This window comes from Crinia signifera, chromosome 11, assembly GCF_055691185.1.
Source record: "Crinia signifera chromosome 11, ASM5569118v1, whole genome shotgun sequence".
Classification (NCBI taxonomy): Eukaryota; Metazoa; Chordata; class Amphibia; order Anura; family Myobatrachidae; genus Crinia; species Crinia signifera.
In genome coordinates this window covers 69,051,064-69,339,421 of record NC_139227.1, presented here as the reverse complement: position 1 = coordinate 69,339,421, position 288,358 = coordinate 69,051,064, and the positions used below count along the sequence as shown (strand labels likewise).

At 45.8% G+C, this 288,358-nt stretch overlaps 2 protein-coding genes, 3 long non-coding RNA genes and 24 other non-coding genes across 33 annotated transcripts; 1 reads left to right on the top strand and 28 right to left on the bottom strand.

Annotated features, from left to right (window-relative positions):
• Positions 1-12,036: 12,036 nt before the first annotated feature.
• LOC146046519 (small nucleolar RNA SNORD31) lies at positions 12,037-12,105 on the bottom strand. Its single transcript, XR_014465917.1, has one exon. It is a non-coding gene; the product is annotated as a small nucleolar RNA SNORD31 (small nucleolar RNA).
• Positions 12,106-16,904: 4,799 nt separating this feature from the next.
• LOC146046512 (small nucleolar RNA SNORD30) lies at positions 16,905-16,976 on the bottom strand. The gene has a single exon (XR_014465912.1). It is a non-coding gene; the product is annotated as a small nucleolar RNA SNORD30 (small nucleolar RNA).
• Positions 16,977-17,853: 877 nt separating this feature from the next.
• LOC146046526 (small nucleolar RNA SNORD31) lies at positions 17,854-17,921 on the bottom strand. Its single transcript, XR_014465924.1, has one exon. It is a non-coding gene; the product is annotated as a small nucleolar RNA SNORD31 (small nucleolar RNA).
• Positions 17,922-18,068: 147 nt separating this feature from the next.
• Positions 18,069-18,130, bottom strand: LOC146046528 (small nucleolar RNA SNORD31). The gene has a single exon (XR_014465926.1). It is a non-coding gene; the product is annotated as a small nucleolar RNA SNORD31 (small nucleolar RNA).
• A 728-nt stretch (positions 18,131-18,858) lies between these two features.
• On the bottom strand, positions 18,859-18,927 carry LOC146046517 (small nucleolar RNA SNORD31). Its single transcript, XR_014465916.1, has one exon. It is a non-coding gene; the product is annotated as a small nucleolar RNA SNORD31 (small nucleolar RNA).
• A 5,797-nt stretch (positions 18,928-24,724) lies between these two features.
• LOC146046515 (small nucleolar RNA SNORD30) lies at positions 24,725-24,795 on the bottom strand. The gene has a single exon (XR_014465914.1). It is a non-coding gene; the product is annotated as a small nucleolar RNA SNORD30 (small nucleolar RNA).
• Positions 24,796-24,963: 168 nt separating this feature from the next.
• On the bottom strand, positions 24,964-25,030 carry LOC146046509 (small nucleolar RNA SNORD29). The gene has a single exon (XR_014465908.1). It is a non-coding gene; the product is annotated as a small nucleolar RNA SNORD29 (small nucleolar RNA).
• A 148-nt stretch (positions 25,031-25,178) lies between these two features.
• On the bottom strand, positions 25,179-25,249 carry LOC146046524 (small nucleolar RNA SNORD31). Its single transcript, XR_014465922.1, has one exon. It is a non-coding gene; the product is annotated as a small nucleolar RNA SNORD31 (small nucleolar RNA).
• A 41-nt stretch (positions 25,250-25,290) lies between these two features.
• LOC146046214 (uncharacterized) lies at positions 25,291-30,254 on the bottom strand. Its single transcript, XR_014465788.1, has 4 exons — positions 28,691-30,254; positions 26,538-26,574; positions 25,890-25,927; positions 25,291-25,466 (listed from the first exon to the last, which is right to left on the bottom strand). It is a non-coding gene; the product is annotated as an uncharacterized LOC146046214 (long non-coding RNA).
• LOC146046531 (small nucleolar RNA SNORD22) lies at positions 25,487-25,614 on the bottom strand. Its single transcript, XR_014465928.1, has one exon. It is a non-coding gene; the product is annotated as a small nucleolar RNA SNORD22 (small nucleolar RNA).
• A 14,384-nt stretch (positions 30,255-44,638) lies between the features above and the next one.
• On the bottom strand, positions 44,639-45,830 carry LOC146046213 (uncharacterized). Its single transcript, XR_014465787.1, has 3 exons — positions 45,625-45,830; positions 45,146-45,178; positions 44,639-44,860 (listed from the first exon to the last, which is right to left on the bottom strand). It is a non-coding gene; the product is annotated as an uncharacterized LOC146046213 (long non-coding RNA).
• Positions 44,994-45,062, bottom strand: LOC146046521 (small nucleolar RNA SNORD31). The gene has a single exon (XR_014465918.1). It is a non-coding gene; the product is annotated as a small nucleolar RNA SNORD31 (small nucleolar RNA).
• Positions 45,734-45,805, bottom strand: LOC146046516 (small nucleolar RNA SNORD30). The gene has a single exon (XR_014465915.1). It is a non-coding gene; the product is annotated as a small nucleolar RNA SNORD30 (small nucleolar RNA).
• Positions 45,831-45,980: 150 nt separating the features above from the next.
• On the bottom strand, positions 45,981-46,047 carry LOC146046505 (small nucleolar RNA SNORD29). The gene has a single exon (XR_014465906.1). It is a non-coding gene; the product is annotated as a small nucleolar RNA SNORD29 (small nucleolar RNA).
• A 148-nt stretch (positions 46,048-46,195) lies between these two features.
• LOC146046527 (small nucleolar RNA SNORD31) lies at positions 46,196-46,262 on the bottom strand. Its single transcript, XR_014465925.1, has one exon. It is a non-coding gene; the product is annotated as a small nucleolar RNA SNORD31 (small nucleolar RNA).
• A 247-nt stretch (positions 46,263-46,509) lies between these two features.
• Positions 46,510-46,637, bottom strand: LOC146046533 (small nucleolar RNA SNORD22). Its single transcript, XR_014465929.1, has one exon. It is a non-coding gene; the product is annotated as a small nucleolar RNA SNORD22 (small nucleolar RNA).
• Positions 46,638-72,931: 26,294 nt separating this feature from the next.
• On the bottom strand, positions 72,932-74,957 carry LOC146046212 (uncharacterized). Its single transcript, XR_014465786.1, has 6 exons — positions 74,359-74,957; positions 74,147-74,185; positions 73,903-73,971; positions 73,686-73,723; positions 73,421-73,453; positions 72,932-73,136 (listed from the first exon to the last, which is right to left on the bottom strand). It is a non-coding gene; the product is annotated as an uncharacterized LOC146046212 (long non-coding RNA).
• Positions 73,270-73,336, bottom strand: LOC146046522 (small nucleolar RNA SNORD31). The gene has a single exon (XR_014465919.1). It is a non-coding gene; the product is annotated as a small nucleolar RNA SNORD31 (small nucleolar RNA).
• Positions 73,793-73,863, bottom strand: LOC146046514 (small nucleolar RNA SNORD30). Its single transcript, XR_014465913.1, has one exon. It is a non-coding gene; the product is annotated as a small nucleolar RNA SNORD30 (small nucleolar RNA).
• Positions 74,039-74,105, bottom strand: LOC146046510 (small nucleolar RNA SNORD29). Its single transcript, XR_014465909.1, has one exon. It is a non-coding gene; the product is annotated as a small nucleolar RNA SNORD29 (small nucleolar RNA).
• Positions 74,254-74,324, bottom strand: LOC146046523 (small nucleolar RNA SNORD31). Its single transcript, XR_014465921.1, has one exon. It is a non-coding gene; the product is annotated as a small nucleolar RNA SNORD31 (small nucleolar RNA).
• Positions 74,574-74,701, bottom strand: LOC146046530 (small nucleolar RNA SNORD22). Its single transcript, XR_014465927.1, has one exon. It is a non-coding gene; the product is annotated as a small nucleolar RNA SNORD22 (small nucleolar RNA).
• A 660-nt stretch (positions 74,958-75,617) lies between the features above and the next one.
• On the bottom strand, positions 75,618-75,685 carry LOC146046552 (small nucleolar RNA U25). The gene has a single exon (XR_014465947.1). It is a non-coding gene; the product is annotated as a small nucleolar RNA U25 (small nucleolar RNA).
• A 1,093-nt stretch (positions 75,686-76,778) lies between these two features.
• Positions 76,779-76,850, bottom strand: LOC146046511 (small nucleolar RNA SNORD30). Its single transcript, XR_014465910.1, has one exon. It is a non-coding gene; the product is annotated as a small nucleolar RNA SNORD30 (small nucleolar RNA).
• Positions 76,851-77,019: 169 nt separating this feature from the next.
• LOC146046508 (small nucleolar RNA SNORD29) lies at positions 77,020-77,086 on the bottom strand. The gene has a single exon (XR_014465907.1). It is a non-coding gene; the product is annotated as a small nucleolar RNA SNORD29 (small nucleolar RNA).
• Positions 77,087-77,232: 146 nt separating this feature from the next.
• On the bottom strand, positions 77,233-77,303 carry LOC146046525 (small nucleolar RNA SNORD31). The gene has a single exon (XR_014465923.1). It is a non-coding gene; the product is annotated as a small nucleolar RNA SNORD31 (small nucleolar RNA).
• Positions 77,304-77,922: 619 nt separating this feature from the next.
• LOC146046534 (small nucleolar RNA SNORD22) lies at positions 77,923-78,049 on the bottom strand. Its single transcript, XR_014465931.1, has one exon. It is a non-coding gene; the product is annotated as a small nucleolar RNA SNORD22 (small nucleolar RNA).
• A 42,642-nt stretch (positions 78,050-120,691) lies between these two features.
• SLC3A2 (solute carrier family 3 member 2) lies at positions 120,692-136,618 on the top strand. Of its 5 annotated transcripts, none has more exons than XM_083165389.1 (10): positions 120,692-120,774; positions 127,709-128,140; positions 129,990-130,163; positions 130,414-130,517; positions 131,865-131,936; positions 132,028-132,092; positions 133,102-133,282; positions 134,148-134,288; positions 134,455-134,565; positions 135,833-136,618. In XM_083165389.1, exons 1-10 carry the CDS (start codon positions 120,717-120,719, stop codon positions 136,178-136,180), a joined length of 1,686 nt encoding a protein of 561 aa, XP_083021515.1. In that variant the 5' UTR covers positions 120,692-120,716; the 3' UTR covers positions 136,181-136,618. The 5 variants fall into 5 exon arrangements, with proteins under 5 accessions (XP_083021515.1, XP_083021519.1, XP_083021518.1 ...); XM_083165393.1 differs by lacking the exon at positions 120,692-120,774 and adding an exon at positions 121,181-121,205; XM_083165392.1 differs by lacking the exon at positions 120,692-120,774 and adding an exon at positions 121,271-121,294.
• An 18,655-nt stretch (positions 136,619-155,273) lies between these two features.
• Positions 155,274-238,271, bottom strand: LOC146046114 (ribosomal protein S6 kinase alpha-4-like). The gene is made up of 17 exons (XM_083165306.1): positions 237,812-238,271; positions 223,732-223,803; positions 222,231-222,449; positions 211,693-211,808; positions 211,475-211,582; positions 210,454-210,534; positions 210,250-210,353; positions 209,988-210,132; positions 209,696-209,857; positions 207,503-207,622; positions 207,098-207,231; positions 205,800-205,893; positions 187,868-188,038; positions 187,590-187,781; positions 177,367-177,526; positions 165,375-165,538; positions 155,274-162,045 (listed from the first exon to the last, which is right to left on the bottom strand). The coding sequence occupies exons 1-17, from the start codon at positions 237,858-237,860 to the stop codon at positions 161,830-161,832; spliced, it is 2,307 nt and encodes a 768-aa protein (XP_083021432.1). The 5' UTR covers positions 237,861-238,271; the 3' UTR covers positions 155,274-161,829.
• Between the last annotated feature and the right edge of the window lie 50,087 nt (positions 238,272-288,358).

Below are 288,358 nucleotides of genomic sequence, written 5' to 3'. Positions count from 1 at the left end.
TAACAGAAACTACAAAGCAGTAGCGCACGCAGGGGGGGTTTCTGAGTACCCAGAAACCCCCCAAGGAGTCTAATGACTCTAGCCTGAAAGCTGAGGGTCCCCTCTTTCCATGGGTACAAGAATTTTTAAATTCGGCCCTTGGGAACCGGAGATATCTGACTTCAAAGCAGTGGTCCCCATCCAAGCCTGTTAATTGCTATTCCCAGTCAGATATTTCAGGTTCTGTCTGACTTGGAGTTTTGCTGAGGGTATATTCCAAAAGCAGGGACTCTCCCCCTTTGAAGGACACTAGTAGCTTGTCTTTACTGTTCCCAGAACCAGAGATATCAGCCTTCAAGCAGCTGCTCCAGCTCCACACACCTGGTATGTAGTTTTATATACTCGTTGGCAGATTGCTCTGCCTCCTGAACTCTGATCCCCTAGTACCCAATACCATTTGGTAGGTGGGATTCTCTAGTTTTATTTCCATTAAAATCTAAGAAATCTATTTCTGGGAACTGGAGATATCTGCAGTCAAGCAAGCTGTCCTCCCACCAGAAAATTATGAATAATAAGCACACTCCACTTTACACTCCTCCTCTGCATATTAAACATCCTCTACCACCCTGTAAGTTATGTATCAGGGCCCCTTCATTCAGCCCAATGCCCCCTTCTCCCACCATCTGTGCAGTAAAGGGGTAATTAGTGGAAATTACTGATCCAGGCCCTACATGCTGAGCGGTTGATCTAATACCCCCTACCACCCGCAGGACATCAAAGATTCCCCCACCCCTACCACTGGAGGATCGGTAGGGGCCCCAATACATTGCTATGCCCAGGGGTCTACACTCCTGTTATATATATATATATGTATATATATATATATATATATGTGTATATAATTATTATTATTTTTATAAATTTGGTCTATCTATAATACTTTCACTGACCCGGCATATACTAGGTCACCTAAGTGTCCATCTCTATGCTTTGCGCCGACCCTCTGGAAACCCCCTTCTGAAAATCCTGCGTTTGCCCCTGCAAAGGGTTACTGAAAATGTACTAATCCTGGGCACAGAGACAGCTGTGAAACAATCTGAATACATTGTATACATTTAATAAATTGAAGCGCTTTTTTTCATACTGGGCTGACAGCCAAAACAATACGTGACACGATTCTCACTGCAGCCAACACAGAGCAGGAGACGTGTAGAAATGAATCTGTCATTTTGATTTAGGCTGCCAATAATGACACGAATCCTTGTGGACATACGGAGCAAGAGAATAATCTCCCTTGCCCAACGTACAATGATAAGAGGGATGTATGCTATTTATAATGTGCAGCCTTTACTTACGGGTATATAAAATACAATGATGGGATATTAATATCATATGTCATCAGGACACCGATGATCTACAGTAGCTGTACATGGGAGTAATAAAACTCTCAATAGAGCCGGTCATTTATTTACATTAAAATAAATGTAAAAAAAAAAAGTAGACAGAACCTGCCCGGCCACTTCTGTGACATCAGAAGTTGGCCAGAAGTTGGCAGGACTAAAAAAAAAAAAAAAGTTTTCTGGTTGGAAGAAAAGTTGGTTAGATGTTTGGAAACTGTTTTAGTTGGACAGGCAAGTTGGATGGTTGGAGGTTTGAAGGGTTTTAGAAAAGTTGGTCTGATGTGTGGCCAGCATAACTCTCTCTGCACAAGTTACATCTGCCCCCCTGCACATGGTTTTGTCCAGAAGGAATTTGCTAGAAGAAATGAATCAAAATACCCCCCCTAGTCAGGCTACTACACCAAGGTAGAGACTAGTTCCCATGCAGTATAGCTTACAGGAAGTGACGTTCAGTGAGGGCGGAAGTTGTTAGATGCCCTCACAACGTTTTTAAATTTATGTGTAATTCATGTAGGTGTCGTTTATTTTGTTTTATTTTTGCAGCATTGTACCCTCGCGGGCTCGCTACGCTCGCACGCTTCGGGCACGGTGGCTCGCTTCGCTCGCCACAGATTTATATTCCCCCTCCAGGTATACGTGGACCCAGGGCATGATGGGAAAATTACCTAAACTGCATGGGATCTAGACACTACCACTACACCAAACCTGATCTTAGCATTCCAGGCCTGAATGTGTTATTTCCTGTATTCCATGTGAGCAATATGGAAAATAGAACACATTAAAACGTAGATTGTCTGTAACCACTATATATAAAAGTAAGAATATTATGAACATATAAGTGTCAGTGGAAGTGAAGGTACCACTTACAACCCGTAATTACAATGGAGGTAGCTGGGATTACATACATTCCATAAGAAAATGGCTAAGTCATAAGAAATATAAAGTTCTTGGCATACATTGAATTAGGAAATCAGAACAAGTCTACTAAGCGTTGCTTCGCTAACTATGATCTTTTGTATGTTCAGAAGTATAAGTAACTGAATTAATACCAACAGTCATTCCGTGGCTGGTGTATGAACACACGGAGTGTGTCTAGGCTCTGGAATGTTCATGCCATAAGGTAACCAGAAAAGGGGGACAGCGTTTTGAAGTCTCTGGTTCAGAACTTTCTGTCTTTTTCTGAGGACAAACCGGTCGTACACAAAACTCGGCAGCATTCTGTGCTTTCTGGAAAGGTAATGTCACCTCGTATCTCAGGCCACAGAGGGGGCTCAGTAGTTCGTGAACATCCATGTCTGGACTCAACCATTGCTGCCCAGAGCCATGAGGGTCAATAATGAGCTGGCAGAATAAAAGACTTGTATCGACCATCACAAAGGCCATTTCAAGGGCTTCCTCATCCTGGCACTGCTGAGACAAGAACCAGCAATAGTGGTGCTCTGGACCTGCCACCAAAAAAGGAAAGTATATTATATTATATTATATCAAAAGGTTGTAGATTATAAAGTAACATATAATAACAAAGTACTTCATTCAGTAAACATCCATTGCAGATATCTTGGGTTATAAATGATAAGATATTAAATACTAGGTGATTGATTGCGCCCTACGGACGCTCTTCACACCGTCGTAAGGGGAAGTGCCCCCTTAATTTGTGAACGTTTGTATTGTGAGAAATATGGTTAGAATTGTATGAAAGATGGCCTGTATTGCAACTTGAGTTATAGGTGAAATGTGTTAAATAGAGAGCATATGATGTGGAAGGGGGTGTGTATTGTTTTGTTTAATTAAAAAGCGGTTACAGAGTAAGATGTACATTGATAGTGTGGATGGTACAGTGACATTTGTGGGTGTGGGAGGAGGACAGTATGCAGCTCCCGGCAGTGGGTGAGCATCTCCTCCCACTGGGAGGGAGTAAGAGGGTGTATGAGAGCAGGAGGCTGTATAATAGTGGTATGTGGGCAAGACATTGATAAAAGTTGTGGCGCGGTGCAGAGGACCGTGGGGACACTTCTGGCAGTGGGAGAACCTCCAGCGCGGCAGCCAGGGCCGGATTTCCCACGTAGGGGCGGCACCTGCTTGTGGCAGTAGAGGATCCCCCATTCTCAGGGGGGTATGTGAAATGCGGGAGCGGGATCGTGGGGGTCCGCTGGGGGGTGGAATTTCCGGAAGGGGGTCTGCAAATTGCGGGAGGGTGTGGCATGGGGGTCCGCGAATTGTGGGAGGGGGCAGGGGTCCGCAAATCACGGGAGGGGGGCGCGGAGGGGGTGGGGGGTGTGAATCGCGGGAAGGGGGTGTTCGCAAATTGCGGGAGGGTGGTTGTGGGGGTCAGTGAATTGCAGGAGAGGGAGGGGTGGGCAGACCTGCCGCTCACCTGGTGGCTGTGGAGTAATGGTGGATGGTGGACGTGTACTGTAGCCCTGGCTGGGCGGGGGGAGGTGATGTGAAGGGGGTGGTGGTGTGTAGCACACTGGTCTTTTCCCTAGGGGGGGTGGGTTTGTGTATCCCGCTGGGCGGGAACTTTATATACACAGGGGATGAGTGACAGATCTGGCTAAATATATAAGAGATAATGTACATACTTAATCCTGTTTTACAGTATAGCAAGCACTGCAGTGCAAATACAAAAAATATTAAGTCAAATCCAGTGAATGGTCACAAGTCAGCTAGCGTTACTGGCCACAGCAGCAAGTCATCCATGGCATAGTTAATTACTATCAATGGCGGGTTGCAGTATCACCATCAATGGCACCCATTGTTTTTAGGGCAAAAGGTTGCACCGAGGTAGCTGGCAAAAGGTTGCACCGAGGTAGCTGGATAACTATGCTAAGCCACACAAGTGTGCGGCGCAAACATGTGGCTCATCTATGAGTGGCACTGCAGCAGCAGTTTGAAAAACTAGGAACCAAAAAGCATCAGTTTAACACCCAATAAAATTGATTAGGATTTTTTAAATTTAATTTGTTTTTAATGCGCAGCTTGTACAACGCTGCTTGGAGGCCGAACAATCACACACCCACCTTCTGACAGTATATGCTATGGGTGCACTACAAAGAATGAATAATTAAAGAGGAGAAAAATTAATTAGGATTTTTACATTTGTTTTTAATGCGCAGCTTGTATAACACTGCGTGGATGCAGAACAATCACTCACAGAACTTGTGTATACTATACAGCAAAAAAATAAAGAACAGCAAAATTTATTTTTATACTGTATTTTTTTTTATGGACGGTCCTTGGATAACACTGCATGGACCGTGGAGGCAGAACTTGGATTGCACTGCCACACACCACAATGTGGTGACCACACACCACAATGACATTTTTTTTTACAATGAAAAGCTGACTGACAGCCTGCCTGTGTAAGTATATTATATATAACCCAGCACACAAACCCCTCTGCAGTCTGCACTGCACAAACCCCTCTGCTGAGTCTGCACTGCCACAAACCCCTCTGCACAGTACAAACCCCTCTGCAGTGCACTGCACAACACCCCTCTACACACTGCACAAACCCCTCTGCTGAGTCTGCACTGCCACAAACCCCTCTGGACAGCACAAACCCCTCTGCAGTGTACTGCACAACACCCCTCTACACACTGCACAACACCCCTCTGAGACTGCACAGCACAAACCCCTCTGCACTGCATAACACCACTCTGTCTGCACTGCACAGCACCCCTAATGATTGATGACAAGTTAGTGATTGATGACAAGTTCAAGACGTGCACACTGCCCAGACCCACCACGAGCAGAGCTGTGCACAGCTGAAAGCGTGACTGTGAAATGATGCCGAGCTTTTATAGACTCAGCTTCTCGCGAGAATCTGACACCAGATTCTTACGTTCGGCCGCGCTCGGGTTTCCAAACAAAGTCCACAGAATCTGAACCACTCATCTCTACTTATGACCCAAAGGGCATAAATGCGGGGTACAGGGCGTTTGCCAAAGCACACATTTTAGTGAGGGCAGCTATGGAACCAAGAGTATAAATACAAGCAGTGTGTTTGCATAGATGGCTACTAATCTACATATGAGCGAATAGCCACACTGTTCATGTTCAAATCTACGGCTGTGATGTCAATCGCAGTGCCCAATAATTGACATGCTGCTGGCATTTCCGGATGGTGACATGGCAGCGTGGTGGTTTCATTTTCTAAGTGTGCTGAGGCTAGCGGCTCAGTCCTCAGATGCAGCTTCACTGACCTCGCAGCATAATTTAATCAGACATCCTAAGTATTACTCAGATGTCCAATAGTCACACAGCGGATCACAGAAGCTGGCAGCGCAAGTCTTTTGACACGAGACACTGCCTACTGCTTTTGCATATTTTAGCAGAACTGCTGCATCCACATATGCAGCTGATTCTTACAATAACTAAGCTGCTGTACTATAGTATACATCTGTGAATCAGCCACTTTGTTCCGTGCAAGCAGAGTATATGTAATTATGGCTGACCCACTGTGACATGTCCTGGTTTATACTATGATTTTTTTTTAATGCTGTAAATGACCAAATGCAATTAAAATCACTTACAAAAGTATACAAAATAATAGCCAGTTACATTCATTATAACAGACATACACTGTGTGGATGAGCAATATCGATAAATGAGATACATATATATATAGGGACCAAAGAAAGTGATAAAAAAAATCTCACTCACATAACCTTTGAGCCCCGGACTGTCCCCTTAAAGTAGGGACAGTTGCTAATAATGAAAGCGTGGCATAGGATCATTTGCACCTTTTTTAATCAGCATGTGCCAAGTTGCTGCCTGAGCCAGGATAACACATAATCTATACATGAATATATGCATGCTAACCGTGCACATGCAGAGATCTGACTGTATGACAGCAGCAGGCTGTACGGGCACTCTGACAGACATGCAGCTGAGACAGCGAAAACACCTAACATAGCACATGTTATTCCCTACTTGTGGTGGCTTCTGTAAACAGCACACTGCCTCTCCGATCTCCGGCAAGGAGCCTGTAGTAAGTCAGGGTGGCACACCGCAGGGAACACTCACTCGGTCGTGGTGGCCTAAAGCCCCGGGGTCCCAAAAAGGGGTTCCCACACTTTTCACTCACTTGAACACCGCACACCATGGCCCAGAGTGCAGCGAGGGCCCCCCACAGCCAGCTTGCTGTCATCCTATAAAATACCCCCCCAGTGCGCCTTTCCTCTCAAACACCACATTAATAACTCTGGAACCGGTCCAACCAAGAGAAAGCTGGCAGGTGTTACACTGGCTGTGCCAGGTTGTATATTAACCCTTGCCCCTAGGTCTTATGCACAAACTCTAAAATGTCTTGTAAAGAACCATAAAGCCAAGTAAATTGAGAACTATTGGACATGGGTAAAAGCACACATACATATGTGGTGCCCCAGGACTTTCCTGCAGAGCAAGGTTTAACACCCGGGACGCTAGGGGTTAACGATATCCCCGGAGCTTCGCGCCCAAGGGGTGATTGGCGGGTGAGAGCAGGAGGCAATTGGCTGGAAAGTGGGGAGGAGAACCCAGAGAAGGAAGAGCAGGGGGCGCGAGCGGAAGAGCGAGGAGGAGGACTCACGTGTGCCGGGCAGCGCGACGAGGAGAAGTGTGTGAAGAGCGGGCGTTTGAAGGAGCAGCGGGCAGAGCGCCAGAAGAGACTCCCGAGCTCACCGCCCGTGTGTGACGTCAGGAGGGTGCGCGGCGGGACTGGAGTTGAGACGCGACCGTCGGCGCTGAAGAAGAGAGGCCCCGGTGTCCAAAGAAAGGAGAAGCCCCGGCGACGAAGGAGAGGAGAAGATCCGGCGCAGCCATCTGCTCCAGCGATACCAGCCAGGCGGACAGAGAGTCACTGAGTGGGGCAACGCTGCGGCTGTGGCGCCCCCACTAGTGAGCCCCGCTAAGGAGAAGATCCCCGTCGGGAGGCCTCAGGCGTGGCCGGAGCCGGAGCACGTGACGGGCTGGAGCCTGCAACTGTGTCCAGTCCCTCAGGTACAGTCTGCTCACCCAGCCCCACACACAGTTACCCCTGCCATCCTGCGGCCAGACCGTGCCCCCAAGTGCCCGCTACGCCTGCCCTGTCGGCCCCACTTATTCAGCCACTACCTACCCACCGGTAACCTGCTGTTGGCCCGCTTGGGGACGCCGGGCCAGACCTAGGCCCACTTAGTTGGAGGAGACTCCCAACTGGCCACCAGTCCTCCAAAGACCGGGAGCGCCCCAGGATAAATCCCCCGAGGTACCCTTGCAAGGGAGAAAACTTCAAAGAGCTTCCGCACATCCCATAGGGGCTTGCTGCCCAGGGGATAGTATACTCTACTCCCAGCACATGCCTTAACAGAACTCTGCATTTTGTTAGATGGACAACACCACCTTGTGGTTAAACCCGGAGTCTCATCTGTGATTAGCAAGGATAATCTCAGTAAGGGTTGTATGCAGCTGACTGTTGGGTAGTGTTCTCTTCTGCCTAAAGAATCTTACTCCTATTGCAGCTCTTGTGGACTTCACACTTTCTTAAACCCCTGTGCACAGGTAGATCGGGACTGGGCTACCCCAAGAGTGACGTCACCTCAATTATTTAATCACACTGGTGCACCGGTTAACCAGCTTAGTATTTCCAATTATTGTTGTCGTTGTGATCTGTTATGTACAATTTGATTTGGGTATATGCAAAAGGTAGCCTTCAGTGTCGACGGTTGATCCAGTAGTGACCTCAAAGCGGGGGTGTTTGACCCCGAATACTGTCACGGTACCTTGAACACGTGGAGTCTGTAGGCCCTAGTGGGCACATGCGTAGTGTGCTTAGGTTGTCACACCTTATTGTCCTATTCGGTAAATACTAATAGTGCCAGTTCATATTCATAACTATGGTTACTTGTTAATGTGCCTTAAGTCCCAAGTGCTGCTGTGCCGTGAGGGTCAGTGGGCACAAGTTGCCTTTATTTCCTAATAAATTTAAGTTGTACCGCAGAACGTTGTCCCCTTTCATTGAAGTGTTCCTCCCCCATCCACCGGAAGACAGAAGAACGGACGAACCTGAGTCGCCACTGAAGCAGTAAGGTAAGGGGAACCCGGTCCCTTCGTGCATCGGCCACCACACATACACATGCTCTGATTCATTAATTTGATGTTAATGTACAACTTCAATGCACATGCACAGAACTGCACTGCCATGTGCAGATCTGGGTCTGTAATGTCACTCAGTGCCCCCAAAAGCGGCAGCATGATTGGCATGCAGTTGGCATTTGGGGCAGCAACAGGCAGTGTTCCTAAAAAATGGGGGCGTGCCGAAGACAGTGGCAGCATCCTCACTGCCCCAGCAGCAGCATGGTTTACATGACTAGATCTCTTAGCAGAGAGTAGATTGCACCAAAGACCTGATCTGGGGCGGGGGGGGGGGGGGGGGGGGAGTAATATATATATATATATATATATATATATTATACACATACACACACACACAATGGGTGCACATGGGCCCCGAGGTCATCAAAATGTGATTCCAGAAGGAGTGCAGTTATAAGTTCAGTGGCTTCATTAGTATTTTAGTGGACATGCAAATCAAGGTTACATTTACCTGTCTGTATTTTAGGAGGAATGCAGCATTTACTAAAGGTTTTTTTTTTTTAACCTGGAATCTGCAAGGGAATACACCTCTGGATGATCTACACTGCTCATACCAGCTGCCTCCAAATACAGTAATGGTGGAATAACCATTCTGGCTCCAGCAGTGAAAGTAAAGCAGCCACACAGCAATTCTGCAGACAAGAAGGAACCTGTGTTGCACGGCAAGAATCTTTTCTAGAAGAAAAATGTTCCGTTGGGAGAAGCAGTGAAGGATTATTATGCTTAATATCAGCTGTTTGATTTCTACAATGACTGGTTCATGCTTTGTAAGATAAGTAAAGTACATTAAATATATTAGACATCAGAGGCCATTGAAGGAGACTCGTTTAGATCAAAAAGAGAAGGCTGAGATTGACATAGTATGTGTTGATGGAGCTCCCTTTCCCTCTGTGACATAGAAACCTATGGGGGATGCAGCCGGCGGCGCTGCAGGGATCGGAGATCCCTGCTGCGGTCCCCCTTTGATACATTTGGGGGATACTAAATGTTTGCGGTGAACCCCCGAAAACAGATGTTTTTGGGGATTTAACCGCAAATATTGCTTGATAAATGCGGCCCATAGACATGCCATGGGAGCCATTTCATAACGGGAGAAGAGAGCACTGTGGAGTAAGAGACACCTTTAGTCTCCATTTCAAAATTAAATGGAGTTAGAGACCACTTTGTCAAATAAGGGTATGGAAGGGGATTTCCAGTGTTGGGCAATAGTGGCTCTGGCGGATAGTAGAATATGGCCTAAAACATAACGGGCAGACTGGTACTGAGCTATGATACCAATGTAATAGAGCCACAGAGGGGTCCGGAGATGATGTGAGACCTAGGACTTCAGAGATAAGGGTAAACACTTTAAGCCAAAAAGGCTGTATAATAGGTCAATCAAAACATGAAAACTAGTATCTTCGTGGCTGCAGAGGCACCAGCAAAGTTTAGAGGTAGCAGGCCATATTATGTAATTTAGCTGGGGGTAAAGTACAATCTATGGAGTAATATAACATGCATTTCAGCATGATTGAAACATTTAATGTCTAAGTCTTTATTACTGGTACTAGAAACCAGTGGCGGCTCGTACCTTAATGGGTGGAGGGGGGGCTGCTTCTGACTGCAGTGGGGTACCGCGATTCAGGCACCTCCTCCCCTGGCGCTCTCCTCTCGGCCCCCATTCCCCAGCGCCTGTCCTATGATGACAGGCGCCGGGACTGGCGCATGCGCAGTACAAACATATGTACTACACATGCGGCCAGCTTCTATGGGCTGCTTGGGCAACAGCCCATAGAAGCATTCTTGGTCCCGGCGCCTGTAGAATACAAATTACAGGCACCGGGACCAGCGCATGCGCAGTACCGATATAGGTACTGCGCAATCACCATTTTTGCACGGCAGCCTGCACAAAAGCATCCTGGAGGGAGGGAACAGTGGGACTGCCTTTGTGATTGGCAGTGACTTACAATTAGAAGTCCGATCTGCCAGTCATAGTGAAGCCAGTGCAGTCTCACAGACTGCATCTGGCTTCACTACAGTGGCGGATTTTACCTGGGGGGCTGCAGCCCATAGGCAAAAACCGCCACTGCAAGTAACAGAATTTGATGGCACATAAGAAACATTCAGCCCATCCTGTCTGCCTTAAAGTTTAAAGAAGGGATGGGGAACCTTCAGCCCTCCAGCTGTTGAACTGCACATCCCAGTATGCCCTGCTACAGCTTTGCTATTTGGTGATACGAAAACTGTTGCAGGGTAGGGTATGCTGGGATGTATAGTTCAACAGCTGGAGGGCCGAAGGTGCCCCATCCCTGGTTTAAAGCCTGTAAAAATGACAGCTTCTGCAATGTACTCACTTTCAACTGTGATAGTTTTTAGCACACACACTCTCCATCCCAGTCCCTATCTGCTCCTACCTCCATTCTCTTTTCACAGCTCTTTCCATATCCAGCAAGTTTTAAACAGATCAGTATCCCTGCAAAAATTGCTTTCACATTCTGTTATGACATATTTTAGTACACAAAAGGTGTCATTTGGTCTGTGGAATAGCCTCTAGTGGTCAGTGGCGGTACTTCACCACATAGAGGTTATGAGTAATTAATCTTTTATATAGGTAGGATACACTGTCATATTGCCTAATTTCAGGCTCCCCCTGCCAGTGATATGGTATGTCCCATCAGCCGAAAACATTTACTGCAGAGGAATATATAAAGTTTTAAAAGTTACCATACATGGCAGGGACGTGCGGTGAGGTAAATGGCTCAAGAGTCCCTGGCAAGTACCAGAGCCAGATATGCACACTATATATGATCCATGGGGTACATGCCGGCATTATACACATGTGCAGCAGTATACACTGCTGGAGATTCACTGAGTTTTGATAAGAGATGTGTTGAAAAGATAGCCAGGTGAGGCACTGCCTCACCTGCCATAGATTTTTTACTCCAGACTTTTGACTATAAAAATGATTAGAATATTAAAAATAAGATTTTTTTAATAAAATGTTTGTATTTGAGATACTTTATCAATTCAAAATGCCGGCATTCACGCTAGTATGACAGGAAAGGCTGTGCCTCACCCCATTGATACATGGAGCCTACCACTCAACCCAACATAAAGGTGATATGCTATTTAGGGGTGTGTGGCCAACATCTTCACTCCCTGGGCCTGATTTAGAAAGGATTTTTAATCCACAATCTGTTCAATTATGGAATGGAAAAAATAAAAAAAAATGCAAGAATTCACAATAGTAATTTTATTGGGTTTCACAAGTCATATCCCTTACATTGCTAGGGTCACATTTAGAAGGAATTCGAGCCAAACTAAGTTTTTCTTCAAGACCATGTGAGTCATATGAACAGGTCTGAGAATCTTGGTCTGGTTCATATTTAGTATGAAGGTAGGTTGCATGGCAATGCATCTCCATGGAATCTAGAGGGAAACAAGAGTCACGTGAATAAGTAACCCATTTAAGCTCCAACATGTATTCAGGGATACTACATGGAGACATGTAGGAAGCTAAAGATCTACAGGGTTACAAGACAGAACTTTATTGAAAGCCTACACAAGCTCAGAAGATACCACTCAGTCACAGAAATCAGACTGGGGCGGTAGTAACCTCATCACAGCTCAGGATGCCATACCACCAACTATAGTACTTCAACATGAGCCAATACTACATTAGATGCATAAGTATTGGATGGTTGAATGTTCTATTTTAGACATTGGCCAAGCCTTACCTGTATGTCTTGCACCTTGACCCTTCATTTATGCTGGGGAGGGAAAGAAAAGTAATTTAGGTCATCCCAGATTAAGCAGGTTTATTATTGTGTCTAAAAGGGAATCTCTTCAGGATAGCGACGATCCTGGTCATAGCCAGCAAAAGCCAGCTCAGGGTATAGTGGATGATTCATCACTAGAGACCCCTTTAATCTTGATATCAAATTGGCAAAGAAACAGCTTTCTGTTACGATTAACTTAAATGATTTTCTAGATGGCAGAAATATCAGATTACCTGGTAATATGCTTTCCTCTACTCCACCATGGCAGCCATGACCTATGGGTTCCTCCCCTCTGGGTAGTGATTTGGAAAGCAAAAAAAATATAACACACCAGACCCTATAAGAAGGCACCTCCCTCCTCCTGTATCCAGTGTCTTTGCATTCTCCAGCTTTAAAACAAACATAGTTAATCCACATAACACATTCATTACAATCATAAAACAAGGGTAGGGAAAATACGCTGCCATGCTGGAGTAGAGGAAAGCGTATTAAGAGGTAATCTGATATTTCCTCTACCTCCCCTATGGCAGACATGACCTATGGGTCATACCCTAGCAGTTACAGGGGGGGGGGGGGGGGGGGGAAGGGGGCTATATACACCTCACAAACCAGAGTTGCGTTCACTCCTGGCTTCCAACTTAAGCAAATAGGATATATCCTCCTTTATTCTCTTTACTTTCTTCCACCGCACTAAGTACGATTCTCCCGAACTTAGCATCTGATGAAGACATATCAATTCGATAAGGTCTTGTAGATGTATTTATCAATGACCATCCTGCTGCCTTACATAATTCCAACACTGAAGTGGATTCCTTCTCCGCCCAAGAGGATGCCACCGCCCTTGTGGAATCAGTCCTATTGGTGGCTCCCTTTGCCTCAGCTGATATGCTTTACAAATGCAGGCCTTGATCCATTTTGCTAATGAAGCTTTTGAGGCCATCTGACCTTTATTTATGCCTTCTGTTAAACACAAAAAGATTCTTAGACTTCAAAATAAAATTTATGTGCAAAATACAAAACTTAAGAGCTCTTACTACATCCAACCTGTGTAAATCGCTCCTCCTCCGTATTTACAGGGTTGCACAAAAAGATGGTAGGACAATTTCTTGGTTCATGTGGAACTCTGACACAACTTTAGGTAAGAGTTCAGGGTTAGTACGCAGCACTACCCGATCTTAAAAAAAAAAAATTAAATAAAAGTTCCTCTGCCCATAGTGCCTGTAACTCAGACACCCTTCTTGCAGAGGTTATTGCCATAAAAAATAAATAAAAAAAACGTCCATGAGAGTAGCTTTCTGAAGGGGTTCAAAGGGTGCTTCCCTCAAGACTCCTAAGACTAAGTTCAGATCCCAAGGTGCTAGAGGTGATCGGAACTTGGGCCTTATCCTTTTTGCTGCTTGAATGAACCTACGTACATAATTGGTCTTCTGCTAGATCCCAATCTAGCATGGCCCCCAAGGCTGATACTTGAACCTTTAATGTGCTTAAAGATAAAGTTCATTTGTAATCCAGCTTGCAAAAAAAAACCAACACTGAAGACACCTCTCGTGGAATCTGCTGGCCTGTCTTGCACCAAGATATGTATCTTCTCCATACTCAATAAGCGTTAGAGGTTGAGGATTTCCTTGCTTTGAGAAGTGTGTCGATTACAACATCTTTAAACCCTTTGGCCTTCAGCGTATTGGTCTCAACAACCAAGCCGCCAGTTTCCATGTCGGCGGCTGCAGCTGACTTACTTGGCCTTTGACTACAAGTACAATTAACAATTAACACCTTTGAGAACGTTCTTGGTGAAGTAGCAAGGCCGAAGGGTAGTGACGTGAACTGGTTACTGACAACCTGTAGCCGAAACCTCAGAAATCTTTGATGCTTTACGTAAATAGGAATATGCAGGTACGCATTTTTTAAGTCTATAGATAGTCTCCTCGTCTTATATCTGAAATGATAGTTCTGACTGACTCCATCCTGAATGTTCAAACCTGCACAAACTTGTTCAGACGCCTGAGGTTTAGGATGGTACAAACCTCCCGACACCTTTACCACGAAAAAGCGAGAAAACCATCCTTGCGCCTTTGGCACTATCTTCACAACTTCCTGCTTCAACATCTCTTCTAGGTTTGAGAAAAGTGCTAGTCTTTTATCCCTGTCTTTGGGCACCGGAGGTTCTACCATAAGATTCCCTGGATTTTATGAATTCTATTTTGTATCCGGACTGTCTTATTTCTAGAACCCACCTGTCTGTGGTGGATTCCTGCCAGGCCTGGGAGAACTGAAGAAGCCTGGCATCATTGTTCTTTTCAGAAAGGAAACCTTCCTTCCTTACCCCTTTGGGTACGAAACTTCTCTAGACATACAGGTTCCCCACCTATACGCTCTTCCAGGTCTGTAAGCCCTTGATTCTCTGTACTCTTGGTGCCGATACCTATTAAATTTATTTGGCGGATTCTTTTTCCCAACCTTGTCCTGAGGTAACCACACGGATTTACCGCAAGATAATTTGGCAATTAACTCATCTGTTTTCCAAACAGGTAATCACCTTGGAACGGTAAGGACAGCAATTTATTTTTCGATTGTACATCCGCTGCCCACGGGGCCTGATGCACAGCTGCTGTTGTAGCCCGTCCTGGCGGCCAGGCGAATCGCATCCATAGATGCCTCACACATGAAGAATTCTACAGCCAATTGAATGTCTGACCTCTTGATCCCATCTAGGATGTCTGCTTCCAACTGTTGACACCATTCCGACATTACGCGAGAAGTGACTGCCATTGCTGCTGCCGGTTTGAGGGATGCCCCTGCGGTCACATGCTGTTTGAGGCCTAATTCAATCCTGCATTCCATAGGGTCTTTGAATATGTTAGCGTCTTCTAACGGTAACATAGTTTTCTTAGACAATCACGCTACGGCCGCATTTACTTTTGGTGCCTCCTCCCACGTCCGCACCTGATCTTTATCAAAAGGGGTACATTTTGCCCACTCTACAGGATACAGCTACCTTTTTATCCGGGTGCTTCCATTCATCAGCAATAACTCCTTTAAGGGTCTGAGATAAGGAAGTTTTACCTTTCCTTTAACCGGGCATTCCCAACCACGGTCCTCAAGGCACACCAACAGTGTAGGTTTTAGTTATATCCAGCCTTGAGCACAGGTGACTTAATTAGTACTTGAGTGATTCTGATTAAACCATCTGTGCTGAAGCCTGGATATCACTAAAACCTGCACTGTTGGTGTGCCTTGAGGACACTGGTTGGGAATGCCTGCCTAAAGGTGCCCCATACACGTACCAATTACCCGGTACTTTTTGTGCTTAAATAGCATCGTTGTGCATATGTTGTGCATGGGATGCGATGCTATTTTAGCACAAAAAGTACCGGGTAATTGGTACGTGTATGGGCACCTTTAAACAGTAGTTCCTGCAAATTAAGATCCTCTTGCGAGTCTTCAATATTGAGGGCTTTATGAAAAAAAAAGTCCCAATAGGTTATTTATCATATCTGGATTAAAGTCTTCAGACGATGAGGACATATCGCAGGATAAGTCCTGATCTATCATCGGAGCACTACTTAACTCCACTGAGTCATTAAAGTCTTCACTTAAGGCCACATGCTTCCTTTTTGTACTCATTTTGCCCAGGTCCTCCTTAATGACGAAAGTATCAGCTAATGCTGTCTTGAGCATATCCACCAGATTGGTCATTTGTGCCAATGGTATTTGCTGAGGGGTCTTACACGCATCACAGGTTGCCCACGTGTTTATCTGGCAGTACTTTATCGCATAGAGTACATTTTGACACGCGCTCTTTTGTGTTTGGCCTTGACATCCTTGTCCTTGCTGGTTTCTGACCTGTACAATGGCCCAAACACAGAGCTTTACTAAAATGTACACACCATCAGAGTGACAAACCATCACCTAAAAATACACGGCTTACCCTGACTTTCACTGCCTGCCGGTTTTCCTCCTCCATTTTAGCCAGTGGTGCGCACTGATGAAAATATGCATAATTCAGGCAAAAAAAGCTTACTAAATATTCCTAGAAAACACTTCTGGCCGCTTCCTTATTACCTGCCTAAGTGTCCTGCAGCTTGCCATCCAAAATCACTGCATATGAGGTAACTATCAGTAACACAAACTCTGTAGAAATAGAAAAAAAAAAACTTGCGGGATGTTGCTCACCGCTCCCACAGTCTTGTGTCCACGCTTCCCAGCTTGAGATGAGACTTCAGTCTCCAGCCGCCTTCACTAAGTATACAGATGCCACCGACACCCGCCTGCTTTCTCTTACAGATGAACGCTGGCCAGACGTGCTGTGGCGAACGCTATCCCACGCCACCTCCTGTATGCACGCCTGTAGATGCTGCCACTTGTCCGCATGCAGCAAGGAGATTTGCAACTCCAAGAAAAAAAAAAAAGACACTGGATACAGGAGGAGGTGCCTTCTTAGAAGGGCTGGTGTGGTTTTTTTTCCCTTTCCAAATCACTACCCAGAGGGGAGGAACCCATAGGTCATGGCTGCCATGGCGGAGGTAGCGGAAATCACTCACCATTATACAATATGCTTCATTAGCCAAGCGAGATGCTAGAAGACATGGAAAGCAATAAGTTAAAATCAATGAAGGGGAGGAGGAAAAACCCTTCTGCATACATGCACCCACTACATCAGTAATAAAGTCTCATCAGAACAATTCAGACGAACGAGATTCCATGAGATAAATTCATCATGTTAGTTGGGGCAAAGTGAGGAGGGCAAAGTGAGGAGGGAATTACATGGCAACCTACCTTTTACACTCAATGTAGTTCTGATCAAGCCGAGGGGTTATGGAAGGGTCACAACTCATCCACCAGTTTCTGCAAATAAATACAGATGTTAGAACTTTAAGAGAAAACAGAATCTGTAGCCCAGAGACCAGAAGCTGCTCAGTAGTTCAAAAGCTTTTCATTATTAGGTCATAGGGGCACATTTATCAATGATCGCATTTACAATGCGATCTGGGCGGAAGATTACTGCCCCGGATCGCATTGTAAAATGCGATCACATCACTGGGATGTATCATCCCTGGCACTGCAGGGACAGGGCTCCGATAGGAGCCCGTCCCTGCGAAGTGCTAAGCTGGGAGGTCAGCGCATGCGCGGTTATGCGCTGACCCCCGCCGACGCCTCTTACCGCACTGCCCTGCTCGGGCAGTGCGATGTGTATTCATAGGCTACAATGGGATAGCCCAGGGGTGCGATGCCGGGCTGCCCGATGTTGATACATAGGGCAGCTTCACATCCCCCATAGAAACCTATGGGGGATGCGGCCGGTGGCGCTGCAGGGAGGATCACAAGCGGTCCCCCTTTAATACATTTAGGTGAAACTTAATATTTGCGGTTAACCCCCGAAAACGGGTGTTTAGCTGCAAATATTAGTTGATAAATGGGCCCCATAGTGAGCTAGTTTGATTCATCATTGCAGCAGAAACCAGTATACAGAGCTCTGCACATTTGGGAACCTACCTAGATGTAGCAGTGCTGTTACACATCATTCTAGGTCACCTATAAGAGGAAGGAGAGATTTAGAATGATGCAGGACACTTCTAAGGCTACATCTACACAAAACTGGCAGAGCCTCAGAATATACCAGTCAGTCACCAAACAGACTGGGGCAGTAACAGAGATAATCACTGGCTCCACAGCAACAAATACTTTAATATAAAATGTACCTGGCATACTGTGCACACAGCCATTGTTCCTGTAAATAAGGGACAAGAATGAAGTCTACAATGCCAATTTTGCAGTGTGATCATTATGTTATGTTTCTGATATGTTCAGCACTGGCAGAACCTCAGAAGATACCAGTCAGTCACCAAACATCATACTGGGGCGGTAACAGATAATTATGGAAGGAGCCACCTCTTCCCGTACAGCGATGGGAAGGTCAGGCATCGCAAGCACCAACACCCTTGGACTCTCCTTGCGGGTTTAAAAAAAAAATAAAATCCAAAAATATACTGGTAGGCGAATTGGCTCCTAACAAAATTAACCCTAGAATGTCTGTGTGCGTGTACACGTGGTAGGGAATATAAATTGTAAGCTCCACTGGGGCAGGGACTGATGTTATCGGTAAAGCTCTATGGAATATGTGTGCGCTATATAAGAAACTTGTTACTAAATAAATAATCATTGGCTCCACAGAAACAAATACTTTCATATAAAACGTATACTGTCCACCAATCCATTGTACCTGTGAATAAGGGACAAGAATGAAGTCTACAATGCCAAGTATGCAGTATGATCATTATCTTCTGTTTCTCATATGTTCAGAGCCAGTTATGGCAGAGACAAGTGCATTCATTTCAGAATTACAAAATGACTATAATCATTCATTTATTGAATACCAACTAACCATGATCCCACCACGTAATTTTAAATGTTTTAATAAACATAATACATGATTTTTAGTGACACCTGTTGCATGTGCTCTTAGTCTCGGCGCAGTTATACACCTTTTTTCTTTTGGGTCTGACACCCCTATACACTTAACTGCCGCTTAGCAAACCCACCCACCCCTAGGCGCCCTCATAGGACACTGTGCCCTACCCTCTTGTAGAACTTTATTGAAAGCCTACACAAGCTCAGAAGATACCACTCAGTCACAGAAATCAGACTGGGGCGGTAGTAACCTCATCACAGCTCAGGATGACCTGGGGCGGTAGTAACCTCATCACAGCTCAGGATGACCGTACCACCAACTAGAGTACTTCAACATGAGCCAACACTGCATTAGATGGTTGAATTAGACATTGTCAAGCCTTACCTGTATGTCTTGCACTTTGACCCTTCATTTATGCTGGGGAGGAAAAAATACAATTTAGGTCATCCCAGATTAAGCAGGTTTTATAGTCTAAAAAGGGAATCTCTTCAGGATAGCGACGATCCTGGTCATAGCAAGCAAGCGCCAGCTCAGGGTATAGTGGATGATTCATTATTAGAGACCCCTTTAATCTTTAAATCAAATGGGCAAAAAAAAAAAAATGCGAATTATACTCACCGATAATTCCTTTTCTTCCTAGAGATCCCATGGCAGCCATGACAGTGGGATATTCCCCTCCTCCTACCAGATTAGACAGGACTTTTTTCAGGGACCGCCCACCCTGGGTATAACAGCTCACACCTCCCTTTCCTCTGTGTCTTTCGAGTGTCTCCGCACCAACGTCCCTGAAAAAAATTCTAACACAAAGGGTGGGAAATAAGTGGCTGCCATGGGATCTCTAGGAAGAAAAGGAATTATCGGTGAGTATAATTCGCATATTTCTTCTACGATCCCCATGGCAGCCATGACAGTGGGACATACCCAAGCTGTACAATAAACGGGAGGGAGCCAATATGAATGCAATAGTAATTTATTCAAGAGACTTATCTTATGGACAAGGCCTCTTCGATTACAAGATTCCCAAAGTGGGCTGTAGACACATTCAAGGCATAGTGGTTAGTAAAGGTATGAACGGATGACCATGTAGCGGCTTGACAGATCTCCGATACCGACGCCTTGGCCCTTCTAGCCCATGATGTGGCCACTGCCCTGGTTGAATGTGCCTTGATGATTGGAGGTGGTCTCTTATCTTCATTTTTGTAGGCGAATACGATAACTTCTCGTATCCATCTTGAAATGGTTTGTTTCGTGGCCCTAGAGCCCTTCTTCGGACCCTCAGGAATAATGAATAAGTGATCAGACTTTCTGATCTCCTTTGTACGGTCCAGATACACTGAAACTGCTCTCACCAGATCCAGCGTATGATAGGCCTTCTGTTCGTCATTAATCGGATCAGGGAAAAACCTAGGCAAGGATATTTCCTGATTTAAGTGGAACGCTGATATGACTTCGGCATGAAGTCTGGGTGAGTTCTCAGCACAACCCTGTCAGGGAAGATCACTAGGTACGGTTCCTTGATCCAGAGGGCCTGAATCTCGCTGACCCTCCTCGCCAATGTTATAGCTATCAGGAACAGTACTTTCCATGTTAGGTACTTTACCGAAGTGTCTTCCAAGGGTTCAAACGGCTGTAGCATTAGTGCCCTTAGCACCAAATTCAGATCCCAGGGGGCCACTAAAGATTTTCTTGGGGGCCGTATTCCCTTGATTGCTCTGCAGAACTTCTTTACTAGCTTCTCTTCAGCTAATCTTCTGTCCAACAGTACACTGAGAGCAGAAATTTGTGACTTAATGGTGGCTACCGCAAGCCCCAACTCGAACCCTTCATACAGGAATTGCAAGACTTTGGCCGTAGAGATATCGGCAAACTGCCCCTCAAACTTCCCCCATGAGATGAACCTCTTCCAGGTTTTGTAATATATGAGCGAGGAACCTTCTTTCCTTGCTTTCAACAACAATTCGGTCACTTGTTCAGACAAGTTATGACGCTTCAAAGTCGCCCGCTCAATCGCCATGCCCTCAGCGAGAAGCTCTCTGGCTCTGGATGACGTATTGGTCCCTGTTTTAACAGGTCTGGTATCACCGGCAACACCCAAGGTGGTTGCACCGCCATTCTTAACACTGAAGTAAACCAGGCTCTTCTCGGCCAAAATGGAAGCACTATCAGTACTTCCACTCGGTCCTCTCTGATTTTCTTGAGCACTCTGCTGATCATGGGAAATGGCGGGAAGACATATCCCAGAGTGAACTCCCATTTCACTGAAAACGTGTCCAGTGCCGTGGCTTGTGGGTGAAAGGATTTCGAGCAGAATCTGCTCACCTTCTTGTTGGAGAACGAAGCCATCAGGTCTATCTCGGGTTCGCCAAATCTGGCAACTATTTGACTGAAAATCTTCGAGTCCAACTCCCATTCTCCTGGCAGAAGCCTCTTGCGACAGAAAGTCTGCTACTGTATTCTCTGGACCCAGAATGTACACGGCCGAGATTGATTGCAGATTGTTCACTGCCCACGACATGATCTTCTCCAACACTCTCAGTACAGGTAAACTCCTTGTACCCCCTTGGTGGTTTATATGTGCCACTACTGTCATATTGTCTGACATGATAGGTTGGTATTCCGAACCTTGTCTTGTAGGCAACAGATTGCTTCACAAACGGCGAGCAATTCTCTGACATTCGATGACCTTGAACTCTCTTCTGTGGTCCAAGACCCTTGTACCGAGCTCTTCCCGAGGTGAGCGCCCCAACCTTGAAGACTCGCATCGGTCGTCATCACCACAAATTCTGGGCTTGAGAGACTGGAGCTTCTTTTCCTCAAGCCAGAGCTCCACCACCTTAACGAATTCTTCGTCTTGGCATTCAGGACTATCTGGAACCCCTCGTGGGTTTGATTCTTCATGAATGGGAGCAACTGCCACTGTAGCTTCCTCATGTACCACTGGGCCCATGGAATGATATGTATACACGATGTCATCATCCCTAGAAGCTGTAGCGCCATCTTCAGGGAGCATCTTCCTTCTGTCAATAACAGTTGCGTCAGATTTTGTATTTTCAGACAGCGGTCTACCGACAAGCTCACTGAAAATTTTACTGTGTCTATAAGAACACCCAGGAACTTGATTGTCTGGGTTGGCTGCAGCTGACTTTTCTTGGTTGATCACCCAACCATGCTCCTGCAGAAATTCTATTGTAGTTTTGACACTTATCTGGACCTCTTTCACTGATCTTCCTGCCAGCAATAGGTCGTCCAAGTACGGCCAGATTTGGATTCCCTGCTTCCTCAGCTCTGCCACAAGTGTCACCAAGACTTTTGTGAACACTCTCGGCGATGTCCTGAGCCCGAAGGGAAGGCAGGTGAATTGATAATGTTGGTCGAGAAGCGAGAACCTGAGAAACTTTCTGTCCTCTAGTGACACGGGGACGTGATAATAAGAGTCTTTTAGGTCTATGGACGCTAACCAATCTTCTTGCCTGAGACCCATAAGGATAGAACTTATAGTTTCCATCTTGAACTTAGTTTCTTGATAAAGAGATTCAATCCTCTCAGGTCCAAGATGGTCCTGAAACCACCTGTACTCTTCTCCACTAAAAAAAGATTCGAATAATACCCCAGACCTACTTGGTCTTTCGGGACATGTTCTATTGCTCCTATTTGTAGAAGCTGTAGAATCTTCAAGGTGAGAGTCTTTTTCCAGTTTCTTCACTGGAACTCTTGACTTGACAAATTTGTTCTTCCAAGGCCTCCTTAGAAATTCTATTTGGTAGCCCCTTTCCACAATGTTGCTGACCCATCTGTCTGATATCGATGTCTTCCAGACTTCCGAAAACTGAAACAACCGGGCTCCGACTCTCACCATTGAACCACCGTCATAACTTGGAACCTCTCCGATACGACTGGCGAGTCATATTTGGATTCCCCCTACGGGAGTACTGGCGACCGGGCCGATAACTTCTTGCCTCTCTATAATTCTGCCTGCTAGACGTAGGGATGGGAAACCTATTCCTCCTGTCTTGGGGTAGTCTCACGGATTTTCCCCCTGAAATTCTCTGGATCATCGAATCCAATTTTGAGCCGAACAAGAACCCGCCTTCAAAGGGTAGTGCCGTTAGACGATTTTTGGAGTTGGCATCCGCACTCCAGGGCTTGAGCCAGAGCGCCCTCCTGGCCGTCACCCCTTGTGCCATCGCCTTAGCCGAGAACAACACCGCGTCCAAAGAGGCCTCACACAGGTATTCGATAGACTTCTGTATGGTCTGTAAGCTTCTCAGCAGATATTGCTTGGAAATCTTCTCGGTTATGTCTGTATGGCGCTCCGACGACCATAGCCTCATTGCCCTTGCCACCGAAGCGATAGCCACGCTGGATTTAAGCGACAGCGCAGAGGTCTGGTGCAATTTCCTAAGCGAATTTTCTATCTTCCTTTCCATAGCGTCTTTAAACGCCGCCCCATCTTCCAGCGGTATGGTTGTTGTAGACGTCAGCTCTGCCACCGCTGCATCAACCTTGGGCACTAGACACCACTTCAGGAAATCCTTATCCTTGAACGGATACATCTTATCCACTCTCGCCCATCCAGCCATCCTTTTATCCGTGTTGACCCATTCCTTATTGATCATCTCACGGACTACTTTGTGAACCGGGAATGTTCTTCCTTTCTTCGATCTATCTTCGAAAAGTGGATCCGCTGTGGTGTCTGAAACTTCCGGGTAATTCATGGATTTGTAAATGCTTTTCAACACACTTTCCACCAATTCGAGGTTGAAAGATCTCACATCTTCCTCTATTTCACCTTCCTCAATGTCCTCTGCCTCCAATGGTTCTATCTCCTCCGAAGAACCACCCCCTTCTGTCAGCATTCCAGCCTGCTCCCGAGACCTCTTGGGTTTCTGAGACTGCAAGAACTCCTCTTTAGAGACGAATGACTTTTGCAGCCAATCCATTAGTTTAAGGACATCCGTTTGGTCCGACTTATCCACCTTAGGCTGTGGGATTTTGTCACACTCTTCACACAGAGTCCTCTTATCAGCACTAGCAAATGCCTTGTCACAACTCATGCAGGTGCAGGTAAGGAATTTCTTCTTAGCTGTCCTTTTTTTATGAACAGGTGATTTAGGCACACTCAAAGGGGCAATGTCAGGCTGCTGGGAAGAAGGTCCTTGCTGCTGCTGGCTTTCTTCCATGGTTCTGCTGCTTGTACAACACCATAGCAGCTGCACTGCATGTCCGTTTATATTAGGACAGCTTTAACCCTTCAATCGCCAGCAGCGCTTCCATCTGGCGATTCCAGCGCTGATTTCTGCAATGCGGAACCAAAAATCGGGTCCCTGTTTCCGGGGACAACATTCGGGCGCACACTTGGTGCACAACGTCGGCGGAAGTGACATCTTATGCGCACTTCCACCGCACGCGTCCCAGCACCCGGCGGCTCCCAGCCAGACGCTTACACGCGCTGACAGCCACGCGACAGTCCTCCCCAGCTCTGTCTCCCAGCGTGTTTCACCGCTCAGACGCCTAAAGGTACTGCCGCCATACACCCACACAGAAACGGGGGTTTTAGTATGATATGCTGCCAGGATTTTAGCAAGCAACTGGCGCTAAGCACAGTCCTTACCCTTAACAGCTGCTGGAGGCAGGTATCTCAAAGGCCCCACTCCTCCGCAACTCTCCTTCTTCCCGGGAAGCCATCCCATAAGTGTAAAGAGGTAGCCCTGTTTAAAAATAAAATAACGCCCTGCCTGTCCTATCTAGACGGAGACAGGAGAAAAAGACACAGAGGAAAGGGAGGTGTGAGCTGTTATACCCAGGGTGGGCGGTCCCTGAAAAAAGTCCTGTCTAATCTGGTAGGAGGAGGGGAATATCCCACTGTCATGGCTGCCATGGGGATCGTAGAAGAAAAAAAGGAGCTTGGTTGCGATTAACTTAAAGGATTTTCTAGATAGCAGAAATCACTCACCATTTTACAATCCATTTCATTAGCCAAGCGACTTGATGCTAGAAGACATGGAAAGCATAACTTAAAATCAATGAAGAGGAGGAAAACCCCTTCTGCATACATACACCCACTACATCAGTAATAAAGTCTCATCAGAAAATTCAGACGAACGAGATTCCATGAGATAAATTCATCATGTTAGTTGGGGCAAAGTGAGGAGGGAATTACATGGCAACCTACCTTTTACACTCAGTGTAGTTCTGATCAAGCCGAGGGGTTATGGAAGGGTCACAACTCATCCAACAGTTTCTGCAAATACAGATGTTAGAATTTAAAGAAAAAAACCAAGACGTAGCCCAGAGACCAGAAGCTGCTCAGTAGTTCAGAAGCTTTTCATTATTATGTCATAGTGAGCTAGTTTGATTCACCATTGCAGCAGAAACCAGTATAAAGAGCCCTGCACATTTGGGAACCTACCTAGATGTAGCGGTGCTGTTACACATCATTCTAGGTCGCCTATAAGAGGAAGGAGAGATTTAGAATGATGCAGGACACTTCTGAAGCTACATCTAGACAGCACTGGCAGAGCCTCAGAATATACCAGTCAGTCACCAAACATCAGACTGGGGCGGTAACAGAGATAATCATTGGCTCCACAGCAACAAATACTTTAATATAAAACATACCTGGCACACATACATTGTACCTGTGAATAAGGGACAAGAATGAAGTCTACAATGCCAAGTTTGCAGTGTGATCATTATCTTCTGTTTCTCATATGTTCAGAGCCAGTTATGGCAGAGACAAGTGCATTCATTTCAGAAGTACAAAGTGACTTTTCCACACTGTAGTGTGACTGACCAAGCAGCTTCCTAGAAGTACAGATAGAGATGCCCTGTCAGACCGTTCCTGCTGGAACATGCCGTCTCTCCTAGCCTACTGAAAGTACCAGTGGGTTCAACCTTTACAGGCTCTGGCACCATACAGTAGATAAGACATGTGGGGTAATCATCATAAGGGCAGGAGGCAACTAGGGTGTGGTATAGATACACAGTATTTAGGGTGAAACCGATGAATAGACATGTATCTTACAGGACCAAATTGTAGACTAGTTTGTTTTTTTGGACACATTTTGTAAGTTTGGAAATGTGACATTACACAGGTTACTACTGCCAATAATAGTCCACATTGATAGTAAATGAAGCAAATGGTGGCAGATACTTTAGTCAGGTCGACGTAGACACTACTCTAAACCAGATTAATAGCCATTATCAGGGTAAATAGTAAGTCTTTACCTGGAGAACAGTGGTCACTGCACATCTCACATCAGCATCTGTAGGAATAGGTGTGTGTATAGTATTAGGATGAGACTACCAAGAATGACACATGCCAGCTAAAGTACCACAACTGTCTATTACCATTAGCACTATAGATAACACTGGGGATAATCTGGTTGCCGCTACTGGACCAGTTCCTGATTAGAAAGTGCAGCTGCCACCTCAGACTATAGGAGACATCACTACACAGTCAGACATATGCTTGTCTATTAATCATCACAGATGGCTCACTGAGATTACCTGTACCTCTTTCACATTGCAAATGCTGGATCACCACTGGAATTTGGACCTGGTTCCATCCCGAGTGTGACCCAGCATTTGCGATAAATCATGCCCTGTCAGCACCCAGCACATTGCCCGGCACTGACATCATGTAGGGGGCGGGCCAGAGCAGCGATGTGTGGGCCAAGAGGAGGAGGCAGCACCGACTCCGCTGCCTCATCCATAGCAGTGAACGGGATCCGGGTCGGATTGCTGAAACAGGGTAATGAAAATGGCCCTTTCGTACCGCAAGCTCACCCAGGTGGGCTGTACTAAAACCCAGAGTCCATCCGGTATATTTGTGCGGTGTGAAAGGGGTATAGGTCTAGCCAGGTTATTACTCACCTGCAGCAGAAGATGCCAGAAGCAACATACTGTAACCCTAAGAGAACATTAAAAGTTAGTGTGGCATGTCAGGCAAGTTTACATTTCAGTAGCTTTAAACAAGCCATGTGTGACAGATTAAGCCATACAAGTCATTTTATAGCCAGACGATCATATGTTCAACTGAATCATTACAAAGTGTCTTTATATAGGATATTTGCACACTGAAATTTGTGCAAACCAATAGGGAGGTATCTAATTGGGAAAAGTCAGCCTCCCTTATGAAGCACATAGCTTAGCACTGGTATAAGTAGTGAGGACTGCCATTATAGGGATGTGTGATACTGTAGGTGGCTCAGAGACATCAGCTGTCTTCACAGGTCTCAGAACAGGTCTGTGATAAGTCTCATCATACACACCACAGCTGATCATTTGCCCCAGCAGTGTACATACATACACATATACATATACACACACACTAGGGTTACCACCTTTCACCTTTAATTCCGGACATATTAATTACACAGGTTCTGTGGCTGGCCGACTTCAAGACTCCATTTCACCTGGTTTTAAACTTCCACAGAACCTGTGTAATTAATATGTGTCCGGAATTAAAGGGGAAAGGTGGTAACCCTAACACACACACACACACACACACACACACACATACATATGTATGCAAGTACGCAGAGGCGTAACTAGATAATCGTGGGCCCCATAGCAAAAGTTTGTAAGGGCCCCCTATTTAGCAACTGATGGTGATAAATGTATGTAAAACATATACTTAGACAGCAAAGATGGGCCCCCTTCAGCTCTGGGCCCCATAGCAGCTGCACCCCTTGCACCTATGGTAGTTACGCCCTTGCAAGTACGTACCAGACATACTTGCCTACCTGACCCTCTCCATAAGGGAGAAAATGCTGTTCCTTGACTTCCCTGGTAATGTATGATTGCCATCACCTGTGGCGAAACACCTTTCTTATTAATTATCTAGGAACAGAGCATTTTCTCCCTCATGGAGGGGGTCAGGTAGGCAAGTATGTCCACTTCAAAAAGTGATAAAATGGAGAGTGATAAACAACCAGCTGCTACTTGTCATTTTTCAAACCCACTCTAACATGGCAGATATGAGTCTAACATGGTTGGGTGTTTATCACTCTCCATTTTATCACTTTTTGAAGCTTGATACATCTGGCCACAGAGAGGGTCGGGGAGGCAAGTATGGTACCAGACCATCAAGCAAGGAAGTTGACTGCTTAGGGATTGTGAGTAGCAGCTGTACCATCCCAGAACACTTAAGCAGTGTATATATAAAGATTTGTCCAATCTGTGTGGTGGGAACACAAATCTGGCACTGTATGGGAGAAAAATATAACACTGGAAAAAGACTGAAAAAAAATAATGTTCAGATAAAATGGCTGAAGTAAATTTGACTTAATAAAAATAAACTTAGTTTGTTTTCCAGCATTTGGAGCAGTGGTAGCCAACTACGGTCCTTGAGAGCTACCAACAGTTCACATTGTCCAGACAACCTAGCTGCTGCACAGGTGCACTCATTACTAGCTGAAACATTTTCAAAGATCAACAGGTGGAGCTAATTACTTCACTTGTGATTCTGTGAGATCTGGAAAACATGAACTGTTGGTAGCTCTCGAGGACTGGAGTTGGCTACCCCAGATTTGGAGTCTCATATGCTCCCATACATTGCCAGATTTTTGTTCCCACCAGATTGAACAGAAATCTGTAGATGAACCCAGCATTAGAGTCAGGTGACTCAAACTAAAGCATGGTTGCCTACCTGACCCTCTCCATGAGGGAGAAAATGCTGCTCCTGGACTTCCCTGGTAGTGTAGGATTGCCAGCACCTGTGGTGAAACACCTTTACCTAGCTCCCCACAGGTGTTTGCAATAATACATTACCAGGGAGGTCCAGGAACAGAGCATTTTCTGGAGAGGGTCAGGTAGGCAAGTATGAACTAAAGGAATGCCCTCATCTAGTCCAAGCTCTTGCCAGACATACTAAGGGCGAGATGTACTAAGCCTTAGAAAGTGATAAAATGGAGAGTGATAAACCATTAGCCAATCAGCTCCTACCTCTTTTCAGCTTGTCTGATCACTTAAAGATGAAGCAGTCAGCTGGTTTACAAGGAAAAAGCAAATAGTTTGTTACCCACCAGGATTGAGGCAGTGTTGTTGTGTTCAGACACCTGCAAGAAGAGACACGTTTAGTAATGCAGCACACCTGAAACCTCTTAGTAACTGCACTGGCAAGGGGCAGCTCTCAGTATAGCGACGATCCTGGTCATAGCCAACACGAGTGCCAGCTCAGGGTATAGTGGATGATTCATCATTGAGTAAATCCCCGTGAATTACTCCAATACATTGTACAGCATCAATATGGCATGATACATTAGAATTTTAATCTAGCAGAATTTACTTGATGACGAGCAGGAAGTTTAAATGGATCATACCCATCCTGGTACCGTTGTAGAGTCCACACTAAAAATGAAAATGACATCAGATTAGACATCCTGAGGACTACAATGATTGCAGACATTCTACATTAATTACTGACTGTTTAGAGGCTATAATTGTGCTAACGAGATTCCATGAGATAAATCAATCATGTTAGTTGGGGCAAAGTGGAGGGGAAAGTGTTCAGCAACCTACCTGTCACACTCCGTGTGGTTCTGATAAAGACACTTGCATTTAATGGTTTTTAGATTACCAATCCCATCCAACCAATTGCCTGCAAAAATACTGATGTTAGATCGTGAGAAAAGGGACTTCAAACACCAAATCTTCTCAGTAGTTCCAAAGCTTTTCATTATAAAGTCAGCTAGTTTCACTTCTTGCAGAATAAACCAGTGTACAGAGACCTGCACATTTGGGAACCTACCTGGGTGTAGTGATACGGTTACACACCATTCTAGGTCACCTATAAACAAGCAAGTTATACTCACCGATAATTCCATTTCTTCTTAGAGTTCCCATGGCAGCCGTAACACCGGGATACCCTCCCTCTCTCCTTTAGTTTAGACAGGATGTGTTTCTAGGGCTCGCTCACCTGGCGGTATATAACCTCATTCCTCCCCCTTGTCTTTTGAGCGTCTCCATATTTAGGTCCCTGGAAAAACAATACAAGGGGAGGGATTCTAATGGCTGCCATGGGATCTGCAAGAAGAAATTGAATTATTGGGGAATATAATTAACTGGTTTCTTCTAAGATCCCCATGGCAGCCATTGGGACATATCAAAGCAGAATAAAGGGTGGAAAACAATAAATACAATATGATTTAATTAGCAAGCGCACCTTGCAAGTGAGGGGGTGGTAGCAACATTTAAAGCATAATGCCCTTAGAAGGGATTTACCTCGTCTGGGCATTTTCAGGCTTGGTGGGGGGAGGTATTTCCATCTTTCCAGTGCTCCAGCACAAGTAGAGACTTGCTTCTAGCATTTTAATGCTGCATGAATAGGCAGCTCAGTGCCCTTTTTAAAACAGATACTCCTGCTGCGCAGGTATAGCCCCAGGCACAGCCTTCTGGACGTAGTGAGATGTCAGACAGTGAGAATGGTGCTGATCAGAAGTGTCAGGGACGCGACACAGCACCTGGCAGCTGCTGTACTGGGGTCATGCTGTACAGCAGGGCTCTCTGACCATCCAGTAGCAGACCTGCGGCTCTTAGCACCCGGTGAACTGCAGCTACATAATGGCCCTTGGCACTATTGTGGCTTGGTACTCTCAGCATCTACAAACCTCAATGCTGTCCAGTGCAATTTTTTTGGCAGCTACAGCTGAATAAGCAGGTGGACAGGACTCTGAAAAGACTCTGAAAAGAAACTCCCCAAGAGCACCAAGTCCTAGTATAGACGAGAAGGAGTCTAGACAGGCCATGCTCCCGGATTCTCTTCTTCTCCCCCGGAAGCCACCCCTTTCAGCTCCATGTTGAGATAGAGGTAAGCCCTAGCAGGAACGAACCCTAATACTGCCTACCTATCCAAACTAGTTAGGAGACAGGAGAAAAGACAAGGAGGAAAGGGGAGGAGTGAGGTTATATACCACCAGGTGGGCGGTCCCTAGAAACACATCCTGTCTAAACTAAAGGAAAGGGAGGCTATCCCAATGTTATGGCTGCCATGGGGATTGCTGTGCCTCTTCTCCCCCTTCTCTGCACAGTAGCCGCTTGGAAGTGCCAGGAGCCGTGCTAATGGAATGGGATCATCGGACAGACAAGCATTAGGTGGACACCACAAGGTTGACAAGACCGAAGATCGACATGGGGTTAGGTTAACAGGGTCATTAGGTCGACATGGGGTTTTTCACTTTTTTGTTGTTCTGAATTTCGACAGTCAACATAGACACTGAAACATAGAACCGCGTCCCCTCGCTGCGCTCGCCATGCTTCAGGCACACTATTTTATTCTCCCACCACGCCCTGGTGGATGGTAAGGCATGAAATACTGCCTGTCGGCACGTCGGCTCAAACAAAAAGTGAAAAACCCCATGTTGACCTAATCCCATGTTGACCTTCAGTCATGTCGACCTTATGCATGTCTGTCTAGTGACCATATCCTCTGCTAATGGCTGCGGAGCTCCATCTTAGCGGCACGCTGCTGGATGTGAGGATCCCAGGGATCGTGCTCCCTCAGCCTGGAAAGGGGGTGTCAAACCACTGCAGGGCGAGACCGAATTGCCCCAGCAGCTCCCTCGGTGCAGGCTGACAGTAGGCAAAACTCTCAGCCTGTTGTAGAAGTAAAGAAATTAAAATTAAAGAAATTAAAATCTCTCTGGAGCTCCAGAGGATGTGACCAGCTCTCTCGGCACATTTCTAAAAACTGGTCTGGGGGATGGCAGAGGGAGAGGAGCCAGTCACATACTGATAAATTGAATACCTCATTGTAAATATTCCCAGCTAGGGATGCCAATCCCAGAGCATTTTTTTTTCAATCCCTGGATTTGTGATCCCTAATTTAAAAAAATGGTACTTGTGTATTATCACGGCGAACATCGCATCGCAGACCATAAGGCATGTGATATTATGCGATGTTCCGCGATGTTCCACAATGTACCCCGATGTCATACAATTTTAAAATTGTATGGCCCCTAATGGGGGCTTTCAATGTTAAATGGACCCCCACGCCACCCTCACTATGAACGTGAACCCGAAGCGTGGTGAGCACAGCGGTACGTGTCCTCCGACCTTTTCATACCCCCACTATCCACGTCGGCGTGGAGTCGATTTTATATAGTGTGGCGAGCGCAGCGAGCCACCGAGCCTGAAGCGTGGCGAGCAGACGCGGATTACATGTAAAGTAATACGCGTACCCTTGCGGGGCTCGCTGCGCTCGCCACACTATATAAAATCAACTCCACGCCGACGTGGATAGTGGGGGTATGAAAAGGTTGGAGGACGCGTATCGCCGCCCCTCGCGGGCTAGCCATGCTTCGGGTTCACGTTCATACAGGGGGTGGCGTGGGGGTGCATTAAACATTGTAAGCACCCATTAGGGTGATTATACAATTTAAAATCATATAGGGTGGATGGCATGCGATGCGATGCAATGAAAAATCGTGTTCCGATATGCGATGGGCGCCGTGATAATACTCAAGTACCAAAAAAATAAAAAAACTCCCACGCCCCCAACTGAGTAGAGCGATCAGGTCTGATTAAGTCCCAGTGTCCAGAAGTAAAAGACAATACCCTCCTCTGATTAACAGGTCCACAAACACAGCCCTAGACCAGCACAACAATACGCATTGGGACATTATATTGCTCAGTGTCTCCTTTTCATCAGCGAACAGAGATGGTCGCTGATGAGAAGGAACCTCTGCCGGGGGAGCCACAGAGGTAATCAGCTGGTCGCCTGCGACCAGCGATTAGAATGGGGCTGAAAATGGGAGTGCGCACCCGGCGATTTATCGCCGGAGCACACTCCCATTACTCGCAATATGGTCGCCAGCACACTCCCATCGCGATATTCCCAGCGATTTCAGCCTCTATCGCCCCCGAGTGTACACAGTTTTAGGCTGTGTACACACGGGGGCGATTTTGTGTAATATCGCGGGCAATATGGTCGCTGAGTGACCATATTGCTTGCGATGGGAGTGTGCACCGGCGATATATCGCCGGGTGCGCGCTCCCGTTTTCTCCCTCGTAGTGATCACTGGTCGCAGGAACAATCCTCTGTTTCTGGACTTCCCCCATAATGTATGATTGCCATCACCTGTTTTAAACAGGATAATTGATAAGCACAGGTGATGGTAATCATAAATGAAGTCCAGAAACAGAGCATTGTGTCCCTCCTGGAGAGGGTCATGTTGGGAGGTATGGTAATGAATATATATATATATATATATATAGATACGATAGCCCGGCACTCCAAATAACTGTAGTAGCTGCGCCCGGTGCCCCTGTCGGAAAAGGGTGATGTATGGTGCGGAAGACGTGGCACTCGCGGCGGCTTGGCAAAAGAAGACTCAGGAGACGGTGTATATCACCAATCAACGTTTCATTCAGTAAAGAATTTCGTCAGGATTACATCAAACATTAAACATTATGCTTACCTTATATCCCCCATTCCACGCCGGACAGCCCCGTCACCTGACGCTGAACCAGGAAGTGGCGCTTCCAGATGACGTCATGACGTCTGCAGCCCGGCCCGCAGACGTTCTGACACTGTTCCACGTCCTGCTCCTGGGTCAGTTGTCATGGAAACAGCACGCTATCAACAAGACAGAATGTAAAAAGGTATAAGGCAGCTGTACAAAATACATATATCAAAACACGCTACTAACAAGCTATATTAGAAAGCAGGCTAATAATCAGAAAAAGGGAAACATATCTACCAGCAAAAGATATGTATATCACATTGAATGCACAATCATAATAAACAGGAAATGGGCATGGTATCGTTTAACCCTCTGTGCCATCTTCCCACTTCAATCCTTTGAACTGGCATGCTGAAAAGCATCAATTACAGCGGAAGATCAAACTAAAAGAATATTTCCATAAAAATCCATCTCCTCCAGTGGATAATGTGGAGCCTCTACCTAATAAATTAAAGCAATTTAAAATGAGGTCCTCGTTTGACCCTTTATCGAATAATCCTAGCATTAAGACATTTATGCGTATATTGGATTCTGAGGTGTCCACTGCTATTAATGAGTTTGTTCCTCCACACTGCAATCTCTCCCCCCTTGAACGTGAGGCATTACAGAATTTATCTAAAAATGACCGTATAGTCATTCGGCCCGCGGACAAGGGGGGCGGGATTGTAGTGCAGGATCGCGATGTATATTGTGATGAAATTTTTAGACAATTGTCTGATTCTGAAGTCTATTCCAAATTGGGATCGGATCCTACTATTATGTTTTCTGAACAGTTGAAATGCATTCTAGATAGAGCATGTATTAATTCATTAATCAATGAGGATTTGCGCCAGGTACTCATTCCTAAATTTCCCATCATGCCCATCCTATATACATTGCCAAAAATCCACAAGGGATTAGACCCCCCGCCGGGGCGTCCTATCATCTCGGCGAGGGGGTCCCTTTTCCAACCAGTGGCAATTTATTTAGATACTATACTGCAGCCCCTTATACAGGGACATGAGCATTTTTTACTAGATACCACCACACTGCTCAAAAAGTTGGAGGCTTTTGGTAACTTACCCAATGACTGTTGGCTAGTTACAGCTGATGTAACTAGCCTTTATACTGTAATACCCCATGCGGAAGGACTAGCGTCTGTCCGCAGGTTATTGATCTCGAATGGTACCTTTGACGCAGACCTCATTGATTTTTGGATTGAACTATTGGAGATGATTCTGACTAAAAATTTTTTCAGGTTCAATGGGCAGCACTACTTACAAATCAAAGGATGTGCTATGGGGTCCTCGGTGGCCCCTACATATGCCAACATCTATATGTTTGATGTGGAGCATAATTTTTTCTTCTACTGTGATGAGGTTGCCTCTCGTATCCCCTTCTTCACCCGCTACATAGACGACTTGTTGTTTGTGTGGCGGGGGGAGTTGGGTGATCTTACGGACATCTTCAATCACATCAATGGTACTGCCCACCCTGTTAAATTTACATATAGAACCAGCCAATGTGAAATTGAATTCCTTGATGTTCTCATCAGGGTTAACAACTCTGTCATCAACACCTCTGTTTTTATTAAGAAGACTGATCGAAATACCTTCCTACACTGGGATAGTTGTCATCCTCGCAGTCTTAAAGCGGGATTACCATACTCACAGATGTTGAGGATTTTTAGGATCAATAATGACTCAACCAGTGCCAGTCATCAAATAGATGAATTAATTGATAAATTTGTTATCAGAGGCTACCCTCGTGAGATCTTGGTTGAAACCAAGCTCAAGGTTTTGGGGTTAGATAGGAGACACCTTTTGGACAATAAGGTAGTTAGAACTAATGAAAATCGTTTACCCTGGGTGATCCAATACAATACTGCAGCACCTCAGATTAAGGTAATCTCTAATCGACTCTGGGGTATTGTAAAAACTGATAATGACCTTAATCTCAATAACACCACCCTGATGCCTTGTTATTCGAACCCCCGCAACATCCGTAGCTGGTTAGTAAAAACTGATATATTACAACCTGGTACACCTCCGGTTAGTCATTTTCTCTCCCACAAAAAACAAGGATGTTTTAAATGTCCGTGTACCACATGCAAATTCTTGGTACCGGGAGACGTGTTCTGTCACCCTCATTCTGGGGTCAAATTTCATATTCGCCATCACCTCACATGTGAGAGCTCATTTGTGGTATACCTCATAAGTTGCCCCTGTGGGCTCTCTTATGTGGGTAAGACCAGCCGTAAGTTCAAGGAAAGAATGACAGCACATAGATCGGCTATTAAAGCCGCCATTAATTCTGGCTCCAGTGAGCAACCAGTGGCTAGACACTTCCTTGAACTGCGGCATGGTCTTACATCTCTAAAATACCGTATGATTGATTTCATCCCCCCGCTATCACGCGGTGGTGATAGAAATCTGGTTCTCTTACGTAGAGAGGCATTTTGGATAAATAAGTTGGATACTATCCATCCCAGAGGGTTAAACGATACCATGCCCATTTCCTGTTTATTATGATTGTGCATTCAATGTGATATACATATCTTTTGCTGGTAGATATGTTTCCCTTTTTCTGATTATTAGCCTGCTTTCTAATATAGCTTGTTAGTAGCGTGTTTTGATATATGTATTTTGTACAGCTGCCTTATACCTTTTTACATTCTGTCTTGTTGATAGCGTGCTGTTTCCATGACAACTGACCCAGGAGCAGGACGTGGAACAGTGTCAGAACGTCTGCGGGCCGGGCTGCAGACGTCATGACGTCATCTGGAAGCGCCACTTCCTGGTTCAGCGTCAGGTGACGGGGCTGTCCGGCGTGGAATGGGGGATATAAGGTAAGCATAATGTTTAATGTTTGATGTAATCCTGACGAAATTCTTTACTGAATGAAACGTTGATTGGTGATATACACCGTCTCCTGAGTCTTCTTTTGCCAAGCCGCCGCGAGTGCCACGTCTTCCGCACCATACATCACCCTTTTCCGACAGGGGCACCGGGCGCAGCTACTACAGTTATTTGGAGTGCCGGGCTATCGTATCTATACATTGGAACACCCCTCTACCAAGGAGTGAACCGGGCCAAGGCAACCAGCAAGTATTAGTGGAATTATCTCCACATGACACTGTTGCGTACAGGACATCTAGTGGCCTTATAGGTCACTTTTTATACCGGGCGACTTGCTGTTTTTTCACTGTGGTGAATATTTGTTTTGAAGCACTGTGTTCATTGGTGTTTTCACTGCTGGACTGAACCGCCATCAACTGACGTTATAAGTGCAGTTGCAGTGATTGGACATCCATACACACTGTGCAATTTCCTGATCAAGCAACTTTTTCCCTATGGCTAATGGTGGTGAATCCAACGAGGCATTCAACCCTCGCATCATCCCACAATATGATCTATTCAGCTACTCGGAGTCAGATGCTGATAGCATTATCCACAAACAGCAATTGTTTGATGAATCGGAGGCCAAATCAGCCGATATTGCTTACAGGGATCTATTGAGACTCAGAAAGAAAGAAATAGATTACACTTATCACGCTATATCACTAAGCGACTATTTTCGCCAGAAAAAGATTCCACGGGGCTTCCGTGTTAAGAACTGCCCCACTATTGGACGGTATGATTCAGGTTTCTGTGCAAAGTGGATCGCCATTACTAATAAATGTGCGATGGATCTAATATTGCTCGTTATTGAGCATTCAAATAAGGAGATCACACAGTATCAAGAAAAGATCAAACAATTTGAAACCGTCCATATGCCTATTTTAACAGCTGATCCTGACACCGATTGGATGGCTAAACTGTCAACACAATTAGCGACCTACAAGAAAGATTTGATCGCTTTCAAAAAAGAAAAATTCACTAAAGTTGAACGGGACTATGAAACCCATCAGGTCTATAACTGGTTATCTGGGACTTCCAATCAAGGTCGCAGTGATTCCAGAAGAAAACCATTTTTCAGACGACATAAGTACCCTAAGACCAATGTCGACACTGACACCTCAGCTGAGGTCATGAGTTCAGCTAGTGATACTGAGACTACCCAAGTCAGAGGAAAGAAGTCGGTCCCTTTAGGGGTGAAGACACGTACCCAAGGCGGCCCACTCGTAGGGCCACTCGACGTGGGAGGCAGAACCAACGCCAAAGGTCGTGGAAACAAGCCACCCGTAGGCACAAAGAGGAAATAATTTTTAATTTATCTATACATAACCTAACTGAGGCTGAGAAATCAGTGCTCAGCAAGGGATTATCCTATGTGCCATCTTCCCACTTCAATCCTTTGAACTGGCATGCTGAAAAGCATCAATTACAGCGGAAGATCAAACTAAAAGAATATTTCCATAAAAATCCATCTCCTCCAGTGGATAATGTGGAGCCTCTACCTAATAAATTAAAGCAATTTAAAATGAGGTCCTCGTTTGACCCTTTATCGAATAATCCTAGCATTAAGACATTTATGCGTATATTGGATTCTGAGGTGTCCACTGCTATTAATGAGTTTGTTCCTCCACACTGCAATCTCTCCCCCCTTGAACGTGAGGCATTACAGAATTTATCTAAAAATGACCGTATAGTCATTCGGCCCGCGGACAAGGGGGGCGGGATTGTAGTGCAGGATCGCGATGTATATTGTGATGAAATTTTTAGACAATTGTCTGATTCTGAAGTCTATTCCAAATTGGGATCGGATCCTACTATTATGTTTTCTGAACAGTTGAAATGCATTCTAGATAGAGCATGTATTAATTCATTAATCAATGAGGATTTGCGCCAGGTACTCATTCCTAAATTTCCCATCATGCCCATCCTATATACATTGCCAAAAATCCACAAGGGATTAGACCCCCCGCCGGGGCGTCCTATCATCTCGGCGAGGGGGTCCCTTTTCCAACCAGTGGCAATTTATTTAGATACTATACTGCAGCCCCTTATACAGGGACATGAGCATTTTTTACTAGATACCACCACACTGCTCAAAAAGTTGGAGGCTTTTGGTAACTTACCCAATGACTGTTGGCTAGTTACAGCTGATGTAACTAGCCTTTATACTGTAATACCCCATGCGGAAGGACTAGCGTCTGTCCGCAGGTTATTGATCTCGAATGGTACCTTTGACGCAGACCTCATTGATTTTTGGATTGAACTATTGGAGATGATTCTGACTAAAAATTTTTTCAGGTTCAATGGGCAGCACTACTTACAAATCAAAGGATGTGCTATGGGGTCCTCGGTGGCCCCTACATATGCCAACATCTATATGTTTGATGTGGAGCATAATTTTTTCTTCTACTGTGATGAGGTTGCCTCTCGTATCCCCTTCTTCACCCGCTACATAGACGACTTGTTGTTTGTGTGGCGGGGGGAGTTGGGTGATCTTACGGACATCTTCAATCACATCAATGGTACTGCCCACCCTGTTAAATTTACATATAGAACCAGCCAATGTGAAATTGAATTCCTTGATGTTCTCATCAGGGTTAACAACTCTGTCATCAACACCTCTGTTTTTATTAAGAAGACTGATCGAAATACCTTCCTACACTGGGATAGTTGTCATCCTCGCAGTCTTAAAGCGGGATTACCATACTCACAGATGTTGAGGATTTTTAGGATCAATAATGACTCAACCAGTGCCAGTCATCAAATAGATGAATTAATTGATAAATTTGTTATCAGAGGCTACCCTCGTGAGATCTTGGTTGAAACCAAGCTCAAGGTTTTGGGGTTAGATAGGAGACACCTTTTGGACAATAAGGTAGTTAGAACTAATGAAAATCGTTTACCCTGGGTGATCCAATACAATACTGCAGCACCTCAGATTAAGGTAATCTCTAATCGACTCTGGGGTATTGTAAAAACTGATAATGACCTTAATCTCAATAACACCACCCTGATGCCTTGTTATTCGAACCCCCGCAACATCCGTAGCTGGTTAGTAAAAACTGATATATTACAACCTGGTACACCTCCGGTTAGTCATTTTCTCTCCCACAAAAAACAAGGATGTTTTAAATGTCCGTGTACCACATGCAAATTCTTGGTACCGGGAGACGTGTTCTGTCACCCTCATTCTGGGGTCAAATTTCATATTCGCCATCACCTCACATGTGAGAGCTCATTTGTGGTATACCTCATAAGTTGCCCCTGTGGGCTCTCTTATGTGGGTAAGACCAGCCGTAAGTTCAAGGAAAGAATGACAGCACATAGATCGGCTATTAAAGCCGCCATTAATTCTGGCTCCAGTGAGCAACCAGTGGCTAGACACTTCCTTGAACTGCGGCATGGTCTTACATCTCTAAAATACCGTATGATTGATTTCATCCCCCCGCTATCACGCGGTGGTGATAGAAATCTGGTTCTCTTACGTAGAGAGGCATTTTGGATAAATAAGTTGGATACTATCCATCCCAGAGGGTTAAACGATACCATGCCCATTTCCTGTTTATTATGATTGTGCATTCAATGTGATATACATATCTTTTGCTGGTAGATATGTTTCCCTTTTTCTGATTATTAGCCTGCTTTCTAATATAGCTTGTTAGTAGCGTGTTTTGATATATGTATTTTGTACAGCTGCCTTATACCTTTTTACATTCTGTCTTGTTGATAGCGTGCTGTTTCCATGACAACTGACCCAGGAGCAGGACGTGGAACAGTGTCAGAACGTCTGCGGGCCGGGCTGCAGACGTCATGACGTCATCTGGAAGCGCCACTTCCTGGTTCAGCGTCAGGTGACGGGGCTGTCCGGCGTGGAATGGGGGATATAAGGTAAGCATAATGTTTAATGTTTGATGTAATCCTGACGAAATTCTTTACTGAATGAAACGTTGATTGGTGATATACACCGTCTCCTGAGTCTTCTTTTGCCAAGCCGCCGCGAGTGCCACGTCTTCCGCACCATATATATATATATATATATATATATATACACTGCTCAAAAAAATAAAGGTAACACTAACATAACACATCCTAGATCTGAATGAATGAAATATTCTTATTAAATACTTTGTTCTTTACAAATATGCTGACAATAAAATCACACAAAAATTATCAATGGAAATCAAATTTATTAACCTATGGAGGTCTGGATTTGGAGTTAAGCCCCGTACACACGGGGGGATATATTGCTCAGTTTCTCCTTTTCATCAACTTCCAGAGATGGTTGCTGATGAAAGGGAACCTCTGCCAGTGGTGCCGCAGAGGTAATCAGCTGGTCGCAGGAGCAAGCTCCTGCGACCAGCGATTAGAATGGGGCTGAAAACGGGAGCGTGCACCCGGCGATTTATCGCCGGGGCACACTCCCATCACTGGCAATATGGACGCCTGCGACCATATTTCCAGAGATTTCAGCCCCTATCTCCCCCATGTGTACAAAGCTTTACACTCAAAATGAAAGGGGAAAAACATACTACAAGCTGATCCAACTTTGATGTAATGTCCTTAAAACAAGTCAAAATGAGACTCTGTAGTGTGTGGCCTCCATGTGCCTGTATGACCTCCCTACAATGCACCTGATGAGGTGGCGGATGTTCTCCTGAGGGATCTCCTCCCAGACCTGGACTATAGCATCCGCCAACTCCTAGACAGTCTGTGGTGCAACATGGCGTTGGTGGATGCAGCCAGACATGATGTCCCAGATGTGCTCAATTGGATTCAGGTCTGGGGAACGGGCGTGCCAGTCCATAGCATCAATTCCTTCGTCTTGCAGGAACTGCTGACACACTCCAGCCACATGAGTTCTAGCATTGTCTTGCATTAGGAACCCAGGGCCAACTGCACCAGCATGTGGTCTCACAAGCGGACTGAGGATCTCATCTCTGTTCCTAATGGCAGTCTGGCTACCTCATAAAGGGCTGTGCGGCACTCCAAAGAAATGCCACCCCACACCATTACTGACCCACTGCCAAACCGGTCATGCTGGAGGATGCTGCAGGAAACAGAACGTTCTCCTTGGCGTCTCCAGACTGTCACATGTGCTCAGTGTGAACCTGCTTTCCTCTGTGAAGAGCACAGGGTGCCAGTGGCGAATTTGCCAATATTGGTGTTCTCTTGCAAATGCCAAATGTCCTGCACGGTGTTGGGCTGTAAGCACAACCCCCACCTGTGGACATTGGGCCCTCATGGAGTCTGTTTCTGACCGTTTGAGTAGACACATGCACTGTTGTGGCCTGCAGGAGGTCATTTTGCAGGGCTCTGGCAGTGCTCCTCCTTGCACAAAGGTGGAGTTAGCGATCCTGCTGTTGGGCTGTTTATCTCCTGTTGTCTATTCCATTTGCACAACATGTGAAATTGATTGCCAGTGTTGCTTCCTAAGTGGACAGTTTGATTTCACAGAAATGCAATTGACTTGGGCGTTACATCGTGTTGTTTAAGTGTTCCCTTAATTTTTTTGAGCAATGTATAATAAATAAAGTTAGCCACCAGATCAACTCCCAGTTTGCCTTGCTGGACTCCCCTCTATACCTTGCATTTTGTACACTTGACTGAGCATTTGTAACGGCCCACGCAAGCCATATAGAAGTTATTTTTAATTTAAAAAGTTTGCTGCTAGTCTGTGTGCCTGACATGGCTACTGTTACTACACGTGTTCATCTTTACACATATGCCTTGGATCTATGTATGACATCTCCCACAGTGTAACCTTTGAAGTCTAACCGGTTGCGTCACCTGGCAGACTAGTGGATGGAGAGAAGAAAAACCCACACGATTATGTTGGGAACCTACTCAACTTGTGGCATTTGACCCAAACACCACTGCATTGTGCTTGTTCTCTTGAATACCACTTTTCCAGCAAAAGATCAGGATACACTTGGTTTTGAGATACTGGGGTAGATTTATTAAGCGTGCAGAAAAAAATTAAGTTGTAGGTGATAATGTGCCAATCAGCTCCTGCAACTGCCACATTACAGAATGGGTTGGAAAATATTAGGAGCTGATTGGTGCATCATTACCTTTAATTTTCTCTGCTTGCTTAGTACCATTGTTCCAACCCAGGTGGAGCTGACCCATAACTAACCTGAAGCCAGGTCTGGGTGCATAACACTCACTTGGAGGCAGACCACTCCATACATCAGTGGTTCCCAAACTGTGTGCCTAGGCTCCCTGGGGTGCCTCGGGACACTTGCAGGGGTGCCTTGGGTTGGTCGTCCAGGACCAATTCAAATTATTTATGATTAATTATTTCTGGACAAAACCAGTGCTGGTGGCTGTCAATAATAAGTGTACAATCAGAACCAAATCCTGCCCTTTACCACATTACTGAATTTAAGAAACACATATAAACACAATCTACTTAATTTGATATATATTTTTGGGACCTAGGGGTGCCGTGGAAATATTCTGATACTCTAGGGTGCCATGATTAGAAATAGATTGGGAACCCCTGCCATACATAGCCAATCAGCAGCTTTAAAGCACAACTAGGGTCAGAACCATTTCAAGCAGTTAACACTGCACAGTGCATGTGCTTATCTCTTATAAGACTGTACAAGAGACATCCCTGTCTCATTCTCTGGGCATAATGCCAAATTGGTACAAATAGACACAATAAATGTATTTAATGTCTATAAATTGAAGAAAATAGATACTGTATCCTCCCAAGCACTACTTATCCCAAGAAAAAGCCAGTTATGCCAATTGAGGCCAATATTTAAAGTGTATACTGGTGGGGATTAAGTGTGACACAAACATTTCTTCTGAAAACACCCTGGTGGGGAATATACCCCGGTATACACCTAAGCACCATCACCCACAGTCCTCTCTACCTACATTTTAAATCTTTAAAGCACAAACTTTTCTTCCTGTAACACTATCAATGTATGTGTCAATGTGAATTTTAACCCCTCATTTTCTCTACATGTGGCCACCTCCTTATCCATTCTATACTCAAAGATAAAAGGAGCTCCCACGTTTATAAGTAAAAAGGAATTTACCAAAAAGTTATTTGATTTTTCATAAGGAGTGCATCCGATACAAACTGTTATTTTTCAACACTGCACAGCTACCAGGGCCAGATTCACACCACACAAATAACCCAGGTTGTTACCATCTCGACCAGAGCAGTGTGAATGCACCTAAAGCATGGGTTCTCAAACTGCGGCCTTCCAGATGTTGTGAAACTACAAATCCCAGCATGCCTTGCCACAGTTTTGCTATAAGGGAGTGTTAAAACTGTGGCAAGGCATGCTGGGATTTGTAGTTTCACAACATCTGGAGGGCCACAGTTTGAGGACCCATGACCTAAAGGAACAACCCAGGTCCAGCAACCCAGGTCCAGCAACCTTGCAAGCAGTGCCCTCCTACCTACCCCAATCCCTGTCAGTTTGTTTCTACCCGGTGTGTTTAATCACGTTTCCAATTGTAAAGTGCAATTAAATATGCTGTGCTATATAAAACTGTAAATCAATTAATTCTACCACCTGGGTTGAGCAACTAGAGCCTGAGTTTACATTATAGGGAGGAGGCAGTGTCAGTTCCAGGCACTGCCCCCTGACACTACTACGCATGCCCCTTTGTGACCTCAGCAATCTGGTTTATTGCCGGGTTGCTGAGCTTCACCTCACAGATGTCAGGTTGCTCCTGGACAGACCTGTTTCCAAATGACCTGGGTCTTTCCCAGCAATTTTTTTCATACATTTCCCACCACAGCTTGTTCGACACTGCCCAAGGATAAGGTACGCAACCCAAACCTATATTTTCCCCCTCCCATCTTCAGCATTAAACAATCTATGGTATGAGAAATATCCCTTCTATGAACTCTTCTTAGCACAAGTCTCCAGAGAATCCACTAATCTGGTTGGGACAACAGCTGTCACTGGGTGTTCAAGTACATTCAATAGTCTCCTCTATTTATTTTTAGAAACCCACTTCATCCTGTGCTCTCACCCAATTGTTAAATGACAAAAGGGGGCCGGAGGAAACTATTTTATCTTGGCCACCATCTAGTGAATTTATACAATACCCACATTCCTAAGGAATCTGGCCATTCACATCAATCCCTATCCACCTGGATAATGGTATCACATCTAATACAGTGTGCATTGGATGTCACACATCGTTTGATAACTCCACCCAATATCTTGGCCTGATCTGTCAGAATTAGGCAACATTTGGTGAAATCTGATTCGTGGTTGGCCTTGTATATTCAATATTGTATAAGACTTGTATATTCAATCTGATGGTTACCAAAGGATAATCAGCCATTTGCTCCAAATTACTGGAAAAAGATATTTATACCAATATGTTAGGTATAGCAAGTGTATTTATCAAAAATTTGTCTGCATGTTTTAGCATTTGTGATGCACAACTTAGCAGTAGAAGTTCTGAAAACCAACAGCCCAGTTGGAGGAAATGTATTATTGTGCAATAAGATTGCATTGTTTTGAGCTACTTCACCTGTAGCGAATTGTGGATATTCCTAAAACAGTTGGTACACCGTGAGAACAAGCTTGTAAACCACCATATCAGTATACACAGGTAGTGGGTAGGTACACCAAAACCGCAAGAATGCGCCACAATAATAAATTTTATTGGGTTGAATAATTTCACAAGTCATATCCTTTACATTGCTAGGGTCACATTTAGAAGGAATTCGAGCCAAACTAATTTTTTGTTTCAAAATCCTGTGATGAGTCATATGAACATATGAATTTTGGTCTGGTTCTATGAACATATGAATTTTGGTCTGGTTCATATTCAGTATGAAGGTAGGTTGCATGCCAATGCATCTCCATGGAATCTAGAGGGAAACAAGAGTCACATGAATAAGTAACCCATTTAATCTCCAACATGTATTCAGGGATATTACATGGAGACATGTAGGAAGCTAAAGATCTACAGGGTTACAAGACAGAACTTTATTGAAAGCCTACACAAGCTCAGAAGATACCACTCAGTCACAGAAATCAGACTGGGGCGGTAGTCACCTCATCAAAGCTCAGGATGACCGTACCACCAACTAGAGTACTTCAACATGAGCCAACACTGCATTAGATGGTTGAATTTAGACATTGTCAAGCCTTACCTGTATGTCTTGCACTTTGACCCTTAATTTATGCTGGGGAGGGAAAGAAACAATTTAGGTCATCCCAGATTAAGCAGGTTTCTAAGTGTCTAAAAGGTACATGGGAACTTATGTATTATCTGGGGTCCCATGTTAAATGCACCCCATTTTTTCATACACCTACTATCCAACTACGCATGGAGTTGATTTTATGTAGTGTGGTGAGCGCAGCGAGCCACCATGCCCGAAGTGTGGCGAGCGAAGCGAGCCCCACGAGGGGACACGGCCTCATAAGAAAAACGGGAGCCCAGATATTACATAAGTACCGGGATCTCTTCAGGATAGCAACGATTCTGGTCATAGCAAGCAAGCGCCAGCTCAGGGTATAGTGGATGACTCATCACTAGAGACCCCTTTAATCTTTAAATCAAATGGGCAAAAAAAGAGCTCAGTTGCGATTAACTAAAAAGGATTTTCTAGATAGCAGAAATCATACTCACCATTTACAATCCATTTCATTAGCCAAGCGACTTGATGCTAGAAGACATGGAAAGTAATAAGTTAAAATCAATGAAGAGGAGGAAAAACCCTTCTGCATACATACACCCACTACATCAGTAATAAAGTCTCATCAGAACAATTCAGACGAACGAGATTCCATGAGATAAATTCATGATAGTTGGGGCAAAGTGAGGAGGGAATTACATGGCACCCTACCTTTTACACTCAGTGTAGTTCTGATCAAGCCGAGAGTTATGGAAGGGTCACAACTCATCCAACAGTTTCTGCAAATTAATACAGATGTTAGAATTTAAAGAAAAAAAAAAAAAACCAAGATGTAGCCCAGAGACCAGAAGCTGCTCAGTAGTTCAGAAGCTTTTCATTATTAGGTCATAGTGAGCTAGTTTGATTCATCATTGCAGCAGAAACCAGTATACAGAGCCCTGCACATTTGGGAACATACCTAGATGTAGCGGTGCCGTTACACATCATTCTAGGTCACCTATAAGAGGAAGGAGAGATTTAGAATGATGCAGGACACTTCTGAAGCTACATCTAGACAGCACTGGCAGAGCCTCAGAATATACCAGTCACCAAACATCAGACTGGGGCGGTAACAGAGATAATCATTGGCTCCACAGCAACAAATAATCTTAATATAAAACATACCTGGCATACTGTCCACACAGCCATTGTACCTGTGAATAAGGGACAAGAATGAAGTCTACAATGCCAAGTTTGCAGTGTGATCATTATCTTCTGTTTCTCATATGTTCAGAGCCAGTTATGGCAGAGACAAGTGCATTCATTTCAGAATTTTAAAGTGACTTTTCCACACTGTAGTGTAACTGACCAAGCAGCTTCCTAGAAGTACAGATAGAGATGCCCTGTCAGACCGTTCCTGCTGGAACATTCCGTCTCTCCTAGCCTACTGAAAGTACCAGTGGATTCAACCTTTACAGGCTCTGGCACCATACAGTAGATAAGACATGTGGGGTAATCATCATAAGGGCAGGAGGCAACTAGGGTGTGGTACAGAACTACAGTATTTCGGGTGAAACCAATGGATAGACATGCATCTTACAGGACCAAATTGTAGACTAGTTTGTTTTTTTGGACACATCTTGTAAGTTTGGAAATGTGACATTACACAGGTTACTACTGCCAATAATAGTCCACATTGATAGTAAATGAAGCAAATGGTGGAAGATACTTGAGTCAGGTCGGCGTAGACACTACTCTAAACCAGATTAATAGCCATTATCAGGGTAAAAGTAAGTCTTTACCTGGAGAACAGTGGTCACTGCACATCTCACATCAGCATCTGTAGAAATAGGTGTGTATAGTATTAAGATGAGACTACCAAGAATGACACATGCCAGCTAAAGTACCACCACAGTCTATTAGCACTATAGATAACACTGGCGATAAGCTGGTTGCCGCTACTGGACCAGTTCCTGATTAGAAAGTGCAGCTGCCACCTCAGACTATAGGAGACATCACTACACAGTCAGACATATGCTTGTCTATTAATCATGGCTCACTGAGATTTCCTGTCCCTCTTTCACATCGCAAATGCTGGTTCACCACTGGAATTTGGACCTGGTTCCATCCAGAGTGTGACCCAGCATTTGCGATAAATCATACCCTGTCAGCACCCAGCACATTGCCCGGCGCTGACATCATGTAGGGGGCGGGCCAGAGCAGCGTCGTGTGGGCCAAGAGAAGGAGGCAGCACCGACACCGCTGCCTTATCCATAGCAGTGAACGGGATCCGGGTCGGATTGCTGAACCAGGGTAATGAAAATGGCCCTTTCGTACCGCAAGCTCACCCAAGTGGGCTGGACTAAAACCCAGAGTCCATCCTGTATATTTGTGCGGTGTGAAAGGGGTATAGGTCTAGCCAGGTTATTACTTACCTGCAGCAGAAGATGCCAGAAGCAACATACTGTAACCCTAAGAGAACATTAAAAGTTAGTGTGGCATGTCAGGCAAGTTTACATTTCAGTAGCTTTAAACAAGCCATGTGTGACAAATTAGGCCATACAAGTCATTTTATAGCCAGATGATCATATGTTCAACTGAATCATTACAAAGTGTCTTTATATAGGATATTTGCACACTGAAATTTGTGCAAACCAATAGGGAGGTATCCAATTGGGAAAAGTCAGCCTCCCTTATGAAGCACATAACTCAGCACTGGTATAAGTAGTGAGGACTGCCATTATAGAGATGTGTGATACTGTAGGTGGCTCAGAGACATCAGCGGTCTTCACAGGTCTCAGAACAGGTCTGTGATAAGTCTCATCATACACACCACAGCTGATCATTTGCCCCAGCAGTGTACATATACACACACACACACACACGTATGCAAGTACGTACCCGACATACTTGCCTACCTGACCCTCTCCATGAGGGAGAAAATGCTGTTCCTGGACTTCCCTGGTAATACGATTGCCATCACCTGTGGCGAAACACCTTTCTTATCAATTATCTAGCTCACTGCAGGTGATGGCAATCATACATTACCAGGGAAGTCCAGGAACAGAGCATTTTCTCCCTCATGGAGGGGGTCAGGTAGGCAAGTAGGTCCACTTCAAAAAGTGATAAAAAGGAGAGTGATAAACAACCAGCCAATCAGCTGCTACTTGTCATTTTTCAAACCCACTCTGTAACATGGCAGATATGAGTCTAACATGGCTGGCTGTTTATCACTCTCCATTTTATCACTTTTTGAAGCTTGATACATCTGGCCCCAGAGAGGGTCAGGGAGGCAAGTATGTTACCAGACCATCAAGCAAGGAGGTTGACTGCTTAGGGATTGTGAGTAGCAGCTGTACCATCCCAGAACACTTAAGCAGTGTATATAAAGCTTTGTCTAATCTGTGTGGTGGGAACACAAATCTGGCACTGTATGGGAGAAAAATATAACACTGGAAAAAGACTGAAAAAAATAATGTTCAGATAAAATGGCTGAAGTAATTTGACTTCTAAAAATAAACTTAGTTTGTTTTCCAGCATTTGGAGCAGTGGTAGCCAACTACGGTCCTTGAGAGCTACCAACAGTTCACATCGTCCAGACAACCTAGCTGCTGCACAGGTGCACTCATTACTAGCTGAAACATTTTCAAAGATCAACCGGTGGAGCTAAATACTTCACTTGGGATTCTGTGAGATCTGGAAAACATGAACTGTTGGTAGCTCTCGAGGACTGGAGTTGGCTACCCCAGATTCGGAGTCTCATATGCTCCCATACATTGCCAGATTTTTGTTCCCACCAGATTGAACAGAAATCTGTAGGTGAACCCAGCATTAGAGTCAGGTGACTCAAACTAAAGCATGGTTGCCTACCTGACCCTCTCCATGAGGGAGAAAATGCTGTTCCTGGACTTCCCTGGTAGTGTAGGATTGCCAGCACCTGTGGTGAAACACCTTTACCTAGCTCCCCACAGGTGTTTGCAATAATACATTACCAGGGAGGTCCAGGAACAGAGCATTTTCTGGAGAGGGTCAGGTAGGCAAGTATGAACTAAAGGAATGCCCTCATCTAGTCCAAGCTCTTCCCAGACATACTAAGGGCGAGATGTACTAAGCCTTAGAAAGTGATAAAATGGAGAGTGATAAACCATTAGCCAATCAGCTCCTACCTCTTTTCAGCTTGTCTGATCACTTAAAGATGAAGCAGTCAGCTGGTTTACAAGAAGGAAAAAGCAAATATTATGCTAGCCACCAGGATTGAGGCATGTTACCCACCAGGATTGAGGCAGTGTTGTTGTGTTCAGACACCTGCAAGAAAAGACACGTTTAGTAATGCAGCACACCTGAAACCTCTTAGTAACTGCACTGGCAAGGGGCAGCTCTCAGTATAGCGACGATCCTGGTCATAGCCAACACGAGTGCCAGCTCAGGGTATAGTGGATGATTCATCATTGAGTAAATCCCTGTGAAGTACTCCAATACATTGTACAGCATCAATATGGCATGATACATTAGAATTTTAATCTAGCAGAATTTACTTGATGACGAGCAGGAAGTTTAAATGGATCATACCCATCCTGGTACAGTTGTAGAGTCCACACTAAAAATGAAAATTACATCAGATTAGACATCCTGAGGACTACAATGATTGCAGACATTCTACATTACTGACTGTTTAGAGGCTATAATTGTGCTAACGAGATTCCATGAGATAAATCAATCATGTTAGTTGGGGCAAAGTGGAGGGGAAAGTGTTCAGCAACCCACCTGTCACACTCTGTGTAGTTCTGATAAAGACACTTGCATTTAATGGTTTTTAGATTACCAATCCCATCTAACCAATTGCCTGCAAAAATACTGATGTTAGATCGTGAGAAAAGGCACGCCAAACACCAAATCTTCTCAGTAGTTCCAAAGCTTTTCATTATAAAAAAGTCAGCTAGTTTCACTTCTTGCAGAATAAACCAGTGTACAGAGACCTGCACATTTGGGAACCTACCTGGGTGTAGTGATACGGTTACACACCATTCTAGGTCACCTATAAACCAGCAAGTTATACTCACCGATAATTCCATTTCTTCTTAGAGTTCCCATGGAAGCCATAACACCGAGATACCCTCCCTCTCTTCTTTAGTTTAGACAGGATGTGTTTCTAGGGATCGCTCACCTGGCGGTATACAACCTCATTCCTCCCCCTTGTCTTGAGCGTCTCCATATTTAGGTCCCTGGAAAAACAATACAAGGGGAGGGATTCTAATGGCTGCCATGGGATCTGCAAGAAGAAATTGAATTATTGGGGAATATAATTAACTGGTTTCTTGTAAAATCCCCATGGCAGCCATTGGGACATATCAAAACAGAATAAAGGGTGGAAAACAATAAATACAATATGATTTAATTAGCAAGCGCACCTTGCAAGTGAGGGGGTGGTAGCAACATTTAAAGCATAATTCCCTTAAGCAGCCCATACACGCTGCTTTATGAGCGTGCGTTCCGTGCTGTACTAGCACGGATCAAATCGCATTGCATTGCATGTGCACACGTTGTGCATGCAATGCGATGCGATTTGATGAGAACTAGGTACAAAACGTATGTGCAAGCACATACTTTTTGTACTGTGCGATGAGGTGCGCGGGAGCGCGCACCTCAAAGCACACATCGGGTCAGCTCTCATAGCAGCGTGTATGGGCTGCTTAAGAAGGGATTTACCTCGTCTGGGCATTTTCAGGCTTGGTGGGGGGAGGTATTTCCATCTTTCCAGTGCTCCAGCACAAGTAGAGACTTGCTTCTAGCATTTTAATGCTGCATGAATAGGCAGCTCAGTGCCCTTTTTAAAACAGAAACTCCTGCTGCGCAGGTGTAGCCCCAGGCACAGCCTTCTGGACATTCTCATCAGACAGTGAGAATGGTGCTGATCAGAAGTATCAGGGACGCGACACAGCACCTGGCAGCTGCTGTACTGGGGTCATGCTGTACAGCAGGGCTCTCTGACCATCCAGTAGCAGACCTGTGTCCCTTAGCACCCGGTGAACTGCAGCTACATAATGGCCCTTGGCACCATTGTGGCTTGGTACTCTCAGCATCCACAAACCTCAATGCAGCCCAGTGCAGTTTTTTGGCAGCTTCAGCCGAATAAGCAGGTGGGCAGGACTCTGAAAAGGCCACACTCCCTAAGAGCACCAAGTCCTAGTATAGACGAGAAGGAGTCTAGACAGGCCATGCTCCCGGATTCTCTTCTCCCCCGGAAGCCACCCCTTTCAGCTCCATGTTGAGATAGAGGTAAGCCCTAGCAGGAACGAAACCTAATACTGCCTACCTATCCAAACTAGTTAGGAGACAGGAGGGAAGACAAGGAGGGAAGGGGAAAAGTGAGGTTATATACCACCAGGTGTGCGGTCCCTAGAAACACATCCTGTCTAAACTAAAGGAAAGGGAGGCTATCCCAATGTTATGGCTGCCATGGGGATTGCTGTGCCTCTTCTCCCCCTTCTCTGCACAGTAGCCGCTTGGAAGTGCCAGGAGCCATGCTAATGGAATGGGATCATCGGACAGACATGCATTAGGTGGACACCACAAGGTTGATAAGACCGAAGATCGACATGGGGTTAGCTCAACAGGGTCATTAGGTCGACAGTCAAAAGGTCGACATGGGGTTTTTCACTTTTTTGTTGTTCTGAATTTCGACAGTCAACACTGACACATAGAACCGCATCCCCTCGCTGCGCTCGCCATGCTTCAGGCACACTATTTTATTCTCCCACCACGCCCTAGTGGATGGTAAGGCATGAAATACTGTCGGCACGTCGGCTCAAACAAAAAGTGAAAAACCCCATGTTGGCCTAATTCCATGTTGACCTTCAGTCATGTTGACCTTATGCATGTCTGTCTAGTGACCATATCCTCTGCTAATGGCTGCGGAGCTCCATCTTAGCAGCACGCTGCTGGATGTGAGGATCCCAGGGATCGTTCTCCCTCAGCCTGGAAAGGGGGTGTCAAACCACTGCAGGGCGAGACCGAATTCCCCCAGCAGCTCCCTCGGTGCAGGCTGACAGTAGGCAAAACTCTCAGCCTGTTGTAGAAGTAAAGAAATAAAAATTAAAGAAATTAAAATCTCTCTGGACCGGCTCTCTCGGCACATTTCTAAAAACTGTTCTGGGGGATGGCAGAGGGAGAGGAGCCAGTCACATACTGATAAATTGAAAGTGCCTTTAAAGTATACCTCATTGTAAATATTCCCAGCTAGGGATGCCAATCCCAGGGCATTTTTTTTTTCAATCCCTGGATTTGTGATCCCTAATTAAAAAAAATGGTACTTGTGTATTATCACGGCGAACATCGCATCGCAGACCATAAGGCATGCGATATTATGCGATGTTCCGCGATGTTCCACAATGTACCCCGATGTCATACAATTTTAAAATTGTATGGCCCCTAATGGGGGCTTTCAATGTTAAATGGACCCCCACGCCACCCCCACTATGAACGTGAACCCGAAGCGTGGTGAGCACAGCGGTACGTGTCCTCCGACCTTTTCATACCCCCACTATCGATTTTATATAGTGTGGCGAGCCTGAAGCGTGGCGAGCAGACGCGGATTACATGTAAAGTAATACGCGTCCCCTTGCGGGGCGCGCTGCGCTGGACACGCTTCAGGCACACTATATAAAATCAACTCCACGCCGACGTGGATAGTGGGGGTATGAAAAGGTCGGAGGACGCGTACCGCCGCCCCTCGCGGGCTCGCCATGCTTCGGGTTCACGTTCATACTGGGGGTGGCGTGGGGGTGCATTAAACATTGTAAGCACCCATTAGGGTGCTTAAAAACACCCATTAGGGTGCTTATACAATTTAAAATCGTATAGGGTGGATGGCATGCGATGCAATGAAAAATCGTGTTCCGATATGTGATGGGCGCCGTGCTAATAGAATGGGATCATTGGACAGACAAGCATTAGGTCGACACCACAAGGTTGACATGACTGAAGATCAACATAGGGTAAGATGTTTTTTAGGTCGACATGGGGTTTTTCACTTTTTTGTTTTTCCAAATTTCGACAGTCAACATGGACACTGACACAGTCACAGGCACACTATTTTATTCTCCCACCACGCCCTAGTGGATGGTAAGGCATGAAATACTGCCTGTCGGCACAAACAAAAAAGTGAAAAACTCCATGTTGACCTAATCCCATGTTGACCTTCAGTCATGTGGACCTTGTGGTGTTGACCTAATGCTTGACTGTCTAGTGACCATATCCACTGTTTTCAGCCTGGCTGCTGGTGGCGGCATGGCTGCGGAGCTCCATCTTAGCAGCACGCAGTGGCGGATTCAGGGGGGGGGCACCCGGGCACGTGCCCCCCCTGTCATTTAGTCATTTAGTCATTGTAGCTGAAGACCAGGGCTTTCCAACGAGCCCAGCCCCGTGTCTCTAGCCCCCCGGGAACCGGAGATATCGCCTGGCAAACCTGTAACGTTTTTTCCCCATAGTATAATATGGGACCCGTCAATTCCGACCCCCACCCGGTTCCGACGGCTGCCAGTTCCCGCCCTGGCATCACAGAAGCTTGTGGTTGATTTCATTCAATTCCAAATCGCTGCCCCTTCAATATGATCCCAGGCTGGTCCAAATCGGCAAATCATTTCCAGAGATATTGCGTGTAAACCGATTTTTTTATTTTTGAAATGTAATTTCATGGCTGTTCATGTTATTTGAGGGCAGATTACTCTGGAACCAAACGTTCCAGTTTCACTGGACCAAAATCATTCAAAGCCCACTCAAAAGTTCTTCAATATAATACTTGTCTCATGTAAATGGGTCAGTTGGTTCCGAAGATATTGCCGGTTAAATGAGATAACTGGTTAAAGGGGGGAGGGGTGGTTTTCTCTACCCCTCACACCAGAAAATGCAGGGACTAGGCTGGTGTAAAAGGGGCCAACCTGGGAATGTATTTTCTGGTGTGAAAGGGGTATTATTTCAAATAGCCGGGACCTGCAGTGCTCTGAATACAGCCAGGCTCTGCCACTGTCAGTGGCTATCACTTCTGCCTGGCGGCGGCTGTCCCCCATTTACCACGAGCATGTATTCCCCCTTAGCAATGAGCATGTAATCCCACATGGCAACGAGCATAAAACCTCTGGCAATGAGCATAGAACCCTTGGCAATGAGCATGTAGAGAAGCAGCACTTATGTAGCATAATTTTTAATAGGCATTATGGTGTTTGGCATGGCGTGCAATGGCGTGTAACTTAACGTGTAATGGACATTATGGTGTAAATGTTTAATGCGAGCCTTTGGTGGACAATGTCCCTGTTTATGAAGTGTATTGTGAATTTTGGCTTAATCTGTGTGGCATTATGTGAATTCTGGCTCAATCCATGTGGCATTATGTGAATTTTGTCTCAATCCGTGTGGCATTATGTGAATTTTGGCTCAATCCATGTGGCATTATGGGAATTTTGGCTCAATCCGTGTGGCATTATGTGAATTTTTTCCCAATCCGTGTGGCATTATGTGAATTTTTGCTCCATCTGTGTGGCATTATGTGAATTTTGGCTCAATCCGTATGGCATTTTATGCATTTGGCTCAATCCGTGTGGCATTATGTGAATTTTGGCTCAATTCTGTGTGTGTTATTATGTAAATTTTGGCTCAATCCATGTGGCATTATGTGAATTTTGACACAATCCATTTCGCATTATGTGAATTTTGGCTCAATCCGTGTGTGTTTATATGTGAATTTTGGCTCAATCCGTGTGTGTTATTATGTAAATTTTGGCTCAATCCATGTGGCATTATGTGAATTTTGACACAATCCATGTGGCATTATGTGAATTTTGACACAATCCATGTGGCATTATTTGAATTTTGGCTCATTCCATTTGGCATCATGTGTAAGGGGCAAGTATAATGGGGTCTAGTATTTTGTTGCATAATGTGTAGAAGTTGTATATGGTGTTGACACGCCCCCTGTTGAGTGGCCACACACCCTTTTCCGGAGTGCGCCTTTGGCGCGCGCACAACTACATCCTTCACTTTTGTCGCCATGGTGGGCCTGCGTACTTTAAATGCCAGGGCCTATTTTTAATTCCATTCCCACCCTCTCCTGCCGCTCTCTTAGCATGTACACTGGCACCACTAACACCGCCCCTCCCCCACCCAAACCCTTTTTTATCATGGTGCCCCCCCTGTCATTTTATCCTGTATCCGCCCCTGGCAGCACGCTGCTGGATGTGAGAATCCAGGGATCGTGCTCCCTCAGCCTGGAAACGGGGCGCCAAACCCCTGCAGGGCGAGACCGAATTCCCCCAGCAGCTCCCTCGGTGCAGGCTGACAGTAGACAAAACTCTCAGCCTGTTGTAGAAGTGAAAAAAGTAAAATTAAAGAAATAAAAATCTCTCTGGAGCTCCAGAGGATGTGACCGGCTCTCTCGGCACATTTCTAAAAACTGGTCTAAGGGATGGCAGAGGGAGAGGAGCCAGTCACATACTGATAAATTTAAAGTGCCTTTAAAGTATACCTCATTGTAAATATTCCCAGCTAGGGATGCCAATCCCAGGGCATTTTTTTTTTTCAATCCCTGGATTTGGGATCCCTAATAAAAATAAAAAAAACTCCCACGCCGCCAACTGACCGCCGCACACATTTTGTTATCGTGTGGCGAGGGAGTTCCGCACCGAGCCGCCGCGGCAGCGGAGCAGGTGGTGAGGGAGTACGGCCCATGCAGCATGACCTTTAACATCATGTTACGCTGCGCAGAGTGGGATGTGAACAGCCACGTATTTGAGTGCTCAGGTGCTGCCCAGCGTTACACTGCGCATATGCAGTCTAATCCTGAAATCCCGGGATTGGAGACTCTAATCCCGGGATTGAAATCCTGGCTATTTTGGGGCCAAATCATTGGACTTTCAGGGAGGGTCTGTGACTTAATCACTGGCCTCAATCTGTCTGTATCCTTTAACTCACATACTAGGAAATTAATGTGATGGTGAGTGGATAGCAGATTGTGACATTTTCACAATTCACTTTCAGGACAGATTTTCAGTGTGTCTGGGGGTTAGCTAACCACTCGCAGAGCGATCAGGTCTGAATAAGTCCCAGTGTCCGGAAGTACAAGACAATACCCTCCTCTGATTAACAGGTCCACAAACACAGCCCTAGACCAGCACAACAATACGCATTGGGACAGCTTGTTGGGGAAAACTAAAAGATGGCTATACCAGGTTACCACTTTAGAGCAAACATCCTCTATTGTAGAAAAATCTCAGTTCATTGCTAGCTGCAGCCCCGGCAATAAGCATTTGCACAGCCATAAAAAGGGGATTTTGTACTTACTGTTAAATCCTTTTCTCAGACTCCACAGGTGACACTGGAGAGTTACAGTGGGGAATAGAAGGCGACCACAGGGAGCTTGGGCACTTTAGAATAAATTAACAGTGACTAACTCCTCCCCTTCTACTTCCTCTCCTAGGCAGTCTAGGTATGTGCCCGGAGGGAGCTGGAAGAAAGGAAAAACACACACTTCCGAGAGGAGGTCAAACATAACATAAGAAGTCAAACACACACTCACATAGAGTGAACATATAGTTTGAAGAATAGCATTCATAACAGAATGAACCCATCCATAAAAAACTTGGTAAAGAACTTAGAATTCAGACTAAGTATAACAGTCTCTTAACTTCAGGTAATTGAACCAACCTGAAACCAAACAGTAAAAAAGGAGAGACAGCGTCGGGTGGGCGTCCAGTGTCACCTATGGAGTCTGAGAAAAGGATTTAACAGTAAGTACAAAATCCCCTTTTCTCTTTCCTCCACTAGGTGACACTGGAGAGTTACAGTGGGGACGTCCCAGAGCTCCCAACACGGGTGGGATGACGCTGAGAGCCCCTTAACACAGAACGGCCAAACCGCGAAGCAGCTGCCGCAAAAGTGTCAAACTTGTAAAAGCGGACAAAGGTCTTCTGACCAGACCACGTGGCCGCTCTACATAGATCCTGTATAGAAACTCCACGGGCAGCCGCCCAGGAGGTACCCACCGACCTTGTAGAATGGGCGGAAATCGAAGAAGGTGCCACTCTAGAGGAAGCCACATAAGCTTGACGAATCGTCAACCTGATCCACCTGGCCAGGGCCTGCTTGGAAGCGGGCCAACCAGGACGCAGGGAGTCATAGAGGACAAACAAGGCATCCGACTTACGTACAGACTCCGTTCTGGCCACGAAAATGCGCAAGGCCCGGACCACGTCTAGCGCCCTAGACTCCCGTGAGTCCTCCCGAAAGGCCGGCACCACAATAGGTTGGTTAATGTGGAATGCCGAGACCACCTTTGGGAGAAAAACACTAGAGGTGCGCAGCTCCGCTCTATCCTTGTGGAAACGCAAGAAGGGTGCCTTACAAGAGAGAGCACTCAGCTCCGACACCCTTCTAGCCGAAGCCAAGGCCAACAGTAGGACAGTCTTCCAAGTGACATATTTTAGGTCCACCTCCTCCATGGGTTCAAATACAGAGGACTGGAGAAAGGCCAGTACCACATCCAGGTCCCATGGAGCAGTAGGAGGCCTGAAGGGAGGTTGCAGCCGCAAAACCCCCTGGAAGAAAGTCTATACCTGAGGGAGAAGAGCTAGCTTCCTCTGGAAAAAAATGGAGAGGGCGGATACTTGAACCTTCAAGGACCCCAGCCGGAGTCCTGAGGACAAGCCCTTCTGCAAGAACAGCAGCAATCTGGCCAACTTGAAGTTCACAGGGGAGACCCTCCTGGATTTGCACCAGGCCACATAGGCCCTCCAGATGCGATGGTAATGCACCGAGGTAACCTGCTTTCTAGCCCCTATCATGGTTGGTATCACCGCTTGCGGGATCCCTGCTTTCCTCAAGATGGACCTCTCAACAGCCATGCCGTCAAATGTAGATGTTGTAAGTTGGGACAGGTGAACAGACCTTGTGTTAGCAGGTCGTCGCAGAGAGGTAGAGGCCACGGTTCGTCTACTAACAGGCCTGTTAGAACCGTGTACCACGACCGGCGAGGCCCGTCGGATTCTCTGCAGAACCCGAGGGATAAGAGGCACTGGAGGGAAGATGTAGAGGAACTGATCCGTCCAGGGTGCCGTGAGAGCGTCCACTGCCACTGCCTGTGGATCTCTTGTCCGAGCGCAGTACCGGGGCAACTGGTGGTTGTGTCTGGAGGCCATCATGTCTATCTGCGGACAACCCCACCGACGAGTCAAGGTCTGGAAGACCTGAGGATTCAGACACCACTCTCCGTGATGGACGTCTCGGCGGCTGAGGTAGTCTGCCTCCCAGTTTTCCACGCCTGGTATGAACCTGTCCACTAGCGGAACAGACACAGATGAAAGGGGCGAGATCGAAACCGCCCATACTGCACCGCCTCGAACGTGGCCACCATCCTTCCCAGCAGCCTTGTGCAAAGGAGAACTGAGACCGTTCGATGCTGCAGCACCAGTCGAACCGCTTCCTGCAGGGACAAAATCTTGTCCATGGGAAGGAACACCCTTCTCTGAACCATGTCCAAAGTCATCCCTAGGAACAGGATCCTCTGCAATGGGGTCAGCTGTGACTTCTGGATGTTTAGCATCCAGCCATGGGACTCCAGAGTCTGACGTGTCAGGTGGATGTTGTGCAGAAGGACTTCCCTGGACGGAGCCTTCAACAGAAGGTCGTCCAAGTAAGGGACAATGGTAACTCCTTGAGCCCTGAGTATCTCCATCATGACAGCCATCACTTTGGTAAACACCCGGGGCGCAGAGGAGAGGCCGAATGGAAGGGCTCGGAACTGCAGGTGACAGTTCTGGACAGCAAAACGCAGGTATGCCTGGTGAGGGGGCTAGATGGGGATATGCAGGTATGCATCTTTTATATCGATGGATACGAGAAACTCCCCCGGTTCCAGGCCTGCAATGACTGACTGCAGTGACTCCATCTTGAAGCGAGTGAACCGCAGGAAGGGATTGAGCTGCTTTAGGTTCAAGATGGGCCTTACTGAGCCGTCCGGCTTGGGAACCAGAAAAAGGCTGGAATAGAATCCCCTTGCCTTTTCTGGTTCCGGGACCGGGATAACCACCCCCAGGTCCCTGAGCTTTTGAATGGCGGCCTGCAAGGCCCTGCCTTTCTCCTGCGAAGCTGGCAAACCTGTGGGAAAGAACCGTTGAGGAGGCAACAAGAAATCTATCTTGTAGCCTACTGCTACCAGGTCCCTTACCCATGCGTCCTGGCATGACTTGGCCCAAACCTGATGGTAAAACAGCAGCCGGCCCCCCACCCTGTGATCTGGACAGGAGCTGGGAGAGTCATGCCGAGGGCTTTGAGGTAACCTTTGCATCCAGGATTGGAGCGCTAGCTGAACCTCTGCCTCTTCCTCGGAAGCCTCTGGAACTGGTAGCCGTTCCCCTAGACCTACCCCTGAATCTGGGGGTGGGCCGAAATGACTGCCCTCCCGAAGTAGGAAATGACCTACGTGGGGGAGGGGCTGCTGTAGGCAGGAACTGAGACTTACCACCTGTAGCCTGTGAGATCATCTTATCCAGCTCTGGACCAAAGAGCGCCTCACCAGCAAAGGGTAATGCTTCCACCGCCTTCTTGGAGTCGGCGTCTGCATTCCACTGTCTCAACCAAAGAGTACGGCGAGCAGAAACTGAGAGGGCAGAGATACGAGCCGCAAGCATACAAACATCTGAAGAGGCTTCTACTAAATAACCTGCAGCCTCACGTATGTGTTCCACTAAGAGCAACATATCACTAGCCCCTGGGTCTAGAGAGGAGGCCACCTGAGATGCCCATACCTCCATGGCCCTATTGACCCAACAGCCCACCTGTGCTGGCCGTTGTAAAAGACCAGCGGCCGAATAAATATTCTTCAGGGCACTCTCTAACCGCCTATCAGACACATACTTAAGGGTAGAGGCTCCTGGAATAGGCAACACTGTCTTTTTGGACAAGCGTGATACCGAAGAATCAACAGCAGGTGGCGTTTCACATGACTTCCTAGCATCTTTAGGAAAGGGATAGGCAGTGAAAAATCTCTGAGACACCTGAAACTTTTTGTCCGGGTGTAACCAAGCTTTTTGCAAGTGTTCATCCAGCTCCTCTGAGGCTGGGAAATATGCAGACTGTCTCTGCTTTTTAGCAAACACTGAGGGACGCGCAGCAGATCTCTCCTCCGTGACATTGAGGGTTAACCGGACTGCTTGTATTAAGTCCTCTAACCCCTGAGAGGGGACATCAGTGTCCTGTATCAGCGGAGCTTCAGGCTCAGCATCAGGCTCATGAAATTCACCCTCCTCTAGAGCTGGCATGTCATCATCTGTATCATCTAACAGAGGGACCTGAGGAAAAATCCTATTAGCAGAAGCCAGTCTAGGGGGAGGGGGTGTAGAGGGGTCTGCATGTAATGCTCTAGACCTGGGGTAGCCAACCCTAGTCCTCGAGAGCTACCAACAGTGCATGTTTTGCAGGTCTCCTCACAGAATCACAAGTGAGCTAATTAGCTCCATCTGTGTATCTTTTAAAATGTGTCAGTGATTAATGAGTGCAGCTGTGCAGCAGCTAGGTTGTCTGGAAAATGTGCACTGTTGGTAGCTCTCGAGGGCTAGGGTTGGCTACCACTGCTCTAGACAGACCCTCCACAGCAGAGGTTAATTCTGCCTGCTGATCCCTGGCTGCATCCCTATCTTGTCTGGCCGAAGATAACTCAGATGCTAGCTGGGAAATCACTGTGGACAACTGGGAAGCCCATACAGGCATATCTTGCCCCGCCGTTGAAGGAGGGGGGGCTGGGGATGCAGCACATGAGGGACATAAAATGGCGCCCTCCGCGTGTGGGGTGAACTTATTGCTGCACTTCTTGCACGCAATCTTTTTAGTAGCCCCACCAGCCATCATACCTGTGGTCGCCTTCTATTCCCCACTGTAACTCTCCAGTGTCACCTAGTGGAGGAAAGAGAAACACTTGTTACACACTAGCTAGCAATATATTGCTCAGTGTCTCCTTTTCATCAGTGACCAGAGATGGTCGCTGATGAAAAGGAACCTCTGCTGGGGGAGCCACAGAGGTAATTAGCTGGTCGCAGGAGCAAGCTCCTGCGACCAGCGATTACAATGGGGCAGAAAACGGGAGCGCGCACCCGGCGATTTATCGCCGGGGCACACTTCCATCACTGGCAATATGGTCACCTGCGACCGTATTCCCAGCGATTATAGCCCCTATCGCCCCCGTGTGTACACAGCATTACTGGGAAACCACCCACAGACCACAAATGAGCTGAAGTTGAGTGATGACTTCTTTGCAGGTGGCCTGAAATTAAGAGGAGATGCATTTGCAGGTCCCTATGACAAAGGCTGGATACAAAGACCATGTGGGTTGCACCTTCACCCCCAACGGCCAGGAAGCCGTTAATAATGGACACAAATGTGTCCATTCACATGGGATGGCCACGGCCCGGCCGCCCGGTTGCAGCCATCCCCTCCATTGTATACTACTGTGCGCTGAACGGCTTCCTGGCCGTGCAGGATTTCGCCGCCCAGCAGGAGCCGGAGTGTGTGAAATAGCCCTTAGGTAAGATGGGAGCTGAGTGGGGAGAGTGCTGGGACAGTCACAGTTGCCATTTTTCCCACCCAGCCCATCTGTCCAGACATTAACAGGCCCTGTCTCAATCTGTAGCAATTGCTCTGCACCATGGGAACTAGAGCATTACATTGAATCAGCACACAGCAGGTGTAATGCATACCTCCCAACATGACTCAAAAAAATAAAGGGAACACTAACATAACACATCCTAGATCTGAATGAATGAAATATTTTTATTAAATACTTTGTTCTTTATATAGTTGAATGTGCTGACAATAAAATCACACAAAAATTATCAATGGAAATCAAATTTATTAACCCATGGAGGTCTGGATTTGGAGTTACACTCAAAATTAAAGTGGAAAAACATACTACAAGCTGATCCAACAGCAAGCCTTCTTGCCACAGCTCACATTTATGTGCCATCCTGGATGAGCTGCACTACCTGAACCACTTGTCTGGTTTGTAGACTGACTCATGCTACCACTAGAGCAGGCCTGGCCAACCTCCAGATGTTGTCAAATTACACATCCCATCATGCCTTGCCACAGTTTCTCTATAAGGGAGAGTTAAAACCTTGGCAAGGCATGCTGGGATTCTGGTGAACCAGTTTGGCCTGTCCTGCACTAGAGTGAAAGCACCGCCAGCTTTCAAAAGTGACCAAAACTTCAGCCAGAAAGCATAGGAGCTGAGAAGTGGGATGTCACCACCTACAACTCCTTTATAGGGGGTGTCTTGCTAATTGCCACCAGTTGTCTATTCTATTTGCACAACAGCATGTGAAATTGATTGGCAATCAGTGTTGCTTCCTAAGTGGACAGTTTGGTTTCACAGAAGTGCAATTGACTTGGGGAGTTACATTGTGTTTAAGTGTTCCATATATATATATATATATATATATATATATATATATATATATATATATGTGTATGTGTATATATATATATATATATATGTGTATGTATATATATATATATATATATACACTGGTCAAAAATATTTATATATGTTAACCAGATCAACTCAGTTTGCCTTGGACCTTTCATATTGCTGGACTGCCCTCTATACCTTGCATTTTGTACACTTGGCTGAGCATTTAACTTCATGCCATTTGTAACAGCCTACGCAAGCCATATAGAAGTTATTTTTAATTAAAAAAAAAAAAGTTTGCCGCTAGTCTGTGCCTGACATGGCTAATGTCACTACGTGTTCATCTTTACACATATGCCTTGAATCTATGTATGATACCTCCCACAGTAACATTTGAAGAGTCTAAAACTGTTGTGTCACTTGGCAGACTAGTGGATAGGATTAAATAAAACCCACAAGTTGGGAACCTACTCCGCTTGTAAAATTTGACCCAAACACCACTGCATTGGGCTTGTTCTCCTGAATACCACTTTTCCAGCAAAAGACCAGGATACACTTGGTTTTGAGATACTGGGGTAGATTTATTAAGCGTGCAGAAAAAATTAAGTTGTAGGTGATAATGTGCCAATCAGCTCCTAACTGCCACAGTACAGAATGGGTTGAAAAAAAAATAGGGGGGGGGGCGTGGCTTGGCTTACATGGGGAGAAGCCAAGTTTAAGCCCAGCTCCAGGCCTTCTCCTTTTACAAGCAAGCCCCAGAGCGCCCGGACAGCCCTGCAGCCTCCTACAAAGTGCCCCTGACCTTCTGCTCCCCTCCGGAGTGCCTGGTGGAGACCGCGGAGTCGGGGACCCTATTTTTGCGGCCTATCTCCTGCCTCCGAGCCGGGGACTGGAGTACATCCCGCGGCCGCCGCAGACTTCCAGGGGCACCCGAAATTGCGATCGGGTCCCGCCGGACACTGTGAGACCACCCAGCAGCTGCTGCTGGTCCCCCTGGGCCCCTCTAGCCCGGCGCAGACGGTGGGGAGCCCTCATCTGCTGCTGGGAAGCACACACAGCCCAGCAGCCTTTTTCAGCACCCGGCGGCCATCTTGGATTCTTCCTCCCTGCACGGAGGCTGCTGCTCCAGACACCCAGGACATTCCCCTCTCATCCTGCATACTCAAGATCTCTCCTGAGCCTCCATCTTACAGCCACCAGGTTCCCTGGGAGGGTCCCTGGTGCCCAGCAACAGGTACCTTATATAGCTGTGGTCTGGTCCGGTGGGCTGGCCCTACCTGATCTAGCCACTACTGTGATACCCTGCAGCTGCCCTCACCCCTCCTGCATCCCTTGCCTACAGGTAGAGGCCCACACACAGCTGCCCACCCGCACTGGAAGTGACTGGAGCATCCCCTAGAGGCCCACACCTCTCTTTGTGCCCCTGGTGCAGAGTACTGTGAGAGCCCAAACATACCAGTGAGGCTGCTGCTGCTGTCCACATCTGCCCCTGTGATATGGCACTGAAGTCCTACCAACCTATGGGGCCTGTGTCTCTTTGGTTAATAGAGATGTGATGCCCTCCCCATTACCACCCAGGGTCACTATGGCTACTATATAGCTGACTACGGTTCCGACACTACAGGATAGACCTACCATCTACTCACACAATTTTCATTACTTACTTGCCGGCAACTGCCCATACGCTAATATGCCTACTAAGAGGACCAAAGGCTCCCTGCCACCCCCGGTGTCCTTTCCGACTCAGAGAACGGGCCGTGCTTCACTGGCTGCGAAAGACGGACACCCCTCTGCTTCACCAACAGGGTCCGGACAGGGAAATATTACCCAACTACCATTATCGTTAACAGGTATAGATCCTAACTCCCCTGAGCCCCTTACAGTTAAAACCCTCTGCCAAGTATTAGCGGCCTTCAAGTCAGACCTATCTCAAGATCTCACAGCTTCTATACGAGAGGTCAAGGTCGAGCTTACAGCTATTGGTGACCGGACGGATCATCTAGAGCTGGGGTAGCCAACCCTAGTCCTCGAGAGCTACCAACAGTGCATGTTTTGCAGGTCTCCTCACAGAATCACAAGTGAGCTAATTAGCTCCATCTGTGGATCTTTTAAAATGTGTCAGTGATTAATGAGTGCAGCTGTGCAGCAGCTAGGTTGTCTGGAAAATGTGAACTGTTGGTAGCTCTCGAGGGCTAGGGTTGGCTACCACTGATCTAGAGCATAAAATACAAGAACTGTTGTCCTCACACAATGAACTAATTGTGGCTCATGAACACCAACAAGCCGAACTGGAATCCCTTAAAACTAAGATAGCAGATGTTGAGGACCGTTCCAGGAGGAATAATATCAAGATCAGGGGAATCCCAGATTCGGTCACCAACGCTGAACTACTGGGCTACGTGATGTCTATGTTTCGAAAGTAACTACCTTTAGCGACCGACAACGAGCTTCTTATTGACAGAGTCCACCGCCTCCCCAAGCCTAGGTCCCTCCCTGCCTCTCTTTCTAGTGACACCCTGCTGAGAGTTCACTTTTTCACCACGAAGGAGCGTATTCTTCAGGCAGCCCGTGAAGCAGAACTATCTGATGGTCTAGGAGGTATCCAGCTGTTTCCGGACTTCTCAGCATTTACAATCCAGAAACGCCGGGCGTTAGCCCCCATCACCTCTGCACTTCGGTCCCAGGAAATAAGATACAGATGGGGCTTCCCGGTTAAATTGATAATCACCTATGACAACTCCTCCTATGTTGTTTCTGATCTCGAAGCCGGGGCCAAATTGCTGGCCGACTGGGACATCTCAGTTAAAATCCCGGACGCAACTAGAAGACGACCTCCACCAAGCTCCGAATGGTCTACTACCTGAACTTCTCCGGCATGTGCTCTTATTTTTTACAGATTTTTTGGGAGGGTCTGGAACACTCTTCCCTAAGTTGGACTTATACTGCTCTCCGGTACGACTTCCTGTACAAGAAGCCGTGAGTTATATTGTCCGTTCCTAATGTTGCTCTTCTCTCCCTTTATGTCAGTTCAATACTATGTCCTGTTTGTTTATGTTATGATGACACTATATAGCCTTGTGTGATATTCTGTTATTTGTTAGATCGGCCCTGGGTGGGTAGCCGATGCCACTTTCCCCCATGTTTATCCTACTGCATTCTGTTATCCCTGCAGTAGTTACACAGGCCCGATATACTGTGCCATTTTGGTTTTTTCTCCCGCCCCTACCGGGGTTTTGTGTGTTTTTTCTGTGTTTTGTTTTCTCCTTTCTTTCTTTTGCTCCCTCCCCCCCCCCCTCTGGTATTGTCTCCCCCCTCCCCTGGGATGCCCTTAATCTATCGACCGTTATTTATGCCCCCATGGTCAAATTGATCTCCTTAAATGTCAAAGGCTTGAATTCTCCCAACAAACGTAAACTAGCCCTGTCTTTTTTTTACAAACATAAAGAAGACATAGTGGCCCTACAGGAGACCCATTTTTCATCTCTCCATCCGCCCACTATGAAAGACCCCCACTATCCCACAGGCTACTTTGCTAATGGCCCTTTCAAAAGGAATGGAGTAGCTATTCTCCTTAGAAATACGGTTCCCTTTGTTTTACACTCCCAAATTGCTGATAAATCGGGCCGATATCTAATCATCACAGGTCTACTGGAAGATAAACCCACTACTATTGTCTCCTTATATGCCCCTAATTCCAACTAAGTTCCATTCCTTAGGAAATTATGCTTACTCATTCAGAGGGTGAGAATAGGTTCATTAGTATTGTTGGGAGATTTTAATTTAGTTATTGATCCGAAGTTGGATAAATCGCCACTTAACCCTGGCACCAATAAACCCCGCACCGCACCCTCCTTAGCCTTACGTAACCTTTTAACGGAATTTGACCTCTATGATATATGGCGTATCCAAAACCCATCCGGAAGGGACTATGGGGCAGATGTATCAAGCTTCCCTTAACGTTAGTATTTTAACGTTTCCCACTTCTCCTGGCATAACGCTCAGGAGCAGGGACAGTTTTCACCCTAATGTATTATCTTTAAGTTAGTGAGTAACGCTAATCGTTAACTCACCTTTTTTTCTGTCTGGGTTTTTTTTCCCGTCTCCAAGATAACGCCTCTGGCCGCATCTCCCCCTCCTCCCTACAGCAGCTTCCCCTGTCCCCCTGATAGGCGGCATATAGGGGCAGGTATCTTTAATTAAAAATAAAAAAAAGTTAAAAATCACCCCACCAGCTATTGGAGCTGGCAGGGAATCCGTGCGGCAATGTGGAAGCCGCGATCAGAGAGGGGTCCCTGCGGTGATGTTGATTAACTCGGCGGGGTCCCTACACTGTATAGGAAATAACTAGTGCTGCTATCCCCCGGGCAGCGGCGCGGGAAGCGCAGCTGGGTTTGAAACCACTTGCTGCACGATGATTGGCTTGAGATTCAGCCAATCATCTTGCGGCAAGTGGTTTCAAAACCAGCTGCGCTTCCCGCGCCGCTGCCCGGGGGATAGTTATTTCCTATACAGTGTAGGGACCCCGCCGAGTTAATCCACATCACCGCAGGGACCCGGAGCTCTCCAGCCACTGCCGCATCTCCTCCCATGCCGCCAGCATGCCGACACCAGTCGACAGCCTGTTGCTGCTGCCGGCTTCCCTGCACCACTCCCCCCCCCCTTCCATTTGTTTAATTTTTCCGGGTTTCCCCCCCCTCCTTCGATCCGCCAGCATGCCGTCTCCTGTCAGCATGCTGGCACCGGCAGCTGTCCCGCTCCAGTCCCCCGCCCCCACAGCTCTCTGATCGCGCTGTACCCCGCTGTTTTAATATATGTGCCGCAGGGTGACCAGGGTCCCCAAGAGAGCGGGGACGCGGCGGGAGGGTTGGCACATGATTGGCATATGATTTCAAAGACCGGGCGGGCAGATGCGGTCTTGTTGCTTGCGGAGGAGACGCGGCGGGAGAGCTGTCAGATATCACATTCAAAAGACCGGGCGGGCGGCTGATGATTGGCTGAGAGCTGATCTCAGCTGATGATTGGCTCAGCTCTCAGCCAATCATCAGCCGCCCGCCCGGTCTTTTGAATGTGATATCTGACAGCTCTCCCGCCGCGTCTCCTCCGCAAGCAACAAGACCGCATCTGCCCGCCCGGTCTTTGAAATCATATGCCAATCATGTGCCAACCCTCCCGCCGCGTCCCCGCTCTCTTGGGGACCCTGGTCACCCTGCGGCACATATATTAAAACAGCGGGGTACAGCGCGATCAGAGAGCTGTGGGGGCGGGGGACTGGAGCGGGACAGCTGCCGGTGCCAGCATGCTGACAGGAGACGGCATGCTGGCGGATCGAAGGAGGGGGGGGAAACCCGGAAAAATTAAACAAATGGAAGGGGGGGGGGGAGTGGTGCAGGGAAGCCGGCAGCAGCAACATGCTGTCGACTGGTGTCGGCATGCTGGCGGCATGGGAGGAGATGCTGCGGTGGCCGGATATCTGCCAAAGCTATAGCAGTGAGGGGGAGGGGGTTTTAAAAAACCCCTAACGCCAGCCTGAGGCTGGCGAAGCGAAACAGCGGGCTTAACGTCGGGGAAGGCAATAATACATTGCCTGCGACGTTAAAGCTCCTAACTTTAAGCAGGAGGACAGCGCCTGAACGTTAAGTTAAGGGCTGCCTCAGGGGGACGTTAAAAGCCCCTTTGATACATTTCCCTAAAACGTTAAAAAGTACATTTACTGGCGTTAAGTGCTACTTAAGCACTTAACGCTGCTTTGTACATCTGCCCCTATACGTTTTTCTACCCAGTCCACAATTCATATTCCCGTATCGATCTTATTGTATGTGATAAATGGTCACTACAATCTGCCGGCGAGGTGGATATTATGCCCATCTCCTGGTCAGACCACGCTCCTGTAGTGTGGCACTGGGAGCTTTCTAAGCCTTTTCTACCCCCTAGACACTGGCGTTTCTCCCCACACTTGCTGTCAAATATTGCGGCAAAGAAAATTATTACTGATAGCATCTCCTCATTTATAGCTACAAACTCTCCCGCTGATACCTCCAGCCCAATTTACTGGTGTGCCTTTAAAGCTGTTATCCGAGGTTCCGCCATTCAAGCGGGAGCCATGCTTAAAAAACAAGCCGTACAGCTCCAAAATACATTAGAATCTAAACTCAAAGTGGCTGAGGATAAGAACAAACGGTTCCCTACTAGGGAACTCCGTAAAGAAGTGTCCAATCTCCGTAGCCAACTACAAAAACTTTTAGTTGCTAGAACCCAAACTGCCCTGAATAGACTTAGACAGAAATTCTACTTAGTAGGGAATAGACCGGGTAGGATGCTAGCTCGGAAACTTTGAGCCCAGCAAGCCCGCAACCGGATTAAGTGTATTGTTTCCCCATCGGGTTCTAAATTAGCAAACCCCTTGGCTATTGCCAATCAATTCGCTCAATATTACACCCAACTATACAATCTAAACACAGATGCGTCCACCCCCCCAGCCCACTCCCGCACTTATCCAAGAGTTCCTCTCATCTATAGACTTGCCCACCTTGCCACCGGATAAATTAGAGGAGTTGAATGCCCCCTGGTCCGCAGCCCAAATTGATATCGCCTTTAAATCTCTGCCGAATAATAAAGCCCCAGGACCAGACGGCTTTATTAACGAGTTCTACAGAGAGAACTCGATGCTATCTAGGCTTTTTAATGAAGTAGCCCAGGGGGGTAGCTTCCCTACAGAGATGCTGGAAGCCCGTGTAATCACGATTCCCAAACCAGGGAAAGACCCTTCTTCTTGTCAGAATTACCGCCCGATCGCCCTACTCAATGGAGACATTAAAATATACGCCAAATTAATTGCAACCCGAATTAATGCATATTTACCCTCCCTGATACATTCAGACCAGGTTGGGTTTGTGCCCGGCAGACAGGCCTCGGATAATACCCATAGGGTCTTTAACTTGATCGACTCACTTCAGGACACGGAGGGGTTCCTACTACTCTCCCTAGATGCCGAGAAAGCCTTTGATAGGTTGAATTGGATATATATGGAGGCTGTCCTGTCCAAATTCGGCTTTAGTGGATCTATACTGTCAGCCATCATGGCATTATATGGCTCCCCCACAGCTCGAGTATTTAGCAATGGCTTTCCGTCGGACACATTCCCTATATCCAATGGCACCCGCCAGGGTTGCCCCCTCTCACCCTTGATTTTTGTGCTGGTAATGGAACCCCTTGCGGCCAAGATTAGATCAGACAGCGAATTCCCAGGATTACTGTGTGGCCAGACCTCCCATAAACTGTGCCTTTTTGCGGACGATGTCCTTCTCTTTGTCACCAACCCCATCCTCTCTCTCCCACACCTACATGACCTTCTATCCATGTTTAGTGCGGTTTCCTATTATAGGTTAAACACAACTAAATCTGATGCCATGCCGGTTAATTTACCTGAGGTTGATGTGGCAACATTACGTTCCCTCTATCCCTATAACTGGAATACCAAATCTATTATATATCTAGGCGTCCACATCCCTCCATCCACTTTAGCAGTCTTCGATGTGAACTTGCCTCCCCCTCATTGCTACCCTTCAAACCTTGACCTCGTCATGGCTCTCCTATGAAATCTCGTGGTTGGGTCGTTTAGCTGCCTTTAAAATGTCATTACTGCCAAAGCTCATGTACTTATTCAGAACAATCCCCTTCAGTTTCCCCAAGAAATACTTGGACAAATGTAGAGTTATACTCACTAAATATTTGTGGAAATCCCACCCACCTAAGTTAGCTTACTCCCGTATGGTCTTACCTAGACACCGTGGAGGCCTGGCCCTTCCGGATCTGTCTGCATACCAGGATGCTTGCATCCTAGCTCAATTGAAATACTGGATAACTCCCCACTCCTCTCCCTGGGTCACAATTGAACAAACTACATGCTCTACATACCCCCTTGCAGATATCCTATGGACACTTATACATTTACGACCATTAAATTTACGTTTGCTCCCCTCTACCTCCTCTGCCATACGTACATGGGACAAGTTAGTCTCCAAATTGCCTAACTTTAGCCCCCCTATTGAGACAATGTCTTTGACAGCCATTGCCAAATTGGTTCCCAACTTGAACATATCTCCATGGATCCAACGTAACATACGTGTATTGGGTGACATCTTAGACAGTACTAACTTGCTCACTTTCCCGCAGCTTCAAGACCGTTTTGCCATCCCATCCGGTGAACGGTTTCATTATATCCAGATCCGACACTGGTTTCAGAGCCTTCCTCGCCCTGCTCACCCCCCCAGTGCTGTAGCTAGCTCTGTCCTATCTCGTTTGACATCTACTAGGGCGAGGGGGGGGAATATCTTTTTGGTATGAAGTAATTGTTAACTTACCCACATCTAAAAAATCTAACGCTCAGCTTCGCTGAGAGAAAGATCTTTACATCACCCTATCAGATGCCCAATGGGAACGTATATATAGTTCGTCCTTTCAGATGTCTAAATGCTTGAACCACTCGGAGATGCATGTCAAACTGCTTAACAGACTGTACCTCACGCCTGATAGGTTACATACCTTCTGGCAGTCCTGCTCCAAACAATGTTGGAGAGGCTGCGGTGAGGTGGGACACCTCTTTCATGTCTTTTGGGCCTGCCCCTTATTATGTAATTATTGGAATGTTTTTAAGCTGATCAATAAGGTCATGGGCCTCGCCCTCAACCCAGCTCCAACAATAGCATTATTCCACCTCTACCCCACGGAAGTCCCACCCCATTGCAGATATTTGCTAGGACAAATGTGTATCGCGGCAAGGGCTACATTAGCCCAAGCATGGAAAAAACCCTTACCTCCGCTGGTGATAAAAGTTTTTCATAAAATCCAATTCCACTTTACAATGGAAACCGAATTTATTCCATACTCCTCCACACCCTCTTCCCCAATTGTGAAATGGATGGCCTGGCATAACTATATTACAGACGGTGAAGGAGCGGCTCTGTTATCCCAACCCGCCGGAACATCTCCCTTGCAGTTTAGTTTGAACGAGGCACCTACTTCATGATACAGTCTGGGTTATACTCCCTTATTTCCTTATCTTCATATCTCCTATGTATTGTCTTATTTTTGTGTTGACCATTATGTTATGCGCGACTAGAGCCTGAGTTTACCTTATAGGGAGGAGGCAGTGTCAGTTCCAGGCACTGCCCCCTGACACTACTCTGCATGCTTGTTTGTGACATCAGCAACCTGGTTTATTGCCGGGTTGCTGAGCTTCCTCACAGAAGTCAGGTTGCTCCTGGACAGACCAGTTTCCAAATTCTGGGAATGACCTGGGTCTTTTCCAGCAATTATTTTTTCATACATTTCCCACCACAGCTTGTTAGACACTGCCCAAGGATAAAGTTATGCAACCCAAACCTACATTTTTCCCCTCCATTTTCAGCATTAAACTATTTTACGAGAAATATCCCTTCTATGAATTCTTAGCACAAGTCTCCAGAGAATCCACTAATCTGGTTGGGACAACAGCTGTCACTGGGTGTTCAAGAACATTCAATAGTCTCCATTTTAATTTTAGAAGCCCACTTCATCCTGTGCTCACCCAGTTATGACAAAAGGGGGCCGGAGGAAACTATTATCTTGGCCCCCATATCTAGGCTACTAGTGAATTTATACAATACCCACATTCCTAAGAAACCTGGCCATTCACATCAATTCCTATCCACCTGGATAATGGTATCACATCTAATCCAGTGTGCATTGGACGTCAAACATAGTTTGACAACTGCACCCAATATCTTGGCCTCATCTGTCAGAATTAGGCAACATTTGGTCAAATCTGATACGTCATTGGCCATTGTTAAGACTTGTATATTCAATCTAATGGTTAAAGGATAAGCCACTTGCTCCAAAATACTGGAAGACATTTGTTCCAATATGTAAAAAAAAAAAAAAAAAAAGTCTGAATAACCATTGTCTTTACTAGTGTGCAAGAGCAAATATCAATTCTCATACTTTGATTTAGGGTCCTAAATTTTTCCAATCTAGTAGGTGGACCCAGTTTTAGTAATGCGGCATACCACTGCAGTGTGAACTATACAATCCAACCATGAGCTTTGCATGGATCAATTGTCCATGCCATTTAAGTTATGCATACAAACGATTACAAGTTTATACAATGTTTGCATGTTTTAGCATTTGTGATGAACAACTTAGTGGTACTCCTTGAGGTTCAAGTTATGGAAACAAAAAGCCCAGTTGGAGGAAATTTATGATTGATTGCACAGGTTTGAGCTACGTCACCTGTAGCGAATTGTGGATATTCCTAACAGTTGGTACACCTTGAGGACAAGCTTGTAAACCACCATATCAGTATACACTGGTAGTGGATAGGTACACAAAAATGGCAAGAATGCAAAATAGTAAATTTTATTGGTTGAACGGTTTCACAAGTCATATCCCTTACATTGCTAGGGTCACATTTAGAAGGAATGCGAGCCAAACTAATTTTTTTCTTCAAGATCATGTGCAATGAGTTATATGAACAGGTCTGAGAATCTTGGTCTGGTTGATTTTCAGTATGAAGGTATGTTGCATGCCAAGGCATCTCCATGGAATCTAGAGGGAAACAAGAGTCACATGAATAAGTAACCCATTTAATCTCCAACATGTATTCAGAGATACTACATGGAGACATATAGGAAGCTAAAGATCTACAGGGTTACAAGACAGAACTTTATTGAAAGCCTACACAAGCTCAGAAGATACCACTCAGTCACAGAAATCAGACTGGGGCGGTAGTACTCATCACAGCTCAGGATGACCGTACCACCAACTAGAGTACTTAAACATGAGCCAACACTGCATTAGATGGTTGAATTTAGACATTGGTCAAGCCTTACCTGTATGTCTTGCACTTCGACCCTTCATTTATGCTGGGAAAGGAAAGAAAAATAATTTAGGTCATCTCAGATGAAGCAGGTTTCTTATTTTGTCTGAAAGGGAATCTCTTCAGGATAGCGACGATCCTGGTCATAGCCAGCAAAAGCCAGCTCAGGGTATAGTGGATGATTCATCACTAGAGACCCCTTTAATCTGGATATCAAATTGGCAAAACCAGCTTTATGATGAATTTAAAGGATTTTCTAGATAGCAGAAATCACTCACCATTTTACAATCCATTTCATTAGCCAAGCGACTTGATGCTAGAAGACATGGAAAGCAATAAGTTAAAATCAATGAAGAGGAAAAACCCTTCTGCATACATGCTACCACTACATCAGTAATAAAGTCTCATCAGAAAATTCAGACGAACGAGATTCCATGAGATAAATTCATCATGTTAGTTGGGGCAAAGTGAGGAGGGAATTGCATGGCAACCTACCTTTTACACTCAGTGTAGTTCTGATCAAGCCGAGGGGTTATGGAAGGATCACAACTCATCCACCAGTTTCTGCAAATAAATACAGATGTTAGAATTTAAAGAAAAAAAAACCCAAGATGTAGCCCAGAGACCAGAAGCGGCTCAGTAGTTCAGATGCTTTTCATTATTATGTCATAGTGAGCTAGTTTGATTCATCATTGCAGCAGAAACCAGTATACAGAGCCCTGCAAATTTGGGAACCTACCTAGATGTAGCGGTGCTGTTACAAGTCATTCTAGGTCACCTATAAGAGGAAGGAGAGATTTAGAATGATGCAGGACACTTCTGAAGCTACATTTAGACAGCACTGGCAGAGCCTCAGAATATACCAGTCAGTCACCAAACATCAGACTGGGGCGGTAACAAAGATAATCATTGGCTCCACAGCAACAAATTATCTTAATATAAAAAACATACCTGGCATAATGTCCACACAGCCATTGTACCTGTGAATAAGGGACAAGAATGAAGTTTACAATGCCAAGTTTGCAGTGTGATCATTATCTTATGTTTCTCATATGTTCAGAGCCAGTTATGGCAGAGACAAGTGCATTCATTTCAGAATTTTAAAGTGACTTTTCCACACTGTAGTGTAACTGACCAAGCAGCTTCCTAGAAGTACAGATAGAGATGCCCTGTCAGACCGTTCCTGCTGGAACATGCCGTCTCTCCTAGCCTACTGAAAGTACCAGTGGGTTCAACCTTTACAGGCTCTGGCACCATACAGTAGATAAGACATGTGGGGTAATCATCATAAGGGCAGGAGGCAACTAGGGTGTGGTATAGATCCACAGTATTTAGGGTGAAACCGATGAATAGACATGCATCTTACAGGACCAAATTGTAGACTAGTTTTAGACTTTTTGTAAGTTTGAAAATGTGACACTACACTTGCCACAGGATACTATTGCCAGTCGTAGTAGACATTAACAGTAAATGAAGCAAATGGTGGAAGATACAGGAGTCAGGTCGACCTAGAGACTACTCTAAACCATTATCAGTGTAAATGAGTAAGACTTTACCTGGAGAACAGTTGTTACGGCACATCTCACATCAGCATCTGTAGGAATAGGTAGTATTAAGATGAGACTACCAAGAATGAACAGCTTCGGTCATGTCAAGCTAGATGCCCACAACACCCATGGCACATGCCAGCTGAATATGCATAAAGAACCACCACAGTCTATTAGCACTATAGATAACACTGGCAATAAGCTGGTTGCTGCTACTGGACCAGTTCCTGATTAGAAAGTGCAGCTGCCACCTCAGACTATAAGAGACATCACTACACAGTCAGACATATGCTTGTCTATTAATCATCACAGATGGCTCACTGAGATTACATGGTATAGCCTGGTTATTACTCACCTGCATCAGAAGATAGCCAGACACTGAGCCTAGAAGAACATTTCAAATAGTTAATGTCAAGTCAAATATCTTTAGGTTTACATTTTCATTTAAGCCATGTGTGACAAAGCCATACAAGTCAGTTTATAGCCAGAGCAGATGTTTAAGTGAAACATTTAAAAAATAATTTATATAGGATATTTGTGTACAGTATCTGTTGAGTGCACACAGAACTTATAGTACACCAATAGGGAGGTATCTGGCTTTCCTGATCATAGTCCTCACTACTTGTACCAGTGCTGAGCTGCCATTATAGGGATGTGTGATAGGTGGCTCAGAGACATCAGCTGTCCTCACAGTTCTCAGAACAGGTCTGTGATAAGTCTCATCATAGACACAAGGAAAAAGATTAACAGATACCAAGCTGCATGGTAAACAGATTGTCACCATTGTGAAAGCACTAGACACATGGGTCACTGCACTACAGCTGAACATTTGCCCCAGCGGTATATATAGTGTACCAGACCATCAAGCAAAATGATGTTCAGATAAACCAAATAACTAACTAAATTACTAGTGTTCTCTTTCCAGCATTTGGATGCAAATGATTTATTCTCATATGATCCCATACATTGCCAGATTTTTGTCCCCAGATAGCTTGAATAGAAATCTGTAGGTGTGTACCCAGCATCAGGCGACTTAAGGAATGCCCTCATCTAGTTGAAGCACTGGTCAGAAATAAGACACAGCAAAAGAGTCTTTAGAAATGAAATGTGAAGAGTGGTGGTGGGGTGTACACAAAAGCTCAGTACTGGGCTAGTATTCTACAGCTAGTAGTTACTAATTAGACCCCAGTCATTTGTGCTGATCACAAAGTCAGTTAAACCTTTGAGAGTTCACTAAGGAACAGCAGCGCTGTTACATTGCTAGGAGGGGGGTCTCCACCAACTATAATATTTGCTTTCAGACAGAACCCATTTTAGCTTCCCTCTTTTCAGCTTTTATTTTGTAAGTGAAAAGCTCATTAGCTAGCTTACATGAATAAGGAAAAAGCAAATAAGTTTGTTACCCACCAGGATTGAGGCAGTGTTGTAGTGTTCAGACACCTGCAAGAAAAGACACGTTTAGTAATGCAGCACACCTGAAACCTCTTAGTAACTGCACTGGCAAGGGGCAGCTCTCAGTATAGCGACGATCCTTGTCATAGCCAACACAAGTGCCAGCTCAGGGTATAGTGGATGATTCATCATTGAGTAAATCCCCTTGAAGAACTCAAATACATTGTATAGCATTAATATGGCATGATACATTATGATTTTAATCTAGTAAAACTCATTTGATGAAGAGAAGGAAGTTTAAATGAATCATACCTATAGGATCACCATCCTGGTACTCTTGTAGAGACTGAGTCCACACTAAAAAATAACGTTACATCAAATTAGACATCCTCAAGGCTCCCATTTTTGCAGACAGTACAGTTATAGCCTCTAAACAGTCAGTAATAAATTCTCATCAGAAAAATTCAGACGAACGAGATTCCATGAGATAAATTCATCATGTTAGTTGGGGCAAACTGGAGGGGAAAATGTATAGCAACCTACCTTTTACACATAGTGTAGTCCAATAGCCACTTTCATGTTTCATGGGTTTAGACCACCACTCCAATTGGCCTGCAAAATTACTGATGTTAGAACTTTAAGAAAAAGCATTTAAAAAATATAATGCTAAATAAATGCTCAGTAGTTCAAAAGCTTTTCATTATTATGTCATAGTGAGCTAGTTTGATTCATCACTGCAGAAAAAGCCAGTGTATAGAGCCCTGCACATTTGGGAACCTACCTAGATGTAGCAGTGCTGTTGCACATCATTCTAGGTCACCTATAAGGAAGGAGAGATTTAGATGTAGCTTCAGAAGTGTCCTGCATCCTTCTAGACAGCACTAGCAGAACCTCAGAATATACCAGTCAGTCACCAAACATCAGACTGGGGCGGTAAATTAGATAATCATTGGCTCCACAGAAAGACACTTTTAAAATAAAAATGTACCTGGTACACTGTGCACAGCCATTGTTCCTGCAAATAAGGAACACAAGAATGAGACCATTAGTGATACATTAGTCCAGGTTTGCAGTGCAAGTCATTTATAACAGATATACATTTTTATTATAGTGACAGAGCAGCTTGTTCACTCAGGTGTATTCAATGCCACCGGCAAGGGGGTTTTTACAGCAAGAATGGTTACATTTTGGTGAGGATTGCCCAAAAACAAGCCATCCTTGCTGTCAAAAGGCTCACTGGCCAATTACGCATTAAGTGTCCTAGTAAAATTTCACTGACATCTACTGTTAAGTTTGTTTTGTATTTCGAGCTGTAAAGACAATGTGTGAAGCACTTTGAGTCCTATTGGGAGAAAAGTGCTATATAAATATCATTATTATTATTATTATAAAATCCTTGCTGTCAGATTCCTTTAAAGCCGCACTTAAAACCAGCGAGGTGGAAACTGCGAGTTAAGGGGACGGCGTTGAATACTCATCAGCGAGCTAAAAGCACGGCTGCACTGCCAGCATTGAATCTACCCCAGTGACATTCGGTAGTGGACCTAATACCCTGGAAGTACAGATAGAAGAAATGCCCTGTCAGACCGTTCCTGCAGGAACATTCTGTCTCTCCTAGCCTACTGAAAGTACCAGTGGGTTCAGCCTTTACAGGCTCTGGCACCATACAGTAGATAAGACATGTGGGGTAATCATCATAAAGGGCAATTAGGAGTTATATAGAAAAGTTTTTATTTGTAGAACACCAGTCACTAGATAACACATCAGCATGTTGAACAGTTGGTAAGTAGTGCATAAGAGTTATCTTGGCACTGAAAGTCAGAACAAGATTTATCATAATTTAGAAATATTCATCCAATAGGATTTCTTACCATGGTCTATTAGCTGACAGCTCCTCAGCCTTCACCATATTGCACCTGTAGGACAGACCTGGCTTCATTTAGGACAAACTTGGCACAGGATATAATCTAAATGGACAATGGTGAAGATGTTTAAAATATCTACATAGTGCACAGGCATTTTTAGCAAATATAAATTAAAAAAAGTTTACTACAGGAGGTAAACATTACAGGTCATTATGATAAAAGGTTCTTAGCAATATTCACACCCACACCTATTTTGATATTTACTTGGCACAGGGTTAAATTAATGTTTCCACTGAAGATGCACATGAAGCAATGCCTCAGGTTCTGACTGTCCCACAGGCCAGTCAGTGAAATAAGCTATGGCCATTCTTAAGAATATCATAGTGCAAGTGGATATTGATTGTTGCATACCATAACCATCTATGGCAACCATTGATTGCAATTGCTAGCCCTAGGCCACAAACAGCCCATCAAAATGTACCTGCTATGCTGAAGCAGATGTTCTTTCAACACTTTAATTGGCCTACTAGTACATTACTAATACAATAAGAGAAAGGTGTGGACCTTTTCAGGTTCAGTCATCTGAATCAGAGGCATCAGGTTGACCATATTCTTTTTAGAACATGGGGTGCTTAGAAAGTGCAGCATGCCAGGTTGACCATATTCTCTTTAGAACATGGGGTGCTTAGAAAGTGCAGCATGCCACCTCAGATCATAAAAGACATCACTACAAAGTCAGACATATGCTTGTCTGTTATTAATCATCACTGATGGCACAATATATAGAGAATACACATTTTATGCAGTTGCCTATAATCTTTGGTATACATTCTGAAAAAAAAAAAAAATATATATATATATATATATATATATATATATATATATATATATATATATATATATATATATATATATATATATATTAAATTTAACGATGGCCTGAAGAATGTTTAGTTTAACTCAATTAAACAGATGATATGTTGGGATTTAAGGGATGATATGTTGGGATTTATTGTGTAACGGCTGAAGAGCCACAGGTTGGTGATACTTGCACCATTTAACAGCCATCTATAGTGTAGCCCAGAACACCTGAAACTACCGTTTCAGGCTTCAGCCAACATGCACCACACCTATGACATGCGATTCAGCAGATTTGTCCTTCAGAAGAACCTGACTAGTATAAAGTAACAAAGGATGTTTATATCAGTTGCCTGAATTTTAGAGCTAGACCAGGTTTGACTGCTTAAATTAAAAACTAAACAATTGCTGCTCAGCCAGTGAGGTCTTCACTGTCAAGTCAGGAAGAGAGAGTTCTAAGTTAATCATCTTTGTAACACATTTATCTTAAAACCTCAATAAAGATTGGGACTTTTCACCAGTACACATGCTTTCCCTTGAACAGCAATTTAATACATTAATGGCATTGCATGAGGTAAAGTAATCTGTATAGAATATATAATATTCCATAAATGCAAACAGCTCCCATCACACTAATGTGAACATGCCCATTTACTCTTCAGTCCCGGCAATACTACACTACACAAAATTAGCACTGCCAAATTAGAAGCCGCATTCATGAAAACTTTATAACAAAGGTTACAGACCTCCCATTACCAGCCACCCAGATTAGGCCTGAAAGTTTAACTTTCCATTAGGCATTATGGGTCGTGCTGAGCTCTAGCATGTTAGAAGTGCTTAGAGGCCTGAAATGAGTTAAATATCATAAAAATACTCACCAGCATGGGCAGACGTGACGCACACCTACAGATAGAAATTACAATAGGTAAGTATAATAGAGATTTCATAGACACAATAAGCTCTGCAACAGTAGTCAAACACCCTGCAGTTATATGACCGGGGACAGAAAGTGCCATCCCACGTTAGTATAATGGAAGGGTTACATGGGGCACCGGCTCAGAGACATCAGTTGGCATCACGTTTCTCAGAACAGGTCTGTGATAAGTCTCATCATTGTCGGGTTCAAGCTAGGCAGACACAGGTGACAGGACGTGTCGCCATACACACGAGGCGGTTCCCGGGAGGGAGAGCATGTAAGACAAGCAGGACCGGGAACACCTTTGCAGAAGTAAGTGAGCTACACACAGCAAGATGCTTGGAGCACGGCGGCACACACCCGCGCCAGGATGGCAGCGGATTTACACTCACCTCCACAGAGAACCGGGAAACAGCACAAATGGCCGATTGTAAGTCAGCAGAAGCTTTTATAGCGCATGACATTGCAGTGCATGCTGGGAACAACACGCGCGTGCGCTCCCGAGTGCCCGCGCCGATACTTTACTTTTTACTTTTTTCAATAAGCTTTATTGTCACATAACATTCACCCAAAATGGTTCTATATGAACCTGTTATTATATATATATTCAACTCGACTAGAAGAGCTGGCAATAACTTTGTGTTACAGTCCATACTTGCCTACCTGACCCTCTCCTTCAGGGAGAAGATGCTCTGTTTCTGGACTTTCCTGGTAATGTATGATTGCCATCACCTGTGGTGAGCTAGGTAATTGACAAGAAAGGTGTTTTACCACAGGCGATGGCTATCCTACATTACCAGGGAAGTCCAGAAACAGAGCATTTTCTCCCCGAAGGAGAGGGTCAGGTAGGCAACCCTGTGTTACGCTAAAACTAGTTGTTGTCATTTCAAAGTACTACACCAGAGAGTCTTTTTAATGACAACTTGGAAACAGATGAAACAAGCTCTAACCCTCCCACATGCGTTATGCTGGGTACACACTTGAAGATTTTATCTGTGCAATCTGGTGCATACCCTCCAAAATAGGTACAATTTTGGAGAGGGGGCATGAATATGGGTAAAGGGGGTGTGTCCTATCTTTGCAATAAATCATGGGGTCCATTTATCGTTGGATCGCAATGCAATCTTGGTGGCATTTACTACTAGGGTTACCACCTAGTCCCTTTAATTCCGGACACATATTAATTACACAGGTTCTGTGGCTGGCTGACTTCAAGACTCCACTTCACCTGATTTTAAACTGCCACAGAACCTGTGTAATTAACATGTGTCCGGAATTAAAGGGACTAGGTGGTAACCCTATTTACTACACTATGTACCCCTATTCTCCGCACTACATCACTACACTATTTACACCTATACTCCGCACTACATCACTACACTATGTACCCCTATACTACACACTACATCACTACACTGTTTACACCTATACTCCGCACTACATCACTACACTATGTACCCCTATACTCCACACTACATCACTACACTTTGTACCCTTATTCTCCGCACTAAATCACTACACTATGTACCCCTATACTCCACACTACATCACTACACTATGTACCCTTATTCTCCGCACTAAATCACTACACTATATACCCCTATACTCCACACTACATCACTACACTTTGTACCCCTATTCTCCGCACTACATCACTACACTATGTACCCTTATTCTCCGCACTAAATCACTACACTATGTACCCTTATTCTCCGCACTAAATCACTACACTATATACCCCTATTCTCTGCACTACATCACTACACTATGTACCCCTATTATCCGCACTACATCACTACACTATTTACACCTATACTCTGCACTACATCACTACACTATGTACCCCTACTCTCCGCACTACATCACTACACTTTGTACCCCTATTCTCCGCACTATATCACTACACTATATACCCCTATTCTCTGCACTACATCACTACACTATGTACCCTTATTCTCCGCACTAAATCACTACACTATATACCCCTATACTCCACACTACATCACTACACTTTGTACCCCTATTCTCCGCACTACATCACTACACTATGTACCCTTATTCTCCGCACTAAATCACTACACTATGTACCCCTATACTCCACACTACATCACTACACTATGTACCCTTATTCTCCGCACTAAATCACTACACTATATACCCCTATTCTCTGCACTACATCACTACACTATGTACCCCTATTATCCGCACTACATCACTACACTATTTACACCTATACTCTGCACTACATCACTACACTATGTACCCCTACTCTCCGCACTACATCACTACACTTTGTACCCCTATTCTCCGCAATACATCACTACACTATATACCCCTATTCTCTGCACTACATCACTACACTATGTACCCTATACTCCGCACTACATCCCTATACTCTAAACCCCCTACAGTTTTCTCCAAATTGGGGGTGGGCACTGACCTCATGTGATATCATCCAGAACGCCTGCGTTCCTTGGGGCCTGCCCGGTGTTTCTATGGGTGCCCCCACGGTTTTTTTGTGGGCACGCCCATGGAACACCAGTTGTCCGCCCCAGAACACTCCTTGACAGCCAATCAAAGTGCTGACGCCATACAGATATGTAGCATTGTTTAGCTGAATCCACGGGCAAATGGACCAAGCTTATGAGGTTTAGTGACATCTTTAAATATATTATTGTGTTTAAATGTATTATTATTTTTATATTTATGAACAACAAAAATAGTAATACTGTCTGCAGGACCACCATGTAATACTATGAGCATTTTATAGATCACTATACAATATGTATAGGGTTAGGCTGCAAGGTGTATGTAAGGTTAGGGTAAGGCTTCGGGAGGGGTGTATGGATAAGGTTAGGCTTCTGGTGTATGTGTATATGGATAGGTGGATAGGGTAAGGCTGCCAGGTGGGGAGTGGGGTGTACTGAAAGGGCTATTTCACACGCTCCGGCTCCTGCCAGACGGCAAAATCCCGCATGGCCAGGAAGCCGTGCCGCACACTGTATTTTACAATGGAGGGGATGGCCACAGCCCGCAGCCGTCCCTTCCAGTGGTGGGATCTGGCTGCAACCGGGCGGCCGGGCCGTGTCTGTCCCATGTGAACGGACACAATTGTGTCCATTATTAACTAAAGTGTACGGCACAGCTTTTCGCCGTGCGGGATTTCGCCGTCCGGCAGGAGACGGAGCGTGTGAAATAGCCCTAAGGGTTAAGCTGTGGGGGGGATAGGGCTATTTCACACGCAAAATCCCGCACAACCAAAAGCCGGGCCATGCACAGTAGTTGTTAATGGACACTATTGTGTCCAGTCACACGGGACGGCCATCCCCTTTTCTAAACTGCTGTGTGCTGCACGGCTTCCTGGCCGTATGGGTTTTCGACGCCCGGCAGGCCTGCAGCCTATCCCTAACCAGGGTATGGTTAGGGATAGGCTGCAGGTTGGCTCACCAGGGTGTGGGACTCTGTAAAAGCATAGTTGCCTACCCACCTGCATTCTGCAGGAGACTCCCTGAAATAAGATCAATCTCCCTCTCTTCCTCATTAGTCCAGCAATCTCCCTCATTTCACATAACCCACATTACACTGTTACATTTTTTTTGGAAAAAGGAATGAGAGACAGATACATTTACATTGAATCATCTGCACCATTTCTCAGCACTTTCACAAGTATAGTAGCTCTTACTAACTGCTTTGGGGCTCATCTACATTTGTATATAAGTCATTTTAAAAGATTCCTCTCAGATGTAGCAGTACACACCCTAACTTCTAGGTGCCACATTGACAATCTGTTTTCACAATATCTCCATATATGGAACTAGTCACGCCCTTTGGTAGGAGCATGACACACACCCCCTCAATGGGGCGCTGTGCAAAATTCTATTACCAACTATAATCTCCCTGAAACTAGTTTTCAAATGTAGGCAAGTATGTGTAAAAGGGGGTGGTCCTGGGGTGTGGAGATGCCAATTGTGTTACCACAGCTCCGGCCCTGTAGTGCTCCGTAAAAGTTACCATATATACTCGTGTATAAGCCGAGTTTTTCAGTACAGGAGGAGGATGGAGCTGCCACTGCCGGAATGCAGGGACACAGTGCACCGGCAGTGCACCTCCTCCCTGCGCTGCTGCTGTCCTCCTCACTTCCGGTGCCCGGGGCTGCTCTGTCAAAGTGAGTGGACGCGGCGCTGGTGATCTCCCCGCAGTGATGGAGCCCAGGGACCTGTACCAGAGGGGCAAGAGGGGCAGTGCGGACACCTGGTCAGAGGTTATGCGTACGGTGGCCTGAGCGCTGCCACTGACAGGAGACCTTGGGTAGGGATGGCCATCATTGCCTTTGCCATCAATGTTTGTCAACTGGCCATCGATGGTGCATGACTATGCAATGGATGACCATCGATGTAAAAACCTTACTGTAATTTCCCAGTGTATGACAGTTTTCCCAAGTATGGGATTCAAATTTAGCATTTTGGTAAGATCTGTCCTGCTTGATTGACACTATTCCATTTGACTATAAACACAATATCACCCAGGTAGAATTGAGGAGTAAAGGCCCTCTGTAACTGCAGGAGCTTATTAATAATCGGGGATAGCCTAACGCCAATGAGATATTTTATAACCAGAGATATAAACTACTCAGTTAACTAGTTCCCTATATCGACATCGGACCGTGGCCTGGCCAATTGAACTCATAGAAATGTTAAGCACTAGCCCCTCTTATAATAAGTCCAATTTATTTTCCATATGATGTAGCGTTATACCAGTCAGTAGTGATTGACTTGACAATAGAAGCTCCCCTAATGGCTCTGACTATGCTGAACTAATGTTAGCACCTATGTGGCCAGTTGAATAGCCCAGCTTTTAAATATAAATTTTCTACCTTGTTCCTTCTTTTGTATATTCTGGGATAATTGTTATGTTATATGATGATCTGTACCAGTATATATTTGTATGTCTGTATGTTTATTTGATTGTATTTGTACGAAATATTGAAAAAAAGATTTGAAGATAAAAAAAATAAAAAAATAAAAGATCTGTCCTGCTTAATAGCATTGTACGTATGTGAATGGAAAATGTTTATGTTTATAGTAAGTAAGTAAGTTTTATTTATATAGTACACTTTCTCCAACAGGACTCAAGGCACATTACAGGCACTGGCTGAGCGGGCACGGCCATGACAGAAGTCACTGACTTGCTTGTACACAGAGCCGACCATTGGCTGCTGTGTACAGGATGGGCGGGAGACAAGAGGATGGGCGGGAGCCGGGAGGATGGGCGTGCAGACAGACTCAGGCTGGTGAATGGGCTGTCGGATGAGCAAGCATGGCTCCAGCATAACAGTGCGCAGGTGGGTAAGCAGTGCAGCACGTGTCTCCCGTCAGCAGCTCGATGATAAAGCAACTGAGTGATTCAGGCCAGCTCATTAGTCAGCAGGAAATTCCCAGGCTTGGTCCTGGTGTCAGTCTCCCTGTTTGTGGCAGAGACAATAACCGCCCTATATATAAGCAGCACATATAGCTCGGCTGGGGACAAGATTTGCCAGTTCCTGACTCTCCTCTTCTGCCTCCTACCCTGTGTGCTAGTGCAGATCAGCCTCATCTTCATCCACAGGGACCTGAGCAGGGACAGACCACTGCTGCTGCTGCACCTACTGCAGCTGGGACCCATAGTCAGGTAAGGATGTGGTAGATGGTTAATGTTCTTATAATCTTTCTATAAGGTTACTAAAGTATTTTACTACGTCTGTTGAAGTATATGCGCACTATTTCCTGATAAATTAGTCTGCTATAAAAGCGGTTAAAAACAAAAATCTGATTTCCGAACCGCAGGAAGACCACACCAGGACCTGATTCAGAGTTGGAGTGGGCATCACGGTGTGTGGCATAATGTCTAATGGGCATCATGGTGTGGGGCATAATGTGTAATGGGCATCACGGTGTGTTGTGTAATTATCATCACGGTGTGGAGCATAATGTGTAATGTGCATTATGGGGTGTGAGGTAACAGGAGGGAAGTGTAAGAGAATAATTCAGTGGGATAAAAGGCAGTATTAAGACACTGGTAAGTTCAATAAACTTCATAAAATGTATATAGTTCCTTGTTCCCACATAACACATGACTGGGCTTTGTAGGAAATGTTGGGCAAAGCATGTAGGCAGTACAACACTATCCATTGTTATGGTTACAGAAGCTGCAGTTTAACCTTCAGGTTTTCAATATTCCTAAAGGATTAAGCAACATTTTTGCACTTTATCTGAGATTGCTGATACAGGTTGAGTATCCCGTATCCGTGCATCCCTTATCAGAATTATTCCAAAAACCGTGGTTTTTGGAATCATTCGAATTTATTATTATTTTTTTTAACCCCCCTAACCCTCTTTTCATACTTACCAAGTCCCAGGGCATCCACAGCAGGCCTCCGGCATCTTCTCCAGGGTCACCAGCGGTCCCAGGAATGCATTGCGCGACTGTGTACGCGCCGGTGATGTCACCAGTGCATGCGCACACTTGCGCAATGCATTCCTGGGACCGCTGGAGACCCAGAGAAGATGCCAGAGGCCTGTTGTGGACGCCCGGGGACTGCGTGGATGCCGAGGGACCATCAGACACCATCAGGGGACAGGTAAGTATGCCTAAAAAAATTATTCCAAAAACTGGAAAATTCCCCTATCCGGAATGCTCGTGGTCCCGAGCATTTCGGATAGGGGATACTCAACCTGTACTACCGGAATTGCAAATCAGTGGTGATATACTGATTATGTGATCGGCGTCTACAAGCCCCTGGACTGCTTCCTTTTCTTCTCGAGCCCATTAATGGGGGTAATAGTGGGAGGTGGGAGGGCAGGGGGGGTTACATGGGCTTGCAAGCAAGTTTTTCAGGAACCTCTCCGCCATTCCAGGAGAGTAGGCAAGTATAGTTAGGTAAGATCTCTGAATTATCTACCACCATGTAGTGCTTAATCTTAAATTGCTCATACCCAGAGCCAGATTAAGGTCTAAATGGGCCTGAAGCTGAAAATTATCAATGGCCTATTATGCGCAATAATAGGGGTTGTGGCCAGCACCTAATAATGTGGGGGGCGTGACCAGTGTTCTGTTTGGGTGGTCTGCTCATGGGTGTGTCTGTATGTGTGTAAATACTTTCAACTAATTATATATGCCTGGAAAAGGCAGGGGGCTGGCATAAGAAAAATGCAGGGAGATATATTGGTGGGTGCCCTCCAAAGGTGCACATGCAGGATACCGATGTTCTAAATTACTTGCAGGGTGAGGCAGCATTCCAGTCATAAAAAAAATACTGAAAGCCGAAACTTTTATGTGGCTACCTAAATTTACCACACCATATACCCCTTATACAAATCATGCAGCACAATAGTAACCCCCTTATACTGTACTTGCCTCTTACACATTGTGCCACATGGAATGAGCCAAAATTCACACTGACTGAGCCAAAATTCACACTATGGCACACAGATTGAGTTAAAATTCACGTTATGCCACACAGATTAAGGCAAAATACACATTTTGCCACATGGATTGAGCCAAAATACACATTATTATACCAAACAGATTGAGCAATAATGCACAATATGCTTCATAAATAGTGGCATTGTGCGCTGAAGGCGCGCATTAAAAATTTACACCATAATGCCTATTACATGTTAAGCCAAACACCATATTCTCCATTACGTATTATGCCAAACACCATAATGCCTATGAAAAATGATGCTACTTAAGTGTTGCTTACCAACATGTTCATTGCCAGGGGTTCCATGCTTATTGCCAGGGGTTCCATGCTCATTGCCATGTGGTATTACATGCTCCTTGCCAAGGGGGAATACATGCTTGCGGTAACTGGGGGATAGCCGCCGCCGGGCAGAAATGACAGCCATTGACAGCTGGGCAGAGAGCAGGGGGCTGCCTGGCTGTATTCAGAGCACTGCATGTCCCGGCTATTTGAAATAATACCCCTTTCACACCAGAAAATGCAGGGATTTACCCGGGAATATGGCCCCAAGATTATGCAGGGACATTCCCAGACTGGACCGTTTTACACCAGCCTAGTCCCTGCATTTTTTTGTGTGAGTGGGAGAGAAAACAACCCCTGCCCCCCTTTAAACCAGCTACATCTTCGGAACCAACTGACCGATTTACATGTAGGCTTCAAATGATTTTGGTCCTGTGAAACTGGGCCATTTGGTTCCAGAGAAATCTGTCAAACAACATGAACAGCCATGAAATTACATTTCAGAAATGAAAAAAAATTGGTTTACCCGCAATATCTCTAGAACCAATGAACCCATATGGACCAGGTATCAGATTGAAGGCCCAGCGATTTGGGTTCGACTGAGATCAACCTCAAGCTTCTGTGATGCCGGAGGGGGAACTGGCAGCCGTTGGAACCGGGTGGAGGTCGGAATTAGCGCGTCCCATGTTATCCTATGGGGAAAACATTCCAGGTTTGCCTGTCGGTATCTCCGGTTCCCGGGGGGCTACCGGCACGGGGCTGGGCTTGTTGGAAAGCTCTGGCCCTCAGCTACAGAATGGGCTTATTTGGAGAATGGGCCTGGAGCTGTAGCTCCATCAGCCCCATTGTTAATCCGGCCCTGCTCATACCCCTTGGTGTGCTGGGAGAAACAGATTTTGTGTATTTTTCTTGCTTAGAATAATAACCCTCTCCAACACATGAGAGGTATTACGGATTTGATTAAGAATCTAGTATTTTATACTACATGTCAATTTAATCAGAATAATTATTGCCATGTATTCTTTATTTATTTTTTATAAATGTACTGGCTCCTCGAGGCTCCCTATATTAACTGGTATGTTCCTCCATCTTTTATTAATGGTTTATGCCAGTCATTGTTGGAGAATTTTATAGAAAAAAGGTTCCAGGTTCACAGATAGTGCGCTCCCAGGTGGGCAGCACATCTGTTGGTGAGATAAATGGAGGTAATTCCACACCCCTCCTGGATACACAGTAGAAAAAGATATTATCTCCCAACACTTTTGCGCCTCAACCCTTTCACATGTATATTTAAACAATAAGAATATACAATAAAATCTTATCTTTTCATCCAATTGATTGTGCACTGTTCTTTGTTCAGATATCTCCAATATATATAATGCGAAAAAGAGATATAAAAATGCCATCATAGCATAAACAGGTTTTATTACATACAGCACACAGTAACACAAGATAAAAAAATCCTTACAGAAGGAATAAATTCACAATTACCATAAAAAAATGGAGAACTTAAATTAAAAATTTCTCTAATGAGCATATATAAGAATAGAAAAAATGAACCAATCCAGATGTGTCATAAGCAGGAGAGAAGAAACGTCAGCAAATTACCGGATGTTATGGAGAACTAGTGGTCCACTAGATTCTCAAATGGGCAAAGTGTGCAACTCAGAGCTGGTTCTGGACTTCTGCAGCTAGTCCCCGGGCAACGTCACCTCCTCCTTATTTCTGCATCGTGGTGGGTCCTTTGTGGTCCTCTTAATAATAGGCGCAAAAGTGTTGGGAGATAATATCTTTTTCTATTGTTGGAGAATTGTCTTTTTTTTTTCATTGAGTACAAGCAGTTTTCTATAGTACAACTAGGGGGCACTCCACAGTTACATTAAACATAAATGAGATTTAGATGCACTCCAATAGACGCTATATTTATCTGGGCTGTATTAAGATTAGGCATAGCTGCCTACCCTCCTGAATTCTGCAGGAGACTCCCTGATATAACAGCAATCTCCCTCTCTCCCTCATTAGTCTAGCAATCTCCCTCATGTCACCTAGCACACATTACACTGTTACATTTTTGAGTAAAAAAGTAATGAGAGAGAGATACATTTACATTGAATCATAAGCACCATTTCCCAGCACTTAAACAAGTATAGTAGCTCTTACTAACTGCTTTGGGGGTCATCTACATTTGGATATAAGTCATTTTAAAAGATTCCTCTCAGATGTAGCAGTACACACCCAAGCTTCTAGGTGCCACGTTCACAATCTCTTTTCAAAATCTCTCCATATAAGGAACTAGATACACCCTTTGGGTGGAGCATGACACGCCCCCTCAATGGGGCGCTGAGCAAAATTCTACTACCAACTATAATCTCCCTGAAACTAGTTTTCAAAAGTAGGCAAGTATGGGATTAGGATAATAATGACCAGCACTTCTCTGAGAAATCTCATACTGGGTACTCTACAGTGTGCAACAGAAAAGGGAGAATCGGCGCTCAGAAGAAAAATGCTAATTCAAGTGCTTGCATCAATTCAGTATATATTTAATGAAAAATTTCATACACATACAAACATATTATATAAAAATAATAAAAATAACAAGAATAAAAACTATTCTGAACAAACTAATAACAATGGACCTGTTGGGAGAGATTGAGGATATGTATAGTCACCAATATTGTGTTGATAGGACCTGCAATGATCCAGGGGCTTGTGTCCATAAATTGTCCAAAGAGCGTCCGTGTGGACGTAGCCGTTTGATGGTATATCCTACTTGATGCCTTAAAGGTTGGCCCGTTGGCAAAAGAGATTTTGTTATAGCCAGCCCGGGGTGTCTTTTCAGTTGGAATGGCAATCAGGAATTGCAAGGCTTCTCAAGGTCTCAATGGATATTAGGACAGGATCGGAAGAAGATGGAGCAGGTGGTCAACATTTTCCTTTGTGGGACTTGATTTTTATCTCTCTCCAAGTGGGGTCCAGCAAACACCAACACGTTTCGCTGTGTTGGCTCACAGCTTTATTAAGGTGTGTTCTATCAAACAGGAACCTCACTTTTATACCCTACTTCCTGTGTAGGTAATTTGCATAAATTATTGATGCATGCACTTAATACACATTAAAAACATATTTATAGTGGCTCAGAGACTTTGTTTATTTATAATACTTGGATTCAATATCAACATATATAATAAAAAACCATAGAAAGATGAAAACATAATAGAAAAAATGCGGAGTGTGACCTCTTTCGGTCTTATTACTTCCGGGTTGACACTGTCACTTTTCTTATTATTATTTAGAAAATACTTGGTATACCATTGTGAGCAGGGTTATACTCTGCATAGATCAGGGGTATTCTAATCATGCAGTATTCTGAAAACCATTCAGTCGATCGCTTCTGATCATGTAAAACAGGCAAAAGATCTGTTTTTACAAGACCGGAAGTGACGCTACGACATTCTTTTACCCATCATCCTGGGTAGGTAACCATAGTAACGCGTCTTGTTCCGCGTATTAGTCTAAGAGAGATTCGTTTCTCACTCTCCAGGGGGGGATCTTATGATAGGCTGTTTGGTTAGGTCAAATATGACCTTTTTCCTCTATTTGTAACGTGTAGTGTGTCCCGAATAGCCGGAAGTGACGTATCGTCACGAATCTGGCGTTATTAGATGGAAAGTTGTACTGTTGTCGTGTCAATTCCGAGATCAGAGGATTCAGCTAGGTGGAACGCAGGATACTTATTTCCTGCTTCAATGGAACACAAATCCATAGGTGGACAATGAAGCTAATTCTTTTGACAAAAAGATCATCATAGAAATACATAAAAAAGCACAGAGAATAGAAAGAGAAGGGCTTAGAGCTCATTGTGATCCCAGAATTAGTCAGTTTTGTTCAAACCAAGTGAGCGGTCATTTCTTATTTCTTACATGAGAAAATACCGGACTATCATAACTTTGGCCCTTATTCTGATCGGTGCGGTAATATCCGCGTGCGTTCGTGCCGCCGATGTTTTGTGTCTGCGCATGTGCAGTGGCGTCTCTGCGCATGTGCGAGCGGGGCGTACGGCCAAATCCTGCATGAAATGTGAACACTCCGAACAGGGGGTGGAGAGGGGCGTGAAGGGCTATTTGGGCTCATTACCATATGCATACGCCCCGCGTTTCATGGGCGTTCCCATGCAAACGCTGGGCGTACATATGGTAATGCGGCCGTGACGCACGTGTAGGGGGCGGACATATGACATCGCCGGATGTCAGCTGCCCGCCCAGATCCCTGCTTTTGCACGGAAAAATGTCCGTGTGGTCTGAGGTTGCGGGAGCTGGTGGACCACTCGGTCCTGCATTCGATGGTCTGCGACCATCGAATGATGGGGGAGGTTCCCTGAGATGGAGGAGGCGTATTCCGTGAAAAATACACGTGTTTCGGCCAGCTTCTTACCGCATACGGACGGAGTTGGCGATCCGTATGGAAGGCGGGGTTTCGCACGCACGGTCCTGGCCGCATATTCGGATCCGGCCGCACCGATCAGAATAAGGGCCTTTATAACGTTATCACAAGGATGTATTGTAAGATGTTTATAGTATTTATATTAATAATAAGTATATTTTTACAAAAAAAGGCAAAGGCACATATTACCATAATATACAAATGGTTATCATCACCTAATGCTTATTTCAACATTTACAATAAAAAATTTTTTTAAAAAGGGAAATTAATACATATAGTTATTCTAATTATGACTAGACAAACGTAAAATAAATAAACAGTAACTATTGGATACCAATGGATCTTGAGACAGGCAGATACAATATTACAATGATAATTAGGGGTGGATGCCTCGTGATTACAGCTTTTTCAATTTTATTGAGTAATTCAAAGAACCACATTCAATTCCATTTGTTCGTTGAGGCCATTCGGATACAGTGAATTATGCTTAAATATCCAGAATATTTCTTGGCTGCAAAGGGTCTTGAACCTATTGCCTCCCCGTTTCATAATTTTAATATGTTCCAATCCTAAAAGTTTTAGATGATTTGGGTCACTTCCATGATGCTCAACAAACTGTCTGGAGACACTGTGGAGCAGATTTTTGTTCAAAATGTTCCTACGGTGCTCTAGGAACCTTACACGCAAATTACCTACACAGGAAGTAGGGTATAAAAGTGAGGTTCCTGTTTGATAGAACACACCTTGATAAAGCTGTGAGCCAACACAGCGAAACGTGTTGGTGTTTGCTGGACCCCACTTGGAGAGAGATAAAAATCAAGTCCCACCAAGGAAAATGTTGACCACCTGCTCCATCTTCTTCCGATCCTGTCCTAATACCTGCTCCATTGAGACCTTGAGAAGCCTTGCAATTCCTGATTGCCATTCCAACTGAAAGGACACCCCGGGCTGGCTATAACAACATCTCTTTTGCCAACGGGCCAACCTTTAAGGCATCAAGTAGGATTTTTGATTGAAAAGGCAAATCTTTATTGTACATAAAGAAAGCAAAAAACAGACGGTAACATTCAGACATATATACTGTGTCGCAGCACAGCCAAAACACAGCACACATGCAAAACTGTATAGTACATTTCATGAAATACAGTATAAGAAATCAAATACCATAAGACATGCTATGCACTATGCATTCTAACCTTAAACAATCATTGACTATGGATAAGACTATGGGTGGAGGGGAGGGGGGTGAGGGAGGGGGAGTCACGTTGCCCGAAGCTTTATTGACCAGACAGACACATATAAGGGGAGGGCAATAAATAGACAGGACATCAATAAAACAACAGACATCGTGAAATTGGGGAGTGGGGCCACGTCACAGTTCTTATCACTCAGTTCAATGGGGAAAGGGCCAGAAGAAGGGGGGGTTAATCCTCTTCTTCCTCAGGGCTATCCCGGATGGAGTAGTCTCTGAGCAGGCTGTGGATCAGCCTGCGGCAGTCCTGCACGGACATCCTCTCCCTCCTCAAAATGAGGCGATTCCTGGCAAACCACACAGCGTCCTTAAAACAGTTTATAAGGCGCCAGGCTTCCTGGGTCGCCCCAACAGTGTGTGTGCCGGGGAACAGTCCATAAAGCACCGAATGGTACGATAGGTGGCTCCTGGGCACACAGTCCTTAAACTCAGTCTCTAGGGCATCCAGCAGCAACTGTGCATAGGTGCAGTCCCAGAAGAGGTGCATAGATGTTTCCTCGCGAACGAGGCACCAGGGACAATGTCTGTACCTACACAAGTTTCGGGAGTGCATGAATGACCGGTGGGGCAAACCCCCCTGGATGGCCATCCATGACAAGTCTTTATGTCTATTACTCAGTCTCTTGGATGCCATGGCATCAAGTAGGATATACCATCAAACGGCTACGTCCACACGGACGCTCTTTGGACAATTTATGGACACAAGCCCCTGGATCAGTGCAGGTCCTATCAACACAATATTGGTGACTATACATATCCTCAATCTCTCCCAACAGGTCCATTGTTATTAGTTTGTTCAGAATAGTTTTTATTCTTGTTATTATTATTATTTTTATATAATATGTTTGTATGTGTATGAAATTTTTCATTAAATATATACTGAATTGATGCAAGCACTTGAATTAGCATTTTTCTTTTGAGCGCCGATTCTCCCTTTTCTGTTTCTTATTTTTTACTTGGGGAACTGACCATCCCCTGAATCGGCTGCTCTTTAAGGCATCATACTCATATAGAGGCGCTCTAACAGATTGACCCAGGTCAGTCTTTTCCAATACTCTACAGTGTGGTTGATGCACACACTGGGCAATAAAATGATTAATAGAGCTCATTTTAGACCTTGTGATAGTAATACACTGGCGTGCTAGGGGGCACGGTCACACACTGGTGCTCCGCCTCTCCCTTCTCCTTCTGCCCGTGTATGCAGCCTTCCTTCCCTCATCATAGCGGCCACCCTGTGGGCATCTACAATGTTTGGTGGACCCCATCTTCACAGCTCCAGTGCTGTATGCCCCGCTGTGGGACTGAGTGCCACTGCTGTGCCCCTGCTATGTGGCTGTGTGCCACTGCTTGGGGACTGTGTGCCCCTGCTATGTGGGTGCATGCCTGATGCTATAGGGCTGTGTGCCATTGCTGTGGGTAATGTGTGCCCCTACTGTGGGGGCTGGGAGCCACTGCTGTGGGGACTGTGTGCCCCTGCTATGTTTAAATAGAATACTAAATTAAGCATACATTGGGGGTTGCAGGGCACAAAGCTAACCTACATATATATAGTGGCAGATGCTCAATTAGTTTAGTAAACCACTCAGGTGCATAAAAAGGAGGTCGGTAATACTGGGTAAGTAAAAAATACACTGTTTTCCGCAGAGCTCAGCACAAGCCGCTCAGCCTCTGACCTCTTGTGCAAAATCTCATGGGACTTAAGGTGTGCACACACGTACAGATTTATCTGTCCAATCTACCTGGTGGGAACAAAAACCTGGAAATGTATGGGAGCATATGACAATCAAATATTTCCACTGAATACAGGAAAACAGAAAAAAACATATGCTTTGATACATTTGTTATATCAGAATGATTTAAACATTTTGTCTGACTGATCGATGTCAGTTTTAAAGCATTTGGGAACAATTTTTTGATTGTCATTTGCTCCCATATATTTCCAGGTTTTTGTTCCCACCAGATAGATCAGACAGATAAATCTGTACATTTGTACGCACCTTGTCAACTCCCAGTAATGCACTTGGCTCCCGATGCTCAGCACCATTAATCATTGTCACATTGGCAGATAGGTGAAGCTGCAGCACTACCCCACTCCCATGCACAAAAGCTTTAGCTAATAAAAATGCATGCCAACCACAGGGGCCCCCAGATAGAGGGGGCCCAGGGGTACTGACCCCCAGAGACCCCCCCCCCCCCCCCCCCCAATCTGGCCCTCGGCTGCATCTTACATACCTGCTCCCACATGGATAATAGTGGGGACTATGCTATCGGACCATCCCCATGGAGCTTCCTATCTTTCAAGCTATCAACCCAGCATCTTTAACCATACAATTTTGCCGGCTGCAAACATCTGGTGATTGTTTCAGCTGCCATTACCCATGCACCTTGCAGGATTTATTTAATAACAAAATATTAGTTGATTTTGGTTCATGTTGTCCCTTATATATGTATTGGTGCTACAGTGCTAAAACATCACATTTTTTTTTGTTTTTTTTTATTAATATTGGTTACATGTGATTAAGGGCCGCATTTATCATGCAGTATTTGTGGTTAAATCCCCGAAAACATCAGTTTTCGGGGGTTCACTGCAAATATTTCGTATCCCCCAAATGTATTAAAGGGGGACCACAGCAGGGATCTCCGATCCCTGCTGCGATCCTTCCTGCAGCGCCGCCGGCCGCATCCCCCATAGGTTTCTATGGGGGATGCGAAGCTGCCCGATGTATCAACATCGGGCAGCCCGGCATTGCACCCCTGGGCTATCGCCATTGTAATGTGGCGATAGCCCATTGTAGCATATGGTAAGAGGGGTCGGCGGGGGTCAGCGCATAACCGCGCATGCGCTGACCTCCCGGCTTCCAGGTTAGGGCTTCGCAGGGATGGGCTCCTATCGGAGCCCTGTCCCTGCGCCCTTAATATTGATACATTGCCCCGATATGATCGCATTTTACAATGCGATCCTGGGCGGTAATATTCCGCCCAGATCGCATTGTAAATGCGATCATGATAAATGGGCCCCTAAAACTAAAACTGTATGATGTTAAATCCGGTTTTCAAATTATACATTTGTCTATATTGCAGGTTTCTTTACCCTCCCGTGCTCACCATTTTTAACGGAACCTCCTCAAACCTCCCAGTTTCTGGGACTCCACATTAAAGTTCAGACTGCGCATGCGCACCTGGAACAGGAAGGGGGCGGGCTTTGCAGGGATGACATCACAGCTGGCCACCGCGGGGATGTGGGTAGCGGTGGCCGAGCTGTAGTACTCACTTATAGGAAGTCACATTAGGAGAAGCAGGAGAGCCAGCATCCAGGACTCTGCTTCACTGAGATGGTCCGCCGACCACAATGACAGTGGGCTGCGTGCATCAGGCCAGCCTGCTCCTACTGCTTGCGGTGAGCTGCCTCTTCTCTACCACACTGCTTGGTCCCTGAACCTCCAAGTGGGTGTTGTGTGTCCTGGGGCTATTGGCCGCCTAGCCACTCCTGATTCGCCGCTAGGCGGCCAATAGTGCTTTTGTGGGGGAGGAGCTGCAGGGTGTAAACCAAGATCCTCCAGCTTCTCCTCAGTCCGTGCTGGATCGGGTGCTTTTTTATTGTGCAAAGTCCCTGGGATGCCTACTTGGATTAAAGAGGATGTGATCTACGCTGGAGGACCCGCGTAAGTATGGTTTCCTTCTGCAGGTACCTGATATGGATTTCTTCTGGACCAATCCAAAGGAGGATACCTACCTACATGTCACGGTAGGTAAGTATCAGTATATATGGGATCTGGATGGAATAAAATTATACTTTAATGGTGTGTGTTTATTTCACTCTTTGTAATGGTGTGGAACTACAAGTTCCATGCGGAGCAGGCTTGCTGGGACTCATAGTTCCACAACAATACACAATAGTTTTTTCTATTTTTACACTGCCATCAGCCCGGTGCCCACCGCCCAGGTGCAGCTTCAGTCTGGGCTGGTAAATTCTGGAGGAGGGGACCCCATCATTGGGGGGTGGGGTGGGGGGGTCCCCACGATCCCTGCCCAGTCAGGGGTTAATGCTTTGGCCTGGGGGGACTTGTATAAAAAATCTCCCTCCGAATGTGGCATTACCCTGCTGGCTGGTTGGGCCTGGTGCTGGTTCACAAAATACAGGGGGACCCCTAGTAATTTTATCCCCGTATTTTTTGGAACAGGACACATTTTGTTCAGATTTTTCAAAACCAGGACCAGCATTCTGAACCTGGGGTTGGTTATGGCCATGGATGGGGGGGGGGGGGGTATATCAGTTGTCAATATCTTCAATAGCGCTGCAATAGAACCTTGTGTTCGACCGATTTTCCTTTTTGTCTTCCATCGGGTTTGTCTAGCCTGATAGTGAAGCTGATGTGATCAACCACACATATTGAGCGCACCCAGGTGAACACCCTATACGGTGTACACCTTTCTCAGAAGGACACCTATCAATGTTTCTTTTAGCTGATAGGCCCTAGGATAACTTACTTTTGGTGAATTTACTCATAGATGGGAGTGGAAAAATGAAGGAAATGGGAACCGTCTCAGTATCAAAGAAGTATTTTAATAAAAAACATTTAAGACAACAAATGAATAAAAACAAATACCTGAGGGGTGGCCCTAGGATGAATGGGCCAAATTCTCAGGAATAGAAGAACATCAGTCACTCTGCTTTCCAACGCGTTTCGACAGCTACTGCTGTCTTTTTCAAGGCTACAGAGTGACTGACACTTGCCATCCAGATATATATATATATATAATGTAGAAAAGGTAGATGAATCCGCGCTTGTTGAAAGTCACAAACCAGACACGATATTAGGGTGATAAAAACCCAAAACAAGGCACTAAGTCCGTGGAATAGGGACTGCAGCTATCTCCAAATACCCAGGACTCGTGGGTCAGCTCTACCTGTGCCCCGGCTACCCCATCGCGTCTGATCCTGTCTGGAGCATCGGCGTGCTGTTCATACACAGTGTGTGTCCAGCGTGTTTCCGTGACCCTGCTGAGACCGAGACGGAGGTTGGAGTTGTGCCAGTGGCTTATTCAAATAACTTGTGGTAACCAGCCCACAGCGGTTACCGATACGGTACGAGTCCAATCTGATTTTATGTACTGTGGCATTGTTTGTGCTGGAGGAATAAATACAGTTTTACACTATGGAGCGCTTCTCTATTCCTTCTTGAAACATATATATATATATATATATATATATATATATACACACACACACACACATATATATATACATACATATACATATATACATACATATACATGGGCTTGTTCAGCCTCTGTATTATGGCTAGAAATGTTTCTAAAACATCAATGATAAATGTAATATAAATAAAAGGTTACTCTAATGCGCCGGAAGTCTAATGTGTGCACCTTATCTGCCTCCGTCATAGCCGGAAGTTAAAAATAATAAAATGGGATTTGTCAGCGCAGGCGGTTTTTGTGTTCCCGGCTGTGACCGTGGTGGACCAGTGGAGGGCGCTGGGTAGCCAAATGCAGAAGGCTTAATATAGGACATACACAGGGAGATCAGGGCACAGCGAACCAGAGTGTTGGCGGAGACCAGGAACAGGGGCGCGGAGTCTAACCTGCCAGCGGTATTCACCAGGGAGCCCCGCAAGGAGCTTTGGACTTAGCTGCGTCTGACAGGCAGGTCGCGGCCCCCTGCCCTGGTCCTCTGGACGCAGGCTAGGGCGAGAATACTTGAGCTTGGAAAGGAGCTTTGAGAGCACAGCGAAGAAGGCACAATCTGGGGATTGCAGGGGACGTCGACCAATGGTGTCGACCGTGGTGCCGACAGCTGGTGAGAGGCTCAGGTAATATGCTGGAGCAACAGGACGTAGATGGTAAGTCACTATGATACACAGCAGAGGAGTGTCAACGCTGCAGTCGACGGAGCCTGTCGGTAGTTCAGGACAAGATGGTAAATGTCACTGATGGCTTGGAAGCCAATGATGATAATCAGCGGAGCACCGGTTATTAGACTGCAGAGGTGGAATGGCAGGAGTCTTCTGGAGATGGACAGAACCAGGTAAGTATCACAGGTGCAGGCGACGCTGGAGCGAGACACAGGGGAGCCTGGAGATCTCGGAGTCTTGGGAACTTCTCTGACACAGGAGAACACTGGGAGCAGATAAGCAATTGTTCAAGACAAGGAGGACTCTGGGAAACTGTCTTATATTCCTCCAGGTGATTGCTTGATTGTCTGCAGCTTGCAGCTTGCAGCAGCAGACAGAACCAGGAAGTGTGCCTTGAGTTACCTGGGATCATGTGACTGGTGCTGAACTCACTGGAGTTCTAATCACTGAAAATGCAGAGCAGCTGCAACAGCAGCAGCTAGGAAACAAACAGGCATAGAAACCTCAGGAAATAACTGTGAACCAAGTCAGGTTCATGACAAGATTTTTGTAAGAACTTACCGTTCGAACCCCTTTCTCTGAGTCCAGTCCGGTGACACAGCTCCACGATAGGATGTAGTAGGGTCAGCCAGGAGCCCGGCACCTATGCTTCAATTCTTTGGGAGCAGGCTCCTCCCTCTGCATCCCTTAATGCTTCAGTTCAACTTCAAGAGCACACTAGGATACTTAACTCAGAACAATGCCTGAACACTTTATATGCAACATAACAGAACCATAACATGACACACATGAACGGTACACTTAACTGAGCGTAAGGGAGGGATCGCTGTGTCAGAGAAAGGGGTTCGAACGGTAAGTTCTTACAAAAATCCCCTTTTCTCTTTCGTCCAGTCCAGTGACACAGCTCCACGATGGGACATTCACGAGCCGGTCCTTTGGGAGGGTACGCTCAGACCAACAGTTCTCATCACTGCCCGTCCGAATGAAGCGTCCTCCGACGCGAACTCATGACATCTGTAAAATTTGGTAAAGGTGTGAACAGAGCACCAGGTGGCAGCCCTACACAACTGTTCTGCCGTAGCCCCATGGCGCACCGCCCAAGAGGAAGCAACCGACCTGGTGGTATGTGCATTTATCCGTGACGAAACCGGTCTACCTGCTTTACAGTAGGCAAAGGCAATAGTAGACCTTAACCAACGAGCGATGGTCTGCTTGGAAGCAGGCCACCCAACCTTATGCACATCATATAGCACCAAGAGTAAATCTGATTTGCGAATATCCTTTAACCTCTCAATGTACATTCGCAAGTCACGAACTACATCCAATTTCTTTAGTTTGTCCCTTTTTTTTACTCCTTCAGGAGCACAAAACACTGGAAGTACAATGTCCTGGTTTAAATGAAAGGATGACACTACCTTAGGTAGGAATTTTGGCACTGTTCGAAGCACAGCCCTGTCATCATGAAATATCAAAAACGGTGACTTGCAAGACAAGGCACTCAACTCGGACACACGTCTGGCCGAGGCAATTGCCAACAAAAACGTGAGTTTCCATGACACATACTTTAGATCCTCAGATCTTAATGGCTCAAAAAGAGGATTCTGTAATGGACAGAACCAAAGACAAATCCCAAGGTGCCACCGGCTGCCTATAAGGAGGTTTAAGTCTAGTAACCCCCTGCAAAAAGGTCTGAACCTCAGGTAACAAGGCTACTCTCTTTTGAAAAAAATATTGATAAAGCGGATAGCTGCACTTTTAAAGACTGCAGACTAAGTCCCGTAGAAAAACCATCCTGCAGAAAATTCAAAAGCCTAGACAATTTGAATCTAGATGTGTGAAGCTTCTGTCTCTCACACCATCTAATATATATCTTCCAGACCCGATGGCAATTGGCCGCAGACACCGGCTTACGGGCCCTCAGCATGGTCTGGATAACCTCATCCGAAAAACCCTTTTTCTTCAATAAGGAGGTTTCATTAGCCACGCCGTCAAAATGAGACAACCTGGGTCCTTGTGAAGAAACGGTCTTTGACCTAACAAGTCCTGACGAGGAGGAAGCTTCCAGGAATCCGTCGACAACCTCAGTACATCGGAGTACCATGACCTCCTGGACCAATCCGGTGCAATTAGAATTGCCCGTACTCCCTGACTCTTTATTTTCTTCAATACTCTCGGCAACATGGGAAATGGAGGGAATATGTAGCCCATCTGGAAATTGCATGGGACTGTCATGGCATCTACTGCCCAAGCTGCAGGATCCCTCACCTGCGAGCAGAATCTCGGTACCTGACAGTTCTTTCTCATTGCCATGAGGTCTATGTCTGGTAGACCCCATCGATCCACAATCTCCTGAAACACTTCTTGGTGAAGGGTCCATTCCCCATACAGAAGCGACTCCCTGCTGAGGAAGTCTGCTTCCACATTCCTGACGCCTGGAATAAATATCGCCGACAAAGCTGGAACGTTGGTCTCTGCCCAACTGAAAATCTTGGAAACTTCCATCATTGCCATCCTGCTGCGTGACCCGCCTTGATGGTTCAGATAAGCCACTGTGGTGGCATTGTCCGACTGTATCCTCAGAGGAGATCTTTTTAGGAAATCCTCCGCCTGTAACAATGCGTTCAACACTGCCCGAAGTTCCAGAATGTTGATTGGCAGTTTGGATTCTTCCCTTGTCCAAAGGCCCTGAAGCCTTAGATGGAGAACTACCGCCCCCCAGCCCCTCAGACTGGTGTCGGTCGTGATGACCAGCCAATCCCAGGACCTGAGAGATCTCCCCAGCTGCAAATTCTCCACATCCGTCCACCAGAGCAGGGACTCTCTGGACTCCAGCGACAGGGTTAAAACTTCCTGTTTCATTGTTTGGAATTCCCTGACCAACAAGATAGTATGTTCCATTGGAAACTCCTCAAATGGAATCTGGCGACCTGGAGAGTTTCGAAAGTTGCCACCATCTTTCCCAGCAACCTCACTCCCTGCCACACCGATGAACCCGGTGCTTGTGGGATCTCTAACACCATCTGCCGAATCTCCACAGCCTTGGATTTCTTGGGAGAAAAACCCTGTGGAGGTGTGTGTCTATGATCACCCCCAGAAACTTCAAAGTCTGCGTTGGTGTCAAATGGGACTTGGGCAAATTCAATATCCAGCCTTGGCTTCTCAAAAACTGTGTTGCTAATTCCAGATGAACTTGCAGCTTCTCTGCCGAATACGCTTTGAAAAGCAGATCGTCCAGGTAAGGGATAATAATTATTCCTTGCCGTCTGAGAGCTGCAGCCATGGTGGACATCACTTTGGTGAACACTCTCGGGCCGTGGCAAGACCAAACGGGAGCGCTTGGAATTGCCAATGTTTTTCCCCGATTGCAAACCTTAGTAAGGACTGGAAGTCTTTGTGAATCGGAACATGGAGGTAAGCATCCTGAATGTCCACTGATGCCAAAAACTCCCCTGGCTCTATGCTCAACAGCACTGACCTCAGGGATTCCATGCGGAAGTGATCCACCCAAAGATGAACATTCAAGGATTTTAAATTTAGAATAGGCCTGAACGACCCGTCCGGTTTGGGAACTAAGAAAAGGATCGAATAGAATCCTTTCCTTCTCTCCTCCCGAGGGACCGGTATAACTTCCCCCTTTTTCTCGAGAGACAAGTGTCACTGGCGCAGCCTCCCGTCGCCCCCGCCAGCCACGCTTACCTTTCCGGAGCGCCCGGATGGCTGCGCTGCTGGTGGTCCCATCCTCTCTGCTTGGGCACCGCCGCCGGCTCGGGCTCCCGCTGCGGTGATCACCCCACTGCTCCCCGTTGGTGTCCCAGCCTTCCTGGCTGCTGGGACAAGGAATTCTGCCCACACATGCACCCTACTCGGGCGCCGCCATCTTGCCTCTGGTCAGCTGACCTAGCAGACCAATCAGGTGCCTCTCCAGTCTCCCAGCTGTGGCTAATTGCCTTAGGAGGCAAAAAGGGGTATAAAAGTGAGCCAGCAGCAGCATTCCAGTGCCTGAGCAACTTCCTGCTGCTGCGACTTCTAGCTTCCCTGCTAGCACTCCAGTGTGTGTGCTGTATTGTTCCAGGCTCCGCCGGCATGGTCCGGTATCTCTGCTACAGTCCGCCGGTGAAGTCCAACATCCCCCAGTCATTCGCCGGTGTAGTCCGGTTTCTCTACTGAAGTCCGTCGGTGAAGTCCGACACCCTCCAACCATCCGCCGGTGCAGTCCGGTATCTCCACTGAAGTCCATCGGTGAAGTCCGACATCCTCCAATCATCCGCTGGTGCAGTCCGGTAACTCCCTTGAAGTCCGTCGGTGAAAGCCCAACTATTCCCAGCGTCTGCCGGTGGCAACTCCAGCTCTGTTCTGACGTCCCTTCCAGATCTCCTGGTGCACACTGCAACTAACCTACTCACCAGTCCTGTTCCAGCCCTGGTCGTCATTACCACAACCCACGGTAGTTCTCACTGCCACTATCTATTTATGAAAAAGAGCTATATCCATCCTCCACGCTTTACCTTTAACAGTGAATCTTTCCAGCCGGTTCCTGCGTCCAGAACAGGTAAGCCTGAAGCACAAGTCGTGACAACAAGGCAGCTCCCAGAATAGAAGATCTGAGAGATGCGGTCCTTGGTAAAGGAGTGGGGAGAAATCTGCGAGGGGGGGGGGGGGGGTCCCTAAAATTTATCTGATATCCTTCTGAAACAATTGAAAATACCCAAGGATCTGCTGTGGATACCTTCCAACTGTCCCGAAATTGCAGGAGGCGACCCCCTACTCTGATCCCAGAACAGGGAGTCCCTGCCCCGTCATGCAGAGGGCTTGTCGTCCCCTTTAGCTGCATGCTTCTTTGTAAAGGCGCCAAACTTTGATTTGGTCGCTCTACCTCTGCCGGCCTGGAACCTTCCACGCCCTGACTGTCCTCTGTTAGCCGCTCCCCCTCGAAAGGAGGGGCGAAAGGACGGTTTAAAAACTCCAAATTTAGAACCAGAGGATTTTGAAGTGGTGGGAAGAAAAGTACTCTTACCCCCAGTAGCCTGCTTGATGATATCGTCCAACTCTGACCCAAACAATAGCTCACCTTTGAATGGGATAGTTTCCAGTGACTTTTTAGATTCACTATCCGCCTCCCAGGCCTTTAACCAGAGAGCCCTTCTGGCAGTGACAGAAGTGACGGATACCCTGGACGCCATTTTGGCGCCCTCCTCGCTAGCTTCACATATATATTCCGCAGCACATCTCAATTTTTCTGCCACAGAAAAAGCCTCCGCATCATGTTGGAGATGACTACTTAAACTCTCTGCCAACTTAATCATGGCTTTAGCCACCCAGGCCGAAGCAATAATGGGACGCATAGTGAAACCAACACCTTCAAAAATTGCCTTCAGGCAACCTTCAACCTTTTTATCTACCTGATCTTTAAAAGCCGCGCCACCTTGCACTGGCAGCGCTGTGGCCTTAGACAATCTGGCAACAGAAGAATCCACCAGAGGAACTCTCTCCCATACCTTAACATGATCCTCAGGCATGGGGTACATGTTTGCATATTTTCTAGACATTAACAGTCTTTTTTTCTGGGGACTTGCCAGCTTCCCCTAATAAAGCAACCATGCCTTTATCCGATGGGAAGGACACCGGATCCTTACGGCTCCTTTTAAACACACACTGCGCAGCAGCCTTTTCCTCAGCAGGAAAATCCAGAGCCTGCTTTACAGCCAAGATTATATCTTCAATGCCGGAGGCTGAAGAATCTGCTTCCTCACCCTGTGACCAACACAAATCTTCCTCATCCACCCCACCATCATCTGTGTCAGTAATCAATGGAGGGGCCATGGAAGACCCTTGCCTATAAGCCACCTCCTCTGAAACCTTTGTAAATTGTTCCAAGAGAGAAGACATCTTGTGCACACCCTGTGCAGTATCCTGCATAGCCTGCAGCAAGATAGGGTCTCCCTGTGCAGGAGTAAAGGCCCCCATACATTAGGCAGCGGTGGTGGGGGCGGCCAGCGGCGGTAGTGGGGGCGGGCAGCGGCGACGGGCGGCGTGCGCAGTGACAGTGTACTTACACATAGCAGCAGCGGCGGGGACGGGACGCGCAGTGGCGGCTATTATATTTTTAAAATACTTGTCAAATGACCGGCCGCTCTCTGATTGGCCGGAGAGCTCTCAGCCAATCAGAGAGCGGCCGGTCATTTGACAAGTATTTTAAAAATATAATAGCCGCCACTGCGCATCCCGTCCCCGCCGCTGCTGCTATGTGTAAGTACACTGCGCTCACCGCAAACGCCGCCCGTCCCCGCCGCCGCTGCGCGCCCCCACTACCGCCGCTGGCCGCCCCCACCACCGCTGCCGCTGGCCGCCCCCACTACTCCCCCGGTGTCTGTATGCATATGCCTGTCAGGTGGCAGGCATATGCATACAGGGAGGTCGGACGTGATCGTATGTACAGACCGTCCGACCTCCCTGATCCGGTCCGATGCGCACGGGACCGCGCATCGGATCGGATCAAATGTCACATACCTACGATTTTGGGCCGATTTCATCCGATTATCGGCACAAAGTGCCGAAATCGGATGAAATCGTCCCAAAATCGCATAGTGTATGGGGGCCTTTAGAGAACCTCCAGAAGCTTGAGATGAGGGGATAGGTCCAGGAGAGCCTACCAAAGAGCCCTTTTGCCTATTTAAAGCCTCTGTTAAAGCCTTAACAGACCATCCCAAAGCCACAGCCCATGCAGGCTCGGTCCCTTCAGGACTCTGGGTTCGTGACCCACAAGGCACAGCTTCACAGGAAGGGCACAATTCCCCCTGGTCCAACTGTTCACATGATAAATTTACATTACATATTTTGCAATGGTAAAACATCTCAATCACTCCCTCCCCAGCAACAGAACTGCACTTGTCAGCCATGTTAATATCAAGAGAAAAAAACACTGCAAAACGTTAACGCAAAGTCACAGAGTAATGCACCAGTGTACTTATCTGTATGTTCTGTTGCCAGCGATCAGCAGGGGAAGCGCTTATCAGGAGAGACTTCTGAGCAGGATCTCTGTCAAGCACAGAAATGGCGCCAGAGTGAAGTTTGGAAGAGACCAAGACTCCCTCCCAGTAGGGGTAGCTGGCGTCTTTTGGCACCAATTCTCCCTCTCAGGCGCTCCCAAATGTGTCTCTCCCCCTCCAGTAACTCCCCCTCCAGGGACCACTTGGAGGTGTCCAGAAACGCTGGACGTCCTGTAAGAAGCCTCAACTCCCCTAGTGGATTTCAGCTTCCAAGCTCTTAAAGATGGTGGCCGCCATCGCTGAGGGACCCGTCCCCAAGATCCCCTTCTAAGCAAGGAGCTGGATGGGGTCCCCAGGAGCCCAGGAGAAACCTCCGTTTAAGCGGAGGCAAGCGCTGTGCAGAGCGTGCATTCCTCTGCAGAATGCATCTCTCTGCACACAGAAAACCGTCAGGACGCGCTTCTGTCTGCTTTCTGTTGCGCTCTCAGCGTGTATTAACTTCAGCAAGAAGTTACACGCCGGGAAAAACTTGCTACTAAGTCTAATGTTATAAAATAATAAAAACCTAGTCTGACTAATAAAAATTCCAAAGAAAAAAGTGTGGCTGCAGCGCAGCCACTCAGCATTGCACCCACTCCTGTGGGCACCTAAAACTGAAGCATTAAGGGATGCAGAGGGAGGAGCCTGCTCCCAAAGAATTGAAGCATAGGTGCCTGGCTCCTGGCGGACCCTACTACATCCCATCGTGGAGCTGTGTCACCGGACTGGACGAAAGAGAAAAATAGGCCTGCGAGACAGCGAACCGAATCAGCGGTAGGCCTATTGTTTGAATTTTTTAAACATTCTGCCGCTGCTGTCCGCAGTGTTCGCTCATTGCTTCCTGGACACTGCGGACCCACAGCCCAGACCACGCCCCCTTCACATAGGTGTGACACCTCCGTATCGAACCCAATACATCGTGGGTGCTAAAAAGCATTCACGATGTGCCTCTGATGGGTCCGATCAAATAGACTAAACCTGCAGTGAAATTGTTTAAATCGGGTCTGGGACGGATATTAGACAGACCTTACATCGACAGCCATTACATCGACACCATTAGTTCGACAGCTCAATAGGTCAACATGGTTTTAGGTCGACATACCATTAGGTTGACATGTCATTAGGTCGACAGGTCGTTAGGTCGACAGCTCATTAGGTCGACATGTTTTTAGGTCGACACTGCCATTAGATCGACAGTGTCTATGTCGACAGTCAAAAGGTCGACATGGGTTTTTTCACTGTTTTTTGGCCGAAATGTCGACACAGTCGACATGGACACAGTTTGAAGTGTACCGCAGCCCCTCGCATCGCTCGCTTCGCTCGCAATGCTTCGGGCACGGTGCCTCGCTGCGCTCGGCACACTATTTTATTCTCCCACCACGCCCTAGTGGATAGTAGGGCATGAAATACCGCCTGTCGGCACATGTCGGCTCAAAAAACAGTGAAAAAACCCATGTCGACCATTTGACTGTCGACATAGACACTGTCGATCTAATGGCAGTGTCGACCTAAAAACATGTCGACCTAATGAGCTGTCGACATAATGAGCTGTCGACCTAACGACCTGTCGACCTAATGACATGTCGACCTAATGGTATGTCGACCTAAAACCATGTCGACCTATTGAGCTGTCGAACTAATGGTGTTGATGTAATGGCTGTCGATGTAAGGTCTGTCTAACAATAGTCCGGATACCGTTTAAATCAGATAGGTCCAACTTAATTACAATTACATTTGCTCCTACCCAGGACCAGGTTTTTAATCCATCCAACCAACTAGTTGGATGTTTGGAGGAAAGTTGGTCTGATGTATGGTCAGCATTAGACTGTATATATCACACCTTGTCCTATACACTATCTAATGTATACCATGTTCATTTCCATTACCAACTCTGCTCTCATTTACCTTGCCAGGCCTTACTGCTGCCTCTTCACCTTTGAGAGCATTGTATAATAAAAAACAAACAAATTCAAGCAATATATATAAAATAAATTAAAACTTTTATTGCTCAGAATTATAAAATAGGGGTTTCAGGAACATGATTGGTGCAGAATTCTTACAAACTTCTCTTATGGGAGGAACAAGGGCCCTTATTCTGGTTCACTCACAAAGGCAAATTCCTTCTCAAATGGACAAAACCATGTGCAATGTAACTTGTGCAGAGAGAATTTGGGTGAGTTATCTTGTTTCTGTGCAGGGTAAATACTGACTGCATTATTTTTACACTGCAATATAGATCTCACTTTGAAGTAAAACCCCACCCAAATCTAATTCTATCTGCACGTTACGTGTGCCCCATCTGCAGTGCACATGGTTTTGTCCATGCCTTTGGGAGTGAACCAGAATAAGGGCCAAGATGACAGAAGCCTTGTGATTCATGAAGAAATCACTGGGTATCAATTGTTGAAGAATTGCCCGTCCCTCTACTTTACGCACTAAGGGCCAAATTCTGGTTTGCTCAGTAAGCTGCAATGTTCACAGTAAGCTGCAATGAAAGCTGTGAACATTGCAGCTTACTGAACACCAGAGATGCTGCCTGGCAAATTACCCCCCACCCAGCCAGTTCCCCTCGGTACCATGTGACGGGATGTGTAACATAAACACATCCTCTCACATGCCTCTGCAGCAGGAGAAATCATTCCATGGTCAGCTGCCCGCCCCCGTACCCATGCCTACACCTAGCGTTTTCATGGGGACACCCATAAAACGCTGGATGTTCCCATGTCCGATCCCTGTCCCCGTCTGCCCACGCAGACCCCCAAACATTGGAACTGGGCCAAATAGACTTTGCAGAGTTTGCCCAAATCTCCTACCCTATAACCTTGCATAACGGAAACATCCCATCTGTTGCCCCAAATCTCTATTTTGACCTTTTTCCTGGACATAGAAAGAACACACCTGATGGCATCAGATGGCACAAGCATGTCCAAAGGAGATAGCTTTTCTGTTTGTCTCCGGTACTTCCCGGCTGTCGAGCACAAATGCAGCCTTATCTGGAATGTGTAGAAAGGGGAATGTCCATTTTACCTTATTTATTTACAGTTTCTTATATAGTGCAGCATATTCCGTTGCGCTTTACAATTGGAAACAACAGTGATTAAACAAACTGGGTAGATACAAACCGACATGGAGGTAGGAGGCAGTGGTGTAGCTAGGTGCCACGGCGCCTGGAGCAAGGGCATGTTTCGCACCCCCCCAATTTGTAGTAGGTGAGGCTCCTGCACAGTGAAAAGTAGGCACGGCCGAACATTATACCACACACCGTAATGCCCATTGCACATTTTAGCAAACTTTGTAATACCAATTACACATAAAGCCACATGCCATAATGCCAATTACACATAAGGCCACACATGCATTGCATACAATATAACACACCGCACTGCCCATCGCATACAATATAACACACCGCACTGCCCATCGCATACTATATAACACACCGTAATGCCAGTCGCATACTATATAACACACCGTAATGCCTGTCGCATACTATATAACACACCGTAATGCCCGTTGCATACTATATAAAACACCGCAATGCCCGTCGCATACTATATAACACATCGTAATGCCCGTTGCATACTATATAACACACCGTAATGGCCGTTGCATACTATATAACACACCGTAATGCCCATCACATACTATTTAACAAACCGTAATGCCCATTACACATTTAACACATAAGTGCCACTTACCTACATGCTCGATGCCAGGGGCTTCATGCTCGATGCCAAGGGGGACTGAATTTGCTTGTTGCCAAGGGGGACTGAAATTGCTTGCAGGGAGGGAAGGTGGGAGTAATAGTGCTGATCAGGGAGGGTGGGAGTGATAGTGCAGAGCAGGGAGGGAGGGTGGGATTAGTAGTTTGGAGCAGGGAGGGAGGGTGGGAGTAGTAGTGTGGAGTGAGGGTGGGAGTAGTAGTGTGGAGTGAGGGTGGGGGGTAAGGTGGGAGTAGTAGTGTGGAGTGAGGGTGGGGGGTAAGGTGGGAGAAGTAGTGTGGAGTGAGGGTGGGAGGAAGGGTGGGAGTAGTAGTGTGGAGCAGGGTGGGAGTAGTAGTGTGGAGTGAGGGTGGGAGGGAGTAGAGTGGAACAGGGAGGGAGTAGAGTGGAACAGGGAGGGAGGGAGTAGTGTGGAACAGGGAGGGAGGGAGGGTGGGAGTAGTAGTGTGGAGCCCCCCCAGCTGTCAGGGGAAGTGTGCGGTCGCCCCCCCCCCCCAGCCAGCAAACCAGTGGTGCAATCCACGCACCCCCCCTCCCCCTGTCCCCGGGCCTGCCCGCTCCCGGCTCCCCGCTGTGTCCGGGAGACATGCATGGTGCTGGCTGCTATTTAAAATTCACATCTCCCACTGTACCACACTAGCCAATAGGCGCTCGCGGTCCAGCAGCCACCAGTTGATTGGCTGCTGGACCGCAAGCGCCTATTGGCTATCGGTCCAGCGGGAGACGTGAATTTAAAATAATACCACGTCTCCCGGACACAGCGGGGAGCCGGGAGCTAGCGGGGGAGACAGGGGAGATGGAGTGGGCAGACGAGTGCAGGGGAGCGGGCCAGCTGGCGGTGCCGGCATGGCTCCAGCACCCTGATAACTTCTGGAGGCCAGAGCTTGTGCTCCACCGGCAACGCCCTCGCTATGCCTCTGGTAGGAGGGCCCTGCTCGCAAGCTTTCAATCACAAATGAGCAAGGAAGAAAGGGCAGATGGGGGCACAGTGGACAAGAGCTGTTTGACTCAGCAGCAGCTGCAAGAAATTTCAGGTGTAGTCAAACCTGAGAATATACAAATGGAGAAAAAAGAAAAATGCACTCCTTAAATAAAAACTGATAATAACACATTTAATATACCATTTTGGGTAAATGACAAACACAAATTTGAATAAAATTCAGTAAATTAGAGTAAAAATCAAGCAATTGCATTAAATATGCTATGATAATGGCTTTAACTCTGTCCTCTGGATATAATTACCATCCGCCTGTTGACTTTTGAAGGATCAGGGATCTTTGGCAAATGCTGAGAATTCCTTTTTGGTAATTGTAAGCAGGAAAGCAATGTCCCTTTGCAGATCTGGTAAATACTGTAGGCGTGGAAAGAACCACTACTTGTATGCTTTGGATAGAGATTTTTTCCCTTCGGTCCTTCCAGGCTGGTTCGGGCAGTGAGCAGGATGTCAGAGTGTTGCTGTGACTTGTAGTCCATCTGGTGCGTTTCGCTGTAAAGCTTTATCACCTTTGCTGAAGCTTTACAGTGAAACGTGTCAGTGGACTACAAGTCTGAGCAACACTCTGACATCAGAATTTGTAAAACTAGGACCCCGGGTCAAAGAGTCGGGGCTGGTTATAGTGTTTCTTCAAATTATTACTTTTTTTTCTTTTTTTCTTTTGCACAGGGCAGCATTGGACAGATCTGACTGATTCATGCAATGCTTCCACTTTGTACATATTTGGCGGCCGTAAATACACCTGCCAAATACAAATGGATAAGATCGACTATGCCATAAAAAAATATGAATCCGGAAAACACGGCAGTTAGTAAATTTGGTACTTGTGTAATATCACGGCGCCCGATTTAATCTAAATTGCATACGATATCGCATACGATTAGTGGCCGATTGTCAGGTTCTGGGTCTGCTGTGTTCCCGGCCCTGACCGTGGTGGACCAGTGGAGGGCGCTGTGTAGCGGAAGGCCGGAGGCCTGATGAATGACATGCACAGAGGCACTGCCTTGCGTACCAGAGTGTTGGCTGAAACCAGAAACAGAGGCGCGGAGTCTAACCTGCCAGCGGTATTCACCAGAGACCCCCGCAAGGGGATATGGACTTCGCTGCGTCTGACAGGCAGGTCGCGGCCCTCTGCCCTGGTCCTCTGGACGTAGGCGGAGAGTGGTAGTGATATTGGAGACACTGGGAATTGGAATAGTCTCTGGAGAGCACAGTGTGAAAGTGTCAACACTGATGTCGACAGCAGGGTCGATGAGATCACTCAACTGCACGATGGTTATTTTGCAGGAGGCTTCTGGAGATGGTATGCCAGGTAAAGATGGTAACAGGAGTAATACTCGACTGCAGAGTGGAATGGCAGGAGTCTTCTGGAGATGACAAACCAGGTAGTATGCAGGAAACTGCGAGAGGTACACGGGGAGACCGGATAACCAGGAGCCTTTGGAAACAGCTGAACACAGGAGGGACTGAGGTCAGATGAACACATATTCAAGGCGATGACTGTGAGTTAGAAGCCGGAATATATCCCCCTTGCTGCGCACTGATTGGTTAGCGTCAGCAGCACCAATCAGTCCAGGGAAAGAGTGAGTACACCTGAGAGGTGTGCAGGTGTGTGGGTCAGAGGTCACCCTGGCTGGACCGCGGGATTGGACCCTCTGGTCAGCTGAGCGCATGTGTCATGGCGGCGCCCATGACGCGCGGGCTCCAGCGTGCCGGCATGTCGATTGCACGGGTCAACACCAGCCAAACATGGGACATCTCGCCAGGCGCTGACAGCTACCAGAGGCCTTACTCTCACCGCTGACCACCGGGAAGGTAATGGACGTGGTCTCAGACGGGGCTGAGACCCACGGTTTGTGACAGTACCCCCCCCCTTTTAGGGTGGGCACCGAACACCCTTTAGGCTTGGACGGGTTCTCTTCGTGAAATACTTTGATTAGTCGGGGGGCATGTACATCTTCTGCATCTGCCCAACTCCTCTCCTCAGGACCATATCCTCTCCAATCAACGAGATATTGGAGATGCCCATACCTCCGACGAGAATCAACAATTTTATTAATCTCGAATTCTACTCCCCTGCTGGTTTGAACTTTGGGTAGTGAGGGTGAGGAAGTATGGAAGCGATTCAGGATGAGAGGACGTAACAAAGAGATGTGAAATGAGTTGGGGATGCGTAAAGATTTGGGCAACTTCAGTTTGTATGCGACAGGATTGATCCTTTGTAGAACCGTATAGGGACCAATGAATCTGGGAGCAAATTTCATAGAGGGAACTCTCAGTCTGAGATTCCGTGTGGAAAGCCACACTCTATCTCCTGGGTGCAACTCAGGAACAGCTCTTCTCTTGCGATCTGCAAAGAATTTATACCTTGTTGAGGCTTTCGTGATGTTGGAATGAACCTCTCGCCAGATTTGAGAGAAATGGTTAATGGCTGCTGCGGCTGCAGGTACCTCTATCGCTGGTAACATTTCAAAATTGGGGGCCCGGGGGTTTTGTCCATAGACTATAAAGAAAGGGGAATGACCAGTGGTTATGTGGTACCTGAAATTATGAGCAAATTCTGCCCATGGGAGGAGTCTCGACCAGTCATCTTGCGAGGATGATATATAAAGACGAAGGAAGGTCTCCAGATCTTGGTTCACCCTTTCTGTCTGACCGTTGGATTGGGGATGATAGCCTGAAGAAAACTTTAATTTGATTTGGAATGCATGAGACAGGGCTCTCCAGAACCGTGCCACAAATTGTACCCCCCGATCGGACACAATTTCGCTAGGCAAGCCATGACTTCTAAAGATATGCTGTACAAACAGCTGAGCCAGAGTGGGAGCGGACGGTAGGCCGGGTAATGGGATGAATCGGGCCATCTTGGAAAACCTGTCAACTATTACCCATATGGTGTTGTACTCTTGGGATTTGGGTAAGTCACAGATAAAGTCCATTGAGATGTGAGTCCAGGGCCGAGATGGAACGGACAGAGGATGGAGCTGGCCGGCTGGGGCTTGTCGGGATACTTTGTGCTGTGCACATTCTGGACATGATGCCACGAACTCTTTTACTTCTTTGCCAATCTGTGGCCACCAATAGGATCTCTGAAGAATTTTTAATGTCCCTTGAGCGCCAGGATGCCCAGAGAATAATGACTTGTGAGCCCAGGAAAGAAGCTTCGGACGTAATTCAGTGGGAACGAAGATTTTACCAGGAGGAGGCACAGGCGACACCTGAGTGGGAGCAAAGGCGATGGGGTCCAGAATGGGACGATTTTCCTGTAGGTCAGAATCTTCTTGCATGGAACGTGATAGGGCATCCGCTTTCACATTCTGAGTGCCAGGACGGTATAACAGCTTGAAAGAAAAACGAGAGAAAAACAAGGACCAACGAGCCTGTCGGGGGTTCATACACTGGGCAGACTGGAGGTACAGGAGGTTTTTATGATCTGTGAAGATCGTCACGGGAAACTTAGCACCTTCTAAAAGATATCTCCATTCTTCGAGAGCTAATTTGATGGCCAGTAATTCTTGGTCTCCAATGGAGTAATTTCTTTCTGCTGGAAGAAACTTGCGAGAGAAGAACCCACAGGGGTGGAGTTTTTCATCACTGTTCTTTTGAGATAGTACAGCACCGACTCCTATGTGAGAGGCATCTACCTCAAGAAAAAAGGGTTTGTCGACATCAGGCTGGGACAGGATAGGAGCAGTGACAAAAGCTTGTTTTAAAAACTGGAAGGCTGCGATGGCTTCTGAGGGCCAGTTGGCTGGATTAGCCCCTTTTTTTGTGAGTGCGGTGATGGGTGCAATCAGCGTGGAGAAGCCTCGAATGAATTTCCTGTAGTAGTTGGAAAACCCTATGAAGCGTTGGACTGCTTTGAGGGAAGTGGGTTGTGACCACCCATTAATAGCTTCTAACTTCTCTGGATCCATACGTAGGTCGAACCCAGAAATGATGTATCCGAGGAAGGGCACAGAAGGGACTTCGAAAGTACATTTGGAGATTTTGCCATACAGTTTGTTTCTGCGAAGACGAGACAATACTTCCTTGACCTGAGTTCGATGAGAGGATAAGTCTTTTGAAAAAATGAGGATGTCATCGAGGTATACCACAAGGCAAACGTAGAGCATGTCCCTAAAGACCTCGTTTACAAATTGCTGGAATACTGCTGGGGCATTACAAAGACCGAAAGGCATTACCAGGTACTCGTAATGACCATCCCGGGTGTTAAATGCGGTCTTCCACTCGTCACCTTCACGGATTCTTATTAAGTTGTATGCCCCACGGAGATCCAATTTGGTGAAGACTTGGGCACCTCGCACTCGGTCAAAAAGTTCTGTAATAAGAGGAAGGGGGTAACTGTTCTTGACTGTGATACTGTTTAAACCCCGGTAATCGATGCACGGACGGAGGCCTCCATCTTTTTTCTTTACAAAAAAGAAACCTGCGCCTGCTGGTGAACTAGAGCGCCGGATGAAGCCTTTCTGAAGATTCTCTTGTATGTATGCCGACATGGCTTGTGTCTCAGGAACGGACAATGGGTAAGTTCGACCTTTAGGGGGGAATTTCTCTGAGAGAAGGTCAATTTTACAGTCCCAATCACGATGAGGAGGAAGAGTATCAGCGGACTGCTCGCAGAACACATCAGCAAATTCACTATAGACTTCAGGGAGGCCAGGAAGAATTTTTACATTGGCTGAACGAGTGGGCACCACTGACTTGATACACTGCTGTTGGCAATGAGAACTCCATTGCTCGATCTGTAGCGTCTTCCAATTGATGTTTGGGTTATGAAGACGAAACCAGGGAAGACCAAGGACGATTTCATAAGAAGATTTGGGAATAACGAGAAATTTGATCTGTTCCTGGTGCAGCATGCCGACTCTGAGGGTGAGGAGACTGGTACAGAAGCGAACCTCACTGCCTGGGATTCTGCTGCCGTCAACTGCTGTCACAGCTAGGTGTGGAACTAATGGTTCCATTGGAATCTTCAGTTTAGTAACCAGGTCTTGAGAAATAAAGTTCCCGGCCGAGCCGGAGTCTGCCAGGGCGGTACTGGAATGGGTACCAGTAGGGGTATCCAAAGATACGGGTAAGACAAAGTCATATTCTGGAGGAGATTTTGCCACTTGACCCAACCTGACTCCTCCCTTGCAGGTTAGGCCCGGTCGTTTCCCGAACGCTCGGGACAATTGTTAATGAAATGGCTAGGAGCAGCACAATATATGCACAAGCGATTGCGCTGCCTACGGGTGCGTTCTTCGGGAGTCAGTCGTGATCTACCCACTTGCATTGGTTCTTCACGCGTAGGAGACTCAGAACGAATCTTGGGAGAAACTTTGGGAATTAACTTCTTGTGTTTTTCTAGTCCTCTCTCACGAAGACGTAGATCAATCTTGACACATAGAGATATGAGATCTTCCAAGGGGGTAGGAAGGTCGCGAGATGCCAGCTCATCTTTGATCCGGTCAGAAACTCCTAACCAGAAGGCAGCTGTCAGGGCTTCATTGTTCCACTGTAATTCAGACGCGAGAGTTTGAAAGTGGATTACATACTGCCCCATGGGGCGGGACCCTTGCTTAACCTGGAGGATGTCGGTAGCTGCTGACACGGGTCGACCTGGCAAGTCGAATATGCGGCGGAAGGTCAGGAGGAATTGGTCATAGTCTGTCAGCAGAGGATCTGCTTTTTCCCATAAGGGTGATACCCACTTCAGGGCCGAGCCAGTTAATAATGACACCATGTATGCGATTTTAATTCTGGCCGTAGGGAAGTTATGAGGAACCAATTCGAACTGAATTTGGCACTGGTTGATAAACCCTCTGCAGGTCTTGGGGTCACCATCGTATTTGGTGGGTGCTGGCAGGTGGAGACGGGATGATAAAGCTGGTGTTGTTGATCTTACGGTAGTGGTTGACACAGAAGTCGACAGGGACTGTTGCAGGGTGTCCAACCGACTGGATACATCTTGTAAGACTGTAATCACCTGCTGCTGAGTAGCTTCTTGGGTCTCCATTCTGGCAGCAACATTTTGAAGAACCGCTGGTCCCACACTTGGGTCTTGGGCCGAGTCCATCGGCCTTGAATATACTGTCAGGTTCTGGGTCTGCTGTGTTCCCGGCCCTGACCGTGGTGGACCAGTGGAGGGCGCTGTGTAGCGGAAGGCCGGAGGCCTGATGAATGACATGCACAGAGGCACTGCCTTGCGTACCAGAGTGTTGGCTGAAACCAGAAACAGAGGCGCGGAGTCTAACCTGCCAGCGGTATTCACCAGAGACCCCCGCAAGGGGATATGGACTTCGCTGCGTCTGACAGGCAGGTCGCGGCCCTCTGCCCTGGTCCTCTGGACGTAGGCGGAGAGTGGTAGTGATATTGGAGACACTGGGAATTGGAATAGTCTCTGCAGGGCACAGTGTGAAAGTGTCAACACTGATGTCGACAGCAGGGTCGATGAGATCACTCAACTGCACGATGGTTATTTTGCAGGAGGCTTCTGGAGATGGTATGCCAGGTAAAGATGGTAACAGGAGTAATACTCGACTGCAGAGTGGAATGGCAGGAGTCTTCTGGAGATGACAAACCAGGTAGTATGCAGGAAACTGCGAGAGGTACACGGGGAGACCGGATAACCAGGAGCCTTTGGAAACAGCTGAACACAGGAGGGACTGAGGTCAGATGAACACATATTCAAGGCGATGACTGTGAGTTAGAAGCCGGAATATATCCCCCTTGCTGCGCACTGATTGGTTAGCGTCAGCAGCACCAATCAGTCCAGGGAAAGAGTGAGTACACCTGAGAGGTGTGCAGGTGTGTGGGTCAGAGGTCACCCTGGCTGGACCGCGGGATTGGACCCTCTGGTCAGCTGAGCGCATGTGTCATGGCGGCGCCCATGACGCGCGGGCTCCAGCGTGCCGGCATGTCGATTGCACGGGTCAACACCAGCCAAACATGGGACATCTCGCCAGGCGCTGACAGCTACCAGAGGCCTTACTCTCACCGCTGACCACCGGGAAGGTAATGGACGTGGTCTCAGACGGGGCTGAGACCCACGGTTTGTGACACCGATTGACGTCCGATTTGATCTGCGATGCGATTTAGTGGCCGATTTTCCGCGATTTCCTGCCGATTTGCATGCTATTCCATCCTTGCACCCCCCACTATCCAAGTCAGCCCGAAGTGTGGCGAGAGTATGCGGTACGCGTCCTCCTGACATGTTCATACCCCCACTATCCACGTTGGCGTGGAGTTGATTTTATAAAGCGTGGCGAGCGCAGCAAGCCACCGAGCCCAAAGCATGGCGAGCGGACGCGGAAATCGATCCCGAAGCGTGGCGAGTGCAGCAAGCCCCGCGAGGGGACGCGGAATACACGTCAAGTAATCCGTGTCCCCTCACGGGGCTCGCTGCGCTCGGCGTGCTTCGGGATCGTTTCCACTTCCGCTCGCCATGCTTCGGGCTCGCCACGCTATATAACATCAACTCCATGCCAACGTGGTTAGTGGGGGTATATACAGGTCGGGACGATGTGTACCACATCCACTTGCCACGCTTTGGGCTAACTTGGATAGTGGGGGTGTACAAGGATGATGGAATAGCATGCAAATCGGCAGAAAATTGCGGAAAATCGGCAGAAAATCGGACGCTAAATAGCATCCAATTTTTGCATGCGATTTGCGGGCGCCGTGATAATACACAAGTACCATAAATTTGCCTATTCCCGTTTTTCCTGAAATACGGCCAATGCCAGTCATATCAATTCTTACCTGGGATCGGCCGTATCCCAGGACCTTAGTAAATTTCCCCCATTGCGTTTTAGCAGGATGCAGCAAGGTTGTGTATATATCCTCTTGAGAAAGCATCCTGCTAAAATGTAATGTGTAGATGTAGCCATAGATTTAAATGTGCATGCTCTTTCCTGCCAAACAGGTCCCTTAAAAGGTGCCCAAACACTTACCAGGTTTTTGCCCGATTCAGATGGATCGGGTTGAGAAATTGGGCCAAATTGGATGTGTTTCACACCTCATCCGACCCAATGCGTGGTCCCGTGCGTATTGGATCCTACAGATTGAACCTGCTGGGTTCAATCTGTCGGATCAAACCCATCAGTGACACATTGCGGGTGCTTTTTAGTACCCACGATGCATCGGTGTCCGATCAGTAGGTGTGTCCCACACACCTATGTGAAGGGCTGCCTCGCCGCTGATTAGCTGAGAGAGCACTCCTATCCAGCCTATCTTTTGATTTTTTTCCCCACTGCTCATGTTTTTTTAAATTGCATGCAAATTATCCCATGTAAAAAATAGTGTAATCAAGTGCCAAATCGTTAGTGAAGTCTTCTGGACAGCTGCCAAGGGAGCTCAGGGGAAATCAGGTCTGACTTAGGGACGGCCATCGACCATCGATGATTCGAAATCATCGATGGTTCATGGCCGATGTCGAATACTTTTGCCATCGATGGGGGAGAACCAGATGGTTTCCCTCCATCGATGGAACAGCAAAACAATGTTTTTTTTTTGTTTTTTTTAAGTGCCGGGACACTGAGCATAGCTCCGCCCCCGACACCTGCAAAGCCCCGCCCCCGTGTTTTGATTGTCTCACAGGCCAATCAATAAAACACAATGGCTGACCATCGATATGTAAAGATATCGATGGTCAGCCATTGCATAGTTTAGCACTATCGATGGCCATTTGCAGAATTGCCATAGATAGAAACCATCAATGACAATTGCAACGATGGCCATCCCTAGTCTGACTTGTCTTTCGGATAAGTCAAGCTAATGTATGGTTGCCTTAAAAGGGACCTATCAAAACACAATGGCCCTTATTCTGGGTCACTCGCAAAGGCAAATTCCTTCTCAAATAAAAAAATGCAGGTGGGGCAGATGTAACATGTGCAGAGAGAGTTACATTTGGGTGTTATTTTGTTTCTGTGCAGGGAAAATACTTACTGCTTTGTGTTTACACTGCAATAGAATAGATGTCACTCTCAATGCTCTCAAATCGCCCCCCCCCCCCCCCCCCCCACCGCAGTGCACATGGTTTTGTCCATTTGAGAAGGAATTTGTAGGGATGTCCATCGGCACATCCCCCATCGATGGTTTGTAGAGCAGGAAACATCGATGGCTATAAACCATTCTACCTCACACCATTGATGGTTCCTGCCATTGCTTAGCCGCGCATGTGCAGAGCAATGGGATGGGTCACTGCGGCCGGGATCTGCGCGGATGTGCAGAAGAAACTTTAGCCATCAATCCAATTAAAGTTTCTTTTGTGCATGCGCGCACCTCCTGGCGGGGCGGGCCGCCCGTAGCGACGCCGTTGGATGCAATGATGCTGCGCACGCAGTGCGTATGCGCCCCACAACTTTTACCATCGGAAGCCATCCATCGATGGCATAACACTATTCGACCATCCACTATCAATGCCCAAAACATCAAGCACTCGGTCCCAACCATCGATGTTTTGGGAACATCTATAGTCGATGGCCATCCCTAGGAATTTGCCTTTGCGAGTGAACCAGAATATGGGCCAATGTATAGATGCAGCCTATAACCATTCCCTATGGGAGAATTCCCTTTATTCCTTATATGAGCACGACTGTGCAGTGTGTGTGTCTATTTATCTATATAGACTTGATCGATAGCTGTCTGGAAAAACCCCTCCCCTTACTGATCCATCGTCTGCCCCCAGTTTAAATAGGTCACATGCGTATAGTGCAGTGCCCCAGGAGGAGAGGACACATGGGTTGGAGGGAGCACACAGGTATATCATAATATTTCTGTACAATGCGGTTTTGTATCCGGATTTGATTTTGAACAGCAATGTAACATCGGCAGAAGCTGGGGCTCACCGATCGATCAGGATAATGTTGCTGGATTACAGCACGCGCTATGCCGCCATTTCGTGCGGAAGCCGCGGCCATTTTGTGCACTGACTGTGTGCTAGTTGCAAGAGCTTTCCGTGAGAGAAACAGGGAGGGTGTAGGGTAGGCGTGGTGCTGTGCTGGGTGTAGCGGGGGTAATGGCGGTCGCACGCTGCTTTCCTGCAGTCACCGCCACATGTCGCATTCGGCCGTCGCGGTGCATGCTGGGCCCGCTGCGCTAGCTATTATTTGTGACTGCACCCGCACATTCCAGCCAGCTGCCAGCCTATTTATGAATCCCAGGAAGGCATCGCCGCCGCTGGGAAGCAGGGTGTGTTAATACATCTACTCTGCTATGAATTGCAGGATGTCCGTCCGGCGTAGGGCACAGCGGGAACAGCGCCGGTATTTCCAGCCTGTGTAAGGCATGATCCCTCTCCTCCCCCCACCATCTACTCATGCTGCTTGCTCACAATTCAGCCCTCTCTCTGCTCTTTAATGCGGAGTGATCGCAGCAAGCGGGAGTCAGGGACCAGTGTCCGTGACCTGCAGGCTATACATCGCTGCACCTTGCACACAGGACAGAGCATGAGGGGGACGCCCACGCTGGGCAGCAGCGTTATGAGCCCCTTCTGCAAGCAATGACTAAGCATAAGCTTTCCTCCTCCTGCTGGGGGCACATTATATCATCCTCTGTTACCCCATATTTCAGCTGGGCAGAATTCTACGTGTCTCCATATTAAATTAAGAATTCCCAACTTCATCGGTAAACAGCGACCTGTCCGTGACCTGTTCCTCTCCCGCCTTATTATAGACGGCCCAGGCCCAGCAATCCCAGGAACGTGTTTACAGTCTTCCTGGCAGGCTCGCTGCTGTAGTCACAGAGGAAACCTTGTTGATGTAAGGATCTGCTGAAATCACTGCTGCAGCACTGATTGCAACATATCCTGCTCAGCTATGTTCTCAGATACCCAGAACTACTCATGTGATACTGTATGTCCAGACTCCAGACCGCAGCATTGACTACATGGAAAATCTTAATGTTGCATAAACTGGATTGTGGGGCAGTCATTTATCCAGCCCCTTTTTAAGGTATTGGGTAAAACCCAGATCCTCTTCCTGCAGCAAACCTAACTACTATGGAGCTTGTAGTACACATCCATTTCCTAAGTGTGGTCTGTGACTGCTGTCACCGGGGATATAGGGAGTGGGACGCAGGGATTATAGCCTGCATCTTGTATGGCCTATTATGTTTTTTTACCCCATCCCTGGCCATATAGGGAGGTTATAAATGCTCCATTCCCCAGACAGGGATACTCACTACTACTACAAGCCTGACCCAATCTCGTTTTACCCAATCTTTTAATTAAGGTGTGTACACACTGGCTCATATATCGGCTGTTCGATTAAAGGAAGATATATAAATGCACCATCGGCCAGTGTGTACGAGCAATATATCTGAATGGTTTTCGGTACTCTTTACCTAGAAGGGCGCCAGCGATTGAAATCGCGGTCGTCGGGGGTAAAAATCGCGGTCATCGCAGGCATCGCGGGTAAATCGGGATGGCCGCGATGACCGCGATTTTCCCATAGGGAACAATGTTAAAAAGGCTGATTGACCGCGATTTGACTGTTAAATGCCTCAATGGACCCGATTTGGCCCTAGGAATCAATGTTAAATGGGCCACAGAGCCCAAATAAGCACAATTAACCCTTAAATGTCCCCCCCAATTTTTAACGCCACCCCACGATCCACGCAAACCCGAAGCGTGGCGAGCGCAGCGGTACGCGTCCTCCGACCTTTTCATGCCCTACTATCCACTAGGGCGTGGAGTGAGAATATAGTAGTGTGGCGAGCCACCGAGCCCGAAGCGTGGCGAGGGGACGCGGATACCTTCACAGTTATACGCGTCCCCTTGCGGGCTTCACAGGTGTCCGTGGCGACGCCGACACCTGTGAAGCCCGCGAGGGGACGCGTCTACCTGTGAAGGTATCCGCGTCCCCTCGCGGGGCTCGCTGCGCTCGCCACACTATTATATTCTCACTCCACGCCCTAGTGGATAGTAGGGCATGAAAAGGTCGGAGGACGCGTACCGCCGCCCCTCGCGGGCTTGCTGCGCTCGCCACGCTTCGGGTTCGCGTGGATCGTGGGGTGGCGTTAAAAATTGGGGGGGACATTTAAGGGTTAATGGGCTCTGTGGCCCATTTAACATTGATTTCTATGGCCAAATCGGGTCCATTGAGCCATTTAACAGTAAAATCGGGTCCATCGCGCCTTTTAACATTGATTCCTATGGGAAATCGGGAGCATCGCGTCGCGGGCATCGCGGGTACATTTATGGCCGGCCGCGACGCGACCGACACGATTTCCATGTTTAACATGGGTTTCAATGGGAAATCGCGGGCATCGCGTCGGTCGCGTCGCGGCCAGACATAAATGTACCCGCGATGCCCGCGACGGGCGCCCTTCTAGGTAAAGAGTACCTGGTTTTCTTTCACAGATATATTGCGTTCGCTCTGCTACAAAGCCGCTGTCTGAAATATTGAAATATCGATGCATCGTGCTGTGTGTACAGTCTATCATGGCTACAGCATGGCCTCCGCTCTCCCCGTCGCTCCCTCCGCGCTGGTATCAGGCAGAGTGTATTCACTTGCTGATGCCGGCATCCCGCTGCCCCAATATCAGCATCAGCGGTGGTTGTGTAATGTATATGGGGCTTAAGACTAACTCCGATGTACCAAAGGCCAAAAAGCATTGGAATTTGGACCCATTGGTTAACACCAACTACAGTATTTCACTTTGTTTATGGAGGTATTATTGGAAAAGAGGGCAATCTTACAAATCCTCTTCTGCAGTATCTCAGTGAGTGTATGTGCAGTATCAGAATCTTAAGGTGGCCATACATTAGAACGACCAGCTTACGATCCTGATTGTGTCATGATTTTCCTTGAACTCCCCAGAAGTCTTGGAATCCCAATTTGGTGCATTTGTGACACATGATATGCAAAACGATGCATCATACACTCCAGGTGCCACATTGATCGTCTCACGATTGATCGTATGCATCACAGTGTCCAGGAAAACACCCAGTCAAATTGCAGAGGTCGTACCATCCAACGAGCGACTGATCGGAGGTGCAAAAACCCAATTAGGATTTGCACTCAATCGTGACTGATCATATGTGCAGCACATATGATCTGAGGATCGACCTGCGGGACCATGCGTCGTTCCTAAAAACCTCATGATATGCACCAAAAAAACCACAATGCTTCCCACGACCTGTCAAAATTGTGCGTTCGGGCCTGAAATTATTCTGGTGTATGGCCAGCTTTCGAAGGACTCTCAAAGGTTACTTCTCTGATATTTCCTGGATGTTACTAATAGGTACTCTGATGGGCCAAGTGGTTCTGGTCTAATGTGAAATTCTATGTTTCTTATATCGGTAGGTATAAGAAACGTATGTCACGTTGCAGACTGAAAAATTGGTGGTTCTTAAGCTGGGTGATGTACACAATACACGTTATGTATCGTAGCTACATATTGAGTACATTATTTAAGTGGACATCAGAATTTGCGGGGCCCGGGACTGATAAAATAGTCAGGCCTCCCTCCTCTGAGTGCCGGGCACCTGGCGGCCAGGGAAATTAAGAAGGCTGGCGGTGGTGAACGGTGGGTTGCTGCAGTGGGCGACCCGCGGTCAGACGCTATTAAATGGTGATGGGCAGACAGTATGCGGGTGGCTGCAGCAGCAGGCGACCCACGGCCCGCCGCTGTTAAATGAAGGTGGCGGTTGACTATTGGCTGGGGGGTGGAATATGCAACGGAACTCCCGGGCCCTCCCTGTGGGTTGCTGGCAACATCCTCCATCAGCCCTGCAACCTGGGGAAAGTTGTAAGTGGTAACATGGTCCTGTTCACGGTAAACATGTCTTTCATGTCTACATTCCAAACAAAATGTTCAATAATCTTGGCAGCACTTAGCAAGCACAACTTTGTTCTACTGGTTAGCAGTTCTCAGCTCTAGTCCACACATTTCCCGATAGGTCATGTTTGTGTGTTTAATCATACACAGATGAGTTCATCTATTTTTGCTGAGCCAGTAATTCTCCCACCTGCTTCTGAACACAGAAATACTCAAAGCAGATTCTGTTGGGGGTGCTTAAAGGTTGGAGTTGAGAACCACTGCTCTAGGTGAGTAAGGTTTTGCTTCTGATGATTGTGTGGTCTGCATTGTCCCTGCTACATAATTACTGCTCAAAAATGGAGTAAATCTGAAACAAACAAGCGCAGATGTGTATCTTCCTTCAGGGTGTGAGCCTTGCTTTTCTTGTTAGTAGAGAATTCCTGGACTAATCCCTGAGGGCTTACTCACAGGGTAATGGAGAAAGGTACCTTGCAGCTTACTATGGGGCCTATTTAGGTAGAGGAATTAAAAATCAAATGCCTGCATTTTTGCTGAAGATTTGACTTTACTCAGTTTAACATTAGGTGAAAAGTGGATTAGTAACCTCAGCTGTATAGCACCGCTTACCACCAGTGTCAAAGCATAATCTAAGGGAGAATATAATAGTGGGCCAAGTGCAGCAAGGCACCGTGCCCAAAGCATGGAGACTGCAGCGGTACCCTTTGATGGTGTCCATGTCGACCTTTTGCTTGTTGACCTAATGCTTGTGTCTACACTGGCACGTTGCCGGTGAAAGTGAGAGCCTCCGACGTCATGAAGGCCTGAGGTGGGTGCTGTATATGGGGGCGTGGCCACTGCAAACTCCTCATCATGGTCACGCCCTGGCATTGCAATGCCGGTATTTCAGGCATTGCAGAGGGTGGGGTCACAATGACGCGTTTTGCGTCATCGGGTCCCCACGGACCCCCCCGCCGAGTGGGAATTGTGGGAGGCTAGGGGGATTCAGGGAGGCTTGCCCCGCTGAGAACATTGCTCACATGTAGTAACATGGCTGAGCCAATTCCATAAACGTGCCCATGAGACATGACCCAGAATTGCTTTGCCTTTCAAGTTTTGATATCAGCGAAAGGGGCAATTTTTTGTGCGCACACTCAGGGTAGGTAATGTATATGCTGTAGGGGTTTTTAAGTATATTTTGCTGCTGTACAGTACTGAATAAATAATCACTGAACTTTGGGAACATCTGCATTACCTGCGTCTCTGGGGTATATTCAGTGCCCGGGAGCGAGCTGTGACAGCGAGCTGACCCCGAGCTGATTTAACTGACACCCCCCCCCCCCTCTCGCTCTGGTTTTGGAGCAAGGGGATCGTGTATGCGGCCGCAGAAGCAGCAAGACTCGTGGCGAAATGAAGCGGGCTCCCTGTGGAGTCTGTATATTCTCCCTGTACTTGCGTGGGTTTCCTCCAGCCACTACGGTTTCCTCCCACAATCCGAAAATATACTGGTAGGCTAATTGTCTCCCAACAAAATTAACCCTAGAATGTCTGTGTGTGCGTGTACATGTGGTAGGGAATATAGATTGTAAGTTCCACTGGGGCAGGGACTGATGTGAATGTTCAAATATCCTCTGTAAATTGCTGCGGAATATGTATGCGCTAGATCAGTGTTTTTCAACCAGTGTGCCGTGGCACACTAGTGTGCCTTGAGCTGTTCTCAAGTGTGCCCCTAGATCTAGAGATGCCCAAACCCATTTACAGCCACCACCAGTTCAAATGTTATTTACTGGTCTCTTCTTTTCATGTAAAGGGCCAATGTATTTTATTTTTGTTACCTGTGGGGATCAGTGTGATTGTTTTTAATGTGGGGGCCAATGTGGGGGCCAATAGGTTTGTTTTTTTCCTGTGATGGCCAATGTGTTTTGCCCCGTGGGGATCTCATGGTGTGCCTTGGCAATTTTAAAGTCCTATTTAGTGTGCCGCAAGGTAAAAAGGTTGAAAATCACTGCGCTAGATTGTAGGCTTGCAGCAGGGCCCTCTAACCCCCAAGTCTGTTACCCAGTTTGTTTTATCACTGTTTACTACTGTAAAGCGCAACGGAATCTGCTGCTATATATAAGAAACTAAATAAATATATATATAAGAAACTGTTAATAAATGATAAATAAATAGAGCATTGATTTTCCAGCAGACAGAATTACTTGGTAACACAGGCACAAAGGCATTGCAAGCACTATACTGTACTTTTTTTTTTTTTTTTTCTTTAATCAATGAATAATGCTAGAACGCTTTTCCCAGAACCACAATCCATTCATTTAATTAACTGTATGGAAAACCACTGCCGTAATTTGCATTGTTTTGTAAAATGGTGAAAACAAAGTATACATCCTGTATGCTTTACATATCAGGGCAATTACCTTGTCCACATACAATTTGGTAAAACTAATCCTGAGTGATAAATAGAACAAAAAACAATAGTCAATTCTCTTAATAATCAGTAGTGTTGTGTATGCGGAACCTTTTCTCCTTTCCTTGCACTGCACAACAAGTGACCTTACAGGTTCCCCCTTAAGAGAATAAGGAGGCAGTCTCTGTGCTAAGGGGAGGGACACAGGATCTATTTAACAGTCCCTGGCATACAGACTGAGCTAGCAAACGCTGTGTGACTGCAGTTCCTCCTACACAAAGACTGGTGAGACGGCTGTAGCTGTGTTCTCTATAATCTTAGAACAGACAGAAATGCACATATAGGTTTACATGTTAGACTTTTTACAGTACTGACAGCTTCATTATTCAGATATAATTTATATATTGTTTATAAAAACCTAGATCATTCTTATTGTGGTGGCATTACTGTATTAGTTAAAAATAATGTATAATAGCACTTATTATTTTGTGTCCATTTTAACTATTTATTTGCTGTCTTCTTTTAGACATGACGCAAGATACAGCTCTAGATATGAAAGACGTTGAGTTGAATGAAATTGACCCAGAGAAGCAGCCTATGGCTGCTGGGGCAGAGGACCCTCCAGTTGTGGGTGAGAAGAATGGTGTTGTTAAAGTAAAGCTGGAGGATGAAGATGATGAAATTGGCTCCCGGCCTCAGAAATTCACCGGACTGTCCAAAGAAGAGCTGCTGAAGGTGGCAGGCACCCCAGGGTGGGTGAGAGTCCGCTGGGCCCTGCTTGTCCTCTTTTGGTTAGGCTGGGCAGGCATGCTTGCAGGAGCTGTGGTCATCATTGTCCAAGCCCCTCGCTGTCGTCCGTTGCCTCCAATGGAGTGGTGGAACAAGGGACCTCTTTATCAGCTTGGAGACCCTAAAAACTTCCAAGACTCTGACAACAACGGAATTGGTGACATTGCTGGTAAGTATCAGAAGGGGAGTTCTAATTCAATAGGAAATGTGGGCAAAGTGGTGTGTACTGTATGAGCTTTTAAGTAAATTATGCAGGCTTTTTTTTAAATATATATCAGCCAGTCCAATCTGGTGCAGATAAGCTCATCCACTTGTTTTCTAAAGTCTATATACAGTAGGCCAGCTTCATTTTATTACATTTACCCACTATTTCTTCTAGTAGTACATAAAACTGTTGTAGTGTAGAGCTGTGAGTGCTGATCTATGAATGACACAGCAGCATGACAGGATTGCATCAGAAGAGCCGGCATCACACAGGAAGCTGTTCTATACCAGTCTGAGCTGGTCTCCGCTTTGATTACATCAGCTCTTTTGTATATCTTGTTGTGTGAAAATCCCTTAAACCTCAGCCAAGAATCTATGTGGAGTTACATGCATAATATCTATAGAACATATATATTCTTGTATTTCGCTTTTAGATGCCAGGCAGGAAGTTATATATAGGCAGTTACAGTTGAGTGGATTTTTTTTATGCTGTGAATTGAGATGATGAAACACTCGCCCAATAATACATAAGTGGTAAAAATGCATGTTTAGAATAACGTAAAATAAAAAAGCCCAAGTTTTTTTTTTTTAGTTTTAATTAGATTTTCCACGCAGACTTGTTTTTGTCTATTATATAAGAGGTTGAAATCCAATGCGTGTTTTCATTATAGTTATAGGGGTAGATTTACGGTATTAGGGCCACATTTATCAAACAAAATTTGGGGGTAAATCCCCGAAAACAACCGTTTTCGGGGGTTAGCCGCAAATATAAACTATCCCCCGAATGTACCAAAGGGGTCCGCCGCAGGAATCTCCGATCCCTGCTTTGATCCCACCTGCTTTGCCGCCGGCCGCCTCCCCCTATAGGTTTCTATGGGGGATGCGAAGTTGCTCGATGTATCAACATCGGGCAGCCAGCTTCGCATCCCTGGGCTATTGCCATTCTGGGATGGCGATAGCCCATTGTAGCCTATGGGCTACCGGATCTCACTGCTGCCGGGGCAGTGGGGTCGGTGGGGGGTCAGCGCTAACCCCCCCCGACTTCCGGCTGAGTGCATCACAGGGACGGGCAAGCACTGTCCCTGCGCTTATGGGATGAACCATCCCAGTGCTAATATCGCATTTTACAATGCGATCATGGGCGGTGTGATATTCCTCCCAGAACGCATTGTAAATGCGATAATTGATAAATGGGCTCCTGCATACCTCCCAACTTCTGTGCTGATGAGCGCCTGGAAAGGGGGTGGGGCGTATGCAAATGAGGGTGAGGTTTATGCTAATTAGCCGCAACCTCATTTTCATACGAGAATAGACGCTATGCGCACAGCGTCTATTCTATTAGATTGGGGGGTCTCCCAACTGCCACCCCCCGCAGCGGGACAATGCCTGCCGCGGGTGGGACAGCGGGACAGGACCCGAAAATCGGGACTGTCCCGCTGTAATCGTGACAGTTGGGAGGTATGGCTCCTGACAGTTGACGGTGTTCCCCATAGCAACCAATCAGATTCTGACTGCAGTAAAGGAATAGGTAAATTCAGATTGGTTGCTATGGTCTGCACAGCTTTTTACTTAAATATAGCCTTTTCTTTTTAGGTCCTAAGAAAATACCTCAGTAAAAAAGTGGTCTTATAATGGCTGCACTTGAATATTTGTTTTTCATTGTGGTTTGTTAAATGTAAAATATTTCACAGCCATGCAAAATCCCTCAGCTAGAAATGTGTTTGACGGTTTGTGTGCATTTGGGGGTTGGGGAGCAGAACAGAAGTGTAACCATGTTGTGCTCATACTTGCATATTCTATCTTATTTTGTTTAGGAATAGAAAAAAGACTGGATTCCCTCAGCACCCTGAAAGTCAAGGGTCTGGTGATCGGACCCCTGCATGTCACTTCAGCAAACAACCTTTCAGAAACTAAGCTCAAGGAAATTGACCTAGAATACGGGACAATAGAGAATTTCAAGGCTCTTTTAGAAGCAGCTCGCAAGAAGAGTGAGTACCCTGATTATTCTTAGCACCATATTATTAAATGAACTGTTTACTTATTCTTTGGGATCTGAGCGATGTTCTTACCACTTGAAAGTAGTGATTACATTTTTTTTTTTTTTTTTGCCAGCTAGCCAATAAATTACTGACTGCTGTGTATGTATAGATGGATACACTTTAAATGACATTATGTACATTTATTTCAATGCTTCATTTCAGAATAAAACAAACACCCTGACTTGTGTTTCTTTTTCAGGCATTCAGATCATTTTAGATCTCACTCCAAACTACCGCGGAGAAGACGTCTGGTTTGGCAAGGACACGACTGCACCTGACAGTGAGCTGACAAGCCAAATAAAAGTGAGGATTATTATTTATCTGTACTTCTTGAAAAAAAAAAAAAGTTATTTTGCAATCAGGTTATTTTGCAATCAGTTCTCCTATAACAGGCATGTCCAAACTGTGACTCTCCAGCTGTTGTGAAACTACACATCCCAGCATGCCTTGCCAAAATTTTATCATTCCCTAATAGCAAAACTGTGGCAATGCATGATGGGACATGTAGTTTCACAACAGCTGGAGGGCCATAGTTTGGACATGCCTGTCCTATAACAATAGATATGAAGGGAGAATTAAATCCTCAGCCAGCAGATGGCGCAGAGTAGAGCTATTTAATTGTTTCTCTGTTTGGGAGCATTTCGGCTCGCACCCCTTGGTGGTAGCTAACTGAAAGGGTACTTATGTAGTATCTGGGCTGCCGATTTTGTGATTGTATGCCTTACCTCAAGGCATACAATCAGATGCGATGCGATGCGATTCGATGCGATTTTGCATAGGATTCAATGTTAAGAAGGTCCTGTTCATTTCCCCACTATCCAAGTGGGCATAGAGTTGATTTTATATAGCGTGGCGAGCGCAGCGAGCCACCGAGCCCGAAGCGTGGCGAGCGAACGCATATTTCTTAAAAAGTATTCTGTGTCCCCTCGCGGGGCTCGCTACGCTCGCCACGCTTCGGGCTCGGTGGCTCGCTACGCTCGCCACAGGTTTATATCCAACTCCATGCCCACTTGGATAGTGGGGAAAGGAAAAAGACCCCTTTTTCCCATTGAATTCTATGTTAAAATGGACTCAGACCATTTTAACATTGAATCCTATGGAAAAATCTTGACCATCGCATACGATTTGGTCGCATGCGATCCGATGCGATCCGATTTCTAAATCGGACGCCCAGATACTACATAAGTACCACTGAAAGTGTCAGTTACTTTAGTCGGGTTTAGCTGTTAACATGCTCACGGCAATAAAAACCTCAATTGAATATCACCCTGCAACCTTTCGTCACTTTAGATGTGAGATTGGTCATGATATAACAAGTGAAATCCCCCCCCCCCCCCCCGGTGATAGATTTGATAAAAAATATGCATTTGTGGGCAGCACGGACGGTGTAATGGTTAGCATTACTGCCTCACAGCGCTGAGGTCATGGGTTCTATTCCCACCATGGCCCTAACTGTGCGGAGTTTGTATATTCTCCCCATGCTTGCGTGGGTTTCCTCCGGGTGCTCCGATATGTACATGTGTTGGGGAATATAGATTGTAATCTATAAATAAACTGTTAGTAAATTAATAATTTGTAAAGCAAAGTAAATGGATTATATTTCCACACATGAGTTCATGACCTAACATTGTCTACTGTTCCTTTCTTTAGGATGCCATGAACTTTTGGTTGGAGTTAGGCGTTGGAGGAATTTATTTCAATGGTATTGAGGACCTGCTTGATGTAAGTAATATTTCAGCGCTTTACCTTTTTCATTTGTATATTGAGTTTATTTTAATTGTGAAAGCTCATCATTCCTTCTCTGACATTGCAGCCAGATGAACTCCTTGTGGAATTCAGGAACATTACTGCTAACCACAGCTCAGAAGGGAAAGCAAGGTGATTATTTAGCAGATCTCATACCGTCTCACGTACTATGCATCTAAAACTTGCACCGCAACCAAGTAAAAACGAAAAATCTGTAGTTTAACAAATCTGTTGAAATGGTGGGGGAGGAATCCTCCTGCCAGCTCTCCAGAGTTTTTGCTCTGGACAAAAATAATACATATACTTTCCTACACTTCCGGAATGGCCGGGAGGTTCCCTATAATAACAAGGCTCTCCCGGCCACCCACAAAGTTGGCAAGTCTCCTGATTAGCAGCCAAGCCACTGCACCCTCAATGAGTAGCACGTAAACCCCCATCCCCCCACTGCATGGGGTGCCAATGATGCAATTCACCCTTATCCCTGTCATGGATAACATGTAATGTAGCGGGGGGTGGGTCCACAATGACAGTTTCACTGTGTAGTGCTTTCTTACACTTTAACCGACACTAGGGTCTGATAAAGATGTACAGTAGTTGGCGGTGCTATTGCTACCACTTACATTGAAGCAGCAGTGATCGCACCAATATGGTAGTGCAGTAGGAGTTGTCACATCTTCAGCTTGCATTAGTGACTCGAGCTTCATTCTGGGACGCAACATTGAATCATCTGTGACACAACTGGCCAGCTGTGTGATCCGTGAGCCAACAGAGAGGCCATGAAATACTTGGCTCGTCACCAAAGTCATTCTGGGAAGTAGAGGCAGTTGCTGCATCCTCCCAGTCCCAAAACGACAGACCCATACTGTGCATGCGGCGTACAGTTCGGGCACATGTGCAAAGTACATCAGGCCAGAATCAGCCCCTTGTACAGAACATGGCAAAAAGAAACACATAAGAGAACAAAATATTTGACTATGTTCTGCCAAATGTCAGTTGTATGTGAGACACAGAACATCTAGTATACAGGACACATCCAAAGTACTGTATAATATATGTGCGGGTGTGTATAATAAAAGATAATGCACACACAATACTGAGGTCTGTGATCTGTGTAACCCTTATCAATCATTTCTTCCAATAGGGTGCTGCTTGCCTCAGCTGATGATCCTCATGGCGTCAATGTACTGACCATCCTCAACAACACCGACCCCGGCATGTTAACCACCCGCTATTTGCTAAGCAATGCAAATGATAAGTCTCTAGGAGAGCGCATCAAGCAGTACCAAGAGCCTGCTACTGAGCAGGACAGGATGCTCTGGGCGGTAAGTACAGGGCTGAAGTATGGCGCATTGTAGCCTATCATGTTCTTTGCTGGATTCTGCCTGGCCTAAACAATACACCTGTTCCCATTCATATTCTGTACTTTACCAAATCCTTTTCCAAGCCCCAACAACAACTTACTTTGTCATAACTATGGGGTCAATTCAGACACATTCATTAGGGTCTGAGTTTGGTCTTGTCCCCAATGTTCAGGGTTTCACACTTGCACGAGAAGGGGGCGGGCAGCAGGGCAACGCCCAGCGGTTTATGGGCGTCCCGATGCCTGCTCAGCACCTGACCCAAATTCATCGATCTGCTGGCATCAGAAAAGTCAGTTTAGACTGACATTTATTAGGGAACAGGTGAAAAATCATTAGGGAACAGGTGAAAAATCATTTGATTGGGGGGGTTCGGGCATGTCACATATATTCTTTGACACTGGGCCGCATCCTAGTCTGTTGTATTGTTAGAAGTTTCCAGATCCGTAATAAAACTTACATTACATTGGGTTTTTGGGAGATGAACAATATTTTGGGGGAGAACTGAGAATGTTGAGCACTACTTCGTTTCAATATTGGTATCACAAGAATATTTGATAAATTAATTCCTTAACATTTAGATGAGGCCTAATACAAAAGCAAAAATAAAACCTAGGCTTAGAAACTTTCTGATGGGGAAAAAAAAGTATGTATCATGTACAGTATTGTTATTTAGACTCCTATGTTTGTTGTGTTGGAGTATTTTGAAGACCTGTATTCGATCTAAGCATTTTGTAAGTTAATTGTCTTATATACATAGATTTATAGAGTGTGCAGCCAATAGTTTTACTGAATCTATGTGTGATACGCTTATATTTTTGTCCTTTAGGTCAGTCCACGTCTTGGTCACATGGCTTCTGTGGTGGATGAGATGTTGCTGCGAGTATATCAGCTTCTACTCTTCACAGTTAAGGGCATACCTTTAACTTTGTATGGAGATGAGATTGGTCTTAAAGACCTGCCTGGTAAGGTAAGTTATCTTCCTATAAATGCGTTTGACCTTAATGGCACCTGGAAAATGGCAACGCAGGCGAGAACTTGTTTGATTTGTGCTAAAGCAGGAATATAGCCAAAAACTGATCCTGTCACCATGGTCTAGTCCTCACACTGTCACTTACATCTTCTCTGCTCCCCAGCCTGCAACCTCCAGCGGCCCATACATGCAGTGGGATAGTTCCAAAAACCATGGATTCTCTGAAGGTGCAACAGATCTCGCATTCGATGTCAATGAGAACGTCACATTTAAGGTGAGCTTGTGTTTTAGTGTAGTGAAATATAACTGCTATTCAAAGGGACAAAGCAATAGAAATGTGAAAGCACTTGGTGTGGTTGGACGATGACCGCCTTTAACAATATATGAGGATATCCCTGGCTGTGCTAATGCAGCTTTGTTATGGTTCCCACACACTGTGCGATTTGATCTCTTTAGTATAAGGGTTTGACCAAGTCTGACAAGAAAGCCAGCTGGACCGGAACCTTTCCTCTTTAGTTTTGCTGTCATACTTGTGACTAGACCAGACAAATCAGCAGTGGTATCTCTAATCTCTGTTAGAAGCAAAATGTTCTTTAACATGGGTAAAATGCAGACCTATGTCTGTCTAGAATCTGTCCCAAGAATAGAATGACCTTTTATATACACTGCTGTGTATACAGCTGTATAGGTGCCCACACACTAGAAAGATCCTAAAATGTGCGCATAAATTAGCCTTGAAATCTTTTGTCCGTCCTGGACAAATGGATTTCAGGAAGCGCACATCTTTAGCTCCTAAGATATCTCCTAAGATCCCGTGTGCGTTCCTATGGATCTTTTGCTAAATCTTCTGATGTAGCATGTAAGATCAGAAGATTTAGCAAAAGATCTGCGGGAACATGCATCCAACCAATATCGGCCGATTATCGGTAAAAATCAGCCAATTTTTCAGCTGATCAGTCGGACATAAGCCAATTGGCAAAAAAATCGTTCTAGTATGTGGGCCCACCCTGATTATTAGAGTAAAGGCACATCAACAAGGTTTAGCTCCAGATTTCCACAAAAGACGATGCAGAATTAAAAGCGGAAGTCGCCAATACTTGTAACTGATTATTATTTTTAATATGAGACAGATTTAAACTAGTATATGATTAAAATTGTTGCATTTTTGCAACATGGACTTTCTGACTTTTTATTACCTACTATAATCTCTGTGCAATTAGTGCTCTTTGCCCATAACCCTGAAATCTGCTAACCAACCAGTTTTAGCATGCCTGTCTTTAGCATTCCACGCACTAAGGACTTTATCTCCGCCTGACTCAGCGGCCTTATTGTTCTCAGATAATCCAGTGTGGGCAAGTTCCTGAGAACGACCTCTGCTCTACTTAGCAACCAAGTTTCAGAAAGGAAAAAAAACAATCTTTTGTGCATAGCTAAAGCTGGCCTGCAAACCTGAATCTTTATAATGCCAGCTTTGTAGCATGATAAATGTGTTTTGTCTTTTTTTTATTGTTTAATTTAGATGCTTTATTTTTTTCCTATAGGCTCAGGAACTGGATAAGAATTCCATACTCAGTCTCTACAAACGTCTGAGTGAACTGCGAGGAAAAGAGCGGTCACTTCTACACGGCGACTTCAGATTGCTAGACCATACCAATACGTCGCTGGCGTTTGAGCGCAGCTGGGACCAGAACGAAAGATTTGTGTCCGTTATGAACTTTGACCCCAAAAAAGAGACAGAGGTGTCTTTAGACAAGAAGAAACTACCAGACCATTGCACTGTGGTTTTAAGTTCAAACCCAGAACGAAAGGAGGAGAGCAGTATTTCCATAAAGAGCATAAAGTTAGTGGCAGGAGAAGCTTTGCTGCTGAAGTATCCTTACAGCGCTTAGCCGGCCCACCATTAGAGATGAGGCACTTTTTACATTCCATATTCTGACCCTAGGTTTGCCATGCTTAGAGGCACGTTGTTGGCCCTCACCAAAACCTTTTCACTCCTCCCACCATAGCAGGGATATAGTTAATGTGCACTGATACAGCCATCATTAATGTCCAGACATTATGTAAGAGGTTCCTTAAACGCGTTAACAGCAATAAGTGAAGTGTGCTTTGGTTTCTGTTTATTTTGTTTTGTTTTATGAACAGTAAATGCTCCAAAATGTATGCACACCGTTGTGTATGTGTGATATCACACAAATAATATAGTATTTTACCGCTCAAGTGTTTAAAGAGTTTCTGCTATCTGGGTGTTTGGGGAGGGAATTGTCAAAGGGGAGAAAAACATTCTGGTCAGAAAAAAAATCCTTTTAATAAAATGAGTGTACATGTGACTTGTTTTGATGGGTGTTCTTGTTATGATTTTTTATTTATAATAGCGTAAATAGTTTGCGAAGACCATAAGGCAGATATGTTATATACACTCACACTACACAGAAATCACCTTGTTTGTCTTTTACTGTAACTTCCAACATCCTATCCCTTAGACCCCCATAGTGTCACATGTACCATCAAAGGTCTGAAATGAACAAGGACATTTTTCCCTGTGTGCAACACTTCTACCACCAATGCGGGAGTCCGGAGGGGTAAGTATTTAAGAAATGGGTGCAAGATGTGCAGTCGTTCACCCATTGCCCTACACACCCATTTAGCCACTGCCCACGACCACCACTCTGGTGAAACCTACCCTCGTTCTCAAGTGGACCTCCTAGTTCTGGCAACATCATTCCCAAAGTGGTGCTGCCAGAACAGAAGCATGAAGGACCGCCACAAGATCCCATGTGATTGAATACTGGCCAAACTATGTTACACACAAAAAGAAAGCCAATGATACACAACCGTAGCCCACCCGCTCCGCACAGCCATCTCCTCCTCACTGCTTCCTGGCTCACATCAGCCAAGCAGCAAAACCATACTTGCCTACCTGACCCCCTGCATGAGGGAGAATATACTCTGTTCCTGGACTTCCCTAGTAATGTAGGATTGCCATCACCTGTGGGGAGCTAGGTAAAGGTGTTTCACCACAGGTGATGGCAATCATACATTACCAGGGAAGTCCAGGAACAGAGCATTTTCTCCCTCATGGAGAGGGTCAGGTAGGCAAGTATGAGCAAAACATTGAAAAACAGCAGCTCGTTGAAAGTGGCGATACGCCCCTGGTGAGCCATAGTTGCGTTCATGCAACTCAAAAAGCAGCAAGGAGAAAGAAAAAAACTTACCAAAGTCTGAAAAACTAAATTCCACAGCAAATCATGGGAAGAGGAGAAATAAACAGACAGTGACATTCACAAACAGTAAAGTGGGGCAAAGGTACATACGGGCAAGGGCAGAGGTGCACCAGGATAGGGATAGAGGCATACAAGAAGTGGGGGGGGGATCATTTATGGGATCATGTGTGGCCAGGCTTGAAACAGATGCAGGCATGCAGCGATCTTTAGTCACCCAGCAGGGTTCCCAACCACTGGTCGGACCTGACTTCTACTCAAGGTATATATCATGCTGGCTAGTCAAATGCAGAGCAGAGGGGGAGATATATCCTCCAGGAAAAAGTGGAGGCTACGCCCCTGGTGAGCCACATCCATCACTAGTCGGCACTAGGCTAGCACTACAGCAATGTGCTCCCATGCAATGCAGTATAGCTGCATGCTGACCATCCATGGCAATAGGCAGCGTGCAACCAATGCTATAATTTATGCATTCCAGAGGTCGTGGCCGCTCCAAGGAGCTGTAAAAAAATTTGGCACCCTGCTTCCTGGCCCAAACCGCCACTGATAGGCATATAAGCCTGGAATTACCTCCCATTAGGTACTTATGAGTTATCCGGGCGCCCGATTTTTTGATTGTATGCCTTAAGTTAAGGCATACAATCAGATGCGATGCGATGCGATATCGCATCGCATGCGACCATCGGATGCGATGACCCGATTTTTCCATAGGACTCAATGTTAAAATGGACTGAGTCCATTTTAACATGGAATTCAATGGGAAAAAGGGGTCCTTTTCATACCCCTACTATCCAAGTGGGCATGGAGTTGGATATAAACCTGTGGCGAGCGTAGCGAGCCACCGAGCCCGAAGCGTGGCGAGCGAAGCGTGGCGAGCGGACGGTATTCTATGTCCCCTCGCGGGGCTCGCTACGCTCGCCACGCTTCGGGCTCGGTGGCTCGCTACGCTCGCCACAGGTTTATATCCAACTCCATGCCCACTTGGATAGTAGGGGTATGAAAAGGACCCCTTTTTCCCATTGAATTCCATGTTAAAATGGACTCAGTCCATTTTAACATTGATTCCTATGGAAAAATCGGGTCATCGCATCGCATCGCATGCGATGTGCCCGATCCGACCCGATTTAGAAATCGGGCGCCCGGATAACTCATAAGTACCCCCATTACCATGGGTAGCCAACTGGAGTCCTTGAGAGCTACCAACAGTTAATGTTTTTCCAGGTCTCCTCACAGAATCATAAGTGTAGTAATTAGCTCCACCTGTGGATCTTTTAAAATGTGTTAGTCAGTAATGAGTGCACCTGTGAGGTGAGCTGGAAACCGTGAACTGTTGGTAGCTCACGAGGACTGGAGTTGGCTACCTCTGGCCTCTACCATGGGTAGCCAACTGGAGTTCTCGAGAGCTACTAATAATGTCTCACAGAATTAGAAGTAGGGAAGCCAGTGCCGGTGACATTGTAAATCGATGTGGCCGTTCGTAGTCGGGGTTTGCACATTTGCATAAATCCGGACCATCGGGGCAGGCGCCGATTTCGGTTCATTGTGACCAGAATCGGCCGCTAAGTGTAAAGGGGCATACACACAGGGCAATTTTTACCCCATTTCTAAGCAACTAGAGACTACAAGTCCCAGGAAGCATTGCCACTGTTTTGCTAATAAGGAATGTTAAAACTGTGGCAGGGCATGCTGGGATGTGTAGTTTCACAACAACTGGAGAGCAGTGGGTCGGCTAGGCAGGGCCGTTTCTAGAGGCGGACAAGCCGTGCAGCAGCCCGGGGCGCCGCACGGCTTGTCCGCCTCTGTTAACAGCAAGGGCGCCCGGCAGCTCCCCCCAACGCTGCTGCCGCCGACGCCTCAATTCCTCCCCCTCTCCCCGGCCGCCTCGACATCAGGCGCTCACTCACTGACACTGAGTGATTTCCCAGGGGAGGGGAGGGGAGCGGAGCGCATCTTCCGTCTCTCCTTCCCCTCGCTCACTGGGGCCTGGCTGTCAGCCAATCAGAGAGCGCTCGCGGGCCGGCAGCCAATCAGGAGCCAGCCCGCGAGGCATGAATGGCTGGCGGCTCAGGGACAAGGGGAAGGAGAGACGCGCAATGCGCTCCCCTCCCATGGAAATGGAAAGAAGAAGAAGCAGCATCAGCAGCAGCACCTCAACCGACACCAACACCAGGCAGCAGCTGGGGACTGGAGGGGGAGACCCAGGGCCATAGTAAGTTGTATGGCACTGTAGGGGCATATCTGTGGCACTGTAGGGGCATATGTATGGCACTGTAGGGGCATATCTGTGGCACTGTAGGGGCATATGTATGGCACTGTAGGGGCATATCTGTGGCACTGTGGGGGCATATCTGGCACTGTGGGGGCATATGTGTGGCACTGTGGGGGCATATTTGGCATTGTGGGGGTATATCTGAAGCACTGTGGGGGCATATCTGTGGCACTATGGGGGCATATCTGGCACTGTAGGGGCATATGTGTGGCACTGTGAAGGCATATCTGTGGCACTGTGGGGGCGTATTTGGCATTGTGGGGGCATATATGTGTCACTGTGGGGGCACATATGTGTCACTGTGGGGGCATATATGTGGCACTGTATGGGGCATATGGCAGGGGACTGGAGGGGGAGACCCAGGGCCAGAGACAGTGAGTTGTGCTGTTTGTGGCACTGTGGGGGCATATGTGTGGCACTGTGGAGGCATATGTGTGGCACTGTGGGGGCATATATGTATGGCACTGTGGGGGCATATCTGGCACTGTGGGGGCATATTAGTAAATGGCATCAGTTGTACGGCAGCAGCCTCTGGGGCATAATGTGTAATAGGCATTACGGTGTGGGGAGTATTGTGTAATTGCCATCACAGTGTGGTGTGTAATGGGCATCACAGTGTGGGATCTAATGGGCATTATGGTGTGCGACATAATGTGTAATTGTCATCACGGTGTGCAACATAATGTGTAATTGTCATCACAGTGTGCGGCGTAATGTGTAATTGCCATCACAGTGTGCGGCGTAATGTGTAATTGGCATCACTGATAAATAGTGTATAATGATTTAAGTAGCCTGTCATTGTTTGGCCTTGATCTGTGAGGCATACTAGGTCACTGTGTGGGCCTTTATATTTTTATGTCACTGTGTGGCCTTCAGCCCGCCAACTTAAGTGCGGGAGGACAATGACAATTCCTGCGGTAACCAATGTTGGGACATGCAGGTTGCAAAAGTGAGATGTAAGGTAATTGTTTTCCTGCTAGACCACGCCCTTATATTAAGCCACACCCCTTTAAAAAACAAACCACTTCCCCTATTTCGACGCGCAATTTCTTCCGTATAGTTTTTTATTTGGGGGGGGGGGGCGCATTTTTATTTCTTTGCACTGGGAGCTAAATGGTCTAGAAACGGCCCTGCGGGTAGGCCTGCTCTTCAGTATATTATCCTTTTTCTCAAGGCCATTGGTGGATGCTGGCATAGTGGTATTCCGGGCTGGAGGTACGAGCACCAAGGAGATTAAATTTATTTGGGACAGTACAGCCTGTAGCTCCGGCCCCAATACCCCTTCTTGTCCTCAGAGACCAGTTTTTTCCTTGGTGCTCTGAGGAACAGGGCGTTTTTTCAAGGAGCAGGGCTATTCAGCCCTGGTTTTAATTTTACTATTTATTTTGTTTTCTTCTTTTTTTTTTTTTTTTTTATATTCGTTTTTATTAAAGTTTTATGAAAAACAATTGAACCAATTGACAAGATAAACACAATAGCAAGGCAATTGACGATCAGTATAATTACATAGTCATTGGTGAAACTAAAGAAGGGGAAGTCAAAGAGGGTGGGGTGAGGGGGAGGAGAGAAAAGAAAATGGGGGGGGGGGGCGGGGATAGGGGAACTACAAGACACAGTATACAATAACAGTTACAAACAATCGTATAAACACAGGTACAATCTGTCAAGAGAATATCTTTTGATACCTCAAACAATATTAACTATTTATTTTTTCTTTACAGCATATCAGCACAGTACACAGTGGTACTGCAGCTGATAGCTGTCATGTTCCCGGCAACTGGTGGACATACCTCATGGCCGCTCACACCTTACTGCACTTGGAGGGAGCCGCGGCTGAGGAACGGGTCAGGTAAGATGAGTCCCCACCTGTGTTTGCCACCGGAGGCCTGGCAGCGGTACTCAGCTCTGAAATTACCCCTGCCGTACACTGTTGTTTTAGTGACCAGCAGTGGTGGCTCGTACCTCCTTGGGGGAGGGGGGCTGCCTCTGGTCGCAGCCGCCACAAGGGTACAGCGATGCAGGCACCCCACGTGTGGCCACCACCGCCTATCCTCCCCGTCCCAAGCGCCTGTGCTATGATGACAGGCGCCGGGACTGTTGCATGCACTGTACAGACATCTGTACTGCGCATGTGGCCAGCTTCTATGGGCTGCTTCGGCAACAACCCATAGAAGGGAATCATAGTCCCTGCGCCTGTATAATACAAATGACAGGCACCGGGACAGTACGTGCGCAGTACCGATGTAGGTACTGTGCATGTGCAATCGGGGAATTTGCTCGGCAGCCCACAGAAAGGCATCCTGGAGGGAGGAACACCTCTCAATGGGACTGCCTTGGTGACTGGCAGGTTGGACTTCCAAAATGAAGTCACTGCCAGTGACAGCGAAGCCAGAGCAGTCTCATCAACTTCATCTGGCTTCACTACAGTGGCGGATTTTACCTGGGGGGGGGGGGAAGCTGCAGCCCATAGGTAAAAACCGCCACTGGTGACCAGGTTTCTTGTTTTACTCACAGCACTTGTTTGTGTTTGTGAAGGATATAAACGTGCACCTTTTTTCTGTCAGAGTGAATGTGCTGTATTATACTGAACTGTATTTTCTGTGTTTGTTATTTTCCATAGTTTATTGTTTTCATTGATGTGAGTATTCATATACCACATCCTCTGTTAGGCAGACAGGGTACTCAGTATATACATTTCACCAGTCTGTTTTCTGGTGATAATTGTACAGTACTTTACTTGTTGTCTCTCAGATGCTTATTAGTATTGAGAATTAAGGCAGACTTGTTTAGCCACATACATTACACCATGTCTGAGAAGGTTCAGGGAGAGGAGCGCGCGCACAGGCTTATGCTCCAGCACTGTATACTTAAACGTGCCCAAAATGCAATGAAATGTTTGCTAGTACCGAGCAGGACCATGCTGGCCTTTGTGAATGCTGCTCTGCGCTGGGCCCTAGCCCGCAGCCTGCTGTAGGTGTTCCCTGCAGACAAGACTGGGCTACTGCCTTGAATTCTGCATTTAGACATTTGGCCTCTCAGCTTGCAGCTTCACACACCCCTGTTGCGCGCGCCCCCCCCCCCCCCCCCTGAGCCCTAAGCACCACAACCTTCTTGGATACAGGACTTTTAACATTGTCTGTACAGGGTTTAATTCATACTTGCCTTCTTTTGGAAAAACTAGTTTCAGGGAGATTATAGTTGGTAGTAGAATTTTGCACAGTGCCCCATTGTAGGGCGTGTCTAGTTCCATATATGGAGAGATTGATAAAAGATATTGTGAACATGGCACCTAGAAGCAGAGCCGGCCCTAGCCTAAATGACGCCCTAGGCAAGATTTTGGCTGCTCCCCTTTCCCAGCACCATCAACCCTCATCATAGAAGTCAACATTTGGGTGCTCCTACCCGCAATATTTTAAATAGAAACAGTGCACACATTCGGTGCTCAGCCCAAACAGGGGTGTGTTCTTGCTGGGAAGAGGCATGGCCACACAATAGTACCCCCAATTCAAATTATGCCACACAGTAGTGCAACTTTATTCACATTATATCTTGCAATGGTGTCCCTCATTCACGTTACATCACACAGTAGTACCACTTTACCTTATGTACATTACTCCTCACATTATTCACATTATACCGTTAGAAAAAAATCCTGAGAAAATATTGTATTTTAAGCACCTCCATGGCCACACTGCAACCCAGCACAAAGCAGTGTGTGTTGGGCAGAGGAGAAGAGCTGCAGCTGCTGCTGTCACTTAAGGGGAGGGGGCCCAGTGCCCCCACTGGGCCCTTCCATCAGACTTTGGCCTGGGTAATTTGTACCCCCTACCCCTTTCTCTCTGTACCCCTGATAATACCACACAGTAATGCCTCGTACACATGACACACATTATTAATGTCCTTATAACCATAATGCCCCTTACACATTATGCCAACCTTTATTAATGCCCTTCATACACATAATGACACACATAATGCCCCTTACTCATATGTTGCACATTATTAATGCACTTATACACATGACACACATAATGCCTGTTACACATATGTCGCACATTATTAATGCATTTATACATGACACACATAATGCCCCTTACACATATGCTGAACACTATTGCACAAGCAACCCACCTGCAGACAGCACTCGCACAGCTGCTAACACTGTGACCTCTGCCTCTGCTTGTTTCCTCATACATCTTGACTCAATAAGCCATGCAGCTCCTGCCCAGTTCTGCTAACGTTGTGTGCCTTTTTTGCTGAAAATTCATCTTATTCATCTTAATTCATCTTCATCCAGCACACACAAGGATCTTCCAATGATTAAAATTATATGCGGCATGCCTATATTCTGTGTGCGACTGTGGCTGTACCTGCATGCTGAATGCTATGTTACAGTGATTTCCATGAATACACTTTTTTAATATGCAGATTCAGCCTCACTCACACACAGAATATAGGCATGCTGCATATCATTTTAATCAGCAGAAGCTGCTGATGCCCATAGGCATTCCAAATGCCCTAGGCAATTGCCTAGTTTGCCTATGCCTAAGGCCGGCACTGCCTAGAAGCGTGGGTGTGTACTGTTACATCTGAGCGGAATCTTGTAAAATGACTTATATACAAATGTAGATGAGCCCCAAAGCAGTTAATAAGAGCTACTATACTTGGTAAAGTGCTGAGAAATGGTGCTGAGGATTCAATGTAACTGTATCTCTCTCTCATTCCTTTTTCCCCAAAAAATGTAACAGTGTAACTTCGACTAGGTGACATGAGGGAGATTGCTAGACTAATGAGGGATTAGGCTGCGTTATCTGGTCCTCACTCTCCCAGACCAGTGTGGCGTGAGGTACTGCATCCTCTTCTGGGGGCCAATACCCCAGAGGATTTCTCAGATGAGGAGCCAGACACAGATGGCCCAGCTGAGGAGGAGTCCACAGCTAATGAGGAACACATGACTCAGGCCAGAGTGAATTCTTTAATTAAGACTATTAGACTCTCTTTAAACATAAACGAGCCAGACACTCTGCCTTCTGCGGAGGCCCAGTCTTTAAGCGTAAAAAGAAGGATCCAGCTGTTTTCCCTAAGTCTTCCCAGCTAAATGAGTTATTCCAGGAAGCATGGAAACACCCTAATAAGAGATTCTTACTTTTAAAACGCATTCCCAGTTTTTATCCTCTGGCTGAGGATCATAGAAAAATGGGAAGAATCTCCTCAGGTAGATGCCCACATGACTAGATTAGTCAAGGCTACGGCACTGCTTATACCGGATGTCACATCACTAAAAGACCTAGTGGATAAAAAATTAGACCAATTTTAAAATCCATTTTCACTAACGCAATGGACCACTATGTCTATTGGCCATTGGGCTGACGCATTATCAGAAGGTCTACAGTCTGGTATGCACAGAGGGGAATTATTGCCCTTAGTGGACAATATCACTTACCAAAGGAGTTCTAGATGCAGGTATCTTTACATCTAAGGTGTCAGCGGTATCAGTAACAGCAAGGTGAGCCCTGTGGTTGAGAACCTGGAAGGTTGGAGGCCCTGCCCTTTTCTGGATCCATCCTATTCAGTCCACAATTGGACAAAATCGTGGCTTCAATAGCTGCTTCAAAGTCAGCCTGTCTTCCTACGGGTGGGTCAAAGCCCAAACAACAGGCTTTTAGTTTTTTTTGTCCCTCAAACAAACCAAGAACTCCGGCTCCATCGCAAGCTCAGCATTCCTTTATAAAATCTCAAAATTACAAGCCCAGACAGAACTGGGTCGGGCGTCGCCAAGCTCCTAAGAAGGCAGATAAACCTGCAGCCTGATGCCAGGATGCATATTCCGGAAGTCTCATGGGTAGGAGGCCGACTTCTTCAGTTTTCAGAAGTTTGGCAAAACTCCACATCGGACCATTAGTTTGAAACCCACAACTACATAATTGTCACAACGGACACCAGTCTACACAACTGGGAGGCCGTAGTGGAAGACTCCTCCTTCCAAGTTCGGTGGTCACATCAGGAAGCTACTCTTCCAATACACATATTGGAACTGCGGGCCATTTATCAGACATTCTGTCATTCTGGGACACAGCTCCACGGCAAAGTTGTTCGAATTCAGTCCAACAACGTGACGGCAGTAGAGTATGTCAATCATCAAGGGGAAACTCGCAGCCGTGTGGCAATGTGAGAGGTAACCGCAATTCTAATATGGGCAGAAAAATACCTGCTAACACTGTCAGCGGTATATATTAACGGAGTGTTAAATTTGGAGGCGGACTTCCTAAGTCATGAAACAGTTGCCCGTAAGTGGCCCTAATGGCCTCCAGACACAACAAGAAGTTACCTCTGTACAGGTCCAGAATGATAGATCCTCAGGCCTGTTTAGTGGATGCTCTGTCGGCTCATTACCACTTCTGCATCTCCTCCAACGCCTGAAGCGGGAATGAGTGGTCATGGTTCTAGTTGCCCCCACCTGGCCACGAAGGTCCTTCTAGAGTTGTCTCGAGCTCCTCCATTTCCTCTGCCTTTGCGTCCGGACTTACTATCTCAGGGCGATTGCCGCCACCCAGACCTAAACAGGTTAGTTTTGATGGGATGGCTATTGAGCAGTCAGTCCTAAGAAAGAGAGGATTCTCACCATCGGTGATCTAGACCCTGCTGGCAGCCAGAAAACCAACCTCAGCAAGAGTGTATCATCATATTTGGAAAAAATACTCAATTTGCTGTGAGCCTAAAAGGTTTAGGCCCCCATCTATCATTGATCGCATTTACAATGCGATCTGTGCGGAATATTACCGCCCAGGATTGCATTGTAAAATGCGATCATTTCACCCAAATGTATCATCTGCAGGGCGCAGGGACAGGGCGTCCCTGCGAAGCCCTGACCCAGAAGCCGGGGGGGTCTGCGCATGCGCGGTTATGTGCTGACCCCTACCCCCCCCCGCGACCCCGCTGACCACACTGCCGCTCGGGCAGTGCAATATGTAGCCATAGGCAACAATGGGCTATTGCCATATCAGAATGGCGATAGCCCAGGGGTGCGATGCCGGGCTGCCCGATGTTGATACAGAAACCTATGGGGGATGCGGCCGGCGGCGCTGCAGGGGGGGATCGCAGCAGGGATCGGAGATTCCTGCTGCGGTCCCCTGTGATACATTTAGGTGATACTTAATATTTGCGGTTAACCCCCGAAAACGTGTGTTTTTGGGGATTTAGCCGCAAATATTGCTTGATAAATGGGCCCCTTAATCCTTTAATCCATAATCCTAGCCATTTTGCAATCCGGTTTAGACCTAGGTCTCAGCCATGCTTCCTCAAAGGTTCAGGTGTCAGCCCTTTCAGTTCTATTCCAGCGAAAGATTGCTAGTTCTTCTTCTATTCATACCTTTTTACAAGGTGTTCTACACCTGCAACCTCCAATCCGACAACCTGCAATTCCTTGGGACCTCTCCTTGGTGCTACACTGTCTAACCACATCTAAGTTTGAGCCTCTGGAGTCTGTTACACTTCCTTGGCTGAAATTAAAAATGATTTTTTGGTACTTGTGTAGTTTCACGGCACCCAATATATCGGATGCGATATCGGCTGATATATCGATGCGATCCAAAGCGATATTTTACCTGTTCATAACCCCGCTATCCACTATGAATAGAGTTGATTTTATATAGTGTGGCGAGCGCTACAATCCACGTCCCCTCGCGAGCTCGCTACGGTCGCCATGCTTCGGGCTTGGTGGCTCGCTACACTATATAAAATCAACTCCATGTGTAGTGGATAGTAAGGTTATGAACAGGTCAAAAATCGCATAGGATCGCATCGATAAATCTCGGCCGATATCGCACCCGATATGTCGGGCGCTGTGAAACGACACAAGTACCGATTTTTTTGCTAGCAATTTCTTTAGTGCACAGGGTCTCAGACCTTAGTGCTCTATCTTGTAAATCCCCCTTATTGACCTTTCATGAGGCTAGAGCGGTGCTATGCACCAGACTTGACTACCTACCCAAGGTGGTCTCCAGGTTCCACATTAACCAGGAGTTTGTGATTCCAGTTTATTATTTTTCAAACTCTTCTTCTGCAGAAGAAGATAAATTGTTAGATGTGGTTAGGGCATTACATATCTACATATGCAGAATGGAGACTATAAGGAAGTCTGGTTCCTTATTTGTCTTATTTGACATCAGAAAACTGGGTTGGCCAGCTTCTAAACGGACCCTAGCCCATTGGTTAAGATCCGTTATACGCCAGGCGTACCTGTTGGCAGGGAGGCCAGTCCCTCAGTCAGTGCGGGCACAATCAACAAGGTCTGTAGGGGCATCTTGGGCCATGCGGCGAGGTATCTAGGTGGAGAGCATTTACGTGGTCGTCTGCTCACACATTTATGAAATTCTACTGTTTTGACACTTTGAACTCAGCCGATGCGGCTTTTGGCAGAGGTGTCCTAGGTGCAGCTCAGGAGCATTCCCAACCATAAGAGACAGCTTTAGGAGGTCCCACCATCCCACCATCCACCAATGGCCGTGAGATAAAAATGGATGTTTGGTTCTTACCTGTAAAATACTTTTTTTACATGCCTCTCCACAGTTTTGTTATAAGGAAATGCATGATGGGAGTTGTAGTTTCACAACAGCTGGAGAGCTGGCAAGGCCTGTTCTAAGTAATCTAGACTGATATGCAGAGCCACAGGTTGGCCAGACCTGACTTAGAAATTAAACATAAATCGCTCCATGTGTACACCCCATAGCGATAGCAATGTGCATCCTCACCCATTGCTATCGCTGGCTTAGATCTAGTGTGCATGCAGTCAAAATTTAGTTAGATCATTTAACAAGTGAGTTCAAATCATTAAGTGTGCACAGAAACAGCGATAGCGATCTACTGTTGAAAATCTCAATGTCATACTTGCCTACTTTATGTGTCTCTTCTCCGGGGCTTGCCATCAGTAAGCCCCGCCCCCTCTCCAAAGAGAGCGAGGGTGCTGATGTAGTGGCCCTGCTAAATAAAAGAGGCTTGCCCACCCTTCTGGGGGGCCGGGAGGGGGGCACGATTTTCTGGACCATTCCGGTAGAGTAGGTAAGTATGCTCGCTACATGTGTATAGGGCAATCTAGACACCAGAAAGTTCAAGGGTAATTGCCTATCCTAAATCGCTTAGCAAAAAAGCAACTTGGACTGGTTTTCTGTGCACTGAACTTCTCATTAGCTGGTTACCCTTCATTAGGGATTCTGACCAGCTTCTGCTGGCTGGTTATACTTCCTTTTTAGTCCTCAGTGAAGGGAAGCATGTGCTTCTCACTGTGTGACTACTTTAGGTTCTGTCTTCAGCCTAAGTTCCTGGCCGTTGGTCTGCAGTTCAGATTCCTATCTCGTGCAGCCTGCCCAGCCTGTGCTCCTTATCCTCTGCTGTCCGCCGCTAGCCCTGACGCTGGGGTTCCCGTCCGAGTCCTCCTTCTTGGTCCCAACTCCTGGTTCCTCCTAGACCCTGTCTGAACAAGAGATAAGTGCTCTTTACCCTCTTTAGCATTTTCTGTTGTCTCTTATGCAGTGTATGTCTGTGTGGAGTTATATTGTTTCTCTTGTACTCCTTCAGGTTATATTTTGCACTGCATAAGTAGTTTTCTCTTACTATTAATATCTTCTTGCATTGTTGCATTTATGGGTCTAGATCTAAAAGTATTGTGTATATGTTTAACACCTTCATGCATTGTTGCATTTACAGTAGTTTGGTATCACTATTTCCTACTTCACCACCTTCCTGAATAGACCCGCTTAGGGGCCACCTGCTAGTATATGTGTACGTTGGTCTGCTGGAGGATTCCCTCCTGTGCCACATTTGGTTTTGTTTACCATTTTTATGGGTTAAAGTTAGTCTTCCTCTTGTCATCTCTGGAGGAGTTGGGCACCTTGTCTCCCTGCAAGGCCTGGTCGTACCGAAGTTGGGGCAGACCTAATTTGCCCCATTCAAACGTGACTATTATAGGTGAAGTCTTAGTTCTGCAGGTGCCTATAACCTCTAGAAGCATTAGTTTATCCTGATCATCCAGCAACTGCTCCAGGTACCTTATTAGCCAAAGTTCCCTGTTCTATAGGAATAGAACAGGGGTTAATCCTAACAGTATGCCTCTTTACTCCATGGATCTTTGCTTTTAATCAGATCATTGTCTATAGATTAATAAACAGTACTGTTAAAGTGCCAATGACTAAATGTCTTCTTTGTACATGATATTTTAAACCTAATCCCAATCTTCATAATGCACCTGTTAAATTGGGTTCATCTTCTACATGACCTTGGTGTTCAGCTGTTCACAAAACCCTTGTAGGCCTCATATGGTCATCACTATGGTTTAATAACTATTGCCATGGCTGTATATTTACTGCAACTTTTCCAGGATCTTTGGAGTCTTCCAGAAATTCTCTGTACTCTATGGAATACACAACAGAAGTGCAGAACATGTATGACAGTAGTCACCTTGCTAAAGTTATACAGTACATTGGGCAGTATTCAATGAGAATTTTCTTCTTGCATGGCGAGAGGTTTTTTTCTCTCGCCATGCACTCGCCATGTTTTTACGTAGATTCTCCATGTTTGGAGATTCTCCGTCACGGGTCTTTAGACACTATTCAATGTCGCAGGGGCTCGTTGCCCCTCGCGGCGAATCTTAACCCCTGCAGCAGACGAGCGTCCGCTGCAGGGAGCTGTGGGACGGTGGCAGGCAGGGAGATTGAAGTCTCCCTCCCTGCCCCAGAATGTATGTGGAAGGGAGGAGGGCTCCCCGGGACCCAGGCAGCACAAGCTTGCCCCCCCCCCCAGAGCCAGCAGGGGACCGGGTATATTCACTGCTCCCGATCATGCATATGTAATGATCGTGTGCAGTGAATATATGAATATCTAATGAGCGGCTCTCAGCTCCGGCCCTCTGCTGGCTGTAATGTGTAAAAAAAAAATCTATAATGACGCCGGAATATCTGAAGAAGCTTCACTCCTCCATCATCATTCAATGCTGCATATGATCGGAGTGGTGGACTATTTCCCTATATTTATATAAATCTTAATTACTTGGGTACTTATGTACTAGCTGGGTGCCCAATTTACATACGTACACTTGCAGAAGAAAATCGCATCGCATGTCCCGTTTTAGTGCCATGCGATGCGATTCCAGTACTTTATATGCATATAGTACTGATGTATGCATATAAAGAACTGTAGCTATGCTTTGTGAATAAGCTTAAGCTACATATATAGTGTAGTCAGTCAGAAGTTGTGTAAGTTCTCCCGGTCACTCACTCTGAGGTGATAAGGTGAGTGGATGCTACTCAGAGCTCTTCCACTGTTACAGTGAGTGGTGTTCACAGCGGTAACAGCGCAGGCATGGCAGGTGAGCAGCAGGGCCGGTGCAAGGCACTGGAGCGCCCCAGGCGAGTCGGGGTGGGGGTACCTGTTGCGCCGTCTGGGGAGCGGGCAGGGGGGTCCATGCTGGCGTCTGACAGGAGCCTGCAGTTGTGTCCTTGCCGCACGGGTACCTGTGGTGCTGTATATAAAGTTGGCGGCGGGTCCCTGAAGTGAATAAGAAATAACTAGCGCTATGCGGCGGCGCGGGAAGTGCTTCTGTTTTGAAAACACTGGCCGCACGCTGATTGGCTGAATCTCAGCCAATCAGCGTGCGGCCAGTGTTGTCAAACCCGGCAGCGCTTCCCGCGCTGCCGCATAGCCTGGCCAACATCAGAGGAGGAGGCATTGCTTTTTTTTAACAACAAATGCATCCGATGAGGCTCTCTGTGAAGGAAAGTACGTGGCGCTGCCACATCAAGTCCTGTCATAAAAAGGTCACTGTTCGAGCCGACCTTTGGTACCCTGGATGCCAGCTGCCGTTCCTGAACCTGGTCCGGTTTCTGTACTTCTGGGCACAGGAACTTACAAGTGTGGTGTACTGCCAGAGGGAGTTGAATATGTCAAGAGGACAGTGCAGTAAAACACCCTCATGGGGGAGGCCTGCACCGTGGATCTTCTCTCACAGCTGCAGACCCAAATTAGAGGCCCTGGATTGGTGGTGGAGGTTGATGAGACCCTGTTTTCAAAAAGGAAGTACAACTTCGGGAGGATGCTGCCCCAGCAATGGGTTTTTGGTGGCTATTGCAGGGAGACAGGGCCTGCTTCCTCACAGCTGTAGAAATGAGAGACGCCACGACCCTTATGGCTGCCATCACCGAGAATGTGACCCCCGGGTCCATTATATACACCAATTGCTGGAGGGAGTATAATGCGCAGGAACTACAGCAGGCCGGCTACGAACACTGCAAGGTCAATCACACATATCATTTTGTGGACCCTGAATCTGGGGTACACACCCAGAATATTGAGCGGATGTGGGGGGGCCCAAAATGGCGCAATAAGAGACATAGATGCACTACAAGACAGCACTTAAATTCCTATCTGCAGGAGTTTATGTGGAGGAAAAGTGTGGGAGCAGACAAGCCATTTCATAGGATTTTGCATGCACTAACCCTCCTGCCGAAGGGTACTGCAGTGCCCTGTCAGTAACTGAATTGTTTCCATTATTCTTCTTCTTCATAATATTGTATGTATTCTTCTTATCATTATTGTTCTTAATGTTTTCATGATTCTTCTTCTATTTAATGATTATATTTGTTATTGTTAATATGTAATGACTAGTAATTATCTTAATAATTATTTCCTAAATTTACAGTTTGACGTTAACATGTGTCCACATTACTGTCTCAGATGTGTTGTATGGCTGCTGTGAATGTGTCCCTAAAACCAACCCACTTTCCACACCACCCCGAAGCGTGGCGAGCGGAGCAGAACGCATCCTCCCGACCTTTGCATACCCCCACTATCCATGTCTGCATGGAGTTGATTTTATATAGTGTGGCGAGCATAGCGAGCCACCGAACCCGAAGCGTGGAGAGTGTAGCGAGCCCCGCGGATTACTTTACATGTTGCTCGCCACACTATATAAAATCAACTCCACGCCGACATGGATAGTGGGGGTATGAAAAGGTCGGGAGGACGCGCACCGCTGCGCTCGCAACGCTTCAGGGTGCCGTGGATAGTGGGGGAATGCTGCGCTGAAACAAAAAGGTTACAGGTGGCGTGGGTGAGTGTGTGTAGAAATTATAGTAAAGTTAATGGTGTGGATAGTGGGGGGGGGGTGTAGAAATTAGGCGACATGTGATGTGATGCGATAATTACACGGTAAAAGAGCAGTGAATAAATTATTTTGTAACAGCGCATCGCACGCAAATAATAAAAGGCGGGAAAAGAGCAATGAATAAATTACTTTGTAAGATTGCATCGCATGCCTCAGATAACAATAAATGGGTACTGCGATGCGATGATCTTATAGAGAATAGCCCACTAAGCAAAGTGCTTATTGGGCGCCCGGGTACTACATAAGTACCATTACTTGTGTGACTATATTAACTATTGTATTCTTGAAAATGTTCTCTTTCTGTAACAATAACCTTTGAAGTTTTGACTTGGATAAAAATATTAATCATAGTTTTCTGTGTTTTCAAACCCAAACGAGAAGCATGTGACAATTTTCTTTACGTATTAATAATTTTGTGTGTGGGTAATAGTCAAAGCTTGCTCTGAGCGTGTCTCTTAACTCGGTGCTTTGGCTGGTGGCAGTAACTGCGTTGTATTACCACACACACTGAGGTAAACCGAAAGGTGTCACAAGCATGTTTCTCAGATTGACATATCTGGGAAATCACCACGACTGGAATCGTGGCAAACTGGTGGCAGCAGTACATTCTCCCAAGTCTGTGCAGTAATTAACTTCCTCTGAAGTTCCGTGGCTAGTTTCCAGTATGTACGCTTAATATCATTAATAACCCTCTCTGTCCTCGGTACATGCAGCTTAATCTAGTCAACGACTGTATGTATGGAGTGGGGGGGGGGGGGGGGGGGGGCGGAAGGTGATGTCAGTGAGTCTCCAGTAATTATTACATACCCTTTAAATGCCACTATAGTGGTATTCTGAAATACGTTCATGTCCAATTTCTCCCTTTGATCTATAGATCAAAAGTTGTAGAGAAGGAAAGATGTATATAATATACACAATGTATATAAAGAGTGCCCAAAATAAAGTTATCTTTCCTCCTCTACAATGAATTTAGAAGCTGTAGAAAGTAAATGGCTTAAGTAAAAGTTGTTACATAATTGATATATTTTAGGAGTATTGTAAAGCAAGCAACTGGCATAGCCAGAGTTTGTATTACTCAATGACCACAAGGTGGCAGCAGATCCACATGGAGAAGTTTTGCAGTATTTGTTTATTTATTAACAGTTTCTGATATAGCACAACAAATTCCATTGTGCTTTATAATCTGAAATCACCAAATATACCAAAATTAATGTCTGTATTTAAAGAACCAGCAAATCAGGCTCTTGGACCGGTTCTGGTTTAAAAAATACAGGGGGGGGGGTTTGTGTAAAAGTAGGAAACAAAGATTCCAATACAGTACACTCACGCTGGTGGTATAGTTTTATAACACACTCTAATACTCCACTCTCATATTTACAATTAGAAATGGCTGCTTACATTACTGGTTAGCTGTTTCAATGTAGCGGCTGATTGGTGCATATTTCCATACCCTCAAGTCTATGGGGTCAATTTACTAAGATGGGAGTTCTATTGATGATGAGATGTTGCCCATAGCAACCAATCAGATTGTACTTATTTATTTAGCACCTTCTAGAAGATAATAGATAGAATCTGCTTGGTTGCCATGGGCATCATCTCATCATCAATAGAACTACAATTCCACTTTTAAACACACACACACACACACACACACGATGTGGTGTGTACAGTCATCAGCCAATCATATTCTTAACCTTTATTATTATTATTACTAAATACCGTTTAAGACCCTTTCCCACTACCAAATAAAGGCTTTTAAACGGGTAAAAACGTGCTTTTTACCCGTTTAACAAATACCGGTGTTTGTTAAACGGGTAAAGCACCCTGGAGCATTCCCACTGCAACTCTACCCGTTTAAAAAAAGGCAAAAAAAAAGTCAATTTACCGTTTAAGAGCTGCAGTGGGAAAGGGGTATTACACTTCCAAGGCAACTGAATCCCTTCAGGAGCTAGAGGTCTTTCCACAACTGCTTGATGAGTATTGTGGAACAGTTCTACAGCTAATGATGGATTGTCGGGCTAGGATATCTGAGCAGTGCAATATGTACAGCAATATGCTAAGGAAGATAAACACTAGGGGCCTAGAAACTACTAATACCCATTTCACACAGAAAAAAAAACCTTGTTAAACATTTCTACCCGGTAATTTGCTCTTCAACCAGGGTCCTTTTTCTGTGTGAAAGTGTGAACTCGGGTCATAAATCCTGGATTTTCGAGCCGGGTTAAAAGCAGGGTCGAAGACATGGGAAATACTATAGGACTGCTTCATGGGAAATCTGAGCTGGTACAATAATTATGTTACGCTGCTATAATTATGGCTTACAAAGATCAGATCACACACACTGATGAAAGAAAAGGTTTATTTCATAAAACAAAAGATGTCCGGATATCCAATCTCTTAAATAAAACATTCTGTTCCTAGCTTCCTACACAACCCAGCATGACATGTATTTGGTAAATGTCCTTGTGCAGTGACCATGATATGAATTACTTTCACCACTACAGCAGTATGTAAGATATCTAGCAATTGTCCATTATTACATGAAAGGGATGTCCACTTAAATCAATTATACCATTGGTTCTCAACCTCAGTCCTCAAGTACCCCCAACAGTTCACATTTTCTAGGTCACCCACCAGGTGCACAGCTGCACTCATTACTCACTGACACATTTTAAAAGTTCCACAGGTGGAGCTAATTATTTAACTTGTGATTCTGTGTGGAGACTTGGAAACCGGGCACTGTTGGGGGTACTTGAGGACCGAGGTTGAGAACCACTAAATTATACCAAAGATATTCTCTTACATCAGACATGGCCAAACTATGGCCCTCCAGCTGTTGTTAAAGTCCCATCATGCCTTGCCACAGTTTTGCTATTAGGGAAAGGTAAAACTATGGCAAGGCATGCTGGGAGGTGTAGTTTCAAAACAGCTGGAAGGCCATAGTTTGGCCATGCCTGTCTTAAGCTGGCCATACATCAGAAAGATCAATCTTAAGATCGATTGCGCTCATGATTGTGTACAATTTCCCTTGAAATCTCTGGCAGTCCTTGGTGGTTTTTGGACACACAATCTACTCACAATCCATCATACAATCCATCTGCTGCATGATTGTGTACACAAGATGTGCATACAATCCATCATACAATCAGTCATACAATCCATCTGCTGATTGATTGCATGATTGTGTACACAAGATGTGCACACAATCTGAATACAATCCATCTTACAATCAATTGAGATTGTATGATTGGGTACAATATCTTTCTGATGTATGACCTTTACATAGACAACAAATCAGGTGCTGAGGAGGACCGCAGGAGGGGCATTTTATGATTTTATTTTTAATTGGTTCCTGTGAATGGTTGTACAGAGCTTTTAAGATGGCTCTTTGTAGAATACTTAAAGTGTTTTAAATCAGGTACTATTGCGTTGAGTGAATATGCCCTTTAATGCTTACTGATCTAGTGCATATATGTATAGGCTGATCCAGAGTCAGGAGTCAATGTAAAAATAGGAGGAACTTGGAACAGGGTGCAAATGCATTTATTTATATTTTTCATGCAAAGTAGATACAGTCTATTTTTGCATGCATTTCTCACTTACTGGGCATATTTATTTTAAAGGGTCATTTAAAATTTCAGCTGGGACACACCCCTCCTAAATCTAGAAGGTAAATTTAGTAAAATGGGGGTTTTCACATCAACTGACTGTTGCCAAATTTAGCCCCAGGAGATAAATATCAATAATATTAAATACAAAACATCTGCTTTTGCACATCACTGTGTTTTAGATTCTGCAGTCAAAACCACCATTGGATTGAGAGTTGCATCTCTTTGCACATTTTAGACCAGTTCCACATGCAGAACACGAGGTACTCTGCCCTAACATACATAAGCTTGTAATACATTAATAAATCTATAGTAAAAGGTTAGTGTACCCCATGTTCTGAATTTTAGCTGCAAATGTACTCCTTTTTCCCCATTTGTCCACAATTCTGCATTAGCTCCTAAGAAAAAGACCCCATTCCCAGCTCTCCTGACCGATGCATCGGTCTTAAAAAGTGCAAATTAGTGGCAGACATTTCTTCTGCACAGTAAACGGAGTTAGTAAGCTCTGAGACGATTCTCAATAGTCAAAGTGACGTAGTGCAAGAAGATAAAGGAGATGTTATACAATAATTGTATATAGAGTATTAATTCATTAGATTTAAGTAACAATGTAATAAAAAGGAAACAAAGAATGACTTGGTTCTTATTCTGTACACCCATCCTCCTTATAACGCAAGCAAAAGGTTGAAATGCGTTTTTCCGGATTTTTTTCATACTTTACCATCTGTGTGGACAAACGGTTGAGTGTGCTGAGGGCAGCAGTAGTTGAGTTAATGCATCTGGCCCGACGCATGGCGACGATACCTTGGGGTGCCCAAATGGCTGCCAACGTGCTCAGGTATCAACACTAAAGCTGGCCATACACTTATACGTTTTGGCCCTTTCCACACGGTTCTGAGAAATCAGATAAAAAGTACCCAAATCATATGTGTCCAACCTCTGAATTTGATTGTATATGCGAGATTGCAAGTGCAGTACATAGGATTTCTCAGATCCGGCAGCACTTGCTGGGGTTGCATACAATATATTGTATGCGGTTCAGCCGCCAGGGAGCCCGGTGGCTCCCCAGTGGGCAGTTGGCGAGGTATCCCATCCAAAGCTGCATGTGATACCTCAGTTTAGTGTATGCGGTCTTTACACCAAAAAGGAAATGTGAAAAACTTCTGTCTATCTTTTCATGTGTGGTCCTGTTTCATGTTGACCTTTTGGTTGCGTTGCGTTGTCAATGTCAACCTACAGTTTCTGTACAGTTACAACTGCTGTCAGAGTCTATGAAAGGGCTCACCAACAGCAATACCTACAGACACCACACAACTTGATAAATTTGAGTCACTGCATATTCCTGATTTACCACATTAACAGATGAATGTAAAATGCCCCTGGCATATAGAATCTAGAGTTCCCTTTTTATTAATAAATAAAATGATAAAGAAATACAGGGATAAATCACAAGCTTTGCTGGGATGCAATTGCTGCTCCACAAGAATGCGTTTATTACTTATGGCTCTGCAGTAAGCTTTCAGGAAAAAGCTGTATGACCTGTTCTGCTGGGCAGTGACTGTAGAGAAGCCAGTAATGGTATGCACAATGGACAGGCCATATAAGGAGCACGGAGGCGTGGCTAAAAAGTAGCACTGCAGAGCTCAAACTACAGACTGAGGGGGGGGGGGACACACGACAGCAGAACTGACTCTCTGCATTTTGGGGAAACTGACAATGAAATCACGAATTAGCTTCCATTTCCGTGGAAAAATATGTGGATTCGCAAATCCACTTCTTTTCCGATTTTCCTATTGCTTTCGGCAAATTGGAAAAAATGAAAAACTTTGAATGGATGGAAAGTGAATTCCATCTATGCTCCATGAAAAAAAAAAAAAAAAAAATGGCGGCTATTTTGCCTATTTGCCGTGGATTGGATCATTGAATAACCTCGTAAATGATGTTCTACAGTTCTCAGGTGGAATACAGGTGAAATGATGCTCTGCAATTCTCCGGCTGAATACAGGTGAAATGATGCTCTGCATTTCTCAGGCTGAATAAATGTGAAATGATGCTCTGCATTTCTCAGACTGAATAAAGGTGAAATGATGCTCTGCATTTCTCAGGCTGAATACAGGTGAAATGATGCTCTGCATTTCTCATGCTGAATACAGGTGGAATTATGCTCTGCATTTCTCAGGCTGAATAAAAGGTGAAATGATGCTCTGCATTTCTCAGGCTGAATAAAGGTGAAATGATGCTCTGCATTTCTCAGGCTGAATAAAGGTGAAATGATGCTCTGCATTTCTCAGACTGAATAAAGGTGAAATGATGCTCTGCATTTCTCAGACTGAATAAAGGTGAAATGATGCTCTGCATTTCTCAGACTGAATAAAGGTGAAATGATGCTCTGCATTTCTCAGACTGAATAAAGGTGAAATGATGCTCTGCATTTCTCAGACTGAATACAGGTGGAATGTTGCTCAGCAGTTCTTCAGCTAAATACAGATAAGTGGTGTTCTGCAGAACTCTGATTGTAGGGTTGGAAAGTACTACACAGTACTCTCAATTCCCTACAAGTATAACAGTCACAGTGTCTACCAATGATAAATGCATCCCAATATTATCTCATTAGATCTCAAGCATATATGATTTGCAATGCTGAACTGCATAAACAACACATTGACATCTTGGTTAATATACACAAACACGTGTTCTGCCCATTATAAAAACACACAAAGTAACCCGCCCAGGTTGAAACACTTTCAACTGAATCAACACAGGGATCACGCAGCACAAATTACCACTGACAGACAGCACAACCATACACAATGCTCTGCATAACTATACGCTAATGTGACACAAAAGTATCAGGTGAACGCTGCTCTGCATAGATAGAATGACTTCTAACACTGCCTTCAGTAAGCATGTAATCTGCATAGCATGAGTACACACATGCTTACAGTAACACGTACACGTCTCACCAGCTCTAATGCTAATAAAAAGTTTACACAAATTTCAAACAAACCAGTTAAAAACGTCAGATTCCTGAAAAACAGAATATTTTATACAAATATTCTGCAATATGTACTAACAGCACGGAAATATACAGTGTGGGTGGTAGACATTAGGCAGAGGTTGCATCTCTTATAGATAAGCATAGTTACTGAACTGGTTACCTACACATCGCTGTTGGAATCAGGATTCCCAATAATCCTAGTAATAACACCACATTTGCTGTAATATTCTATAAAGCACCACAACGAGGTGTATTATACAGAGGTGTGATCTGTGTCACGTACAGCAGCCCTGTCCTAACCAACTGACATGGACAGGTCAATGCCTCCCACAAGATCAGCTCACTTGTCCCCTGCTGCTGTAGTAAAAATTCACATGATATTATTGGCTATGCTGTGAACAAGACCTGATTGGGGAACAGACAGTCACATGCAGCTTACAATGAGTTTTGTTAAATATTGGTTTCTTTTTTTTTTCTATACATTCCATGCATCAAGTTAAAGCTCCAAACACACTAGCTGAAATTGTTCCCAATATCGTCCAGGACAATATTGCCTAGTGTGTACACTTGTTTTTAACAATGTACACACCCACACATCATTAATGACCCCCTCCCTCGCCCAGCATGTCAGAACGAGGAAGGCACCCAGTTAACGATGGCCGTGCTGCCGTCACTTCCACTGCTGCCCCCTGCCATCGGGGGCACCGGCAAGTGTGTATGGGGCTTACAAATGGAGAAAACAGACACATTTCCTCTTTTTCCTCTATATTTTTCATCATACGCCAGTTTTGCAGGCTGGAGGTTATGATTACCATTCTTAATTTATACGGCACAAGGCAATAAAATTGAAAACAGGATACAGAAGTACAAACAGACAGACTATAAAATCATACAGATAAATAAATACAGTGAGCAGTAACATAAGAGGAAAGAGAACCATGCTCATAGCAGCTTACAATCTTTATGGGTGGACACAATAGGGATAAGCAGGGACTGCAAAGTTAGTTGGCAGGGTTTTTACCTAGAACTTAAAAAAAAAAAGGGGCTTGCTTGAAGGCTGTGAGACAGGATGGAAGGTTAATGGAGGTCATGATCTCTCCACCTAAATGTTACATACGGAGGCCTTCTGCTAAAAAACAGAACAATGAGGATCTATGTATGCCAGTAGCAAACACTACAATGATCTGGCTGATATACAGGGCACACGGTATACAGTTAGTACATAAAGCCATTAGGCAGAAACCTACCGCTATACAGTGTTTTTTCTCACAAAAATACACATTTTCAAATCACACAGTCTCGCTGCAGAATATTATTCCTTGGGGCCTGTAAAAGAAAAGGCCGTACAGTACATCCTCTACAGTCCTGTACCACCTGCACCGAGGCTGATATCGTGAGCGATATTGTGCATACACACTGAACGAAATCTTTGATGATATCGTTCAGTGACCTGCGGCTGCTGAACAAGCAGTTCCTTGGCTGCATTGCCAAAATTGACCTGCATGTTCCAACGCTCCCGAGCATCATTAACGGTACGGAGTGTATACATTTTACATTAAAAAAATATCACTCTGAAGGGCCCTTGTTTAGTGTGTGCGTACAGAAACTATGATTTTGTCCTAGCAATGTTAACAGTAATCCCATGTTAACATCTCTTAAGATTTGTGTCAATTGATGGACATTAGGTACAACACTCTAGTAACAGTTATAGCAGGTATATATACATATCTACACATACACATGTACATATTATGTTCCTAGTATCGAAGCATATAGAGCAGGGAGCCAGATAGCTCAGGAGTGGCCCTTACATTCAGCTTGAAGAAAATTTCAGGTATTTAAAAACAAAAATGTAAAAACAAAAAAAAATCCTATTTTTAATTAAAAAAAAGACACTTATTACACATATAAAATGATAAATCTGAACAGTAAATGCTGGTACAAGCGTCAGACAGCCCTATACAAGCTGGCGACTGAAGGAAAGTGCCCTCTTTGCCCTATCCCTAAACTGCCCCTGTCAGAGCACATTACATTATGAAGGGAAGGCTGGCAATCCCTAGTACTGTACTTGGTGGATGCACTGGACACTTCTAGTATTTGAAGCCATGACGGTGTGACCTATGTACGTTCTCTGTACTCACACATAAGTCATGTGCATATAGGTGCCCACACCTATCGCACATAAAATCTTGGGATAGCATTCAGGAGTGCGTCTTTTAGTAAAAGAAAAACAGGAGCTCCTCCATGTGCACAAAATGACAGGGAAGTAGTGTGCGTACGGAACACAATCAGTTAGGAATTTGCCAGTCTGTGGTTTTGTGGCGGAACCCTGGATTTGGGAGAGCGAGCTGTAGTTGCAGCAGTGGATGAAGAAGAGGATGAGGAAGATGATGATCCGCTGCGTGCATCCCCTCCAGTGCTGCACTGCTTTAGTTTGCGCCTTTTGGCCAGAGGGGCATTTTCCACACTCTTCAGAAAGACTCCCTCTCGCTTTCCACGGTTAAATGCCTGAAATAAACCAAGTCCAACAATGGGTAATATATTCAGTGTGTGTAACAAGAAATATTAATACCATCCCTCTGAAGAGATATTGGGGCTGATTAAGACCATGTTCACTAAGCTGCGTTCGATCACAGCCTAGCGAACAACTAAACACCGCCTGCCAGAACACCTGCCCCACCCCTGGTACCCGAATCCCCCTCCCCAGCTCGCCGGATGTGTATGCAGCCGTGAATAGGGCCCATTGACATTTCCACACCTATAAAAAATATTGGTTCTTGTGTATTATCACGGCGCCCGTCTGCGCAATGTAGTTGGCGTAGTTAGATTGCATCGCATGGTACTTGTGTAGTTTCACGGCCCGACTGCCTGCAGATCTCATCTCATCACACGCTAATCCCATGCGATGGCATGCGATTTGATTTAGCACAACCCCACTATTACTTAGCACACCCCCACTATCCACATCACCCTGAAGCGTGGCGAGCGCAGCAAGCCCCACGAGGGGATGCGGTACGCGTCCTCATGACCTGTTTATACCCCCACTCTCTACGTTGGCGTGGATTGTATAAAGTTGACTTTATAAAGCGTGGCGAGTGCAGTGAGCCACCGAGCTCGAAGCATGGCGAGCGCAGCGAGCCCCGCGAGGGGACGCGGAATACACGTCAAGTGATCTGCGTGTGCTCGCCATGCTTCGGGCTCAGTGGCTCGACACACTTTATGAAATCAACTCCACGCCAACGTGGATAGTGGGGGTATGAACAGGTCGGGAGGATGTGTACCGCATCCGCTCGCCACGCTTCGGGGTGACGTGGATAGTTTGGGTGTGCAATTTTCATGCGATGCGATGCGATCCGCAGGCAGGGGTGCCGTGAAACTGCACAAGTACCATCTCTTCGCATGCAAATCGCATGTGATGCGATGCGATCCTACTACACTGAAAATAACACAAGATCTATTGTGCATTGCTGTATCTGGCTTTTTGTTCAGGGCACAGTGAAATCTGAAGTCAATCAAGGTATTCTGGAACAAAACGTACTGGCCGGGATCAGAAAGCTCTGTCTAAATCTCAGATCACGGTCCAAGAATTGGTAGCAATAAAACATTAGACTATTCTCTATTCTTTAGTGGCCTGTATGGAATAAACAATGATGAATGCCAATTACTTTCGTCACTTTCAAGTTCAGAAAAAAAATTCTGCTCTTCTATTTTGTAGTAGGGTACCAACAAATGTGTCCATGTTTGTAGGTAAAACACTTTGGGGGAAATTTACTAAGATGGGAATAAGCCTTCACATGTGATGTTGCTATGGGCAACCAATCAGAATCTACTTCGGTACTTGTTTCCTAGCATGGCACCCATCGCATACCATACTTAGTGGTGTGTGATGCGATGAGATATTCATGTTAAACTAACAGGAGTGCTTGTACAATGAAATATCGCATAGCATTGCATGCCAGCATATGGCATGTGACGTGATTTTTAATTGTAGATAGTGTGGCGAGCGCAGCGAGCCTGAAGTGTGGCCAGCCCCGCAAAGGGACGCAGAATACGAGCCCGAAGTGTGGCCAGCCCCGCAAGGGGACGCAGAATACGAGCCCCGCAATGGGACGCGTAATACATGTAAAGTAATCCGTGTCCCCTCGCGGGGCTCACTGCGCTTGCCAAGCTTCGGGTTGGCTCTGAAAGTGGGGGTGGCGTTGCCAATGGGGGTGCATTTAACATTGAAAGCACCCATCAGGGTGCTTGTACAATTAAAAATCGAATCGCATCGCATGCCGCTATATTGCATGCAATGCGATGTGATTGTATAAGATGTACTACGATCAAAATATTGGGCGCCGTGCTAGGAAACAAGTACCTCTACTTCTTATTTATTTAGCACCCTCTACAAGATAGTAGACCGGATATGATTCACATGTGAAGTCTTATTCCTATTCAATATTATAGGCCAAATATAGCGGTGTGTGATTTTGTGGTCAAAAACTGCAAAAATCGCACCTTAACCAAAAATTGCACATGTAGCAGTGTGCAATTTGTGGTAAAAATACCACAAATTGCACACTACAGGTATACAGTAATATGACTGTATGTATGCACGTTTTACGGTGGACAAAAAAAAATTGCACTTCAAAAATTGCATCCAGTTGTTTTCTCATTGAACACATCAAAATTTCAAATGTCATAGGATGCATTTTTCAAACATTACCAAAAATCACACACACAAAAAAATAGACCTGCTTCTGCAAGGCGAGATTGACAGAACCATGCACAGATCAGTGACACCTGTGCACGGTTCTGTCCAAAGTGTCTAAAAGTAAAAATAGAAAAAAAGGCTTCAACCATCCAGGGCTGAAGCCCGGGGCTTTCCTCGGCACCCCTGCGCTGTGGGTGCTGGGCTGACCGCCAAGGGACTTCCCCACCTGATTGGATGTAGCAGTCTCCATGGACACGGCTACATCCAATCAGGGCTAGGTCCAGCCCTGCTTGGTTGAGGGGAGAGAGTTTTACCATTTTTTTTAAAGCAGAAATCATTTAGGGTGTGAGAATCAGAAAGAAGGAGATTTTGGGACAGTTTTCAGATATTTTAAAGCGGCAATCATTTACACTGAAAAAAACCCGGTTGATTTAGCCATGTAAATGATTGCCGCTTTAAAAAAAATATTGAAAAACTCTCCCAAAATCTCTCACTTTCTGATTCTCACACCCTATTATATTTGGCCCCAGGTGTGCCTTATCATTTATTACTTAACACTTATTGCTTAATATTATTTTGCCACAACACTAAAACACTGTCCCATCATGTATTCCTCAAATGAAAAAGCATCTGACTCCCCTAACACCCACAACATGCATCAGACAGCTAAACAGCTCCATTGTTGCTGAATATGCCCCCTGCCCTCCCACATGCTTCATAAAGCTCAGTTATTGCTTAGTATAGACCCCCTCACAACATGACCTGCGGCCCCTTATACAACATGTGCCACACACAAACCTTTATTGCATACGCCAGCATTTACCTACAGATGCCCACACCTGAGAAGTGCAGTGATGAGTCACTGAGCACTTAAAGGCCCATGGAATGCCTGAGTCCAACTGCCCTATACTCAAACATCCCAGAGGTTACAAGGATACAGCCAGGGAGGGTTTCTAGGTACTCAGTCAGATCCCACCCACACTGCACCACTGCAGGTTGGTTGTCATTTCTCTACACAGCCTGAGAATAGCAGGTGTCATATTATTTGTAACTAGTGTGCAATATGTACAAACACACATTCATACGCTTGCCACACACTTGGTAACATCTCTTATTATGAAGGCACATCTGCTGCACTTACCATGAAAGTGGCATGCACACAGGTCTTGGTGGCCATGCCACTGGATTCCAGCACATCAGGTGTCATAAGAGGAGTGGAGGAGAGGGGACGTCCTCCTCGCAGCCAGTCACTCTCCTTCAGTTCACCAAGACTCAGTCGACAAGAAGGATCTACAGTCAGCAGGCCTGGAAAAAAAGAACCAAGCCAGTTAGATGAGAGACTGCATCTTTCGGTGGGAAATAAAAAGGACAAAATTGCCCTTACTCATTCCACTAAAGGAAAAATATGCTGTTTTTCCATTGAAACCATTATCCTTCACTGCATTTTAAAATGGTATACTAAAAAATAGTTCATGTTCTCCTCATACAGTGATGCATTGAGGAAGTGAACAATGATACCCAGAGTGACCACTATTTCCATCCCGGTGAATATGAGAAGCATACCATACCACAAGTGTACAGGGCAGCACAAGAGGTATAGGCCTCTATTCTGATTGACCTGGTAAGCTGCAAAGCTCGCAGCTAACCGAGTCCCTGAAATGCTGCCCTGCCGAATGCATGCCCCTCCGCCGCTGCAAACATGCAAGACACAGCCTATCGCTTGTTCCCGCAGCCGGAAAATCACATGCAAATAAACCTGACCAAACTAATGGGAGGGATGCAAAAAGTCCCATTCGTGCGCTCAAACAGCAGACTTTTTGCGCATTTCCGCTCATCACCCCCGAAGGTAGCTAGCTGAAATAATGATAGCGTGCCTGCTGGCATTGAATATTGCCGGCTGGCGTGCATGGGAGTATGGACGGGTGGCAATAATTGAATACGGCCCACTATGTCAACTGCAGTGTGGTGCAAAAGTAAAGCAAAGTAAACCGTATACATATTGAAGCAAATGTTTGATGCCTGCTAGTGCTCTGCACTCAATCATGTACACTGTGGTCTCTAATCTCATCTGCCCATAAAACCTGAGCACTTTTGTGAATTTCCCATAGGGCACTTGGGAGCAGCACTTGTTGGGGGGGTGCTTGTTTTAGTCCTGTCATTCTAGATTTTAAGAGAAACTACAAAATATTTACACTGTATTGTACCATAAGCCATCTTGACTGGGGTACAAATGGGTTGGACTTGAACAGACTGCGTAGCCCCTGTTTGAGCACATATGAGTATAAAGCCGTCTGCGATATGTATGTAAGGCAGCGGCTGCGCAAGTTGGAACGCACTGTGCGCTCCATTGATACTGGTACTCAAGTAATTATAGAACGGAGGAGTGGAACGCATATGCGTTCCAGCGACTTAGATCTGTGGATTTATAATCCCCTTCGGTTTATTTAATACCAAGAATTAGTGCCTATATCAGCGCAAGGATTCTATTCATATACCTCTACTTCTTGTCCTGCTAAGTCCTTTTCAAATCACTCTAACACAAATAGAGTATTTGATACTAGTGATCATTATGTGACTGGAAGTAAAAGTAGTGTTCCCGCTAGGCTTATTTCACAGGGCGCTGTGCCCTGCCCCTTTAAAAGCCGCCGAATTCCGCCCTGCACAGTTAATAGCTGCCGCTGACATTACTGTCCCTCCCCGGCAGTTGCTGCGCTTCTAGTCTCCACCCGCTGCCAGTCACACTCTAAGCTGCTGAGCGCGGCAGCAAACCCCTCAGTCCTGCAGTCTCCACTTCGCTTCTATTCTCCGCCCCCTGCTGCACTCAGTGTATACTGTGTACGCTGCTGACTCGAGCGCGGCAGCCAGCAACCCCCTCAGCCCTACCACGCTGCTGACAGTCACCGCCTCAGCCCTGGCTAAGTGCACTAACTAATATAAACAGCGCTTTTTGAATTGCAGCATGCAATCCACCCCCCCCCCCCCTCCCAGGCAGCATCAGTGTGAGAAAGACAGAAGTCTCTCCCCCTCCCCCGTAACAGCAACCGTCATGAGCCGAACATCACTCCTTTGCTCCATCACCATCAATCATGTCAGGAGCCCTGCCGGGCACCCTCCCTCCCTCAGAGTCAAAGGTAGGATTTGGTCTGCTTGTCCCACGATTAGAAATAAGAGGAGATTCCTTGACTGGCTGAAGACACGAATATCCCCACCAAAATGGAGCTGCCCATATATTTATATGGACTACAGGAAAATGGCTTCCACTGCTTTCTTTTTTTTCATCTAAACTTAAATTTGGGGTGGGGGAAATAATTCAGACCCTTTATGTATATGCTCGCAATTCGCGGGAATATGCCGTGAGGGGGTGGAGCCTATTGTCGTGAGGGGCGGAGCTATGGTCAGTGTCATACTGATGGAGGAAAGCAGTACCAGAAAAAAATTGGGGTACTTGTGGACAATCACGGCTCCCACGATGTCCATCGCATATTAAAAAATCGCATCGCATGCGATTTTTAACAGAAATGCATCCAAATGCATTGAAATTAGTTTCAAACATGTTCAATGGCCCCCAAATGTCATTTTTCAGGCTGTACCACCCCCACTATCAATGCGAACCCGAAGCGTGGCGAGCGCAACGAGCCCGCGAGGGGCGGCGGTACGCGTCCTATGACCTTTTCATTCCCCCACTATCAGTGTCGGCGTGGAGTTGAGAATAGAAAGTGTGGCGAGCGCAGCGAGCAACCGAGCCCGAAGCGTGGCGAGCCCTGCGAGGGGACACGGATACTTTCACAGGTATCCGCGTCCCCTCGCGGGCTTCACAGGTGTCCGCGTCCGCTCGCTGCGCTCGCCACACTTTCTATTCTCAACTCCACGCCGACGTGGATAGTGGGGGTATGAAAAGGTCGTAGGACGCGTACCGCCGCGCTCGCCACGCTTCGGGTTCGCGTTGATAGTGGGGGTGGTACAGCCTGAAAAATGACATTTGGGGGCCATTGAACATGTTTGATACTAATTTCAATGCATTTGGATGCATTTCTGTTAAAAATCGCATGCGATGCGATCGCATGCGATTTAAAAAACAGGGATTTTGTACTTACCGTAAATCCTTTTCTCCGAGTCCACAGGTGTCACTGGAGTTACACTGGGGAATAGAAGGCGACCACAGGGAGCATGGGCACTTTAAAATAATTAATCAGTGTGACCAACTCCTCCCCTTCTACTTCCCCTCCCAGGCAGTCGTAAAGATCGTGCCCGAAAGGGAGCAGAAAGATATAACACACATCCGAGAGGAGGTTCATCACAACATAACATCATTCAATACTTATAGTAGAAAAAGAATATATATATATATATATATGAAAAAACAACCGCACACACAGAGTCAAACCAGACGAGACAGGTGTGTAATAACCATGTTTATATAACCCCGACAAGGGAAAACTCCCAATAGGAACCTAACACTGAACATAACAGGTGGAGAACAGCGCTGAGGCGGGCGTCCAGTGACACCTGTGGACTCGGAGAAAAGGATTTACGGTAAGTACAAAATCCCTGTTTCTCCTTCATCCACTAGGTGTCACTGGAGTTACACTGGGGATGTCCCAGAGCTTGCAACCCGGGTGGGTGAGCGCTGAGATCCCCTTAAAACAGAGCGGCCAAACTGAGAAGCTGGTGCCGCAAAGGTATCAAACCTATATTAAACCTATAAAATCGCACAAAGGTGTGCCGGCCTGACCATGTCGCAGCACGACAGAGCTGTTGCAGGGAGACCCCACGGGCAGCCGCCCATGAAGGACCCACCGATCTGGTGGAGTGCGCGCCTATGCTAGCAGGAGGCGTCTGAGCCTCAGCAAGGTATGCCTGACGAATTGTCAGACGGATCCATCTGGCCAGCGTTTGCTTCGAAGCTGGCCATCCACGACGCACTGGGTCGTAGGTAACAAACAAGACATCCGTCTTGCGAAAAGAAGCCGTGCGAGAGATATAGATACGCAGGGCCCTCACCACATCCAAAGACCTATCCTCTGGTGAAGCCTCTGTGAATGCTGGAACCACGATGGGTTGGTTCACGTGGAACGCTGAGACCACCTTCGGAAGGAAGGAAAGACTGGTACGGAGCTCCGCTCTGTCCGGATGAAACTGAAGGAACGGTGAGCGACAAGAAAGCGCACCCAATTCCGAAACACGTCTGGCCGAGGCCAGAGCCAAGAGAAGAACCACCTTCCAAGTGAGATATCGAAGATCCACCTCTTCCAACGGCTCAAATATCGATGATCTTAAATATCTGAGGACCAACTCTAGGTCCCAGGGAGCCGTAGGTGGACGAATAGGGGGCTGAAGCCTCAGCACCCCCTGGAAAAAAGTGTGGAATTCCGGAATGAGGGCTATACGTTTCTGGAAAAAAACTGAAAGGGCTGAAACCTGCACCTTCAGTGTATTCAGCCTAAGTCCAGCGTTCAAACCCTCCTGTAAAAACAGGAGAAGTCGAGCCTTCTTGAACAGAGTAGAGGACACTCTGCGTCTTTCGCACCACGCCACATAGGATCTCCAAATCCGATGATAGTGTCTGGAGGAGACTTCCTTCCTGGCCCTCATCATTGTAGGTATCACCGCCCTAGGGATACCTGCATGTCTCAAGATGGACCTCTCAGCAGCCACGCCGTCAAATGTAGACGTCCTAAATCTGGGTAGATGAAAGGACCCTGACTGAGGAGGTCCTCTTGATGAGGTAGCGGCCACGGCTCGTCGATTAGAAGATCCGTCAGGTTGGTGTACCACGAGCGCCGGGGCCAATCCGGCGCTATCAGAAGCGCTGTTACCCCCTCTCTGCGAATGCGCTGTAATACCCGAGGTATCAGCGGAAAGGGAGGGAAGAGGTAAACGAACTGAAACGGCCAAGGAGCGACCAGAGCGTCCACCCCTGCGGCCTGAGGATCTCGAGTCCGCGCAAAGTATATTGGGAGCTGGAAGTTGTGGCGGGACGCCATCAGATCCGCCTGAGGACACCCCCAACGATGTATTAGGGTCTGAAAAACCCGAGGGTTGAGGCACCACTCCCCCTGGTGGGCATGCTGCCGACTTAGAAAGTCGGCCTCCCAATTGTCTACTCCGGGGATGAACACTGCTGACAAGGCCTGAGCATGGTCCTGAGCCCAGAGGATGATCCTGCTTACTTCCTTCATCGCCGCCTTGCTCCGAGTGCCGCCTTGCTTGTTTATGTAGGCGACGGCTGTGGCGTTGTCGGACTGGACTCTGATTGCTCTGCCCCGCAGCAGGTGTCCCGTCTGCAGAAGAGCATAGTAGACTGCTCTGAGTTCCAGCACATTGATGGAGAGTAAGCTCTCCTGCCTCGTCCATAAACCCTGGAACTGGTGTACCAGCGTTACCGCTCCCCAGCCTCGAAGGCTGGCATCTGTGGTGAGGAGAGTCCACTCCCATATGCCGAACCTCCTGCCCCTTTGCAGGTTTTCGGAGTTGAGCCACCACAGCAGGGACAGACGGGCTCGAGGAGACAGGGTCACCCGCTGCTGAAGATGCAGGTGAGACACTGACCACTGGTGAAGGAGAGACAACTGGAATTGGCGCGAGTGGAAGCGGCCGTACTGTACCTCCTCGAAGGAGGACACCATCTTCCCCAAGAGTCTGGTGCAAAGGTGCACCGATACTTGTGGCCGTCGCAAGACCGACCTGACCAGGACCTGCAGGGACTGAATTTTGTTGGGAGGCAGAAAAACCTTCATCTGCTGGGTGTCCAGAATCATCCCCAAAAAGAGAAGACGTTGAGCCGGCTGTAGCTGAGACTTTGCAAAGTTCAGAATCCACCCATGACTGATGAGAGTCTCCTGGGTGAGCCGTATGTTGGACAACAGAGCCTCCCTCGAATGATTCTTCAGAAGAAGATCGTCCAAGTAGGGGATGATGGTAACCCCCTGAGCCCTGAGGACCTCCATCATCACCGCCATCACCTTGGTGAAGACCCTGGGGGCCGATGAGAGACCGAACGGCAGGGCCTGGAACTGCCAGTGTTGGTCCTGTATAGAGAACCGGAGGAAGGCCTGGTGAGGAGGCCAGATAGGGATGTGCAGGTAAGCGTCCCTGTTATCCAAAGATACCAGGAACTCTCCCTGTTCCAGTCCCTGTATCACAGACTGCAGGGACTCCATCTTGAATTTGACCGCTTGTAGAAACGGATTCAAATCCTTTAGATTTAGAATCGGCCTTACCGAGCCATCCGGCTTGGGTACAAGGAACAGACTGGAGTAGTATCCCTGAGTACGCTGATCCTCGGGAACTGGTATCACAACTCCCGTTGTCCGCAGCTTGTTGATTGCTGACAACAGAAGTTGCGCCTTGTCTCTTGAGACAGGGAGACCGGTCTTGAAAAACCTGTTTGGAGGGACCAACCGGAAATGGATCTTGTAACCGTGGGTTACCAGACCCCTTACCCATGAGTCCTGACAAGACTGCAGCCAGATGTGACAGAAGGACAGCAGTCGGGCCCCGACTCTGGGATCCCCCAGATGAGACCGTGGACAGTCATGCGGCTGGCTTGGAGGACTTGGGCTCCTGGACAGCTGCCGAGGCGCCCCTGCCCCGACCTCTGGAACCTCTAGATGGAGCTCCGCCTCTGGAACGACCTCTGAATCTGGCCGTAGGCCGTAAGGACCGAAAGGAGGGCCTTTGAGGGGTCCTGCGTGTAGTCGGAGGAGCCGCTGAGGGAAGAAAATGGGACTTACCTCCCGTTGCTTGGGAGATCCACTTGTCGAGCTCTGGCCCGAAAAGAACCTCCCCATTGAACACCAGGGCCTCCACCGCACGCTTGGACTCTGCGTCAGCCTGCCATTGGCGTAACCAGAGAGCTCTGCGAGCTGATATGGATAAGGCCGAAACCTTGGCTGCAACCATGCAGACGTCAGAAGAGGCTTCTATTAAATAATTGGATGCCTCTTGGATCTGTTCAGCAAGCTGAACAATGGAGGCAGGGTCAGAGCCCTCACGAACCTCTGTTAGGATCTGAGAGGCCCATACCCCCATGGCCTTATTTACCCAGCACCCGACCTGGGCCGGACGCTGAATAATCCCAGCTGCAGAAAAAATGTTCTTAAGGGTTACTTCCAACTTACGGTCAGAAGTATCCTTAAGAGTGGTTGCACCCGGCACCGGGAGAACCGTCTTTTTAGACAGTCGTGAGACTGAAGAGTCCACTACTGGTGGTATCTCAATCCTCCTTCTACCCTCTGGTGGAAGAGGATAAGCAGCCAGAAACCTCTGAGGCACCTGGAATTTTTTGTCAGGGTGATTCCAAGCCTGCAAAATATGTTCATCCAACTCCTCCGCTGGAGGGAAGGTGGGTGACTGCCTTTGTCTTTTCCCAAAGAAAGAAGGACGAGCAGGTATGTCTGTGTCATCTGACACCTTGCAGGCAATCTTCACCATATGTATAAGGTCCTCCAGGCCTTGAGAGGCTGGGGCCGGCTCTTGTGTAAACACCTGAGCCTCAGGTTCCACATCATCATCATCATCATAAGTATCTGGAAGGGCAAATTCGCCCTCCTCCATATCAGGCATATCCTCATACTCCCCAGAATCCCCAGAGGGCTGTAATACCCTTTTCCTGAGTAAGGGAGGGGGATTTTGCCTAGATGAGGCAATGGCGCCCTCTGCTGGGGTCAAGGCTTTAGTTAAACTCTGCACAGCAGAAGTCAAGGAAGCCTGTTGAGTTCTAGAAGTCTCTCTGTCTTTTTGAGCTGCAGAGAGCTCGCAAGCTAAATGAGACATTACATCAGCTAATTGTGATGCCCAAACAGGGGTATGCACGGGGGACTCTGGAGCTGGGGGTAAAGCAGTGCATTTATCACCTACAGAGTCTCCCTCCTTAGAAGGTGTAAACTTTACAGCACACTTCTTGCAAGTAACCCTCTTGCAGCTACCCCCTGCCATGGTTCAACAGAAACACCCAGCAATCAACACACACTACCACACTGATCACAGATAGTAGGTATAGGGTAGGCAGCAATATATACTGGAAGGGAGAGACCGTAAAAGTAAAAGAGCCGTCACAGAGCTTTGTACAGCGCTATGGCATATACCTAGGAGCGCTATAGCTCTTAATTGAGACACAGTTCAAACTGTCTCCACCTAGCTCTAATCCCCACTGTAACTCACAGACCGGGTAGAGCGTTCAGCAGGACGGTCACCAGGGGACACGAATCGCCCAACTGCAGTCAGGATAGATCTGCAGCGCAACAGTGGAGCCTCCAGCAGCGTGTTCAACGGCGCCAAATGTCCAAGATGGCCGCCGTGACTTTCAGGAACGCTGGGGTATGCCAGGGCCTGCTGGGAAGTACCGCGCGGTAACTCCGCCCCCCGCCCGGCAGCTCCGTCACCCATAATTGCGCCAGGTTTAAAAAACCCTCTGCTGCACCGCCGTTTGTGTCCCTGACCTTCCTCTAATAGGAAGGCAGGGTAATACTCACAGTGCTGCGGCCATGCCGTCGGCGGTGGGGCTGGGGGAGGATCGGGTGCACGCTGCGTGTGAGCGGCGCCCGTTACAGCTCCAGAGACGGTGGTCTCTGTCAGCCAGGGAGCCGGGCGCAAACCCTATAAGCAGCAGCCGGCTCCCTCCGGCAGGCTTTCACGTCGCAGGCAGATAGTAGCAGCAACTATCTGCCTGTCCTCAAAGGCAAAACTTGCTGCTTTATGCCCTAATTATCAAAAAGCCCAGGAGATGAGCCAAATGTGACCTGCTCCCTTTTGGGCACGATCTAAGACTGCCTGGGAGGGGATGTAGAAGGGGAGGAGTTGGTCACACTGATTAATTATTTTAAAGTGCCCATGCTCCCTGTGGTCGCCTTCTATTCCCCAGTGTAACTCCAGTGACACCTAGTGGATGAAGGAGAAAATGCATAAAACGGCAAAAATCGCATGCCATCGCATGCCACTACATATGGCATGCGATGGGAGCCGTGTAAGTCCACAAGTACCAAAATTGGTCCATCAGGCAGTTTCTGAATACTCAGAAACAACCCCTGAGTATGCTACTGTCCCCTGGAGATTACACTGCAAGCCAGTGCCGTCTTAATGAATGGGCTGGATGGGCAGTTGCCCAGGGACCCAATAATCATAGGGGCCCAACTAGTGGCGAGGGCAGGGTACCAGTACAATTTTAAAACTGTGGGGCCGCGATAGTAATTACAGACTCTGTACAGAATCAGGCCGAGTAGGAGCCCTCAGCCGGCGGCATCTAGTGAGTCATTCTGTCACAGTGACACTGTTATGCCGCCGAATGCGGGCTCCCATTCGGCATGATTCTGTACAGCCCTGATTCTGTACAGAGTCTGTAATTCCGATGGCGGCATAACATTGTTAGAAGGACTCGACCGCCGAACCTCCAGCTCCGCAGCCACCTGCAACTTCAGTGAGCAGCTGACAGCTGCTTTCAGTGCAGCTACTGGACTATCCCCTCTCCTCTCCTGATTGCTCTGGACAGGATCCAGGATCTCGTGGAGCCCCACGTCGCTCTGCAGACAGTACTGGGCCAAGGTAAGATAATTCAGTAGTACTTGTCTCCAACTGCCTGTCACTGCCCAACACCCTCACGCACTGCCCACCACCCTCACACTGCTGTTTCCCACTGCCTGTCACCCTTACGCTGCTGTATCCCACTGCCTGTCACCCTCACCCACCATTCTCACACTGCTGTACCCCACTCTCTCACCCTCACCCATCACCCTCACGCTGCTGTCACCCACTGCCTGTCACCCTCACCCACCACCCTCACGCTGCTGTACCCCACTGCCCATCACCCTCACGCTGCTGTCATTCACTGCCCATCACCATCACCCACCATCCTCATGCTGCTGCTGTACCCCACTGCCTGTCACCCTCACCCACCATCCTCACGCTGCTGTCACCCACAGCCTGTCACCCTCACCCACCACCCTCACGCTGCTTTCACCCACTGCCCATAACCCTCACCGACTGCCCATCACTCTCACACTGCCGTCACCCACTGCCGTCACCCTCACTCACTGCCGTCACCCACTGCCCATCACCCTCACACTGCTGTCACCCACTGCCCATGACCCTCACACACTGCCCATCACATTCACACTGCCATCACCCTCACACTGCCATCACCCACTGCATGCCACCCTCACTCACTGCCCATCACATTCAAACTGCCGTCACCCACCGCCCATCACAGTGCTATCACCCACATTGCTCATTCATCCTCACACTGCTGTCACCCACCTATAGATATATACTGTATATAGATGTATGTTTGTATATATCAGGTAGGGGCCCCACTGCACTGCTTTGCCCAGGGGCCCATACTTCTGTTAAGATGGCCCTGCTCCCAGCTCCTTGTAATGGCTAAATGTATGCTCTTGCTGCCAGGCTCCCCAAGGTTTCCCATCTGAAGATTACCACCGTGCGGCTGTTGCGTATATTTAAGCTTCGACCCAGGTGCGGACTATGTGGGTTGTATGGGAGGAAATGATGTGTGTGATGGGGGAATTCGTGTTCCCGCTAGGCTTCTTTCACAGGGCGCTGCGCCCTGCCCCTTTGAAAGCCGCCGAATTCCGCACTGCCCGGCTTTTGCTGCCCTGCGTCCTGCACAGTAATTATCTGCCGCTGATAAAATAAGGTCTGTGGGTCCCTGGGAGGCAGGTGGTATCTGGGCAGCAAGGTCCGGGCATGGGGGAGCCTGCGGCGTATAGACAATCTCGGCGGGGTCCCTGTGGCGTAATGACTGTAATTATATATATATATATATATATATATATATATATATATATACACACATACATACACACATACATACATACATACATACACACACACACACACACACACACACACACACACACACACACACACACACACGTCTGCCTCCATATATTGATTATTCTAAATGAAAATTTTTTTTTATGCAAGTGTTTCCTTTTACACACATTCTAATTGATTGCTGATTAGGAAGAGTATTTATACTCCAACCTGCACCCCTATCAGACACCTTTGATAAAGCTGCAGCTAGCAGTGAAACGCGTCAATTGTTCCTGCTTTACCCCAGGATTGGATGCTTACAAACTACCTTCACCCCTGTGGACTCTGTGGAAATAACCCAGCACTTTCCAGTCTCTTTCAAACTTATTGTGGAACCCGCAATCTGGACTCCTCCGGCGGCTTAATTCCATCGTGGCCCTCTGTGTGAGAGGATGTTTTGTTCCAGCCCTGCCAGTTTAATATCCACACTACTCCAGCGGCTGCTAGGAAGCCCCGTATCACTAGTGAGGATCTGCTTTAAACGAGACTGTAAATCCACTCGCCAAATGGTGATTCACTTCCACTGGTAAAGTTACTTACCCATGTGACTATTTCCACATGGTCCCCCACATGCTGCTCCATCCATAATCCTGGGATCGTGAACGTTTTAATTTGCCCCACCCCTTCCATATATTTTTTTATATTATATTGCTAAGCGTACAGTGCGTGTAATAGTGTTTTATTTTGTGTTTCAGTAAAATATTCTTGTTATCAGACACTTGAAAATCATTTTTTTATTATTAAGCGCTGCTATACATACTTTTTAGTGTGTTTTCTTGCTCTTGAGCAGATATGTGACTGGTGGCACCTCAGTAAATGTACTAAATGTACTAAATTACCTACTAAATGTAAATGGAGACACAGCACACAAGAATGACGCGTCCTGGCACTGGAAGGGATCACTCCCCCACTTTGTCAAATGAGAAGTTTTTACATCTCGGATCTACTTCTTTCTGACTCGTCTTGGTAAAGAGGTGAAGCAAGAAGCGATATACATGCCAGTATAATACATCCACTCTATTGTCTCATGCTCGACCCCCACTCACTGTAGGCCACAAATATACCGTGTACAGCGCTACGTAATATATTAATGGAACATAAACAAATAAATAGTAATAATAATACATTGTATAAGACTTCCATTAGCTGAGGTAACAAAGCACTGTTGCTTTGTCATATTTTCTGTTGGTCTGTTTGTGGGTATAACTCATTGTTAGTATTTAACAAAAAAGTTTAACTATGTAAATACAATGGGTGACACTTAAAAGAGCCTCATTCATATATTATAATATTATATAGTGGCTCACCTTTCACCAGATCCTTAGCTTCATCACTCACATGATCCCAGCTCTCTCCCTCCATAACAAAGTCTCCCTCTTTGATCTTGTGTATGATGTCAGCAGCTCGGCTCTGGGGAGACCCGCCCCGCTCACCTTGGAAGGGAACCTGGCCACACAGCATGGTGTACTGCCGGAAATACAGGGGGAAGAATGACATGTCAGAGGGCACTTTAGGGATATCACCAAGGGTGGTCAATGCGATTACCAATGCTTCTATAGCATGATGATGTTAGTAATACTATGTACAGTAACTGAGCTTTTTATTAGTCACTAGAAGTAAAATAACAATAACAATTTCAATCTGAAAAAAGCAACATGTAATATTAGCAAATGTTTCCATTCCTCTGTGATCTCAGTAAGGATTAGTGGGTCAGTGTGGCTTCCTGCTAATAGGCTTTCCGGCCAGGACTGGTGCGCTGCTAAGCAGGTACATAATTGTCAACTAATTCAGTCAGGGATAATCCTGAATAACAGTTCTAAACAATCTGGGTTTTTTTCTATGCAGATGGGAATAGAGTAAAAAAAAAATCCCCTTTTTAGCGTTTTTTTTTTTGTAGCCAATCAAAAGCATGAAGTGAGATTCACCACATCCCTTCCTTGTGATTGGTTGGAATGCTGAACAAATCAGAAACATGAGGAACAAAGGTTAAATAATATTTTGGCCAATAGTTGCTGGTGAATGAATAAGCGCCATCTATATACAGTATAAAAAAGGCTAACTACACCTCACCTCTATGAGGGGGCACTGCGAAAACAGAGATTGGAGGTAGGAGCAGATAGGGACTGGGGGTGGGGTGGAGAGTTTGTGTCCTAAAAACTGTCACAGCTTAAAATGAAAGTAAAGTAAAAACATTGCAGAAGCCATCGTTTTCACAGTCTTTTAACTAGTCTATATATAATAAATAATAATGTCATGTCATGAGCAGTGAACATCCCCTCTGCACCAATGGCTCCCACATGAGAGTAGCATTTGCAGGCTTAAGTACTACAGCAGAGCAGGGTTGCGATGATTCAGCCTACGCTGCCTTCATATTAATAGTGCACAAGAATACTGACTGGGCCCACTAAAGGCCCCCATACATTATGCGATTTGGGCCCGATTTCATCCGATTCGGATGAATCGGGCAGTGAAATTGTCCCAAATCGCATGTTTTGACACCCTGTCCGACCCGATTCCCAGTCCCGTGCGCATCGGATCGGAGTCGGGCAGTCGCACCGGCTGCACATAAGATTTCCTAAATCTTATGTGCAGTCCGGTCCGGGCAGGGTCAGTGGGTGGGGGACGCCGGGGAACTGCATGGTGAGCTGACAAATAGTCAGCAGGCGGGGGACGCCAGTAAACCGGGCATGGGGAGAGGCTGGGACTCGGAGTGGACACATAGTCAGCGGGCGGGGGGGGACGCCGGTGAACTGGCGAGGGGAAAAGCTCATGTGCTGGGCAGGAGGACGAGGCAGGCAGCCGCAGCTTCATGGAAGAAAACCCCCAGTCAAAACGAATGGGCAGCCAGTGATTGGCTGAGAGCTCTCTCAGCCAATCAGCAATTGGCTGAGAGAGCTCTCAGCCAATCACTGGCTGCCCATTCGTTTGTATTGGGGCTTTCTTCCATGAAGCTGCGGCTGCCTGCCTGGTCCTCCTGCCCAGCACGGACGTGACCTGTTCCCCTCGCTGGTTCACCAGCGTCCCCCCGCCCGCTGACTGTGTCCACTCCCAGTCTCTCCCCATGCCCGGCTCACTGGCGTCCCCCGCCTGCTGACTATTTGTCAGCTCACCCTGCCCGGCACTTCCCTGCAGCTCCCCAGCGTCCTCCACCCGGCTCTCCCCCTGCAGCTCCCCGGTAGTTGCATATGATAAATCGCATGCGATTTATCATATGCATAACTTGGCACATCAAGTGCCTAATCGTGTGTTCCCCTCCCGGGGAGCTGCCGGGGATATCAAGTCCGACTTGTCCCTAGGACAAGTCGGACTAATGTATGGGGGCCTTAAATGGTTACCTGCAATGTGTACAGAGGCAGATTATCAAATATTTATTGCAAAGTGATTCTAGGAAGAGTGGGGCAGATGTATTAAGCCTGGAGAAGAGACAAACTGGAGATAAGGTAAAAGGAGATAAAGCCAAAGAACTGTTTGAAAATGACAGTTGGGAGTTGATTGGCTGGTGCTTTATCTCCTTTTTCCTTATCTCCAGTTTATCTCTTCTCCAGGCTTAATACATCTGCCCCATTGTGTCTGATCACCCTGTTTCTCTGCATGGAGTTTGGCTGGCCAGTGATAAGCATACAGAGTAGAAAGCTCCAACGTTCTGGTCATATCACTCATCCACAAATAACCATCCATTGTGTGTATAACCAAGCAGACACCGGGCATCATATACCACACACCAAAGTGACACATAGAAGAACAGAGCCATTCTTTGCTTTTTGTAACACTAGGTCAGTGGTTCTCAACCTCAGTCCTCAAGTACCCCCAACAGTGCACATTTTCCAGGTCTCCACACGGTTATGGTAAGCATCATAGACAGTCATATGGTCAACCACTAATGGTAGACAGTCACAGGGTCAAAAGGTAGACATGTAAAAGGTCGCATGGAAAAAGGTCAACATGAGTTTTTAACGTTTTTAGGGTGTCTATGTTGACATAGGTCGACATGGACACTGTCTAAGTGTACCGCGTCCCTCGCTGCGCTCGTCATGCTTCGGGCATGGATCGTAGGGCATGAAATACCGCCTGTCGGCTGAAAATTTTGTAAAAAAATGCATGTCTACCTTTTTCATGTCGACCTATTGTGTGTCGACCTTTTGATTGTCGTCCATATGACTGTCTATCATGAGTCAGCCTATGATCAGTCCGGATACCCTCCACACAGAGGGCTTGATTCTGATTGACCCGCAAAGCTGAAAAATGAAAATGTGTCAGTGTATAATGAGTGCACCTGCCAGGTGACCCGGAAAACGTGCACTGTTCGGTGTACTTGAGGACCGAGGTTGAGAGCCACTGCATTAGACCAAGGATTCTCAAACTATTTGGGATACCGTCAGACAATAACAATAACGGACCCCAGCAAGAATGTCTGCCACATGTGTGTTTAGCGGTATGCGCTCCCTGGGTCGTCAATGTCTAGGTCAACGACTATCGGTCTACAGTGACTAGGTCAGCACCTAAGAATGGTCAACATACCCAAGGTCGACATTGACAGAAGCATAAGGTCGAGTTTTTTTAAAGGTGGTTTTTCATACTTTGCTATCCAAGTGGGCATAGGCCCTTATTCTGAGTGAGTGGGACGGCTCCGAGTGCGGATGGACGGCCGATGTTTGGTATTTGCGCATGTGCAGAGCGTATCTGTGCATGTGCGAATGCCTCACACGTACGAACACGGCGTGAGGCCCGTGCAGAAAACAATCATACGGAACCATCCGAGCAGGGGGTGGAGAGGGGCATGAAGGGCTGTTTGGGATCATTACAATATGCGTACGCCCCGCGTTTCATGGGCGTTCCCATGAAAACGCTGGGCGTATGTATGATAATGCGGCCATGACACTCGTGTTGGGGGCGGACATATGACATAGCCGGATGTCAGCTGCCCGCCCATATCCCTGCTTTCATACGAAAAAGTGTCCGAGTGGTCTGGAGCACTCGGTGCTGTCTAACTGCTCGGTCCTTCATTCGATGGTCGGCGACCATCGGAGGATGGGGGAGGTTCCCACAGATGGAGGAGGTATTCGCATGAAACATCCACTCGCAGTCCGTTCGGTCTGCGTTTTACCGCATTCGGACGGTGTGAGCGATCCGTACGATAGGCGGGGCTAAGAACACTCGGTTCCTGTCCGAAATACGCATCTGTCCGATTCAACTACAATAAGGGCCATAGAGTGAGAATATAATAGTGTGCCCAAAGCATGGGGAGTGCAGCAAGCCAATACGAGGGGACGTGGCACACTTATACCGTGTCCATGTCAACATAGACACCCAAAAAAGTGAAAACCTCATGTTGGCCTTAATTATGTCGACCATGTCCATCTTAAGCTTGTGTCGACCTCCTGTCAATGTCGACTAAGTCACCATTGTCTACCATCTATACCGTAACCACACATGCATAGTAGCATTGAAGAGACACAAAACAAGTGAAGTGACCGCTAATGTGGCAGGGAGGCAGTGGGTATTGGCGGATGGAAGAAGGAGACCGTGAGTATTTACATAAGGAGATTTCCACCATTCCCCTCCTCCACAGACTCCTCCTGGGTATGGATCATTAGATCTACAGCAGTTAGGTCGACACCATTAGGTCAACATGTCAACAGTCAAAAGGTGGACATGGGGTTTTTCACTGTTTTATTTACCCTACTGTCGACGCAGTCGACATGGACACTGAAACATAGCACCGCTTCCCCTCGCATGGCTCGCTATGCTCGGCACACTATTTTATTCACCCACCATGCCCTAGTGGATGGTAGGGCATGAAATACCACCTATCAGCAGATGTAGGCTCAAAAAACGTGCCCATGTCGACCTAATGTTTGTGTCGACCTAATAACATGTCAACCTACACCCATGTCAACTATTCTGCATGTCGACCTGATGCTTGTCAACCTAATGACCGCATCCCCTCCTCCTACCCCTCTCATGCTCACCTAGCAGCTGCTTTCTGGATCACTGACTGAAAGATCAGAGGAGTCATTGGGGCCAGATGCACTAAGCTTCAAAAGTGATAAAATGGAGAGTGATAAACAACCAGCCAATCAGCTCCTGTCTGACATTTTTCAAACACTGTCTGTGACATGGCAGGTAGGAGCTGATTGGTTGGTTGTTTATCACTTTCCAATTTATCACTTTTGAAGCTTAGTGCATCTGGCCCATTAGCTTGATGGTCAGCAACATGAAGTCGCGACCACATACAGAGATGCTCGGACCCTCTTTGGGGTCACAACCCGCAGTTTGAGAACCACATTAGAAAAGTAAACTTGTGGTTCCTACAGATGTGTCATATTGAATAGGTGTCATTCGTGTATATGTGCACGACAGCAATATTTTACACTAGAAAGATGTTGACGGTTTTTCAACGCTTTACAACCATCGGAGCTTACAATCTATATTCCCTACCACATATACACTCACTACCATTATATTTTTGGACAGTTGGAGGAAACCCACGCAAGCACAGGGAGTATATACAAACTCCACACAGTTAGGACCATGGTGGGAATTGAACCCATGACCTCAGTGCTGTGAGGCAGTAATGCTAACCATTACACTATTTGAGCTGGTATTTTCCTTTGGCCTAACCCCCTCACAATGCCTAACCCCAACTATCCCCCCACCAGGTAATTTTACCCCCTTAGTGCCTAACCCTAACCCCACCTTATTCCCCCCACCCACCTCCCCAGGTCTGATTATGTTCTGAGCCCAACAGCTTTCTCTTCATGCATGACACACCTATCCAGCAATATGGCACTAACATAGGGATTAGGTAACAACCAGATTTGTCCGGACCCCGCAATACCTGACCAGACTGGCTCCCTACCAGGAGTTTGTAATGCTCATCTCTTTTTTTCCCTGTGTCGGGGGTGTCTGTGACAGTTGTCACCAGTGAAGTGGGAAGGGAGAGATTACAGCCTCTCCATATGGTCTGGATAGTTCCAGTTATTACCCCATCCCTGGACCATACGGTAATCCCTCCCTTTCTGTGTCCCACTAATGTATTCCAAGGCGAGATCTGTGCACCTTGGCAAAGGATCTTTAGGCCCCCATACATTAGTCCGACTTGTCCTAGGGACAAGTCGGACTTGATTTACCCTGCAGCTCCCCGGGAGGGGGACACACGATTAGGCACTTGATGTGCCAAATTTAGCATATGATAAATCTCATGGATTTATCATATGCAGTCCCCGGGGAGCTGCAGAGGGAGAGCCGGGTGGGGGACGCTGGGGAGCAGCAGGGAACTGCTGGGCAGGGTGAGCTGACAAATAGTCAGCTGGCCGGGGACACTGTTGATCCGGGCATGGGGAGAGGCTAGCAGGGGCAGTGTACACATAGGCAGCGGGCGGGGGGACGCCGGTGAACAGGCGAGAGGAACAGCTCACGTGCTGGGCAGGACCAGGCAGACGCAGCTTCAAGGAAGAAAAAAAACAATACAAAGAATGGGGAGCCAGTGATTGACTGAAAGAGCTCTCTCAGCCAATCACTGCCTCCCTATTCGTTTTATTGAAGCTGCATCTGCCTGGTCCTCCTGCCCAGCAGTGAGCTGTTCCCCCCGCCCGCTGTCTATAGTGTCAGCTGCCCCTGCCAGCCTCTCCCCATGCCCGGCGTCCCCCGCCTGCTGACTATTTGTCAGCTCACCTTCCCCGGCGTCCCCCGCCCGCTGACCCTGCCCGGAGACTGCACATAAGATTTAGGAAATCTTATGTGCAGCCGGTGCGACTGCCCGACTCCGATCCGATGCGCATGGGACCGCGCGTCAAAACATGCGATTTGGGACGATTTCACAGCCCGATTCATCCGAATCGGGTGAAATCGGGCCCAAATCGCATAATGTATGGGGGCCTTTACACTGCACCCGAATAACATCTTTATGCCCACAATATTTGATGGTTTCAGGCTGTCAGATAAAATGTCTATTAATCTAGATAGGCAAAACAAACAAGCGCAGGTAAAAAAACTGGATCATATAGTTAAAAATATCTTTTAGCAACGTCACCGAGACGATATTGTCAGATTTGACTGCATGGTCAGACGATAGGAGTTATCATTAACATTCCGAGGGAGTGTGCATAGTTAGCAATATAGTGGGTATACACTGCATAATGACACCGTGCATATTGTTAACAAAAAATCGTATAGTGTGTATCCCCTTGACAACATTGTATATTGCCCATATACTGTAACCCCTAGAAATGTTCAGAGAAAATGGTTTTCCAACAAACAGACGTTTCCTCGTACATCGGCAATCACGACAAACAGCCCCTCATGGCATGCCCGGTCATGTGAGAATCTTATTATGTTTTTTTTTTTTTTTTACTAAAATGCAGCAGCTGCAGTTTTTTTCCCAATACAATTTCTGTTCTGCTCAGTATTCAAAGCCAGTTACACACAATATAAAAGTGTCGCATATCAAATCAGCACACTCTGCGTGTCACATTGGGCCTTATTCTAGTTCACTCTTAGAGGCAAATTCCTTCTTAGCTGGACAAAACCATGTGCACTGCAGGTGGGGCAGATGTAACATGTGAAGACAGAATTAGATTTGTTTTCAATCAATTACATTTTCAGCAAAAAAAAAAAAGACACCCGACATTAGGAGAGCTGCATGGTCCTGTCAGCTCACTCACGCTCAGCATCTAACATCTGTGTAGGCAAATAGGAAGTTCACATAGGAGAGTCATCAACAAATATTCAGCTTGGTCACACTAGCTGAGAATAATCTAGTACAGTACGGATCCACTGGAAGCCATCAGTAATTGTGGTGGTTACAGCAAACGCAGCACAGACAGCAAGTATGTTTTCAGTTACTATCACACACACACAAGAATATGGATGTCGCAGACATTCTATCACTGTCTGAGCAGCTTAATGAACACAAATGTTCCCAGTGACAGCTTGTGTACCCATCACTTTCTGCTATGGTCCTGGCAACAGTGGCAGATGGCAGTGGGTAGTAATCATATGACGACTCGTTGGGAAATTAGGTCATCACAGAACACCATGAATTTTTCATATTCGAACAACAACAAAAAGGTGAAATTGTCTGGCAACAGTCAGAAACATATTCTAAGGGCTATTTCACATGCTCCCGCTCCTGCCGGGCAGCGAAACCCTGCACGGGCACATAGCAGTTTAGAATGGTGAGGATGGCCACAGCCCGGCAGCCGTCCCTTCCAATGGTGGGATTCGGCTGCAACCGGGCGGCTGGGCCGTGGCGTCCCATGTGAATGGACACATTTGTGTCCATTATTAACTACGGTGTGCGGCACGGCTTCCTGGCCGTGCGGGGTTTCGCCGCCCGGCAGGAGCCGGAGCGTGTGAAATAGCCCTAAAGATGATAAGATTGAAAGAAAATATACACTTGGTCCGACTAGTCCTTAGGACAAGTCAGACCAGTATGCCCGGCATCTCCCCGGGAGGCTGCTTACGATTTGGCACTTGATGTGCCAAATTAAACATGCAATAAATCGCATGCGATTTATTGCATGTATATCCCTAGGGAAATGGTGGGGTCTGTGGGGCGGGAAACGGGGTCCCTGCGGCATGTGGCAGGCAGAGGGGTGCCTCTGCGGTGCTGGTCAGCGGGTCCGGTGGATGGGAACTGAGTGAGTAGCGCTATTTGCCCGGCGAATAGCGTGGGAAGCACTGCTGAATTTGAAAACACTGGCTGTACGCTGATTGGCATAGATTCAGCCAATCAGCATCCGGCCAATGTTTTCAAATTCAGCAACGCTTCCCACGCCGCCGCCGCCCAGTGAATAGCGCTATTCACTCAGCTCCCATCCGCCGGTCCCGCTGACCAGCGCCGCAGAGAGTCAGAACCCCCCTGCCTGCCCCATGCCGCTTTCCAGCTGCCGCTGCCTGCCCCCACCACCCAACCAGCTGGCCGGACTACGCAGCCCACTCCCTCACTGCATACATCGGAGGTCTCAGTATGGGTGGTTGGACAGCCAGCAGGTCCGACCACCTGCTCGGGTCCGATGCACACGGGACCGCGCATCGGACCTGAGGGGACATCAAATCAAGCCGATTTGGGCCGATTTCACAGCCCGATTGGTCGCAGTGGGACGAAATCAGCTTGGTGTATGGGCACCTTTAGATCCTGAGATTAGACATGGGCACAATATCATACATAAATATGTTTTTCCAAACCTCATGTGTGTAAATATTCGGCTATATTTAGTGTAACAAAGTAATAGCGAGCATATACAGCCGGAGAGGTGGATCCGACATTCAGGAGTGCAGACCAAGTCAACCATGCCTCAAGACATGTCCGATTTTGAATTTCTATTGGGGCAGAACGGACGGTGTAAACAGAACGGACCTCAGTCTTGGAGGCATTACTGCCCCCCAAGATTAAGGTCATGGGTTTGATTCCCACCATGGCCCTAACTGTGTGGCGTTTGAATATTCAGTACTTATGTATTAGCAGGGCGCCCATTACGTAGTTTGCGTAGTGGTGTATTGAAAATACCAATACAACACTATGCTGGCTACGTAATATACGTAACTTACGTAAACTATGTAAGTTACGTAACTTGCTCAGGAGCTGTGCTAATACACAATGGTTCATATCCCCACTATCCACATGATACCCCCAGTGTCCACGTGGGTGTGGAGTTAATTTTATAAAGTGTGGCAAGCGCAGCGAGCCACCGAGCCCGAAGCGTGGTAAGTGCAGCAAGCCCGCGAGGGGACGCGGATCCCCTCGCCACGCTTCGGGCTTGGTGGCTCGCTGCGCTCGCCACACTTTATAAAATTAACTCCACGCCCACGTGGACACTGGGGGTATCACGTGGATAGTGGGTATATGAGCAGTCGCGTCCTCCATGACACTCCAGCAATGTACGCAATTAGCGTATTGCCGATGGGGGAGCAGGGAAACCATGCAATGCTCCCCCAGCGGCAGTACGCTGAATTATGTGCGGCTGCCCTTCACCACCGGACTGATGTGCTGCCCGTCGACTTCTTCCTCTGGGTACTCCCGTTTCCTCCCACAATCCAAAAACATACTGGTAGGTTAATTGACAAAAATTAACTCTAGAATGAACATGTACATGTGGTAGGGAATATAGATTGTAAACTCAACTGGGACAGGGACAGATGCAAATGTTGAAATATTCTCTGTAAAGCAATGCGGAATATGTGCGCGCTATATAAATAACTGGTAATTAATAATAAATAAATATAAGGTGATGCTGCATTTTTTTTCTAGACAGATCTATACATTAGATTTTAAAGTGGATGTACCTTCAAAGTACACCTTTTTATGTTAATATACAGATGCATTTTTGAGTGTAATAGTTGCAAATCCAGATAGCCATGGGGATCATTCTGCAGCTATATACACGACATTTCATGCTGAATGGATGAGTTAGCATGCATTAACTGACTAGCTCCAGAAGCTATTTCCTGGGTGGCAAACAGAATGGCTGATTACATTGCTACCTCAACTAGGTCCTTAATGAGTCAACTTGGCAATAAGAAAACTTACCATGATTACCCCAAGGCTCCATAAATCACATGACTCATCATAACCCTGGTGAGAAAGCAGTTCTGGGGCAGCATAGTGCAGTGTAAAGCAAGGCGTATGAAGTGGGCGTGTCCCTGGTGGGCGGAACTTGGCAAATCCAAAGTCTATCACCTTGAGAACAGCATCCTCACAAGGAGATGAAAGGAGAACATTCTGCATGAAGAAGAGGCTATTGTGAATAAGTCATTTAGGACGTCTAAACTCTTAACATCTCTCCTTAGTTTTTAATTCCCCCTCACCTCGGGTTTAAGGTCTCTGTGCACTACTCCAGCTTCATGCATGTGACACACAGCGCCCACAAGACTGCGCATCAGGCTGCTTGCCTCTACCTCGCTAAACCGGGACTGTTTCTTTATGCGCTCCAGCAACTCCCCACCATCCAGGAGCTCCATCACAAGATATGAATGATACTGCCACACAGAAAGAAAAATACAATTTATACAACAAATAGAGAGGGACAGACTAAGCAATATATGTGATTGGAGCAAATAAAATCACACTTAAGGTTACGGTTACCTACAATAATGTGCTTTACTCTCCACAAATGAACAGCATCCTGATGTCATAAAGCAGCTGACCAGGGAAATACTGTAGTGCTTCTCATGATCAGGAAAACCACGGTCACTTCAGAGGCAGCACACTGTGTGGACAAGCCTGGCATTCTGATGTGCAGATGTGACAGCCTTACGAAGTTTTCCTACCCTATAAATGTGTGCGAAAGGGGCAATGTGCTACACAGGAACCAGCTAGCTAGTAAGCGCAGTGAAAGTCATGCATTTGGGGGATATAATGTGTGTGTACCTGCCGGTTGTTGTCACAGTGCTTCTCCCTGCAATGTGGAAGTGTATCTCACCAAAATCAGAACACCTGTCCTGTGAAGGTCTTTTTTTAAAAGTCAAGTAGGGCATTTAGTTGGCCCATCAATTTGGAAGGGAGAGGAGGATTCTGGATTATATAAGGCCACTGCAGGCCATCTGTTGGTATTGACTGATGCCAGATAGTGGCCAGTGACTAGAAAAGGTGATATTGACCATAGACACCTACCATATTCTGTCTCTCATTTATCTATTGCATCCTAGAAAATGAGTCAGAACCTGATTGGTTGCTATGGGCAACCTCATCTTTTTTCATTTTTAGAAGCTTTAGTAAATTTACCCCTAGGTCTCTGTTAATGAGTGACAGGGGTGTGAACATACTTCTCTGTGAAAATTACTGTCTGGCGATCATCCTGAAAACAATAAAACAGCCATGAGTCCAGAAACAGTGTGTTTTTATGTGTTTTAAAAGGGGTTCTGCAAATCTAGAAAGAAGGGTTAAGACCGTGTTTACATCATTAGAAAAGCATCTGGAGAAGGAAACATGACAGTCTCCAAACAAATGGAGTATGCAGCCAATAGAAAGTGTGAAAGGGTGTCCAAGTACACACAGAAAAACAGATTTTGGTAACAGTAAATTCATTTCAGAGGAGACTTCACAGACCTATAAATGGGTGATGAGTGGATCCGGGTACTCTCAGACTCCTAACAATTGAATGTGGATCCCCCCCCCCCCTTTATACCTTACCTAGCCTCAGTTAAGATTAATAAAGACCAATTGAAAATGAGGAAGAGGAATAAACAGGAGAGAGACAGAGGTAAGAAAGACACAAACAAGGTTTGAAGGACACCAAACAAAGGAACTACAGTACACAAACAACACCACCACACAAACAGCACATGCATCTATCTAGGGGCCATTGAAGACATAAGCCTATTGGTTCAACATACCAATCCACAGGTTAATAGTCTAGTTTAGATCTGGGCGAGCACTTCATATGCAGATCATAGATGACAAAGATATCATCAGTCTTCTGTAAAGCAGTAAAGGGCCCTACACACAGAGCGATATTCAGCCACTTTCTGAGCGATTTTACATAATTTTATAAAATCACTCAGAAAATGGTTAAACATCCCTGTGTGTGTAGCCCACACAGCGATGCAGTTGCGCGGTGTGTATAGCCCACACAGCGATGCAGTTGCGCGGCCCTGCAGGTACCCGATGCATAACAGCCCTGCTTGTTATTTCAGTAGTGGTCGCTCAGAAGGCCCTGCACATCTTTGAGTTTGTGGTCGCCTTCTGAGCGATCACCAAAACCTGCATTGATGCCGCCAGAGCCGCCTTGCCTCTCCAACCGCGGACCGGGACATGCACCTGTGCCGAGCCACCACACTCATCGACTACTGCGTGCTCCACAGGACCAGGAGATCCGGGCATCCTTCCTGCTGGGCGGCTCGGGAGTCTACGCAGTGGCCGCTCTGATTTTCACATCGCCGGGATGCTGGACCGCTTCAGGGAGCGGACTGACATTTGTGTTCCGGTGGGCTTGCAGGAGTTTGTCGGCAGGAGCGGCTTCCTGTGTGCTGCGCTGGTGCTGAAGCAGAGGCTAGGAAAGGACGTAAGAGCCGGGTGCTGAGCGCAGGGGGCATCACTGGCAGAATAAACTACTCCAGGTCATTACACCAATGCAGGGGGAAGCCCAAAACACCTGTCCCATGTCACTCCTTCCATGATGTTCTGTAACACCAAGTGCATTTTCCTTTCATCTGTAATGCTCATTATACATAACATAGTACATGTTAACCTGCTTTTTCTGTATCAAACTGTCATATTTCTGCATGAATCCCTCTTTAAGCTCTCTGTGGTGAATCATGATTAGACTTTCAGGGGGGGGGGGGGGGGGGGGGGGGTTGCTGCTTGTCCATGAGGGATTCAGTGTTATTGGTTAATACTGTATGTGTGGCTGCTCTGACGTAGAAATGTGGCTGATCATTTTAATGTGACACCACTTTGTTTGTGGTCACCCTTTTAACAATGATGACTGGTAATCCATTCTGACGTCACTTTCTGTGATCGATTTGAAATCTCCGATGCTGAATCTCCCATTATGAATCTCTGGCACAAATCTCTCTGTATGTGGCTCATTATTTGAGAGAGTGAAATCTCTCATGCTGAATCTCCCATTATGAATCTCTGGCACAAATCTCTGCGTATGTAGGGCCCTTAAGAGCAACGTACACAATCTATCCCCAATGCTGCTGCCCGTCTCATCTTCCTCTCCAAACGTACTATGTCCACCTCTCCTCTCTTACAAGCCCTGCACTGGCTCCTCTTTACCTTCAGAATACAATTCAAGCTCCTTACGCTCAGTTGCAAAGCCATCACCCATCCCTCCGACATATCTGAGCTTGTCTCTCTTTACACTCCCACCCGCACTCTCCGCTCCACAAATGCACGTTGCCTCTCCTGCAAACTGGTTACTTCCTCTCATTCCCGCCTCCAGGACTTTGGCGGTTGTGCACTGCATCTCTGTAATTCTCTACCCATCCCTATTAGACTTGCCACCTCCCTACAAAACTTTAAACGGGCACTCAAGACCCACTTCTTCATTAAATCCAACCATCTCTTAGCCTAACCCTATGATTATGTTTGCATCTATCCCAGCTGTGTCACCCAGTTTGTCTGCCCCGTACCTTTAGATTGTAGAACGCTGTTGCAACTGATTATTTACCATGTGCTTGTCCTCAGTACTGTAAATCACAATCTTTCTTGTATTGTTCTTTGCTCATCTATATATTGTCAGACGCTGCAGAACCCTTGTGGCGCCATATAAATAAACAATAATAATAATAATAAAAGAGCTCATACTGTACATCATCCAAAGAGGGAGGAAAAGGCACCATCAAAAGAGAAAACTGCAAACACAATAGGTTCATTGATGTGAAAACTCAAAAACAACATTAGGCTTGTACTAAGCTCAATTCGTTCACCACGGAAAACAAAATAAGGATAGTGGCACGATAAAGTGCCAAAGTCCATCATGCTCTGAGCTGATGCGCGAGCCAAAAGCAAGATCGTTTTCTATGACAAGATTTGAACTTTACCACCTCAAACAACAGAACAACAGGAACATATAAACAAGCCAGAAGTGCCACAGAATGGACAGTGCATCGGCTTCTGACGCTCCCAGATCACAAATCCTAGAAGATTACACTGGAAGTTGATCCAAATGATCCAATAGCATTTGGAAGAGCTCTGAATGAAGAGCCTCTTAACTGTGGTGTAGATCTTGGTAACCTAGATGGTCTGCTTTCCAATTTTCTACTCCAGGAATGTATGTACAAGGCTAATATGGCTGGGACATGCTTCTCTGCCTACTCCAGAATGCATATAGCCTCCTGCATTGCCAAAATTCCCCCATGGTTATTTATATATGCTACAGACGTGGCATTACTGGACGCACCCACCCCACGCAGAAAAGAACATAGCTGTCAATGCATTGAAGGTTACCCTGAGTTCTAGGACATTCATTGACAACACAGCATCATGGCAAGACTACTAACCCTGAAACGAAGATTGCCCTGTAAACTGGAATCCGCGGTCACTAAGCTCCAATCTCCTATCACAAATGAGCAATCAGTTCCCAAGTAGTCAGTATTCAATCACTACAGAAGGGAGTGATGAGTCTGTGGAGAGAGAAGAACAAGCTTGGCTCATTGAAGTGGAGAGCCTGGCCATTAGGGTAGCAGGTCTAGTTAAACTTCCGTGAGTTAACTTTTCAAACTTAATTGCTTCAAAAAAGGCCATCGAGCCCAAAAAACGGATGCATAGAGACAAAAACAGACTGCTTCTTCAGCACCAAATTTGACAAGGAATTGGATTGTGTGTATTTCTAATGAGGAAGAAAGACCTTCCTCAAGGATATGTTGCAGAGCATGCCCAGCAATAGGAGTCTTGAAGTTGCCAATTTAATCATCAGTGTCACATGTTCAAATGTGGCACCTGCCGACGAGGCTTTGATAAGAAGCAATAGCAGACAAGGGTCACACCCAGGGTTCAAAGGTAAGCTACCATCATGAACCCACAAAGCACCGAGAGGTCAAACAAAAGGGCTCAAAATTGTAAATGGGATACCTGTACGTATTACTAACCAAAGGAATTACTGATGAGGATCCCAAAACAGGATGTGCAAGTTTTTGTCCAAAGACTTCAGAAACTCTTCTAGCTCCATGCTCCATACTCTGAGGATCACAAAAGTTCCATTTTGAAACCGTGGTAGAGCAAATGTATGTTTAGTGCTCTGAGATTCAAAATAGACTGGACTGAAACCTTGAGTTTGCTTATGTACCAAAACTGGAATCACAAGGTCAGCCACAAGGAGTTTCTCCACCATCTCCTGTAGAGCCTTCAACTTTTGTAGAGAGGCTGAAAGACCAGTAGTAGAAAACCAAATGGGGAGAGGTCAGAAACTCTATCCTGTAAGTTACAGGCTGTAACAGGTGACAATTATATCACAGAAAACAGGAAGAGGAAAACCTATCAGTTATATGGTGCACCTCAAAAAGTATTAAAATGTAACTTTTATATACTCTATACTATCACAAGCAACAATGTTGCAAAATAATGTGTTAACACCTAAAAATATGAGTACCACGAGACGTAGTTTGACATTAATATTGTGTCTAGCAGCTCTCATTCAGCGGTGATATTGTTAAGGTGCCAACAGACGCATCAATTATCAAAAGCGTTTTGTACTTTTTAAGTACAAAACGCATGTAATGTACAATTATCGGGTGGTGTTTATGGGCTTGTGCGATGCGCGTTCTCGGGAGCCCGATATTGTATGTCTAAAAAAGTACGTGCTGCACGTACTTTTTAGACTACATCTGAAAATTAACATTACAAACATGGGTTCAATCACATCGCATCGCATGCATCCAAGTGCACATCGCATCGCAAGCTGGAAGAAAAATTGTATAGAACCATTGTACAGTCAAAAACGCATAGCACAGTAAAATTGATGCGTCTGTGGGCACCATTACAAACACAGAATAATACAGTACATGCAATGTTTGGATGTATGAGATAAAGTGATATTATATTGCAACATTGTTGCTTGTGAAATATATTGAATACACACAACAATCTCTCACCAGACTTCCAGTGCATTCACATGAAAAAGCACCTAGAGTGCTCTATACTATGAACAGCATTGAATGGGATGTAACAAAAAGATTCCAACATACGTAGTCACATAGCATAAGACGCGAGAGGGTTTTCAACCTTTAAGCATACATAGACACATTACGGTGCATTGCCTGCTTCACCAACTTATTTTAAAACATGCTGTTTTTTTCTATTTCTGTATCACTTTTTTCTTTTATACTTCGCAGTCTTGATAAAATACTAATAAAATGTATATTTTAATAATTTTTCGAGGAGCAACACACAAATGACAGCTGTTCCTCATCCTGTTTTCTGGATCCCCAGAAAAACCTCAATCCCCCAGTGGCTCAGCACTAGAACTAACCTATCTAGAGGCTGCCAGCTGTTGGGACAATTAATGACACAGCCCCCACAAGTGTGGACGCCAAGGCTGGAGTTTCCACCAGTGGAGGCAAAGTTATGCACCTTGGGAGACATAACCAGTGTCCAGGAACTGCAACATTGATAAGATTAACACGTTCCGCCAAACGCTCATCTTCCTTGATCCATGCACACAAATGGACAATTTGAGTGGCAAAATAATATAATTTAAAGTTGGGCATTGCAGTTCCCCCCCTGTCCCGTTCTCTAGTTAGAGTAGCCATTTAAATTCTAGGGGACTTATTTTTTACAAAAGAAGAAATTATACCATTAATCTTCCTAAATACCTCGTCCTTGATAAATATAGGTGATTGCTTAAATATATGTAGGAATTTAGGTAGAATTACCATTTTTACCAAGTTGACACGTCCCAACACTGTTAAGGGCAGCCTCAACCAACATTTACATTTGATCTTAAATTCATCGATTAGGGGATAAACATTGTCCATAACAAATTCCTTTGGGTCTTTAGATATTACCACCCCAAGTACTTAAATCTATCTACTCTGGGGAGGCAAGCAACACTTCTAGTTTCACAACTTCCATCTCCACTCGTTATCATAAGATGTGATTTATTACAGTTTATTGTTAGACCAGAATAGGACCCAATTTCCTGGAGAGTCTCCATCACAATTGGCAGCTCGTTGTCATAATCTGACATACCCACCAGTAAATCGTCTGCGTAAAGGGATATCAAGCTTCCCCTCTGACCCCCCATCGTGTAATATTGTTCTCAACTTACATGCAATTGGTTCTATTGTGACCGTAAACAGCATGGGTGAGAGGGGGCACCCTTGACGTTTACCCCTAAATAAAATGGTGGATAAACCCATATGGAGATAAACCCATTTTTAAGTTTTCTGGCACTCGGATGTTGATATAATAGAAAAACCCACTTTATGAAGCTTGGACCAAACCCAAAATCCCGCAATACGTGCCTCAGGTATAGCCATTCTACTGAGTCAAAAGCTTTATCTGCATCAAAAGATGCAATCACTGTTTTTCTACCAGAAATATTAGTTATCTAAAGATAGGTAAGTACTCTTCTCAGGTTTAAAGCAGTAGATTTTACACTCATAAACCCGATTTGAACCGGCTGCACTATTTCCCTGATCACCCCGTTAAGCCTGTTTGCCAGTATCTTAGCAAAAATCTTGGCATCAGACGAGATCAGGGAAATTGGCTGATATGAATCTACCAATGTAGGATCCGTGCCACTCTTGGGAATTACTGTAATAAATGCCTCTGTCATTGAGTTAGATAACTTCCCATATATTTACATTCTCTGAAAAATATGCAATAGCCTAGGGGCCAGAATTCCACCAAATTCTTTATAAATCTCCCTGGGCAAGCTATCCCAGGTGCCTTGCCCATTGATAGTGACCTAATTGCTAATTCTACTTCTGTCTAGTGTTTTTGTACCCTCAGAGGACAAGGTTGGTAAGTACATTCTGCCCAAATAATTTTCAATGTCCTCACTTCCTATAGCTAGTTTAGATTGATACACCTCACTGAAATTACTCACAAATTCTTTGGCGATATCTGAAGAGGTAGTCAGTAATTCCCCTGCTCCTGTGAAGATCTTAGTAACTACACTTAAGGGACTGTTGATCTTTGAAAAGTATGTCATGAATTTCCCCTCTCTATCAGTATTTAAATAGATTGTATGGGACTTCTTTAATAATCTATTACTTGCCATTACCTGTAGTTGTTCAACCCACACTTTTTGGGCCTCTAGCCATTCTAGCCTACTTGGCTGTTTTATTTTGTAGGTACTTCTGCTCCAGCTCTATCATTTTAGATTCTAACACCAAGGATGTTGCCCGGCATTCCCTTTTTACCCATGCTAATTTCTTCATTAAAATTCCTCTGAAGAAGGCCTTAAATGATTCCCATACATATATATAGAGCTGGCAGAGTCAATATTAAAGCCAAATAATCCATCTATCTGTGCACCTACTTACTTTAGATTTCCAATCTGGGCCAACCAAGAGGGGTGGAGCCGCCAGTAACGTAAACCCTCCCAGGACACTAGCTCGATTTGAGTTATTATTGGCGAGTGGTCTGAGATACCACGTGCTTTATACTCTATCCGTGTTATTTTATTTAGTACATTTGTGGAGGAAAGAACAGATTCCTACCTGTTAATATGCTTTCCTCTACTCCACCATGGCAGCCACCACTACTGGGTTAAGTCCGTCAGGGTAGTATCTGGAAAGGAAACATAAAACAAAACCGGACACTGGGTCCTATATAAGCCCCTCCCCCAGAATCCACAGTGTCTTTGTTATACAGCTTACACCATCATATTACTTTCATAGAGGTGGGAAAAATGCTGCCATGGTGGAGTAGAGGAAAGCATATTAACAGGTAGGAATCTGTTCTTTCCTCTACCTCCCCATGGCAGCCACTACTGGGTCATACCCAAGCAGTATTCTATGGGGTGGGAACATAAAGAATAGAAATAAGAAATAAGAAAGAGGTTAACTCACCTCCATAACAATTATATATATATATATATATATATATATATATATATATATATATATATTTTTTTTTTTTTTTTTTTTTAGATTACCGCACTCAGGACCTTCCTCCCGAATTTTGCGTCGGCTGATGCAGTAATATCCATTCTATAATGTTTTGTAAACGTGTGCAGAGACGACCAGCATGCCGCTTTGCACAGTTCCTCTACTGATGCCGTCTCCTTTTCTGCCCACGAGGTTGACATACCCCGCGTTGAATGTGCTTTCAGCCCCAACGGCGGTTGCCGATTTCTTATTTTATAAGCTTCTAAGATACACGATTTTATCCATCTTGAGATAGTTGTTTTACTAGCTCCCTGACCTTTATTTTTTCCCTCTGTTAAAATAAAGAGCCTCTCCGATTTTCTATAATCTTTTGTCCTATTCAGGTATATTCTTAGTGCCCTTACCACGTCTAGTTTATGCAGTCTTTCTTCTTTGTGATTAGCTGGGTTCGCACAGAAGGATGGGAGAACGATCTCTTGATTTATGTGGAAAGATGAGACGACTTTTGGTAAAAACTGTGGGTTGGTCCTTAGTACTACTTTTTCTTTGAAAAAGTTTAAGAATGGCTGCCGTGCCCACAGTGCTTGTATTTCAGATACTCTTCTGGCCGATGTTATTGCCACCAAGAACACTACTTTAATAGTTAGCCACTTCAGCGAAACTTCCTCCATTGGTTCAAATGGAGCTTCCACCATTGTATTGAGTACCAGATTAAGGTCCCACGGGGCTAATGGGCTGTGAAACGATGGTTTTATTCTTTTAGCCGCTTGTATGAATCTCTGTATGTATTTGTCTTCGGCTAGTTTTACGTCCAACATTGCCGATATGGCTGACACTTGTACTTTAATCGTACTAGTTGATAGCTTACGGTCTAACCCTGTTTGTAGGAATTCTAGCACCGTAGCTGTACTGTCCGGCCTTTTTCTGCCTGCTTTACAAAAATACACACATTTTTTCCAAATGTTGTGATATGTTTTCGATGTTGATCTCTTCCTGGCTTTTAATAAGGTATTTATCACTTTGTTTGAGAACCCTTTATCTTTCAATGTTCTCGTCTCAGTAGCCAGGCCGTCAGCTTCCAGTCGGACGGTTGCATCCGCCATAACTTGCCCTGTCCTATCAAGTTGTTGTTGTTGGGTAATCTCCATGGCTCTGCCACTGCCATTCTCCTCAGGTTGGCGAACCACGGCCTTCTTGGCCAGAACGGTATTATGGCTATCACTGTCGCCTCCTCCTGTTGTATCTTTCTCAATAACCGTGCTATTATGGGAAAAGGGGGAAATACGTACACCAGTTCCGCCGTCCATTCTGCTGTTAATGCGTCGGCTTGTTCTGAGCCTGGTTCCCAGTGTCTTGAGAAAAATCTTTCCACTTTCGCATTTTTTCTTGTGGCCATTAGATCTATTTGGGGCATCCCCCACCTTCGAGCTATTGTCAGGAACATTTCTGTCGACAGCTCCCACTCTCCTGGCAATACTTGATACCTGCTGAGGCTGTCTGCTTGTAGGTTGTTTTTTCCTGCCACGAACACTGCTGCTAGGCTGTTTATTTGGGTTTCTGCCCATAAGAATAATTTTCTTGCTTCCAACATCAGTGTTTGACTTTTTGTTCCTCCTTGTTTGTTTATGTATGATACGACAGTTTGATTGTCAGATCTTATCATTACATCTCTTCCTGTTAATTGATTTTGTAATTGTTTGCATGCCATGAACACGGCTCTTAGCTCCCGGATGTTGGAGTGACTTTTGCTTAAGGATTCTGTCCAGGTCCCTTGGGCTATCTTGTCTCCGCAAATTGCTCCCCAGCCTGTCTGACTGGCGTCCGTTGTTACAATCACCTGATTGGATGTCAGAAACTTTCTTCCATCTACCAGTCTCGCTTCCTGAGACCACCACTCCAGACTCTGCCAGGCTCCTTGTGACAGCTTAATTAACTGTTCCTTGTTTCGTCCATTGCCGTCCCATTGGGTAATGAAACACATTTGAAATGCTCTCATGTGAAATCTTCCCCATGGCACCGCATCTAGGGCTGCTGACATTAGCCCTAGTGTTGACATGCACGCTCCTGATGAAGTCGTTCTTTTTCCATATAGTCTGAGTACAGCTTTTCTTAATTTCTCCCTTCTTTCCGGGGTCAGTTTTATTGTCATAGACTGAGTGTTTATTTCTACGCCTAAATATCTCACTGATTGAGATGGCTCCAAATGGCTCTTTCCTACGTTCACTATCCATCCATGATCTTCCAGATAATGTTTGACTTTTACAGTGTGGCTTATAGCCTCCTTTTCCGATTTTGCCATGATCAAGATGTCGTCTAGGTATGGCCACAATGTGACTCCTTGTTTTCTTAGATTGGCGATTAATACGATTAACACTTTTGTAAATGTGCGGGGTGAAGTGGCCAACCCGAAGGGAAGGGCAACAAATTGGTAGGTTACTCCTGCTAGTCTGAACCTGAGAAATTTGTGATGTTTTTCGCATATGGGAATATGCAAGTAGGCGTCCTGTAGATCTATCGTTGAGAGATAGGTTCCTTTTTTTATATCTGGCAATATAGTCCTTAATGACTCCATCTTGAATTTTCTTATGGATACGTAAGCATTTAGTCTTCTCAAGTCCAGAATTGTCCTGAATCCTCCGGATATTTTCTGTACCACAAAGAACCTGGAATGCCAGCCTTGCATCTCCTGATTCCTTGGTACCACTGTGACCACTTTTTGGTTGATCATGTTCTGTAAGCTTGAGAAGAGTGCTTCTCTTTCTATTGGATTCCGTGGGACCGGGGACTCTGTTCTCCAATGTCCTGGATATGCTACAAATTCTATTTTGTATCCTGTCATAATAATTTCTAACACCCAATCGTCTTCTATCGATTGAGCCCATGTTTGTCCAAATTTTTTTAGTCTGCCCCCGACTGTCCGCCTGGCGTCATTGGTTTGACTGCCTGAAGGGATATCTTCCCCCTCTTTGGCCACGAAAAAAACTTCTATTAGTTGACCATGATCTTCTAAAATTTCTCCCTGGCCTATAGGTCCTGGCTTCTTTATATTCCGCTGGTTGATATCTATAATATCTTCCCGGTATACCTCTTTTTGGCTTATCTTGAGGCAGCCAGACGGACTTTCCCCCGGAGAGTTTTGTAATTATCTCGTCCAACTTGCTGCCAAATAAATATTGGCCTTGAAACGGTAATGATAATAATTTTTGTTTGGATTGTGTGTCAGCTGACCACGGCTTCAGCCATAAAGCTCGTCTGGCTACTGTATTAGTGGCACTGGTTCTTGCTGCCAACTTGACTACGTCTAGTGATGCCTCGCATAAGAATTCTACAGCCACTTGAATGTTCTGAATAATCTTTATCAATTCGGACCTTTTGATCCCGTCAAGTGTGTCTGACTCAAGGTCCTGGCACCATGATCTCAACACTCTAGCTGTTACAGCCATAGCTGAGGATGCTTTCATTGTTGCCCCTGATGTGGCATGTTGTTTTCTGAGACTGATCTCAATTTTCCGCTCCATTGATTCTTTGAAGATATTAGCGTCTTCTAGCGGTAACGTGGTTTTTCTGGAGATCCGAGCAATGGCCGCATCCACCTTCGGAGCCTCCTCCCAATTGCGTACTTCTTCTACCTCGAAGGGATACATCTTCGATATTTTTATCGGTACAGCCACTTTCTTGTCTGGGTGTTTCCATTCTTCCTCCACTAATTCCTTCAGTGTTTTTGATAAAGGAAACACTTTTGCTTTTTTCTTTTTATCACGAAAAAGCAAATCCTGGAGTCTTTACTCCTCTTGTGTCTCTTCACTATTTAGTGATTTATTTATCAGTATCAATAAATTCTCTAATAATACCGGGTTGAAGTCTGCCTCGGATTTATCCTGGCTCACTTCTCCCTCTTCCAATTCCGTTTCTCTCACACTTGGACCTTCCCCTGCCTCATCTGAATCATCAGACACCACAGCTCTGCTTCTCTTTGACGACATTTTTATCATGTCTTCCTTAGTTACGAATGTATCGGCCAATGCCGCTTTAATTCTAGCCACTAATTCTGTCATATGTGGCGACCCTGTTTGTTGAGTTTGTTTGCACTTCTCACAGGTGGATCCCATGCACTTTTCTGACAGTGGTTTGTCACACAAGGTACACTTTGACGCATGATGTTTCTTATGCTTAGCTTTCTCCAGCTTATCTTTACTTGTGTCAGATCTAGAATACATGGTACACCATAATCCAACTATATATATATTTTCCTCATACATATATTCCGCTTTTTTAGATCCCAGCTTACCCTGATTTTCTTAATTTTTTCTCTTCCTCCATTATGCTTTTTGCCAAGTAGCCTGTAGCTAACATATACATGTAATTAGTATATTGCATAATGAAAAATACTCCTACAGCAAGCTGATCTTAGGAGTCCTACCAGGTCTGTTGAGCGTTTCTGTATCCACAGAGTCCCAGCGTTGAATGCTGCAGGCACCCGCTGCTGCCACGCTTTTCTTATATTGATGCCTCAGCTGCGGCATCCCACACACATCAGCGCCGTCGCGCCTCCTCTGCCGCGTCATAGATTATGCGCCCATCCTGTCGCCGGGTGTGCACGTGGCCGGTGCGCGGCCGGCGCGCCTGTGCACGCGGCCGGCGCGCCTGTGCGCGCGGCCGGCGCGCCTGTGCACGTAGCCGGCGCAGCCTTGCACGCTGTCGTCACTCCTCTGTGCGCCTGTATCCTCACCTAGCCAGCCCGCTCCTGACGCGGCCGGCGTCCTGTCTCCCCGCGGCATACACCGCTGGTGTTCTCCACGCGATGTCCGGCTCCCGTTATTCGGAACCTGATTTCAACAGACCTGTAAGGTAACCCCTAACTGCGCTCGGCAGCGGAGACCTTTTCCTCTTCCTTATATAATCTCAAACCCCAACTGCTCTAGGCAGCGGAGAGAGTCTCTATCAGGGTAAGCTGCCTAACTACCCTGGAAAGGAAAAAAAAGACACTGTGGATTCTGGGGGAGGGGCTTATATAGGACCCAGTGTCCGGTTTTGTTTTATGTTTCCTTTCCAGATACTACCCTGACGGACTTAACCCAGTATTGGTGGCTGCCATGGGGAGGTAGAGGAAAAGGTTTTACATGAAGAATAATAGCATGAGTATTGTTGGATATTTGGATGTCTTTCCCTCCAAAACATCCCACCACCCTACTTCAGCCATAAATTCAGCTAGGCCAGTCCTAGGTCTGACAAGCCCACCTTTATTCTTCCACTTATCCATATGAGGGTTCATCACTGCACTGAAATCTCCAAGGCATAGGATAAAATTCTCAGGGCGAGAGATAACAAAATCTACAGCCTTCCTAAGCACCTCATATGTAAAGGGGGGTGGGATATACATTGATAATATACTAAACCTAATTGAGTTGATCTACCCACCCAGAAATACATACCTACCACCTGGGTCAATATATTCAACAGCAATGTTTTTCTTAATAATTATTGAGACTCCTCTGGAGGATGAGGTTAACGGTGTACGATAGGACCATCCAATCCAGGGTTGCCTCAATGCCAATAACTTATCCCCACATAGGTGAGTCTCCTGAAAACATATTATGTCTGCTTCCAGTATCTTACATTGCTTAAGTACTAGAGAGCTTTTGACTTTCTCATTTAAGCCACGCACATTCCATGTCAGGAATCTGACCATTTCCCATCATTTTCAATTTCTACCGGTGATTCAAGACAGTCAGATATCCCAAAAGTTTAGTCTAGAGGAGTATCTAAGATCTACTTGTTTTAGCCAATTAGATAGCAATTGCCATTTCCAAAAACAGTTGACTTCTCCTTGACCCAGATACCGGTCAAATTTTACACACAGTTGCCTATTACATAAATACCTAACACACAAACATACAATAGACAACATAAATCCACTCCCCTCCCCCCACCCTGTAAAACCTACCCCTCTAGGCATACCTATTCCCTTAACACCCCTCTTCCTTTAGTCCCCTACAGTCTTTTACTAGTTCGCCAAGGGGCAAATAACTATCGGCCACAAAGAAAATAAGCACGGCCGGCTCTCCAGCATCTTACCGGCAATACAGGATTTTTATATGCCAGCAGTACCCCTCCCTACCCACCCCTTATACACCCCATAACATAAAACCCATATGTCCTCCTAGTAAAGGTATTACTGTACACCTTATACCCACATCCATTATATTGCAGCTAGCTGCTGCCTGTCTTGATAGGTTTTGTCAAGCCAGACCGCTGCATCCCCTGGGGAGAAAAACAAAACAAAAAAACGTAGCCTCTCCATTTACCACAATTCTAAGTTTAGAAGGGTACAACATAGAATATTTGAGGTTCAGCTCTCTTAGCCTTGCTTTTATGTCTCTGAATTTGGCTCTTTCTTTCTGAACCTCAATAGGAAAGTCAGGGAAAACCGTGATTTTACTACCATTATGGCTAAAATCCATCTTATCCCGTGCCAACCTCAGAATATTGTCCCGATCTTTATAATGTAGGACTTTTGCAATTTGGGTCTTGTTGGAACACGATGCGCCCTCTCAACTGTAAAGAAAGGGGAGAAGGCTTCATTTCCAAAGCTTTAGCCATTCTTAGAGAAATTTCTCTGGGGAGCTCCTCTCCGTTCTGTGAACCCGATAAAGCGGATATTATTGCGACGCATCCTCCCTTCCATATCGGACGTTTTATGTTGCATATCTGAGATTTTTCCAGACATAGATTTAACTTGCAGCTGAAGTGGACCCACTGTGTCCTCAATCACCGAGACACGGTTTTCCACCTCTGACACTCGTACTCGCAATTTCTGAGTGTCATCCCTCAGCAACATTATGTCCGCTTGAACTTTGTTAATCTGATCAGACAAACGAGTCTCGCATGTTTTTACCACATCTAATTCTTGTTGTAGTGTGACCTCACTTTGCTGCATGCTAGCACTCCCCTTTGCAGGGGTCGTCTGGGGAGTATTAGTCTGTGACGCATTCCCCACATGTGACTGGGAACAAGCATAATTTTCCAGTTGCGCAGCTGCTGTATTTTGGCCCATTTTACCCAGAGCTGTACTTCATTGACTTCTACTACAATGGTAAATAATAGGAAGAAGGTATTATGCTCCTGCTCAATTTCACTTCAGTGCAGTGGACTATTCTGATAAGGTGCTACCTGAGGACTCATTAACCACAATGGTATTTTTAGCGCCGTTTAAGGTTAACTCTCCACACACCAGAATAACTCTTTTAGCAGGATTCCAGTTTCCCTGGATGAAATACTCCAGAGAGTAATTCAAGCTAGGAGTTAATTGTATCCACTCTGTCCCCAAGCAAAAAATCTGTACTGAACTGAACTGCTCTTCACCACACACACTTTAACTGTGCCTTATTCATGCAACTGCTCCTTTATAGGATTTAGACCAATTGATACTTGGAAAATCAATTCAGGCAAAGAGCCTTCCACAACAGAGATAGTCCAGAGGATATCACCCAGAGCAACAGATCACACTTGCCCATCACAGGGCTAGTAGTTCCTTAAACAGTAAAGCAGTGTGTGTGGGCTTACCTGCAGTTTTAGTTTGTGGAGATCCTGGATGATACAGCACTCAGTCCTTGCTGACCCTTATACAGGAGGCAGCTATAAATCACTGGCATTCGGCCAGGAAAAAGGATTGACCCCCACAGCCTTGTTGCTTCATTCACTGTCCTCCTTACTACTTTCCATGATTAACAGGTGAGCTGCCAGCTAATAGCAAAAGAGAGGGTTGGGGGGTGCGCCGGGGGGACGTTTGGGCACAAAGTATCCAGCCGAAGCACACTTGAAGGGGGATTCAGACAGCCCCTGCACGTAACACAGCTAGCGTGGCTGTTAATTTGCAATCACAATCCTCCCTGCTCCTCTCACTGCCTGTAGACAGACCATCAATCAGCAGTAAGGAAGGGGATAGAGGAGGGCAGGGGAACGTTCAGACCTGCTCCTCTCACTGCCTGTAGACAGACCATCAATCAGCAGTAAGGAAGGGGATAGAGGAGGGCAGGGGAACGTTCAGACCTGCTCCTCTCACTGCCTGTAGACAGACCATCAATCAGCAGTAAGGAAGGGGAACGTTCAGACAGCGATGGCCAGCAGCCGTGCAATAGACATGGGGATGAGAAGGCTGTTGCAGACACAGTTCCTCCGACACTGCACATTCAGTGGGGCTGCTTGGCAGGTGGCAAGGACATCTCCCGTCGTCTGATCAGCATGCAGCAGCCCGTCATTCTCAGGTGCACATGGGGAGCGGCGTGGGGAGGTTAGCGGTTTTTGCTGGAGATGCTGGAGAGACCGGACATCCTCCCTCACACTCACACCTGCGCTGCCGTGGCCACACCCCAGGATTATTTATTTTTTATTAAAGGTTTGCAAGTCAATACCTTTTGAAAAGCAGTTCAGCTGCAAAACCCTTCCCTGCCATGTTGTGAATAGGTAGGGGTCAGAGGACATACACAAGCAGGATCTCCAGCAATTATACAGAATTAACAGGAGACAGTTATAACAAGGGGGGAAAAAAGCAGTAAAAGTATATATTGACAAGAGGTGCCACTCCAGGAAACATAACAGGTAAAGGCTTCAGTCTCCCCAAACGCTCCCCAGTGCAAGTCACAGGCCCTGGACAAGAGATGAGGAGATGCGCTGCTAATGTGTATAGACCTCATAAACGAGGGGAGCTCTGGTGCTGCAAGAAGGCAGCCATGCAGACACATGCCTAGGTGGAAGAAAAAAAACTTTGCCTCCCCCTTCTCTGGCTGACAGGCAGGTTGGGAACCATGGGGGATCCACATGCAATAGGAATCCTCTAGAGCAGCCTCTGGAGCAATGGCTCCCAATCTTCTGGTGCCATGTGCCACCTCCCAGCATTTTTCCTTCTGTGACTCAGAAGTTTAAATTAATGGCACCAATATTTTAAAAGTAGAGCTCAACTGGCAATAAGAAGAAATTAGAAAAAAAAATTCTAGCCTTCACAACAGCCTAAAACATACACCCAGCACCATCAGTCAGGTAAGTTACAGAGGAGAAACCACATTAAATTCTTAGACGTACCAGGCTTCACTCATCAGCCATCTACATCCTGGTGTAATCTCCAGTGGATGAAGGAGACATGGTTGTTATAAGGAGCCCCCAAGATGTAAGAGAGTCTCCAATAGAGACCTAACATATGGGATCAATAATGTGGACAAGGAACATTTTAGAGAAGGCAGACCTGGTCATGTAGGACATCATGGAGAGTCACAATGTTGGGGTGTCCTTGACATAACTTCAATGCAGCCACTTCTCGCTGAGTGTTTGCCTCCATCCTGAGAAAAAGAAGATCATGTGACCTACTAGCTGAGCCAAAGTATGGAGCAATTGTGAAGCACATGAACGTTAACCTCAGAGTTGCCTCAGGCAAATACATTTAAGAAGACAGCACTTAACACCCCCCTCGTACGTACAACCCCCTGCACGCCTGCGAATGGATGATTACATAATCATCCATTCACATGCGGGGTGAAATCATTCGATAGTCTGTGACCATCGAATGATTTCTCCAATGCTGGCAGTTCAGAGACACCTATATGGTGTCTGTAAACTGCGGGCGCCCTGTGCAAGGAAAGGGCGGGCAGCTGACATCGGTGATGTCAGCTGCCCGCCCCTAACGTCACGGCCAATGGGAACGCCCATGAAATGCTGGGCGTTCCCATATGGTAATGAGGCTGCCCGGCACCCCCCGTCCCCGCTGTGTAGGGTGCGTTAACTATCGCTGTGGGTGTACACACCCTGATTAAATGGATAGGATTTGCATATGTATTAATCCATTTATCACAAAACAATGTTACGACTAAACAATATGATAAACAACATGTTAGAAAAAAACTGGTACCACATAGTATTAAATGCCAATATGTAGTGCAATTTTAATAGGACTAGTTGCGTCTCCTAATACATGCTACCATATAACATGGTGTCCGTGTTTTGTTTCTTAACGTGGCCATACATCTTAATGACCTGGTTGTATGTAGGTCATAAGTGCGATAGAACGAGCGGTCATATGTGCTTTAAGAAGCACAAACAATCTGCTTATGATCACAGTGAAAACCGACAGATCATACTTGCAGCATGTATGATCTGTGGGCCGGCCTCTTGACCCGCAGGATCACGCATCGTAACAACATTCCTCACAATGTGCACATGATTGGTCGCACGACAGATCAGACAGACATCGCTCAGGTGTTTATCCCGTTGTAAACAGTCTTATTATAGTTTTGTACTATATTTACGCATAATGATTCAACAACTATAACTCACTCCTATTACAGTATATGCTAATTATATCAGCACCACTATGGTCCTCATTACAGCATGGAGAGGGAATCATATCTCAGTACCCTAGCTACTTTGTATTGCATTTTCTATGTCAGAGCTTGCCCATGTGTGGAAATATAACAGCATTATATGTAGTCTATGAATTCAGACAGAAGGAAATGTGCTGCCGGTATGTGTACAGGAGGCTCCGCTTACCGCTTACTCAGGATCTTCACAGAGTATTCCTTCTTGGTTTGCCGATGCCGGCATTTCCTGCACACAGAGAAACTCCCGGAGCCCAGAGCTGGCTCCTGCAGATCCATCTCATACTGCTGGAAGAACGGCGAGTCCTGGGGGTGACACCAACAGAATGATATACAGAGAAGCCACAGGAACTAGGTGAGATACAAATCATGTACAGCCGGGTACTGGGAACTAAGGGGGAAATTTACTGAGAAGAGAGTTCTATTTCCGATGGGATGTTGCTATGGGCAACCAATAAGATATTATTGATTATCTTGTTGGAGGTAATAGATAATATCAACATCCCATGTGAAATGGATCTTAGTAAATTTCCCCCTAATAGTAATATCACATTATTGTATGGATTTGTTACTCTACCTTCATAGCAGCGCTTAGAACCAGTGTGGGGCTTGCAGGTTTGTCAGCAGATGGTGCACCCATATCTGTCATTACAGCATTCACACCAAATAGTACAGAGGGAGCCACAAAGGAGTAACCCTGAGCCAAAGGGAAACAAATACACAAGACGCAGGTCACGTTGAGGAACTACAGCATTATATCATTCAAGAACACCCTGATATATGCAGGACGTCCATCTGTTCTATATAAAAGCATTGCAATCCTAATGTAATATGCATTCTTGCATTGTGTTCCGGGAATTGAGTGCCCATGCAGTGCTGAACACATATCTACAGCCGGACCCGCCCTGTGCTTTCTATCATAGCTATTGCACACGGACTACAACTCCTTGAACTGTGTAAGAATGCCCCTTTACCACATGTGAACGTGCCTCCAGCTGGAGAAGAGATGTGGCTGGGTTGCACAGGAACTCTACAACTTGCTAACACTTGGCTCCAGAGCATGCACAGTGTGACAACATGCAAGATATGCCTGCAGAGTCCACTCGTGTTCATCCTATGTGAATCCGATGGAATCGGGATGTGTTCATCCTATGTGAATCGGGAGGCCATCCGATGCTGGATGGCCTCCCGATAGTTGGAATCCCAACTGTTAAAAGACCAACAGTTGGGATCCCGAGGCACAGGGCCTATTCTCCCTCGTGAGGACCACAACCCCCATAGAGGGAGAATAGAACCTGTGGCAAGCACAGCGAGCCACCAAGCCTGCAAGGGGCTTTGCAGAGCTTGCTCCCCTGTCGGAGTACTGGTAGTCAGGATTCTGACATCTGTCTTATGACAATCGGAAACCTGCCTGTCGGCAGCTCATAACACGCCTGTCAGCCCCTGAGTATAATGAAAGTAACACTGTGGTATATTACCGATTACCTACACATGGTGGAGACACTCATTTTGTAAGTGGAATAAGTGTTCTTTGGGATACAATTATGTACTGTACTATGCATATTTCCAGGAAACATTGCACCCACGCCTTGTTCCCAATGATATCTGGTGAGCCAACTCTGTGGTAACTATTGTGAATAAGTACAGGGTGTGCAGTGTTTCCTGTCCTGGGGCAGTACGGATGGTGTAATGGTTAGCATTACTGCCTCACAGCGCTGAGGTCATGGGTTCGATTCCCACCATGGTTCTAACTGTGTGGAGTTTGTATATTCTCCCCAAAAATATACTGGTAGGTTATTTGGCTCCTAACAAAATTAACCCTAGAATGTCTGTGTGTGTGTACATGTGGTAGGGAATATAGATTGTAAGCTCCACTGGGGCAGGGACTGATGTGAGTGCTCAAATATCCTCTGTAAAGCGCTGCGGAATATGTGTGCGCTATATAATAAACGGTACTTGTGAGTTATCCGGACGCCCGATTTCAAAATCGGGTCGGATCGGGCACATCGCATCGCATCGCATGCGACCATCGGATGCGATGCGATGCGATGCGATGACCCGATTTTTCCATAGGAATCAATGTTAAAATGGACTGAGTCCATTTTAACATGGAATTCAATGGGAAAAAGGGGTCCTTTTCATACCCCTACTATCCAAGTGGGCATGGAGTTGGATATAAACCTGTGGCGAGCGTAGCGAGGCACCGAGCCCGAAGCGTGGCGAGCGTAGCGAGCCCCGCGAGGGGACACGGAATACCGTCCCCTCGCGGGGCTCGCTTCGCTCGCCACGCTTCGGGCTCGGTGGCTCGCTACGCTCGCCACAGGTTTATATCCAACTCCATGCCCACTTGGATAGTAGGGGTATGAAAAGGACCCCTTTTTCCATAGGAATCATTTTAACATTGATTCCTATGGAAAAATCGGGTCATCGCATCCGATGGTCGCATGCGATGCGATGCGATGCGATATCGCATCGCATCGCATCTGATTGTATGCCTTAACTTAAGGCATACAATCAAAAAATCGGGCGTCCAGATAACTCACAAGTACCTAATAAACTGTTAATAAATAATAATAATACCCATTATAGCTATGTCCATTAGAATTAACTGCTTTTTATGAATATTGATCGAGCCCCCAATTGCTATCCTCCATTACACTTAAATGATGAAGCAGGCTTACTGGTGGAGACTACGTGTGGAAAGAAATATTATGGCACACATTTCACAGTAATGAAAGATGAAGCACTTTGAATTAGAGTGGGGCAAGACCTGGAATATACGAGCACCAGAAGGTGGGGTTGCAGCTGGCGAGTACACAGGATCGAGACTGGTGAATTCATCTGAGAAGTTACTGACATCTGTTTCACTGCGGATGGAGGGACGGAATGGAGGAGTGACTTTTCGGAGAGCCATAGAATCCCAGTCCAGGCCCTGCATTAGAGACAAATGTAAAAGTGAGGTTACAAGCCATCCAAGCCGGCATGGGAAGCAAGAAGGAAACTTCTTTCAGAGTGATCACTGTATTCCAGACCCTGTGAACCACAGCCTGGTAGTGCTTTACCCTATAGAAATGATGATCCTTTATTTGGGAAGCACCTTCGGCTCCGAGCCGTTTCTTTGGATCCTTGCGCAGTAGCTTTTGGAGAAGATCTCGAGCCTCCAAACTTAAAGAGGAAGAATATGAGGGCTCCATCTTCAAGATCCGCCTGCGGCAAAAATGGTTCTCAGCTTTAGTCAACATTTGTACCTTTCTACAGACTGTGATATCTTCTACATGACATTTTTCTATTATTAATCATTTTAGTTATTTTGTATCCCCTCACCTGGAAACCTCACTCTGTGTGTTCTTCTCTCCCTCCAGCGTGAACGGGGAAGCTCCTGTCAGCAGTTCATAAATGAGGATTCCCAAACTCCACCAATCCACAGACTGCATTAAAAAAAAATCCCCACGGAACAAAAGATGATTATTTCATACAAATACATAAATCTAAGCAAAATGGCAAGAATGCTCAGGTCAGCTCACTCACTTTGCCATGACCTCCCTGCCCTCGTATTATTTCTGGTGCCATATATTCAGTTGTGCCACAGAAAGAATATGTGCGCTCACACTGCAGGACATAGACGAGCGGACAATCAGTAAATGTAATACAAACAAAACAAATATATAAAAAAACATAAAAATAACAAACTAAAGCTTGTACTGTCAATGAAGAAGGTAATACAATGCTGCTTATTTTATATATAATTATATCTTAATGTACTTTGGAAACGGTTTTGTATATAAGCGTTCTCATAAAATGTGCAGAATGTAATGCTGCCCGAGTTCAACAGCACTGCGGGGGTTATGGTATAAAACATCTACAGCGTCTAGGCCTACAATCATATGGTCTACCACTAATGGCCGACAGGGTCTAAAGGTCGACTTTGAAAAGATCGACATTAAAAAGGTCAACTGGGTCCAAAGGTCGACATCCAAAAGGTTAACATGGAAAAGGGTCGACATGAGTTTTTAATGTTTTTAGGGTGTCTGGACAAGGACACTGTCTAAGTGTGCCGCTGCGCTGGCCATGCTTCGGGCTCTATTTTATTCACCCTCCATGCCCTACTAGATGGTAGAGCATGAAATACCACCTGTCTGACACATGTTGGCTGAAAATTTAGTAAAAAAAAAAAATGCATGTAGACCTTTTGACCCTGTCGATCTATTGTCTGTCAACCTTTCGACCATGTCGACCATTAGTGGTCGACCATATGACTGTCTATCTTGAGTCATTCTATGATCAGTCCGGATACCCACTGTGGGATGCCAGCCAAACTCGGATGGATTTTTAAAGAAGCAATCACTTCCTAGGGATGGTTTTGCCTTGTAAGTGATTGCCCCATTAATAAAAAGTCAGAGTTCCTCCGGAATCCCACACTGTGGCCGGACCCGTGCAGCATTACATCCCGTCCAATATCTATAAAAATTTTACACTGATTACTACAAATCCATAAAAATGATAACTGCTTGGAGACCACAGAAATATCTCTCAAGTGTGCACAGCTCACCTCTTCTGCCATAAACTCTTTGCTCAGGCCGAAGTCTGTCAGCACCACATGACCATCACTGTCCAATAAGATGTTCTCAAGCTTAATGTCACGATATACAATGCCCAACTGAAGAAGAGAGGTGTGAGCAACCATTGAGTAGAGCATAATACATAAGGAAATATTAACAAGGACTGTGAACGGGGTTTCCTGCATAAACCACAGTGGCCCAGCCTTACCTTGTGCAGGTGCTCCAGAGCCAGAATGACCTCTCCAGAATAAAACCGTACAGCATCTTCTGAAAAGTTATCCCGCTGATAGAGATGAGTGAAAAGCTCTCCGCCACTAACATAGTCTAGTGGGATACAAGTAGGAAGAAGATAAGGTAACAATGGTTAATAGATTGTTTTTACACCATAAAGTCACAAGATTGCTGCAATGAAAAATATCTTAAAAAGAACACGATAATTGTGGCTTGGGTGCTGGATGGGGTTCTTAACAGTCGGGATCCAGACAGTCATTTACCCGACGTTGGGATCTCGACTGTTAAAATACAGACGCACGGGTTCCTGACGACCCCCATAGAGGGAGAATAGAATAGGTGGTGAGCGTAGCGAGCCACCGTGCCCGCAAGGGGCTTTGTTGTGCTTGCCACGCTGTCTGAGTCCGGGCAGTCAGGATCCCGACGTCGGGCTAATGATGTCTGGATCCCGACTGTCGGAACCCTGTACCACACCCTTGTAGCTTAACGTAAAGAAGTCTTTGTAGTTTTCATTAAATGAAATGGAAGTTTCTGTCGATAACAAATCAATATTGTTTTTTCTTTCAAAAATCTATTTGTTTTCTGAAAAAGCATAAACAGTACATCATAAGGGTGTACACATGGAGCAATGTACTTTCTATTCAATCCTTCTCGATTGGGATAGAAACTCACATCGCCATGTACACATTTGATTTAGGTTATGGGTGGTATTCTATGTGGGATTCCAACTGTCGGAACATCCTGACAGTCGGAATCCCGGTCCTTTATCGTCCACCTCACCTGCAACCCGACAGGCAGAATACAACATTCCGCTTGTCAAGAGGCGAAAAGGGGGCGTGTCTGCGAAAACGGCCATGGATTGTTGAGAAACGGATGTGAATTCGACAATCCCCGGCTGTTTCCGTTAAAACAGATCCGACTGGCTTTAAAGTCAGATCTGTTTTGTCGAAATCCACCTTCAATGCTGTCAGAACCGGCAGCATTGAATAGGCGGTGGACGCTATTTCCCTGTCGGAAATAGCGCCCATGATCGAATATCACCCTATATAAATACAGACATGTACTATATGGTCTTGTCTGCACAGTCTATTTTTCTATTTGATTTCGATGCTGCGGGGCCGCACATCGGGTTCAAATCGGGATGAAATACATTGGATTCCATTAAAGTTCGATTCGATTTTGCTTATATAAGCTCATATCATTAAAGCTTATATTATTTAAGCTCGAAAGCCACCCAGTGTGTACGGAGCAGCGATCAGCGGTGATTGCGGATGTGTGCTCCCGCATCATCGCTGGCCCGGCCGCTCCTAACTTCCACTCTTACCACCAGATAAGTGACGGAGTGGACTGCTTCCATAGCAGCCTGCTATGGAAAGTCATCCATCACCAGTATAATCACTAAGATGGGCGAAAAACGGTCAAAGAGTGTTTTTTAACCCAGCGATTTTCCCCATCAGCAGTCAGCAAACATGCTAGAATAGTCTATATCACTGCAGCGTTTTTTGCGTTTAAAAACAAAAATGAAAAAACAAGTAGTACAGTTTAAATGATGCTGAGAAAGCTAACAAGCTACGCTTATAGAGAGAATAAAGTCAATAGGGACTATTGACAGAAAGCACTTGAGATTTTGTTTTATTCATCAAAGCTTCATAAAGAAAATCAATTGCTTTATACATCACCATAATGCAGGGATCTGCACGTGGCCCCCTAGCTGCGGGTGGTAGTAATAGATAGTAAATATTGCCAATTTATTTTCGGCTGCGTATCTTTATGAAGAATACCGGCCTAGACTCCAGTCACCCAGGAGACAGACGCCATAGACACAAGATTTAAAGTACCTTTCCAGAGGAAACATGAAGGGGTTTATTTACGAAGATGGGAGTTCTATTGGAGAGGCCATGTTGCTCATAGCAAACAATCAGAATCTACTTATTTACTGAGAACCTTCTGGAAGATAATAGATATAATCTGATTGGTTGCCCATAGCAACATCCCATCTTTAATATAATTCCCATCTAAAGCATTTTATTCATTTTCCAATCTGTATGATCCTCCAACATCTAGTGGCACAGTTCTGTATGTCGGCAAACTGCATCACACATAAGCATAGATCACCACTTAATATCGTCTCATCCTGAAGGCATACACATGGTTAAGTCTCTTACGATTAAACTGGCATTTGTCCATCTGTTCCCATTCTTTATTAATGAGATCTTGAATAACCCAGTTTACTAGAAACAGTCTGTTTCATCTTTGATGATCCACAGAAAGGGAATCTTGGAGAGAGGCTGAGGTAGCCATGGTTTTGCTAATATGTTTACTAACAACATTCCCAACATCAGGCTTACATGACCTAGGGATCTTCTGCCGATCTCTCCTGACTCATTGCTAGATGTAAATCAAGTTCAATAAGAGAACCCAGGGATCACCAATGCACACATTTATATACTTGGCGTCATCTACCCTGTATGTTATATAAATCCTGCACTGATCTCACCCCCAATAATTTAACCACTTCATTTCTAAAGGAAACTGGGTCAATGTAACATGATAATGATTTTTGCCTCATGTATTCAGTAGGCTTCAAGTGCTGACAAGGAGAAGGTTACTAAAAACCTAGATAAAAGCCACCAAACCAGCCACCCAGACTGTGAGGGAGTGCATCCAGTTTATGTTCCAGCATGGAAGGGGGATAGCAGTTTATGGGGATCCAAGATTTCTGTTGCTGGCCCTGGGTACAGACACCATCGGTCTCACTGGGAACAGGTATAATGCTTAGCTAGAAATTTACAAACTCTTCACTCACACTAAACACATTCACTTCATTCAGCTGAGAGGTCTGACAATTGCTTCCTTTAGTGGTGCAGTGTAAATGGAAGCATGTGTCCCGGGAGATAACACACACACTAGACAAAAGTGGGTGATTAATGTTGAGTTAGGGTTGAATTGAGGCCCCACTCCAATGGTGGGGGGGTCTGCGCATGCCTGTATTTGTGCATGTACAGACACCGGGAGCGAACGGCTTCGGCAAGCTGTTTGGCTAAGGAACTGGTGCAATGAGGAGAGATTTGGATATTTAGGTCAAAGTCAAGCTACCTGGCATGACAGAGCCTTATATAAAAGTGATGGCCTGCACCCATCTTCAAGGGGAATGAGAATATTAAGTGAGAAGTTTGGAAGCTTCATAAGCAACTATTTAAACTAGCAGAGGGGGGCAGTGAACCAAATAAGAATGAAGAAATCTGCCCCCCCCCCCCCCCCTGACCTAGAGGTATTGTCTCTGCAGGAAAATGGAACAGGAAGCCTATCCACTGCAACAAAAGATGATGCCAATCAAAACCGAATAGATATAGGCAGAAATATGAACATAGCTAGCAGCAAGAGAAGCACAAACACTACTTTAAGAGCTATGTGTGCAAATGCTAGGAGCTTAGGAAATAAAATCCAAGAACTAATTGCAATAATGACAAGGGATGAACTGGATATTGTGGCTATTAGAGACATGGTGCAATAAAAATCATGACTGGGACATAGCTATACCAGGATATACTTTATTTAGGAAGGACAGAATGGGAAAAATTGGAGAAGGGGTTGCAATATATGTGAAAAAATATATAAAGACTACCTTAATACAAAGTATTGAAGAAAAAACTGAGGCCCTTTGGGTGACCATAGAAACAGGGGAGAAGGCGATTCTTCGTATAGGGGTGATCTATAGACCACCAGGTCAGGAAGAGGAACTAGACAAGAGCCTATTGCAGGACATCAATAATATGGCATTAAAAGGAGAGGTGATAATCATGGGAGACTTTAATCTACCTGATGTAAACGGGAAGCTGCCTGTTGCAAGTTCCTCCAGAAGTAGGGACATGCTGAATTCCTTGCGAGGAGCATCCCTCCAGCAATTGGTGAGGGAGCCCACTCGTAAGGATGCAATATTAGACTTAATACTTACAAATGGTGACAGAATATCTGACATAAATGTGGGTGAAAATCTGGGATCCAGTGACCATCAAGCAGTATGGTTCAAAATAACGACAGAGACTGACTCATCGCACACAAAAAAACAAAAGGTGTTAGATTTTAGGAAGGCTGATTTTGTAGAGATGGGAAACTCTGTAAGGGATTCTTTGGCAGAGTGGAGGAACTTGGAAGGAGTGCAGGATAAATGGGAAAAATTAAAAAGTGCAATTCTAAAAGCAACAGAACTTTGGGGGTTATTTTGGTTCACCCTTTCTGACAAAATCCTTCTTAGATGGACAAAACCATGTGCACTGCAGGTGGGGCAGATGTTACTTGTGCAGAGAGAGTTAGATTTGGGTGGGGTTTTACTTCAAAGTGAGATCTATATTGCAGTGTAAAAATAAAGCAGTCAGTATTTTCCCTGTACAGAAACAAAATAACTCACCCAAATCTAATTCTCTCTGAACATTTTACATCTGCCCCCCTGCAGTGCACATGGTTTTGTCCATCTAAGAAGGATTTTGTCAGAAAGAGTGAACCAAAATACCCTTCTTTGTGTCAAAAGAGTTAGGAAAAACACAAGAAAAAGGAAGCCATTGTGGTTTGCAAAAGAAGTAGCAAGTATTGTGAAAGCAAAAAAGTTGGCCTTTAAGAAATTTAAGCAGACGCAAAAGAATGAGGACAAAGAGGTGTATCTTGTTAGACAGAAGGAGGCTAAGAAGGTAATCGGGTGTGCAAAAGCACAGGCTGAAGAGAAAATGGCCCAATTAGTGGGTAAAGGGGGGAAAACTTTTTTTAGATATATAAGTGAAAGGAGAAAAACAAAAAGTGGAATAATTAGACTAAAGACAGAGTGGAAGTTTTCTTGAGAGGGACAATGTAATAGCAGATAAAATAATAATTATTTCTTCTCAGTATTCACTGCTGAAAGAGAGTGGAAGGGGCCACAGTTAAGTTGCAAGTATAGTCAGAAAACTAAGGCAGAGACAAGTAAATTTACAGAGGAGAAAGTCCTCACAGAACTCTCAAAACTGAAAGTGGATAAATCAATGGGGCCAGATGGGATACATCCAAGGATACTAAAAGAGCTTAAAGGGGAGCTGGTAAAACCAATAACAGAATTATTCAACCAGTCACTCACTAGCTACTGGAGTAATCCCAGAGGACTGGAAAACAGCGAATGTAGTCCCACTGCACAAAAGTGGAAGCAAGGAAGAGGTAAGCAACTATTGACCAGTGAGCCTTACATCAGTAGTAGGGAAATTGATGGAAACACTCTTAAAACAAAGAGTTGTAGAATATCTCAAAACCAGCAATTTCCAGGATCCAAAACAGCATGGGTTTACTGGGGGAAGAGCATGTCAAACAAATCTTATTGACTTTTTAGACTGGGTGACTAAAGTAATAGATCAAGGTGGGGCTGTAGATGTAGCTTATTTAGACTTTAGTAAAGCTTTTGACACTGTCCCACATTGCAGACTGTTAAATAAACTTGAAAGCTTGGTATTGGATTCGGTACTTGTGGAGTATCACGGCTCCCACGATGGCCATCGCAAAGTAAAAAAATCGCATCGCATCCACATCGGTGTGGAGTTGAGAATAGAAAGTGTGGCGAGCGCAGCGAGCCACCGAGCCCCGCGAGGGGACACTGATACCTTCACAGGTATACGCGTCCCCTCGCGGGCTTCACAGGTGTCCGCTGCGCTCACCACGCTTCGGGCTCGGTGGCTCGCTGCTCTCGCCACACTTTCTATTCTCAACTCCACGCCGACGTGGATAGTGGGGGTATGAAAAGGTTGTACGACGCGTACCGCTGCCCCTCGCGGGCCCACTGCGCTCGCCACACTTCGGGTTTGCGTTGATAGTGGGGGTGGTACAGCCTCAAAAATGACATTTGGGGGCCATTGAACATGTTTGATACTAATTTCAATGCATTTGGATGCTTTTCTGTTAAAAAACGCATGTGATCGCATACGATTTTGTAAGAAAAAAACGGCAAAAATCGCATGCCACTATATATGGCATGCGATGGCATGCGATGGGAGCCGTGATAATCCACAAGTACCTTGGATTCTAAGATAGTTGAATGGATAAGAGCGTGGTTGCAGGACAGAAAACAGAGTTGTAATAAACGGAGTACAGTCAAAGGAGGGAAAGGTTACAAGTGGAGCGTACAAGTACAAGTGTACTTGGACCGATGCTTTTTAATATCTTTATTGGTGATATTGCAAATGGAATTGAGGGTAAACTGTGCCTTTTTGCAGATGACACAAAGGTATGCAACAGGGTAGACACACCAGGAGGGGTAAAACAAATGATTGATGATCTAGGTAGATTAGAGGAATGGTCAAGAGCATGGCAACTACAGTTTAATGCCAAAAAATGCAAAATCATGCACTTGAGTCTCAAAAATCCAAAGACTAAATATAGTATAAATGGCACTGTAATGGAAACTACTGAGGAAGAGAGAGATCTAGGTGTCACTATTTCAGGGGACTTAAAAGCAGGTAGGCAATGTACCAAAGCAATGAAGAAGGCAAGTCAGATGCTTGGTTGCATAGGGAGAGGTATCAGCAGTAGAAAGAAAGAAGCAATAATGCCACTGTATAGGTCATTGGTACAACCTCACCTAGAGTACTGTGTTCAGTTCTGGAGGCCATATCTCCAGAAGGATATAAATACATTAGAGACTGTACAAAGAAGAGCAACTAAAATGGTGCATGGCCTACATCCCAAAACGTACCAGGAAGGACTAAAATATCTTAATATGTATACTTTAGAGCAGAGAAGAGAAAGGGGGACATGATATAAACTTTCAAATATATCAAGGGTTTTAACAAGGTACAGGAGGGAGACATTCTTCACAGGAAGAGGAGCAACAGAACACGAGGACATGCACTGAAACTAGACGGAGGAAGAATTACTTCACAGAAAGAGTAGTAGATAAGTGGAATAGCCTACCATCAGAGGTGGTAGAGGCAAATACAGTAGTACAATTTAAACATAAAAAGAATATAATCGGGCGCGATCTCTTTCAATAAATCCACTACTCAGTGCATATACATGTACACATATATGTACACCTACATACACAAATACATACACACCAAAAAATGAACAAATCTAGTCGATTTAGATATTGGCCGCTCCCAGAGACAATTCTGGAAATTGTCAATAAAGACAGAAGAATAAATGATCTAAATTAGTAGATATAGCAATGATTTAAATTAATAGAAGATGCTTAGAGAGCGCCACACAATTTTGAAAAATGATTACAGTTTATTGTAAAAAATACACATAAAAATAAATATAAAAAATACACACAATTAAAAATAACTCATATTGTATATAAAAGTCACAATAAATGACCAAGGTATAATTAATAATATCCGGCTCCAAATCACTCAATTTATAAGGATATATAACGGGATTTCAAATTTTCTTAAACACACAACCCTGTGCGCACCAGGGTGTGTGTATTAATTGAAAAAAATAGTCCTCCAAATTTCCTTTTAGAAGGTAAGTGTATGGCAATATTTGTCAGTGCCCAAAAAACTTTTAATACTTTGATTGGTGAAAATAGCAGTACACCCTGATAGTTGGATAGGTGTCTAATCACCATAAGGTACAGACTGCACAATATATTGGCCGCAATGTTCCTTTGTGTGTGAATGTGGAATATACTTATTTGCCGCAGAAGAAAGGTTTTCAATAGGTGAGCTCGCTACGACCCGCTCAGGCTCTAGCTGTATGTGGCGAGCCTCTGTTGTGGGTAGAGCGGGGAGCAAGCCTCACTGACCTGTTGATGTTTGTGACAGGACCTTCTTCTCCAGTGTTAAACGGCTTGCAGACACTTTGAGTAGGTGGCGGCTGTGCGTTGTAGAGGATGCAGTCGTTCGCAGGGATATCAAGATGTAATGAGTGAGGGCTCTGGATAGATATGGGTCACAAAGTGACAGTCCTTGACGCGTTTCTCCGCAACCGATAACGGCGGTTTCTTCAGGGGGGAAACTAGATGGGCCAAGTGGTTCTTATCTGCCGTCAAATTCTATGGACAGGGTGAACATTGGGCCGGAATGCCCAGCATTTTATGGGTAAGGCGAAGGCAGGCCGATGCCGGCTGGGCGAGTGGCTGACATCACATGACATCAGCGCCCGCCACCCCTCTTCTGTGGACACACTGAGGGAAATAAAGGTCAGTATAGACTGACTTATTTCCGAATGAGATCGAAATCATCCGATGGTCGGGGACCACCGTTCGGCGTCAATGGACTCGCTAAACAGTGTATCTACTCTGCTTAGCGAGCCTTACTGAATCACCCCAAAGTGTGTGTTATGTTAGCTACATTATTAGATGCATCCACCTGAAAGTACAGGAGTATAAAGTTGGTATACTTACACCACGCGACAGCACAGAGATGGGGGTTATCAGTATAATTGAATGGAGTGTTATGGTGTGTACACACGGGAGCAATATTAGGTAAAATCGCTGGGAATATGGTCGCTGAGCGACCATATTGCCAGTGATTTGGAGCGCAGCTGGCGATAAATCGCCAGCTGCGCGCCCCCGTGTGCACTCCCTGCTGGTCGCTGGAGCAATCACTGTGCTGGGAGGTCAGCGCAGCCCAGTGCCGCTGCTCCCACCCTCCTCCCTTCACGGAGGTCAGCGCCGGGGAGATCAGCATTGATCTCCCCAGCCCCGTGCCGCTGCTCCCTCCTTCCTCCCTTCAAAGTGACAGCAGCAGCGTCTGCTGCTGCTGCACTCCCCCTCCGTCCCGTAGCAGTGTCTCCTTTTCATCGCTGATGAAAAGGAGACACTGAGCAATATGATTGCTGGCAATATATTGCTAGCAATATATCGCTAGCAATCATATTGCACCGTGTGTACACAGCATAATAGTCATAAGAAAATATATTCTCTGAACCGTTGATAGTAAATCCAAACATGGCATTTTCAATATAAAATGTAACTAAATGCAAACACCTTCACATCTCTGGTTAACCCCGCTCACAGGTGACATGGAAATAGTCTGTCCTGCAAAGTCCATTTGGAAATGACAACTAAAGGTGCCCACAGACGCTACAATTGTACTGTGCTAAGCGTTTTTGACTGTACAATGGTTCTATACAATTTTTCTTCCAGCTTGCTATGAGATGTGCACTTGGATGCATGTGATGAACCCATGTTTGTAATGTTAAATTTCAGATGTAGTCTAAAAAGTATGTGCAGCACGTACTTTTTTAGACATACAATATCGGACTCCCAGTAACATAAACACCATCCAATAATTGTACATAAGATGCAATTTGTGCTTAAAAAGTACAAAACGCATTCGATAATTGATGCGTCTGTGGGCACCTTAAGGGTTGCAGATGCACGTGACTTCATATAATCTGGCCAGCTTCTTAGGAAGAATGTACTATGAGGTCAATAAGCAGTTATCAAAGGCAAACTTTGGCTATTGCTAAACCTTGGTTGTATACACTTTGGGACTAACTCTGAGATGAACTGAAAGTAGCTGGATTTGCGGGCAGCCATGGAAGCCTGATGTGCTGTAGCAGTCATTGGGGCAGATGTATTATAGTGGCGCTTAGTGCGCCGCTATAATAGTTCCTGCTTTACCTCATTAACGACGCGACGCAGGAAGGGACACCGACAAGATGTATTAACATCTTGTCAGCCAAAGCGGAGGAGCGTAAATCCCCCTCCAGCTTGGTCTCCTCCTGGAGATAGCGCATCAGTTCAGACTGACGCGCTGTCTCTGCCTGCCCGGCCGGCTCACTAAGCATGATCTCGAGCGCAGACCAGAGCCAGCAGCAGGGATAGCGTTGTCCTTGCAGTGGGTATAGGACAACGCTAGCCCTGGACTGGCGAAGCTGGGGGACTGAACGGGACAGATGTGTCGAGCGTTACCCGGCGGGTTGTCCCTAACGCACATTACTGTAGGTGCGCTGTTCATACATGAAAAAAAATGCAATCCCCCCGGTAACCAGCCTTAATTACAGCATATGCACTTAGTGCTGGTTAATACATCTAGCCGATTGTTATTAGTGGCAGTTGCACCAGCCCCTTGGTGGGTGAAGGAGCAACGTAGGAACAGACACTCCCACAAGTCAGGGTAGTTGCCATGTTGTCCATGCATTGTTACCACACTGACACAAATACCACGAAAACACAGATCAGTCTGACTCAGATTATGACAGAGATATGAAAATGTGTATATTAAACGTAGGTTCTTTATGCGAAAACTCACAGCTTGTGATCGGCCTGACACATAATCAGCACCTTCATCTTTCTGTAACGGTCTAGTTCAGGCATGGCCAACCTGTGCTTCTCCATCTGTGAAACTAACCACCCCAATATGCCCAATCACAGTTTTAACATGGGGAGCCACAGTTTGGTCCGGCCTGTTCCAATTGAAAGTGGGGGCATGTGTATACAGACCTACACCTTTCTGTGTTTTGCATGTGTGAACCAAGGATACACGCATGTGCAATTACCTTAGACTAGAACAGTATGTGGACATTGAGCACCGCATTATATTTACCCACCTAGTATAAGGTGAAGTTTGGAGTCTGTCTGGAAGGCATAGTGAAGAGTCACAAGGAAGGGACTCTGTCTCACATGTTCTAGCACCGTGCGTTCAGTCCGTGTGTGCTCTGCAGTTTTCGCTTTTAGAACCAGCGCTGCTTTTCGCAGAACCTTCATAGCATAAAGACGCTTTGCATCTGGACCGGTTACCTTCCGTACAAGGAAAACTTTCCCATAGGCTGCAGGGATAGGAGACAATTACCAGACGAATACAGAAGTGCGGGACAACTCTCACTACAAATCAAAGGTCAAGTCAGTATATCATTTGTTCATATAATTATCTTCTCTGATTTCCTTTGTTGATTAGAACAACATTGTAATATCATGTGAAGTACTAGATTTGCCTGCCAAGACCGTGATGCTGAAATTGGACGCCGGCATTACCTATGCCAATGCAGGCATCCTGGCGGAATACAGTCACTAGGTCTGCAAGCATTAGGTTAACATGCAGGAAGGTCGATATGACTGAAGGTCAACATGGGTTAGGTCGACATGCATAAGGTTGACAGTCAAAAGGTCGACATAGGGTTTTCACTTTTTTTTTTAGCTGACATGTGCCGACAGGCGGTATTTCATGTCCTACTATCCACTAGGGTGTGGTGGGAGAATGAAATAGTGTGCCCGAAGCATGGCGAGAGCAGCGAGCCATGCAAGGGGACGCGGTGCTACGTTTCAGTGTCCGTGTCGGCATTCGGAAAAAAAGTGAAAAACCCAACGTCGACCTTCCCCATGTCGATCTAATGACCCTGTCTACCTAACCCATGTTGACCTTCCTGCATGTCGACCTAGTGGTGTCGACCTACTTGCTATCTACCCAACGATCCATACCCTTCCCAACTACCAGAATTCCAACATCAATTAGAATTCTGACTACTGGGATGCTGAGGCGGGTCAGGCGTAAGTTGAGGGATTTAGGGTTAAGACTGCGGGGGAGGGAGAGTTATGCACTTAAAAGTGGAGGTGTTAGGTTTAGGTGGCAGGGTATGGAGGTCAGGGTAAGGCACTACAGGGGGGGGGACGGATGAAGCGTATGTATACCTATATGACCCGTCTCAGGATTCCTTCCATCAGTATTCTGACCGCTCGCATTCCCACCACTGGTCATCTATATGTGTTCTGTTGACATTTTACTCAATGTATATTCAAATGAACAACAAGCAGAATTATTCACTTGTAGCCTCTACCTCAAAGATTGAATTACATCCTTTTGCAAACAAAAGAATAGAAAATAGATACATCCACCCACCCAGACCTTCTCCCTCAGCTTGAGAGTATATTAAAATGAATGACAGGTTACTGGCATTAATTGGAATGGGACTAGAGAAACAAAAATACATAAACATGGTGCATTTAGCTCATGGGAAATACAATCTCTAGATGGATTGTATGTACTATTAATAAATATCATTTTACTTGTTGGCCACTGTAATAATGGAGAGAGATGTGTTTGTCAGTTCTTACCTCCAGTTCCTAAAATCTTTAGGAGCTCAAAGTCTTCCATCCCAACTTTGTCTTCATGTCCTGTCAGATTCACTGTTGTGTGAAATAAAAATAATAATAATCATTTTTACCTTAAAACAGACATTGTATGTTACCCTCACAAACCTTCCATCAATTAAGGAGGCTATAATTAACATTAATATGCTGGCCACACAGGCTACCCCAGCTGATATTAGCCAAATGACCCAATATAGGGAATGCTTAGGTAATATAAGCAGGTGCAAAATAATGAAGACAAAGAGGTGTATCTTGTTAGACAGAAGGAGGCTAAGAAGGTAATCAGATGTGCAAAAGCACATGCTGAGGAGAAAATGGCCGTCAGTGGGTAAAAGGGGGTAAACTTTTTTTTTAGGTATATAAGTGAAAGGAGAAAAAAAAAAAAGTGGAGTAAGAAGAGTAAAGACAGTGGCAGGTATTCAATGCGGCCAGCGAAGGCATTAAACAGTGAGGATTGCAGAAAACCTCGCTGTTTAACCCCCGCTCGCTCTATTTAATCTTCTGGGGAAATCCTCGCCGCCACAGGACGGCAAGAATTCCCCCAAAACAGCAAGACCTGCAGCTAATGCAGAAAACTCGCTGTATATAGCCGCGAGTCTCGCTGGTTCTGGAGCCGCATACACCAATTCCCCCTTGCTCAAAAAATGGAACGAGGGGGAATTGGCGTTTGGGGGGGGGGGGGTTGTGCGTTGAATACTGACAGGGTGAGTGGTGACAGCGAGCAGGATTCTCTGCTCGCTGTCGCTGCTCGCCCACAGCATTGAATACCCCCCAGAGAGTGGAAATCTTCTTGAGGGAGGCCAAAAAATTGCAAAATCATGCACTTGGGTCTCAAAAATACAAAGACTAAATATAGTATAAATGGCGCTATAATGGAAACTACTGAAGAAGAGAGGGATCTAGGTGTCACTATTTTAGGGGACTTAAAGGCAGGTAGGCAATGTAACAAAGCAATGAAGAAGGCAAGTCAGATGCTTGGTTGCATAGGGAGAGGTATCAGCAGTAGAAAGAAAGAAGTAATAATGCCACTGTACAGGTCATTGGTACGACCTCATCTAGAGTACTGTGTTCAGTTCTAGAGGCCATATCTCCAGAAGCATATAAATACATTAGAGACTGTACAAAGAAGGGCAACTAAAATGGTACATGGCCTACATCACAAAAGGTACCAGGAAAGACTAAAATATCTTAATATGTATAGTTTAGAGCAGAGAATGGAAAGGGGGGACATGATAGAAACTTTCAAATATATCAAAGGTTTTTACAAGGTACAGGTGGGAGACATTCTTCACAGGAAGAGGAGCAACAGAACACAAGGACATGCACTGAAACTAGAGAGAGGAAGATTCAGGGGAAATTTGAGGAAAAGGTAGTGGATAAGTGGAATAGCCTCTCATTAGAGATGGTAGAGGCAAATACAGTAGAACAATGTAAACATGCTTGGGATAGGCATATTGATATCCTTACAAAAAAATAAGGATCAAATATGGTTTGAGGTAACATGTTTAAAAAAGGGGCAGACTAGATGGGCCAAGTGGTTCTTATCTGCCGTCAAATTCTATGTTTCAATCTATATTCCCTACCACATGTACATATTCTAGGGTTACCCACGCAAGTACGGGGAGAATATACAAACTCCGCACAGTTAGGGCCATGGTGGGATTCAAACCCATGACCTCAGTGCTGTGAGGCCCCAAAACTATACAACACATTAGTTTCGGGCATTATATACACATAATGCTAAAAGTAATGCAGGTTACATATAATGCCCCCAGTATAGTTGCTTACACAGAATGCCGAGACTAGAGGAATGCAGGTTACAAGTATTGCACACAATAATGCCACTTATACATAATGCCCAGAGTAGTGCCCCATACACAAAATGCACAGTGATGCCACTCACACATAACAAAAACAGTAATGCCGCTTACAAATTATACCCACAGTAGTGCTGCATACACATAGTGCCAACAATAGTGCGATTACAAATAATACCCACTGTAGCGCCACATATGCATAATGCCAACAATAGCGATGTTTATGCATAATGTCCACAGTAGCACAGCTTTCACATAATGCCCAGAGTAGCGACAATTATGCATAATGCCCAGAATAGCATTGCTTACGTAAAAGGCATACAGCAGTGGCACTTACACGTAGTGCCCAGAGTAGCGACAATTATGCATAATGCCCACAGTAAAGTCGCTTACGCATAATGCCCAGAGTAGCCCTGCTTATGTATAATGGCCAGGGAAGCGCTGCTTATGCATAATGCCCAGAGTAGGGACAGTTACACATAATGCCCAAAGTAGCACCCCTTAGCCATAATGCCAACCATTGTATTGTTTGCATATAATGCCTAGAGTTGTGCCAGCTGCCAAGTCTGTATTGATACAGATGGTGCCTCTCACGTAGGGGGAAGGCCACAGGAACTAGTATAGTGGACCACTATTCTGGCCCTGGGTAATTACCATGTTATTTACAGTGGCATGTACCTTTGTTATACACACTGTCACACAACAGTGCCTGCAAGCATGGCCTCTCTGACTATGTATACTGGCTCCCGCACTGTGTCCCGCGCCTCGGAGTTATCCTTCATTAAAAACCGCCTGCCGGCACTTCCTCCTGAAGGCATGTGTGTGCGGCGAGAGCGTCATTATGTCACCTCACCTGCCCTGCTTCACACTCCGGAAGGGAATCGCAAGGTCTCCCAGTGCCGGCACTGTGATCCAACAAGGTCCGCCGGACAGGAGGCGGGCAGAGTCACTCAGCAGGACTTGGGACATGCGGCCCTGCTGTGGGGAGCTTCCGTCCGGCTACTTCTCAGGTGGGCTAAGCCTGCTGCCGGTGCCGCTGCATGTCATACTTTGACACGCAGGCTGTGGCAGCTGGCAGCCTGGAGCTACAGTATTGAAGGAGGGGAGGAAGCGCCTCTAAGGGCCGGCGCCTACCTGCTTTGCAGGCTGTGCTGAGCGGGTAGTGCCTGTGGGGCTGATTAAGCCCTGATCACAGTGAGGGCCCAGCTGTTGGGAGGGAGGGCCGCTGACATCATCAGTGGCCTCAATCATCCAACGGCCAACGCAGCACCGATTAAGACGCCATGCTGGAGAATTATTTTAATGGCGAGTGATTACAAAAAAGAATTTCCCCTCTTTGCACTGCAGCCATGCACATGGGCGGGATCCCACTCAGGCGGGGTGTGGGCTAATTGATTGCAGGGCTGCAAAAAGAAAATAGGTATGAATGAGACAACAATTAGAAATGTAACACTGACAGTTCAAGTTTGTTTTCTAGTATACGATATCTGGACCACCTATGCTAATCGGGGCAAAGTAGAGTGACTGACACCCTTCCAGACTGACCTTCCACAGAATTATAGACATCAACATTGCTGCTCGGTGAAACTGGAATGAGACCATCAGCACTTCTGTGAGAAGCAGGCATGAGACCAGGCAGTGCAATAGGTTGTACCTCTGATGGTTAAAATAAACAACCACAGTTGCATTGGTCATTTTTACGATGATGACCGGACTTTAAAGGAGAGGTGTCCAGGTATGCAAAGGTAAGTCAAACATACTAAGCTTCCGCATGCGTATTGTAAGAGTTTTCGCCGGAGGAGACCGCTTTCCTGGGCATAGTAGAGGAAATTGGAGACCCAGTAATGGACCTTGGTGCCAAATGAGGACAAAGAAAGGTAAAACAGATGGTACTGATCCATTCACCAAAACATAGTCAACCACCATTTGAGATAGTAGGACAGTGCTTGCAGGACAAAGAGAGATACAGAAAGTGCAGTGCAAGGAACATCATTGTGCAGAATAGTTAGAAAATAGGAGGAAAGATTACCAATTTGAGGGAATAAGATTGTCCGTGGCAAGACACAACAGAGTTTTATGTGGGTAAAACACTACTCGAGCCTCTTCCAATGCAACTATGGGTCTCAAGACGTAAACTCTCAAGATCTTTAATGTTGGTCTCCATCTCAATGTCATCTAGGTATGCAATAACCGCATCCTGCTGGTATTTCAACAGCAATGCCATGGAGAGGGGGATTTTGGTGAAGAATTAGGAACCAAATACTAGTCCAAAGCCATGGGGTTGGGGACAACATAAAACTGGAAATAGGGCCCTTGAAAGTTAAATATATAGCACCAACAAGACCTCAGAGAATAAGATACTGTAATTGAATCTCTAAGATATAAAAGAGTGCAAGGAAATGGTCTTCAATAATGGCCTGACACATAAAGATCAAAAAAATCAAAGTCATGACAGAAACCTCTTGATGACTTGGAATGAACCAACCATACAATGACCAATATCTCTTGGGTAACAGACTATACAAGAAAGTATGACCCTTTGGCACCAGGAAGCTGACCACTGTGTATATGACTCTAGATAATAATCTAAAGGGGATTCCAGTGCTGAGAATCTGAGACAAAAATTTACAAGGAGGTCTGAAAATAAATCCTGCTGTCCCAAGAAAAGATACTGAACTCCAATGGGAGAACTTCTCTGTATGTGGGAAAGGGGGGATTTATTACATTTTACTACTATGGGTATGGGGTGGGGCACGGTTAGGATTTAAGACCACTGTGGGGGGTCCACTGCCAATGGAGGGTCTATTGCCAAGTTATTTTTATAATGTGGGCCTATGGGCACAGGGGAATGATCTAAAAAAAGCCCCCGTGATGTGCCGCTGGCAGCTGCACATATGATCTTATGCGCAGCATGTCCGATCTCCAAATAAGAGTTGGTCCAATTTCATCCGATTCCTCTGCCCATTACCCTGGAATTGGGTCAAATCGGGCCAAGCTTTTTACCATGCAGTCCTTTTCTACTATATATTATGAATTGATTCTTAACACACCTTTCAACTGCCTAACTAGCTTTCAAAGGATTTGCTTCAAGCGGGTTTACTAGTAGACATCTTCTTTTATAGCTATGATACTATTATATATTGCCACTGTTATGACAACCCAAAGCCAAAGGGCCCTTATTCAGATCTGATTGCAGTACAAATTTGTTTGGAAAATGGGCAAACCCATGCGCACTGCAGGTGGGGCATATGTAACATGTGCAGAGAGAGTTAGATTTGGGTGGGGTGTGTTGAAATTGAAATCTAAATTGCAGTGTAAAAATAATGCAGCCAGTATTTACCCTGCACAGAAACAAAATAACTCACCCAAATCTAACTCTCTCTGCACATGTTAAATCTGCCCCACCTGCAGTGCACATGGCTCATACAGGATGGTGTAATGGTTAGCATTACTGCCTCGCAGCGCTGAGTTCATGGGTCAATTCCCACCATAGCCCTAACTGTGCGGAGTTTGTTTATTCTCCCCTTACTTGTGTAGGTTTCCTACGGGTACTCCCGTTTCCTCCCACAATCCCAAAAATATACTGGTAGGTTAATTGGCTCTTAACAAAATTAACCCTAGAATGTCTGTGTGTGCGTGTACATGTGGAAAGGAATATAGATTGTAAGCTCCACTGGGGCAGGGCCTGATGTGAATGTTCAACTATTCTCTGTAAAGTGCTGCAGAATATGTGTGCGCTATATAAATAACGTAATCAATAAATTGTGTCCGCAGGTCCCTGAGCCCAGCGAGGCCCACACCGCGCCCATTTTTGTAATATTTACAGGGGCAGCAGAAGTACTGCTGAAATCGAGGAAAAAAATGGCATGGTGGCCATTTTTCCAACAACGTGTGCATGTGCAGTGGTGTATGAGCACTCTAGTGCTCAAATTCCATAACACTGCGCTTCAACACTGAGTGACAGGCTGCACCAGGCATTCCCAAATTCCCATGTGCTAAACAGCAGCAGACATCTGCATCATGTACCAGACACCACCAGGTTTCCCCAAATACCCATGTGCCACATACCACTGGGTACTTGTTTCCTAGCAGGGCGCCCAGTTTTCTTTTGTACGCTACCGTAGCAAAATTTTATGGGCCATTATAGTGCGATGCAATGCAATGCGATTTTTTAATGTAATTTATTTACTGCTCTGTTGGCCTTAGAGCAGTGGTTCCCAAAATTTTTCCTCTCTCATACCCCTTGATTAAGCTTTTCATTTATAAGTACCCCCTCCTCTCAATTTGAACTATCCACAGTACTTACAAATGGAGTGGAAGTGAGCGGTATGTGTGTCCTTATATTAAAGGAGTAGTGTGTGGTCAGGAATTGAGTCCCTCTGTGTCTGGCCGCTGGCTGTGTACTGTCTCCAGGGTTCCTGCTAACACCTGTAAGATTAATGCCACTGCTTCCTCCACCTGTGGCAGCGCAGGTAGCTCTCAGTGGATTGCTGATCAGGTAAACACATGAGAAGACGCTAATGACGATGCAGACAGAACCGGAAGTGATGTAACGTGATTCGTCTCCATGGCAGTGGGAGACTTATCCTGGAGACTTCTTCCGCCATTACCAATATTATTTTCAAGTACCCCCAACTGGTCTGCAGAGTACCCCCAGGGGTACTATTACCCCAGGTTGGGAACCACTGCCTTAGAGGATTGCATTGCATTACACCTCCCGAAAAATTGCATGAGATTTTATAGGGTGCCATGCCATGCGCTATACACTTGTATGACATACAATGAGGTTTCACTGACCCCCCATTATCCACACTACCCCGAAGCGTGGTAAGCGCAGTGAGTCCCGCGAGGGGTGGCGGAACGCGTCCTCCCGACCTTTTCATACCCCCACTGTTCACGTCGGCGTCGAGTTGCTTTTATATAGTGTGACGAGCGCAGTAAACCACCGAGCCCTAAGCGTGGTGAGGGGACACGGAATACATGTAAATTAATCTGCGTCCGCTCGCCACGCTTCAGGCTCGGTGGCTCGCTGCGGTTGGGGGTATGAAAAGGTTGGGACGCCTCGGGGTGGCGTGGATAGTGGGGGGGTCAGTGAATGTCATTGTATGTCATACAAGTGTATAGCTAATGGCATGGCATCGCACCCTATAAAATCTCATGCAATTTTTCGGGAGGTGCAATGCAATCCCCTAGGGCCAACAGAGCAGTGAATAAATGACATTTAAAAAAATCGCATCGCATGGCACTATAATGGCCCATGAGATGCAATGCGATTTTGCTACGGAGAATAGCCCTGTACACTTACAGCGTACTGGGCGCCCTGCTAGGAAACAAGTACCGGGACATCTATAGCGCGTATAACGTGCAGCTTCTTAACTGGGCATGTGTATATTGCAGCCCTATCACTGGGCACACAGTATGTACCCTGCACTCACAGTGCAACCACTATGCTTGGTACATAATGCTTACAGTATTCACACTTTTCTAGCATTCCTGCTAGCCTGGGGCAGCCCAGAATCTCTGGTAGTGCTGGGCACACCCAGGGAGTAATGGTGAACCTAGAAGAAGGCCAAATGCCGCTACCAATAAAATTAGGTGCCCTTAATTTGCAACCATTTATACCCAAGTCAAAAAACACTGAACAGTATTAAAAATGTATGTATGACCACACCCATCTATAGCTCACTGTAGAACTGGGGTGTGACCTGTTGAAGGCAGCACAGAAAATTAGCAGGCTCCAACATGGAACCAGTTGGAGACATACACATGATTCATTCCTTGAGAATGTCCTGTTATGTGCGAGACCTGTATGCTTCAGTGGCCAGCTGAGGACATGAGGGAATGGGACTGGTACCATGTGGACGTGCAAGTAACACCATGGCAGCACATTATCTCGCACTTTTCTTTGAGGGGAAAACCTGATTAACGAGAGGGGGGGGGGGCTAATAAAAGCATGGAGAGAGATAAAGTACTAACCAGTCATCTTCAACTGTCATTTTACAGGCTTTGTATAAAAAATCACATTCACTTTTTGGGTCAAGGTGGTATCCATGTGTAATATGATGTAGTTTCTTTTCATTAATTAGTGGTTATTAGGCTTTTATTAGTGGTTTGTAGTTACTGGTATCCCAATAAGGGGTGGGGCATATGACTGACATATGAGGAGCATTGAAGTGCAAGTCGGACATAAGGGCATGTGGGGTATTTTTTGGCAAGAGGAACCGGAGGGCATAACAGGCAGAACGTGGAATTCTGGGGCTTCGTACTACTGTGCTTAAGGGAAATGTGTAGAAGATTAGGTGTAAGTGGTAGAGCTGCCTGTATAATACAGAGGGGAGAACAAGTAAGGGGATTTAGTTTATTTATTTTACAACTAGGTCATGTGCCAGAGCTGGTAATTAAAGCTAATTTATGTTTATCCAAATTTTGCATTACTTGTTGGAGCGTAACGTACTGAAGATATTTCAGATAAAGTTCTGATTTTCTATTCAGTTGCTGAGCAGTGTCAAATATGTCAAGTTCAATGAAGCACCACATATGAATGTGGTGTTCATTCTAGCACCCGCCATATTTGAAAACCCATGCAGTTCCTCTTCCCTGCCTGGGGTGTCGCTGTCTGCTGTAGTGCTTCTAGCACAGTGTGGTCTGTATATCAGCACTGATATACAAACCAGACCGCTGCTAGAAACACCACAGCAGACAGTGACACTCCAGACAGGCAAGAGGAACTGCATGGGTTTTCAAATATGGCAGGTGCTAGAATGAACACTAGAATGGGATGCTGTTTATTGCACTGGCATCCCGATGCAGGAAATCCCAAGGGGGATCGGCTAAGTATTCTTCCCTGTGCTGCACTCTCCTAACCATCCATTCCTACAGCCTAACCCCAATCATACCCCCCACCCCACCCAGCCAATGGCTTATGCTAACCTGCCCTGGCATAGTTATGATCGGGATGCCAGCAGTTGGCATTCTCATTACTATTGGCATTCTAATCATCTATATACAGTCAGGTCCATAAATATTGGGACATTGACTCAATTCTCATATTTTGGGCTCTATACACCACCACAATGGATTTGAAGTGAAACAAACAAGGTGTGCTTTAACTGCAGATGTTCAGCTTTAATTTGACGGTATTTACATCCAAATCAGGTGAACGGTGTAGGAATTACAATGGTTGCTATATGTGCTACCTACTTTTTAAGGTTCCAAAAGTAATGGGAGAAACTAAATTCTAAATCAAATTTTCACATTATTGCAAATCCTTTGCAGTCAATTACAGCCTGAACTAGATGCTGCGTTTTATCCCTGGCCAGGCCTCTACTGCAAATGTCTTCAGTTCCTGCTTGTTCTTGGGTCATTTTTCCTTCAGTTTTGCCTTCAGGGAAATGCATGCTCAATCGGATTCAGGTCAGGTGACTCCCCTGGCCATTGCATAACATTCCACTTATTTGCCTTAAAAAGGAAAATCTTTGGTTGTTTTTGCAGTATACTTCGGGTAATTGTCCGTGAAGCACCATCCAATGAGTTCTGAAGCATTTGACTGAATATGAGCAGATAATATTGCCCGAAACACTTCAGAATTCATCCTGCTGCTTTTGTCAGCAGTCACATTATCCATAGGATGTTGTTCCAGAACTGTAAAGGCTTTTTTAGATGTTGTTTGGCAAACTCTAATCTGGTCTTCCTGTTTTTGAGGCTCACCAATGGTTTACATCTTGTGGTGAACCCTCTATATTCAGCCTTGTGAAGTCTTCTCTTGATTGTGGGATTTGACACATATACACCTACCTCCTGGAGAGTGTTCTTCATCTGGCCAAATGTCATGAAGGGATTTTTCTTCACCAGGGAAATAATTATTCTGTCATTCACCATAGTTGATTCCATTGTCTTCTGGGTCTTTTGGTGTTGCTGAGCTCTACGGTGCGTTCTCTCTTTTTAAGAATGTTCCAAACAGTTGAATTTGGCCACACCTAATGTTTTTGCTATCTCTCTGATGGGTTTGTTTTGAAATGCAATTTTCACACCTGGAATCAACTGCTGACCTTTGACCTGCTTAATTAATGAATAAATAAACAAAGGAATAACCCACACCTGTCCAGAAAACAGCTTTTGAGTCGATTGTCCCATTACTTTTGGACTCTTAAAAAGTGGGAGGCACATATACCGTTGTAATTCCTACACCGTTCACCTCATCTAATGGCAGCAAGTGAAACTACATCTACTAGCTTTCAAAGCTTTTGCTTCATGTGGGCTTACTAGTTTATAAATATTGGTACTTATATGTTAGTTGGGCGCCCACTAAGCTATTTGCTCAGTTTTCCGTGGGGCTCGCCACACTCGCCATGCTTTGGGCTCGGTGGCTCGCTGCACTCACCACACTATATAAAATCAACTCCATGCTGACATGTATAGTGGGGGTATGCGCGTACTAAACAAAAGTGGGCGCCCAACTAGCATATAAGTACCTAAATATCTTTTTTGTATTGTAATCATTTCTACAGCAGAGTATACTGGAGTATGAAAAGTATTAATTTTGTTAACTTTTCAAATCTGTCTCGCAGCAGTGTATGGTAATTTGATGCCCCTTGAGGTCTCGTGTAGCTGGATCGCATGCAACCCCTTTTCTCCACTGCCGGGAGGGGATCAGAGTCAGAAGTCGGACAGGCAGCAGGTTTTAGACGATTTCTTGACCCGATCCATCGGAATCGGGTGTAAATGGGCCAAAATTGCATAGTGTAAAGGGGCTTTGGGGATGCCAATCCCAAGGCAATTTTTTTAATCCTGGAAATCAGGAATAAAAAACACTCAATACTGGAATCCAGGATTGATTTTTGGTGCCCACACATGGTAAGATGTGTGCTAGGTGCGATTTGGGCTATACAATGTGTGCTATGCAATTTTAACTTTATACACTGTGCTATTTGAACTACAAAGATTCGGAATACATAAGATTTGGACTACAAAACAATAAGTAATTTAAATATTTACATTTCGCATGCGATTCCCTACACAGGGTCCTACTTGAACTAGACACAATGGGCCTTATTCTACTTCACTCTTTCTGAGAAAATCCTTCTTAGATGGACAAAACCATGTGCACTGCAGGTGGGGCAGATGTTACTTGTGCATAGAGAATTAGATTTGGGTGGGGTTTTACTTCAAAGTGAGATCTATAATGCAGTGTAAAAATAAAGCAGCCAGTAGTTACCCTGCACAGAAACAAAATAACTCACCCAAATCTAATTCTCTCTGCACATTTTACATCTGCCCCCCCTGCAGTGCACATGGTTTTGTCCATCTAAGAAGGATTTTGTCAGAAAGAGTGAACTAGAAAAAGGCCCAATGTGACGTAGAACAAAAATACTTGCCTCCATGTACTGTTTTGCCTTTGCGATATGGACTACATGGGAGCGTGCAACGCATTGCAAGGCAAAATAAACACAGTGTGATTTGAACTAAAAAAAAGGTCCAAATCACATACAAGAATCGTACTGTGTGTGAGCACCTTTAACCCGTTGAGTGGTAGGTTTTGCTGGGGCAGGTTTGTCAGGCTGCAGAAATACCCAACACAGCACTTAGTGGCATCCCCTCCCTGTTGCTCACCGCCAGCCAGTTCTGACTGCCCACCCCTGATTGCCGGGTTTCCTCTGCCACTGCCCCCCCTGCCATTCACAGCAGTGACCAGACGGCAGTCTTGGGGATGTTCAGGGGTGGCTCGGAAGCCTGAACTCCTGAGTGTTCCTGAGTCCCCCCGAACATCACAGAGCAGATCCAAATCCTTGGATTGGAAGGTCCAATCTCGGGATTCAAATACTGGGAACCTCGTTGATCCCAATCCCAGGATTGGCCACCCTAATGGTAACTCAATTTCATAGGGCCTAATTCAAACCTGATCATACGGCTGCTTTTACAGCAACTGGACAAAACCATGTTGTACTGCGGATGGGGCAAGTATAACATATGTGCTGGAGCATATGAGAATCGAACATTTTTTCCCAAACACTGGAATACACAATGGTCATTCATTGATACAAATTGGTTAAACCCATAACAAGTTTATCTAAACAAACGTTTTTGTCTATTTTCCAATGTTTGGGAGAAAATGGTTGATGGTCATATTTTCCCAGATTTTTGTTCCCGTCAGATTGGTCAGACAAATGTTTAGGTGTGTACCCAGCTTAGCGCTCTCTGCAAATATTACATTTTCCCCAGTTTAGTGCACATGGTTTTGACCATTTTGAGAACAAATTTGTCCTGGGATCAGGTTTGAATTAGGCCCATGGTGGCTAACATTTAAACAGAATTATCAGGGGTATTCTCCCATGGATTACCTGCACCTAAATATGTCCCAATAGTTGCCATTAATGAGCATTCAACCCCCAATATTGGCATAATAATACAGTATATACAGAACCTTCATCCTTTCATTCAGAACAGAGGAGAAGTACTTAATAAGCACAAACACAAGTGACACTGTGGAGTTTATCCAAATGTGTTAGTTACGCTGTACAATTCAAGGGATACATCTGGGGAAATGGTGACTGTCCCAGACATTATCTATAATGCTGAGAGGGACATCACGCACAGCAGTCAGTGGCACATGTCACGTACAGTGGTTAGTGGCACATACATATAACATGATATACATAGTGGCCAGGTGACACCCAGAGAACACACGTGTCACGCACAGTGCTTACACATATAACACAACCTACATGGTGGTCAGGGGCACACATATAGCACATTATTCTCACTGGTCACGGGCAGGGCCGGCAACAGAAATCTTGGGGCCCTGTACAATGATATTTCCTGGGGCCCCCCACCTAATTCCAAATCCACACAACCCTCTTCTGGATGAGCCTCATTCAACCTTTCGCTGCTCCATATCCTGTTTTCAGGTGTGGACTTCTCTCATTCTCAGTCCTGCTGGCCTGGCTCCTGGCTGCTGCTTCCTGCTGGCCTGTCACTTTTACAAAATAATGGCAAGTAAAGGAGCCAGAGACTGAAGCCACCCGCTGCTGGCACAGCAGCGGGTACGTCTGTGGGCCTGTGCCCCAGGCCATATGCACACACAGAGTATATGGCTGAGTGCCGAGCAGCAGGGCGCACACACAGTAGACAGCAGTGGCACACAGTAAGTCAGTCAGACTCACACACACACAGATGGTGCACAGTAGACGGCCGGGCTGTGAGGATCACTGACAGGCCAGCTAAAACAGGCTGTGGCCGTGTTGGGGCATGGAGGCTCTGGGGCCCATCACACTTGTTCCCCATGACCCCCCCTGTCGCCTGCCCTAGCACCCAGAGGCACACATCTAGCACCCAGTGGTCAGGGGCACACATCTCTAGCAATCAGTGCTCAGGGGCACACATCTCTAGCAATCAGTGCTCAGGGGCACACATCTCTAGCAATCAGTGCTCAGGGGCACACATCTCTAGCAATCAGTGCTCAGGGGCACACATCTCTAGCACCCAGAGGCACACATCTAGCACCCAGTGGTCAGGGGCACACATCTCTAGCAATCAGTGGTCAGGGGCACACATCTCTAGCAATCAGTGGTCAGGGGCACACATCTCTAGCAATCAGTGGTCAGGGGCACACATCTCTAGCAATCAGTGGTCAGGGGCACACATCTCTAGCAATCAGTGGTCAGGGGCACACATCTCTGGCAATCAGTGGTCAGGGGCACACATCTCTAGCAATCAGTGGTCAGGGGCACACATCTCTAGCAATCAGTGGTCAGGGGCACACATCTCTAGCACCCAGTGGTCAGGGGCACACATCTCTAGCACCCAGTGGTCAGGGGCACACATCTCTAGCACCCAGTGGTCAGGGGCACACATCTCTAGCACCCAGTGGTCAGGGGCACACATCTCTAGTACAACGAGGCACGCATCTAGCACACAGCGGTCAGGGGCACACATCTAGCACCCAGTGGTCACGGGCACACATCTAGCACCCAGTGGTCACGGTCAGAGGCACACATGTCACACACAGGCAGCAGTCAGACTGATGAACTCATCACCCATTACGCAATCAGTGACAGCAGTGTGACAGAAAAACAAATACATAGGGGCGCTCAGCAGCACAACATGGGGTCCGCAGTCAGTGGTTACAGTGCGCTGCTGCAGCCCGTTGTGGACAGATTGTTGCAGTGTGTGACACAATATCCCCAGCGACGCTGACTCCTATATTGGGGAGCTTGCTGTGGCAGCGTTACCGTTTATCGGGTTGCTGGCGTGGAGGTCTGTGCTGTCAGGATCACCCATGTCCTGTATCGCCGTCCCCGGAGTACGGTGGCTGCTCCTGTTCCGGTCCGCACCGGGTCCCTGACTCCAGTGTATGGTATGAGGAAAATGGCCCAACAATCAGATGGGGAACTTCCTGTACGGCGGCGGCTGTGCGCACTGTCTGCAGGGTGTTACCATGTGTGTGTCAGCGGCTGCTGCCTGTGTAACGTGATGTACACTCAGCCTGTGTGTGTGTGTGGTGCAGCATTGGGTGTGTCGCAATGTCTGTGTTACAGAGGCTTTGACTGTTCTTCACCCTCACAACTTGTGTTATTACCACTGGTGTATGCTATGGAGGGTTGTGACAACTTGCGTGTGCATTAGTAAATGTTGGATGTAATATGTGTGGCTAATACGGGTGCAGGAGTTGTGTTGCGCAATACGCTGTACTGTACACCATCGGGCTAGTACATACTGTACATACCGCCGTGCAATAGGGTGGGTAACACAGGCGCAGGACTTATGTTATGCAATACGTCTGTGTGCACTATAGGTAAAACCGCCACTGGTTGGTCGATATGGAAAAAATCGACATGGGGTTTTCACTTTTTTGGTGTCTATGTTGAAATAGGTTGGCATAAACGGGTTTGATACAAAATCCCAGCGGTCGGAATCCCGGCGCTCAAAATCCCGACGCCAGAATCCCGCCCGCCGACATCCCGACAAGGGGGGATGTGGATCCCCCCCTTGCGGGCCTGGTGCCTCGCTATGCTCGGCACACTAATTTATTCTCCCTCTATGGGTGTCGTGGACATCCACAGAGGGAGAAAGTGTTGTGATTTTGGCGTCGGGATTTTGAACGGCGGAATTCCGACCGCCGGGATTATAATTGCATCCCACATAAACACTCGCTGCGCTCGCCTTTCTTTAGGAACACTTTTATATTCCCCCTCCTTGTCCACTGGAATGGTAAAGATAAAGAACGAACATGTCCTTTTTCTGAAGAAGAGACAAAAATCGTGAAAAACTCATGTCAACCTATTTCATCATGTTGACCTTTTGACAATGTCGGACTAATGCATGTAGACCTTTTTCATGTGTCGACCTCGTCTTTGCATCCCTTTAAGAACAAATAGCAAAACAGTACAATTTTTTTTTTTTCCTTTGCAACTTATATTTGTATTTATATTTTTTCAGTACCAGGACAGCCCTTGTGGTGAAGGGCTGTCATCGTGGCTGGTGATTTCAAACATCTTTTGCATTTGCAAAATACTATGGAGCCCATTTACCATTGAATGTTTGCAGCTAATGCCCCTATAACAATTGTTTTTGAGAGCTAGCCGCAAACATTCATTATCCCCCAAATGTATCTCCAAAAATTGCTGCAATCCCTCCTGCCCCGCTCGCAGCCACTTTCCCCATAGTTTTTTATGGGGCTTTCATGCTCCCCAATGTACTAATATTGGGCAGCATCGCATCGGCTTCCACAGCTACTGCCATTCTGAGATAGTGGTAGCACATTGTAGCCTATGGGGCTACACACCGCACTGCCAGCAGTAGTGGGGTCAGCACTAACAGCGCATGCACAGTCCCCCCAGCACGTATCTCAGCAGTTCGCAGGGACAGGATCCTTTCAGGGCTAGGCATTTGGAAGTAGACAGCGGAGCAGGGAACATGGAGCTGGCTAAAGGCCCATACACACTGGGCGACTTTGAGCTGAAAGCCGCTGAAAACAGCCTGTTTGAGTGGCTTTCAGCTCAAAGCCGCCCAGTGTGTATGGCCCGGCGATGAGCGGTGAGGGCTGCTGCGTGCTCCCGCATCATCGCCGGGAAAGTCGTTTATCTGCTGGGAATACCAGCAGATGAGCGGCATTGAGGACGGCTTTGCATAGCTCTGCGCTATGCAACGCCGTCCTCCCCCCTCCGTCAGCGCCGCTCAGTGTGTATGCACTGAGCTTCTTTCCCCGCAGTGGTGATTGACATCATCGCTGTCCATACACGCTGGCCATAGTCACCCAGTGCGTATTGACCTTTAGGCAAGAGAATACCTCTCCCTTTTCTCCGCTTATGCAGGAAAGAAGTCACGTAATGCCATCTCAAAAAAGATGAAAGAAGATTCACTTATTGTATCCAATGGGGGCTGCAAGAATGGGACAAGAGAAATGAAGAGGTGACAAAATCCTCACTTTTCATGTAACTAAATACAGAGAAAACAAAAGTATGTCTAGTGCTGGAGAAAGTCATCATTCTTGTTATTAAGTAGAATATGCACTGTACTACGCTTGTATTTGGACGCGTACCACCTGTATACTGATGTGTCTTTTTGTGTGTTGTCTTGTTTAATTTCTATATGCAAAATCAATAAAAATTATTGAATTTAAAAAAAGAATATGATCAGTTGCTTGGGGGATCTTTTTTAAACTCTAAAACCATTCCTGTCACCAGCTAACAGGGACTGATTAAGGGTTCCAACTCCCCAAGGCCAATACAAAAGTGCCCCCACCTCATACATTAATTATAATTGTCCTTACCTCATTGCCAGGGGGGTTTCATGCTCAAAGCGCACCAGCTTTCCTTTGTAGAACTGGGCGCGCTGCCTTCCCCAGACACTAGGGATCTATAAGAACCTCTAGCATCTGTCTCCTGAAGGCTGCCATTTTTGGGAGGCCGGGTTTGCAGATTCCATGTTGTCCACCATGAGTCTGCTGAGACCCAAAAAAATATAAGTGGAGCGCTAAAGAATATATTTGAAAAATAAAAAAATTATAAAAAGAATTATAATAAAAATGATCAATTGGGTATCACAAAATTATAACATATTTATTATTCAGTCTAAAATAATAATGAATAAATCATTGGTGACCAACAATTCAAATATTGGTAAATTTAAAATACTGGACGGAATGATATACTTAGAATCTCCCACTTGTGTCTTATCGGTCCCAAAGCTGCTTATGTCCTCCTTGTTTATATTGTTACTGGAACTTGTATTGGTGGGTATCCATAAACCTTTCATGGTTCTTAGCACTGTGTGATGGTACCTTTTGTCGTCCTTAAATGGGATAGGCTTAACAGGCAGTTGAAGAAGAAACCCAAAGATTAAGCAGGTGGTGGTGTCCTGATTGCTTGGTTCCAGTGGAGGAGGATGGGCCCGGACAATTGGTGGGGTTGATAGTCCCAGCGGGGTTTGTAGTCAAATTGCTATAGAGTCCAGAAAGAGAATAAAACGGCTGTATCCTGATGCGTTTCGTTGTCTAAAGAGGACAATTTTTTCAAAGGAATACTTGCCCAATGTCTGGTAAGGGTTTTTATACCTACTGTATATACAGGAAGTGCAAAGTGCTACACAAATTACCCAATTGATCAAAGTAAGGTAAAAAATCATTAAAAAAATAGGTTACATCTGCCCCCCTGCAGTGTAGCATTGTTTTGCCTATTTTGAGAACAAATTTTTACTGCGATCAGGTTTGAATAAGGGCCAAAAGGCAGTGATACAACAGTTCACAGAAAAGCCTCATTACCTTTACACTAGTAATGATGGTGACTGTTCATATATTCGGCCTGCTATCATTTAGATAGCAGTACTTAATTAATTAATATGGATATTAACCCCTTCATGACAGAGCCAGTTTGTGCCTTCATGACAGAGCCCTTTTTTTCAAATCTGACATGTCTCACTTAAGTGGGGATAACTTTTTTTTGCTTTTACTTATCCCAGTGATTTTGAGATTGTTTTCTCGTGACACATTGTACTTCAAGTTAGTGGTAAATTTTCGTCGATACAGTCTGTGTTTTTTTGTGAAAAATACCAAAATATCGTGAAAAAATGGAAAATTTAGCAATTTGCAAAATGTTAAATTTTCTGCTTGTGAGACAAATAATCATACCACTCAAAATAGTTAATAACTAACATAGACCATATGTCTACTTTATGTTTCCATCATTATTTCAACTTCCTTTTAATTTTTTTGGACACTAGGAGGCTTACAATATGAATAGCAAATTCTCAAATTTTCATGAAAATTTCAAACACTGATTTTTTTAGGGACCAGTTCAGTTCTGATGTGACTTTGAGGGACTTGTATGTGAGACACCCCCATAAATGATGCCATTTCAAAAACTGCACCCCTCACAGTATTCAAAACAGCATTTTGGAAGTTTGTTAACCCTTTAGGTGTTTCACAGGAATTAAAACAAAGTGTAGGTGAAATTTCAAAATTTCTTTTTTTTTGCAGAGTTTCAATTTTAATACATTTTTCTAACGAATACAGTAGATTTTACTAGAGAAATGTGACTAAAAATTGATTCCCCCAATTCTTTTGTTTTCAAAAATATCCTATATGTGGCCCTAGTGTGCACGTTGACCAAACCACAGGCTTCATAATAGAAGGAGCACCTACTTGATTTTGGAGCCTCCTTTTTATGAGATTTTTTTTTAGGCACCATGTAGGTTTCTAGGCACCATAAGTGCTAAAAGTTAGGAACCTCCCCCACAAGTCACCCCATTTTGCAATCTACACCCCTCAGGGAATTCATCTAGGGGTATAGTGTACATTTCAAACCCCCAGGGGTTTCACCAATTTTGGTACAACTGGGATGTGAAAATGGAAAATTACATTTTTTTACACAAACATGCAGTTCTGGCTCAAAATTTTTCATTTTCACAAGGAATGAAGGAGACAAAGCACCCCAAAATCTGTGCCCCAATTTCTCCCGAGTACGGCAATGCCTCACATGTGACCAAAAAATACCAGTTGGGTGCATGGCAGGACTTAGAAGGGAAGGAGTGATTTTTGGATTTTGCAGCAAAGATTTTGGTGGAATGAATGGTGGGTGCTATGTTGCATTAGCAAGACTCCCAAAGCACCAATACAGTGGAACCCCCCCACAAGTCACCCCATTTTGCAAAGTACACCCCTCAGGGAATTCATCTAGGGGTATAGTGTACATTTCAAACCCCCAGGGGTTTCACCAATTTTGGTACAACTGGGATGTGAAAATGGAAAATTACATTTTTTTACACAAACATGCAGTTCTGGCTCAAAATTTTTCATTTTCACAAGGAATGAAGGAGACAAAGCACCCCAAAATCTGTGCCCCAATTTCTCCCGAGTACGGCAATGCCTCACATGTGACCAAAAAATACCAGTTGGGTGCATGGCAGGACTTAGAAGGGAAGGAGTGATTTAGGGATTTTGCAGCAAAGATTTTGGTGGAATGAATGGTGGGTGCTATGTTGCATTAGCAAGACTCCCAAAGCACCAATACAGTGGAACCCCCCCACAAGTCACCCCATTTTGCAAAGTACACCCCTCAGGGAATTCATCTAGGGGTATAGTGTACATTTCAAACCCCCAGGGGTTTCACCAATTTTGGTACAACTGGGATGTGAAAATGGAAAATTACATTTTTTTACACAAACATGCAGTTCTGGCTCAAAATTTTTCATTTTCACAAGGAATGAAGGAGACAAAGCACCCCAAAATCTGTGCCCCAATTTCTCCCGAGTACGGCAATGCCTCACATGTGACCAAAAAATACCAGTTGGGTGCATGGCAGGACTTAGAAGGGAAGGAGTGATTTTTGGATTTTGCAGCAAAGATTTTGGTGGAATGAATGGTGGGTGCTATGTTGCATTAGCAAGACTCCCAAAGCACCAATACAGTGGAACCCCCCCACAAGTCACCCCATTTTGCAAAGTACACCCCTCAGGGAATTCATCTAGGGGTATAGTGTACATTTCAAACCCCCAGGGGTTTCACCAATTTTGGTACAACTGGGATGTGAAAATGGAAAATTACATTTTTTTACACAAACATGCAGTTCTGGCTCAAAATTTTTCATTTTCACAAGGAATGAAGGAGACAAAGCACCCCAAAATCTGTGCCCCAATTTCTCCCGAGTACGGCAATGCCTCACATGTGACCAAAAAATACCAGTTGGGTGCATGGCAGGACTCAGAAGGGAAGGAGTGATTTTTGGATTTTGCAGCAAAGATTTTGGTGGAATGAATGGTGGGTGCTATGTTGCATTAGCAAGACTCCCAAAGCACCAATACAGTGGAACCCCCCCACAAGTCACCCCATTTTGCAAAGTACACCCCTCAGGGAATTCATCTAGGGGTATAGTGTACATTTCAAACCCCCAGGGGTTTCACCAATTTTGGTACAACTGGGATGTGAAAATGGAAAATTACATTTTTTTACACAAACATGCAGTTCTGGCTCAAAATTTTTCATTTTCACAAGGAATGAAGGAGACAAAGCACCCCAAAATCTGTGCCCCCATTTCTCCAGAGTACGGCAATGCCTCACATGTGACCAAAAAATACCAGTTGGGTGCATGGCAGGACTCAGAAGGGAAGGAGTGATTTTTGGATTTTGCAGCACAGATTTTGGTGGAATGAATGGTGGGTGCTATGTTGCATTACCAATACAGTGGAACCCCCCCACAAGTGACCCCATTTTGCAAACTACACCCCTCAGGGAATTCATCTAGGGGTATAGTGTACATTTCAAACCCCCAGGGGTTTCATCAATTTTGGTACAACTGGGCAGTGAAAATGAAAAAAATACATTTTTTTACACAAAAATGTACTTCTGGCTCAAAATTTTTCATTTTCACAAGGAATGAAGGAGACAAAGCACCCCAAAATCTGTGCCCCCATTTCTCCAGAGTACGGCAATGCCTCACATGTGACCAAAAAATACCAGTTGGGTGCATGGCAGGACTCAGAAGGGAAGGAGTGATTTTTGGATTTTGCAGCACAGATTTTGGTGGAATGAATGGTGGGTGCTATGTTGCATTACCAATACAGTGGAACCCCCCCACAAGTGACCCCATTTTGCAAACTACACCCCTCAGGGAATTCATCTAGGGGTATAGTGTACATTTCAAACCCCCAGGGGTTTCATCAATTTTGGTACAACTGGGCAGTGAAAATGAAAAAAATACATTTTTTTACACAAAAATGTACTTCTGGCTCAAAATTTTTCATTTTCACAAGGAATGAAGGAGACAAAGCACCCCAAAATCTGTGCCCCCATTTCTCCAGAGTACGGCAATGCCTCACATGTGACCAAAAAATACCAGTTGGGTGCATGGCAGGACTCAGAAGGGAAGGAGTGATTTTTGGATTTTGCAGCACAGATTTTGGTGGAATGAATGGTGGGTGCTATGTTGCATTACCAATACAGTGGAACCCCCCCACAAGTGACCCCATTTTGCAAACTACACCCCTCAGGGAATTCATCTAGGGGTATAGTGTACATTTCAAACCCCCAGGGGTTTCATCAATTTTGGTACAACTGGGCAGTGAAAATGAAAAAAATACATTTTTTTACACAAAAATGTACTTCTGGCTCAAAATTTTTCATTTTCACAAGGAATGAAGGAGACAAAGCACCCCAAAATCTGTGCCCCCATTTCTCCAGAGTACGGCAATGCCTCACATGTGACCAAAAAATACCAGTTGGGTGCATGGCAGGACTCAGAAGGGAAGGAGTGATTTTTGGATTTTGCAGCAAAGATTTTGGTGGAATGAATGGTGGGTGCTATGTTGCATTAGCAAGACTCCCAAAGCACCAATACAGTGGAACCCCCCCACAAGTCACCCCATTTTGCAAAGTACACCCCTCAGGGAATTCATCTAGGGGTATAGTGTACATTTCAAACCCCCAGGGGTTTCACCAATTTTGGTACAACTGGGATGTGAAAATGGAAAATTACATTTTTTTACACAAACATGCAGTTCTGGCTCAAAATTTTTCATTTTCACAAGGAATGAAGGAGACAAAGCACCCCAAAATCTGTGCCCCAATTTCTCCCGAGTACGGCAATGCCTCACATGTGACCAAAAAATACCAGTTGGGTGCATGGCAGGACTCAGAAGGGAAGGAGTGATTTTTGGATTTTGCAGCAAAGATTTTGGTGGAATGAATGGTGGGTGCTATGTTGCATTAGCAAGACTCCCAAAGCACCAATACAGTGGAACCCCCCCACAAGTCACCCCATTTTGCAAAGTACACCCCTCAGGGAATTCATCTAGGGGTATAGTGTACATTTCAAACCCCCAGGGGTTTCACCAATTTTGGTACAACTGGGATGTGAAAATGGAAAATTACATTTTTTTACACAAACATGCAGTTCTGGCTCAAAATTTTTCATTTTCACAAGGAATGAAGGAGACAAAGCACCCCAAAATCTGTGCCCCCATTTCTCCAGAGTACGGCAATGCCTCACATGTGACCAAAAAATACCAGTTGGGTGCATGGCAGGACTCAGAAGGGAAGGAGTGATTTTTGGATTTTGCAGCACAGATTTTGGTGGAATGAATGGTGGGTGCTATGTTGCATTACCAATACAGTGGAACCCCCCCACAAGTGACCCCATTTTGCAAACTACACCCCTCAGGGAATTCATCTAGGGGTATAGTGTACATTTCAAACCCCCAGGGGTTTCATCAATTTTGGTACAACTGGGCAGTGAAAATGAAAAAAATACATTTTTTTACACAAAAATGTACTTCTGGCTCAAAATTTTTCATTTTCACAAGGAATGAAGGAGACAAAGCACCCCAAAATCTGTGCCCCCATTTCTCCAGAGTACGGCAATGCCTCACATGTGACCAAAAAATACCAGTTGGGTGCATGGCAGGACTCAGAAGGGAAGGAGTGATTTTTGGATTTTGCAGCACAGATTTTGGTGGAATGAATGGTGGGTGCTATGTTGCATTACCAATACAGTGGAACCCCCCCACAAGTGACCCCATTTTGCAAACTACACCCCTCAGGGAATTCATCTAGGGGTATAGTGTACATTTCAAACCCCCAGGGGTTTCATCAATTTTGGTACAACTGGGCAGTGAAAATGAAAAAAATACATTTTTTTACACAAAAATGTACTTCTGGCTCAAAATTTTTCATTTTCACAAGGAATGAAGGAGACAAAGCACCCCAAAATCTGTGCCCCCATTTCTCCAGAGTACGGCAATGCCTCACATGTGACCAAAAAATACCAGTTGGGTGCATGGCAGGACTCAGAAGGGAAGGAGTGATTTTTGGATTTTGCAGCACAGATTTTGGTGGAATGAATGGTGGGTGCTATGTTGCATTACCAATACAGTGGAACCCCCCCACAAGTGACCCCATTTTGCAAACTACACCCCTCAGGGAATTCATCTAGGGGTATAGTGTACATTTCAAACCCCCAGGGGTTTCATCAATTTTGGTACAACTGGGCAGTGAAAATGAAAAAAATACATTTTTTTACACAAAAATGTACTTCTGGCTCAAAATTTTTCATTTTCACAAGGAATGAAGGAGACAAAGCACCCCAAAATCTGTGCCCCCATTTCTCCAGAGTACGGCAATGCCTCACATGTGACCAAAAAATACCAGTTGGGTGCATGGCAGGACTCAGAAGGGAAGGAGTGATTTTTGGTTTTTGCAGCTCAGATTCTGGTGGAATGAATGGTGGGTGCTATGTGGCATTAGCAAGACCCCCGAAGCACGGTGAAATGATGAACCTAATAATCCATAGATGTGTGGTATATTTTGAAACACTCCTTTATACATAGGCCGGGTTTGTCGGGGCAAGTTTCACAGTGGAAAATAGTTTCCTTTCTTATTCCCTTTTTATAGCAAACTTTGCACCTTTTTTGTGTCCTGCCCTTTCTTGCAGTGGAGGGGATTTCGTTGGGAAAATGCTGCCCTGGTACAATACGGGGGCCAGTACTAGAAGTACTGGGGCCCTCTGCCTGCTGATTCCCAAATGTTAGGCTCTTTATGACTTCCTCTTGAAAGTGCATAAATGTCCCCCTCTGGCCAGTAGAACGGAATAGCACGTAAGCGTTATACAGTGCCATCTGGATGATATACACGGCCAGCTTCTTGTACCAGATATTTGTTTTCCGCAGGGCACTGTACGGCTTCAGTACCTGATCTGAAAGATCCACTCCACCCATGTACTTATTGTAATCTAGGATACAATTTGGTTTTGAGGTGTGGGTACTGGTACCTCGTACAGGGATGGAGGTGGTACTGTCTCCATGAATTGTTGTCAGTATAAGGACATCCCTCTTGTCCTTATATTTGACCAACAACATATTTTCGGTGCATATTCCCCTGCTTTCACCCCTTCTCATTACTTGGGCAATGTGCGTTTTGGGGAGGCCTCTTTGGTTCTTGCGCACAGTACCGCAAGCTGCTGTACCTCTTGAACCAAGGGCCTTAAACAGGGGGATGCTGGTGTAAAAGTTATCCACATAGAGGTGATAACCCTTATCCAGGAAGGGGTGCATTAAATCCCAGACAATTTTTCCACTAACACCTACGAGGGAGGGGGGGCATTCTGGTGGTTCAATTCTTGAATCCTTCCCTTCATATACCCTAAACTTGTGGGTGTACCCTGTGGTGCTTTCACACAGCTTATACATTTTTATCCCATACCTTGCCCTCTTACTGGGAAGGTACTGGCGGAATTTAACCCTTCCTTTAAAATGTATAAGGGACTCGTCGATGCTAATACATTTATCAGGGATGTATAGCTCTGCAAATTTGGCACTGAAATGATCAATGACCGGCCTGACTTTGAATAGCCTGTCAAAGGTGGGATCATCTCTGGGTGGGCACTGTGCATTATCGGTGTAATGTATAAATTTATGGATTGCCTCAAAACGAGCCCGGGGCATGGCCATACGGTGAAATGGGGTGCTGTACAGAACATCTGTACTCCAATATTGCCTAATTTGTGGCTTTTTTACTATGCCCATATGTAACACCAGACCCCAAAACGTCATCATCTCTACTGCATCTACAGGGGTCCACCTAGCAAATGATGACGTGGGGTTTTGAGCAATAAACTGCTGGGCATATAAATTAGTTTGGTCCACCATTAAATTTATAAAATCATCAGAGAAAAATAATTTAAAAATGTCAATTTCTCTGAGACCTGTTGAATCAAATTGGATTCCTGGGATGGCCAAAAACTCAGGAACCTGGGGCTCAAAATTGTCTGGTGGTGGGGTCCATACGAGATCAATTATTGGGGGGGGGGGGTCTCAGCTGCTCTACGGGGGCGTCTTTGAGGGGGTCCCTCATCATCAGAGGAGGAAGAGGAGCTTAAGACAAATCCTTCAAATTCCCCGCTTGCCTCACTGGCTGTGTCAGAGTCAGAGGCAAGCATGGCATATGCCTCCTCCACCGAATACATTCTCCTGGATGACTGGGACGACATTTGGGATGACATTTGGGATGCCATTTATATTTTTGTGTTACTGGTAGTGAAATGTTTCAACACGTGTATAGTGTAGGGGGGGGTACAAACTTTATTTCAACCCGGGGGGTATGTAGTGTGTATGTATGTAGTGCAGAAAAAAAAAATACAAAAATAAAAAAATTGAAGGGTTAAAAAAAAAAAAAAAAATGGAAGGGGTTAAAAAAAAAATGGAAGGGGTTAAAAAAAAAAATGGAAGGGGTTAAAAAAAAATGGAAGGGGTTAAAAAAAAAAAAAATGGAAGGGGTTAAAAAAAAAAAAGGTCCTGCGCCAAAAATTGAGCACAGATGTTGGTCAGTAACGTCCGTCACTGAACAGCGCTCAAAGGCAACAGGAATTTGATCAAAAAAAAAAAAAAATAGATCAACCCTGTGCCGAAAAAGCTGATCAGTGATGTACGTCACTGATCAGCGCACAGTGGCCACAGGACACACACAAAATCACAGTGTGTGTAAAAAAAAAAATGTAAAAAAGACCCCACAGCACTCACAAAAAATAAAAAAAGGTGATCAGTGATGCGACACTGATTACCAGTGAGGGGCAGCAGGTGCACAACCTTTGGTGGTACTGACAGGTATATATATAAAAAAAAACCTCTGCACCCCTAAAAAGTTGCTGATCACCTCAGATATAGTGATCAGCACAAAAGGCGGGGGCAGCAGACACAAAATTTAGCACTCTCTATCACTCTCTGTCACTATCTCTCTCTATCTCTCTATCTCTCACTATCTATCACTCTATGACACTGCAGCAGCAGCACTGACAGGTATATCTATATATAAAAAAAAACCTGCGCCCCCAAAAAGTTGCTGATCAGTTAATTTATACTGATCAGCACAAAAGGGGGGGCAGCAGTCAGTTATAAAAAAAATATATAGCACAATCTGTCACTATCTCTCTATCTCTCTCTCTCTATCTCTCTCTATCTCTCTCTATCTATCTATAGCTCTATCACACTGCAGCAGCACAAAATATAGCACTAGGCCTCTCTATCTCTCTCTATCTCTCTCTATCTCTTTCAGTTATATAAAAAATATATAGCACAATCTGTCACTATCTCTCTCTCTATCTCTCTCTCTCTATCTCTCTCTATCTCTCTCTATCTCTCTATCTATAGCTCTATCACACTGCAGCAGCACAAAATATAGCACTAGGCCTCTCTATCTCTCTCTATCTCTCTCTCTCTAACTCTCTCTCTATCTAATAAATCGCAGCAGCACAAGATGTCACAGGATGTCACAAGATGTCACAAGCATAAGCAATATCAATGATCAGGTAAGTATTTTGGATGGGTTCTGGTCAGTATAGGCGGCAGCTGGGCACGGTGAACGCACTGCACGCTATTCCAGACCGGAATGGCGTCTGCAGTGCAGTCACCGTTAGTTTAAACCCCCCTCCATGGCTGTGATTGGTCCGTCGGTCCGACGAACCAATCACGGCCTTTGGGGGCGGGAGGGGTGAGGTGGGGTGACACCAGTGTCACCCTTACACCCCGCGGTGATTGGTGCTGTACTTTACAGCACCAATCACCTCCGATCCCGTGTCACCGGCGAACGTTATTCGCCGGTGACACAGAAAACGCTGTGAATGGCTGTTCACAATGAACAGCCAATCACAGCGATCGCCGATGGGGGGGCGGCATCGCCGCCCCCCTGGGCATGCACGGACATGTCTGCTGTCAGGGACAGCAGACATCGTCCCTCTGTCACTGCGTCTCTAGACGCAGTGACAGTTTTAAGCCATGACGTATATATACGTCAACGGTCGGGAAGTACTTCCCGGCCATGACGTATATATACGTCAAATGTCGTGAAGGGGTTAATTATTAATAAATAATTAAAAAATCGGCGTGGGGTCCCCCCCCCCCCCCCCCACAGCCATAACCAGCACCAGGCTGAAAGAGCCGGGGCCGGTAATAAAAAAATCAGGAAACCCAACAAATAGGGGTTCCCCGATTTTTTTAAAAGCAGCCCCAGGCTCCAGGTCTGGGGCTGGTTCCCAAAATACGAGGGACAAAATGACTAGGGGTCCTAGCCTGGCCAAGGGCCCTGCCTGGCCAAGGATGACTAGCCTGGCCAAGGGCCCTGGGGGAGTGGGGACCCCCCCAATAAAGGCCCCCCCCCCTCCAGGACTTACCTGACCAGGCTGAAGCCTGGTGCTGTCCCTGTGCGGTGGTCATCGGGCTGATTTCAGTGTAAAAGAAAGATAAAACTATTGTTTAATACTGTGGAACTATGAGTCCCAGCAAACCTCCCCCGCAAGCTGGGACTTGGAGAACCACAAGTCCTAGCATGTGGGGCATTAAAGGGCCCGCTGGCACTTGTAGTTCCACAGTAATAAGAATAGTCAAATAAACACACACTGACACACAATAAAAATAGTGCAGTGGGGAACCTGGTCAATGAGCTACGTAGGAGGTTGCTTCAGCAAAATGGGGAGAAGATCTTTATCAAAATGAATGATCAATTCTTGAACGAAGACCAGCAATTGCCTCCAGAGACTACAGAGGGACGTGTGATTGTGGAGTCCAGCGGGGATGAATTGATAATCTGTGAGGATGAAGAAGTACGTACTGAAGGGGTAGAGGAATCAGAGGAGGAGGAGGATGAGGACGACATCTTGGCTCTATAGAGCCAGTTTGTGCAGGTAGAGGTGACTTGCTTCTTTTTATGTGGGGGCCCAAACAAACCAATAATTTCAGCCACAGTCTGACCATAGGCAGACCCTATCGCTGAAATGATTGGTTTGTTAAAGTGTGCATGTCCTATTTCCACAACATAAGGGTGGGAGGGCCCAAGGACAATTCCATCTTGCATCGCCATTCATTAATCCCACTGCTGAGAGTCATTTATATGTAAGATAAGTGGACTCATCTTTAATCGCATACAACTGTTTGCGCTCCACTTCTTGCTTCGGCAATGTATTGCGAGACGGGTGGTAATAATCACAGAGCTGAGCAATCCCACTGCTGAGAGTCATTGAAATGTAAGCTGCACGAATCACCCACTGCTCCTTGGCTACACATATTGGACAATCAAGCCAGAGAGGGGGCTTATTGGGTGTTAAACTGATAAGAACAGTCGCTGACGTTCTGTTTGAAGTTCGTAGCAGATCTCAGTGCTGCACGAATTACCCACTGCTCCTTGGCTACACATATTGCAGGATATGGGACTTTTGGTGCCTAGTTTTTCAAACTGCTATCCTGTCTGCTGCTGCAGTGCCACTCCTAGATGAGCCAAGTGTTTGTGCCGCACACTTGTGTCACTTATCATAGTCATTCAACTACCTCGGTGCAACCTTTTGGCCTAAAAACAATATTGTGAGGTGTTCAGAATGGACTGAAAATTTGTAGAAATTAATGTTATTGAGGTTTATAATAGCGTAGGAGCAAAAAAAATTCTGTGATTTTAGCAGTTTTTATGCTTTAAAAAAAAAAAATCTGAAACCAAAACATTGAGGGGGTGTTTTGTCAAAACCCAGTAGAACCTAAAGGTAATCAGAACCCAAAAAGTGGCCGGTGCACACCCCTGTGGGCTCCAATGGCGTAACTACCATAGGTGCAGCTGCTATGGGGCCCAGAGCTGAAGGGGGCCCATTTTTGCTGTCTAAGTAATATGTTTTACATACATTTATCACCAGTTGCTAAATAGGGGGCTCTTACACACTTTTGCTATAGGGCCTACGAATATCAACTTACACCCCTGGTGGGCTCCGTATGTAATAAAGTTTTATTTTTCTGGGGTGTGTATGTGTGTGTGTGTATTTATTTAACTATTGGTTCTGCTGTGGATCTAAGAGTTCCAGCATCCCATTAATGGGCTGCATGCTGGGACTTGTGATTCTTCAAGTCCCAGTATACAGCCCAGACTTGCACATTAGAATCCAATAGTTTTTTTTCTATTTTTACACATTTATCAGCCCGGTGGCTACTGCCCAGGGCCACCGGGGACAGCCCCACACTTCAGCCTGGGTAGGTAAATTCATTGGGGGGTCCACTTTTCCCCAGGACCCGTGCCCAGGCTCACTGGCCAGGGAGTAGTGCATTGGCTGCGGGACCTTATATAATAAAATTCCCCTGGCTGTGGCATTACCCTGCTGGCTGGTTGGGCCTGGTGCTGGTTCACAAAATACGGGGGACCCCTAGTTGTGTTGCCCCCTGTATTTTGGAAACCAGGACTGGCTCATAAAAAATATGGGGAACCCCTATTTAAATTGTTCCCTTATTTTTTAATATGCCCGTGGGGGAGGGCCCACACCATTTTTTTAAATTTATTTATGCAGGCTACCGACCGGTATTTGTACACGGCCGCTAAATACTAATTTGTATTGGCCATTGGCCGATTACGAATTCGTAAATAGGGAAGCTTTGTAAAGCTGCCCTATTTACGAATCATATTTCTTTAAAAATACGGCCGTAACCAGTCGTATTAATTAGTATTAAGAATACGAATATGACTGAGATATATTCGTCTTCTTTGTAAATTTCCCCCAATGTTATCTTGACAAAAGTCCCTGTCAGATCAAAACGATGTGAGGTGATATGAGTTAAACTCCTTTTGTTCTTTTTTGGTACACTAAACAATATATTGTTTAGTGTACCAAATTGCTCTTCTCTTTCTATCTATAGCAGGGGTCCTCAAACTTGGAGGGCCGGACTATAGTAAAAACAGAAACTATGAACAAATTACTAAGCACGCTAGATACATATTATTTTAAAGTGAAGAAACAAAATGGGAACAAATACAATATTTAAAATGAAGTAAAGTTAAATTCTCCCCCCTGTATAATAACAGGACCCCACAGGCTACTCCCCTGTATAACAGGACACCACAGGCTGCACCCCCTGTATAATAATAATGCCATGACAGCACAGGCTGCTCCCCCTGTATAATAAATCATTATACAATTGGAGCAGACTGTGGTGTCATGGCATTATTATTATACAGGGGAAGCAGCCTGTGGTGTCATGGCATTACTTATATTATACAGGGAGAGCGGCCTGTGGTGTCATGGCATTATTATTAATAATGCCATGACATCACAGGCTGCTTCCCCTGCATAATAACAGGACGACACAACAGGCTGCTCCCCCTTAACACATTGAAAGAAGGACACCTCAGGAAACAGCAGAATTCTTTTTTTTTGTGTGCGTTTGATCTTCACCTGCTGCTGCGGCTCCCAGCTTGCTTGATGCTTCATGCGGCAGCGGTCCCTGACTCCCCGTCCACCCCTCCAACAGCCTGCTGCTCCTACTTGCTTCACAGACACATGGGCGGGCGGCGTCATCGTCATGACGTCCACACCCAGCGTCTGAGGCATCAGAGGGAACCTCCTCCACATAGACCTGGAGGCCGGCGGCCATGTTCCTGTAGCCGCGGCCATGTTTTAAAAGCCTACAGGAACATGGCCGTCGACAGTGGAGGAGAAGGTGAGGGACTGCGGCCCTCAGCACTCCTTTTATAGCTGCTTCCGGTCTGGTTTTGCCATAACCCAGTGGGCCGCATAAACATCCTCAGCGGGCCGCATCTGGCCCGCGGGCCATAGTTTGAGGACCCCTGATCTATAGAAATGTATAGTCGGTGGCAATCAACGGACTTAGGGGGTTACTCTGGTTGATTCGCAGGGATGCGAATTCGCAGTCTTGTGCGTCCACTAAACCCCACCTTGCGAATGCCCGGCCACCCGCCCCTTGCGGCGTGGATTCGCCTGCACAGGCTGCACGGAGGACCAAACAGATATGAATAAGAGCCTTAGTATATCCAAAAAACAACTAATAAGCAGTGTTGCAAGTAAGGGGGTACGGCGTGGTACGGAGTACCTGTAATAAATATGTTGCAGGTACGCAGTACCACTGATAGTGTGTACACACGGTTCGATATGGCTTCCGATGTTGACGATATCGTCAACATCAGAAGCCATATCGCATACATATCGCATACTGATTGTTTGCATTGTAAGGGCTTCCTAGCCCGATGCGCGCTCCCGTTTAAGGAGAGATCGGAGGGGAGATAGAGTGTGCTGCCCACTCTATCTAGCACAAATCGCAAGCATATCGCATGCATCGTATGTGCCTTGCGATATGCTTAAGATGCGATGTGCTATACGATTTCCAGGGCCCTGTCAGTCATCCTGTTGTTAAGTCAAAATCGCTTAGTCAAAATCTTAAGCAAATCTTAAGGCACATAGGAAATCGCATAGTAAATCAAATAGGAAATCACATAGCAAATTGTATGGTAAAAAGTCAAAATCTTAAGCATATCTTAAGGCATATCTTAAGGAGTAGAGAAAAAAAAAAAAGGGAAAAGTAAAAATCGGACAAAACATCGAATCGTACATCGGATCACACAGAACATCGAACCGTGTGTACACACTCTTACCCCTGATCCAGTCATTTCTATTTTCATTTTAAGTCTTAATATAATGCATCCGCAGCCCGCCCACCCAGCGTTATGATTGGTGCTGTATGCAGCTACCGGCTACTGCTGATTTAGCCTGTCACACTGACAGGCATCAGCAGCGCCGACAGCATGAAGAGCAGGCTCCACTATTGTAAGCACAAGCTGCCTGGCTCTCCCCCAAGCAAGAGCCAACCCACCCCCAGTCATTCCCTGTTTCTCATTCCCTGTCTCCTGTTTCCACGCCTCTATTGTCATTTAGTCACTCCTCTAGCTTTGTGTGACCACGCCCCCTGATGACACATGACCATGCCCATTTTTGGTGGAGGCTATCAGTACCACCAAGAAAAAAATTCTACTTGCACCACTGCTAATAAGCCAATTCTTCTTTCGACATTTTAGTATCACAACCTTTATCAAGAGCAAAAACTAATTACAAACAGTGTGCAATATATACACCAGATGCAATTACCTGTTACCAGCCACTATGTTCTGGTGTCCCATCGGCTCCACAGCTATATCATGTGGTCAAAGGGCATGCACGGCCATCAACCACACAATGTACAATGATGTCATGGCGCCCTGACGTGACCGGTCATGTGAAATAGAACTTCTTAGTAAATTTACCCCAGTATAAGTGTGTTGTCCTGCAATATTATATTTGGCCACATGATGTCCTCATGCCAGAAATGCAAAGTTTGCTACAGATTAAACAGTGGCGTCCACATTTTTTTTCTTGTGCCTTTTTAAGATAGTGGGCGAGATGCAGAAAGCATCACAAGAATCTTGTGATGCATTGCCTCCAGCATCTGCTTGCATACAGGCATTACTAACACAGTATGCATGATGAAATTTTGCAAAGGATGTGTCTTGCGGTAAGAGCCGTACTTTACGATGTTAGGACTTCTGGGGTTTGGGTAATGATAGAACTTTCGGGTTTTGGAATATCTGCGCATGTGCCAAGTGATGCACATGCCACTGGGGATGCTGAGAGGCAGGGCCGGTGCTAGGGTGTCCGGCGCCCTCCTGCATACCTCTTAACTGTCACGATTACAGCGGTACAGTCCTGATTTCGGGTCCTGTCCCGCTGTCCCACCCGCGGCAGGCATTGTCCCGCTGCGGGGGGTAGCAGTTGGGAGACCCCCCAATCTAATAGAATAGACGCTATGCGCATGCGCACAGCGTCTATTCTCGTATAAATATGAGGTCGCGGCTAATTAGCATAAGCCGTGCCCTCATTTGCATACGCCCCACCCCCTACACCGCGCGAGTGTCCCTATTTCATTTAATCAGAAGTTGGGAGGTATGCTCCTGCAAACCATACATTTTGCGCCCTTTCACATTGCCATTGCAACAAGCTGCAGCCCGATTGTGAGAGTGTATGCAACATGCGATCCTTTGGAGGATCTCGGGTGCATGTACATGTACCCTTGACAAAGATCCCGCCGTGGATCGAAACGCGTTGGAGGCAGGTGGACGTGGTCCTTTCTATCACCTATACCAGTGCCGGGACGGAGTTATACAACCTCTGGATTACAAATTAAGCCCGGACAAAAGGAGGTGTAAGAACACCCTTCATATCCTGGAACAAGATACGGGACTGATCCGACCTTGTGCGATCCACTGGAACTTTTCTGTGAGTTTTATACATTTTTAAATAAAATTTCTGCAATTAAGTAACTGGTTTTTTTTAAACATCTTACTCCAAGCGCCTGAGCTGTAGTGTTCCACAAACCCCTATCCTTTCATATATGTGCCGTGTCGGCTGATTGAACCGGCTGGGGAACATATTCGGGCTGCTGGGGAAAGGGCGCACTAGACAAATCACACACCACCCTTGTACATGCATGTACATGTATGCATACACCATTTCAGTGCTGTGTACGCAAAATGTTGCAGGCACTAAAGGTGCCCATACACGCTGCGAGAATCGCATACGTTATGAGCTATATCTCATCACATCACACGCCATGCATGCAATGTGTGTGCAATGCGATCCGAAAGCAGTACAAAAAGTATGTGCAGCACTCGTGACTGAGGGGAAAAGGAGGGGAGAGAAGGAGGAGATGGAAGAAGAGGGGAGGAGATAGAGGGGGCGGAGTATTGAGGACTGGCAGTGGCACTGGCACAGCACACTGAGAAGAGGAAAGGAAGGGGAGGCGGCGCTGCTGCCTGTTAGTCATTTGATTGACAGCTGACAGGCGCAGGGACCAATGGTTAGGGGGCGGATCCGGACATGACATGTTATCCAGGCATTCACAGACAGCGCTACATGCCTCAGCACAAGTGTCCGTGAGGAAGAGGGGGCAGGTCGCAGGAGGAGGACAGTGTGTGCGCGGTGCAGGGAGCTGCTCAGCCTCTCCATACTGCTGCCCGCTGTCAGACAGGTGCTGCAGGCGGTGTGCAGGATGCAGTGACAGTGAGGGCTGATGCAGCTTTAGCAGAGCAGGGAGGGATACAGCGCCTTTTCATATGGCGCCTCCCTGCTTTGCAGGAGCTGCTGAGTGGGTAGCGCCGGCCCTGCCCTAAAAACAATATTGTGAGGTGTGAGGTGTTCAGAATAGACTGGAACTGAGTGGAGATAAATGTTTTTGAGGTTAATAATAGCGTAGGAGAAAAAAAAAAACACCTAAATTCTGTTTAGTGTTTTTTATGCTTTAAAAAAATAAATAAATCAGAACCCAAAAACCAAAACGTTGAGGGGGTGTTTTGGCAAAACCTAGTAGAACCCAAAACCTGAAGGTAATCATAACCCAAAGCGCGAAAAGTGGCCGGTGCACATCCCTAAAAAAAACACTGTATATGGGCACCTTCACAGTCCATGTTTTAAGGATATCCAGGCTCAAATTCAATAGACTGATGTAATTAAGTCACCTGTGCTCTCACATGGACATCCTTAAACCCTGGACAGTAATTGCAGAATTTGGGAAATTCGGCCTACACTGTTTTTCTAAGGATCATGTTGTGTTAATTCCAAGATGTATCGCAAGACCTGTGACACTGACCCACAATATCATGTAATATTCTGGAGCTCTATAAATCATGATACAATGATTGTTACCCTGCAGCAGCTAATGTTAGCCCACATTTATACACATGTAAAACAATATTAATCCTATTTAAAATAAAGACATATTGGTGATGACAAGGGTCAGGTTTACTAATAAATAGCTGAAGTTTACCAGAGTTTAAATGTTCAAATTATTAAATTATCAATGAGTTGGGTTTAATTAACAACACTTTAAAAATAATTAGCAGCTTAGCAGCTCTTCCAACACACCCATGAGGTGGCTGCTCAATGTCGTTTTTTTTTTTGGGGTGTCGCCAGTAGCCCTAATCCCCAGCTTGTTCACGTCAATTCCCTCCAGTTTCAAAACAGAAAATTTAAGTAAAATAGAAAAACACTAAATGTGTAACAATGATTGTTGGAACTGGAGGGATCAGTGACAAGTGTTTTATTAATTTGAAAAATACAAAAACTAAATTGAAAAAAACACTGTAAAAGTGTAAAAACTTTTGAACTTTAAAACAGGAACTCACCGCTTTAGACCATGATCTTATGTTTGGTTGTTCTGCTTTGCTGGGGAGCCGTCAGTAAAGGTGGGAGAAATGATTCGGGTTCAAGAGTCTCGCGCGGCACAGAGGGCAGATGTTGTTGTCCTGCAGCCATTCTGTCAGACAGGGAACATGGAAGGTGTGGTGACAGTACGATACAGCCATTTCTGTACCTACCTCAATGTCAGAGATACAGATGGAGCAGTACTCTGGTTCCTCTCCGTCTGCAATGGTGCGTCTGCTGTAGGTGGGGAGACGGGACAGGACGAGCCGCATGATGCTGTCCAGCAGGAGGTGTTCTACTCTCTCTGCAACTGCCTGATGGTCTCTTCCTCTTCGTCCAGACCTTCCTCTTCCCGATGATGGTCCTGATCTTCTTGCTGACTGTAAGGATAAATGTGTAGCCCCTCGACCTGATGGCCCCTTAGGTACCCGTGAGAATGTAATCTTAACACTACACACCAAACACACGGTGGCGAGTCAAGAAACATTCTGGTTTATTAGGAGTTTAACAGTAAGTTAAAAGACATGATACATGGGTGTGGACAAATGTGTGGTACTTTGTTATTGGCTGTTTAACAGTTGCTGGGCAGATTAAACAGGAGACATACAAGATATTATACACAAAAAAAATGAGTAACAAGGGGGAGTTTCGATTATACAGGAGTTTATGCAGGTGCACGCTGCATACCAATTCCAAGGGGAAATAGAAACAGTATAGAGAGAGATAAGACACACTCAGGCTTACAATGACCTTGCGATGTAACCATGGAAAAACAGTCTACGTGCAAATTCTTATATGCTACATGGATTCCTAATTTTAACCCTTCAATCCCCTCTTAGAATCATGAATTTAGATGATATGATTCTTCTTACCAAATTCCTTATTTCTGTGCTTAGCAAGATATTGTTTGTAGCCTTCAGGGGAATTTGCGTGTGCAGGGGCAATGGATTCATACATAAGAGTATTTTCAATACCTTTGGTAGCAAATTTTCTACAACATGGTATAATGCAAAAAAACAACAATACAGATAATTGTAAGAATAATCAATATATAGATTGCTAATTGAACAAGGGCCTGTTCTATACCATTTGGGTGACCATTCTTATTACATCCCTATGTCCATCGTTTGGAGACACAGGGGTTAATGGTGCAAAAGTCTATCTGGTAAGCGGCTACCTCGGTGCTGAAAAAATTGTACCAGAAAATGTATACGCCTGCCTTTTCAGTCATGTCCACTTCAGTTTTTGTGCAAAGGTATCTGGCAAACAAGAATCAATAGAATAATATACGTTATCCACCATCGTCCAGAATTCTAGAATGACCTCATCTGCTGGTGAGTCGTCTTCTCCATCATGTAGGAGGTTAGGGCTGTCTGCCCCCATTAGTACCTCGCCTTGTTGGGGGTCAGAGTTGTCTACTCCCGTTAGTACCCCTTCCTTGATCTGTTCTCTATCCGGGACGTTACTCGGGATTCTCTTTACCCTGGATGCGTGTATCCACACTGGACTCTCTTCTGTAAGGACAGCCGTCCTTGTTACCGCTACGATCTCTGTTTCTGGACCATAGGTGAAGTTTCCTGGACCTTTATTCCTGGGGAGAACCTTCACAACGACCTTGTCTCCGATCTGGAAAGGATGTGTTGATTCCTGTGGATTAAAAAGATTTTTACAAATAACACCATGTTCAATTTCACTAAGTCTGGTGATGAGGGACCTAACATACTCTTCTCTAATCTGTTCTAGGTCTCCCTCCTGGACTACTAATGGTTTCTTAGCCCAGGGCATGGGGAAAGGTCTTCCTATTAAAATTTCAAAGGGTGAATAACCCAGAGTCTGTTGGGGGGGTCATTCTAATTTCTGCTAGGACTATGGGGAGGGTTTGTTTCCATTTATTAAATGTTCCTCCTGTTGCTTTCCTAAGTTTATCCTTTTCTCCACTATCCCTGAACTTTGAGAATGATAGGGAATGTGAAATTTCCTCTCTATTTGAAATGCTTTCACTAAAGCTTGTGTGATTTTTTGCTGTAAAGGCAGTGCCTTTGTCGCTATCTATTTGGAGCGGGCATCCCCATCTAGGGATGATTTCTTGTGTTAGTATGCGTGCAACTGTTTTTGCATCTTCTGCTTTTGTGGGAAATGCCTCTGGCCATCTGGAAAACATATCTACTATGACCAGAGCATACTCCTGTTTTGTACCTTTGTTAGGTATATGTGTAAAATCAATTTGCAAATGTGTGAAAGGAGTAGTTGGGTACTCCGGGTGTTGATGCTTTGCTTTCATTGGGTTATTAGGGTTGTTGCGCAGACAGGTAATACATCTGCTAATGTACTTATCTACCAATGTTTTAGCATCTGTGATATAAAAGTCTTTGCTCAAAAGTATAGCTGTGGTGATTTTGCTATAATGTCCTACCCCATGGTAGTGAGCAGTGAACAATGGGGCGTTTGATTGTGGTATGCATGGTCTCCCCTCTTTGCAGATCAATCCTGTTATAGGATTTTTCTGCAATATTGGAAATAACCAGTCATCCAAGTCTTTTTGTGATGCTGAGCTTTGTAGTTCAGTGATCAGATTTATCTTTCTACATTTGGCAAGCTCTTGTGAGCGCTATGAGTTCTGCAGCTTGTGCTGATTGATATGGAATGGGTCTCGCTTCTAAAATGTCATTTGGGAGGCGTACCACTGCATAGCCTGCCTGATATGTCGAGTCATTGGGTCTATTACAAGAACCATCCACAAATACATGGTCAGAACCTGGTATTGGTACAGGGGAAATGTCAAGTCTAGGGGAGGTCTCTGACTCTATTGATGCAGAACAGTCATGATCGTCAGGAATGTCATCCTGTGGCCCTTTTAGTCCTAAAAGTGCATTTAGAATGGGTGCGGGGCCTGAGGATGCGTTTGCATACTTAATGGTGAGTGAGGGGCTTCCTAGCAACAGGACCTCATCTCCACTAAGACGCTGGGCTGACATGTTGTGTGTGTAGCCCTTTAAGTAATGCTACAACATTATGTGTGGTATGGAGAACAGTGGGTGAGCCTAGGGTGAGTGTAGTTGCCATCTCAGCTACCATTGCACAGGCCGCCAGTGCCCGAAGACAGGCAGGCATACCTTGGACCGACACCGGCATCACTTTAGAAAAGAATGCCACGGGGCGCAGCTTACCTCCATGTTTTTTGTGTCAGCACACCCGCCATGGTTTTACATTTTGTCCCTTGCATATAAATGAAATGGTTGTACATAGTTTGGGAGGGTCAATGCCGGACTTTTCATCAACATACATTTTTAAGGCTTTCATATGCATTTAACATTTCTTGTGACCATTGTATCTGTTTAGGTTTGTCATTGAGTGTGGCTTGTCTCAAAATGTTATCATAGTAGGAACAGTCAGAAATCCACTGTCTGCAATAATAGTGTTTGGGCGGACCAGACCCAGTACAGACTGAATGCGTTGTGGACTGCCTTTCCTCTCTCCCTTTTTCAAGACAAAACCTAAATAATCAACATTCTTTTTGCACCATTGCATTTTTGCTTTTTGACACTTTGTGCCCACATTCACAGAGCCAGTTTAACAGTGATATACCATCCTCTCGGCATGCCTCCTTTGTTGAACTACAGATAAGCAGATCATCTGCATACTGTAGCAGGACTGAACCATAGGGGGGGTGCCAGGGGGTTAATGTGGCTTGGAGCACGATGCTGTACACAACAGAGGAGTCAATATACTCCTGTGGCAGTCTGCATCATGTTAACTGCTGGCCTCAAAAGAAAATGCAAATAACAGTTGTGTCTGGGTGTCCACAGGTATGCTAAAAAATGTATTTTTCAAATCGGTTACTGAGAAGTAGGCGGCATCTACAGGGATGGCTGAGATGAGTGAGTGTACATCAGGTACAATGGGTGCAATGGGGACAATTAATTGGTTTATTGCTCTGAGGTCCTGTTGACCATATCTGAGGATTTACAGTGTCTAATTCTGTGTTTGGGTCAGAACTGTCAGTCATGAGCAAGTGTGGTGATGAAACATCAATTCCTGCTTCTGATGGACTGATTGTGATTTCCAGCACAGAGAGAAGATCTCTGCCTAACAAATTCATTGGGCAGTCAGGTATTACAGTAAATTCATGTTTTCCTATGTCATGGCCCTTTAAGGTCTGTCCCTGCCAGTCAATCTGAAATCTGGGGTTGTCTCTAGGTCTGGGTTGGCTGGGCTGCATGGGGTTACTGACCTGTCGGGGTTTGTTTGAAGGAAACGGACAGTCTCTAGCCTAATGGCTATCCGTTTCACAGTTATAGCAGCTTGTCTGCCTGTTGGGTGGGGGTCCCGCAGGAGCCCTCTGAGGTAGTCTGTCTCTAGGAGGACGGAATGGTTTATTCTGTCTCCTAGGATTGTTTTGATTTTGGAAGCGTATGAACGGGGTATGTGATGGTGTGACAGTGTTTCTTTTAACTTCAAAACAACCTGCTGCTTCCTTTTCATACAAATGTTTTTCAAAATCCTTCACTGTATCAGAGGTCCAAGTTGAAACACTCTGCTTCACAGCGAGGATATATATATCGGCAGCAGATTATTAATGAAAGTAGAAACAAGTAAATTATCATTATGCAGAAGCGGCAGACCTGCTTCCTCGGTCCAGCACTTCTTGAATCTCTTCCAGAAATTTGTCACTGTTTCTGTTTACAACTTACAGCTATGGGGAGAGATGAGCGTGCTTTAAACACTTCATTCATATGTGCAGCAAGTTGATCCCACATAGCATCTATGCCTTCTTGTGTATTAAGTGGGTAACCTACAGTTGTTTGTGTGACTGAGGGTACACTGATAAGTGGAACTTTTTCCCAGTCTCATTTATTGTAATGGTCAATTATATCATTAACAATGAGTCTCATATCTCCTTGGGTAAAGCTGCGTCCTTTGCATGCTTTCTTTAAATATATTATACATCCTGGACTTCCGCTTCCGGCTCTGATGAGGACGGAGCTCCCGCTCTGAGCTCCGCTCACGCGTCCCAACGATTACCGTTAAAAGGCTCCTGGAGCTTCTTTATTCCTAAGCCCTACATCACATTACCTCCCCGGACACCCGCTGATCCCCGCAAATGGAACGGCAACAAGCACCGCAGCCGTCACAGACGCCGCCGCAGCAACAACGTTCAGACAAACGGCGAGGGGCTACCAACATGGCGCCGGACAACGCTGCAGAATCCCTTTACCCTGCGCACAAGAAACAGGCAGGAGAAGGTAACACCTTAGGGGGACACTTAACACACGGCTTGGAGACACCCGTTACATACCGGGAAGTTGTAGAAGCGATAAATGCCACGATGTCACCTCTGCTTACCAGAGCTGTGGATGATATTACATCACAGCTGCAGAAGTTATCGCAGAGAGTCACAGTTACAGAAAACCAGATAGGAGCTGCCTCACACGATATATCTAAAGCGCAAGTGGACATAATAAAACTGTCAAAAGAAAACTTTCAACTCTGGAACAGGGTTGAAGAACTAGAAAACAGGTCACGCAGGTCTAACATTAGATTGGTGGGTTTACCCGAATCACTAAAAGGCCCCGCGCTGGCCAATTTTGTCCGCAACACCCTTCCCTCGCTTCTAGGCATCTCAGAAGTTTGCTCAGACCTAGTTATCGAGAGGGTGCACCGAGTTGGCCCACCACCAACCCCAAACAGACCGCGACCGCGAGTGACACTCTTCAAATGCCTCAACTATTTGCATAAGGCTGAAATTTGGTCTGCTTCTCGCAAAATCAAAAATCTCGTGTGGGAAGGTCACAAATTGTTCATTTTCCAGGACTTTTCTGCAGAATTATCAAAAACCAGGAAAGCTTTCTCTCCGCTCTGCTCAGCTCTGGCCGCAGAAGGCCGAAAATTTGGGCTTCTATACCCAGCCAAGCTAAGAATCTACGATGGCAACACATTCAAAGATTTTTCAGATCCCGCAGACGCATCCGACTACCTCAAAGAACTCTCCCACCAAAGGGCAGAAGACATCTCTGATACCCCAGCTCTACCTCCCAAACCGACTCCTCACTGAGAATGTATATCAAATTCTGTTGAACTACAGATGAATCCACCTAGACATTGCCATGTTGCTTCTCCCTCTCCCCCCCCCCCCTTATGATATTCAACCTCTCTTTGTAGTCTAATAAGACTCCTACTGTCATGAGAATGATCCAAATGGACACGGCAACAAATTTATTATTAAAACTCTGAACGTCGAAAAAACCTTGGGGCTAAGCTCCACTTTAACTTTGATGTGACAACCACAAGCTCTTACCCCAGCCACTGCTAATATATTTGCTGTCAAGCACATATGGTAACAATTAAAGTGGGACTCCCGATGATACTAGGGGTTTAACCCAATCACCTGCAGATTGTAATGTCTATCCCACATCCTATCCCTACCACACCCCCCCCCCCCATGATGGCTCTAGAAAAACAGGGCCTAGACAAGTTTAAACGTTAAATATGTTGGGGCTCACGTGGCCCTTGTTAGATACCGGTTATCTTACTTTGATAAAACTCTCTGTTAGAGTTAATTTGTATGTTTTCCCTAGGAGGTCACCCCACAGATATCTCAATCGGTGGGACACTAACACTCCTGTATTTTCCTCTTATCTTTTCTCTTTCCTTCTCTCCTATCACCTTCCCTCCCCACACCTCACCCTTCCCCCGTCACCCGATCCTAGATGTAGATATTGACCCCAAAAATGTCATAATTGTATGCCTGCTAGTTTCAGATAGATTTTACTCCAAACGCGTTGATAACACAAATTATGCCCCATTTCAATACTTCCATTGGTACACACCATGATTTCTGAAGTAAAAATTAGCACTTGGAATGTGGGAGGAGTAAACTCTCCCATGAAACGTAGGAAACTGTTGGTATACCTGAATAAGTCTAAGTTGGACATCGTTTTTCTTCAAGAAACGCACTTGGTAGCCTCAGAAATACCAAAACTGCAAATGCTAGGCTGGGTAGTATTGGCTCATTCGTGTTTTTCTTCCAGAGCTCGTGGAGTAGTTACAATGGCCAGAAGATCTCTCGCGCTGGAGGTTACCCGCACCGACGCTGACTCAGATGGAAGATATGCTATAGCTGAAGTTGAACATGAAGGTAAACACTACACCCTAGCCAACATATACGCACCTCCACCATATTCCAAACAATTCTTCCGCACATTAATAGCAATACTCACCCCTCACATAGACTCTAACCTCATAGTTGGGGGCGACCTTAACATGACTTCCTCACAGACATTGGATAGATCGACAGTCAGAAACTCCACACCTTCACTTCCAAAAATTGGAGTTAATCATTTGATAAAAACTCTGGGTCTGATAGATGTTTGGAGATCACATCACCCCACGGACAAAGAATTCACGTGCCTATCTGCTGCGCATGGCTCTCTCTCTCGAATAGATTTCCTTTTAGTCTCCCACTCTTTTTCCACAAATCACCACATCCTCAATTGCCCCCATAATCATTTCTGATCATGCCCTAGTATCCATGGAATTACAAACTACTAATCAACCTAATACTCCACGCTCCTGGCGATTCCCCTCCAGATTCCTGAAATCATCCAAATTTAAAGAGCTTTTAAAAACAGAAGTGGAGAAGTTTCATCTTCATAATGAAGAGCATAGACACGCTAACCCCCCTCTTTATTGGATGACTTTAAAAGCTGTATTGAGGGGAACCATTCTTTCCTTCACCGCAGCCTCGAACAAAGACTACACCAAACAATATTTGTCATTGCAAACCACATTAACAGACTCTTTTGAAACCTATAAAAAAGACCCTACCCCACTTCACAAGACCAGTTATCAACTGGCAAAAACCCATCTAGAAAACTATATAGAAGAGGTAGGCAACAAATCCCTATTTACAGTAAACTACAAATACCATAAATTCGGCAACAAAGCTGGCAAGCTCTTATCAAACCTTTTAAAAGGTTCAAACAAACCCTCAATAGTGCACCCTTTAAAAACTCCCCAAGGTACTCTAACCAACTCCAACGAAGCGATAGCATCCGTTATGCAACTATTTTACAAAGAACTTTATACCGCTTCCCTCCCCATCCCCGAACAAAGTAGCATCATCACCCCAAATACACCAGTCCACACATCTCTCCCTTCATCTATTTGGGAACAGATTGACTTCCCTACCATATCAGCAGACATGTCTGCTCTTCTCAACAAACCAGTAACTGAAGAGGAAGTTACATACGCTATCAAACACCTACAACTCAATAAAGCCCCTGGTCCTGACGGATACTGCAGCTCCTTCTATAAATTAATGGTAAATGAAATTTCCCCAATCTTAACAGACCTTTTTAATTCAATACTGACCTCAGGCACAATACCCCTACACTTCAACACAGCAGTGATTAAAATTCTTCCCAAACCAGGAAGAGATCTTTCACTACCAGGGTCCTACCGCCCCATTTCACTTTTAAACTTAGACTATAAGTTACTAACGAAGATAATTGCAGACAGGCTAAAGCTAATTGTCCCCTCCATAATTCACCCAGACCAAACTGGATTCATCACAGGCCGACACTCCTCAATAAATGTTCGTAAAGTCATAGCAGCACTAACCCAAAATAACCCACCTTCCAATCCTGACGACGCCTTCATCCTCTCCCTAGATGCCGAAAAGGCATTTGACCTGATAGAGTGGCCACATCTATACCGTACCCTACATCGTTTTGGCTTCCCTGAACAATTTATCAAAACACTTAATACCCTCTATACAAATTCTAACTCCCAGATATCCTGCAATGGACTCCTATCTGATCCCTTCCCTATAGGCAGGGGTACAAGGCAGGGATGCCCCCTATCCCCCTTATTGTTTGCCATCGCGCTAGAGCCACTGGCCATGGCTCTCCGCCTTTCACCATCATTCAAGGGAATTCCTATAGGTAAAAAGGAAATTAAAGTCTCATTATTTGCAGACGATATGCTCCTGTTCATATCTGACCCTCTCCCATCTATCCAAGAGATCCTCAGACTTATTAATGAATTTGGCCAAACAGCAGGATACAAAATAAACACGTCAAAGTCGGAACTCCTCCCAATCTACTCGTCCAAGCCCCTAAATCCGGCAGTGGCAGCTCTCCCTTTCAAAATTAATACCTCCCACTTCAAATATTTAGGAATCCTAATACCTGCGGATATAACTAAGATATATGCCCTAAACTTCAAAGAAACTATTTCAAAAATCATACTCAAAATCCAAGGTTGGCATGATCTTCCCCTCTCCACATTGGGCAGGATAGCTGTAATAAAATCTATAATTTTCCCCAAAATCCTATACATTATGCAATTATTACCTTTTGCACTTTCCCCTGAAGATGAAAAACGTCTCAAGAAAGCCATTGCCCACTTTGTTTGGCATGGCAAAAAACCCCAAATTGCCCACTCCAAATTAGTAATGGACAAATACAATGGAGGTGCAGGAGCCCCTGACTTTACGTCTTACTCAATCTCTATTCTGGCAAGATGTGCAGCGGACTGGATCCTGGGTAAAAACTCATATACAGATAACCAATTAGATCAGGAAATCTTCCATCCCTACTCACCCAACGCCCTCCTGCACTCAAAAAAGTCCCTCATTCCTCCCCATATACTAAATCATCCCCTATTCCATGATACATACAATGCCTGGATTAAACTTCATAAATACTTAGCAAGCGACCACTCCTCCTCACGTTATGTCACTTTATGGGGCAACCCTTCATTTCCCCCATCCCTTTCAAATGCTCTTTTTCTGCAGTGGAGAGAGAGGGGGCTATGCGCGGCAAACCAGATATTCGATCCAGGGGGCTCCATACAAACTTACTCAACACTGAAAGCCAATTTTGATCTACCAAACACACATTTTTTCATGTTTCTCCAAGCAAGGCATTATGTGTCCTCGCTTCATATAGATTTTCAGACTTCTAAGCCCACTTCCCCTGTGACTAGCCTACTCCAAAAATGGCACACAAAACCATGCAAGCTGAAACACATATATGATCTCATAGTCAACATTCCCTCCAAACCATACCTCAAGAAACTCACTCAAACATGGACTACAGATATCTCATCGATCACCTCTACTGATATGATAATACACAACTTCACTACATCCATGAAAACACTAGGCTCAGCATATCTACAAGAAGTCCATTTAAGGACGATACATAGAGCATACATGTCACCATCCATAAGATCTCACTTCGACCCAGCAGTCGGCGCGGGATGCCAAAGGTGCGGGAGATCTCGGGCAGATTTTTATCATTGTATGTGGGACTGCCCGAAAATTCGACGCTTCTGGAACAAGGTATATCTATTTGTTAATTCCAATTTTAATCTGTCTCTAAAGCCCTCTCCACTAGCGAGCCTGTGTTTGAATTTCTGTGAATGGGCCGGTATCCCAGCCGCCAAAGTTTTATACCCAATGTTTATTATGTTATTCACTATAGCGAAAAAACTCATATTAAAGCATTGGACAGTCAAGACGGCGCCATCAACTCTCCAACTCCACAAGATGATGTTACAACATCTATACTTCGATAGGAAACATATGCTACAACGACTACCCACTCCCACCCAATTCTTTGACAAAAAATGGAACCCGTATATATCTACCTTGGACATTGATTTAAAAAATAGGCTTTTAAATTCCTTTGATGTATCGGACTGGTATACTTTGACTTATACACAGACCTAAATACCGGACACTCACGCTAGAAGAGGCGTTTGATAACGACTCCCCTCTTTATAACCAAGTATCGTACTCCATAACAGCCTGATGTATCGAGACAAAACTACAAGTCGAACAGTCTCCTACTACCTTACTACTTTACTTCTTTAATGTTAAAGTGCTAGGATTGTATTATAATAATGTTGAAATGTGGACCTATCATAGTTCATGTCAAAAATGGTCACACTCCCAACATGGAATGGATTCTCAATGCTAACCATAAAATAGCATTTCGACTCCCTATCAACGGGTTTGAGTTTGGGCTACAGTAGCAGATAGAAGTAGAAACTCTGAGACACAGCAGCAGAATTGGGATGAAATCTTTATGCCTAGACACCCCCCCCCCCTACCTCTCTCTCCCACTCTTCCCCCTCTATCCTCTCTCTATCTTACCTATCATAATTATAATAGAGTTAATATTTCTGATAATGTTAGATTAGTATGTTTTAGGATATCGAAATTAATTGTATGAGACTTTTAATCACCCATGCAACAAGAAATGGAGCTAATCCCACATAATATGAGAGATGGGTCTAACGTTATGACAAATCTTCTAATCAATCCGATATCTCTCCAAGATCCTGATGCATTTGCTCCATTTATGTAATGTTTTATGTAATGTTTTATGTAAACACTCTCATACGTGAACAGCTCTAACTTACCATGCTGAATGTTGCTGTAATATCTTGAATATGCTGATTATGTTATATGCAAACACCTGGAAACTTTAAAACTCAATAAAAATGTTTAAACAAAAAAAAAAAAAAAAAAAAAAAAAAAAATATTATACATCCTATTGGTGTTATTATTGGCTTGGGACAATTTTTTAATTATCCTATCTATCCCGCTAAATTGTCTACCCAAGGGTTAATAAAATAGTAATTTGTGGGGGAGACACGGGCAACATATTCTTTACATGTCTCTCCTGGTAAAAGCGGGAAATATTCTGTTTCTTTACTCTAATATAATCCCATAATATAACAGTATGTCAGTCAATATAGTCACAATAATATCTGTCACAAGTCAAGTCGCAATTGTACTTAAAATCACTTTAAACAAAATGACATTCAGTAGCCAAATCACTTTGCAAATCTACTTAGAATCGCTCTACACAACAAATGACACTCAGCGGCCGCACACTTACCAACCGTCCACTGAGTATCCTTAATACAAAAATATACAGCACAATTGTATATAAGACAGACAGAACACTTCAGCGTACGTGCACTTACCATCCGTCTACTGAGTGTTTAAACAAATACACAGTTTGCAACATTAACAGACAAACATGTACATACATATATTTAGGCGATCAGATCGAGGAGGCTTTCTCTGTGAACCCCTGGTTCAATTGCGGTATCCCGGATACCTGTTTCGTAATCTCAAGTCCCGGACTTGAATTACCTTTACGTGGACCCCAGGTCCTTGTATCCCTGATACATTTTATGACGTCATAAATTTCCTTACATACAATTACGTAATATTAAGTCCCGGACTTAAATATTACCTTGTCACGTGTTCCCGGAACACGGAGTGAGTTCAGATTCTCAAATTCAGCAGGTGGCCGCAATCCCGTGGAGGGGACGGCCGGCTGAATCCCGGACGAGCCCCCAAATTGTAAGGATAAATGTGTAGCCCCTCGATCTGATGGCCCCTTAGGTACCCGTGAGAATGTAATCTTAACACTACACACCAAACACACGGTGGCGAGTCAAGAAACATTCTGGTTTATTAGGAGTTTAACAGTAAGTTAAAAGACATGATACATGGGTGTGGACAAATGTGTGGTACTTTGTTATTGGCTGTTTAACAGTTGCTGGGCAGATTAAACAGGAGACATACAAGATATTATACACAAAAAAAATGAGTAACAAGGGGGAGTTTCGATTATACAGGAGTTTATGCAGGTGCACGCTGCATACCAATTCCAAGGGAAAATAGAAACAGTATAGAGAGAGATAAGACACACTCAGGCTTACAATGACCTTGCGATGTAACCATGGAAAAACAGTCTACGTGCAAATTCTTATATGCTACATGGATTCCTAATTTTAACCCTTCACTGACCGACTCCCATGGGATGGTCTGCGGCGTCCTGACCTCAGCCATGTCCCTCTGATGTTCGGGCTGGGTCCATCTAAAACGATATTTCATATATTGTAGATATAACAAATAGCCATATGTGACATGTAAAGATCAGATATTGCTGGTGTACAATAAGACTTCCAGCAGTAACATGATTTATATATTATATTACTATACAACTGAAAAACAGAGCTGTAACAGTATGAGTGTATGGATGCAGGCCCCAATGCTTAGCGGCTTCTGATCTGTAACTGACAGCATGGGAGGTGCCAACCAGTAACACAGGGACACTGGCCAAACACCACTGCTATAATCCCTCCCACTACAAAGGCCAACTGCTAGAGAAGAGACATTGGTCTAAAATTTTATTTACTGAACAAACATTTTACTGACCTTCATTTCCAATCAGCTGGGACAACTCTTGTCGGCTCATTGTAGCCGGAGGCAGAAGGTGATTAAATAAAAAAATAAAAAAATGGGGGAGAAAAGAGAAAGAAAAAGCACAGATGTAATTGTGCGCTGAGCTCCACTCACTGATAACTCACTAGGAGAATCTCTGGTAGCAAATAATCGCAAATTGTTCTCACCTGAGAGGCCTTTTCTCCTGCGTCCACATCAGCTGCTGCCCAGGAAATGCCAGTGATATTGCTGTGCACTGAGGATTGCAATGTGGCATGCGGGCGGCAGTTGGTGATGGTCATGCGGCACATCACATCTACAGTATACCCCACATTATTCTCTTCTCACTTATATTACCCACTTATATTGCCACTTATGGGAAACCCATGGGAAATTACCAAAAACAGGGTGTGTATAAAATGTACCAAGACCATTCTATTGAGTATGAGTTGAATAATTTTTACAAATTGAGAGGTCTTAAGGCCCCCTTACTCTAGAACGATTTTGGCCGATTTGGGCCAATTTTGATGTTTTGGGCCGATATATCGCCTGAAAAGTGCATCATCGTTTGTGTTTTCGATCCTATACGATGCGCGGTCTTGTGAGAGTCGAATGGGAGCCTCTAGGTTGGTCGGACTGCACCTACAATTTGTCGTAATCGGATGGAAAAAGGAGTGCTTTTGGCGCATGCGATATATCGTATGCGATATATTGTAGAAAGTATAGTACACATGCAATTTGGGCAGATAATTCGGTGCGTGTGTACTTTCACGGCGCCCGTTATATCGGATGCGCTAGCGGCCGATATATTAGATGTGATATCAGCCGATATATCGATGCGATCCAAAGCGATTTTTTTACCTGTTCATAACCCCACTATCCACTACGCATGGAGTTGATTTTATGGTACTTGTGAGTTATCTGGGCGTCCGATTTTTTGATTGTATGCCTTAAGTTAAGGCATACAATCAGATGCGATGCGATGCGATATCGCATCGCATCGCATCGCATGCGACCATCGGATGCGATGACCCGATTTTTCCATAGGAATCAATGTTAAAATGGACTGAGTCCATTTTAACATGGAATTCAATGGGAAAAAGGGGTCCTTTTCATACCCCTACTATCCAAGTGGGCATGGAGTTGGATATAAACCTGTGGCGAGCGTAGCGAGCCACCGAGCCCGAAGCGTGGCGAGCGAAGCGAGCCCCGCGAGGGGACGGTATTCCGTGTCCCCTCGCGGGGCTCGCTACGCTCGCCACGCTTCGGGCTCGGTGGCTCGCTACGCTCGCCACAGGTTTATATCCAACTCCATGCCCACTTGGATAGTAGGGGTATGAAAAGGACCCCTTTTTCCCATTGAATTCCATGTTAAAATGGACTCAGTCCATTTTAACATTGGTTCCTATGGAAAAATCGGGTCATCGCATCGCATCGCATCGCATCCGATGGTCGCATGCGATGCGATGCGATGTCCCGATCCGACCCGATTTAAAAATCGGACGCCCGGATAACTCACAAGTACCGATTTTATATAGTGTGGCGAGCACAGTAATCCGCGCCCGCTCGCCACGCTTCGGGCTCGGTGGCTCGCTGCGCTCGCCACACTGTATAAGATCAATTCCATGCGTAGTGGATAGTGGGGTTATGAACAGGTTAAAAAATCGCATAGGATCGCATCGATAAATCGGCCAATATCGCATCTGATTTATCGGCCAATATCGAAACCGATATATCGGGCGCTGTGAAACTACACAAGTACCGATAATTCTCATACAATTTATTGGACCAAATTGGCACTTGTAGTTCTACAGTACAAAAAATAGTTAAATAAAACACACTGACACCCTGAAAAATAAAAGTTTAATACATACATAACACACACATACTGATACTTACCTACCTTGAGCCCGTAGGTCGGTCCCTGGATCCTGGGTCCGGGGCTCCAGGGCTGAAGAGTCCGGTTCCGGGGCCTTGGTCCTGGTTCCGGGGCTGGTCCGGGGTCCTGGGCTCCAGGGCTGATGTCTCCGGGGTCCAGGATCCGAAGTAATCCAAAAGGGGTACCTAAGGAAGCAAATCCTACTCACCTGGTCCCTGGCGACGACCCCGGCATCTTCTCCGGCAGACGCGCTGCTCCCGGCTGGTACCCGCTAACGGACTGGAGAGGCGCAGAGATCATCCGAATATTTCTATTGGTCGCCTAGTGGCCAATAGAATCATCCGGAGGAAAGGCGCGGAAGATGAAACCTCTCTGCGCCTTTCCAGTCCGTGAGCGGGTACCAGCCGGGAGCAGCGCGTCTGCCGGAGAAGATGCCGGGGTCGTCGCCGGGGACCAGGTGAGTAGGATTTGCTTCCTTAGGTACCCCTTTTGGATTACTTCGGATCCTGGACCCCAGAGACATCAGCCCTGTAGCCCAGGACCCCGGACCAGCCCCAGAACCAGGACCAAGGCCCCGGAACCGGACTCTTCAGCCCTGGAGCCCCGGACCCAGGATCCAGGGACCGACCTACGGGCTCAAGGTAGGTAAGTATCAGTATGTGTGTGTTATGTATGTATTAAACTTTTATTTTTCAGGGTGTCAGTGTGTTTTATTTAACTATTTTTTGTACTGTAGAACTACAAGTGCCAGCGGGCCCTTTAATGCCCCGCATGCTGGGACTTGTGGTTCTCCAAGTCCCAGCATGTGGGGTAGGCTTGCTGGGACTCATAGTTCTACAGTATAAGAGTTTTTATTCTTTTTTTACACTTTTCATCAGCCCGATGCCCACCGCCCAGGGGCATCGGGGACAGCCCCGGACTTTCAGCATGGGCTGGTAAGTCCTGGAGGGGGGGGGACCCCTTCATTGGGGGGGTCCCCAGGACCCCTGCCCATGCTGACCAGCCACGGGGATAATGCTTTGGCCGTGGGACCTTATATAATAAGTGTCCCCCGGCTGTGGCATTACCCTGCTGGCTGGTTGGGTCTGGTGCTGGTTCTTAAAATACGGGGGACCCCTAGTCATTTTGTCCCCCGTATTTTGGGAACCAGCGCTGGACCTTGAGCCTGGTGCTGGTTTCATTAAATCAAGGGAACCCCTATTTGTTTGTCCCTCTGATTTTATGATACCAGCATCGGCTTTTTGAGCCCGGGGCTTGTTATGCTTAGGAGGGGGACCGCACGCCGTTTTTTTCCTTTTTTCAACACAACGCACAGTACTGAAAATGTGCCGATTTTCATGACTGAAAATCGCACATTTTCAGGACTTAAAAATCACCCGAAATCGCACCATATCGCACTTTTTTGCCGCAAATTCGCATCTCATTACATATGCGAATTCGCGGCAAAAAACGTGATTTTTAAAGCTGCGATTTGGTGCGATTTTTTCTTACGAAAAAAATCGCACCCTATTACATTTCGCCCAAGGTGTTTTTTTTTTACTGCAAGGGCTGTTAAATGCGCTGTAGTCCAGGGGAGAGCCAAGAGTGCTGTATAATTCATGGGGTGTTGCTAAGTCTGCCGTATAATTCCAGGTGTGCTGCTCTTTTTTATAATTAAAACAATACAAATTTTTATTTTTACTGCAGGAATTTGTCTGCCGTATAATTTCATGCCTGCCGCCATGTGTGCCGTATCAGTTCAGGGGTGCCACCATCTGTGCCGTATAATTCCATGTGTGCTGTATCAGGCCAGGGATGCCCGCATGTGTGACGCATAATTCCTGGGGTGAGGCAAGTGTGTCATATAATTCATGGGTTGCTGCAAAGTCTTCTGTATAATTCATGGGGTGCTGCTAAGTGTGCTGTCACAGTCCTGGGGTGATGCTAAGTGTGCAGTATCAGTCCAGGGGTGAGCCATGTGTGCTGTATAATTTATGGGGTGCTGCTAAGTCTGCTGTATCAATCCAGGGGTGCTGCCATTTTTTTATTAAAAGAATAACTCTTTTTACTGCAGGAGTGTCACTATGTGTGCCGTATAATACCATGTGTGCTGTGTCAGTCCAGGGGTTCCACCATCTGTGCCGTATAATACCATGTGTGCTGTCATGTGTGCTGTATCAGGTCAGGGGTGCCACCATCTGTGCCATATAATTCCCGGGGTAAGCCAAGTCTGCCGTATAATTCATGGGGTGCTGCCAAGTGTGCTGTATTAGTCCAGGGATGATGCTAAGTGTGCCGTATCAGTCCAGGGGTGCTATTAAGTGTGCTGTATCAGTCTAGTGTTTGTGCCGCCCACTTGTGTCGCTTATCATAGTTATCCAACTACTTCTGTGCAACCTTTTGGCCAGGGCCGGTGCTAGGGTGTCCGGCGCCCTCCTGCAAACCATACATTTTGCGCCCTTTCACATTGCCATTGCAACAAGCTGCAGCCCGATTGTGAGAGTGTATGCAACATGCGATCCTTTGGAGGATCTCGGGTGCATGTACATGTACCCTTGACAAAGATCCCGACGTGGATCGAAACGCGTTGGCGGCAGGTGGACGTGGTCCTTTCTATCACCTATACCAGTGCCGGGACGGAGTTATACAACCTCTGGATTACAAATTAAGCCCGGACAAAAGGAGGTGTAAGAACACCCTTCATATCCTGGAACAAGATACGGGACTGATCCGACCTTGTGCGATCCACTGGAACTTTTCTGTGAGTTTTTTCCAACATTTTATACATTTTTAAATAAAATTTCTGCAATTAAGTAACTGTTTTTTTTTAAACATCTTACTCCAAGCGCCTGAGCTGTAGTGTTCCTCAAACCCCTATCCTTTCATATATGTGCCGTGTCGGCTGATTGAACCGGCTGGGGAACATATTCGGGCTGCTGGGGAAAGGGCGCACTAGACAAATCACACACCACCCTTGTACAGGCATGTACATGTATGCATACACCATTTCAGTGCTGTGTCCGCAAAATGTTGCAGGCACTAAAGGTGCCCATACACGCTGCGAGAATCGCATACGTTATGAGCTATATCGCATCCCATTGCACGGCATGCATGCAATGTGTGTGCGATGCGATCCGAAAGCATTACAAAAAGTATGTGCAGCACTCGTGACTGAGGGGAAAAGGAGGGGAGAGAAGGAGGAGATGGAAGAAGAGGGGAAGAGATAGAGGGGGCGGAGTATTGAGGACTGGCAGTGGCACTGGCACAGCACACTGAGAAGAGGAAAGGAAGGGGAGGCAGCGCTGCTGCCTGTTAGTCATTTGATTGACAGCTGACAGGCGCAGGGAGCAATGGGTAGGGGGCGGATCCGGACATGACATGTCATCCAGGCATTTACAGACAGCGCTACATGCCTCAGCACAAGTGTCCGTGAGGAAGAGGGGGCAGGACACAGGAGGAGGACAGTGTGTGCGCGGTGCAGGGAGCTGCTCAGCCTCTCCATACTGCTGCCCGCTGTCAGACAGGTGCTGCAGGCGGTGTGCAGGATGCAGTGACAGTGAGGGCTGATGCAGCTTTAGCAGAGTAGGGAGGGATACAGCGCCTTTTCATATGGCGCCTCCCTGCTTTGCAGGAGCTGCTGAGTGGGTAGCGCCGGCCCTGCCCTAAAAACAATATTGTGAGGTGTGAGGTGTTCAGAATAGACTGGAACTGAGTGGAGATAAATGCTCTTGAGGTTAATAATAGCGTAGGAGAAAAAAAAAACACCTAAATTCTGTTTAGTGTTTTTTATGCTTTAAAAAAATAAATAAATCAGAACCCAAAAACCAAAACGTTGAGGGGGTGTTTTGGCAAAACCTAGTAGAACCCAAAACCTGAAGGTAATCATAACCCAAAGCGCGAAAAGTGGCCGGTGCACATCCCTAAAAAAAACACTGTATATGGGCACCTTCACAGTCCATGTTTTAAGGATATCCAGGCTCAAATTCAATAGACTGATGTAATTAAGTCACCTGTGCTCTCACATGGACATCCTTAAACCCTGGACAGTAATTGCAGAATTTGGGAAATTCGGCCTACACTGTTTTTCTAAGGATCATGTTGTGTTAATTCCAAGATGTATCGCAAGACCTGTGACACTGACCCACAATATCATGTAATATTCTGGAGCTCTATAAATCATGATACAATGATTGTTACCCTGCAGCAGCTAATGTTAGCCCACATTTATACACATGTAAAACAATATTAATCCTATGTAAAATAAAGACATATTGGTGATGACAAGGGTCAGGTTTACTAATTAATAGCTGAAGTTTACCAGAGTTTAAATGTTCAAATTATTAAATTATCAATGAGTTGGGTTTAATTAACAACACTTTAAAAATAATTAGCAGCTTAGCAGCTCTTCCAACACACCCATGAGGTGGCTGCTCAATGTCGTTTTTTTTTTTGGGGTGTCGCCAGTAGCCCTAATCCCCAGCTTGTTCACGTCAATTCCCTCCTGTTTCAAAACAGAAAATTTAAGTAAAATAGAAAAACACTAAATGTGTAACAACGATTGTTGGAACTGGAGGGATCAGTGACAAGTGTTTTATTAATTTGAAAAATACAAAAACTAAATTGAAAAAAACACTGTAAAAGTGTAAAAACTTTTGAACTTTAAAACAGGAACTCACCGCTTTAGACCATGATCTTATGTTTGGTTGTTCTGCTTTGCTGGGGAGCCGTCAGTAAAGGTGGGAGAAATGATTCGGGTTCAAGAGTCTCGCGCGGCACAGAGGGCAGATGTTGTTGTCCTGCAGCCATTCTGTCAGACAGGGAACATGGAAGGTGTGGTGACAGTACGATACAGCCATTTCTGTACCTACCTCAATGTCAGAGATACAGATGGAGCAGTACTCTGGTTCCTCTCCGTCTGCAATGGTGCGCCTGCTGTAGGTGGGGAGACGGGACAGGACGAGCCGCATGATGCTGTCCAGCAGGAGGTGTTCTACTCTCTCTGCAACTGCCTGATGGTCTCTTCCTCTTCGTCCAGACCTTCCTCTTCCCGATGATGGTCCTGATCTTCTTGCTGACCGACTCCCACGGGATGGTCTGCGGCGTCCTGACCTCAGCCATGTCCCTCTGATGTTCGGGCTGGGTCCATCTAAAACGATATTTCATATATTGTAGATATAACAAATAGCCATATGTGACATGTAAAGATCAGATATTGCTGGTGTACAATAAGACTTCCAGCAGTAACATGATTTATATATTATATTACTATACAACTGAAAAACAGAGCTGTAACAGTATGAGTGTATGGATGCAGGCCCCAATGCTTAGCGGCTTCTGATCTGTAACTGACAGCATGGGAGGTGCCAACCAGTAACACAGGGACACTGGCCAAACACCACTGCTATAATCCCTCCCACTACAAAGGCCAACTGCTAGAGAAGAGACATTGGTCTAAAATTTAATTTACTGAACAAACATTTTACTGACCTTCATTTCCAATCAGCTGGGACAACTCTCGTCGGCTCATTGTAGCCGGAGGCAGAAGGTGATTAAATAAAAAAATAAAAAAATGGGGGAGAAAAGAGAAAGAAAAAGCACAGATGTAATTGTGCGCTGAGCTCCACTCACTGATAACTCACTAGGAGAATCTCTGGTAGCAAATAATCGCAAATTGTTCTCACCTGAGAGGCCTTTTCTCCTGCGTCCACATCAGCTGCTGCCCAGGAAATGCCAGTGATATTGCTGTGCACTGAGGATTGCAATGTGGCATGCGGGCGGCAGTTGGTGATGGTCATGCGGCACATCACATCTACAGTATACCCCACATTATTCTCTTCTCACTTATATTACCCACTTATATTGCCACTTATGGGAAACCCATGGGAAATTACCAAAAACAGGGTGTGTATAAAATGTACCAAGACCATTCTATTGAGTATGAGTTGAATAATTTTTACAAATTGAGAGGTCTTAAGGCCCCCTTACTCTAGAACGATTTTGGCCGATTTGGGCCAATTTTGATGTTTTGGGCCGATATATCGCCTAAAAAAAGTGCATCATCGTTTGTGTTTTCGATCCTATACGATGCGCGGTCTTGTGAGAGTCGAATGGGAGCCTCTAGGTTGGTCGGACTGCACCTACAATTTGTCGTAATCGGATGGAAAAAGGAGTGCTTTTGGCGCATGCGATATATCGTATGCGATATATTGTAGAAAGTATAGTACACATGCAATTTGGGCAGATAATTCGGTGCGTGTGTACTTTCACGGCGCCCGTTATATCGGATGCGCTAGCGGCCGATATATCAGATGTGATATCAGCCGATATATCGATGCGATCCAAAGCGATTTTTTTACCTGTTCATAACCCCACTATCCACTACGCATGGATTTGATTTTATGGTACTTGTGAGTTATCTGGGCGTCCGATTTTTTGATTGTATGCCTTAAGTTAAGGCATACAATCAGATGCGATGCGATGCGATATCGCATCGCATCGCATGCGACCATCGGATGCGATGACCCGATTTTTCCATAGGAATCAATGTTAAAATGGACTGAGTCCATTTTAACATGGAATTCAATGGGAAAAAGGGGTCCTTTTCATACCCCTACTATCCAAGTGGGCATGGAGTTGGATATAAACCTGTGGCGAGCGTAGCGAGCCACCGAGCCCGAAGCGTGGCGAGCGAAGTGAGCCCCGCGAGGGGACGGTATTCCGTGTCCCCTCGCGGGGCTCGCTACGCTCGCCACGCTTCGGGCTCGGTGGCTCGCTACGCTCGCCACAGGTTTATATCCAACTCCATGCCCACTTGGATAGTAGGGGTATGAAAAGGACCCCTTTTTCCCATTGAATTCCATGTTAAAATGGACTCAGTCCATTTTAACATTGGTTCCTATGGAAAAATCGGGTCATCGCATCGCATCGCATCGCATCCGATGGTCGCATGCGATGCGATGCGATGTCCCGATCCGACCCGATTTAAAAATCGGACGCCCGGATAACTCACAAGTACCGATTTTATATAGTGTGGCGAGCACAGTAATCCGCGCCCGCTCGCCACGCTTCGGGCTCGGTGGCTCGCTGCGCTCGCCACACTGTATAAGATCAATTCCATGCGTAGTGGATAGTGGGGTTATGAACAGGTTAAAAAATCGCATAGGATCGCATCGATAAATCGGCCAATATCGCATCTGATTTATCGGCCAATATCGAAACCGATATATCGGGCGCTGTGAAACTACACAAGTACCGATAATTCTCATACAATTTATTGGACCAAATTGGCACTTGTAGTTCTACAGTACAAAAAATAGTTAAATAAAACACACTGACACCCTGAAAAATAAAAGTTTAATACATACATAACACACACATACTGATACTTACCTACCTTGAGCCCGTAGGTCGGTCCCTGGATCCTGGGTCCGGGGCTCCAGGGCTGAAGAGTCCGGTTCCGGGGCCTTGGTCCTGGTTCCGGGGCTGGTCCGGGGTCCTGGGCTCCAGGGCTGATGTCTCCGGGGTCCAGGATCCGAAGTAATCCAAAAGGGGTACCTAAGGAAGCAAATCCTACTCACCTGGTCCCTGGCGACGACCCCGGCATCTTCTCCGGCAGACGCGCTGCTCCCGGCTGGTACCCGCTAACGGACTGGAGAGGCGCAGAGATCATCCGAATATTTCTATTGGTCGCCTAGTGGCCAATAGAATCATCCGGAGGAAAGGCGCGGAAGATGAAACCTCTCTGCGCCTCTCCAGTCCGTGAGCGGGTACCAGCCGGGAGCAGCGCGTCTGCCGGAGAAGATGCCGGGGTCGTCGCCGGGGACCAGGTGAGTAGGATTTGCTTCCTTAGGTACCCCTTTTGGATTACTTCGGATCCTGGACCCCAGAGACATCAGCCCTGTAGCCCAGGACCCCGGACCAGCCCCAGAACCAGGACCAAGGCCCCGGAACCGGACTCTTCAGCCCTGGAGCCCCGGACCCAGGATCCAGGGACCGACCTACGGGCTCAAGGTAGGTAAGTATCAGTATGTGTGTGTTATGTATGTATTAAACTTTTATTTTTCAGGGTGTCAGTGTGTTTTATTTAACTATTTTTTGTACTGTAGAACTACAAGTGCCAGCGGGCCCTTTAATGCCCCGCATGCTGGGACTTGTGGTTCTCCAAGTCCCAGCATGTGGGGTAGGCTTGCTGGGACTCATAGTTCTACAGTATAAGAGTTTTTATTCTTTTTTTACACTTTTCATCAGCCCGATGCCCACCGCCCAGGGGCATCGGGGACAGCCCCGGACTTTCAGCATGGGCTGGTAAGTCCTGGAGGGGGGGGGACCCCTTCATTGGGGGGGTCCCCAGGACCCCTGCCCATGCTGACCAGCCACGGGGATAATGCTTTGGCCGTGGGACCTTATATAATAAGTGTCCCCCGGCTGTGGCATTACCCTGCTGGCTGGTTGGGTCTGGTGCTGGTTCTTAAAATACGGGGGACCCCTAGTCATTTTGTCCCCCGTATTTTGGGAACCAGCGCTGGACCTTGAGCCTGGTGCTGGTTTCATTAAATCAAGGGAACCCCTATTTGTTTGTCCCTCTGATTTTATGATACCAGCATCGGCTTTTTGAGCCCGGGGCTTGTTATGCTTAGGAGGGGGACCGCACGCCGTTTTTTTCCTTTTTTCAACACAACGCACAGTACTGAAAATGTGCCGATTTTCATGACTGAAAATCGCACATTTTCAGGACTTAAAAATCACCCGAAATCGCACCATATCGCACTTTTTTGCCGCAAATTCGCATCTCATTACATATGCGAATTTGCGGCAAAAACCGCGATTTTTAAAGCTGCGATTTGGTGCGATTTTTTCTTACGAAAAAAATCGCACCCTATTACATTTCGCCCAAGGTGTTTTTTTACTGCAAGGGCTGTTAAATGCGCTGTAGTCCAGGGGAGAGCCAAGAGTGCTGTATAATTCATGGGGTGTTGCTAAGTCTGCCGTATAATTCCAGGTGTGCTGCTCTTTTTTATAATTAAAACAATACAAATTTTTATTTTTACTGCAGGAATTTGTCTGCCGTATAATTCCATGCCTGCCGCCATGTGTGCCGTATCAGTTCAGGGGTGCCACCATCTGTGCCGTATAATTCCATGTGTGCTGTATCAGGCCAGGGATGCCCGCATGTGTGACGCATAATTCCTGGGGTGAGGCAAGTGTGTCATATAATTCATGGGTTGCTGCAAAGTCTTCTGTATAATTCATGGGGTGCTGCTAAGTGTGCTGTCACAGTCCTGGGGTGATGCTAAGTGTGCAGTATCAGTCCAGGGGTGAGCCATGTGTGCTGTATAATTTATGGGGTGCTGCAAAGTCTGCTGTATCAATCCAGGGGTGCTGCCATTTTTTTATTAAAAGAATAACTCTTTTTACTGCAGGAGTGTCACTATGTGTGCCGTATAATACCATGTGTGCTGTGTCAGTCCAGGGGTTCCACCATCTGTGCCGTAGGTACCTAAGGAAGCAAATCCTACTCACCTGGTCCCTGGCGACGACCCCGGCATCTTCTCCGGCAGACGCGCTGCTCCCGGCTGGTACCCGCTAACGGACTGGAGAGGCGCAGAGATCATCCGAATATTTCTATTGGTCGCCTAGTGGCCAATAGAATCATCCGGAGGAAAGGCGCGGAAGATGAAACCTCTCTGCGCCTCTCCAGTCCGTGAGCGGGTACCAGCCGGGAGCAGCGCGTCTGCCGGAGAAGATGCCGGGGTCGTCGCCGGGGTCCAGGGGTTCCACCATCTGTGCCGTATAATACCATGTGTGCTGTCATGTGTGCTGTATCAGGTCAGGGGTGCCACCATCTGTGCCATATAATTCCCGGGGTAAGCCAAGTCTGCCGTATAATTCATGGGGTGCTGCCAAGTGTGCTGTATTAGTCCAGGGATGATGCTAAGTGTGCCGTATCAGTCCAGGGGTGCTATTAAGTGTGCTGTATCAGTCTAGTGTTTGTGCCGCCCACTTGTGTCGCTTATCATAGTTATCCAACTACTTCTGTGCAACCTTTTGGCCAGGGCCGGTGCTAGGGTGTCCGGCGCCCTCCTGCAAACCATACATTTTGCGCCCTTTCACATTGCCATTGCAACAAGCTGCAGCCCGATTGTGAGAGTGTATGCAACATGCGATCCTTTGGAGGATCTCGGGTGCATGTACATGTACCCTTGACAAAGATCCCGACGTGGATCGAAACGCGTTGGCGGCAGGTGGACGTGGTCCTTTCTATCACCTATACCAGTGCCGGGACGGAGTTATACAACCTCTGGATTACAAATTAAGCCCGGACAAAAGGAGGTGTAAGAACACCCTTCATATCCTGGAACAAGATACGGGACTGATCCGACCTTGTGCGATCCACTGGAACTTTTCTGTGAGTTTTTTCCAACATTTTATACATTTTTAAATAAAATTTCTGCAATTAAGTAACTGTTTTTTTTTAAACATCTTACTCCAAGCGCCTGAGCTGTAGTGTTCCTCAAACCCCTATCCTTTCATATATGTGCCGTGTCGGCTGATTGAACCGGCTGGGGAACATATTCGGGCTGCTGGGGAAAGGGCGCACTAGACAAATCACACACCACCCTTGTACAGGCATGTACATGTATGCATACACCATTTCAGTGCTGTGTCCGCAAAATGTTGCAGGCACTAAAGGTGCCCATACACGCTGCGAGAATCGCATACGTTATGAGCTATATCGCATCCCATTGCACGGCATGCATGCAATGTGTGTGCGATGCGATCCGAAAGCATTACAAAAAGTATGTGCAGCACTCGTGACTGAGGGGAAAAGGAGGGGAGAGAAGGAGGAGATGGAAGAAGAGGGGAAGAGATAGAGGGGGCGGAGTATTGAGGACTGGCAGTGGCACTGGCACAGCACACTGAGAAGAGGAAAGGAAGGGGAGGCAGCGCTGCTGCCTGTTAGTCATTTGATTGACAGCTGACAGGCGCAGGGAGCAATGGGTAGGGGGCGGATCCGGACATGACATGTCATCCAGGCATTTACAGACAGCGCTACATGCCTCAGCACAAGTGTCCGTGAGGAAGAGGGGGCAGGACACAGGAGGAGGACAGTGTGTGCGCGGTGCAGGGAGCTGCTCAGCCTCTCCATACTGCTGCCCGCTGTCAGACAGGTGCTGCAGGCGGTGTGCAGGATGCAGTGACAGTGAGGGCTGATGCAGCTTTAGCAGAGCAGGGAGGGATACAGCGCCTTTTCATATGGCGACTCCCTGCTTTGCAGGAGCTGCTGAGTGGGTAGCGCCGGCCCTGCCCTAAAAACAATATTGTGAGGTGTGAGGTGTTCAGAATAGACTGGAACTGAGTGGAGATAAATGCTCTTGAGGTTAATAATAGCGTAGGAGAAAAAAAAAACACCTAAATTCTGTTTAGTGTTTTTTATGCTTTAAAAAAATAAATAAATCAGAACCCAAAAACCAAAACGTTGAGGGGGTGTTTTGGCAAAACCTAGTAGAACCCAAAACCTGAAGGTAATCATAACCCAAAGCGCGAAAAGTGGCCGGTGCACATCCCTAAAAAAAACACTGTATATGGGCACCTTCACAGTCCATGTTTTAAGGATATCCAGGCTCAAATTCAATAGACTGATGTAATTAAGTCACCTGTGCTCTCACATGGACATCCTTAAACCCTGGACAGTAATTGCAGAATTTGGGAAATTCAGCCTACACTGTTTTTCTAAGGATCATGTTGTGTTAATTCCAAGATGTATCGCAAGACCTGTGACACTGACCCACAATATCATGTAATATTCTGGAGCTCTATAAATCATGATACAATGATTGTTACCCTGCAGCAGCTAATGTTAGCCCACATTTATACACATGTAAAACAATATTAATCCTATGTAAAATAAAGACATATTGGTGATGACAAGGGTCAGGTTTACTAATTAATAGCTGAAGTTTACCAGAGTTTAAATGTTCAAATTATTAAATTATCAATGAGTTGGGTTTAATTAACAACACTTTAAAAATAATTAGCAGCTTAGCAGCTCTTCCAACACACCCATGAGGTGGCTGCTCAATGTCGTTTTTTTTTTTGGGGTGTCGCCAGTAGCCCTAATCCCCAGCTTGTTCACGTCAATTCCCTCCAGTTTCAAAACAGAAAATTTAAGTAAAATAGAAAAACACTAAATGTGTAACAACGATTGTTGGAACTGGAGGGATCAGTGACAAGTGTTTTATTAATTTGAAAAATACAAAAACTAAATTGAAAAAAACACTGTAAAAGTGTAAAAACTTTTGAACTTTAAAACAGGAACTCACCGCTTTAGACCATGATCTTATGTTTGGTTGTTCTGCTTTGCTGGGGAGCCGTCAGTAAAGGTGGGAGAAATGATTCGGGTTCAAGAGTCTCGCGCGGCACAGAGGGCAGATGTTGTTGTCCTGCAGCCATTCTGTCAGACAGGGAACATGGAAGGTGTGGTGACAGTACGATACAGCCATTTCTGTACCTACCTCAATGTCAGAGATACAGATGGAGCAGTACTCTGGTTCCTCTCCGTCTGCAATGGTGCGCCTGCTGTAGGTGGGGAGACGGGACAGGACGAGCCGCATGATGCTGTCCAGCAGGAGGTGTTCTACTCTCTCTGCAACTGCCTGATGGTCTCTTCCTCTTCGTCCAGACCTTCCTCTTCCCGATGATGGTCCTGATCTTCTTGCTGACCGACTCCCACGGGATGGTCTGCGGCGTCCTGACCTCAGCCATGTCCCTCTGATGTTCGGGCTGGGTCCATCTAAAACGATATTTCATATATTGTAGATATAACAAATAGCCATATGTGACATGTAAAGATCAGATATTGCTGGTGTACAATAAGACTTCCAGCAGTAACATGATTTATATATTATATTACTATACAACTGAAAAACAGAGCTGTAACAGTATGAGTGTATGGATGCAGGCCCCAATGCTTAGCGGCTTCTGATCTGTAACTGACAGCATGGGAGGTGCCAACCAGTAACACAGGGACACTGGCCAAACACCACTGCTATAATCCCTCCCACTACAAAGGCCAACTGCTAGAGAAGAGACATTGGTCTAAAATTTAATTTACTGAACAAACATTTTACTGACCTTCATTTCCAATCAGCTGGGACAACTCTCGTCGGCTCATTGTAGCCGGAGGCAGAAGGTGATTAAATAAAAAAATAAAAAAATGGGGGAGAAAAGAGAAAGAAAAAGCACAGATGTAATTGTGCGCTGAGCTCCACTCACTGATAACTCACTAGGAGAATCTCTGGTAGCAAATAATCGCAAATTGTTCTCACCTGAGAGGCCTTTTCTCCTGCGTCCACATCAGCTGCTGCCCAGGAAATGCCAGTGATATTGCTGTGCACTGAGGATTGCAATGTGGCATGCGGGCGGCAGTTGGTGATGGTCATGCGGCACATCACATCTACAGTATACCCCACATTATTCTCTTCTCACTTATATTACCCACTTATATTGCCACTTATGGGAAACCCATGGGAAATTACCAAAAACAGGGTGTGTATAAAATGTACCAAGACCATTCTATTGAGTATGAGTTGAATAATTTTTACAAATTGAGAGGTCTTAAGGCCCCCTTACTCTAGAACGATTTTGGCCGATTTGGGCCAATTTTGATGTTTTGGGCCGATATATCGCCTGAAAAGTGCATCATCGTTTGTGTTTTCGATCCTATACGATGCGCGGTCTTGTGAGAGTCGAATGGGAGCCTCTAGGTTGGTCGGACTGCACCTACAATTTGTCGTAATCGGATGGAAAAAGGAGTGCTTTTGGCGCATGCGATATATCGTATGCGATATATTGTAGAAAGTATAGTACACATGCAATTTGGGCAGATAATTCGGTGCGTGTGTACTTTCACGGCGCCCGTTATATCGGATGCGCTAGCGGCCGATATATCAGATGTGATATCAGCCGATATATCGATGCGATCCAAAGCGATTTTTTTACCTGTTCATAACCCCACTATCCACTACGCATGGAGTTGATTTTATATAGTGTGGCGAGCACAGTAATCCGCGCCCGCTCGCCACGCTTCGGGCTCGGTGGCTCGCTGCGCTCGCCACACTGTATAAGATCAATTCCATGCGTAGTGGATAGTGGGGTTATGAACAGGTTAAAAAATCGCATAGGATCGCATCGATAAATCGGC

Excerpts from the sequence above, each read along its gene's own strand:
- SLC3A2 (XM_083165389.1), top strand. The coding sequence starts at position 120,717 with ATGCGTATAGTGCAGTGCCCCAGGAGGAGAGGACACATGGGTTGGAGG. Across the intron at positions 133,283-134,147 it reads AGGACAGGATGCTCTGGGCG|GTCAGTCCACGTCTTGGTCA; the intron begins GTAAGTACAGGG and ends TTTGTCCTTTAG. Across the intron at positions 134,289-134,454 it reads TTAAAGACCTGCCTGGTAAG|CCTGCAACCTCCAGCGGCCC; the intron begins GTAAGTTATCTT and ends TCTGCTCCCCAG.
- LOC146046114 (XM_083165306.1), bottom strand. The coding sequence starts at position 237,860 with ATGGGTGATCCTGACAGCACAGACCTCCACGCCAGCAACCCGATAAAC. Across the intron at positions 210,535-211,474 it reads AAGAGTTTATGGCAGAAGAG|TGTGAGCGCACATATTCTTT; the intron begins GTGAGCTGTGCA and ends TATGTCCTGCAG. Across the intron at positions 207,232-207,502 it reads TTCTAAGCGCTGCTATGAAG|GACTCGCCGTTCTTCCAGCA; the intron begins GTAGAGTAACAA and ends TGTCACCCCCAG.